Raw genomic sequence first — 288358 nt, 5'->3', positions numbered from 1 at the left:
TCCATCTTCCTATTCAAGTAGGCAAAAGTGAGGATTGCAGATGCTGGAAACCAGAGTTTAGATCAGAGTGGTGCTGGAAAAGCACAGCAGTTCAGGCAGAATCTGAGGAGCAGGAAATTCAATGTTTCAGGCAAAAGCCCTTCATCAGGAATAGGGCTGATTGAGCTATTCCTGATGAAGGGCTTTTGCTCGAAACATCGATTTTCCTGCTCCTCGGATGCTGCCTGAACTGCTGTGTGCGTGTGCGTGTGTGTGTGTGTGTAGGAGTGTCTGTGTGTGTGTATAGTGCAATGGTGGTCACCTGTAATGTGACATGAATTCCAGTTGAGACCCTCCCTATGGGTACCGAACTTAGCTATCAGCCTCTGGAGAGTTGACGTTTCAGGCAAAAGCCCTTCTTTAGGAATGAGGGCTTTTGCCCAAAACGTCAATTCCCCTGCTCCTTGGATGCTCCCTGACCTGCTGTGCTTTTCCAGCACCACACTCTCAATAATCAAGTCGTACCCTCTACCTGTCTTCACTTATCCCCACTTCACCACCCTTTTCCTCCCAACCTCTTTATCTGCAGCTCCCCTCACACCCATCCCCCCCAGTCCTGAAGAAGGATTACGCCTAATCATCATCTTCTCCACCTCCTGATGCTGCCTGGCTTGCTGTGTACTTCCAGCCTCCTGTCTGTCTACTCAGAATAATTGAGGCAGTTTTATCCTCATAGTTGTGCAATATTTAGGTGCAAGAAGTACCTGGATTCTCCCTATTTCCTAGAACATCTTTAGAATTTGGAAATTTGCAATCCATACCAATCAATCTTGAAGAATGTTCCTGAATAGTCTGCTTTCCATGCTGTAGAATTATTATATTCCTGTCTATAAAAATAACCTTCCCAATTCTCTCTCATGTAATAAATCACATCTCCCAGATTGAATCTGGTTTCTGAAGACCTTATAATGTATCTTAAGGTTTGGCAATTCTTTCTAAGATTCGGGCTTTAATGAAAGCCTTTCTGCCAGTATACAGTGAACTCAAATGATCTAAAAAGTAGAATTAATCATAGTCCCTTTTCAAGCAGCGTTTCAACACTTATTACAGATGAAACTTTAGGATTCCTGCAGAAAATTAATTGAGATAGTCTACACCCTCCAACTTCTTGGAGTTTGCAACAACTTCTTAGTATGGACATCCTTTTGAAAGTTTGGGAGAAGATTTGTAGCTTGGGTGCTCGTTGTTGTGGTTCTGTTCGCCGAGCTGTGAATTTGTGTTGCAGACGTTTCATCCCCTGTCTAGGTGACATCCTCAGTGCTTGGGAGCCCCCTGTGAAGTGCTTCTGCGGTCTTTCCTCCGGCATCTTCACATTCTGAAGACTTCACTAACTTTAATGATCTAAACATCTTCCTGTTCACCTATCCCCTCCACCCTACCCACTTACTAATCACAATAACCCAGTATGTGCATCTACCTATCACCATCTTACCTACCCTTCCTCAGCCCCACCACTCTCCCTCTATTTACTTAGAGTCATAGAGTCATAGAGATATACAGCACGGAAACAGACTCTTCGGTCCAACTTGTCCATGCCGACCAGATATCCCAATCCAATCTAGTCCCATCTGCCAGCACCTGGCCCATATCCCTCCAAACCCTTCCAGTTCATATACCCATCCAGATGCCCTTTAAATGTTGCAATTGTACTAGCCTCCATCACTTCCTCTGGCAGCTCATTCCATACACGTACCACCCTCTGCATGAAAAAGTTGCTCCATACGTCTCTTTCCCTTCTCACCCTAACCTCATGCCCTCTAGTTCTGTTCTCACCCATTACTCAATACTCTGACCAATAAAGGAAAGCATAACAAACACTCCTTCACTATCCTATCTACCTGCGATTCTACTTTCAAGGAGCAATGAACCTGCACTCCAAGGTCTCTTTGTTCAGAAATACTCCATAGGACCTTACCATTAAGTGTATAAGTCCTACGAAGACTTGCTTTCCCAACATGCAGCACCTCACATTTATCTAAACTAAACTCCATCTGCCACTCCTCAGCCCATTCACTCATCTGATCAAGATCCCATTGTAATCTGAGGTAACCTTCTTTGCTGTCCACTACACCTCCAATTTTGGTGTCATTTGCAAACTTACTAACTATACCTCTTATGCGCACATCCACATCATTTATATAAATGGTGAAAAGTAGTGGACCCAACACCGATCCTTGTGGCACTCCACTGGTCACAGTCCTCCAGTCTGAGAAACAACCCTCCACCACCACTCTCTGTCTTCTACCTTTGAGCCAGTTCTATATCCAAATGGCTAACTCGTCCTGTATTCCATCAGATCTGGACTCACCACACTCTCCACAACCTCCCCCCACCCCCCCAACTCCGCCCCACCCAACCCCACCCCAATACTGAAGAAGGGTTTTGGCCTGAAACATTGATTTTCTTGCTCTTCGGATGCTGTCTGACCTGCTGTGCTTTTCCAGCTTCACATCTATTGACATTAATATATACAAGCCAGTCAATATTTTATTCTTCATAATATATTGTTCCTTACACCATGAATATTTTTTTAAAATTACAATAACCTTTAATATGGCATCTTATTAAATGTCTTCTGGAAATCAAAATATAACAAACTTCTCTTTATAGACAGAATATATTACTCCTTCAAAGAACTCTAATAACTTGTTTAAACATGACCCCCTTGTGACAAAACCACGCTGATCTCCTGAATTAGTCAGATCAACACAATAAAAACATTTCACAATTTAGAATTGATATTCCATGTCAAACTGAAATCTCATACTTAAATCCAAATATTTAGTGGTCGTTTCATTGAAAGCCAAGCACAGGTAAAATGAACTGAAGGTATGTATTTGCGCACAGGAAAGTTGAATAACAATTCTCTACCATGAAACATTGTTCATAATGGAAACAGTATTTTTTCATCACAAAATCCTTTTTTTTAACAAGTTTCATATTGTTTGGAATTACTGATGTCATTTATTTGTAAATTACTCTCACGACCATCTTCATTGAAATGTAATTATCCCTCCCACTGTAATTTTAGAGTCATGGAAGTCTACAGAACAGAAAAAAGTCCCATTGCCTATTGAGTCTGTCCCAGTCATAAACAGCCAGTTAAATATTCTAACCCTATTTCCAGCACTTAGCCCATAGCCTGCTATGCCATAGAATCACAGTGCACAAGTAAATATTTCTCAAATGTTATAAGAGTTTCCTCCTGTACTACCCCTACAGGCGGTGAGTTTTTGACTTCCAGCACTCTCTGGATGACATTTTCTTTCCTGTTATTCCTCTAAGCTTCCTGTCCCTTATGATAAATCTATAATTTAATCATCGATCTCTCCACTAAGATGAAAAGTTCCTTCCCATCTAGCCTATCTATATCCCTTATAAAACTGCACACCTCAGTCATGACCCCCTCCCCCAGTCTTTTTAATAATTTTAACATTGATTTGTTGCATAAATGGTGGCTCAGTGGTTAACACTGCTGCCTCACAGCACCAGAGTCCCAGGTTCAATTCCAGCCTCAAGCAACTGTGTGGAGTTTACACATTCTCCCCGTGTCTGCATGGGTTTCCTCCCACAGTCCAAAGGTGTGCGAGTCAGGTGAATTGGCCATGCTAAACTGCCCATAGTGTTAGGTGCACTAGTCAGAGGGGAAATTGGTCTGGGTGGGTTACTCTTTGGAGGGTCAGTGTGGACTAGTTGGGCTGTAGGGCCTGTTTCTACACTGTAGGGAATCTAATCTAATAAATATGTCTTTAATATGATATTTAAAACCATGAAGTTCATTTGTTATTTCAGGATTATTGCAAAATTTGGGTTATTTTTGCAACCCTGGGATATGTTTGATGCTGATATGATTTAATTTTTTCTTGTAATTTAAATATTGAATGAAGAGAAAACAGTACAATCATTTATTATTGGTCATGCTCTACTCTTATGCATGCTTCAGTGGCATTGATTTTGTTATTGGCATTAGTCCAGATTTAATGGTGGCAGTAAAATATTGATGGTGAGTATGTTCATTACTACTCGGTCAGAGTTTCTGCTCACTGCTAATCATCAGCAGTAATGCTTACCGACAGAGATATTACGAGTCAATTTAACTTATAATTAAGGAGGGAATGGTAGGGAAAGTGCCTGCATGCAATTTTAAATGATAAACTGTAGCATGAGATCCTGATGCTGTTAGTACAATTTGGAGCTTTACCTTCTATTTGCTGTGCAGTAAAGCTGAGGAGATGCCTCATTAAAATCTCTTATTCAGCAGGAGGAAGAGGAAGTCCTGTATCTGTAGCTCCTGGGAATTATCCTTCTATGACTGACTATAAATGCTTCACATTATTTAAATTTACAAGAAAAATCTTGGAAGAACTTGATAATAATTCAGTCAGTTTTTTTTGTGTCACTGTCATTTTTGTTAAGTTGAAAAATACTATTTTTTTCTGCTTGCTCATAGTAATATATAAATTATTTTAAAAAGTTAAAATAACAGTACTGACTATTTGCTTATTACTCCACCTCTTTCATTTTCCACTCTAAAATGAGTCCACAGAAATGAATAAATTGCTTGTTAAGGTCATGTTCATTAAAAGAATCATTGGATAATTATCTGTCAGTGGGAGCAAAGATATGAGAGTGAATTTTCTCTATCACCCCTGTAATTGCAGAAAACCCACTTACTAGGAATTTTTCAGGGTATTGGCAATTCTATAAATAAAAATGGATGTTAAGTGCAAAGGTGCAACATTTTGAAATGCGGCAGTACTGACAGAAGGAAAGAGCAGAGAAGCATTCTCAGCCCACAGCAGTTGCCAATATTTTATGCCATTTCTCGCAACAAGTGTAGGAAGTGGAAATTGGACTGGAAGTTCAACAACCACAACAACAATTTGGAGGTATATATAGCTTCGCACCAATTTTCTGTGCCATGATTGACTGCCAAATCCACATGATTACTAAATAGGACCAACCTCTGGATTTGAATGTTGTAGTCCCAAATCCAAAATGAAAGTCCAGTCCTAGAACTAGGAATGTAGTCAAAAAAACTAAAGATGAATGTTTCAGGAGTCAAATTAATAAACAATTCGATGCAAAAAGGGGCATGGAAATAGCTGAGAGAATGAAGGGGCAGAAGCAATTTAAAGTGATGACAGCAACCGTTAATATGGCTGCATTGAAATGTTATTGTAGCTGAAAGGAGGGACAGGGAAAGCAGAGATCAGGAAGCTTGAAAGGGCAACCCAAATGGCCAGTGATTATAGCCTGTGAGGTGATGGTGGAGATTTTATTTAATGAGATGTGAGACTTGCTGGCTAAGCTAGTATTTATTTTTTACTGAGACTGGCAACATCTCTTCTACCCAGATAGTAGCAGGAGAAGGCCAGTCAGCAAGCCAGCCAAACCCTGCAGGTTTGTTTGGAGACATTAGAGCAAGTAAGCAGCTGCAGAAATGTGAGGAGGACCTATGAGCACTGCCGTAAGTGGTTCAATGACCTTCTTCAATCTGGCAAGGTGAGTGCAGTTTGACACCCAGATAAGAAGTCTCCAGCTGGATATCCATCAGCAGACACACCAGCTGTGTAGCTAGAAGGTTCATGGTGCTCCTAAGCATAGGAATGTGCACACAAGTAATGGCATACCCATCAATAAGGTTTAAATCACCAGCACTACTGAGAATCTTCCAGCACTATGAAACATAGCATTTAAATGAGCCACTGGAATTGGTGAGAGAGGTCAGCATTGCCTTCTTTCTCTCTTTTCTCTCTGTAAGATAAACAGGTAGATAATGCCAGGAAGCTGAAAATGTGTTGCTGGAAAAGCGCAGCAGGTCAGGCAGCATCCAAGGAACAGGAGATTCGACGTTTCGGGCATAAGCCCTTCTTCAGGAATCTTCAGATAATGCCAGGAAGGCATAAATGGAGGAGAGCTCACCATTCCTTACTAGAATGGAGGAAACACCACTTGATATCATGAGGGCAGTGTTGCACATGCAAAAGGGTAAAAGGGAAATAGGAATACCTTTAGGATTGGATGAAAAGCTATTGAATTCTATAACTGATAGCTGAAGAGTATGTCAATGCAATAGTGACATCAATGGGATCCTTAGGGGAGATGAAAGCCATTGAATCAGTTCTGTCCCATTATACATGTACACCCTTCCATAGAACATAGGCATAAATTGGTTAATTTCTGAGGATGATTAGAAAGGGAGACAGTAACACTGAGTGAAGAGTACAGAATGATTAATATCAGGAAGGAGGTGAGAGGGAAGTGAGAGTTGAGCTCCTGCACTGATAGCAAGATTAACTTTATGGAGAATTATATGGTATAGCATTCAGAATGGTTGCAGAAATGGTATGCTCACACCCACACACATCTGCAGTCATTGTTTTTACCTCGTTGATTTTAACCCTACTGTGAATCCTCAGGCAAGAATGCCTGCCTTGAAGAAGTTTTCCTCCTCTCTCTACAAGAATCTCAGTGAGTCGCTCTCCCACTGCAATTCCCAGGTCATTTCAGCACTGTCCCCATGACTTGTCCTGACTTGTCCTACCTGCCTATCTTCTTTTCCACCTATCCACTCCACCCCCCCCCGACCTATCACCTTCATCTCCAACCCCACTCACCTATTGTACTCCATGCTACTTTCTCCCCACCCCCACCCTCCTCTCACTTATCTCTCCACCCTTCAGGCTCTCTGCCAGTATTCCTGATGAAGGGCTTTTGCCCAAAACGTCGATTTTACTGCTCCTCAGATGCTGCCTGAACTGCTGTGCTTTTCCAGCACCACTAATCCAGAATCTGGTTTCCAGCATCTGCAGTCATTGTTTTTACCCAATCTATTATGTTGACCAGTTAGAGGTGCTAATGGTGTGACAATGCCTGGAGTGGAGACCAGTTGTGTCACAGCTAATGATCACCTCCAGCGAAGCTGTGCACCATCAAACAGCTGAGACAGTCATCAAAGACAATGAGGACACCAGCCCTCATGGAGCTCTATCATCAATCTCGTTGGGTCCAATGACTAAGGAACCATTTAAGCACATAATACACAATATAATACAGCAACTTCTGCCAGTCTCAATCCTCTCATTGGCAACTTCTGTGACAAGTTCAATTATCACAAGCATCTCAGCTACAAGCCAGTTCAAACAGGTTTACTCCGTCAAATCCTAGGCTACGAGAAGAGCACTGTGTAAGAGATGTGAAGAGTGAAGACCAGGTCTTCACTAATTGCACTGAGTGAACAATTTGGATGACTTTCAGTTGTGCTTGTGTAAATTGTCAGATTTCAATTACATTAGAGATGTTGACACATTATCCCAAATGTGGAAGCTTCCATTCCATTCTAACTGGAAAAGAAGGCAGGTGTAGTGCAAGGAGGCAATGATGACTGCACAAACATCAAGATGTTTGATGCAAAGAAATTACACACTCACCGTTTCAGTTCCATTCCCACTTGGTCTGTGAAAACATGCCCCAATATTTTCTGAACCAGTAGAGAAAGCTTTTATTTATTGATCCTATGTGTCTCACTTCATAGTTTGAAGACCAAATCATGTTTAACTTTTTATGTCCCATGGAGTACAACTCCTGTTTGGGTAATTTACTTTAATAATTTAATCAATGGAGTTCAGCTGTCATTCTGGTAATCCTGCACGTCCGCCCTCAGACCTCACCCCTCCAACCATAACAAGGACAGAATGCTCCTGGTGCTCGCCTTCCACCCTACAAACCTTCACATAAACCAAATCATCCGCCGACATTTCTGCCACCTCCAAAAAGACCCCACCACCAGGGATATATTTCCCTCCCCACCCCTTTCTGCCTTCCGCAAAGACTGTTCCCGCCGTGACTACCTGGTCAGGTCTACACCCCCCTACAACCCACCCTCCCATCTTGGCAGTTTCCCCTGTCACCGCAGGAACTGTAAAACCTGTGCCCACACCTCCTCCCTCACCTCTATCCAAGGCCCTAAAGGAGCCTTCCACATCCATCAAAGTTTTACCTGCACATCCACTAATATCATTTATTGTATCCGTTGCTCCCGATGCAGTCTCCTCTACATTGGGGAGACTAGGTGCCTCCTAGCAGAGCGCTTTAGGGAACATCTCTGGGACATCCACACCAATCAACCACACTGCTCCGTGGCCCAACATTTCAACTCCCCCTCCCACTCTGCCGAGGACATGGAGGTCCTGGGCCTCCTTCACTGCCGCTCCCTCACCACCTGACGCCTGGAGGAAGAACGCCTCATCTTCCACCTTGGAACACTTCAACCCCAGGGCATCAATGTGGACTTCAACAGTTTCCTCATTTCCCCTTCCCCCACCTCACCCTAGTTCCAAACTTCCAGCTCAGCACTGTCCCCATGACTTGTCCGGACTTGTCCGACCTGCCTAGCTCCTTTTCCACCTATCCACTCCACCCTCTCCTCCCTGACCTATCACCTTCATCCCCTCTCCCACTCACCCATTTTGCTACTTTCTCCCCACCCCCACCCTCCTCTAGCTTATCTCTCCACGCTTCAGGCTCACTGCCTTTATTCCTGATGAAGGGCTTTTGCCCGAAACGTTGATTTCGCTGCACTTGGATGCTGCCTGAACTGCTGTGCTCTTCCAGCACCACTGATCCAGAATCTGGTTTCCAGCATTTGCAGTCATTGTTTCTACCTGGTAAACGTATGCTGAACTCTCCCCAAAAACAAAATAATCTCCTTCAGTTTATGTTTGACCAAGTAGGGAAATAATCAAAATTTTGTATATTGTGGACATGGCTTCTAATTCTTTGAATTCTAGCTGTCTAGATAATAAGTCCACATTTTCTGAACAATTTGTGACAGTTGAACAAACTATGTACATTGACTTCCAAATATTTTTGGACCTTAATATTACCACAGAGACAGGGCAGACATGATGGGCAAAATGGCCTCCTCTGCACCATAATAATAATGTGATTCTATGGTCTTGGCGCTTTCAAAGATGTATTGAATAATGTGGTATATTGCAAGAAATCATATGATCCATCAAGCTTGTCATGGTTCTTGGTGGAGTAATCAACTCCCATGTACTTCCCTCACAGCCGTGTACTTTATTTTTCAACTGCATATCCAGTTTTAAAATGTTCAACTGAATCTCTTCTGTTGCCACTTCGGGATTCCAGATCATGGTATATGTTGAAAAAAGGTTCCTCATGACACATCTTCATCTCTTGCCATGATATTCCATTTATGTCCTCTGTTCATAGAACCTCTTGCTACTGGAAACTGTTTTCTTTATTTACTCTGTCAAATCCTCAAACAAAGATAGAAGAACAAAGAACAATGCAGTGCAGGAACATGCCATTCAGCCCTCCAAGCCTGCACTGTCACATTTTGCCCTTCCATATTAAAACTGCCTTCACTTACAGAACCCATATCCCTCTATTCCCTTCCCATTCATGTATTTGTCCAGGTGCTTCTTGAATGCTGCTATTGTGTCTGGATCCACCATCTCCTCTGGCAGCATGTTCCAGGCACTCACCACCCTTTGTGTGAAAAACGTGCCTCGCACATCTCTTTTACATTTCCCCTCTTGCACCTTGAAACTGTATCCCCGAGTAATTGACCCCTCCACTTTGGAAACAGCCTCATATTTTCCACTCTATCCATGCTATTCACAATCTTATTAACTTCTATCCAGTCGTCCCTTAACCTCCTGTATTCCAGTGAAAATAAACTTAGTCTATCCAATCTTTCTTCATAGCTAAAGTCCCCCATACCAGGCAACATCCTGGTAAACCTTTTCTGTACTCTCTCCAAAGCATCCACATCCTTCTGGGTGTGTTGTGACCAGAACTGTATGCAATATTCCAAGTATAGCCTAACTAAAGTTTGATAAAGCTGCAGCATAATTATATACTCAATGCCCTTTTCAATGAAGGCAAGCATGCAACAGGCCTTTGTTTCTACCTGATCTACCTGTGCTGCCACCTTCAGTGATTTGTGGGCCTGCATACCCAGATCTCTCGGCATATCAGTACTCCTAAAGCTTCTGCCATTCACTGTATAACTTCCACCTTTACTTGACCTACCAAAATTCATCACCTTACATTTGTCTGGATTAAACTCCATCTTTTTGCCCATGTCTCCAACTGCTCTATATCCTTCTGGATCCTGTAACAACTGGATTGAGTTTTTTGAGGAAGTAACAAAGAGAATTGATAAGGGCAGAGCAGTAGATGTGATCAATATGGACATCAGTAAGGCGTTCGACAAGGTTCCCCATGGGAGACTGATTAACAAGGTTAGAACTCATGGAATACAGGGAGAACTAGCCATTTGGATACAGAACTGTTTCAAAGGTAGAAGACCTCAAAGGTGGTGGTGAAGGGTTGTTTTTCAGACTGGAGGCCTGTGACCAGTGAAGTGCCACAAGGATCGGTGCTGGGTCTTCTACTTTTTGTCATTTACATAAATCATTTGGATATGAGCATAAGATGTACAGTTTGTAAGTTTGCAGATGACACCAAAATTGGAGGTTTAATGGACAGCGAAGATGGTTACCTCAGATTACAACAGGATCTAGACCAGATGGGCCAATGGGCTGAGAACTGGCAGATGGAGTTTAATTTAGATAAATGCGAGGTGCTGCATTTTGGGAAATCAAGTCTTAACAGAACTTATACAATTAATGATAAGGTCCTATGGAGTGTTGCTGAACAAAGAGACCTTGGAGTGCACATTCATTGCTCCTTGAAAGTAGAGTCGCAGGTAGTTAGGATAGTGAAGTAGATGTTTGGTATGCTTTCCTTTATTGGTCAGAATATTGAGTAAAGGACTTGGGAGGTCATGTTGCGGCTGTACAGGACATTGGTTAGGTCACTGTGGAAATAGTTAGGGGTGGCACAGTGGCTAGCACTGCTGCCTCACAGCACCAGAGACCCGGGTTCAATTCTCACCTCGGGCAATTGTCTGTGTGGATTTGCACATCTCCCCGTATCAGCCTGGGTTTCCTCTGGGTGCTCCGGTTTCCTCCCACAATCCAAAGATGTGCAGATTAGGTGAGTTGGCCATGGTAATTTGCCCATAGTGTTAGGTGAAAGGGTAAATGTAGGTGAATGGATATGGGTGGTTTGCTCTTCGGAGGGTCGGAGTGAACTTGTTGGGCTGAAGGGCCTGTTTCCACACTAATAATCTAATCTAATCTAATATTGCATGCAATCCTGGTCTCCTTCCTATTGAAAAGATGTTGTGAAACTTGAAAGGGTTCAGAAAAGATTTACAAGGATGTTGCCAGGTTTGGAGGATTTTGAGCTATAGTGAGAGGCTGAACAGATTGGGGCTGTTTTCCCTGGAGCATCAGAGGCTGAGGGGTGACCTTATAGAGTTTTACAAAATTATGAGGGGTATGGATAGGGTAAATAGGCAAAGTCTTTTCCCTGGGGTCAGGGAGTCCAGAACTAGAGGACATAGGTTTAGGGTGAGATGGGAAAGATATAAAAGAGACCAAAGGGGCAGTTTTTTCACACAGAGGGTGGTACGTGTATGGAATGAGCTGCCAGAGGAAATGGTGGAGGCTGGTACAATTGCAACATTTAAGAGGCATTTAGATGGGTATATGAATAGAAAGGGTTTGGAGGGATATGGGCCAGGCGCTGGCAGGTGGGACTAGGTTGGGATATCTGGTCGGCATGGACAGGTTGGACCGAAGGGTCTTTTTCCATGCTGTACATCTTTATGACTCTATGACTCTACGTCTCCTCGCTATCTGCAACTCCACCTATCTTTGTATCATCTGCAAACTTACCAATTAGACCAGCTACATTTTTGTAGATTACCGACAGCAGAGGCCCAAGCATTGATCCCTGTGGAACACCACAAGTCATAGCCTCCATCCTGAAAAGCATCCTTCTACTGCTATATTCTGTCTCCTATTACTAACCCATTCTGCATCCATCTTAACAACTCAACCCTGATACCATGTGACTTCACCTTTTGTACTAGTCTGCCATTAAACCTCGCTTCAGCTTTCTCTGCTGTTCCTGTTTCTTCATTACAATTGAGTGCTTCAGCCCTGACACTATTCTGCCAAATTTCTTCTGCACCAACTCCAAGTCTTTGATGGTCTTCCTTTGATGGCCTGCTGAATTGAACATGATGTGAGCTTGAATTAAAATTCAAGCCAATATACCAGTTGAGTTCTCGATCTGTATTTCATAACGTGTTTTATAAAACTTGTTTTGTAATTCATTCCTCTACTGCTATGCCAAGGCTCCCTTTTTCCATACACCATTCCAACTTCTCTGCTCTTCCAGAGTCCTAAAGGTTCAGGCACATTGTTCCTTGAAAGTGGCATCAGGGGTAGACAGGGCGGCAAAGAAAGCATTTGGCAAACTTGCCTTCATTGGTCAGAGCATTGAGTATAAGAGTTAGAATGTCATGTTGTGGATGTACAGGACATTTGTGAGGTCACTCTGGAGTACTGCGTACATTTCTGATAGCCCTGCTCTTGGAAAGATATTATCAAATTAGAAAGGGTGCAGAAAAGATTTACAATGATGTAACTGGGACTAGAGAGTTTGATTACATTGCCCAACATTTGTAATTTTGAAATTGTGCCCTGTTTGCCTCAGTCATAAAATCTCTACACTGCAGAAAGTGACCATTCAGCCTACTGAGTCTGCACCTACCCTCCAAAGAGCATCCCACTCAGACCCAGCTGTCCATTCTCTCCCCAAAATCCTACATTTATCATGGCTAGCCCCACCTAGCCTGCATACTCCTGGAGCAATTTATCATGGCCAACCCACCTAACCTGCACATCTTTGGACTGTGGGAGAAAAGCAGACACCCAGCAGAACTTCATGTAGACATAGGGAGAACATGCAAACTCCGCACAGTCACTAAAGGCCTGAACTGAAGCCAGGTGCTGTGAGACAGCTGGGCTAACCACTGAGCCATTGTGCTGCCCAGAGCATAAATGCATTTCAAAGAACACTGACACCAAGGGAACATCATAGTATTTCCCTTCAGTATGATAATGTTTACCATTATTCCCTGCTTTGGTCAAGTTTTCATGCTCAAAGACACTGACGCACCTTTAACAAGCTAAATTTTACTAATAACCTATTAATTGATAGTTTGTCAAATGACAATATGATAGTTACACAAAGGAATATATTCTCCCTCATCAATCATCTCTGTTACATCATTGAAACACTTAATCAAGTTTGTCAAATATTACTGACATTTAACAAATCGCTGCTAACTATTTTCTATTCACCAAACTCTCTCTGCAGTCCTCACTTTCTCCTATACTTTCTGAAATACCAGGTTTAGATTTTACAATTGAATGTTTCTCCACTACCAGCATTATGTTTGTAACTCTCTGACCTAAACACTGCATTCAATGACAGCCTTTTTGCAGTGACTGCAGGTGGTAGAACAGGGACAGTAACACTTCCATGAGTGGGGAATGGAGAGGTTGATGCTTAAGATGGCAATTCTCCATGAGTAAGCCATTGGCTAGGTTATTGCACCACTGCTGCTTGCTTGTCTTTTCTTTTCACTTTAATTTTTCACGGTTGGAACCTGCTCCATTTTGCTATGTTGCTCTTGTTTCTGCTGCCCAACTCAGCAATCTTCATGATCATTCATATATTCTGTAGGTCATTGTTTTAAGTTTATTATACCTCCTTTTATCTCACTCTTTCTTATTTATTAGTCTACCACCTCCTGTTCTTTACTCATTACTTTTCAGACCTCCCACTCTGTCTTTCTCCACACTTCCTTGAAGTCCCTGTTTTCTCCTCCCTCCCACTTGCTTGATCTTCCTGAAAAGGGGCTTATGCCCGAAACATCGATTCTCCTGTTCCTTGGATGCTGCCTGACCTGCTGCGCATTTCCAGCAACACATTTTCAGCTCTGATCTCCAGCATCTGCAGTCCTCACTTTCTCCTTCCTCTTTCCATAACTAAGACACCACCCCCATCCGACCCGAATCCACCCCACGCAGTGGCTGTTCAGTTGAGAGAAATTGCTCCATGAATTGCACTCCATACATAACATTCTTCCTGTCTTCTCCTCTCAAGTTTTGTGTTCAAAGCCACAACCTGCAGAAAAATTCTTCACCAATTAATTACTATAGGTCATTCTGCTATAATGTGCATTTGGTCAGTGCAGTTTGGTTATAACGTGATTGACAAGTTGTGGATGTTGTTTGGATAATGCAAACTTTCTATTGAATGGGTATAGCGATTTTCTATTGGCGATCTTCGGTAGCGCAATTTTCTACAGTGGGTTTCCATAGCGCATGAGGTTGTAGAGGAACACAACTGTTGCGTTATACCAGAACGACCTGTACTGTATAGGGCTGCTGCTAAGCAAATAATATATAATAGTCAGGGAACAGCAAGAATGATCAATTTTGATTATCCAACTATCTTCTAAATCCAAGTTTCTTAAAGCAAGACATCCCCCAGGATTTTGACACAGCTTATTTCGCTGTGTCAGCACTTACCTGACTCCTTCTCAGCTGAACTTTTGCATTATCTTTACTATTGACCATTGCTATCCTTCGATGTTGCAGGAGAAAGTGAAGATTGCAGATGCTGGAGATCAGAGCTGAAAATGTGTTGCTGGAAAAGCGCAGCAGGTCAGGCAGCATCCAAGGAGCAGGATAATCGACGTTTCAGGCATGAGCCCTTCTTCAGGAATGAAGAAGGGCTCATACCTGAAACGTCGATTATCCTGCTCCTTGGATGCTGCCTGACCTGCTGCGCTTTTCGATGTTGCAGGGTTTAAAATAAATTAAACTGTAGGAGACCCATTTCCCCAAGGACAAACACAACATCCTCCCTCTCAGCTTGGACCTTCTCATTCCTCTTCTCAGATTTGGTGTCCTAGCCCTTGGCTCCAGGTGCTCTCTCCTCGGCTCCAGCTATGGCTAATGTCTTACCCCTCCCCCTAACCTTAGTAATTGGTCTCATGGACACCACACATCTTGGCACTCTTGTTCTAGTCACAGTTACTTTCCTGCATATTTGTTATTGATAAGCATCAACAGCAATCATAGGGGAGAAGCATCTCTGATTTGATTTAAGTACAAAATAATTTAGTTAAGATACACATGTCAGGCTGATTTTTACCAAAACTTGAATATTTATAATTTTGAGGAGTTACCTGGAGGGTTTCACTCTATGTGCACCCTTGAGGAAGGATGTTCTGGCTATGGAGGAGTGCAATGAAGATTAACCAGAATGATTCCTGGAATTATAGGACTGACGCAGTTGCGAGAACCTGTAAGTTCTGAATTAAGTAGCAAAACACTAAAAGTCAAGGCATGGCAATGCTGCGGGCATCCAAAGCAGATGCAGAGTAAATGAGTCGTGAGTGTGGTGCTGGAAAAGCACAGCAGGTCAAGCAACATCCGAGAAGCAGGAGAATTGACGTTTTGGGCATAAGCCCTTCATGAGGAAATCTATTCCTGATGAAGGGCTTATGCCTGAAACGTCAATTCTCCTGCTCCTTGGATGCTGCCTGAGCTGCTGCGCTTTTCCAGTACCACACTCTCGATTGTGACCTCCAGCACCTGCAGTCCTCACTTTCTCCTGGCAAAGTAAGTGAGCACTAAGAAAGCAAGTACTCTGCTGTCATGCATGAGTTGGTGCCTATCCACACACGCAAAGCAGTCTGGCAACAACATTGTAATGTAAGGCGACAGTAGCTCTAAAGACACTATTGAAGTAATGAACTGTGTCACAAGTTGGTCAAAGCTATGCCATGATGATGTGGTGAAGCTGCAGCATATCCATTGATTACTGCCATGTATGGAGATCACAGATGGTCACTGCCTATTGGGCAGGCCTGGAGGTTTGGGGATTCTTGGCCAAGCTGGAAACCTAAAGGTGCTAGTGGCAAGCTTGAGCCACCAGGTACCTGTTCTGGTTTTCATATCAGGAATGTCACCATCTAGTTTCTCACCACCATGTAAGAGAATAGCAAATTGCATCCGAAAGAGGTGAGAATAGGGATTGAGATGTGAATGCAATCATTTTTTTGACATTCTGCTCCTTCTATCAAATTTTAAAAAAGATTACTATGGCGACTGGACAGGAAAACTGATTTGTGAGCAATGGCAAGCAACATCAAAACATGAAATGTTATTTATCACTAAGTTCTTCTTAATAAATTATATCTAGGATGTTTGATTGGAATGAAGTTCTTGGTCTATTCTGGGAGACAGTCTTTACACCTAGGCCAGATGTTATATTTATAACCTTTACTTTGATGCTGATTTCAGAATATGGCTGGAGTTAAGTCAATCAGTAATGAAGAAGAACCTGCTGAGAAGCTGCTTGCTGAAGATTGGTAGAGACAAAAATCTGTCCTGACCGCAACTTAGTGGGCGGCACGGTGGCACAGTGGTTAGCACTGCTGCCTCACAGCGCCTGAGACCTGGGTTCAATTCCCGACTCAGGCGCCAGACTGTGTGGAGTTTGCACGTTCTCCCCGTGTCTGCGTGGGTTTCCTCTGGGTGCTCCGGTTTCCTCCCACAGTCCAAAGATGTGCAGGTCAGATGAATTGGCTATGCTAAATTGCCCGTAGTGTTAGGTAAGGGGTAAATGTAGGGGTATGGGTGGGTTGCGCTTCGGCGGGTCGGTGTGGACTAGTTGGGCTGAAGGGCCTGTTTCCACACTGTAAATCTAATCTAATCTACAGCAACAACAGATTCAATGAGAACCAGTCTGAAGCTAAGGTTTGAAAAAAAATAGAAACTGAAAGAAAGGAGTGGAGGAAATAATTCTTTAAATATACTTGAAGCTAAGCAAAAATTCACCATGCAAAACATTTTAAAAATGCAAATAATCAGGAATAAGAGATTTTGCAATATCAATAATTTGCATATTAAGTCAGTAGTGGAAGAACTATGTAGTTTATAGTTACAAATCGTATCTAAATTGTGTTGTATTTTTATCAGTTATCCATCATGGAAGATGGAGCTTCAATCAATCGTCCAGCTATTGGTATAGCAGGAAGAGCAACTGCTTGTAGAAATATATAGTTATTCAGTTTATGAAGCCCAATTTATTCATGCTTTTTCATAAATCTTACTCATTAATATTTCATGCTTATCCTTCAGTTCTAGCTAATGCCTGGAGGGAATATACATTAATTTATACTATGGTTGTGACTCTGTTACATAACATTTTGATAATGTTTGCTGACTATGATACTATGTCATCTGATGGTAAGTACTATAAGTTTTATAACCTAACCCTGGATTTTCCCAAAAGTCATAAGTGATATAGCCACAATAGGCAGAGCTAAAGCATTGTCAGCAAATAGATTACATTGTCTGCATTAGACATTATTGCAAATAGGAAAACCATTCTTGTCTGATATTTGATTGATCAATATTTAAGGTGGCATGATGGCTCAGTGGTTAACAGTGCTGTATCTCTGGGTGACTGTTTGTGTGGAGTTTGTACATTCTCTTTGCGTCTACATGGGTTTCCTCCGGGTGCTCCGGTTTCCTCCCACAGTCCGTAGATTTTCAGACTAGGTGGATTGGTCATTCTAAGTTGCCCATAGTGTCCGCAGATGTGCAGGTTAGATGGATTAGCCATGGGAGATGAAGGGTTACATGGATAATGTAGGGGTGTGCCTGAATGGAATGCTCTTTGGCAGATTGGTGTGTACTCGATGGGCTAAATGGCCTGCTTCCACACTGTAGGTATTCTATCCTATGATTTGAGACTCATAAGTAAAACAGTTTATCTGCCCATGAATAAATCTGACCTGTGCTGCAATGTGCCCATTGCAGGCTCTTGACACACTTTAGTTTAGAGGGCTCCTTGCGAAAGTATAGGTCATTTGATTGGTTCAGTATTGAAATCGGTGAGAAATAAAATGGACAAATGATGCAAATGTTGAGATTTAATTTAGAAAAAAGGGGAAGAACAGCAATAATGTTTCAGAAGGTTAAAGACCGAAAAGTAATCTTTCCAAGAAAAGTATTTATAAAGTGAGAATTAAAAAGAGTGACCATGAAGTAGAATTTTGTCAATGATGCGCTGTACCCAATGATATACCCAGAGATGTGTACCATTTCTGTTCTCTTGTTTTTCCCTGTTTCTTGTTAATGCGTACCGGGTGATGGGGTGAGTGAATGGTATTGAAATGTTCAATCAGCCATGATTATCATGAATGGAAGAGCAGGCCTGATCGTTTGCATGGCTTACTCCTTTTCCTTTGTTCCTAGTTGATTAAAATTAGAATTTAAAGTGCCAGCAACGTGTATGGGAAACATGTGCAACTCTATGGCAGGGAAGCTGTTCTGAACTGAAACCCAACATCAACAGACAATGCTGACAAGTATAAGTGATCTGTAACAGAACTTCTTGGACAAAGAGGGAGGCTCTGTATCAGTCCACAACTTTCCTGCTGAACCTCATTTGTATTTTTTTTACATTACATTGGAAACAAGCCCTTCGGCCCAACTAGTCCACACCGACCCGCCAAAGCTCAACCCACCCATACCCCTACATTTACCCCTTACCTAACACTACAAGCAATTTAGCATGGCCAATTTACCTGACCCGCACATCTTTGAACTGTGGGAGGAAACCAGAGCACCCGGAAGAAACCCACGCAGACATGGGGAGAACGTGCAAACTCCACACAGTCAGTCGCCTGAGGCGGGAATTGAACCCGGGTCTCTGGCGCTGTGAGGCAGCAGTGCTAACCACTGTGCCACCGTGCCACCCAAATCTATTATTCTAAGACTTGAGAGCACAAGGGTGGCATGAAGTTTTCAAAATTAGATTTCACTTGTAAACATAGATCGGCTTAACTCCAGGCAGGCTGCCATTCTTCTGAAGGCTTTGCTTGTAACTCCAAGTTAAATAAGGAAAACCATGGAAATCAGACACTATGGTACAAAGCCAATTGGAGCTTGCCACCTTCAAACAAATGTCAACTGAGTACCATGAGATTTTACAATAATGGGTACAATAATTGCGTATAATGTAATGATATTTACAGTAATAGGTATTCATGGTATGTAAGTGTATTACATGTACAGTGACTCCATGAGATTCAACATGCCACAAACATGTTGTTGACCTTTAGATTTTGCATCCCGCCTGATTCATCCCACATGCAATGTTTCCTGCTCCAGTGGGTTCCATTAAATCGTGCCTCCTCTCCCTCCTTCATCTTTTAATCCTTACATTTCTGTCACAATCTAAAATATGAAAGTGCATGTGTGGTTATAAATTTAAGGATGAACGTATTTGGTGGAAGGACTGAAAGTAGGGGAAAATAATGGAGATCACCAAACTAATCCTGGAGAGAAAAGAATGATTAAAATTAGTATTTCATAGAAGGCTAATGTGAGGAACACAGTTTCTTCCTTTTACCACAGTGTCTCTGCCAATACCTCTTTTTCTTTTAAGAACATAACTTATTGTTACACTAATGTTCTGAGGGACAGGGATGTCAGTGATGTTTGACTTTGATGCAACTTGGTGAGTCTATGGCACCAAAGTGGATCACACCTCACAGCTATCAAAAAAAGCAAGTTTCAGACCTGAAACATTAATTTTGCTTCTCTCTACACAGCTGCTACTTTCCTCATTCCTGATGAAGGGCTTTTGCCCGAAACGTCGAATTTCCTGTTCCTTGGATGCTGCCTGACCTGCTGCGCTTTAACCAGCAACACATTTTCAGCTGCTACTAGAACAACAGAGCATTTCCAGAATGTTGTGTTTTTAAAATAATTTTGGTGGTTGGAAGGATTCTTCAGGATGTTGTATCACTTCTGTCAGTGCTTGGGCACCCTGACTTGTCAAAATTATGAGCAGCTATAAATTAAGCAATATCGTTTGTCAGGGATGCAGGACCAGAGAGGCCTACAGATTCAAATACAAATATCTCTAAAGGTGGCAAACTGAGGTAACCTGCAGGACAAAGAGAAACTGATGAAAAACATGGAATTCAAATACACAACTGTAACTAGTTGAATCTAATTTTGGTTTATATACACAGAGGCCTTCCTGAAAATATGTAACCATGTTCAAAACAAAATACAACTTACGTGCATTACTTGTTTTTGCTTTTTAGCAGTCTGTTTGAACAACTAGTCTCCTTTACTTATGAAGATATCTCCTCTCCTCATCCAAACCTGCAGAATTTAGGGAGGGACATTTAAAAAGTTTAATCCCACAAAGACAGATTGATGGAAAGATGAGGGTTACTCAGCTCTTGAATTCATTTGTGCTTGGTAAAATCATTGATGAAAGAGTTGAACTCAGGCTGGGGGGGAAGAGAGGGTGTTTGCTGTTATCATGAAAGCAATATTTGTTCAAATATGGTGGTAAAGAGCCCCAGTGAAACTGAAGCCAATGGGAATCAAAGAATAAAGTCTTCTCTAGTTGGAGTCATCCCTAACATAAAGGAGGACAATCATCTCAGCCGTAGGATGTGTCCTAAATATAATGTCCTCAAAATAATCCTCCTGAGCCTTTTCATTTATCCATTCATCCTTTTTCTCCATTATAAGCCAAAGGATGCTCCCTGGTGATTGTACTATGTTCAGCACAATTTGCGACTCTTAGGTATTGAAGTAGTCTATGTTCTAATGAACTAAGAGAAAGTGAGGACTGCAGACGCTGGAGATCAGAGTCGAGAGTGTGGTGCTGGAAAAGCACAGCAGGTCAGGCAGCATCCGAGGAGCAGGAGAATCAACGTTTCGGATATAAGTCCTTCACTAGGAATGAGACTTGTGGGCTGGGGGAAGTTGAGAGATAAATGGGAGGACGGTATGGCTGGGGGAAGGTAGCTGAGAATGCAAAAGTTAGATGAAGGTGGGGAGAAGGTGATAGGTTGGAGAGGAGGGTGGAATGAATAGATGGGAAAGACGATAGACTGGGCAACATCCACGCTTGAACAGCTAGGTTGCAAGCAGCATTTGTGCCATATAACTGCCAGGCATGATCTCTAAAAAGTAAAAATTCAACTAATGATATTACCATCGCCAAATTTCCTGTTCTCAGTATCCTGGGGTTGCCATTAGCCAGAAACTGAACTGACAGCCATATAATTACAATGGCTTCAAGAAATCAGATGTTAATTATGATGTGAGAAACTTACCTCATTTTTTCTCAAAGCATGTGCACTAGCTACAAAATACAGGCCAGGAGTATGATGGAATATTCTCTTGTCTGAATCAACACAGCTCCAACAATGCTCAAGAATTTGCTTTAGAACTTAAGGAGGGACATTGGAAAAGTTTTGCCCTACAAAGACAGATTGATGGAAAGATTATATCCGTCAGTTTGAGTTTGATGAGACTCACTCAGCTCCTGAATTCATTTGAGCTTTGTAAAATAATTGATGAAAGAGTTGAACTCAGGTGAGAAAGTGAGAGTGACTGCCCTCATCATGAAAGCAATACAAAATAATGTACACCATTTAACGCCTTCAAAATTCATCCCTTCCAATCCATTTTGCAGGAGTTTTGAGGTCATTTCAACTTTAATTATAAGATTTGAGTCAATTACAATGATGGTTAACTGAGTTTGAGAAAGCCACTTCAAAAACTTATGAGTCCTGAATAGTTACAAGACTCATTCCAGGTATGTGCATATTTTCATAACATTCGCAAAAATTATTAAACTTAGCATAACAAGTACAAAAGAAATGATAATCAATAAAAGCAGTGCTTTTTCAGTCATTACACGTTGGGACACCAGCTGGTGATTTGTTCTCAGTTGCTGACACAGGTTGTCCTTCTATTTTTGGCCTTTTCTACAGTGTCCTGAACCATTACAAATCCATGCTTATTGAATTGATTTGAATTGAATTGAATTGAATTGAATTGAATTGAAATGAATTGAATTTAATTTAATCACGGGTACTGAGGCACAGTGAAAAGTTTTGCCTTGCAAGCAATACAGGCAGATCACAGAGTTAAGTAGCATAATAAGTAAATAATAGGTAAACAGTAGCAAAAACAAAAACACAGGTACAGGCGAATGTTAAGAGTTTGTGAGTCCATTCAGTATTGTAGGTTAGAAACTGCTACTAAACCGGCTGGTGCACGTGTTCAGGCTTCTGTACCTTCTCCCCGATGGTAGAGGTTAGAGAAAAACATTGCCAGGGTGGGATGGATCTTTGAGAATGCTGGCAGCCGGTTTTCTTGACAGCCGGCCTGGTAGCTGGATTTTATAGATGGGAGGTTGGCCTTTGTGATTGCCCGGGCTGAGTTCACCACTCTCTGTAACCATCTCCAATCTTGAATGGCACAGTTGCCATACCAGGTAGAGATACATCCAGACAAAATGCTCTCGATGGCACACCTATAAAGGTTGGCAAGGGTATTCGCAGTCATGCCAAATTTCCTCAGCTGCCTGAGGAAGAAGAGACGTTGTTGGGTCTTTTGTAACCAGTGCGTCCACATGAAGAGCCCAAGAAAGCTTGTTGTGGATGACCACTCCCAGGAGCTTGACACTCTCCACTCATTCCACCTCTGTGCTGTTAATGTGTAGGGGGCATGAGTAACATTCCGCCCAAAGTCAATAATGAGTTCTTTGGTTTAGACGGCATTGAGAGCTAGGCTGTTCTCAGTGCACCATTTTTCCAGGTCTTCCACCTCCCGTCTGTAGTCTGTTTCATCGCCATCTGAAATTCAACTGACTATGGTGGTGTCATCAGTGAACTTGTAAATGGCATTAGTCTGGTATTTGGTCACGCAGTCATGGGTATATAGTGAGTACAGTAGGGAGTTGAGTATGCATCCCTGGGGGGCTCCAGTGTTGAGTGTTAGTGAAGATGAAATATTGTCCTCAATCTTCATTGATTGTGGCCTGTGGGTCAGGAAACTGAGGATCCAATTGCAGAGAGTGGGGCTTAGTCCGAGATCACTAAGTTTAGTAATCAGTGTCGAGGGGATAATAGTGTTTAAGGCTGAACTGTAGTCAATGAGTAGGATTCTTACATAACTTTTCTTGGTGAAGAGATGTTCTAGGGAGGAGTGAAGGGCAAGAGATATAGCATCTGATGTGGATCTGTTGGTCCGATAGACAAATTGGAGTGAATCAAGAGTAATGAGGAGACAGAGTTGATTAATGCCATGACCAGCTTTTCAAAGCATTTCATGACTACTGAAGTTAGGGCCACTAGGCAGTAGTCATTGAGACATGTTACATGAGCCTTCTTAGTCACAGGGATGATGTTGGCCCTCTTGAAACAGGCAGAAACAGTGGCCTGCTGCAGGGAGAGGTTGAAGATGTCCAAGAAGACCTCTGTCAGTTGATCTGTGCATGCTCTGGGTGCAAGGCCTGTACTCTGTCTGCTCCCATCATTTTCCTTGGTTTCACAGAAAATAAAACTGATCTGACCTCTGATGCAATGACTGTTGGGATAGGTTTGTCAGGACTCGTTGAAATAGGTGTTACCTCTCCGCCGAAATTCTGCTCAAAGTGAGCGTAGAAGGCGTGGAGGTGATCTGGGACGGATGTGACAAAGTCTGCTATCTTGCACTGTCTCTTTTTTGAACCAGTGAATTATCTGTTGCCGGCCACTACTACCTTACTACGACTAGAGACATCGTGAAAACTAATTGCCTTGCCAACACATGGACAACAAATGTCAGCTTTAGTTTGGCTAAATTACAGATACCCAACTCTTGACTGATTCCTTTAAAATTGATGGTCATCTTACTGATATCACTTGCTATTATATCCTGATTTGTTCCTTAAAAGATCAAATCATATTCCTTTCTGTAGTGATAGTATTGAGGTCAGCCAGTTGGAACTTGTAGAATATGAGTTCTCTGATTGGGGCTGTTAATCTTGTCCAATCAGGGAGCCCTGATTGACATAGAAGTTCAGCAATGTCAGACATCCCAATCCCTCTGTGAGTTGGCTCTGACGGATCTAGATCAGTGTCAAGACTCTCCACATGTAAATAAAGGGTGACTTGGTGATGGGATATCTCTGGAGTTATTTCACTTTCAGAACAGGTTGTCACTTTTTAGCTTACTCCCTCTGAACCAAGAGTTTCGGGTCCAAGTGCCACCATCTGCAGAGGTGTATAAGAACATCTCCAGACAGGTGCATTAGAAAACATCTGTAACCTTGGCAGGCAGCGGGCTGTGGGGGGCATCAGAGCTGCTGACTGTTTGCCTTCTTCTGCAGTTATGTTTGTGCTGGGGTGTCCTTGGAGAGGGAGCACACTGTGTCCACCATTTCTCTTGATGCCTTTAGAGACAGGTATGCACTGCAAAGGGTAGAACACTTTATCTCCCTTCCAAGTCCATTTTGATGTAGCCCTCGCCCTCTTGCCTGACCTCTTCCTCACCTTTGCATTGCCCTTAACAGGCTTTGCATGTAAATCAAACAATTTTAAAACACGGTGATTTGCTGGTTGTGATTAACAGATGAAAAAAGATACCATGAATAATTTGGTGTTGGAAAGAAAGCATTCAGTTGTGGGTAAGAGCACTTCTGACTAACAAAACAAAATCTTCCAGACCAGGAGGCTTAGCTTTAAATTACATCTGCATCGGAGAAATATAATAAAATCTCTGAATAAATTAATGAGCAAAATAAAAAAAACTTGGTAAAGATAATATGGCAGAGGTTGAGTTATTGATACATGTGCTTACAGTATAGTGTGTTAACATTTAATAATTTAATAAATATTTCCTAATTTTTCTGTATTTTTGATTTTAATCTTAAAGAGAAAAATGACATATATAAAATAAAAACGATGACTGCACTTTTTAAATTCAAGAAACTGGATGCTCATTGTCAGTGTAATTTACACTCCAGTGAAGCTCCGTGCAAGCTGAAAGAACAACACCTCATTTCCCACTTGGGGACCCTGCAACCCTCTGGACTCAATATCGAGTTCAATAATTTTCAGGCCTGAACTCCCCGCTGTCCTAGCACACTATCACACACACCTTGTTATCACATAGTCTGTCATTACACACTACCTATTGTTTGCCACCAACAGTCTCCATAAACAACTATTCACCCTCCCAGCCAGATCATTATCAACTCCTTTGTCTGTCCAACTGTTCTTCTTTCTCATTGGGCTCTATCCATACCTATCGTTACCCCTTCCCCCCACCTACCTTCTGCTTATAAGCCTACATTTTCCGAGCTACCATCAGTTCTGAGGAAGGGTCACCGGACCTGAAACATTAACTTTGATTTGTCTGCCCAAATGCTGCCAGACCTGCAGAGCTTTTCCAGCAACCTCTGTTTATTTATGATTTATAGCATCCGCACTTATTTCAGTATTAATTTACACAGCTGCTTGTTCAAGCAGTATGAAACTGAGGTTCAAAATGGGCTGCAGTCAAGGTGTGTGCAAGAATGGAGATTTGGCCAGCAACAAGTAGCTGGTTGGTCTATGGACTGGTGACCAGTTATTGATGACAAAGGCCATCTGCCGACCAACAACCATGTGATTGGCTTCCAGTAGCTGAATAGCTTGTCTGTGTGAAGGTCTTTGGTGAAGCCATCTGATCTCTGGAGAAGAATGAGCTGTTCATGCTCCATAGTAAAAAGCTGCTCAAATATGCTAGGTTACTGCATGCAGTTCTGGTCACCACATTACCAAAAGTATATGGATGCTTTGGAGAGGGTGCAGAGGAGGTTCACCAGGATTTTGGCCAGTATGGAGGGCACTAGCTATGAAGAGAAGTTGAGTAGATTAGGATTATTTTCATTAGAAAGATGGAGGTTGAGGGGGGGACCTGATTGAGGTCTACAAAATCAAGAGAGGTATAGACAGAGTTGATAGCAAGAGGCTTTTTCCCAGAGTGGGGGACTAAATTAATAGGGGTCACGAGTTCAAAGTGAGAGATAAAAAGTTTAGGGGAGATATGCGTGGAACGTTCTTTATGCAGAGGGGGGTGGACACCTGGAATAGGTGGAGTTAATAGAGGTGGGCATGATAGCGTCATTTAAGCTGTATCTAGACAGATACAAGAATGGGCAGGAGGCAGACAGATACAGACCCTTAGAAAATAGGTGACAGGTTTAGATAGAGGATTTGGATCAGCGCAGACTTGGGGCGCTAAAGGGTCTATACCTGTGCTGTAATTTTCTTTGTTTTTTTGTTTTTTCCCTGGGGTGCAGGAATCCAGAACTAGATGGCATAGGTTTAGGGTGAAAGGGGAAAGATATGAAAGGGACCTCAGGGGCAACTTCTTAATGCAGAGGGTGATGTGGGTATGGAATAAGCTGCCAGAGAAAGTGGTGGACGCTAGTACAATGACAACATTTAAAAGGCATCTGTTTGGGTATATGAATGGGAAGGGTTTAGAGGAATATGGGCTAAATGCTAGCAAATGGGACTATATTAGGTTACGATATCTGGTCAGCATGGATGAGTTGGACTGAAGAGTCTGTGTCCGTGCTGTACGTTGCTATGGCTATGACTCGTACTTCAGGTGCAGTAAACTTTGATTTTTAATTGAGAAGTCGAATAACCTTATATGAGTGAAGAAGTGAGCTTCCTGTAAAAAGGTGAGAGTATATGTGAAGGGAAGACCAAGAAACAGCATTCCAAACAGCAAACTCTGCAAAGAAGAACCACTGAATTCTTGCCCAGTCCTTCCCTTCACCCATAACATTTTTTTTTAACTGACAATATGTCTCTATATGTATGTGTAAGAGAGAGTTTATAAGCAGGTAAGAGTTCTTGATCATTTATCTATTGTGAGACTATTATTTGTTATAAATAGTAATTCCTGTTATGTACAGAAGCCTGATCTGTGTTTTACCATCAATCTGGGTCTGTGCACTTCATAAAATTGTTACATTTTGCGATGACTACAGAAATAGTGGGGCTTGATTTACTTTGCGACATCCCAGTCAAGCATATAATTATTATCTCAAAAGTCTGAACTGATATAACGAAGTATTCCCCAAAACCTATTAATCTCTCTGAACTAACAAAACTGTGACTCCACAATTATTTTTGATGCCTAAAACAAATTAAAACTCAAATATATCATACAAAACTAATATAGATAAGCTGATTACATGCTTTAAGTTACAAATCTTAACCATTTTAAATCATAACAGTGATTTTGAGTAAAATCTAAATCTAGATTTGTTTGGGCCATAAAAGCAACCAGAGCTGAAAATGTGTTGCTGGTTAAAGCACAGCAGGTCAGGCAGCATCCAAGGAATAGGAAATTTGACGTTTCGGGCCAGAGCCCTTCATCAGGAATGGCCCAAAACGTCGAATTTCCTGTTCCTTGGATGCTGCCTGACCTGCTGTGCTTTAACCAGCAACACATTTTCAGCTCTGATCTCCAGCATCTGCACACCTCACTTTTTACATAAAAGCAACCATAAAAACCAAAGAATTTCTACAATAAGTCATCAAACTCCATCAATCGTCCTAAACTCCATTGATAGCCCTTTCCAAACAAACAATTTCTGCCACCTAGAATGATATGTAAGTTCCCTTCCAAGCCATACAGCAAATGGATTTTGAATTATATTATCGTTCCTTCACTGACACTGGATTGGATCAAAATCTTGGAAAGCTCTATCTAACATGATTGGTCTACCTACGCCAAGTGGACTGCAGCAATTCAGGAAGGCAACACAATACCACATTCTCAAGAGAAAATAGTTATTGGTAATAAAAACTGTTCTAGCCAGCACTACCAACATTCCATAAATTATTTTTTAATAAAAAATTGACCCTTGACTTTTCATTGAATTTTTCATTTCATCAGACATACCTGTTTTACTATGATTTAGATGTGAATTGGTTTCAGGCACAACTTGCACTAGAATAATTGTTCAGAATATATTTATGTCCACTTCATTGAACCCATTTGATTCCTCTCAACTTCTTTCTTCTTCATGAACTTTTGAAGGTAAAAATTGATCAAGATTGGGAAACCTGATTTCTCCATTCTCAGACATAGCAACCATATGTTTTCATGAATATTTCTGGCAGCCATTTCAACCACGTATAATAATGTTCTTCCACTCTAACCTTCTGGTTCAACTTCAGACATCTTTCTCTCACTCTACCCCTATCATGAATCTTTCTGCCTGAATTGTTTCCCTTCTACTGACTGTGCTAAATGTGATGCAATGAAAACTTCATCCTCAGCTGTCTTCTGAGAAACAATTTCGCTGGTCTTCTGTCAGTACTTGTATTTTTTCCAATAAAAGGAAAATGAGATTCAATGACAACTGATCCTTCCTCCAATTTAGATCTCATGTTTCATTAACAAGGGCATGCTTAACAATTTCTACTACCCACTATCAGGTTTGTTTGAAACTGGAGGTTATGATGGAAATCTAATGAGTTTTACTTGATGTATTTACGAGAGGTTTGTTGTCTGAGAACACATAATTAGCACTCAAATATTATAAAACCAATATTTATACTCGGTATTCTTCAAACATTAGAAATCCATTGACCCACTTTGAATGGCTACCTATCATGATGAATAGTTGTTTCTCTTCAAATTCTGTAAAATCTATATGCAGCCTCTTAATTAGTTATTTCCATGGCTGAAAAGGTATTGATTGTAATTTGTTGACAGACTTTGAACTATTTCATTATATTATTGTTGAACTCAGGTCAGCAGAAGCAACTTCTCAGTCACTCTGAGGCAAATGTTAATCATAAAGTACATACAGCAATTGTAATCTGTCCCTTTCAGAAATTACAAACCTGGTTTCTCACATAATGCAGCCTTTATCAATTGAAAACTTATCAATTGCTTACAAAATGGCCTGATTTCAAGATCCAATATGTATGTTGACCACCCATTTGTGATATCGCTGTATATATTTGCCAACATGGGGTCACAAAGAATTATTCTATCAGTACCATCTGCTATAACTGGCAACTTATCTATGTGTGAGAAGAAAAAATATATCTTCCCTGCAGGTTCTGTCTCTGCTGAGGTTGGTAATAGACAATAGACAATAGGTGCAGGAGTAGGCCATTCTGCCCTTCAAGCCAGCACCACCATTCATTATGATCATGACTGATCATCCTCAATCAGTATCCTGTTCCTGCTTTATCCCCATAACCCTTGATTCCACTATCCTTAAGAGCTCTATCCAACTCTTTCTTGAAAGTATCCAGAGACTTGGCCTTCACTGCCTTCTGGGGCAGAGCATTCCATACATCCACCACTCTCTGGGTGAAGAGGTTTCTCCTCAACTCTGGTCAAAGTGGCCTACACCTTATTTTTAAACTGTGTCCTCTGGTTCTGGATTCACCCATCAGCGGAAACATGCTTCCTGCCTCCAGAGTGTCCAATCCTTTAATAATCTTATACGTCTCAATCAAATCCCCTCTCAGCCTTCTAACCTCAAGGGTATACAAGCCCAGTCGCTCCAATCTTTCAGTGTAAGATAGTCCTGCCATTCCGGGAATTGACCTTGTGAACCTACACTGCACTCCCTCAATAACCAGAATAAACTGTCAAATACTAGATGATAAAACTGAAATATTAATCGTCAATCTTTTCTCATTCAAACATTTTTTAAAATCAAGTTATTCTGAAAGCCTTATAATTGATCTAGTACTCAATGGGGTACCGCTGATAAATCAACTTTTACTATGTCTTCTAATACTTTTGTGAATAAAAATGCCATACCTACCACCTCAATAACATTAAGAGATTCTGCTGTTAAGATACTTCATTTGACTTTTCTGATATTTTTATCTATCCAAGCTAAAGGGTAACATATACCTCTCCATTACAAAAAGAAATGATAAACCCTCCTTTTTTTGAGATTCCACCACTGAAAGCAATAGATTCATGTCCAGGCATTACCCATTTATGGAACTTTCAAAACACAATGCTACTTCATCAATTTTTCAAATTTTCTCCAGCTTTATAATTCTTGCTGTTTGGCATCTTTTATTAATTTATATTCTAATATGTTTGCTGTCCCCAAAATTTCCCAATCATATGGGAATGTGATCCTGTTGGCATTTCTCGTCTACATTTCCTGACTTTGTTATACTGTATACCTTGCCTTTGATCTCTTGCAGATTAATAACTCTCTCTCTTATTAATACAATTTCTTTCAATGGGTCAATATCATTTTCCAGGAGCATGTACACTCCAAGAGTCAATGTCCAAATTTACACAGCGGTTCCTTTTGCCTTCTATTTTCCTATTAGTCCATGGCCTTAGCATTCTGTTCTTCATCCTGTACATTCAACCAGTTGTTATACTTTCTATTGAATTTCCCTGCTGTGTTTCTAATGATTGAATTTCTACATTGTTCGACCCGTCTGTCAAATATTTGGCTTAAATACCCACTTTGGGTAGTTGTCTTTTGGACCAATGCCCTAATTTGGACCAGCAGAGTTATTTACAATTGCAACATTTAAGAGGCATTTGGATGAGTATATGAATGGGAAGGATTTGAAGGGATATGGGCCGTGTGCTGGCAGGTGGACTAGATTGGGTTGGGATATCTGATCGGCATGGACGGGTTGGACCAAAGGGTCTGTTTCCATGCTGTATATCTCTATGACTCTATGTGTCTTTCATCTGACAAACTATCAGTATGCATCAATTTAATCCTCCAATTTTATCCAAATCCACCAAACTTGAGGAGATTTACTTAAACAGTCTGGTTTCAGTGTGATACAATTATTATATTTCTGTCTTTATCAATAATAGTTTTCTGGCCTCTCCAATCTTTAAGCACCTTCACCTTTATGGCGGGTGTTTCTGTATATAATGCAGAAGTTGCAGGATCAGTTCATTCCTAAAAGGAAGAAAGATTCCAGGAGGAGGCATGGGCGGCCGTGGCTGACAAGGGAAGTTAAGAAACATATAAAGTTAAAGAGAAAAAGTATAACATAGCAAAGATAAGTGGGAAAACTGAGGACTGGGAAGCTTTTCAAGAGCAACAGAGGATTACTAAGAAGGAAATATGCAGAGGAAAAATGAGGAACAAAGGTAAACTAGCCAATAATATAAAGGAAGATAGTAAAAGCTTTTTCAAGTATGTGAAAGGCAAAAAAATGGTTAGGACTAAAATTGGGTCCTTGAAGACAGAAACAGGGGAATATATTACAGGGAACAAAGAAATGGCAGAAGAATTAAATGGGTACTTCAGATCTGTGTTCACTGGGGAAGACACAAGCAATCTCCCTGAGGTAACAGTGACTGAAGGACCTGAACTTAAGGGAATCTGTATTTGCCAGGATTTGGTGTTGGAGAGACTGTTAGGTCTAAAGGTTGATAAGTCCCCGGGGCCTGATGGTCTACATCCCAGGGTACTGAAGGAGGTGGCTCAGGAAATCGTGGATGCGTTGGTGATGATTTTCTAGAAATCGATAGATTCGGGATCGGTACCTGAGGATTGGAGAGTGGCTAATGTTATACCACTTTTTAAGAAAGGTGGGAGAGAGAAAGCAGGAAATTATAGACCAGTTAGTCTGACCTCAGTGGTGGGAAAGATGCTGGAGTCTATTATAAAGGATGAGATTACGGCACATCTGGATAGTAGTAACAGGATAGGACAGAGTCAGCATGGATTTATGAAGGGGAAATCATGCTTGTCTAATCTTCTGGAGTTTTTTGAGGATGTAACTCTGAAGATGGACGAGGGAGATCCAGTAGATGTAGTGTACCTGGACTTTCAGAAAGCTTTTGATAAAGTTCCACATAGGAGGTTAGTGAGTAAACTTAGGGCGCCTGGTATTGGGGGCAAAGTACTAGATTGGATTGAAAATTGGTTGGCTGATAGGAAACAAAGGGTAGTGATAAACGGCTCCATTTCGGAATGGCAGGCAGTGACCAGTGGGGTACCGCAAGGATCCGTGCTGGGACCGCAGCTTTTTACAATATATGTTAATGATATAGAAGATGGTATCAGCAATAACATTAGCAAATTTGCTGATGATACAAAGCTGGGTGGCAGGGTGAAATGTGATGAGGATGTTAGGAGATTACAGGGTGACCTGGACAAGTTAGGTGAGTGGGCAGATGCATGGCAGATGCAGGTTAATGTGGATAAATGTATAGTTATCCACTTTGGTGGCAAGAACAGGAAGGCAGATTACTACCTCAATGGAATTAATTTAGGTAAAGGAGCAGTACAGAGAGATCTAGGTGTTCTTGTACACCAGTCAATGAAGGCAAGCATACAGGTACAGCAGGTAGTGAAGAAGGCTAATAGCATGCTGGCCTTCATAACAAGAGGGATTGAGTATAGAAGCAAAGAGGTGCTTCTGCAGCTGTACAGGGCCCTGGTGAGACCACACCTGGAGTACTGTGTGCAGTTCTGGTCTTCAAATTTGAGGAAAGACATTCTGGCTGTTGAGGGAGTGCAGCGTAGGTTCACGAGGTCAATTCCTGGAATGGAAGGATTACCTTACACTGAAAGACTGAAGCGACTGGGCTTGTATACCCTTGAGTTTAGAAGACTGAGAGGAGATCTGATTGAGACGTATAAGATTATGAAAGGATTGGACACTCTGGCAGGAGGAAACATGTTTCCGCTGATGGGTGAGTGCCGAACTAGAGGACACAGTTTAAAAATACGGGGTAGACCATTTAGGACAGAGATGAGGAGAAACTTCTTCACCCAGAGAGTGGTGGCTGTGTGGAATGCTCTGCCCCAGAGGACAGTGGAGGCTAGTCTCTTTTTTATTTAAGAAAGAGTTGGATAGAGCTCTCAAAGATAGTGGAATCAAGGGTTATGGAGATAAGGCAGGGAGCGGATACTGATTAGGAATGATCAGCCATGATCACATTGAATGGCGGTGCAGGCTCGAAGGGCTGAATGGCCTACTCCTGCACCTATTGTCTATTGTCTATTGTCTATAATGAGCCATATGTCTCTGATTGAAACTGATTTCCAAAGGTCTTACATTAGTCTTAAACGTTACCGAATTCTTTCTGAGACTTCAGCAATAATGTAAGCCTTTCTGCCTGCAGGTAGTGCATTCAAATCCTCCAAAATATAGAGCTAATTGTAATCCCATTCCAAGATGGGAGCTGATCACTTATTGCTAACAGAATCTTAGAATTTCTACCAACGCTAATTGAAATGGATCGTTTCCTCCAAACATTTGCATCAGCAACCCATGCTAGAGTAAATGATGATTTACAGTTTGACTCTTGGGCCAAAGTTTTATCAGCCATTTTGTATGTGACTCCTTTCACGTATCCTATTGCTGAAAAGGCTTTTTGTTGCCATATTCATAATATCATGGTCAAAATTTGCTCACTTATTTAGAATTCATTATCAACAAAATCCTCCACCCATTATCAGTGAGATATTCTGTTAGTGGTCGAAGTCTGGTTTGTATGCAATACCTTAATTCACAATTATTTTCTTACCTTTACATTGTATTATTGTTGACTGTCTAAATATGGTTGTCAAATCTGCAAAATGTAAAATGAAAAATTTTCTTCCTTTATTCTATACTTTTATGTGCGTAACAACTAACTTTTTGAATACCTTGCTAATGGTAGATGTACTATAGACTGTATCTTCAGTATTTCTTACAAATATTACATCTATCACATTACTTCTATTAGATGATTGCATTCCTCATCTGTATTCGTATATCCTTTGTTAATTTTTTTTATCATTTGAAGATTGGACGGGCAAATTGCATTTGAAATTATAATACAGTTAGCTTTTTGACTTCTAAATTTCTAAATCCCTGATTTCAACACAGCATTAAATTTCTTTACTAGAGAGATTATGGTCCATGAGAGGAATACAATAGTTGTTCCACTATTTAAATTAAAATTTCATAAATTTTCCAAATGTAATAATTTCTACTAATTGTTCATATTCAGATTCATCTATGAGTCTTCAGCAATAATTTGCTTAATAACAACAATATTTAAACACATCCACAAGAATAAAATGATAAATTCTGGCCATTTTACAAGAAATGATGAACCTTTTAAAGATTTTAGTGTGAATTCATCTGCAAATCTGAAACTTGTCGAACTTTTAAATTCATTAACTTTATTCTAATCCTAATACTAAGCAAGTCAGAGGATCATTTTAGTTGTTTCTTCCACACACTTTAAGTCTGCATCCACTGTCAAACACTGTACAACTGAAGATTCTGCCACCAACACATTATTCATCATTGGCCAAAGACTTTTGCAACCCTCTCTTTAATCGTAGCACAGAAAATGGAGTTGCAGGTAGATAGGATAGTGAAGAAGGTGTTCAGTATGCTTTCCTTTAATGGACAAAGCATTGAGTATCGGAGTTGGGAGATCATGTTGTGGCTGTACAGGACATTGGTTAGGCCACTTTAAGGATATTGTGTGCAATTCTGGTCTCCCTCCTATTGTGAAACTTGAAAGGGTTGAGAAAACATTTACAAGGATATTGCCAGAATTGGAGAATTTGAGCTACAGGGAGAAGCTGAACAAACTAAGATTGTTTTCCCTGGAGCATTGGAGGCCGAGGGGTGACCTTATGGAGATTTATAAAGTCGTGAGAGGCATGGATAGGGTAAAGAGGCAAGGTCTTTTCCCTGGGATGGGGGAGTCCAGAAGTAGAGAGCATAGGTTTAGGGTGAGAGGGGAAAGATATAAAAGGCCCTCAGGGACAGTTTTTTCAAGCAGGGGGTGGTGTGTGTATGGCATGAGCTGCCAGAGGAAGTGGTGGAGGCTGGTACAATTACAACATTTAAAAGGCATCTGGATGGGTATATGAATAGAAAGGGTTTAGATGGTTATGGGCCAACTGTTGGCAAATGGGACTAGATTAGATTCAGATATCTGGTCAGAATGGACGAGTTGGACCGTAGGGTCTGTTACCATGCTGGTCATTTCTATGATTCTATGACTCGAAGACAAGGCATCCTCGAATTATAGTTATGGATCTGTCTGGAGCTGTCAGAATCAGGATCCTCTCCTTATAAGGCCAGATGATGCACCAATTAGGCCGAATGATGTGCACACATTCCACTGTGACTCTTTCTGCTCTCTTGTGATCTGTTTTCCTCCTGGAAAGAGAGACAGGCAGGAATTATGGAAAATAAAAGTGTCAGGTCAACAAGTACCATTGGTGCAAGTGTGGAAGTATCCTGGACGAATGTTTAAGCAGCACAGAGAGTACTAAGGTTAGTAGTATTATGGGTTGAAGTGGGTGAGGGAAAATGGGAAGAATGCTGGAATTCTTCCGGACAGCTCAGAAAGCTTTAACTCAGGGGCAACCTTGTATCAGGCTAGCATGATCTGGTGTTATAGCCTCCTCTGCTAGTCCTTTGAGAAGAGGTCCATCTATACAGCGACACCTCCCCTCCCCCCCCTCCCCCCCACCACCACCTATCAGGAATTCCAGGAAACTGCCCACAAAAATAGGTTCCAATTTCTCCCATCTGTCATGTTCCGAGAGTATGGCAGCAACTATTAGAGCAGCTCTGGATTGATAGTGCTTGTCTAGGTTCACAACAGCCTGTTAAAGATGGCACTTCTGCCACGGATGCCACATAAGTCCAGGATATCTGGTAAGTGGCCAGTTGTTCTAGGAATGACACATGGTAAGATAGCATAGAAATCTGACATGATACATGCCAAAAGACAGAAATGACAGTTTCATGTAGCAAGTTTCGTAAGATTAACCAAAAAAGCTCACTTGGTCTTATGGCCAGAAACCTTCCAGCAAACTCAATGCACTTTGAACTTTGCCAAAAACTCACAGGATTCAGTGTTAATTTTAACTGTTCAATGATACTGTTTGGGGGAGTTCATGGCATAGTTGTATTTTGAGTCACACCTAAAACAATGAGCAGACCCTGGTCATTTCTGGTTTTCAATCTTTCATTCTATATCAAAATCATTCTTTTGCAAAATCTCTTCACTTTTCAAAATTGTTGGAAAGTTTCTGTGTTTATTTTTCTTAATGAAAATTTCAACTTTCATTGGAAGTGGATCGACCAGTCAGCCCATTGAACCTCACCACCATTCAATATAATCATGACTGATCAAGCACTTCAATGGCTTTCACCAACCCCATTCATACATCTCTGTACTCCACTGCAAATTAGATATCTATCAATCTTTGCATTAAACAACTTCTCATTTTTAGATGAATTGTTTTTCTCCTGGTTCCAAACACCCAACTAGGGGAAACATCTTTCCTGCATCTGCCCTGTCTATCCCTTTAAATTTGTTAGATGTTTCAATGAGATCATCTCTTATTCTTTGAAACTCTAGAGAAAACAGGTCCAGTTTGCCTGATCTCTCTTTGTTGGACAGTCCTGCCATCCCAGGAACCAGTGTGGTGAGCCGTTGTTGCTTTCCCAAATAAGGAAACTAAAACTGCATAAATTGTTGCCAGTGATCATACATTTGTTTCTAATCTGTACTTACCTAGTCTTGCCAATCTGTTAACATTGTGTCCTTATTTTGTGTCAGATAGCCAATAGCCCTGTTTGTGTCATGAATGACAATGAAGACGAATGCTTTCCAAGGATTCTTTTCAGTGGTCCTGACATTTGAACTAGCCATGTGTGTCTATTTGCAAATTCAAAATGAGCAATTTGGTTTGAACTTTATACTTTGGCATAGTCTAATAATTGAAAAACCCGAACAGATTGAGGAATTTCCCACCAGAATTTCTTCAGTCTTGCATAGAATCTATTGAATTCCATTCTGCATTCTTTCAAACCATTTTGATTTCATCTAAATTTGACCTTGTCTTATAAGCAGTTTTTAAATCATGTTTTTTTTTTGGGAAACTTTGTCCATGAAGTTTAATCATTTGTAGAAACAAATGTCCTTTTCCAAAACAACAAATTCCAATTCGGAAAAAAAATACTTTGTTATTTGCTGTGCATTTATCTGATAGTGAAAATGTCAAGGTTGATCCTTGGTTCTTCTTTGACAAAGAGGTGACTGGGTTCATGTGGCTGCCTTACTTTCCACAGCTCATAAGGATCAAACATGGATGAGTAATCTTACCTCAATGCTTTATTTTAGATTGTGATTTTCTGAAGTTTTCTCCAAATTACTCCTGTTAAAATGATGCTTAGTTTTCAATCTTTCACTTACAAACAGCTAACTATCCTCTTCTACGAATGGTAAATACCAGAGGTTAAATACTAGTTACAGCCCAGGCATATACTTTTCTTGTGGTTCTGTTCGCCGAGCTGGAAGTTTTTGCTGCAAACGTTTCGTTCCCTGGCTAGGGAACATCACCAGTGCTATTGGAGCCTCCTGTGCAGCTTCAAGTCCTAAACTATGAAAGTAACCACCCCAACACACACAAACGAAGCTGCATCAGGACACTATTCAAAAGAGCCACGACACACTGCAGTACACCAGAACTGCGAAAAGAGGAAGAGGAACACCTATACAAGGTATTCGCCAAAAACGGATACCCACGCAACTTTATCACCAGATGCCTAAGAGATAGACCACGGAACGAGGACATGCCACAACCAAAAGGACTAGCCACACTACCATACGTCAGGAGCGTCTCAGAACTGACAGCCAGACTACTGCGACCCTTAGGACTCATAACAGCACACAAGCCAACTTCCACACTCAGACAACAACTCACTAGAACAAAGGAGCCAATAGCCAGCACGAGCCAAACTAACGTAGTTTACAAAATACCGTGCAAGGACTGCACAAAACACTATATAGGACAAACAGGAAGACAGCTAACAATTCGCATCCATGAACATCAGCTAGCCACAAAACGACACGACCAGCTATCCCTAGTAGCCATACACTCAGACAACCAGGAACATGAATTTGACTGGGAAAACACTACCATCATAGGACAAGCCAGACAGAGAACAGCCAGGGAATTCTTAGAGGCATGGCATTCATCCACAAACTCCATTAACAGACACATAGACCTGGACCCCATATACAAACCACTACAGCTGAAACTGACACCCGGAAACGGCAAGAACATCCATCAACAGACACATCGACCTGGACCCCACATACAAACTACTACAGCTGAAACTGACACCCAGAAGCGGCAAGAACAAACCACTATAAATACTGGAAGAAACATCAAAGCAGCGCTTCACAGGAGGCTCCAATAGCACTGATGATGTTCCCTAGCCAGGGAACGAAACGTTTGCAGCAAAAACTTCCAGCTCGGCGAACAGAACCACAACAACGGACACCCGAGCTACAAATCTTCAACCAGACTTTAAATATACTTTTCTCGTCAGAATTTAATTTCTCCTCACATCCATAAACTCCAACCATACTGATTACTTGTGCCCCAGTTACATGCGCTCAGTAACTTAGCCATCACTAACATACTATTATCCCCATTGACTTTTTCCATTTGGTCTTGTGCATTCCTGCCAGACCCTACTAAGTCACAATGCAGACCACTTGTGAAGTCAAGAAAAGAGCTGATGACTGTACCATCACCAGAAAACATCTTTGCATCTGAGCTTTTGATCTTTCTGATGAAGAGAAACATTGATTAAGCAATTGAAAGTGATTTGGCTGAGGATATTAACCTAAAGGACAGGGTTCTTATGGAACAGTGGTAGTATTCCTTTCTCTGATGAGGAGGCCTGGATTCAAGTTTCATCTGCTCTAGAAGTGTGCAATAACATCTTTGAACGGATTGACTTGAAAGTATCTACCTTGAGGAATACCTGCAGTAATTTTCTGAGGCTGAGATGATTGCTCCTTGTGTGAAGGTATGCCTTTAACCAGTGGGGAATAACAATTTTGATAAGATCAGACTTATTATGCCACTCATGGATTTTTACTGGGATCACAGTTTTTCATGATGCCTACATATATGATTTGGATGAAGGAATAGTGTCATAAATTTGCCGAAGACACTGAGATAGATAATAGAGTATGCAGTGAAAGCAGATTTAGAAAATTATAAAGGTCATTCATCAAAGGCAAATCTGTGCTAATTGAATTCACTGTGTGTGGTCAACCATTGAAAAAGACAAGTCAAAATATTGTCTCAATGGTGGTCAGGTAGGAACTGTGGAGAAACAAAGAGATTCAGGGATCTAAGTATGAAAACCACAAAAAAGTGTATTTGTGCAAAAACAATTTTTTAAAAAACTAATGGAATGTCAAACATTAACATCAAAAGGACTGGAGAATAAAAGGATGAAAGTTCTCTCATGGTTGTATTTCTGTAGCTCTCATTTTAGAGCATCTGGAATATTTGAGGTTTAAGTGCAAAACTTCAGAAAGGACATTACACCAGTATTTTACTGCAACTATTTGGTGCAGTGGACAGTCAACTGAAAAGCCTTTTTTAGTTAGAATGACTTTCTGCAGTAATTTAATCAGAGTGCTGGTGTCGTAATAATCCACACCTATCTATGGAAAATTTTATATTTAAAATATTCTGCAGGGGCCAAAATGGTTTCATGCTGCATTGGAGTTATAGCCTTCAGCAAGTAGACAAATGGAGGTGAGATGTGAGAAGGCTGCATTATGGTTATCTGCTTTGTCCCTGGAGGGAATACTGGAGGCTGTTGGCGTCTGCAGCAATGTTCTCTTCCCCAAAGACAGGAGGAAGAAATCAGCTTTATGGATTAAACAGATATTGTATCCTAGATAATGGATACAATGCCTCAAGATTTCAAAGATTTTGTACTGTAAGACAGGCAAATAGGGCCATAGAATTCCTTCATGTGGAAGCAGGCAATTTGGCCCATCGAGTTCACGCTGACCCTCTGAAGGGCATCTCACCCCGACCCACCCTATCCCTGTAACTCTGCATTTCCCATGGCGAATCCACCAAGCTTGCACACTATGGGCAATTTGGCATGGCCAATCCACCTAACCTGCACATCTTTGGACTGTTGGAGAAAATCAGTGGACCTAGAGAAAACCCATGCAGAGATGAGGACAATGTGCAAACTCCACACAGACAACCCGAGGTTGAAATTTAACCCAGGTCTCTGAGGCAGCAGTGCTAACCACTGAGCCATCATGCTGAATATTTTCTCCATGTCCATTCTATTCAGGCCTTTTTCATGGTGGGATTTTAACCCAGGTCTCTGGAACATCAGCTGAGTTTCTGGATTAATAATCTGGCAATAATACTATTAGGTAATTGCCTCCAATTTGCCTGGTCAAAATTATTACTTGCCATTCATCCAGCCCAAGGCTATACACTGTAGAACACATCCAGTGATATCCTTGGACTGAGATGATTGACTTTCAACAACCAATACCATTTTCCTTTCTGGAAAATTTTGTCCCTGATTCCCAATGACTCCAGTTTTAATGGGTCTCTTTGAGGTCACACATATTCCATTGCTGAAACAAAAATAGAAGTTTCTGGACAAACTCAGCAGGTCTGGCAGTATCTGTGGAGAGATACTTTCAGGTCCAGTAACCCTTCTTCTTCTGCTGCTGAGTTTCTCCAGCAATTTCTATTTTTATTTCAGATTTGAAGTATCTGCAGTTCTTTTTTTTCTTACAGGTTCAAATGTTGCCTGATTTCAAGGGCAGTCACTCTCACTTCACCTTTTGAGTTCCACTGTTCTGTCTATGTTTGGAGCAAGATTTTAATGAGGTTAAGAGCTGAATAGCTCTAGTTGAACCCAATCTGAACATCAGTGAGCAGGTTATTTCTTAGGAAGTGCTGATAATAGCAGTTGATGGCAACTTTGATGACTGATGATAATAGTTAGTAGATAAAGTAGACTGATGGGGTAGTAAATTGTTTGGGTTGTGTTGCTTTTCTTTTTGTGGTTGGCATAGCCAGTTCAAGTTTTCGTATTTCTGATAGATGTTAGAGTTGTAGCTGCACTGAACCAGCTTGGTTAATGGTATGGCACCAGTAGTAAAGCATAAGTTTTCAGTACTGTTGCTTTAATATTATCAGGGCACATAGCCATTGCAATATCAATGTTTTCAGTCATTTACTGAAAGTACATGGGGTGATTCAAATTGGTTAAAAAGTGGCATCTGTGACTCTGGGAACCTCAGAATAGGGCTCAGATAGATCAACCACTTATCACTTCTAGTTGAAGGTGATCACAAATGCTTGTCATGTCTTTTGTGCTGATTTGATGAGCTTATCTCCATCTTTGAAGACAGGGGTATTTGTGAAGCCTTCTCTTCCAAAGATTTGTTTTATTACCCATCGGCATTCACGATGGATTTTATGGGAGAGTACGGGATTGTACCTGATTATGGGATTGTACAACTCTGTCTATCACATGCTGCTTGTACTGTAATTCTATGTCATAGTTTCACCTATTTTTTAGATTGTCTGCTGCTGCTCCTGGCTTCCCTCCTGCACTCTTCAGGGGTCATGTAAATAAAAGGGATGAGTAAACCTTTAGACTCCTCTCTCAATTGACTCTGTAATGTGATTCATTTAGGTCTTACAAGTAATTTGAAGTGAATTCTAAAATCTTACACAAAAATCATGTTAAACGGAATAGATTTTAAACAGATTTATCAACTCATATCTGGATATCCATGAGGCATTATGGGTCATCACAACCAATAGCATCGTATTAAACTTCAACCTGTAACCTCAGGGACTGACATATCCCCAACTCTACAATTACCACCAAGTCAGGAGGTCAACAATGGCTCATTCATTGACATGCCAATTACTTTTTAAAGTCATCTATCTTGTAACAGCTTGTCTGTATCAATCTGTGAATGTTTAGCAGCTTTACTGATATTGCAGTGCCAGTGAAGCCATTTATGTATCTATATAGACAACTCCCATGATTTAATATCGTCCTAAATATGCCAACTGAGACATCTGCATATTTTGAAAATCACCAAATATATTTTAATTAAAATCAATTTTAATTTGTCAATACATGACTTCAACTTGACTTTGGATGTCCAGGACAAGTTAAGTAAAAGAGTATAAACTGCTCCAACATAAAAACCTATGCAGGGTCTATTTTAAGATCAGTACATATAAATAATCAATTTATTAGAACTGAGATAACAGCATACATATACCAAATGCAACACAATACAGTCATGCAACTAAGAAAAGTAAACATTTTTACAAGACTAAATAATTCATGACAGAACCTACTTGCAGGATAATACATATAATGTATATCAAATATTTTATTATAACCCTTCTATTGGCAAGAGTCCCCTATTGGTCAAATGTTCAGATGGGACATGCTGAAGAAGCATCCTTTTCCTTATGGATCTCGTTCTCCGGTCGATTTAAAAAATATTTATATTTTAAAAGGAGCCAATTTAATCAGGCTTACTTGATTTTAAGGAAGTGTGTTCATTAGTGATTAAAACACAAGAAATTATAATAAAATGCAGCTCACTCAATTCAGAAATGAGAGCTAAATCCAAAAGAAAAAAAATGTCTTTGGATTATCCATACAGAAACATTGCAGGCATTAAGGTAGATGATTCTAATAGTGCTGATTTTAGCAGGTGAAAGGTTACTTGGAGATTCTTGGTTCTGCATAATCTGAAAGCAGCTTGTCCACTTTTTCCTGATGAAGGGCTTGTGCCCGAAACGTCGAATTTCCTGTTCCTTGGATGCTGCCTGACCTGCTGCGTTTTAACCAGCAACACATTTTCAGCTCTGTCCACTTTTTCCTTCAATAATGACTTTCCTGATGACTTGTCTTCAGCAATTTTAAGATAGACTTTATTTCTTTTTACCTGTGCACATAGGGGTAACCAGTGGAGATCCCCAGCTGTGCTCTTTTCTTGCACAATTTAGTACAGTCTGCAAGCTAGCATCACCATTCTAGCACAATAGAGACCATGTCTAACCTCCTTTCTTGTGTATTCCTGGAAGGGTAAAACACAAATGTGTCTTTTGCCTAGCTCTGCCTTTTTTCCAACTCATATCTTATTCGCAATCCACAAAACTCATGGGAAATCACAGTTCAGTTTTTTTTGAGTAGCAGCTTTCCTTTTCTATTGTTATTGTTTGAAGATCCCTTGACACTGTTCAGATGTAATGTTCCATGGTTGCCTCTCAGGACTCAGTGAAACTTATGCAAAGATAGCCACAGAGTTTACATCCTCAGCCATCTTTTGAATTGTATGTTTCTTTTTAAATATTTGCACTTTGAAATTCAATATCTCCATAAATTATTTGGAGTTATGATCCATTAGTATGACAATATATATGCACACATATACACACACAGCATTTTTCATACTGACTCAACAGGGTTGTAGTCATTATCATTGTCAAGGTCAATGCTAGATGATCATTCTGGTTTCATTCCTTATTGAATATTCCTTTGAGGTTGATACAATTGAATGGCTTGCTAGACTATTTCAAGGAGTACTTAGGAGTTAACTACACTGCTGTGGGTCTGGAGTCACATGTAGGCCAGATTGGGTATGGATGCATATTTCCTTCAAGGGCATTAGTGAACCAAATGGTTTTTGTGCAACAATTAACATTTCACCAAGATTTTAATTTCAGATTTATTAACTGAATTCAAACCCCACCGGCTGTAATGGGGTGATTTGAACCCATGTCCCAGAATATCAGCTCGGGCCTCTTGATTGCTATTTTAGAGACAACGTTTGGCTACCAGGGAAGTGTAGATTGACAATGGGAGAAAATTGAGAAAAGAGATATGCAGGTGGGACTCTTCTCAAGGCGCTCATTTTCTTCATACCCTGGTCCATGCCCTACCAAGCCAGAACCCCAAACACTGCCTCCTATCTTGCTGATCATTATACCCTGCATAATTTCAACTACTGCAGTGTTTAGTATAGATCCCCCAACCCCATGAGCTCCAAAACCCTATAATGCCTAATGAATGCATTTCAGCTGTCAGAGCCATGAAATAAGCAGCCTTCCTCCAGTTCTGCCAAAACCACAGGGGCTGGCAGCATATAAGTATTTTACAAAGAAAAAGACTTAGTTGCATAAGGAGATTGACTTAAAGGGGCAGGGATGGTATAGTGGTATTATTGCTGGATTGTTAATCCAGAAATCCAAGAAATATTCTGAGTACCTTGGTTTGAATCCCACCATGGCAGATGATGAAACTTGAATTAAATAGAAATCTGGAATTTAGAGACTAATGATGACCATGAATCCATTGTTGATTGTTTGAAAACTCATCTGGCTCAGTAGTGTCTTTTTGGGAAGGAAACTGACATCCTTACCGGGTCTAGACTACATGTGACTCCAGACCCACAGCAATATGGATGATTCTTAACTTCCTATTGGGATGAGCAATAAATGCTCCTTAGCCATTGATGCCCTCATCCCATGAATGAATGAATACAAAAATTACTTTGATGTTTTATAACAACGTCAATTCTGTTATATATGATTTCTGTAATATTTTAGTGTATGCTGTTGAGTTAGTGGTCCTGATAATGGCAGTGGTTGGTGGTGATGAAGCAACAGTGTTATTTATTTTAAATTGATTACATTGATTCACTAGGGTCCTTCTGACACTTACATTTTCATGAGTGTGGAATTTGGGAATTTCTGGGAAATTGGGTCCAAGTTATTTCAGAAAATCTGTCTTTAAGAAAACAATTCTAGATCCAGGATCTATTACTTCTGTCACTGTAGGTGGATGGAGGTAATATTTTTGCATCCTTTACTCTGTTTGCCTGAAAATAAAATACCCCAAAACTAATGGGCTGATTTCAGTGAAACTTGTACACAAAAAAGGTACAGCCCAAAAAAGACATAATTAGTCTTTGAGAAACTGAACTGAAGGAGGGTCCCTGGACATAAAATGGTAACTTATTTTCTCCTCTCTACAGATGCTGCCAGACCTGCTAAATTTCTTCAGCAGCTTCTGATTTTGTTTCTATTTCCAGCATCTGCAGTTCTTTATTTTAGTTTAAGTACTTCTTATACTCTTCGCATGGGGTGAGCATGATGGTTCGAGAGGGCTTAGATGCAAGTATGGGACAATAGGTGGCTTTCAGAGTCCTTCCCCTTGCCTCCCATTCACACCTCTCATGGCTCCAAGACTGGGGGTAATTGAAGACTCCACTCCTAACCCAGCAATAGCTCATACTGATTTCCCAGTCAGGAAGGTTTTGCATCTATCAGGGAGTTTGGTGATGGGAAGGTGGTGAGTTGATCTGAAGTAGCCATTAATTGATCACTTAAGGACTTTAATTAAAAGCATGTCAAGAATGTTGTCAATGGACTTAATAGTGAAGTGGCAAGATTGAAGTGGATTTCTCTTTAGGAAACACTTCACAGAACGTAGAAGATTACAGTGCAGTACAGGCCCTATGGCCCTCGATGTTGCACTGACCTGAGAAACCAATCTAAAGCCCATCTAACCTACACTATTCCATCATCATCCATATGTTTATCAATGAACATTTAAATGCCCTTAAATTCCACGACTGTTGCAGGCAGGGCATTCCACGCCCCTACTACTCTCTGAGTAAAGAAACTACTTCTGACATCCGTCCTTTATCTATCACCTCTCAATTTAAAGCTACGTCCCCTCGTACTAGCCATCACCATTTGAGGAAAAAAGGCTCTCACTGTCTACTCTAGCCAATCCTCTGATCAACTTATATGCCTCTATCAAGTGACCTCTTAAATTTCTTCGAATGAAAACAGCCTCAATTCCCTCAGCCTTTCCTCATAAGACTTTCCTCCCATACCAGGCAACATCCTGGTAAATCTCCTCTGGACCCTTTCCAGTGCTTCCATATCCTTCCTACAATGCGATGACCAAATCTGTATGCAATACTCCAAGTGCAGCCGCGCCAGTGTTTTGTACAGCAGCAACCTGACCCCATGGCTTCAAAACCCAATCCCTCTACCAATAAATGCTAACATACCATATACTATCTTAATAACCCTATCAACCTGGGTAGCAACTTTCAGGTATCTATGCACGCAGACACTGAGATCTCTCTGATCATCCACACTACCAAGAATCTTACCATTAGGCCAGTACTCTGTATTCCTGTTACTCCTTCAAAAGTGAATCACCTCACACTTTTCTGCTCTAAACTCCATTTGCCATCTCTCTGCAGTTTATCTATGTCCCTCTGTAACCTGCAACATTCTTTTGCACTGTCTACAACCCCACCAAATTAGTGTCATCTGCAAATTTACTATCCCATCTTTCTGCGCCCTCATTCAGGTCATTTATAAAAATGACAAACAGCGGTAGCCCCAAAACAAATCCTTGCAGTACACCACTAGTAACGGAACTCCAGAATGAACATTTCCCATCAACCACCACCCTCTGTCTTCTTACAGCTAGTCAATTTCTGATCAAAACTGCTAAATCACCCTCAATCCCATGCCTCCATATTTTCTGCAATAGTCTACTGTGGAACTTTATCAAATGCTTTACTGAAAATCCATATACACCACATCAACTGTTTTACTTTCATCCACCTGTTGGTCACCTTCTCAAAGATTCCAATAAGGTTTGTGAGGCACGAGCTACCCTTCACAAAATTGTATTGACTATCACTAAACAAAGTATTCCTTTCTAGATGATTGTAAGTCCTTTTTCTTATAATCCTTTCCAAAACTTTGCCCACAATAGAAATAAGGCTCACTGGTCTATAATTACCAGGGTTGTCTCGACTCTCCTTCTTGAACAAGAGGACATTTGCTATCCTCCAGTTTTCTGGCATTATTCCTGTAGACAATAATGACATGAAGATCAAAATCAAAGGCTCTGCAATGTCCTCCCTAGATTCCCAAAGAATTCTAGAATAAATCCCATCTGACTCAGGGGACTTATCTATTTCCATCCTTTCTGGAATTGCTAACACCTCCTCCTTATGAACCTCAATCCATCTAGTCAAGTAGCCTGGAGCATCTCAGTATTCTCCATGTCAGCATCTTTTTTTTCTGTTTGAATACTGAAGAAAATTATTCATTTAGCACCTCTCCTATCTCTTTGGACTCCACACATAACTTCCCCCTACTGTCCTTGATTGGCCCTAACCTTACCCTTGAAAATGTGTTGCTGGTTAAAGCACAGCAGGTTAGGCAGCATTCAAGGAATAGGAAATTCAACGTTTCGGGCATAAGCCCTTCATCAGGAATGAGAAGGGCTTATGCCCGAAACGTTGAATTTCCTATTCCTTGGATGCTGCCTAACCTGCTGTGCTTTAACCAGCAACACATTTTCAGCTGTGATCTCCAGCATCTGCAGACCTCATTTTTTACCCTAATTTTACCCTTGTCATTCATTTATTCCTGACAGACCTATAGAAAGCTTTAGGGTTTTCCTTGCTCCTACCTGCCAAAGACTTCTCATGACCCCTCCTGGCTCTTCTTAGCCCTCTGATTAGGTCTTTTCTGGCTGACTTGTAACTCTCAAGTGCCCTAACTGAGCCTTCACATCTCATCTTCACATAAGCCCCCTTCTTCCTCTTGACAAGAGATTCAACTTCTTTAGAAAACCACGGTTCCCTCGCCTGACCACTTCTTCCCTGCCTGACAGGTACATACTTATCAAGAATACACAGTAGCTGTACCTTGAACAAGTTCTACATTTTAATTGTGCCCATCCCTAGCAGTTTCCTTCCTCATCCTATGCATCCTAAATCTCACCTAATTGCATCACTCTTCTCATTGCTCAAGGGTGGGAAAATCGTGCCATTTGAAAAAAGTTATTGCCAGCATCAAATGGTGGGAATTGCCAGAAGTGTTTTGGTTCCATTTATTTTCTGTTACTCATTGTCTGGCTCACAGTCAGGTAGCTTTTATTTTTCCACAATTTCCCTTGGGCTTACCTATCTTTAGAACTAATGCCTCAAGGAGGAGACAACACCAGTTTTCTTTTTTGATTTTAGGACAGCAAAAAGTGGGAGGGGTTATACTTCTTGAAACAAATTTCGGGACCCGAGCCTGTAATGTTTCTTCAAAGACTGATGACGTCGGGACAGAGTGCCATCGCCGTATTCGTGTAATTCCTTTGGAATATATCCCGATTTTACTTCACCATCACCAAGAGGCGCCAGCATCAAGACCCAACATCGCCGCCACCATAATAATCCACAGCACAGTCAAACCTGTTCCGAATGTCTCGGATGTATGTATGGCTTTTATGTCACTGGGACGTAACTCAACAGTCCTCCTCCAGTCTTTTGGACCAATAAGGGATTTTATGAAGCAGGTTCCAGTCGAGTTGACATGGAGATCACACGCAGATTTCCTTCACGACTGTTGGACGAGATGCGTGTAAAGCTGAGAGGATCCCGCGTCATTGTTACCCGGGAATGAATGACCGGAAGCGATCGGGGTGTTAAAGAAGAGACCGGCATGAAATGCAATCGCCGGCTACATGAATTTGACAGTGCATCTTCGCTAAAGTCGGCAGATCTACAAATTAAATAGGCACATACAACAATTTAAACAGATGCAGACCAGAAGCTCACCGGCGACAGTAAATTTCATGAAGAAACACATTGGGAAGTATGGTGAGTCCATTGCAGGTGATAATTGGCCAAGGAAATCAGGCATTTATTCAGGAAATTTTTTAAATATGTAAATTAGGTCTGGGCGTGTTTGTTTCTGACGATCAGTATTAGAAATCTGCGAATCGGGAAGATAATAATATAACACATTGCCACCAGTACATGTAAATAAGGAGACAGTTAAAGCGGAAATGCCTCTAATTCGACAATAAAACAAATCAGTACAGTATTCAGTGCTATCTGAAACTGGGTGTTGTTACGAACGAGACTATTCGAGAATGTTTTGGATATGAGTTCAGAATACCGTTGCTTCCCTTGTGGACAATCTAAGCAACAGCACCGGTGGAAATTTCAACTTGTAGCTATTTGCAGACAGTAGTAGAAATGTATACCCACATTCATTAAATAATTGCCGAAGGAAAACAGCACGATTATTGTCCAGATCCGCACGAGTTTTTATATCAGAGTTAACGAAAATAAATTCATGAGATTTCTGTTACACTTTTATTGCACCTTTCTGGGCTTGTTCAATAATGAAGCAATATAAAGTGGTTTGCATTTTAAAAGGACTCAAGTGACCGATGGAAGAATTGAGCTTATTGTTATTTTACACTAAATTAGAAACAAACAGATAACTTCTATATTCTCTTTATATAATTTACTTTGAGAAGAGCGAAAATAAGTGATTTAAAGTCAGATGAAATCGTAATGAAAATAACCAGTTGCACTGTGCCGTATCATTAAGAAAGTGAAAACACTGAGACAAAAATGTGTATATGTTTATTAAGTAGCTACTGTCAACTATTTACTGCAAAACATGGATTTCACACAGTTTATTTAAAACCACACTATATTCTCAAAGAAGTATTGTTCTTCTGGATTTGTAAACTTGAACAACTTTTTAGCAGAGCTGTGGGAAACAACAATGCACCTAACTCCCAAAAAGACAAATAAACAATAACTACTTTTAACACAACAATAGACAGCATAATAAACACTTTTCAGTATTAACTTGTACAAAATGTTAAACAGAATTTGAGGTGGGCATAACAGACTAAATTTACGTAGTCTAGCAGACATGCTGCATAAATAGAGAATGGAATATTAACTAATATGGGTACTGCACTTGGTCATGAAAAATTACATAAAAAGTTAAAACAAAACAAGTAGTTCAGATTTTCACCAAATGGCGTCTTGCACATGAATGCAGATGAATTATTTTATTATCAAAATGATGTACCTGAAATGTCTTGTGTAATGTCAGGCGGACGTAAATCAGTTTTTATGTTTGTGGGGACGAAGGTTGGCTTGTGAGAGTTCTGGAGGGGGGTAGTTATTGTTAGTGTTTTGGGGAGTGGGCTGCATGTGTCTGAATGGGGATGATGATGGGGGGAGGAGGTTCGGAAGGGGTGGTAGGTGATTCTAGGCGGGTGCTACGATGGGGAAGCTGCTGAGTCGATGCTGGGTGAAAACTGGGCGGAGACCTTGCAGCGAGACGGTGCGATTGAAATGGGGAAGCCATCAAACATGGCGACAGCTGCAGTGTACTGCCCCCCTTTCCTGAACAGCCAGCGCTGACCGACGCCCTGTTCGACATGCGTTGCTTCACAAACTGTAAGGAAAGCAAAAAAAAAGGGAAATAACTCTTTTTTTGATATAATGCAAACGGACGGAATATTCATGAATGATATTGACGCTGTCCAGTCGCGCAGTGGTGCTTGTTGTGCCGCAGATTGATCAATATTGTGCTGTGAATCCCGGTGACCATCCCGTGTCTCTGTAGCTCGGCGGGCCAGGCGCTTTAGTACCAGGGCAGGGGAAACATGTTTTGCACCAGTGGGGTGAGCCAGGCTGGCAACTTCCAGTCATTTCTGTGGCTCTGAGCGGTGATGCAGCGTTTATGTTCGATGGCCGCTGGGTTAGCTTGCATGAGCTGCCACTGCTATATATTTTGCCTCACCATTTAGATGACAGTGTTGGCAAGGAAAAAAAATAAAGAAAAAGAAGGTCGGAGTCAGTACGCCTTTGATCTTAGGTTGCCAAGGTAGTGAAATAGCGCCCTGTTTTCTTTTCAGCGCCACTGTCAAATTTAGTTCTCTCAAATATGGAAGATGCTTCCTTCAGTTTGTAGGTGGATGATTGAATTTTGTTGATGCTAATCGCCATCTCAGTTGTGGTTGTCTGATTGTGTTGTGCATTTTCAGAAAAAAATGACAACATTGCCTTCGCTTTTGCACTATTTTAAGACCATCAGACCATAAGATATGGGAGAGGAATTAGGCCATTCGGCCCATCGATTTGAGACAATATTAAGATTCTTCTGTTTCACTATTAAAATGAATAAACATGAACATTCAGGAAGCTTAGAAGTAATAACGTTGGTTGTTTATTTAAGTCGCTGTCGTCAGGGATCAGGACAAATATAGGACGAGGAAACATTCGCATTGGAGTTATTTGATATCTTTCTGTGCTAAACCTTTGCCAATTTATAGTAGGTATGTCGAATGTTATTATATCCTTCCGGAGCAATTCTGTCAATTTCACACGTCTCCCTATGAAACCAGTAATGGATGTGTTTTGTTTGAGCGAGGCAATGTGTTTCCCGAAAGGTATACAGATATGTAAATGTATAAAGTTGGGATCTAGTGTGACCATGCCTTTTTCATTTTAAGAAATTATCGGCATAGGTAACGTTCCTTTTCACACTGGGGATGTTAGATGATGTCTGATCTCACCGTCTTTTTGTGTTAAGCGAGCATGTATATTATTTAATGTTGAAACCATCACATTTTATATGCTATCGTCATCCACGATGAGAGATGCAGCAAGAAAATTCTAGCAAAACTAGCTCACATAACACGCATGGGCAAGCTTCATACAAACCAGCGTTATATTTGAGTCTTTTTCGTTTTGGTATGGGGGTGACCGTGCTTTTGAACAGGCCGTCATTCTGAATATTCATTAGTTAAAGTTACCAATAAACCTGGGTGAAAAATAACAAGATATTTGAATGCCATCAGACATTTATACAGAGACAATTCTGATGACGCTCTGTTGAATATTCTTTTATTCCTTTTGAAGAGGTCATGGTTATTTTTACAACTGGAAATATATAGGCAAACAAAACAAAATGAGTGCGTTTCTTTCCTGCAAATATGTTCTGCTGGCTTCATCAGTGCAATCCTGTGTAGTTGGATGAAACAGCTCAAAAGATGGAGAAGTGTTAGGTGTGAGTTAGATCAGAAGCACATTAGTTTTCCAGGATCTATGTTGGTTTAAAAATGATTTTTCCTGAAGTTGACCTCGCCCACAGACAGGGCCACACTCCCATATCTAAATTATGAGGATTGACAGTTTCCAATTGCGGTTTTTGGAAAAAGATTCTTAAAATTGTTTTTGTTAAAGCTTGAAGGCATTGATAGACACATTTGCTATATGCTTAAAAACTCTAATTTGATAAGGACTGAGTAAAGTATATCAAAGAACATCAAAGAAAGTATATCAAAGATTAAATAGTTTTAAAGTTATTTTAAATTATGTAAAATTAGGCAAGTTGCTGATGGAGAGCTTCAAACTTCGTAAAAATGTTTTGTTTATCATCAGTTGCAACAATAAAAATATATTGGTTTACCACTCAAATCAGTTTTGTTTTCAATGCAACAGAACAATTATGCTCTATTGCACTAACTGATTATACTGGTTGAACAGATACATTTGTGATTACAATAATGAATTTTTAGCAGAGATCAGAAAGGTAGCTGATCGAAGGCAAATTTAACTGCAATTTGCACCCAGTTTTCTGAATTTACATAAAGCAGAAGTTCACAGTCTATTTTATTAGTAAAAGCCAGGTAATAAATTAGTGATATTAATCTTCAAAGTAAACAAGTCCAAGAAGCACTTATCACTTATCAATTTGCTAAGTAAGGTGACCTTCAGTGCAAATTAGCACACCACTTACTTTATTTAATAAAAGTTTTTCTATTCCTGAATTTCTAAGCATTTTTTTTTCATTTTAGAAGTAAAATACATGAGCTATTTCCAGCTTGAGTGTTTTGTTCAGAAGGGGGTTGGTTATGTAGTGAGAGAGGCCTGATGTTGATGAAGCTGTCATGCTACGCTGAACCTGCCATAGTGTTCAAGGACGATGAGACTGATGGAGGAAGTCCGATCAATAATGTAAAAAGTCTCACAGATAATATGGTAGTACCAAGAGGATAGAAAATGTCTTGAAGAGAGGAGGATTGATTGGTAGTCTCATGAAATATCTTCTACAGAATAACAGGAACCATTTATAGCAATATAATTAATACAAACTGAAATTAAGATTACATAATTCTGACTTAACAGACATAATTTTAGTGTAAACAAAATTAACAAACTATACTGAATTTATTAAGTACAGGTAAAATGTTTTCATATTTCATCAGCACTTGATGTAATCTACAAAATGATCTTATTTTCATGATCCCCACTCAGTTATATTGGCAATCCATTTAAGTTCAAGATAATACACTTAGATATTTTCTAATCAATCTGTTATTTCACATTTCTGGAGCAGATAGGACTTGATGTTGATGCAGAGTATTGACAGTGCCAGTGCATCACAGGAACCATCCTCAGTGTATATACATTTGAATTCCTGTGACAATAACTTTGACTTGTAGTTTGAGATTCATTTTGTTTCTTTCTTAAAATCATATGCTACAATTATTGACGTCCTTTGATTTTATGAAAATTCTTCACAATAAGCCATAACATATTTTCTGCTTCAGTTGACTTATGCTACTTATATTTTGTGTCTGCATATAATCTAAAAATGCAAAAAAAGAAATCTGATAAAATAGAAATTTAAGTCAATGATCAAGTTCTACCAGTGCTAACTAAACTTATCTTAAGCTCAGTGTCATGACTGGCTGGAGTTAAAAACCACCCAATACCAGGTTATAGTCCAACAAGTTTATTTGGAAGTACTAGCTTTCAGAGCGTTATTTCTTCATCAGGTCTCATGAATTCATTTATGTCTGCCGCAAGACCAATTTTGGTGGTGGGACAGAAATTGAGGCCTCGGCTAAGAACTTCAATGTCTTCTGGTTGAAGGGTATGGTCCGATAAATTGTACTTACAAATAAACCTATTGGACTATAACCTGGTGTTGCATGGTTTTTAACTTTGTCCATTCCAATCCCACACCAGCACCTCCACATCATGACTGATTGGGATAGAAATCAATACCTACTATTCTCAAATTCATCACAAGTGTGAAAATTTGATTAAGCCACTGAATTGCCAAATTCCACCTATCTGTTCAATTCAGGTTAAAAGAGTATGCACACATAAATTAAACGGTTTAAACCAATTGCAAAAAGAAGCATGATTTTCTAATTTATGATTCTAGAATTCAAGTTCTACTCCTTTCTTAAAATGCTCACACATACAAACAGTCACACAAAGAGACAAGACAGAAACATTGTAAGTGAGGAAGGAAATATGTAAGAAAAAACACTGTTCAGCTACTAGTCCATATCACAGACTTCAGTGAGTCATTTTCTTTCGAATCCTCTCAATTTGTTCTGGCTTTTTGCTGAGGATAAAGTGTTGTGGATGCATGGATTTTGAGGGCTTTTTTTCACCAGTTGATTAATCTGTTCAGTACCCTTTCAACATAGGACTTGGAAAGAGTACAACTTACAGAGAAACATTTACCTGCCAACTAGGGATTGTCTTTTACTTCTCCACATGGGAGGGAGAGACTAAGTGGGATGCTTTCTTTTCACAGGCTGGTGTTTCTCCTATATTGTTCATATATAAGACTATAGTCACCTGCTCAGAAATCAGGAGATCTCCCACCCACAGTTTCCAACCTCATAGTCCGGGAACCCCGCACTACCCGATTCTACCTCCTTCCGAAGTTCCACAAGCCTGACCACCCTGGCCAACCCATTGTCTCAGCATGCTCCTGCCCCACCGAACTCATCTCTACCTACTTGGACACTGTCCTATCGCCCCTAGTCCAGGAACTCCCCACATACGTTCGAGACACCACCCACACCCTGCACCTCCTCCAAGACTTCCATTTCCCCGGCCCCCAATGCCTCATCTTCACCATGGATATCCAATCCCCCTACAACTCTATCCACCATGACCAGGGCCTCTAAGCCCTCCGTTTCTTTCTCTCCCAACATCCACAACAATACCCTTCCACCGACACTCTCATTCGTTTGGCCGAACTGGTTCTCACCCTTAACAATTTCTTCTTCGAATCCTCCCACTTCCTTCAGACCAAAGGGGTAGCCACGGGCACCCGTATGGGCCCCAGCTACGCCTGTCTCTTTGTTGGCTATGTAGAACAGTTTATCTTCCGTAGTTACACCGGCACCACTCTCCACCTCTTCCTCCGCTACATTGATGACTGCATTGGCGCCACCTCGTGCTCCCGCGAGGAGGTTGAGTAATTCATCAATTTCACCAACACATTCCACCCTGACCTTAAATTCACATGGACCATCTCTGACACCTCGCTCCCCTTCCTGGTCCTCTCCATCTCCATCAATGACGACCGACTTGACACTGACATTTTTTACAAACCCACCGACTCCCACAGCTACCTGGATTACACCTCTTCCCACCCTACCTTTTGCAAAAATGCCATCCCGAATTTCCAATTCCTCTGCCTCTGCCGTATCTGCTCCCAGGAGGACCAGTTCCACCACAGAACACACCAGATGGCCTCCTTCTTTCGAGACTGCAATTGCCCTTCCCACGTGGTTGAAGCTGCCCTCTAATGCATCTGATCCGCATCCCGCCCTCAGCCCTCAAACCCACCCCTCCAACCGTAACAAGGACAGAACCTCCCGGTGCTCCCTACCAACCTTCGCATAAACCACATCATCCGATGACATTTCCGCCACCTCCAAACGGACCCCTCCACCAGGGATATGTTTCCCTCTCCACTCATTTCTGCTTTCCGCAAAGACCATTCCCTCTGTGACTACCTGGTCAAGTCCACACCCCCCAACAACCCACCCTCTCGTCCTGGCACCCTCCCCTGCCACTGCAGGAATTGCAAAACCTGTGCTCTCACCTCCTCCCTCATCTCCATCCAAGGCCCCAAAGCAGCCTTCCACATCCATCAAAGTTTTACCTGCACATTCACCAATGTCATTTATTATATCTGTTGCTCTTGACATGGTCTCCTCTACATTGGGGAGATTGGATGCCTTCTAGCAGAGCGCTTTAGGGAACATCTCTGGGACACTTGCACCAATCAACCTCACCGCCCTCTGGTCCAACATTTCAACTCCCCCTCCCACTCTGTTGAGGACATGCAGGTCCTGGGCCTCCTCCACCGCTGCTCCCTCACCACCCAGTGCCTGGAGGAAGAATGCCTCATCTTCCGCCTTGGAATACTTCAACCCGATGGCATCAATGTGGATTTCACCAATTTCTTCATTTCCCCTTCCCTCAACTCACCCCAGCTCCAAACTTCCAGCTCAGCACCGTTCCCAAGACCTGTCCTATCTGCCTATGTTCCTTTCCACCTATCCACTCCACCCTCCTCCCTGACCTGTCACCTTCATCCCCACCCCCACTCATCAATTGTACTCTTTGCTATCTTCCCCCACCCTCCTCTCTGACCTACCACCTCCATCCCCACCTCCACTCTATGCTACTTTCTCCCCACCCCCAACACCCTCTCATTTATCTCTCCACTCTGCAGGCACCCTGCCTCTATTCCTGATGAAGAGCTTTTGCCTGAAACGTCAATTTTCCTGCTCCTTGGATGCTGCCTGACCTGCTGTGCTTTTCCAGCTCCACTCTAATCTAGACTCTGGTTTCCAGCATCTGCAGTCCTTGTTTTTACATCAGCCAAATAGTTGTTATTCTGATGATATCCTTCAAACCTTCAATAATTGGTCTGGATGGGAAAGCCAAACATAAGATGATTTCTGGGCACTATTGCCCTGAACACACACAAGCTTTGCTGAATTGTCTAGAAGTCTTCCTTAGTCCTCTAATAATCATTTGTTTCTTTTAAAACTTCAGACATCATCTTAGATAGTCCATTTGGTTAAAAGCAGACTCTTCTTCCATTTTAGTCCACTGCCCCAAAAAAGAGTGGTGTTTGTTTGTTTGTTTCCCACAGATACAGTTTCTGTGTTGGGTGGTCTGAATATTGGAAAGTGTAGATTATCAGCAGTTGATAAAACATTTGAAAATTACGAAATGTATGCAGTTGAGAATACAAAATACATTTATACAGAACGTAGAAGTAAAGTCATTGTCAAGTACCTTGGAAGTTGTGGAAAATGCTCATAGATTTCATACTTTTGTTGTAGTTAAATTGTAAGTTAGTTCATATATTATTACCACTGTATTGTTGTGACACCAGCTAGTGTTAGCACTGGAAAGGTCTTATCGCTAAATGATATCTGACTTTTACAATCTGAATTTATTTTTCTCAACCATGAAAATCACTTATTGAGCACATTCACAAGAGGCTGCCAATGTACTTTTAGCACAAACAATAAAATACACATTAATCAGAAAAAAAACACACGAACTATGTTGCATGAAACAACAAAACCCCAGCATCTCACTTCAAAGGTGTAAAACAGCGTTGAATAGGAAACAAAACAAATCTGCAGACTTTATTCACAGAGGAACAAGTCTGGAAATAATTAGTCTCTTTTTCACTTTGTTAACTCACAAATTGCAACATATGAATTCAACTTAATGTCATACATTGTTCCAATTAATATAATATGGTTGACAGTACATTGCTTCATTGTTTTACTCTCTCACATAAAGGTTATGTTTGATATTTCAATCAAGATAGCAGAAATTGTGTACAATAGTTAGGTTGCCAAATTGGACAAAAATAGTTATGAATGTAGAATCAAAGTCAAAAACTATAAGGCATTGATGTAATTGTACTTGCAAAAGACATTTGATATAGTGTGGCACAGTCGGCACGTAAGAAAAGATGCAACTCATTTGAAAAATAGGGCCAGTGGCAAGATTGTTACAGACCTGACTGATTGACAGAAACAGAGTCTAGTGGATGTTCCTTGGGCTGAAAGAAGTTTTGAAGTGACATTCACAGAGGTCTATATTCAGTCTGTTGCTTTTTGTGATATATACTATAGGCTTAGAACTTGGTTTACACGTTAGTTACAAACTTTACAGATGATGCAAATCTTGGCACTTTTGTGATGTGTCAGGAGGATTGTAAAGAATTTCTTGTGGACATAGGCAGCTTGGTGGAATGGGCAGGCAGCTGACAGATGACGTTTAATGCAGAGAACTGTTAGATGATTATTCTTGGTAGGAAGAGTATTGAGACATAATATAAATAAAGGACTCAGTTCTCAAGGGGTTGCAGAGCCAGAGCAATCTGGGTGAATGTGTGCCTAAGTCACGAGAGTCGGGAGGAAATATTTTTTAGATTTTCTATAGTGTGAAAACATGCGCTTCAGCCCAACCAGTCCACATGGACCCTCCGAAGAGTAACACACCGAGACCCATTTCCCTCTGATTAACACTATGGGCAATTTAATATGGCCAGTTCACCTGACCTGCACATCTTTGGACTGGAAGGAAACCGGAGGAAACCCATGCAGACATGAGGAGAACATGCAAACTCCACACAGACAGTCACCTGAGGCTGGGATAGAACTTGGGACCATGGCGCTGTGAGGCAGCAGTGCTCACCACTGTGCCACCCGAAAGAGTAACCCACCCAAACCCATTCTCTTACCCTGTATTTACCCCGACTAATGCACCTGACACTATGGACAATTTAGCATGGCCAATTCACCCAACCTGCACATCTTTGGATTGTGGGAGGAAACCGGAGCATCCAGAGGAAACCCACGCAGACACCGGGAGAATGTGCAAACTCCACACAGAGAGTCATCCAAGATGGGAATCAAACTTGGGTCCCTGCCACTGTGAGGCAGCAGTGCTAAACACTGAGCCACCGTGCCACACTCTAATTAACAGGACAGTTAATGAAGCTTAAAGTATGTTCGGCTGTATTAATTGGGACAAAGCCTACAAGAGCAAGTATATAAGACATTAGTTCAGCCTAAGCTGGCATATTGCATCCCATTCTAGATTCTTTTAGGAGGGATGCAAAGTCTGCAGAAGTGATTTCTGAGAATAGTTTGAAAAGGGATTTGTGAGAAGGGTTGAGGAACGTCAGATTTGAAGTTCATTGGAGAAGTAGAGAATGTTTTTATTCATGAGAAGACTGAATGAGAGATTCATTGGAGACTCATATCCAAATGAGGTATTACATGTACGGTCTGGACAGTAGATATTGAGAAAGTGTTCCCACGTGTGAATGAAAAACACAAGATCACAGATTTAAGGTGATCGGCAAATGCGATGAGGAAAAACTTTATCGTGCAGTAAGTGATTAGACTATAGAATGTACTGCCTGAAAACATGGTGAAAGCACCTTCAATTGAGGCATTCAAAACTGAGTTAAACTGCTATTTGAAAAGGAATAATAGGCATCATCATGGAGAAAATGGTGTAAAGTGAAATGCTCATTTGGAGAGCTGCTGCAGATATGATGGGTTAAATGATCTTCTACACTGTAATACTTTTGTGATAAATTTTCTGTTGTGGAGTAGGATGTGAAAACAAATTTTCAAACATTTGATGTGTTCCATTGGGACTAAATGCATTATGAAAAGTCAAATTGAATGTGAATAAAAACAAACTAAATAATTCACCAATATTAACGAGTACTTTAATAACTGTAATACAACCTTGGTAGGATATAAGAAATTCTTTTCCATTGGGTTTTCATCCTGATCCATCAGTAACAGGGCATTTGCAAGGTCAAAGTACAATCCATCAGAGTTAGCATAGGTTAATGAAGGATAAGTTATATTTGACTAATTTGTTAAGTTCTTCAAAAATGTAATGAGAAAGTGGATAATGGGGGTCCTGTAGATGTAGAATATCTGGATTTTCAGAAAGCATTTGATAAGGTGGTGCATAAAAGGTTAATATTCAAGATAAGACCATTTGGGGTTGTGGATAATATATTAACTTGGATGAAAGATCGGCCAATCAATGGAAAGCAGAATGGCATAAATGAGTATTTTTTTCTGATTGGCAGCTGTAACTAGTGAGCTGCCAAAGAATTTGGTCCTCAGACTCCAATTAATTACAATCACCATTAATGAGGTGGAATGTACTATAGCTGAATTTGCAGCTGACACTACAATAAGTAGGAAAATTATTTGAAATGAAGAAATGAGGAATTTACAAATGGATTTGGGTAGATTCAGTGAATGGGCCAAACGTTAGTAGATAGAGTTCAACGTGGATAAGTGTAAGGTTATCCACGTTAGCTGGAAGAATAAAAAGGCAGCTTATTATCTAACTGGAGAGAAATTATAACATCCTCCTGTGCAAATGGATGTGGATGTCCTCATGCATGAACTGAAGAAAGCTAGTATGCAGCTAATAAGGAAAGCAGTGATTGTCAGTCAATATCAGTGAGAGCTGATTCTGCTCTTTCTTATTAGAAATGATCATTTCAAATAATTGTCTAATAAAAATACAATTTATCAGCCTTTGGGAAAGTTTTTTTCATACCGTTCTGTGTTTGGGCATGTGGACAGTTTAATTATCAGAATAGTTGTAAATGGCACTGAACACTGTGCAATCATCAACCAATAGCCCCATTTCTGACCTCATGAAGGAGGAACGTCACTGATTAGACTGCTGAAAGTATTTGGGATCTCAGATAGTGACCTGAGGATCTCATGTTTTGATGCTCTAGGTTGAGGTGATCGGCCTCCAATGATCACAGTCATATTTCTTTGAACCAATATGACTCCATAAAACTATAAGACCATATGACATAGGAGCAGAAATTAGGCCATTTGGCCCATCGAGTCTGCTCCACCATTCAATCATGGCTGATCAGTTTTTCAACCCCATTTTCCCGCTTTCTTTCCATCGCCTTTGATTCTGTTGGCAATTGAGAACTTATCTATCTCTGTTTTAAGTATACTCAATGACCTGGCCTCCACAACCATCAGTGGCAATGAATTACACAGATTCAGCACACTCTGGCTAAAAATATTTCTCCTTATCTCCATTCTAAAAGGTCTTCCCTTTACTCTAAAGCTGTGCCCTCAGGTCCTCATTTGTCATGCTAGTGGAAACATCTTCCCAATGTCCACTCTATCCAGGCCATTCAGTATTCTGAAAATTTCAATCAGATCTCCCTCATCCTTCAAAACTCCATCGAGTATAGACCCAGAGTCCTCAGATACCTCATATGTCAAGCCTTTTATTCCTGGGATCATTCTTGTGAACCTCCTCTGGACCCGCTGCAGGGCTGATGCATCTTTCCTGAGGGATGGGGAGCAAGATTGCTCACAATACTCTAAAGCTGGTCTGATCCGAGATTTGTAAAGCCTCAGAAGTACATCCCTGCTTTTATATTCTAGATGAATGACAGCGTTGTATTTGCCTTACTTATTACCAACTCAACCTGCAATTTCACCTTAAGAGAAACTTTGACTAGGACTTCCAAGTTCTTTTGCATTTCAGATTTCTGAATTTTGTCCCCTTTTAGAAAATAGTCCATACCTCTTCTTCCTACCAAAGTGTGTGATCTCATACTTGCTCACATTGTATTTCATCTTCCACTTTGCCCACTCTCCTAACATGTCTAAATCTTTCTACAGCCTCCCCACCTCCTTAATACTACCTGCCCCATCATCTATGTTTGTATCATCTGCAAACTTTGCCAGAATCCCCTCAGTTCCTTCATCCAGATTGTTAATGGAAATGTTGTGGTCCCAACAACAGCCCTTGTAGACCACCACCAGCCACCAACTTTGATCTTGAGAAGGATCCTTTTATTCCCACTCTCTGCCTTCTGCCAGACAGCCAATCTTCTATCCATGCTAGTACCTGGCCTCTAACACCATGGACGCTTATCTTACTCAGCAGCCTCCGGTGTGGCACTTTATGAAAAGCCTTCTGGAAATCCAGATGGATGGCATCCATTGGTTCTCCTTGGTCTAACCTGATCATTACCTCCTCAAATAATTCTAGTAGATTTGCCAGGTGTGACCTCCCCTTGATGAAACCATGCTGACTTTGCTTATTTTACTTCTAAGTATTCAGAAATCTCATCCTTCACAATACAGGGAGAACTAGCCATTTGGATACAGAAGTGGCTCAAAGATAGAAGACTGAGAGTGGTGGTGGAGGGTTGTTTTTCAGACTGGAGGCCTGTGATCAGTGGAGTGCCACAAGGATCGGTGATGGGCCCTCTACTTTTTGTCATTTACATAAATGATTTGGATGCGGGCATAAGAGGTACAGTTAGCAAGTTTGCAGACAACACCAAAATTGGAGGTGTAGTGGACAGCAAAGAGGGTTACCTCAGATTACAACAGGATCTGGACCAGATGGGCCAATGGCTGAGAAGTGACAGATGGAGTTTAATTCAGATAAATGCAAGATACTGCATTTTGGGAAAGCAAATCTTAGCAGCACTTATACACTTAATGGTAAGGTCCTAGGGAGTGTTGCTGAACAAAGAGACCTTGGAGTGCAGGTTCATAGCTCCTTGAAAGTGGAGTCGCAGGCAGATAGGATAGTGAAGAAGACATTTGGCATGCTTTCCTTTATTGGTCAGAGTATTGAGTTCAGGAGTTGGGAGGTCATGTTGCGGCTGGTTAGGCCACTGTTGGAATATTGTGTGCAGTTCTGGTCTCCTTCCTATTGGAAAGATGTTGTGAAACTTGAAAGGGTTCAGAAAAGATTTACAAGGATGTTGCCAGGGTTGGAGGATCTGAGCTACAGGGAGAGGCTGAACAGATTGGGGCTGTTTTCCCTAGAGCATCGGAGACTGAGGGGTGATCTTATAGAGGTTTACAGAATTATGAGGGGCATGGATAGGATAAATAGGCAAAGTCTTTTTCCTGGGATCAGGGAGTCCAGAACTAGAGGGCATAGATTTAGGGTGAGAGAGGAAAGATATAAAAGAGACCTAAGAGGCAACTTTTTCACGCAAAGGGTCGTACGTGTATGGAATGAGCTGCCAGAGGATGTGATGGAGGCTGGTACAATTGCAACATTTAAGAGGCATTTGGATGGGTATATGAATAGAAATGGTTTGGAGGGATATGGGCCGGGTGCAGGTAGGTGGGATTAGATTGGGTTGGGATATCTAGTTGGCATGGACGGGTTGGGCGGAAGGGTCTGTTTCCATGCTGTACATCTCTATGACTCTATGAGTGAGTTCATGCTAATCAGCCTATAATTTCCCATCTATGGTCTCACTCCCTTCTTAAACAGGATGGATACTAGGGATTTTCTAGTCCTCTGGGACCCTCCCCAACTTCAGGGATACCTGAAAGATCGCTACTAAAGCCTCCACTATCTATTCAGCTATTTCCTTCAGAACTCTAGAAGTGTAGCTCATCTAGTCCAGGTGTTTTATCCACTTTCAGACCTAACAGATTCCAGCCTGTTAAGCATTTTTCCTTTGATTCGCATTGTTTAAAGTCTTTTAAGTGCTCTTTAATGGACCCATTAGCTAAATTATACCAGTATTGAGTAGACAACACCATCTCACCTTGTAAATTGATATGTTTAGTCATAGTTGAAAATGTGTTGCTGGAAAAGCGCAGCAGGTCAGGCAGCATCCAAGGAACAGGAGAATTGACGTTTCGGGCATAAGCCCTTCTTCAGGAAGGGCTTCTTCCTCTCATTCCTGAAGAAGGGCTTATGCCCGAAACATCAATTCTCCTGTTCCTTGGATGCTGCCTGACCTGCTGTGCTTTTCAAGCAACACATTTTCGGCTCTGATCTCCAGCATCTGCATTCCTCACTTTCTCCTCCCATGTTTAGTCATACATAGACAAAGATTGCAGTGAATTCTGGAGCTGAATGATTGTAGCAAATTCCAACATAGCATCAGTGAGTAGGTTACGGAAAGTAAGTGCCACTTGTTAGAACAGTAAACTGATGACCCCTTCCATCACTTAGCTGATGAGTTGCTAAATTTACCTTACTGGACATGAGCTGCTTTTATTGATAGGATACACATGGGCACTTTTCTGTATTGTCAGGTAGATGGCAGCATTGCAGCTGAACTGGAGGTGCAGCTACTTCAGGAGCACAGGTTCTTGGTAATACAGCTGGAATAGAATCATGGGACTTAGTTTTTCTGTGCTTGGTGCAGTCATTACTTTATGTCGTACTTAGTTCATTTTGTTAGTCAGAATCTGCATTGACTGCTTTCCTTTCTCTTTTAGTTAGCACCTGATCTACATCTTTCTTCCTGCTAGTGAGTAATATAATACTCCTTCATGTTTCTTTAATGGAACAGAGTCAGCTATTTGACGATACAACAGCAAAGCATGTGAGAAGTTTTATGTTCAGTTGGCAATGTATGACTGAGTAGTGCCTACTAGATACTTAGAAAGGTCTGCAAGCAGGGATTAGTGTTTACAGGGTCCTGGTTCACAAATTTTGTTCGGCAAATGAATGCATTTCAGACCCTTGCCTGTACTTCCAAACTTTAATGCTTTCTCCTGACTTCAACAATAATGGAGAATGTTTGTCCAGTGATGACATACCTGTCATGTAGAAACAAGGTAGGAGAGAGAGAGCTCAGCCTGTCTGGACTGATAAATGTTGTGAGCAGCTGCTGATTACAGGAATTGGTTCCACTCTTGAGTTCCTGACTGCCTCAAGGGACCATATAATTGCATGGTTGTGCAGTCCTAATACACACCATTCTCTGCAAGGAACATGTACCATCTGCAATATATCACTAGTAGTAGTGAAAGTCACCACTGCCTTCCAACTGAATATTACTGTTCATTTATGCAGTCCTGGTGAAATAAGTGTCTATTGTATTATATAAATTGTTCTGAAATTAAAAGTGTGGTCCTACTGATTGGCTGGAAGCATTTCCTCCTGTGCTGTACTAGTTTTAGCTAACATACTGAGCACTTGCGGTTTCTTGGAATCTCGCCTCATTTTTCCCTGTGACTGCACCCTAATGTGTTACGTTAGTTGTGACTATCCTGGATTTAAATTCTAAAACTTCTACTTCTGCAATATTGTAGCACCATTGTATCTTTTTAAAATTATTCATGCATAGAATGAGGAAGTTGCTGACTAGGCCAGCATTTATTGTCCATCTCTAATTTCCAGTTAATTGGCAGTTAAGAGTCAGCCATATTGCTATGTGTCTATTGATTTCACTTATTTTTAAATTCCAAAATTTTATTGAATTCAAATTTCACTGCTATGGTGGGATTCAAACATCAGAACTTTAACCTGGTTTTCTGATTGCTGGTCCAGTGGCATTACCATTGCGTCACTACCTTCCCACATTGCCCACATACTTGAAACTGATATTGTCACTGACGTTTCCACATTCCAAAAGTTAAATTGATGATTAGTGCTCTGTTACATCACTTCATCCTGTCTTAGAGTAATACAGCATAGAAACAGAGCCCTTAATCCAACCAGTCTATGCCGAACATAATCCCAAAATAAATTAATATCACCTGCCTGCTCCTGGCCAATGTCCCTCCAGCCTTTCCTATTCATATACCGATGGAAATGTTTTTTAAATGTTGTAATTGTACCCACATCCTCAGGAAGTTCATTCCACATGCAAACTACCCTTTCAGTTAAAAAAGATGCTGCTGATTTTTTTTTAAACCTCCTCTCACATTAATAATGTTCCCCTCCCCAGTCTTGAAATGCCTCACTTGGGAACAGACAACTACCATTAAGTCTATCTATACCTCCCATCATTTTATAACCTTCTATGAGGTTGCCTCTCAACCTCCTATGCTCCTGTGAAAGAAATCCTAGCCTATCCATCAATTCTTTATAACTTAAACTTGCCAAGCCCTGCATTGTCGTGACAAACGTCTTCTGAAGCCTCTCCAGCTTAATAATATCCTTCCCATAACAGGGCAGCTGTAGGAAATTATATTGGATATCGAGGTATTGTAAGTGACTTGGTTCTTTCAATCATTTTCTAATATTGTGTGTAAGGGATGTGAGTGAATTTCATAATATGATTTCAGTACTGTATCAGTTTCTGTTGGAAAACAGGCCTAGTTATGTCAGCATTCCTAAATTACTCTGGAAGGATACTCTGCCTGTTCTGCATCAACCAACATCATTACTTATCTTTGCTCACCAGAGCTTGGTGATTCACCCAAATATCTCTCTTCCACATAACTATCTATCTCTTCAGTACATATATCTGAGTTGGTGCCTTTCAAGTGTGGATTGAGTTTCAGTGAGTAGTGCAAATTGTGGTATTAGCTGCTGTAACAGATCTGTGCCATCTCTCACTCTTTCAATCTGTGCTGTCTCACCTCTTCCAAATTCTCCATTACTTGCTCACAGCGTAAGTGGCTTGTGGTCTGTTCATTCTGATATTCATCCTGTACTCCAGTCATCGTGTTACTCAATGTAACTTTTCAGCGAAAGGGAGGGGTGCCTATTGAGGTAGTTATTTGTCTCAGAAAAAGTACTTAAAACAGAACTTTTCTTCCTAGCTGAAAATGTGTTGCTGGAAAAGCGCAACAGGTCAGGCAGCATCCAAGGAGCAGGAGAATCGATGTTTCCAGCAACACATTTTCAGCTCTGATCCCCAGCATCTGCAGTCCTCACTTTCTCTTACAAGATTTTCTCTCTTAGGCAAGTAAAATAATATTTACATAGTACTGCTATTTTTGCTCTTCCAGTTTACTCATTACATTCAGGTTGATATTTGTGTGTATTTTGATTTTTGTAAATCTTTTATCACGGGTATCAGTTAATGCTCAACCAATGAGCAAGATTTTAACTCAGTCAAAAATAATTTACTTCCACATTTGAGTTGGAACCATTGAGTATTTTCAGACTAAGATTGATGAAATTGTAGACACTAAGTGAAATAAAGGATGGGAGGTTTGTGGGAAAGTGAAGTTAAAGAAAGTGAAAAGAAATCAGCTGTGTTAACGGTTGCAGTGCTGAATGGGTTCAGGCTCCCTGGCTTGCAACACTTGTTGTTTTCATTTATAGTAAGTTTTATTTGTGATATGCACATACGTGCTGAGCTGCTAACTTACAATATATTCATAACTTAATTTTGAGTAATTTAAATCTTACAATTTCATTATAACCTTAAGTGAGGGGCATTGCAATGACATATTTTATGCCAATTTGCCATATCTGCTGTTTTACAAGGTTAGGGCTCATCCTTGCACCATTAAAATCTCTTCCAAGCCACTTTTAAAAGCTATTTTTTGCATATTCAGATCTGGTGTGAAAACCGGGTAATTGTCAAAGCTCATCGAACTATTACCAACAACCTTATCTGAAACTGGATGAACAGGCTACTTAGCATTTATCTCAGTTAAGCAGCTTGCTTGTTACTTGAGAAGTATCATAAGGTCATTACTATAGGCTTATCATTATTAGCTATTACATCCTCATTCTCCTTAAAATTCATTCACAAGATTCACACATTTGAGAGTTACATTTTCTTACAATTTCTAAAATAAGACTTCAGGGAAACCATTTTTTTCTACTTCTTTTTTGATAGGCTAAATGTTTATTTTTAACATTGTAAATGTTATTCATTCCTGGATTCTCAGGATGCTTTTTTTATTTTTCTGGGAGCCCCATCTCCTTGCAAGCCATCATTGCCACTGAAATAATCTCCAGCAAAACCCCCAAATTGTCACTCATTACATATTTAAAGCTTGACATCAGTATTGTCTTTGCCTTTCAGTCAGTCAGAAATTTGACATATTTCTCTAATTATACTTTGCGAAGTTAAACCTTGTGATGATGTGATGACTAGTTTTGAAAGTGATGTCAAATCTAAACTTTTCACTGTCTCCTACTCAGTGAGGCATGCAGTAAGTTAACAGACCAGATGGTACCCTTCCTAGCATACTGCCTCAACTAATTTACTGAAATCAATATCCTTACATTTCTCACCCAACATTGGATTATTCTAATACTTCTTTGACTTAACTTTTAGATTATGTTAGTCACCATTTTGTGATTGTCATTCGCATGCATGACGACTTTGCCATTTAAAGAAAACAAAATATTCAGCATCAGGGGCTGGAGAACCATACAGACCAGGTGTGGAAAAAAGGGAACTATTTCATCAGCTGATGGCAGGCCGCAAGAATATCATTCGGCTGAATGATGAAGAACTTTCTTTCAGTAATGGATATATGTTGCTAATAATTTTACTCCCCTCAAAGATATGCAGCACATTATCTCTGCTAAAGCTGATCTGGCAACTTTTACTCTCCTCTCAATACAAATTATCTTTCAAAAAGAGCTTCTCTAAAGGAGCCTGTTTATGAGAAGTAGCGTAAAAAGCATACTTACAATGCTAACTTTGTTACTTAAATGTCAGTTGTGTCTCTAATTGCTTTCACATTGTGGGCATTAACTGGAGGCTCACATACAGCCATGTAGGCGAACAAGCTGTAGTTGTTGAATTGGAGGGGTGCGATATGTAATATATGCTTCTCATACTTGTAAGAGTAAAATCACTTAACCACAACACTACTATTCATTGTCTGACTATCTGAATTCTAACAAATTTAAACCAAACCCTGTGCTGTTATATGCCTTTGGCAGTGCTATCAGCTGTATTTATTCTACTTCATCTAAAGACTCTGATTAGGAAAGTAAACTGTGATGGCAAATAATGAAGTGGTTCCGTTGGGTCATGATCAATGTTTTTTCCTTGTACAAAGTACACAATTGCATGGTCACCTGTGATCAGCAATCTGAAATAAACCATACAGGGAACAAACAAACAACTAGTGTGGCACTGGAAAAGCACAGCAGGTCAGGCAGCATCTGAGGAGCAGGAGAGTTAACATTTCGAGCATAAGCACTTCATCAGGAATATGGAGGGGGAAGGAGGCTGAGAGATAAATAGGAGGGGGTGGGGCTGGAGGGAAGGTAGGTGGGAAGGCAATCAATGGGTGCAGGTAGAACATCCTTTAAACATTCCACCTGCATCCATCTATCACCTCCCCCCACCCATTAGCCCTACCCAGCTCCTCCCCCCCCCCACCCCCCCCCCCCCCCCTTATCTCTCAGTCCCCTTCCCTCCCTGATTAAGGGTTTATGCTTGAAATGTCAATTTGCCAGCTCCTTGGATGTTGCCTGACCTGCTGTGCTTTTCTAGCGCCACATCTTTTGACTTTGACTCTCCGCTGTCTGCTGCCAAGTCACAAAGTGTGAATTGGCTCCTCTCTCTTTAATTTCATAAACTGATCATAACAAATATCACCAGCGGTGTTCCACAAGGATCGGTGCTGGGTCCACTGCTTTTCATCATTTATACAAATAATTTGGATGTGAACATAAGAGGTAAGGTTACTATGTATGCAGATGGTATCAAAATTGGAGGTGTAGTGGACAGTGAAGAAGGTCACCTCAGAGGATAACAGGTTCTTGATCAGAAGGGTGAAAGTGAGGACTGCATTTGCTGGAGATTAGAGTCAAGAGTGTGGTGCTGGAGTAGCACAGCAGGTCAGGCAGCATCTGAGGAGCAGGAGAGATGAATTCCTGTTGAAGGGCTTTTGTCTGAAACGTCAACTCTCCTGCTCCTCAGATACTGCCTGACCTGCTGTGCTTTTCCAGTACCACACCCTCGACTCTTGATCAGTTGGGCCAATGCACCGAGGGATGGCAGATGGAGATTAATTTAGATAAATGTGAGGTGCTGCATTTTGGAAAGGCAGGACTCACCTAATGGTAAGGTCCAGGGAGGTGTTGCTGAACAAAGAGACCTTGGAGTGCAGGTTAATTGTTCTTAGAAAGTAGAATCCCTGGTAGACAGGATAGTGAAGAAGGTGTTTGGTATGTTTGTCTTTATTGGTCAGTACATTGAGTATAGGAGGTCATGTTGCAGCTGTACAGGATGTTGGTTCAGCCACTTTTGGAATATTGCATGCAATTCTGGTCTCCATCCAATAGGAAGGATGTTGTGAAACTTGAAAGGGTTCAGAAAACATTTACAAGAATGTTGCCAGGGTTGGAGTGTTTGAGCTACAGGGAGAGGCTGAATGTGGGCGGCACGGTGGCACAGTGGTTAGCACTGCTGCCTCACAGCGCCTGAGACCCGGGTTCATTTCCCGACTCAGGCGACTGACTGTGTGGAGTTTGCACGTTCTCCCCGTGTCTGCATGGGTTTCCTCCGGGTGCTCCGGTTTCCTCCCACAGTCACAAAGATGTGCGGGTCAGGTGAATTGGCCATGCTAAATTGCCCGTAGTGTTAGGTAATGGGGTAAATGTAGGGGTATGGGTGGGTTGCGCTTCGGCGGGTCGGTGTGGACTTGTTGGGCCAAAGGGCCTGTTTCCACACTGTAAGTAATCTAATCTAATCTAATCTAATCAAGGCTGAGCTTATATTTCCTGGACCATCGAAGGCTGTGGGATGACCTTATAGAGGTTTATAAGATCATGAGGGGCACGGATATGGTGAATAGCCAAAGTCTCTTCCCCGGGGTGGGGAGTTCAGAACTAGAGGGCATAGGTTTAGGGTGAGAGGGGAAAGATTTAAAGGGGATATAAGCAGCAATGTATTGACGCAGAGGGTGGTGTGTGTATGGAATGAGCTGCCAGAGGAAGTGGTAGCTGCTGTACAATTACAACATTTAAAAGGCATCTAGATGGGTATATGAATAGGAAGGGTTTAAAAGGATATTGACAAATGAGACTCGATTAGTTTAGGAAATGTGGTCGACATGGACGAGTTGGACCGAAGGGTCTGTTTCCATGCTATACATCTCTCTGACGCTATGACTATAGATGTTTAAGTTATTTTTAGTGTGAGACTGTTAATCTCTCCAATTAAAATGTAGTTAACTATTTTACTATAAAGAATAAGGAACTAATCACAAATGTTTCCTGAGTTAAAGGAAGAGCAAGTTTATTATCTGCTGACCCTGCAAAAAATAATCAGGGTCATAAGTCAAGTGTAAAGCCTTTGTACAGTCACTTTGGCACACAAACACACAAGAATCAAGTTAAAAGGAAAAGAGTTCAAAGAGAAAGAACATCCAGTTCAGAGTCTTTGGGTGTCCTTGAGTGTAAGATTTTACTCTGCAACATGGTAATTCGTGATTAGTACTGGTACCTTACATTGCCAAGGGCCTGTGTTCAATTCCACTTATGGGTGACTGAGTGGAGTTTGCACATTCACCCCATTTTCAGTCCTACGCCGCTGGTATATTGATATCATGCAACATTCCCAGGAATGGCACAGTGGCTCAATGGTTAGCACTGCTGCCTCACAGCACCAGGGATTTGAGTTTGATTCCAGCCTCGGGTGACTGTCTGTGTGGAGTTTGCACGTTCTCCCTGTGTCTGCTTGGGTTTCCTCCAGATGCTCCTGTTTCCTCCCACAGTCTAAAGATGTGTAGGTCATTCTAAATTGCCCATAGTGTTAGGTGTATTAGTCAGAGGAGAATTGGTCGGAGTTACTCTTTGGAGGGTCATTTGGGCTGAAGGGCCTGTTTCCACACTGTAGGAATCTAATCTAAATAATTGGTTTCTTCTATGGTGGTGGATATTATGCAAAGATTTGTAACAGATCAGTGGATTGAGTTGCTTTTAAGAACTGTTAAAAAGGCTAAAATAAGTATCAGGATAAAATAGAGTTTGACAAAAATCTTGATTGTGAGAGTTTCTTTGGATATTTAAATTGAAAGAGTAACTCCAACTCATGGTGGCTTTTTCGGTACTAATTGAGAATTGATAGTGGAAAGCCAGGAAATGGAGGAAACATTGAACATTTTGTGTCTGTCTTCATTGTGAAGTTTTGGAAACTCCTTGAAAATTAAGAGTTTAAAGAAAGGGAAGACCTTAAAACAACTACCATCATCTGGAGAAAGGTGCTGGGCAAATAATTAGACCTAAAGTCTGACAAGAGATAGAATACTATCACTGCACCACAAGAGCACCTAATGTTTTGTCGAAGCGACATCTGATGATCTCTTCAAAGGATAAAAGTGAACTGCATTTTTAACTGAATTGAACAAATAGTATCACTAATCAATTCACATCACAGAATCACAGAATTGCTATGGTGCAGTTGGATGCCATTTGGTCCATTGTGCCCAAACTATTTCTGTTGCCTGATGCCAATTTCTGCCAATTTCACTGTTTGGCTGCGAGCCATTTCTATACAGATAATAATTGAATACCATCCTTAATTCATCATTTAAACTTATTGAGGTAGGTAACAGGATCCAGAGAAGTATTTTCCTGGCAATGACCAATTAACTGGGTCACAATTCTTAATAAGAATGATAGCCCATGGAGTAGAGCTGCCAGCACAACTAGAGCAGTATCACAGCTACCAATGGTCATTGCTGAGAACAGAAATTATAGCATTGCCTGTTGTTCAGTGTCCAAAAAGAACATCCATTCCAAATCTGTCAAGTTTCACCAGACATCCTACCCATGTTATGGCAGGCCCACTCTTCTTAGGGAAATTGCATATGGATGCAGGAAGTAGCCCTTCACTGGTTTCATAAGTAGCTCAGTTGGTATCTGGATAGATGGTTGTTTTTACCTGGCTCATCAACCAGCTTTGCCAGCGGCAGCAAAATGGTATCACAACAGAAGGACATTGAGCACACCAATCAATACCTCCCATGTCATTTTGCCAGACTTCTCATCTCACAGCCCTCCACCACAGGGATATTAAAATTGGAGAAAATATTATTCATATGCATTTTTTTTATCATTCATACTCAGGCAAAATAAAATGCATGCTCCAAAAATAAAATCAATTCTTCTCTCCCTTGTCCTTTTTCATCATTAAGAAAATCTTCTTTTTAAAAGAGTTCGCTCCCCAATCCACTCTTTCTAAAATAGATTCTAAAAAATGTCTAAAAAACATTTTAAAAATATTTTTTAAAAATGCAAAAACTGATTGGCAGATTATTATCTGAATGGTGGCAGTTTAGGAAGAGGTGAGGTGCAATGAGACCTGGGTGGTTGGCATTGGTGCAACAGGCAGTGAGGAAAGCTAATGACATGCTGGCCCTCATACTGAGAGAGGATTTGAGTGTTGGAGTAAGGATGTCTGCAGTTATACAGGGCCTTGGTGAGGTCACATCTTGAGTGCACTTTGGTCAGAAGAACATTGACAAACAATATAAAATAGGTGGCTACGATTCTAAAAGGGGTGCAAACGCAGAAGATCCTGGGTGTATATGAACGTCGTTTATTGCAAGTGTAGAGAGTAGTAAATAAAGCATATAGTGTTCTTGGCTTTATTAATAAAGCCACAGAGTACAAGAACAAGTAGTGTTGTATACACATTTGTTAGAACTCAGCTGGAGTACTGTGTATAGTTGTGAGCACAACATTATGGGAAAGACGTGAATTCATTGGAGAGAATTCAGAAGTGATTTATAAGAATAGCTTCAGGAATTGGTAACTTCAGTTATGAGGATATATTGAAGAAGTTGGGACTGCTCTCCTTACAGGAACAAAAACTGAGAGGACATTTGATGGGAATTTTCAAAATTATGAGCCGACAGGACAGATTCTGGATCAGTGGTGCTGGAAGAGCACAGCAGTTCAGGCAGCATTAGAGGAGGAAAACTTCTTCAAGGCAGGCATAGGGGAGGAAAACTTCTTCAAGGCAGGCATAGAGGAGGAGGGCTTTTGCCCGAAACGTCGATTTCGCTGCACTTTGGATGCTGCCTGAACTGCTGTGCTCTTCCAGCACCACTGATCCAGGACCCATGGGCTATCATTCTTATTAAGAATTGTGACTCAGGCAATGCCCAGTTAATTGGTCATTGCCAGGAAAATACTTCTCTGGATCCTGTTACCTACCTCAATACGTTTTCTTTCTTGCATTTGGTTGAGACCCTGCAGTCAGAGCCACCTTTGGAAAGATTTCACCTGTTGTCTCCAGATAAAGATTGGGGCCAGAGAGAATTCTTTACAATGTAAATGGCGATGCAAGTAACATAAACACATGTTTAATTTATTCTAAGCAGCAAAAAGTAATATAACATTAAATTCTAAAATTGAAAATCGAGGTACAAGTGTGCTGCAAGTCAGAAATAAAACAATAAAAATGTGTGTTGTTTGAGAGAATCCTGAAATAAAACAGTTGTAAGTTGATTCCAAATACTTTATTCTGTGCAGTGGTAGGCATTCTGTAAATAGGTTTGAATTGAAATATGTTTTGAAGTAATTATTTTATTTTAATCCAGAACATCCTTACGTAAGAGGCTAGAGGGTAATTTCCAAGGTGCACAATGAAAAGATGGCGCAGCCACTGCTTGCACCACCAGGACCAGATAGCCTCCGCCTTTTTACCCGAGAATCTCTTGCAAATATTGAGAGATGCATTGCAGAGGAAAAAGCCAAGAAACCCAAGGACCAACATGGGGATGACGATGAAAATGGCCCAAAACCAAATCGTGATTTGGAAGCCGGTAAAACGTTACCATATATTTATGGTGACATACCTCCAGGGATGGTGTCTGAGCCAATGGAAGACCTGGACCCATTTTACAGCACACAAAAAGTGAGTGTTTGATCAGATTTTTGAATGAATGTGCATCTGCAGTAGCATGAACAGTTTTATCGTTTTGAGATTTTTTTTCTTGATTTGTCTTTTTTTTAAAAAATCTGCCTGCATATAATATGATTGCTGTTATATTATCAATAATTACATCTATAATAATTAGCAATAATTAGGCACGAATCTTCCAAGTCATTGTATGTGTGGAAAAATGGGATATGAAGTTTCAAAAGTGTTACTTGTGCAGAATTGATCTTGTTTAATTTCTCAATTAATTCTTACAGTTGTCTATTAAGACTTTGTTTTTTTATCAGGAAACTAAAATGAAGGTTAAGTTTGTTCTGTTATTGCTGCTGGGAATACATTTCACTTTCTAGGTGGTGAATAATTAGTTTTGGAAAGCTTCTACCTCTTACGTGTAGTTGGAATATGACCCTGAACGCAATGAATGAGCTTCTTGTGAATCCTAGGCATCCACAAATCTCTATAATCATCCTCTTTCTGTGATTTGAAAATTTTTTTCCTGTTGTTGAGCCAGTTCTCCCATACTTCCATATTGCCGTGCTTTGGTTCTCTATTACACTCTTGCACTTTCCTCTCTTTTTTTAAACTGCCTTGTTACTCTCTGTTTTTCAGTGCAAGTTGAAATTGGGAATTCTTAGAATGGACTGTTGGTTCACTTTTGCGGCTTTAAATGTGATAGTGAAATCAACAATGATTTGCTCTTTAAAATTTTCCCTTAACTTCTCTTTCTCAATTTATTTTGACAGTCTGTTGAAAATGTGCAGAGAAGCAGAGTTCATGTTTTGAGCCCAGTGACATTGGTCAGAACACTGGACTCGAAATACAGTAGCACCTCGACTTACAAACTTAATCCGTTCCGGGATCCTGTTCGCTAATCGAAAAGCTTGCGAACTGAATAATTTTTTCCCATTGTTCGGATAGCATAAGAATGCTTGGACGTAGCAACGAACGCTGTTCACAGCGCACATGCCAAAGACGAACTGAAAGAGATCATGCGGGGCCCGAGAGCTTTTGCATTCAACCAACGCATAGCAAAGCAGGACAATGAAACCACATGGTCGCACATGGGTTTTTTGCGTTCATACCTTCGTATGTACATTGAAGCAAAATTTTACGTACAATCCTGTTCGTAAACTGATTTGTTCGTGAACAGGGTTGTTCGTATGTCGAGGCGCTACTGTATTAATTCCGTTTTTCTCTACATAGATGCTGCCAGACCTCCTTGGTTTCTCCAGCAATTTCAATTTTTCTTCCAGATTTTTCTAACATCTGCAGTTCTTCATTTTACTTTACTCTCAAAAATGTTATTGACTGTGCTTTCAGCTTCCTCCTTTAATCTTTTCCACTTCCCACTTGACATCATCGTCAATAAAGATATTCTTCTGACTGAGGAACTTTAACGTGCAAGTCATATTTACAATTTTGCTGATATTCATCCAGTCACAGTAGGTTCATTTATATGTTTGTCTGCATTGAAGATTTTAAGTTTTTGTCTCTGAACGGTGTGGCGTCAGTAACTTAGATTGGCAGCATGGTGGCTCAGTGGTTTGTACTGCTGTCTCACAGTGTGAGGGACCTGGGTTCAATTCCACCCTTGGTCTTTGTGGAGTTTGCATATTCTCCCTCTGTCTGCATGGACTTTCTCCCACAGCCCAAAGTGCAAGTTAGGTTGATTGACCATGCTAACTTAACAATAGTGTTCAGGGATGTGTAGGTTATGTGCGCTAGCCATGGGAAATGCGGGGTTACAGGGATAGAGTAGGGAGGTGGGCCTGGGTGGGATGTTCTTCGGAGAGTTGGAGAGGACGTTTTGGACTAAATGACCTACTTCCACACTGTAGGAATTCTATGGGTACAATTTGTCATATAACCAGATTTGGCTATGATACAAAGCTAATGGGAAACTTAGTTGTGAGATGGATGCAAAAGAATGCGGGCTTCTTAAATGGTGGCAATAACTGAAGGTATGCAGACATATGGTGAATTGAAACTGCTCGTTTTGGCAGGAAAATGGAAAAACAGAATTTTTTTAAAAACTGAAAGATGAGTAGTTGCTACATTTTGGCTGTCCTTTATGGATACATCACAGAAAGTTGGCATGCTGACACGTGAAAGCAATGAATAAAGTAAGTGGTATGCCAGCTTTTATTCTCAGTGTTGAAATATAGGAGTAAAAACGTCTTAGCGCAGTCATAGAATGCCTACAGCCAGCCATTCAGCCCATCGAGTCCACACAAACCCTTCAAAGCACATCCCACTCAGACAAGCCCTGTTGTCCCTGTAACCCAGCATTTCCCATGGCTAACCCACCTAGCCTGCACACTATGGGCAATTTAACATGGCCAATCCACCTGCACATGTTTGGACTGTGGGAAGAAACTGGAACATCCAGAAGAAACCCTTATAGACACGAGGATAATATGCAAACTCCACACAGTCTCCCAAGGGTGGAATTAAACCCAGGTATCTGGCACAATGAGGCAGCAGTGCTAACCACTGAGCCCCCATGCCACCCTTGAATTTGGTGAAACCTCTCTATAGTACTGCATACAATTTTGATATCCTTACACAAGGAAATATATACTTAACTTAGATAAATGTAAGAAAGACTTACTGGGGCTTGCCAATGAGAAGGGACTGAATAGAATGGGCTTAGATTCTCTGGAATAATGAGAATAAAATGTGATTCAGTTGAAATGTGTACATTTTTACAATTTTTAATATAAAGACTGCAAGGCTGGTTCTTTGAGTGAGGAGCTCAAAATTGAAGGTCATAATCTCAAGATTGGAAATTTTGGACTGAGATTAAGAGAAATACCTTCAGTTAAGATTGGAAATCTCTGAAATCCTGTATTCCAAAGGGTTTGATGAATGTATCTAATACTATGATTTACAGATGCATGGCTACTCAGTGAAGATAGGAACAAGTTTGGAAAGTGTAACTGATGTGCACATTCTGTAATGATCACACTGAATGATAGAGCAGATCAATAGGCTGAAACAAACACAGAAAATGTTGGAGAAACTTAGGTCTGGCAGTATCTGTGGAGAGAGAAACAAAGTTAATATTTCAAGTCTGACATAACTTCTCCAGAACTCAAATTGGACTTTAAATGTTAACTCTGCTTCTCGCTCCACAGATGCTTCCAGAGCTGTTGAGTTTCTCCAACACGTTAAGGGATGTTTGTTTCAGATATCCAGCATTCACATTTTGATTTTATTTATGATAAAATGTCTCTCTGGCCCATAGTGTCTCCATCTACTCTGAATACTTATATTTTTAACCAGTCCAAAATTTTTGAAATATATCTGCAAAGTATTGAACATAACAAAATGATTTGAAAATGTGGGATGAGTTAGAAGTCATTTTTTGCAAATAAGCATTTCTTCTGAAGGGATGATAAATAATAATTTTGCTTAGCGACCATGTGGATACATGCTTCCAGAATTTGATTTCGATATAGCTTTTGCACACTGCATGTTCCATCTAAATGGTACTTTCTAGAATAATTGTTAGCCTCATTCAACCTAAATTGAAAATGAATTATTGAAATGAATTTTTTAGTTTTTGAAATGTTTTTACATATTAGATTAGATTAGACTTACAGTGTGGAAACAGGCCCTTCGGCCCAACAAGTCCACACCGACCCGCCGAAGCGAAACCCACCCATACCCCTACATTTACCCCTTACCTAACACTACGGGCAATTTAGCATGGCCAATTCACCTGACCCGCACATCTTTGGACTGTGGGAGGAAACCGGAGCACCCGGAGGAAACCCACGCTGACACGGGGAGAACATGCAAACTCCACACAGTCAGTCGCCTGAGTCGGGAACTGAACCCGGGTCTCAGGCGCTGTGAGGCAGCAGTGCTAACCACTGTGCCACCGTGCCGCCCTTTATATTTTCTTGAATTAATAATTTATTTTTGAATACTGGGGCGGGATAGTGACTCAGTGGTTATTACTGCAACCTCAGAGCAGAGGGAAGAAGTGAGATCTGCAGATGCTAGAGATCAGAGTCAAGGCTGTGGTGCGGAAAAGCACAGGAGGCAGGCAGCATCCAATGAAGGGCTTATGCCCGAAACATTAATTCTCCTGCTCCTCTGATGCTAACTGGCCTGCTGCGCTTTTCCTGTGCCACATTCTCAACTGCAACCTCAGTGCACCGGAAACTCAGGTTTGATTCTGCCTTCGGATGACTGTCTTAGAGGAGCTTGTATATTCTCCCTGTGTTTGTTTCGGTTTCCTCCTATGGTCCAAAGATGTGCAAGTTAGTTTGATTAGCCATGCTAAATTGTCCCTCAGTGTCCAGTAATGTGCAGGCTAGGTGGATTAGCCATGAGAAATGCAGGATAGGAGGGTAGGGGGCTGTGTCTTGGTGAGCTGCTCTTCAGAGGGCCGCTGTAGGCTTAGTAGGCCAAATAGCCTGCCCCCACACAGTAGGAATCCTATGATTCCGTATAGATAATGAATATAAATAGAGTTTCTAATTACTTTCTTGATGCCGTAATAAGAGGCAAAATCAAAGCTTGTTGCCCACCTCTAATTGCCTTTGAACTGAGTGACACACTGTTTCAGAGGGCAGTTAACATTGTTGTGGAACAAAAGTCACATGTAGGCCAAACCAGGTAAAGATGGCTAATTTCCTTTCCTTAAGAACATTCATGAATCTGATGCATTTTTACAATAATCAGTAACAGTTTAAAAGTCACCACTACTGAGACTTACTTTATATTCATTGCATTTAAATTTCAAATCTGCCATGGAGGGATTTCAACCCATATCCCCAGCACATTAGCATAGGCCTCTGAATGTTTTACCCAGCGGTATCACCACTACATTATCTTCCCCAACATTTCCGTATTCAGAGGGTTTATGTGAGAAAATTTGTAAAATGTATGATATACATTATTGGTAACATTTATTGTTCTAATGATCACTTTCTTTTTCCTTTACAGACCTTTATAGTATTGAACAAAGGGAAGGCAATCTTCCGATTTAGTGCCACACCTGCCTTGTACATTTTAAGTCCTTTCAATCCATTAAGGAAATTAGCTATTAAGATTTTGGTACATTCATATCCTTTATGCATTCTATTATTAATATTTAAGTACCTTTGTATGTGTTAACAAACTGCTGCCTCCTATTTCGCCATGATATGTACAGTGAGTCAAAACTGTTGAGATCTTCACACGGTCAACTAGTGATGTGTGTACTGTTTTTAATAATTCAATGATGCCAGTTATTCAGACTTAGGATAGCAGCGTTTGTAGGTTTGTACGCAAAAATAATCTCAAATATATCAGAAAGAGGCGGGATCCAAGAAAGGACTATTTTGTCTGAATGTTCTTATTGTTTACATCGCACAGCTGTACATTTTTCTTGAGTGGCATTTGAAGTGCACCAAACGATAAAAATATACAGAGGTCTTCTCCCAAAAACAATAATTCTGAGACCTTGTCAGCAGTTGTCCATTATGGACAGTGAAATTATTACAGTCAAGCCAGAGCCTGCCATTGCCTAGTTGCAGGGTCTCAATGGTACCACTGTAGGACTGCCACTGTAGCTCCAGAAGAGTAGCTCAACGATCTGACCATCAGTTGTTAATGTAAGCCAAAAAAGACGTGAAGAAGTATAACATAAAGTAATTGAGGTCTTGATTGTAGCACAAGAAAGCTAACAAAATACCTTATGTATTTGTTGAAATAAGGGTGCTCATATCATTGATTTCCCAGGTCTGGCACCACGTTTCCCATGACACGCTGCATAGGATAGTCATATTGTTTTTTATTGAATCATTACATTTTGTGTATATAACCATAAATAGTCCTCCAGAGTGGAGTGTATGGTATGACAGAAGTTTATGTAACTCAGTTTACAAATTGCAAGTGACAGTTCTCTTGATACCCATATTGTCCATGACTGGGATCTGATCTCTGCCTTTGCTGCCATTTCAATATAGTGGATAAAGAAGTAAAGACATATTGTGCAGGAAGTAATAGTAGAACATCAAATGCTGTCAATGCAGAAAATCTAAACTATAAACAGAAAAGGACAGAAACACTCAGCAGGCTGGGCAGTATCTGTAGGGGAGAAGTGAACTTAATTTTTCAGGTTGAAGACCTTTCATCAAAGTTGGGATAAATTAGAGATGCAAGATGTTTTAAGCAACTGAAAGAAGGGTTGATGGGTAAAGAGCAAAAGAGAAAGTCTGTGAAAGGGTGGAAGGCAGGAAAGATTAAATGTCAAAAAAAGATTGATGATGCAAGACTAAAGGAAGGAATGGTAGAGTTCAACCAATACCTAACTTTTCCATCATTTTCTAATCTCCCCATTCGAAATCATTGGAAATACATCCAAACGCTGACAACTATCGGTATAATGATGTTATGTGCATCAGGGTCAGTCTGCTTTTTGTATTCAAACAAACTCTCTGGACTGAAGTGACCTCCTTACCCATGAGAGGTTATGTGTTAGATCCTTTTGTTGATGGTTGGTATTCTTGCTCACATTCATCTTATCTCGAATTAGCATGTCATCATTGACACTCACTCGCTAATGATTATGATTGTCCCTCTGGTAGTCTACGTCACTAGACATATGATCTTTGGGTCATTGTCTGGCTGATGCGCTTGACCTAGAGCCAAATCTCTGACCACACATTTGGCAGATGTTTGCAGTAGGCAAAACTGGACCTTGACCTTGAGGTCACTGGCATTCCTTTCTCCACTTCCTCTTGCCAATGAGTGTTTCCAAAGAATTGTGTCCTTTCATACAGGAGTTTTCTCTGAGCCAGTTTCTTCTGAATGATGGTATCCCATGTGTTGACATCTATGTCGCATTTCTTGAGGGAAGTCTTCAGGGAGTCTTTGGAATGCTTCCTTTGACCCCCTCTCATTCAAGTGACTTCCTTCAACTGAGCAAAGAAAATTTGCTTTGGCAGTCAGGACTCAGGTATCTTAAGCATGTGGCCAGCACAGTGGAGTTGGTTTTAGATGATTATGCCTTCACGCTGGCTACTTCAAGGATGCTAGTGTTAATGTGCCAATCCTCGCAGCTGATGGGAAGAATCTGTCTCAAACAACACGATCTTAGTACTTTTCAAGGGTCTTGAGGTGGCGTTTATATGTAGTCAGAGTGATCTAGAAGAGTCTGAAGGATGGTTGGCTTTTCTGCAGAAGCTTGATATCAGCACGGATATCACAATCATTGAAGACTCTTCGCCCATGGCATACGAAGGTCACGCTTGTGAGTTGAATACAATGTTTAATCTCCACACCGATGTCAGCCTGAGATGAGAAACAGTTTCCCAGGTATGGGAGGATTGAGAGATTTCTCCATTTATTGTAATGGAGGGATAGACTGGAACTTGACCTCGAATGGGTTGGTAATGGATTTGAGTTTTCTTAAGGTTGAGACTGAGACCAATTGCCTCGAAGAATCTTGACCTCTAAGTATTCTGACATAATACCATCGGTTTGGACTGTTATAGCATCAGAGAGACATACAACACTGAAACAGATACAATGCTGATATCCTGAATTAATCTAGTCCCATTTGCTAGCATTTGGATCATATCCCTCTAAACCCTTCCTTTTCATATACCCATTCAGGTCTCTTTTAGATTAGTAATTGTACCAGCCTCCAAAACCACCTCTGGGAGCACATTCCATACACGCACCACCCACTGCATGAAAAAGTTGCCACTTCAGTCCCTTTTAAAACTTCCTCCTCTCACCTTAAACCTCTGCTGTCCAGGGAAAATACCTTGTCTATTTATCCTGTCCATGCCCTCATGACTTTATAAACTTAGAGTCATAGAGTCATTGAGATGTACAGCATGGAAACAGACCCTTTGGTCCAACCCGTTCATGCTGACCTGATATCCCAACCCATTCTAGTCCCACCTGCCAGCACCCGGCCCATGTCCCTCCAAACTCTTCCTATTCATATACCCATCCAAGTGCCTCTTAAATGTTGCAATTGTACCAGCCTCCACCACTTCCTCTGGCAGCTCATTCCATACATCCTCTGTGTGAAAAAGTTGCCCCTTAGGTCTCTTTTATATCTTTCCTCTCTCACCCCTAAACCTATGCCCTCTAGTTCTGGACTCTCCGACCCCAGGGAAAAGACTTTGCCTATTTACCCTATCCATGCCCCTCATAATTTTGTAAACCTTGTTAAGGTCACCACTCAGCCTCTGTTGCTCCAGGGAAAACAGCCCCAGCCTATTCACCTCTCCCTGTAGCTCAAATTCTCCGACCATGGCAACATCCTTGTAAATCTTTTCTGAACCCTTTCAAGTTTCACAACATCCTTCCTATAGGAGGGAGACCAGGATTGCACACAATATTCCAAAAGCGGTCTAACCAATGACCTCTACAGCTGCAACATGACCTCCCAATGCCTATACTTAATGCACTGACCAATAAAGGCAAGCATGCCAAATGCCTTCTTCATTATCCCATCTACCTGCGACTCCACTTTCAAGGAATTATGAACCTGCACACCAAGGTCTCTTTGTTCTGCAGCACTTCCCAGGACCTTACCATTAAATACCTAAGTCCTGCTCTGATTTGCCTTTTCAAAATACAGTACCCCACATTAATCTAAATTAAACTCCATCTGCCACTCCTCAGCCTTTTGGCCCATCTGATCAAGATCCCATTGTACTCTGGGGTAATTTTCTGCATTGTCCATTACGCCTCCAATTTTGGTGTCATCTGCAAACTTACTGACTGTACCTCCTATGTTCACATCCAAATCATTTGTATAAATGACACAAGGTGGTGTACCCAGCACCAATCCTTGTGGAACTCTACAGGTCATAGGCCTCCAGTCAGAAAAGCAACTCTCCTCCACCACCCTCTATCTTCTAAATTTGAGCCAGTTGTATAGCCAGTTGTGTAGCGACTAGTTCTCCCACTATTCCATGAGATCTTGCTAACCAGTCTACCATGAGGAACCTTGTCAAACGCTTTACTCAAGTCCATCTAGATCACTTCCACGGCTTTGCCATCATCAATTCTCTTTGTTACTTCTTCAAAAAAAACTCAATCAAGTATGTGAGACATGATTTCCCATGCATAAAGCAAGCTTAACTATCCCTCATCAGTACTTGCCTTTCCAAACACATGTAAATCCAGTCCCACAGGATTCCCTCCAACAACTTGCCCATCGTAGATGTCCTGCTCACTGGTCTATAGCTTTTCCCTGCCACCTTTATAAAATAGTGGCACAACGTTAGGCAGCCTCCAATCTTCTGGTGCCTCACCTGTGACTATCAATGATACAAATATCTCAGCAAGGGGCCCAGAAATCATTTCCTTAGCTTTTGTTGTGGACATCTTTCAAGGAGGGGATAGTAGATATTGATGAATTTCACTTGGCAGGCAGCCCTTGACAGGGTCTTCCATAGCACTTCCCGATTAAATAGTCTTGACCAGGTTGCTGAAGGCCTCGTGGAATGTTTTGTGTTGATTCTGGCATTTCTCTTGGATTTGCTGAGCACTGAAAAATCATGCCCTTAGTTCCATGATTTGGTTGGAAGCTCCACTGGATTTCCTTGGAGACTGGTAGAAAGTGTATAATGAGGATTCCAGGAATGACCTTCCCAGTGATGGAGATCAGGGAGATTCCTTTGTAGTCCCCACAGTCCACTTTGTCTCCTTCCTTGAAGATGGCCAGCATTCCTGACAATGGCAGAATTTCCTTTTGTTCCAGATTCTTGGGAAAAATTAATGCAGATGACAGGTAGGCTCTGCTCCTCCAAGTTGGAAAATCTCCACTGGAATCCTATCTCCTCCCGCAGTTTTTTTCTGTTATTCAAGTGTCTACTGGCAGCTTCAATTTTTGCCACACTAGAAAGGAGTCCAAGATCATTTCTGATGAGGCGGAAGATTTTTTCAAACACATCCTCATTGAAACTTATATCACAGTTTAGGAGTTCCTTACAGTATTCTGTTCATCAGAGGCTGATGTTTTCTTAATCTGTAATAAGGGTTCCATTCTACACTGATTTGACGCCAAGTGTGTTGGGTCCATATATTACGTGTCTTGGTGGCACTGAAGAAACTCTGGGTGTTATGCTTGTCAACAAGTGGTTGCAATGCTGTAGCTTTCTCAGTCCACCATTTGTCTTGATTTTCCTTGTTCTTCTTCATAATTCTACCTTTGCTGTTTGAGTTCTCCTCTTTACCTTGCTGGTGATATTGTTTTGCTAGAGAAGGGGAGCTTTCCTCTTGTCAATGCTTGGTAGGCAAACTGAGCTCTTTCATTCTTCAGGAGAGGGTTCTGATCTCACTGTCTTTTATCAGAAAATGCCCATTTGCTAAGTGCTAAAGTAAAAATAAAGCTAGAGATGATACAAATAACATCCCAAAAATAACTTTAAATCAGGAACTGTAAGGGCCAAAAGAATTTAGTAAAATTACAGCAGGGAAGTAATGCTGAGCAAATTGTTGCAGCGGAATCTGAAAATTCCCTGGATCCTGGTGGATTTCATCCTTAGACCTTAGAAGGTGTGGTTAGTGAGGGAATTGATGTGGTGCTGGTCTTAGTTTTCCAAAGTCAGTAGACTTGGGGTGGGGGCAGGATGTTCAATTTGATTGGAAGAAAGTGACTTGTTTAACTTCTTTAAAATCTTCATTGTTCAAAAAGGAAGGGAGACAGAAAGCAGAAAACTATCAGTTAGCTTAACATGTGTAATAAAAAATAAGAAGCTGTTATTAAAGATCATACTCTTTACAGTTTTGGACTCCTTATTTAAGGAAGGGTGGAAACCCATTGGAAGTGTTTCAATAGAGATTTATTGGATTGATATGTAAAATTGTTTTGCTTTGTTATGATGGAAGGTGAGATAGTCTGAGATTATTTTCAGAGAAGTTTAGAAGAATGAAGAGTGAATTCAAAATATAAAAAATAAGAACAGCAGTGTGCTATTTCATCCTTGGAGCCTACCCAGCCATTCAATATAGTCATGGCTGGTCATCCAAAGTAGAACCATGTTCCTGTTTTCACCCCATATCCTTTGTTGTCTTTAGCCCTAAGAATGATATTTAATTCCTTCTTGTAGACATTCAATGTTTTTGCCTCAACTGTTTTCTGTGGTAGAGAATCCCACAGTCTCACCACTTTTTGGGTGAAGAAATTGCTCTTCCTCTCAATCCTAAATGGCTTACCCTGTATTCTTAGACTGTAACCCTGGCTCAGGATTCTCCAATCATCGGAATATCCTTCCTATGTTTATCTTATCAAGTCTTGTTAGAATTTCGTAGGCTTCTCTGAGACCTCACCTCAGTCATTCTTCTAAACTCCAGTGAATGTAGTTCCACCTGATCCAGCCTTTCCTCACTTCATATGTCAGTTCTGCATACCAGGAATCCGTCTGCTAAAATTTCATTTTACTGCTTCCATAAGCAAAACATTCTTCCCCAGATAAGAAGACTAAAACTGCACACAGTACTCCAGTTATGGTCTCCCTAAAGCCCTACTCAATTACAGTAAGGCAGTCTTACTCCTGTACTCAAATCCTTTCACTATGAAAGCCTATACAACATTTGCCTTCTCCAATGCTTCCTGCACCTACATGCTTGCTTTCAGTAGCTGTATAGAGAAACCTTGCCTTTTCCCAATCTACAGCCATTCAAATAATAATCTGTCTTCCTGATTTTGCTACCAAATTGAATGACCTCACACTTAGCCACATAATATTTCACTCACTCAATCAACTAGTCCAAGTCACACTGAAGCCTCTCTGCATCCTCCTGACAGTTAATCTTTCCACCCAGCTTTGTGTCATGTACAATTTTGGAGGTATTGCATTTAGGTCCCGCATCTAAATCATTAATGTAAATTTTAAATAGCTGATGCCAAGCACCAATCTCTTTGGTACCCCGCAGGTAACCGATTGATCTGTAGACGATGTGCTGTTTATTCCTACTTTTTGTTTTCTGTCTGCCAACCAATGCTCTGTCAATGTCAGTGCACTATCCCCAATTCCATGTGTTTTAATTTTACCTGCCAAGCTCTTGCATGGCTTTAATATATCAAATACCTTATGAAAGTCCAAGTAAAGCACAACCACTGCTTCCCTCTGGTCAGGTCTACTGGTGACATCCTCAAAATATTCCAATAGATTTGTCAAACATGATTTCCTTTTGGATACCCATGTTCTATCCAATCCTGTCATTGTTTTTCAACTTAGATAAGTCTGAAGTGTATAAAAGTCTGCATGCCTTGACAAGGTCAAAGTGGAAATAATTTTTTTTCCTTTTGTGGCTGAAACTAGAACTAGGCAACATAGTTTAAAATTAGGGACCACCTTAGATAAATGCATTTTTATCCTCTAAGAATTCTATGACTTTGAAAATATTTGTTTCAGAAGATGATGCAGGCAAAATCATTGACTGCTTTTTAGGAAGCAGAAAGCTTATTGTTTAGCAAGAGAATGAAAGGTTATTGGGAATAGGTTGAACTGGGGAATTCAGAAAACACAATAGATCAGCCATAATCTTACTAAATGACAGAGCATACCCAATGGGCTGAATGGCCTACTGCTGCTAATTTGTCTGATGTATGATGTATTTAGAGATGTGGGGTATTTAGAGATGTTCAGGGTAATAAGATTGAGTCAACATTATGAAAGGTAAATCATTAGTGCCGAACTTGGTGGAGTTCTTCAAGAAGGTGTAATATGCTGTAGATACATGGAAAATAGTAGATATACTGTAATTTTGATTTCCACAAGGCATTTGTCTCGATGCCAAATTGAAATTTATTGTGGAATTTAAAGCACTCATGGTATCTGGGTAACATAGTGGCATATATAGATTAGCTAACTGTCAGAAAACCAGGAGAATGCATAAATAGATCATTTCTGATTGGCATGATGTAATCCGTGTTGTGCCACAGAAATCAGAGGTGGATCTACAAATGTTACAATTCATATAAATGGCTCAGATGAAGTGACAGGACATATGGATGCTTATAACATGATAGGTAAGAAACTAATTTGTTAAGCGGTTAAAGGAGGCTAAAAATCTAGAATTGTCATGTAATTTCACAAAGATCAAGCATATGAAATATGCTGGGGGAGAAAATGTGAAATTGTCCATTTTGACAAGCTGGAAGAAGGAAAAAGGAAGCATAATGGTGAGAGATTGAAGAGCACTAATTTGCAGAGGTACAGAGTGTCCTTTTGTACGAATTGCGAAGAGTTAGACTGTACTTCTAGCAAGTATTTCACAAAGATAATAGTGTGTTCTTATTTATTACAAGAAGAATTGAAGAAAAGTCTGGAGGTTATGCTTCGGTTTTATAGTACATTGGTGAAACCACATAGAGTTATAGAGTCATAGAGATGTGCAGCACAGAAACAGACCTTTCAGTCCAACTCGACCATGCCAACCAGATTTCCCAACCTAATCTAGTCCCACTTGCCAGCACCCAGCCCTTTGAACCCTTCCTATTCATATACACATCCAGATGTCTTTGAAATGTTGCAACTGTACCAGCTTCCACCACTTCCTCTGACAGCTCATTCCATACACATACCATCCTTTGCGTGAAAAAGTTGCCCCTTAGGTCTCTTTTATATCTTGCCCCTCTCACCCTAAACTTATGCCTTTTAGCTTTGGACTCTGCCACCCAAGGGAAAAGACTTTGTCTATTTATCCTGTCCATGCCCCACATCTGGAATACTGTTTACAGTAACTTTATTTAAGGGATGCAAATGCATTGGAAGTGTTTCAGAGAAGGTTTACTAACATAATACTGGGAATGGTTCAAGTTCTCCAATGGGGAAACGTTGAACAGGCTTGGCTTTTACCTGCTGGAATTTAGAAGAGAAAGAGCCAACTTGATTGACGCATTTAAAATCCTGAGGGGAATTGAAAAGGCAGAATATTTTGTGGAAAGAATGATTCCTTTCCTGGGTGCCTCTAATTCTCAGGACCGCAGTTTCCCAAAATACAATGTTGCTCATTTAAAATAGAAATGAGGAGAATTCTTTTCTCAAAGAGCAGAGTAAGTGTTTGAAACCTTGTTCCACAAAAGGCAGTAGAAGCTGAGTCCTTGAATGTCTTTTTTAAGGCAGAGGTAACCAGATCTTGATCTTGATGCAAAAGATTATTGATGTTAGGCAGGCATGTAAAGTAATCAAATCAGCGATGATATTGTTCAGTGACGAAGCAGGCAAGAGGGGCTCTCTTGCCTACTATTGCCCCACCTTTGGTCCCTGTTAGCAGGGGTTGTCAATTGTCCATGGGCTAGGGAAGGGAAAAAAAAGCCTTTTATTTGATAATTGCATGTTGGATGATATCACTGTCAGCACTGTGATGCATCCTTGTTTTGAATAGTCTAGCAATTTACTATATCTGTGTTAACTGAGAAGAATAGCGTTTAAACTTGATTAATTAAAGGTGGTCAGCACTCATAGAATTGCATCATAGTTTATATTGCCTTCAGGGCAACCAAGCAAAGGAAGAAAATAAAAATACAATTACAATGACCAAAGTGAAAGACCAAACATTATTGTTGTATGTTTATATAAGTTATTGTTCCCAACCTAATTAAAATGTGACAAAGTCAAAAATGCATTGTTATGTCTGGTTTCCTTGACTAAATCTTACATTGTTCAGCATGCTTATCATGTGCACTATTATGACCAATTGTGTGTTTATGACCCTGTATAATCCTCCAGACTGGACGAAGAATGTAGAGTAAGTGTATAGTTCTCTGCATACTATTTTTCAAATGTGTATTAACAAGCAAAATAATACAGTATCTATTGTGTTGAACATGAATCCAATGTAAAATGAATTCCTTGATCTATAAGGACATTTAATTTTAAATAAGTTGCCTTAAACTCTATTCATTTCCATGTTTGGTCATCTCTTTTGTGGAACCTTAACATGTGCCTATCAGACATTCATATAGATAACATCTGTTGTCCTACTTTTATCCATCCATCCTGTTCTTGACACCTGCAAAATCTCAACCAAATTTACAATTATCAACTTATCTCTCATTCCTTTGATGTCTACCTGACTTTATATTTAAAGCCTTGATTTTAATTCTACATCCTCTCTCCTCTTTTTCTCTGTCTCCTCCTCTCCCCCTCTCTCTTAAGTCAAATATCAAATTAACCAATTTGCAAAATATTTCCTAATCATTAGATCAATAATTCTGTTTGTTATTCTTCACTAAATCAAGCATAATCTTATTTATTGTCAGTGTGAAAAAAAATTTCAATGTACTGTCTTGAATACTTGATAGAATTCTTTCCTTTACTAATATTTAGTGGATATATTTAGTAATATTCATTAAACAGGTTTACTTTACAAGGAGAGTAACTTGTTAGAATATATTGGAAGTCCTTCACGGTCTCTTCAATTTAATTGAGACTCAAGACTCTGCAATTAACCTGGAAATGACTAAGAAAAGAAAAAGAATTTTGCTCAAGAATGTCATTATATTTAATGTAATAGAACTGAAGGGTATTCTTACATCAGAAATGAATAATTAGTATCACAGTTTTTATACCTTGAGATTTGTGGAAGCTTCCCTTTTCATAATATTTGCCAGTTAAATGACTGAACAGCTTTTTTATTGTTATAATTCCATTAGGTACACCTTCACTGGTATTTACACATTTGAATCGCTTATAAAAATTCTTGCAAGGGGCTTCTGTATAGATCATTTCACTTTTCTCCGTGATCCATGGAACTGGCTGGATTTCAGTGTCATCCTTATGGCGTAAGTATTGACTAAAAGAGTCAAGATTGCTAATTTCAATTGGGGCCACCATTGTAGGCATATCTGTAGAATAACATTTCAAAATATAGCATTGTATAATGTGTTGATTTGTTTATGATAATCAGCAAAAGCACTTCCACCATGGTTTCTTCTTAGTCAAGAAACTTTCAGCCCAATTATTTAAGAAGTATATTGCTCATTTATTTATAATACTGTCATCACTCCATTGATCACTTAGCGACTGAGTGTACATCACGTGCAAAAATGAACTGTCATGCCCAGAAAGCACCCACCTTTGATCCTTAGGTACTGGGGGTTGTCAGATGTCCTTGTTTTAGGAATGGAAAATAAATTTACAAATTGCATGTTGGATGATCAACAGTCCATATCAACACTGATGTATCCATATTTTGAATAGTCTGGTAATTTATAATGTCTGGGTTTAACATGAAGAATAGCATTTAAACTTGATTAATTGAGGGCGATCAACACTCATGGAATTGCACAATAACTTACATTATCTTCACCACAATCAAACAAAGGAAGAAAATAAAAATACAATTATTATGACCAAATGAAAGACCAAACATTGTAGTATATTAAAATTTGTTGAAAGCTGAAATAACTGTGATTTAATTCTACAGGTATGTAACAGAATTTGTAAACCTAGGCAATGTTTCAGCTCTTCGAACTTTCAGAGTATTGAGAGCTTTGAAAACTATTTCTGTAATACCAGGTAAGGAGTAATTGGTGTAAGGTGCTAGCAGGCCCCATGTATCTCCAGCTGTATCGATGTGTCCTGTCATTGTATTTGTGTGTGCCCTCCCCTATTACAGATATGTGACAGAGTTTGTGAACCTGGGCAATGTCTCAGCATTGAGAACATTCAGAGTTCTCCGAGCATTGAAAACAATTTCAGTCATTCCAGGTGAGAGCTAGGCTAAGCGTTATGGCTGGTCTTTCTTCTTTGCAATTTTAAAAAAAAACACAAAGCCAGAATCAAATTTTTAAAAAGTTTATAGGATTCCTTGCTTTTGTTTTTTTTTGTTGTGTATTGAGTATATTTCTTGCATGAGAAATTGTAATATCCAGCATGAGTGGTTTTCAACATGTGATGTTTAGTTTTCCCTTCCCTATTCTGCGGATTACTCACTGTATTCTGAAAATGTTCTTTGTTGAAAATATGGTCTTTTTCTATAATCAAATTGAAAACTGAGACTGAAAAGGTTACTGAATCATACGCAAATCAGGAGATGAGGAAACAAAGTACTATACATCAGCATGATGAATGCATGAAAGCTTCCGCAATTTAAGGCATCCCTTTGTTCTCCAAAGCCTTAAAACTTTTATAACACCTCCTTGATGTGTGGGGATTTGGAGATGGCCATTGTGTGTGCCCATTAATAGGTTATGGCAATAGCATGAGACAGATCCAATTTAGATTGGTCACTGTTCAAAGTTAGAAAATCTTTATCATATATTTTACCTGCAGTAATATACATACTTAGGGCTGGGTGTTCAAAGTGTGGTTGTGAATTCAAAGTCTGGCTAACTTATTAGTCCTGATCTCATACCACACTGATATTGTTTATTTATCTGCATTTTGAAATATAAATATCTTAATTGAGCCAGGGGAAAGTTTAGTGCCCATGTATTGATGCCAAATGTTACTAGAAGGTATGAGTGGATAGCAGAGCATCAGCACTAAAGGTATTTGATAGTCATGATGGGCTCTACGAATGGCATTACTGAAGTGAGTAGGTTGTACCTTTGAAGGACAGTAGTCTCATGACATAGAAATGTGGACACATGGCTAAAAATGAGATAAAGAGCAAAGTTCAGCACAAGAGGCTCCGGTCCCAAAATAATTCATCAAAAAAGAAATTCCAACTTCTTCTCACATTAAACCTAACAATTGAAAACTATTTCAGCTCGAAATTGGCAATTCTCACCCACTCTCCTTGCCTCATTAACAAGTTTCTTTCAGAAGGCAATTTCTCATCAATCTGCTCAGAGATGTTATGACACTCTTCTGGAGGAGGTGAGATTTGAACACAGGCCTCCTATCTAGAAGTAAAGACACTAGTACTACACCATAACAGCCATAGTTTCTTTAGGAATTTAAAAGGCCATTAATTGGAGGCAAGTGGGTTCCCAGTTCCCCACCCACCAAACAAGTGCCTTACCTTTGAAATTCGAAGCACATCTTGAAAGTTCGTTGATCCACAACATCTTTTGGGATTGTGATTTTCAAAAGTCACCTGCATCAAGTCCCACTGGCAATTGAACATCTGACGTTTTGTCTCTGATTGTTGTGTATATTTGACCTAGAGATCTTTAGTGCTTGGACATTCTAAATCTCCTTGATTAACAACCTTCGATGCTGGAATGATTTGAGTCTCAGACGATTGCTCATATTTGGCCAGTTTGAATGATTTTTAATGATATATAATTTGTCAAACCAAATCCAATAATTAAAAGCAATTTTAAAGTTCAGCACTCAAAACTTAAGGTGTGTTATTAAAAGTTGTTTCACAAGTTTTAGGTTTGGAGAAATCATTACAAAGCACCTTTCATTTGATTGCATTTATCATTATAGTTATAATTTCAGAGTTGGTGAGATGAATGAATTCACAAAAGGCAAAACATGAAACGAAATTGAATTGATTGAAACAAGCAGCTTACAGTTACATTCTTACCCATTCACAATGTACATGAAGTTCCATTCAACTACAGTAAAGCTAGAAATTTCCTATTGTTACTCTAATATATCAGATCATTAATTTGCTATCAGCCTAGTTTCAGCAAACTCTCATTAAGTGTATGTTTACTCTGGCGATTTATCTTTTGCATGAGATTGAATGATGAGAGTATGAGAAGAACTGAAGGTTTATTGATAATTTATTTATTTAATGTACTTGCTATCAAAAATAATTACAGAAATCTTTTATGTTTCTTTCAGGCCTCAAAACCATCGTGGGTGCTCTGATCCAGTCAGTGAAGAAGTTGTCCGATGTAATGATTCTGACTGTTTTTTGTTTGAGCGTGTTTGCACTAATAGGGCTGCAACTATTCATGGGAAACCTAAAACATAAATGTGTGCGATGGCCACCACCTGACAGCTATTTCATTCCAGCTAACAGATCTTTAAGCCTGAATGATACGATGACAAATGAGACAGAATTCATATTCAACTATGAAGAATACATTGAAGATGATCGTAAGAACTTAATGTTCATATTAGTATCTTTCTCTAGACGTAATTCAGTCATGCATCCATTCTATGTTAGTTCTTTGTTTTGAAGTCAAAGATGAATAAAGAGTTTTAGAAAAGATTTCTAATGTATAATGTGAGAGTAAAATTGATTGGTGAATGCAGATGAAAAGAACTGTGTTGCTTTATTCATCTTGACAATGTTTAAAGAGCAGAACAAATATTACTTTTAAAGGAAGTTTTCATTCAGTGTCTCAGTGTTTTTATCCACTGTTAAATGTGAGCTTTAATGGTTGAAGGCTATAGTTTGTTCAGTTGTGTTTGGAGATACTCTGGCTTGAATTGGTAGCTTCCATTGATGCATGTATGTGCATTTTGGGTAAAGTTCAAGTCATGCCTAAATATGCTGAAAATGTGTTGCTGGTCAAAGCACAGCAGGCCAGGCAGCATCTCAGGAATAGAGAATTCGACGTTTCGAGCATAAGCCCTTCATCAGGAATGGTGCCACCTGTGGTTGGATGTAGCCTGGCCTTTACTTCCAGAAACCAGATCAGCTGTTGTTCCACACATTGATAAAATCTGGTTAGATGACATCAGGCCACAAATTCACTGATTTTTCCATAATATGGAAGTTGGGCAGGCATCAAAATCAGAGGTCTGCCCACTATTTTACAAAAAATGAACAAGTTATTAAGCATGTTACCAAACCAATAAGTATTTTACTCACACCACAAAGTGGCAGTTGTGTGGAAAACCTGGTCAGTGATATTAATTTTCTTTTAATCATGGCATGCTTTAAAGATGTAAATGTTGCAAGGGAGACTAGCAGATCAGGACTTTGCTGGTGCTGCTAAGGTTCTTTTTCATTGCACTCAGACTGTATTAGAACATCTCTTTGGGAAGAGAGACAAACAGGAAGTGCTGCAAACAAAGTTGTGCAGAATAACATTTCCTAAAGCAATCACCCGTTCCAATGGAAGGTCCCCTCCAGTATAAGGAAACAGAGGAGAGAATCTGCTCATGGCCAAGTGTCCCGGAAATTGTGTAATCTGCTAATGATCAAGAGCCCGCAATAGGAAACAAAAGCAGGCAGACTGACACTGTTCTGCAGAGTATACTTTCAAAGGTTGTCTTACCCCCAGAGTTAGTGGCAGAGAACATTGCAGCTCTCCATGGAGATAGCTGCATTAACCAGTGGGATGCTGGCTATAGAGAAATCATCAAAGTCTGATGGAAAACATTTAAATCTATCCAAAAGCTTTGCAGATCATAGTGGTTCTGAACTTTTTTTGCCACAGGGTCCTTCCATGTGTAATCTGGAGACCAGGGTAGGATCACAGCTAATGGTCCTTCTGTGCATAACATAAAGAACTTTGTAGGTGCAATGTTCAGGTATACCCATGCGTTTATCTCATTTAACAAGGGCACTGTTAGTCAAGCAGACAAGCCAAAGGCTTTGCCACCATTGCTGGATTTCTAAAGGGCCAAGGCATACAGATTGAACACATGCAATCATTGAAGCACATTGTGGACAGCCAGAAGCATTGGTTAACAGTGAATGATGTGTTTCCATTAATGTTTAGCTTGCATGTGACCACAGAAAACAGCTATTACAAGTGCTATCCTGGCAACAGTTACAATGCTTACACATTTGGCCACTCTCAAGAGCCAAGGATGACCATGGGCCCAAAGTGTTTGGATGCCTAGCTGCTAAGCAATAAGGGCTTCTATCTAAGGAGATGACTAATAGCAGTAACTCTCTTAAGCATATTAACTATTTCATAGAATTCCTACAGTGTGGAAACAGGCCCTTTGGCCCAACAAGTCTACATCGACCCTCCGAAGAGTAACCCACCCAGACCCATTCCCTATTTTCCTGTATTTACTCCTCAACAATGCACCTAACCTACACATCACTAAACACTATGAGCAATTTAGCGTGGCTAGTTCAGCTAACCTGCACAACTTTGGATTTGGGAGGAAACGGGAACACCCGGAGGAAACCCATGCAGACACTGGGAGAATGTGCAAACTCCACACAGCCCAAGGCTGGAATCGAGCCCAGGTCTCTGGTGCTATGAAGCAGCAGTGCTAACCACTGAGCCACCATGCTGAACTTGGGAGAAGGTTTAACAATTGTCATGCATCCACCAGGACCAAGAGTGTAGAAGCTATTGGTTAGCACCTGCTGCATAGATAACTTTGGTCATTGTACTCAAAACTTGGCCCAGGACATAGCTATTTCTGTGATACAAATATTGATCAGTATTGCTGGAATAAGGGTTTAGTGAGAGAGAGGAACTAATACAAATCTATATTGGTAGAGGAGTGATGATGAAGAAATTTATAGAATTGAAGGCTGCGCATCCAGAATCTGTCACCTGATGAGTGGACTTCAGAGGGTCATAATAAGTCTGGGGCTCAGCGTCCAGTTGACTCTAGCAACATTCTGACTGCAGATGTCTGCACTAACTCAGTCTCTGATAGCTGGTCTTATGATTCTAATATGCTTTCATCAAGGTGTTGATCCCTTACAACTAGTTGTGTGTGCCTACTGAGGATTGTGTACCTGTACAAGGTGCGGAGCAAGGACATGATGGTCAATGATACTTCTTCTTCCACCCTAGAGGCTCAAAGTGGCTGCAGCTAGCTATGTTTCATCTGTACTGTTAAAAAAAACAAAGACATGAGAGGCATCATCGTCATACGTGCCAGTATTTGAATCTAGAACATAGAACCTTGCAGCGCAGTACAAGCCTTTGGCCCTTGATGTTGTGCTGACCTGTGAAACCATACCGAAGCCCATCTAACTTACACTATTCCATTTTTGTTCATATGCCTATCCAATGACCATTTAAATGCCCTTAAAGTTAGCAAGTCGACAATTGTTGCAGGCAGTGTACTCCATGCCCCTACTACTCTCTGAATAAAGAAACTACTGCTAACGTCTGTCCCATATCTACCACCCCTCAATTTAAAGCTATGTCCCCTCATACTAGTCATCACCATCCGAGGAAAAAGGCTCTGACTGTCCACCCTATCTAACCCTCTGATTATCTTATATGTCTCAGTTAAGTCACCTCTCAACCTTCTTCTCTCCAACCAAAATAGCCTTAAGTCACTCAGCCTTTCCTCGTAAGACCATCTCTCCATACCAGGCAACATTCAGTAAACCTCCTCTGAATCCTTTCCAAAGCTTCCACATCTTTCCTATAATGTGGTGACCAGAACTGTACACTATACTCAAAGTGCACCCATACCAGAGTTTTGTACAGCTGCAACATGGTTCCAAAACACAATCCCTTGAGTAATAAAAGCTAACACACCATATAACTTCTTAACATACCTAACAACTTGGGTGACAACTTTCAAGGATTAAGTCTTAAGTCTTTCAGTTCAGAGACACTCCTTTGTCCCTGAATTCTACAAATCTTCAAAGTCAAAACACATCAAACCAACTTCCCTGACAGCTTCCAATTTCCCCAAACAGTACAGCATTGTTTGCAAGAATTTCAAACAAGCAGCTTTGTTGTTTCACCAACCTGTGACCTGTCTCCAACATCAATTTGACCAGCGATTCTGCTACAATCATTATGCTACTGGAGAGGACTGTCAATGAATTGAGAATGGCCAAGTTGCACGTCCTTTTCAGGTCTCAGCAGATCAAAGAGCATTATGCTCCCTGTTCTCTTGTCAAGAAAGCAGTTAATTGTTATGATGATGTTGTACTACAATTGTGTTTTCAAATATGAGGTCAACTTTACTTAGATGGCACTCAAACTTTCTCACTGCCTCTTGCCAATTATCAGGTATTGCAGTTCACTATCAAGACCCCAGTTGCTGTACAGAGTATCATGTCTGTGCCATGTTGCCTACCACACTTGGGCAATACATTAGGTCACTCTGCATTTGAGGCACTTCGCAACTGCATACATTTGCATACCACTCTATCTCAAAGGTAATTGAGCCATTTCCAACACTACAGTCAGATTCTTCAGATGACGTCTTATTTGCTTACCTCTGCTGCAGTCAGTATTGAAAATAGACAGGCAGGAGGCTGGTTTGGTTTAGCTGAGAAGTCTGTCCCAAACCTCCCCTCCCCACCCCAGCTGACAAAACAATCTTCTGCATATTGCTTGTGGCCTGGAGGTGGAGTTGCAGGGGTCACTGCCAAACTGTGAGTGCATCCTGCTTCTGGCCCCCTAAACAGGTGGTGGATCCATTCTTTTCTCCATCTGTGGAGAGACAAAGAGTGTTAAAGGATTGAATTTGTGCCTTTTCTGAGATATTTGGTACTCATAAGAGTTACAATTTCCATTCTTCCCTAGCCTGGGTTCTGAATGATCCACAACAAGCAAAATAGCTATCACAAATTGCATACATACCCTGACCTTCTGCAATAGCTCGATGGATTTAAAACTGTTCTTGTGAAAAGGCTTGAGCCTCTAAATATTGAGCTCCCCGGTGCAGGTGCCAAGGGTGCCTCTGAATGAGCAACTGCAACACAGTTCCAGCACCTTGCCTGTCTCCCTGTCCCCAGATGGCCCACTTTGCCTGATTGATTGGGTGCTCTTCACAGCTTTCCTTGAGGTACTTTGCCATCTTCCTGTAGGGCAGCTGTTAATTGGACCAAAAACACATTATTAGGTGCCTTGAGAAGGTTGGGTGGGAATTGGTTACTTAGTCTGTTTTTAAACGTGAAATGCATGTTTGGGGCAGATGAAACTTGAGCCCAGGCCTCCTGGTTCACTGGTAGAGACACTACCTGCTATACCACTAGATGCCATAAAGCCTACTGCACCTGGTGTTCCCAAGTAGTCTCCCATCCGAGTACTAGCCAGGTTTGAGAAAGTTAGACACAACCACATATTTCCACATAGCGTAGCCATAGGAGATCTATGTATGTCCAGGGTAGACTCAAGCACACCAACAATTAGTATGGAAATTCATCCCCAAGAGTAATTACCTCATGGGAAAGCTATCAGTGAACCAATGGACACATATTCAATGTAAGAAGTCAATCATTTATTGGGAGATGAAAAGAAGAGGAAGTATGTCAGGAAAAGTATTTTTGAAATGGTCTCTTACTTCTCTACTTGTCAGTTTTCAGGAAATATATCAAACTACTTTGAGAAATGACATCACAAGTGCACAATTCAAGTTCTACAACATGAACACAATATAAAATATGTTATAGGCAATTTTCATTTAAGACCCTTATAGACATCTGCGAAATGAGACAGGGGATAACTTGTGATAAATTAAACCCATTATTTCCAGATGTGACGCCATAAGTCTGCTAAATGATTCACTCACTGAGATCTACAAAATTAGCTTGTGTCTAATTCTGTTTTATAAGGAGTCTTAATTTATTCTGTTGGTCCCCAGGCAGCATAACGTGACTAATACAAGCTCTGACTTATTGAAGTACATTTTACTATTCACAGACTGTAAACAAAGACAAACATATGGCTAACATCTGAAGAGAGAAACGGAGTTCTGTCGAAAGGTCACAAACATGACATTTTAACTCTGTTACACTCTTCACAGATGCTGCCCAGCTTGCTAAGTATTGATGCATTTTCAGTTTTTTTGTAGATCATATTTACAGAATCTTCAATATTCTTCTTCAGAAAAATATATCTCTCATCCATTTTTTGCTGCTGTTTGAACCCACAGATTTGTGTGGTTATTTTTAGTGTCAATTTTCTGCACTTTACTTTCTTCATAAAGGCACCAAATTCTGAAAGGGTTTCAATTCCACAGTTGCCCTCCACTTTCTCATCATTTATCTAACTGACCTTGGTTCATGTGAACCCTGAGCACTCCAAGATTATTGCTGAGCCGAATTTTGTCTGCATTCAATATTAACATGTAATTCCAGGAAAGTTTACTGAATAGCAAGAATGGGAGCTCTGGCCAATAGGCACCTTATTGAGGGATCCTGCCTGAAACATTGATTTGCTGTGCTTTTCCAGCACCACTCTAATCTTGACCTTACTGAGACTAGTTAACTCATTACAAGCTGGAGGTTAAAACTGGAATATTTCAGGTGATATTGTACAACTAATTACTTGATAACTTACTGAGTTATCACATGATCTGTATGTGATCACTCGGTGTACTGTGCCATTTCCTTGAAAACACAGCCTTTCATTTTCACAATTTACAGTACATGTTATTTCATTTTCATCATTATCACTGCTTTGAATTGAATGAAATTGCAGGTTTATAATGTTGGCATTCACTCAGTCAAAGTCCATATTTATCATGGCAACATCAGATGTCTCGTGTTGCTTTCTCCTGCTTTATTTAACATCACACTTTGTTGTTATAGCTTTTAAATTAAACTAATAAACAACTAAGGTGCCTAAAGATGTTCAATTTTAATTCACAATTACATAAATAAAGTACAATGGATTATATTTAAATGATTAAATTAGAAGTGAAATTTATGTTTTTCTAGTTACATAGTTGATAACTTGAAATAAAACCAGAAATTAATTCATTTATAACTTAATCAACAGGAAATCAATATTTTCTGAAAGATGCCAAAGATGCCCTTTTATGTGGTAATGGCTCAGATGCTGGGTGAGTTTGGTTTTTAATTGTTGGGCTTGTGGCTGAACTTGTGTCAGAATAGAATGCAGAAACTAATTGGTGTAATCTGCAAATGCTTGTAATTTGTGAAGAATTCGATTGATATTTGTAATCAGACTGATTTTAATGGAATCAGTCAATCCCTTAAATGAGAATTTGCAAACATCATCTGAATCCATTAAACGTACTTGGCTAGCAGAAATGAGATTGATTGAATTATTGTCCACATCAGTTCTGTTGCTTTGGTATTTATAGATAGTGTGTTATAGAAACATCAACAATAGAGATGTGGTCTTCTGATAGCTGCCATGACGAGCTTGAAGGATGTAAGAGTGATTAAGGTATATTACGATGAACTAGTTTTTGTGATTTAAGAATGCAGGCACAGCACTTCAAATGCCAGCCAGTTCAATGGTAGTAACCATTTCTGTTGTTTGGCTCTATAAATCATGAAAGATTTTAAAAGTAGTTTTTAGTCATTTTAATCATGCTTTGCATTCTTTCATTTTTTTTTATTTTCTCAGTCAATGCCCTACAGGTTATGTATGTCTGAAAGCTGGAAGAAACCCTAATTATGGTTATACTAGCTTTGATACATTTAGCTGGGCATTCTTGTCATTGTTTCGCCTGATGACCCAGGACTTCTGGGAAAACCTTTATCAGTTGGTAAGCAGGATTGATCATGCTTAACATAGAATAGTATTATTATGTAACTATATGTTTATTGAAATGTTACAATACTTTTTAATGGCATAACATTTACTACATTTACTTTTTATTAGACAGTCTGTTGACTATGATTAGAACAATCACAATATAATAAGAGTCTATTATCCTGTACTTACGAATGAAATTTCTATGAATTATCCTTTCATCTAAACTCTGGCCATTTGTGGCCAAAATATAAAACAACTGATACACTACTTCAGTAAACCTAATATTTTCCACTGATAAACAATAAATGCCTCTTTAGGGTGTAGGTTTGCTCGCTGAGCTGTAGGTTTGATATCCTGACGTTTCATTACCTGACTAGGTAACATCATCAGTGGCAACCGCCAAGTGAAGTGAAGCTGTTGTCTCCTGCTTTCTATTTATAGCTTTCTCCTGGATGGGGTTCCTGGGGTTTGTGGTGATGTCATTTCCTGTTCGTTTTCTGAGGAGTTTATAGATGGCATCTAGATCTATGTGTTTGTGTATGGCGTTGTGGTTGGAGTGCCAGGCCTCTAGGAATTCTCTAGCATGTCTTTCCTTAGCCTGTCCCAGGATAGATGTGCTGTCCAGGTCGAAATAGTGTTTTTTTTCATCTGTGTGTAGGGCTACGAGGGAGAGAGGGTCGTGTCATTTTGTGGCTAGCTGATGTTCATGTATCCTGGTGGCTAACTTTCTTCCTGTTTGTCCTATGTAGTGTTTGTGGCAGACCTTGCATGGAATTTTGTAGATGACGTTGGTTTTGTCCATGGGTTGTACTGACTAGCAAACTTAAAAGACCCAGTCCATTCCATGAAAAAAACCCAGCATTCCGACTGGGACAACGCATCTATCCTGGGACAGGCTAAGCAAAGACATGCCAGAGAATTCCTAGAGGACTGGCACTCCAACCACAATGCCATACACAAACACATAGATCTAGATGCCATCTATCAACCCCTCAGAAAATGAACAGGAAATGACATCACCAAAAGCCCCAGGAACTCCATCTAGGAGAAAGATATAAATAGAAAGCAGGAGACAACAGCTTCACTTGGAGGTCGCCGCTGATGATGTTACCTAGTCAGGTAATGAAACGTCTGAATATCAAACCTATAGCTCAGTGTGCAAACCTACACTCTAAACCTCAACCTGAGTTACAAACCTTGCGATAAATGCCTCACAAGATGTGAAAAAGTCCCCCCGATAGGAACATATTTAATCACCCATTGTCTTTTCAATAGCCCTTCTGAAAGAAAGGAATCATGATAAATTGAAAGGCCAATGGATAGTTATTGTATAATGGTCAGAATATTGGTCCAGATCATGAATGTCCAAATGGGTTCAAAACACACATTACCAGGGAATAAAGAATGTTCTCCTAAATATCCCAAATTTAGCAGCCTGTAGAAATATGATAACAACTTCACCATCCACTTGAAGTAGCTGATATCTTGAATATATTAATAAGCCTGTAAATCAGAACTAAGTTGGAATACTGTATAACATTCAGATTTTCCTTGTCTTCATTAGTGTAACTAATAGCCTGGGCTGGCAAGTGGCAAGTGATATTCACATCACAACAGCTAGACAATGACCTTCTCTAGCAAGATAAAATCTAATTATTGTTCTTTAACTTTCAATAACATACCATCACTGAATCTCCCATGATCAATATTTTGAGCTTTACTATTGACATGTACAAGGTGCTTTTCAGGAATGTGATGGAATACTGTTCATTGCGAGATTGCTACTCCAAAAACATTTGAGACTTGGTGCCCTCCAAAACAAGGCAGCATACTTGATCCCTATCCCATCCACTATGATGAACATTCACTCCCTTCACCAGTGACACAAAACGTGGCAGCAATGTCCACCATTGTGAAAATGCACTGTTATAATTCAAAAAGATTCCTTCGTCAGCACCTTCCAAACCAATGGCCTCTACCACCTAGAAGAACAAGTAAATGTGTGAGAACTCCACCACCACCTCTTCAATGCACACATAGTCCTGATTCGGAACTATATCACCATCCCTTCACTGTTGCTAGGTAAAGATCTTCCTCGCAGCACCCCAACTGTAATGGTTCAAGAATGCAACTCTTTATCATATTCTCCAGGATAAATGGGGGTGGGCAATAACAGTGACACTCCTATCCCATCAACAAATAAGAAAAAATATTCTTGAAGAGACAACTGAAGAAGCTGATAAAAAGAGATGTTTCACTTGCCTTAAAATGGAGCCTGAAGTGCTGTTCTTGTCTCTATTATATTTTATAGCAAATATCCATATGCATCCACTTGCCCTCTTCACCCCCTCAGCTAAGATTGATTTGCAAGCCCCATGATGTCTAAACTTCATGTACCACATTATCTGCATTATTCTTTCATCTCATACAGTCAGTGCTGTATTACAATGTTAACAATTAATTAGACTTCAGTGACTGTAATTTACAAAAATCTCCAAAAGCCAGTAAAAGAATTAAAGAAATAAAAAATGTTAAATACCTTCATTGATATATTTATCCTGAAATTCCAGCCTTCCAGATAAGCTTGGCATTAAAGTTAATATTCTTACCAAATCTATCAGTGTGTCAGAAGTATCCTTAAATAATATGAAACATTTGAGAATTATCTTATTTTTGATTGTTAAACTGAACCAATTTATTAATTATTGTTTATTTCATTAATAATAACTTTAAGAAAAGCTAATGCTGTTTATTTACCTGAATAGATTTTTACCTTGTTCAGTGCAGTTTGTGATTAATAGGTTTTTTTTAAACATATATCTATGCAAATACAGAATATATATTTATGGAAGCTATGATTTATCAAAATAAAGCAAAATGTTAAATTATTACTTTTTTTCTATCAGACCCTGCGAGCTGCTGGCAAAACATACATGATATTCTTTGTGCTGGTTATATTCCTGGGATCTTTCTACTTGGTTAACTTGATTCTGGCTGTTGTTGCCATGGCCTATGATGAACAAAACCAAGCTACTTTAGAGGAAGCTGAACAGAAAGAGGCAGAATTTCAGCAAATGCTTGAACAACTTAAAAGACATCAAGAAGAAGCACAGGTAGAAATGTTACAATTGCAATTCCACTACAGATATGCTAAAGTTGCTAAATTGCATTATAATAGTACTAGTTATAGTAATCAGTATTTATTTCCCCATGGCTTTATGGTTGAACAGCAAAAAAAAACTTTCTAAAATGCACGCATGTGTGACAGAGTTCATGCTTTATCAATTATCTCTCTTTCATCATAATGCCAAAAATGTGCATGTTCACTGCGATTACACAGTGTTTAGTACCATTCACGACAGTGCAGTTACTGATGCAGTCCTTGTTTGTAAGCAGCAAGGCCTGAACAGCATTCAGGCTTGGGCTGATAAATGGCAAGTAGCATTTGTTTCCTGAAGAAGGGTTTATGCCCAAAACATCGATTCTCCTGCTCTTCGGATGCTGCTTGGCCTGCTGTGTTTTTGCAGCACCACATTTTTCAACTCTGGTTTCCAGCATCTGCAGTCCTCACTTTCTTCAAGTAACATTTGTGCCATACAAGTGCCAGGCAATGACCATCTCCAGCAAGAGAGAAATTGACCATTATCCCTTGACATCCAATGGCATTATCATACCTAAAACCCGCATCATGAATATCTTGAAGGTTACCATTGGCCAGAAACCGAACTAGGCAAGTAACATAAATGCAGAGTCTATCAAACAAAGACTGGGAATTTTGAAGCAAGTAACATACAATCTAAATCTTGAATGTCTGTCTACTGCTTACAAAGCAGAGATTAGGAGTGTCATGGGATACTGTTACATTGATGAGCGCATCTCCAGCAACTGTCAAGAAGCTCATCACCATCCAGGTCTGTGCAGTTCACTTGACTAGTAACTCAGGCACCACCTTCAACATTCACTTCCTCTATCATTAACACATAGTGGCAAAAATGTGTAGAAAGGCTCTTTTGAGAGTACCTTCCAAACTGATGATCTCTACCACAGAAAAAGCCACTGAAACACCCTCCAAGTTCTCCTCCAAGCCACACATCATCATTCAACTTCCAACATCTGATTGTTATACCTGAGGTCTATCATGGATTAAAAAATAATTGTGTAAAAGTTCAAAAGCTGACCTAAAATGGCTGCCATGATCACCTGACCACAAATTGAAGCAAGTTCAAGGAACCCAAACTGAAGAGTTGAAACTCACTGTATTGCAATTGTCATCTTATTAAAAAATTGATACAGCCAATTGAGTCAGTGTCAAGATTTGCATCTCTTGTTTAATTTTTTAAATTTAATTTGTGCGTGACAAATTCGGATTTGGGAGAAAGGTTAACTGCAGAGTATTTTGTTTGGAAGAACAAAAGAGTAAGCTCAAGAATGTACAAATGGGCTTATCTGCTTTGAGCAGCAAAACACAGAGAGAAAAATAAATATGAATTGATAACAGCAAGAAGCTGGAAGCTTCTTTCTCTTTGTCACTCAACCTTGAAATCAGTGCTGGTGATAAAGCAACTTCAGCCAACAGTCTTTCAACAAGAATTCATGATCTGTAAATGTTGTCACTGTTGCAGAATACCCAACAATTAAATAACTAGCCTAAGGTATAAAATCTAACACCTCAGAGACTCTAAATTTTTTTGAAAGAAACTGCTAACCCTATTTTTTCTGTCCCTATTAGACTCTTTCTCCTTTTTAAACGTATTACCTTTGTTTGCATTTGTGTCTTGTGTCAGATTTTTATTACTTTTCTGAGGGTTAATAGGTAATCAAGTTTCCCTTTTCTTCAATCAAGAAAGCATCATAATTTGGTTCTTTCATTTTGATCTAGTTAATTACATGGCAGTTGATGTATGAGAACTGTATGCTAACAAAAGGACGTCGATTTGTTGCTATCAATAATGAATGGGTTAAAAAAAAAGTAAGCTGATTTTCCCTCCTCACTTGCTAATGATAAAATTGAGGTCTCATTCCATACTGAATTGGAGTAGGGAAAACATACTCTTGTTTCAAAAGCTGATTTAATAACAAGTGAATAAAGGTTTACTTGAGTTTCTTAAGGTTGAAGTGCTCATGCACTGATGTGCATACTTGTGATTCATATATTAATGTAACTTAAAAAAATCTAAAATCCTTCAGAAACTTCAGAAGAATAACTCAACAATTAGATATGGATTTTGCCCAAAGACAGAAAAACAGATATGGCACAATGGTTGGCAGAATATTTACAGCTAGAAGCTGAGGGTCATAAAACAAATATATCTAAAGTGGAATAACAGGGATTAGAAATAGCATTCCAATAGAGATAAGGAAAAAAAGAGAATGCAGGAAAAGAAAGAAAAGGGAAAAATATGGCGACAAAAGAGAAAGAGTAAAATGGAGAGAGTTCCAACTGTAAAAGCTTTACCTAAAAGGGGAACATGCCAATGAAGGTCACTTTGGTAAGGGAACCATACATAAATCAAACTTAAGGGGTAAAGTATTCAAGTTCACATTTCAAAAAGCAGTGTACATCACAATACAGTTTCTAATAGTGACATTGAAAGATGCAAAAATATTTTACACTTATCTTAGAGAAGGTTGCTGACTTCTCAGTAGACTTCTTTTATTCGTCTCAAACTCTCCAAAGCGGGTCACTTTTTTATGGCTTTCAAAATTCACAGCACACCAAAATGTTGTGCTAATCTTCAGAGTATGGATCACAGTTTCAGAAGAGATGGTTTGTATGTTTTGCATTCAATGTCTTCAAGCCCCACAAAAATGCAGCATGGATAGAAAGGCAGAGACATCACTTCTCTGGCAGAAAGAACCTGGTGCTTCACAATTCAGTTGGCTTCTCAAGTGGAGGAGGAAGATCTTGTACAAAAGAAGTAAATTCCAGACCTTTTTTTGAACGGCCACCAGGGATTCGTAAAAATGGCTCAAGTCAGTTTTCATTTGGACTTTGCAGGAAGTCCTTTTGGCACCAAATGTTAGTCACTGAAATCACATCATATTTCATCTATTTTGCATATGTAATTTCTAGCTCAATGTGTTACATTCTTTTATTGACAAACCTATAATGTTAGTGCTTAAAGTTTTCCAGCCTTTTTCTGGTGTAATTTTGAACATCTCCATGTCTATCTTGATTGGAATAAAAGTTTAATGTTCCCAGATGTAGGCTTGAAAATACAGGCTGGATAATAGCACACAAATGCTGAAATGCATTCTACTTACAGTTCTTTTGTGCACATCTTAGTAAAGTTTTAACCTATATATTCCCCCAAACTGTTTTTGTTATGGTATTCTATTTGGTTAGAAACAATTCCCTTTTTGGTAAATCTAGTTGACACTTGTGAAGATCCAGTTGTAAATAATGATCTTTCCTACTTCCTGCCTTCATAATTCTGAAAAAGTGGTCTCTCAAAATGTTGTGATTTCTCTTCCATTGAACAGGCTGCAGCCGCTGCAGCTGAGGCAGGAGATGAAAATGGAAGAATTGGACTCTGTGAAATGTCCCACAGTTCCTCAGATGCGTCAAAGCTTAGTTCAAAGAGTGCCAAGGAGAGACGAAACAGAAGGAAGAAACGGAGACAAATCGAACTGGATGCTGAGGAAAAGGATAAAGATGAAAGGATTCACAAGTCAGAATCAGAGGACAATGGAAGAAAGGGAAATGGTTTCCGGTTTTCTATTGATCGCAATTGTCTTTCTTATGAAAAGAAAAATTCCTCCCCACATCAGGTAAGAGGAATAATTTATTTATAATGTATTAGTTAATTGTACATTAATGATATTTCTACCATATTTCATTGGGAGATGATAACAAATAGTTGTTTTGAATTATTTACTTGTGTTGCTGAGAGATAAGACACATTTTGTCAGAGCTTTTTGTCTTATACTGATCAGGATAATTCACAAGAATACCACGGTAAATGATAAATAACATTTATACTTTAATAATGCAGATTGTTTTACAAGTGGACAATAATGGTAGGCATGTTGCCATAGAGAATGCACCAGTTACAATGACAGATAGTCAGAGTCATAGAGATGTATAGCATGAAAGCAGACTCTTCGGTCCAATTCACCTGTGCCGAACAAATAAATTAATCTAGTCCCGTTTGCCAGCATTTGTCCCATGATGCTCTAAACCCTTCCTATTCATATACCCATCCAGATATTTCTAAATGTTGTCATAATTGTACCAGCCTCCTTCACTTTGTCTGGCAGCTCATTGCATTCACGCGCATCATCGTCTCTGTGAAAGCATTGTCCATTAGTTCACTTTCCTATCTTAAACCCTTTCAAGTTTCACAACATCCTTTCTATAGGAGGGAGATCAGAATTGCACACAATATTCCAAAAGTGACCGAATCAATGTCCTCGGCAGCCGCAGCATGACCTCTCTTCTCCTCGACTCAATGCACTAATACAAGCAAGCATATCAAATGCCTTCTTCACTATTCTGTCTACCTGTGACTCCACTTTGAAGGAACAATGAACCTACACTCTGAGGTCTCTTTGTTAAGCAACACTCCCCAGGACTTTACCAGTAAGTGTATAAGTTCTGGCCTGATTTGCCTTTCCAAAATGCAGCACCTTACATTTATCTAAATTAAACTCCACCTGGCACTCCTCAGCACATTGGTCCATCTGATCAAGATCACATTGTAACCTCCTTCACTCTCCACTACACCTCCAATTTTATATCATCTGCAAACTTACTAACCATACTTTCTATGTTCACACCCAAATGACTTATATAATGACAAAAAGTAGTGGACCCAGTACTGATCCTATGGCACACTACTGTCACTGGCCTACAGCTTGAAAAGCAGCCCTCCACTACCACCCTGTGTCTTCCACATTTGAGCCAAATGGCTCATTCTTTCTGTATTCTATGTTAACTGCCAAGCTTTGTTTGAATTTTAAATCAAGCTTGGCTTTCCCTGAGAAATGAGCCAGTAATGGTGTATGAAGCTCAGCCAAACATTTATTATGATATAAAATTGCACATCTATTTCAGGAAAGCATCCAACACTGAGCACATTCGAGCTTTTGAATTCACAAAATATATCATCATCAGTTCAGAGAAAGTGAGGACTGCAGATACTGCAGGTCAAAGTTGAGAGTGTGGTGATGGAAAAGCACAGCAGGTCAGGTTGCATCCAAGGAGCAGGAGAATTGATGTTTTGGGCGTAAGTCCTTCATTAGGAACCCTGATGAAGGGCTTATGCCTGAAACGTCGATACTCTTGCTCATCTGATGCTGCCTGACCTGCTGGGCTTTTGCAGCACCATTCTCTTGACATATAATCATCAGTTACATTGTTTTAAAGTTTCAGCAGATGGCTAACCTAACAATCAGTTTAAAGGTTAAAGGACAGGTGCAATTGACTCACCAAAAACTGGATCTCAACATTGTTCAGTATAGAGTGTACTTTGTCCAGTGGATATGTAGTCCAGTTCCAATAAAAACTTACCTGTTTTCACAATGCTGGTCAGTTTAATCAGCATTCCTACAGTGCAAAAAGAGGCCACTTGGCCCATCAAGTTGGCACTGACCTTCTGAAGAGTATCCCATCCAGACCCAGTCCCCCACCACATCCCTGTCACCCCACTTTTACCATGGTTAATCCACTTAGCCTGCACAACCCTGGAACTAAGAGCAATGTAGCATTGCTAATCCACTGCACATTTTTGGGAAGTGGGAGGAAATTGGTGCACCTGGAAAAGCATCCACATGGACACTGGGAGAATGTGCAAACTCCACACAGATAATGACCCAAGGCTGGAATTGAATGCAGGTTCCTGTTGCTGTGAAGCAGCAGTGCTAGCCACTGTGCCACTTTTGGGTTTAATGGTCATTTACCTTTTCTGAACAAAGCCCTATCAAAAGTATCAGGGGTGGGAATATATTTAATTTATTCTGCATTACTACATATAACATATAAGAAATAGAAGCAGGAATAAACCATTTTGATTATGAGTCGGCTGTGCTATTCATTGAGATCATGGTTGCAGTTCCATTTCAGCATCATTTTCCTGCATGTTGATGTTTTTGAAAATGTGTAGAAATCTATCAATCTCAGTCCTGCATATCCTCAAAGACTGAGTCTTGACAGCTCTCCAAGGCATTAAATTTCAAAGATTTATGACATCTGACTGAAGAAATTTCTCCTCATCTCAGTCTCAAATGGCCTGCTCTTTAATCTGAGACTAAGTCCCTGAATCTAGATCTGTTAGCTAAGGCTGAACTTTCCTATATGTTTTACAACTTATTATATGTTTGAATGAAAGAAGAATGTGAGATGCTAAGCCCCAGAGAATTTAGGCCTAGTCCATTTGATCTTTTCTCATAGGACAATCCCTCAACCAATTGATATGCCTTCATTGCACTCCCCAGTGACAAGTATATCCTTGCTTTAGTAATGAGACCAAAACTACACACATACTCAAGTGTGAAATTAGCAAACATTTAGAACCTGTTATAAAGTTCCTAACTACAGATCAGAATCCTTCCATGGTTCACAATGCCTTTGAGATGTTATGAAACATATCACCTCCAAAAAAAAAGCGGTCTGACTCTTATGAAAAGAAGGTGGGATAGAGACAGGTAGTGGGTGATGTATCTCAAATGCCAATCTCAAAACTGAACTGGCAAAGGTGAGAGTGCTGAATTTGGGCTTACTACCCACACTGTTATCCTATGGCAACAAAAATAACCAACAATGGTAATGGAGGCAAGAATCCCAGAACGTGATTCCAATTGTCATTATTGAAACTCCTCCATCTCTGTTCTGACACAACTAACCTATGAGTGTTAAAATAACATGGAAAATAAAGGTTTGTGATAAATGCCAGGTTCATAATGCAGTGAAGAATCACGCTGAACACACAGTTTACAGGTGATAATGGGAAAAGGAGCCACAAAAATGAAAGAATTGTCTGGGAATAGATGAGCTGGTAACATTAAAGAGAGCACAAAAGTCTTTCATAAACATGTCGAGTTAAAGGATTGTCAAATGATGTGGTGCTAATTAGGCACCAAAATGGGATGACCTTGTAGAATAGGAGGAGATGGCTACTAAATGGGTACTTTGAGTCTTTCTAAACCAAAAAGATGATCCTGCTGATGCCATTACAAAGACAGAAATTTGTAAGGGAAATGGATGAAGATTCCAAGGATGTATTTGAAAGGTTTTCAATCCTCAAGGAATAAAGACTTTTTAAACTATATTGATGCATGCAACAAATTCTCATCAAGCTGGGTAGATCACTTTTGGTTGTATGATCTCGGACAAAGTATGATTGTGAATCAGCTCTGGTGGTCTAAATTCGCAAGCTAGAACATCACTACTTGCATTGTTGCCATATTGCACTTCAGCTGAGGTAAAGGTTTGATTTCAGGATAAAGAAATAGTACAGAAGCGAATGTACTTTTTATTCTGCCTAATACTGGCTCCAAGCCTTTATATCGGTAATGCACCTTGAAATATTTTATTCTATCCTATATAAGAGGTTGTAGCAATGCAGTGCTGACAGTATTCAAATGCTCTTATTTCTAAGTTTGCCACTGATAAGATAAATTCTAAAACAAACCTGCGTTTACTCTATACACTTATAGCTATCCTTGACCTACTAGACTAAAAAATGATATGGTGCATGATGCGAACCAGACTTCTTACAGTGTCTATCCAGATTGCACTATATTTGCATATAATTGTGAATTAAACATGATGCAACAATGTCCATTTTTCTTAACTGCTGAAGGAAAAAGTTAGAATGGGATTCTCAACTGGCGGAAGTATTCACTGACATTTTCACCCTCTCCTTGCTATAATCTGAAGTCCTCACCTGCTTTGAAGACCACCATCATCCCAGTACCAAAAAAACACATAAGATGTTCCCCGATGACTATCGCCCAGTGGCTCTCACCTGCACAATCATGAAATGCTTCAAGAGGCTGGTCACGGCCCACGTCAATTCTAGCCTCCCAGCCCGCTCGATCCCCTGCCATTTGCTGATCCGTGAAATTGGTCCAAGGTGCATGCCTTTTCCCTAGCCCTACACTTATCCACAGAACACTTGGCTAACAAGGACACTTATGTCAGGCACCTGCTCATCGATTATGACTCTGCCTTCAACACCATAATCCCTACCAAACTAATCTCAAAACGCCGAGACTTAGGTTTCAGCTCTGACCGCTGCAACTGGATCTTCAGTGTCCTGACCCACAGACTGCAATCAGTGAAGAAAGACAACAGCACCTCCTCTTCTGCGATAATCCTCAACACTGGCGCTCTGCCAGAATGCATACACAACCCCCTACTATATTCCCTGTACACCCTTGACTATGTAGCGACATTTCATACAAGCGCCATCTACAAGTTTGCTGATGACACTGCTGTGGTAGGCTGGATTTCAAACAATAAATAATCAGAATACAGATCATTGACTTCAGGAAGAAAGAAGGGGGGCACACCCCATCTACTCACAGCTGAGATGAAGTAGGTAGAGACCATCAAGTTCCCAAGAGTGACGATAACCAACAATCTCTCCTGGACCTCCTGTGTTGAGACAATGATCAAGAAGGCAGAAAAACGCCTCTTCTTCCTCAGGAGGCTTAGAAAATTTGGCATGTCCATAACGACCCTCACCAACCTTTACTGATGCACTGTAGAAAGCATACTATCTGGGTGCATAATGGCTTGATATGGGCAACTGCTCTATTCAGCACGGGAAGCTGTGCGCACAGTGCAGGCCATCACGTAAGCCATACTGACCCTCTGAAAACCATCGCCCCAGACCCACCTCACTGCCCTATCCCTGTAACCCTGCATTTTGCGTGGCCAACCCACCTAACCTGCACATCTTTGGACTAGCTTTGTTGGTGGTCACTAACTTTGAATACCGAACTGTACTTCCACTTTATCCTTCTAAATAGAAAATTTCCCTGCACATCTGATGCTATAACACGTAAAATATAGCTGTAAACCTGATGTCTTTTTTTGCTGCCTTTTGGCTATTGTGCTCTGAGCTTGACAGTACGTGTTTTATTGAAAACGTAACAATGGCTGCACAGTTGATGTTTGACTATCTTTGTAATCCATAGCAGCATGTAGTAATGTTTTAGCAGGAAAGGAGCCAGGTGGAAACCCTTAAAGGATAAGGAAAAGTGAGTCGGGGGTATTCTTCAGAATTCAGTATAACAGTTAGATGCTGCACTTAAATTCAGAACAGGATGATGCATCACTGGGTAACGATTGCTGTGATTGGGCCATATTCAAGCTGAGGAATGAGGATTTGGAAATGAAACAGTCACTAGTGAGCAATAGGTTTATGATCAGGAGTGAGGCAGATTGCAGCTGTATTTAATACATGGAACAGTATTTAATCATTAGTGATATCCATAGAAAGTCATGGTTCACTCTTCATTTATGAGATCATAAGTCTCCTCAGTGTCATTTCTTTTCAAACTTTATTCCCCTTTCTCAATGTTGAGGTTGCTTTTGATGTCCATCTGCACTGCTCCTATATATAATTTTTCTTTGGTGGGATGAGCAGGGTATTACTGTGCTGTTAGGATCTCACATACAAGCATGTGAAATATTATAGGTGCTGGAGATGTGAAATCTGGAAGAAAAAATGTTGGATAACACTCACCAGTTGGAAAGAGAGTAAGAGTTAAAATTGTAAGTTTTTGATCAGTTATGAAGGCGGTCATTGAATTAAATGCAAGCATTCCTTCTGTTTCCTCACCAATGCTGCTTGACCAGCTGAGTGTTTCCAACATTTGGGTTGAGAATTGTTGCTCAACACCAGCAACAAATTATACATTCATTAAATACATGTTTGCTTGCATCAGGATATTTTATGCAAAAAAATTTGAAAGTTTTGTAATAGCAGCAGAAAATTGTCTAGCAATTAGTGAAGAATTGTCCAGTTAGTTGCACTCTGATTTAACAGTCTGTCTCTTGTTATTTAGTTATGTAAAAAGGCATATGTAATACACTAACTCATGTTTCAGTCTTCTTACTTGGTCTGCCAGTTATGTGACAAATTGGTGGATATCGTGATATATGTAAATCATCCATATATTAAAAAAGATCGAGGAGAAACTGAGGTCTGCAGATGCTGGAGATCAGAGCTGAAAATATGTTGCTGAAAAAGCGCAGCAGGTCAGGCAGCATCCAGGGAACAGGAGATTCGATGTTTCGGGCATAAGCCCTTCTTCAGGCATTCCTGAAGAAGGGCTTATGCCCAAAACGTCGAATCTCCTGTTCTCTGGATGCTGCCTGACCTGCTGCGCTTTTTCAGCAACACATTTTCAGCCCATATATTAAAAATGACCAGCTATAGGTATTTCAGGCATAGTTTCTGTGTTTCTGAAAGCAGGGTTTCAGTTATTTTGTAGAAAGCCTTATTCAGATTAAAATGGCAGCAAACTGCTTCTTTGGGATTGAAAATCTACAGAAATCCATTAGCAATTCCATAAAACATAAATGACATATCATGGTTCAAAATTGAAGTGTTACTGCTTCTTTTGTATTATCATTCTTTTTCAGTCACTACTAAGTATCCGTGGATCCATCTTTTCTCCAAGACGCAACAGCAGAAGCAGCATCTTCAGTTTTAAAGGACGGACTAAAGATGTAGGGTCAGAAAATGATTTTGCTGATGATGAACACAGCACTTTTGAAGACAATGAAAGCAGAAGGGGCTCCCTCTTTATTCCACGGAGGCAGGGTGAGCGACGCAGCAGTAACATTAGTCAGACCAGTAGGTCATCCAGGATGCTACCAGTGTTTCCAGTGAATGGGAAGATGCACAGCACAGTGGACTGCAATGGAGTGGTTTCACTTGCCGGTGGTCCTTCAACTCCAACATCACCCATTGGACGACTTCTGCCAGAGGTGATAATAGATAAGCCAGCTACTGATGACAATGTAAGAAAGTTTTAAATAGTTAGATTAGGCGTGATGGCCATGTGGTACTGCAGTGATTACAGCATAGGCTGCCATTGAGAAATACGTAGCTGATCTAGCAAATGATATCCCATATTTATTTTCAAAAGACCTGAAAATAATGGATAGGATAGGTCTCTAACTACAATAAACTAGATTAAAAATTTAATGCGTTACTTGTCAGAAATACAGCAAAAAGATTTTGGTTGGTTTTAAATATCCCAGAAACCAATCACAAGTACTTGAACACCATCCACATTGATTTATTTCATTTTTTGTTACTGCAGCTCTCACACCTTTTGCATTCCTGTCTAATTCACTATGTGTAATGCCAGTGGGAATCTATTTTCTTTGTACTAGTAAATACTGAAATATGTTGTCAATCATGCCATCAATTAAATAAAACATATGGCTTTCGCTCACTACTGACCATTCATTCTGAAGCTGGAACAAGTAGGAAATTCAATGAAATCTTTGATTCAGTGCTATATTTCTATGTAGAATTCAATGTCAGAAATTATTTACTCCTCTCTAACTAAAATCTAGTGTTCCAGACATGTCCTTTTGTATATCATATGAACAAAATGAACTAATTAACAAATGAATCACCCTTTAAAGGGAAACTGTAAACAAAATCATAACATTGGAGGAAGCTTAAATAATTAAATTTAATAGAGGCCTTGTGGTGTAACAGTAGTGGTCCTTATCTCTGAGCCAGAAATTCCAGATTGCTCTAGATGTCTGTCACAGCATGATTGAGTTGATTTAAAATAACTAAATAATTAATTTAAATTGGCACTGTTGGGCTAAGTCTTTTTTTTAAATGTGCCCAAGGTACTCCAATAATCAATGTCCTTCACCTGTGTATCCTTAACCTTTAATAGTACTCGTTCCATTATATTATCATCAATCATTTTTCTTACGATTACACAATCATTGTTGCCTTGTGTGAACTGTGACCAATAATCTGATGACCTACAAATCACAATTTAATCAATAAAATGATCTTTTTGAAAACAGGCATTTTTCACTATTGTTTGCATGTAAATGGTATAACATGACCACAATGCTAGTCCTTGTTTAGTAAACACTGGACTCATCATTCAATTTAAATAGTTCCATGCAAAATTCACAGATCTCTTAATTAAAGGCAAAAGGAATGCTCTGTCAGCCATGAACAACCTTAAAAAAATATAATCATGAAACTATGTCTCTAAGGATTGACACTCCTTCCACTAGAGTCCCAATGTAACTTTGGAGGGAGTCTGTCCAAAAAATTGCCTGGGAATTAGTTTAGACTCATTAAATCCTATAGTTCCCCTTTCCTGATCACTCAGGCATCTGCCGTATTTTTCAATGGATGGTTGTTGCATATAACTAACACTTATATCCCAGTCATGGAAAAGGGACTAATATTTCCATTTACATTGGGCCACTGAAGGAAAATGGACATTAATTTTTAAAATTATTTTTGACATTGTTATGCTCTAACTAAACTACATTAAAATTACTGAACCTATTTAAATCAGAAATCATGTACTTGAAAAGTAATAATAATTTCTGTCTTAGAGTTCTCATGTGATTCTAGAACTAGAACGATGCACAAACATATCCAAAGTCAGTGAGCAACTATGCTTGATTTTAATTTATTTATTCATCTTCTATTGTATATTCTCTTTTTATATGTTTTCTTGTATTTTGAGATAATTTTCAAGGTATTTTATTTTAAATTCCTTGCATCCTCTGTAGTGGCACAAGGCATTTGGTTTAGGAAGGTTAGATTATCTAATATCTGGTAAAAATCATTCTCAGACAAACAACTTGGAAAGCAATACAGGAGAATCACAAAATGTGATTCCAGCATTAATTAGCACTGCAAGCTTGCATCTTCAGTACAGTAGCCTTGTAACGATTTTGGATTCATACATCTCTGAGGTAGCGTTGTGTTGTATCATACATTGTTCACGAAAACACTGCATCACCACTCTGCCTGTACCCAGGTGTTAGTTTCTCAAATACATAGTTAGGTATGCCCAGATCATGTAACTGAAAAATGGCCAACAAAATGTCAGATTGCGCAAAAAAATTATACAACATAGACAGCAGTGGCTATATGCTGCATAATTTGTACAGGAAGATACTTTGACTCTCAGTTTCTGTATTTACATTTTGTTGATGTGATTGCTTCAAAGCACCAGGATAAAATACATGAGGATGCAATCTCAAAACTTGTTTAGTTTTTGCAAAAGAAATAGTAAACAAAATTAAATACATAGCAAGTGGATATTGATTAGTTGCATATTATTCTTATAAAGAAATAGGACAGCAGCTTTCCATTATTCATACATTATTTAGGCTTTATTTCTGTGGTGTCAAACATCAGTGATCCTGAGAAACTGGGTAAAGATTTTGGTTCGAACTTGGCATCCCTATAAGAACTTAGAATCCCTACAGTTTGGAAACAGGCCCTTCGGCCCAGCAAGTCCACACCGGACCACTGAAGAGTATCCCACCCAGACCCATTCCTTATTTCTCTACATTTCCCCTGACTAATGCACTTAACACAATGGGCAATTTAGCATGGCCAAATCACCTAACTTGCACATCTTTGGATTGTGGAAGGAAACCTATGCAGACACGGGAAGAATGTGCAAACTCCACACGTTTTTGTCTGAGGTTCGAATCGTGCCTGGGTCCCTGGTGCTGTGAGGCAGAAGTGGTAACCACTGAGTTACCGTGCTGCCCATATTGGGGCATTGTAATATTTTTGGGGTTTTTTCTGTGAATGATTACCGAATACCTCAATTTAAATAAAATTTGAAAAGAAAATATGGTAAATGCTGCAGGTCTTATAGTTTCTGTAGAGAGAAAATCAGGTAAATAACTTTTTAATAAAAGTAGTTCTAATGAAAGGTCATCAATCTGAAAAGTTAACTCCATTTTCTCTCTCCACAAATGCTGCCTCACCTGCTGAATGGGTAGTTTCACTGCCTTTTCCTATTGCCACCATCTGCATTACTTTGTTTGCATTACTTTGTTTTTGACTATATTTAATTGTCTACTTAAACTGTGCTTGACATTGTATTTGCCATAATTCTCACCATACCAGCAGAATGGAGATGAAAGGCTCACTGAAGTAATTAGTGTCCCATATGTACTCTTTTTAACAGGGCTCATTAATGACTATAGAACAGATATCCACATACATACTTTGCATTTCACAAGACTCCAGTTGTCTGCTGGAATTGTGCAAACTCATGCATAAAATAGCAAGAAAAATAATCATCTGTAACTGATCTTATTCTCATTGCTGTTGTCAGCAGCATAGAAGTAGAAGTCAGCTGAGAGCTCAGCATTTTCATTGACTTCACTCTTTCAAACTGAACAACTCCTTTCCCTCTATAAATCTCCGACATTGCGTGAGAGATGGAAGGTTAAATCTGGTGCTATATGTCTTTGTTCTCCACTTAACAATGATGCAAGTATTAACGTTGTCACTTTAGCATAAATGTCAAGTTCAGAATCTTTCCAATACATAAATGCTAAAGAGTCCAATTGATAGTGTAGGGCAAGGGAAATGTACAATGAATTTTCAATTTTTAAAAATAGTTTTTGTTCTCACAGTTTTTAGAAAAGGTTTCTTAGGAAAAGTTTGGAAGTGAATGGGTTGAGATAAGACTAAATAATTGAGGTTTATATTGTTTACAGGGCACTAATACGGAAACAGATCTTAAGAAGAGGCGATCAGGATCTCATCAATTTTCTATGGATTTTCTGGAAGATCCTATGCAGAGACAGAGAGCATTAAGTGTGGCCAGTATTCTCACGAATACTATGGAAGGTCTGTATCTTTGTAAAACAGCAGCCCAGTTGAGACAAAATCAAAAACTAATGTATACTTTCTAGTTTCTACATTTGGACATACCAAATTGCGAGGATGTTTCATTGAAAAAAACATGTGTTGATGAAGAAGCTTTGGGTGTGCTTGTGTTGGACTGGGGTGTACAAAGTTAAAAATCACACAACACCAGTTTACAGTGCAACAGGTTTATTTGGAAGCACTGGCTTTTGGAGCATTGCTCCTTCATCAGGTGGTTGCCTTCTGATGAAGGAGGAGCAGGCTGAAAACTAGTGCTTCCAAATAAACCTGTTGGACTATGACCAGTTATTGTGTGATTTTATTAGTGAAGAAGCTTTGCTGATTTAGTTTCATTAATTTAAATGGATGAAAAGTCAGGTGGTAACTTGGCAAGTTTTCTGATTTTCCTGTAGGCATTGTCATGTAAGTAGGAGGAGATGTAAGGGGCAGTAATGAAAAAGTGGGGGTGATGGCTGACTAGTATTATTACTGGAGGTTAATCTAGAGACCCAAGTAATGCTAGATGATAGAATTTGAAGTCAGTAAAAAATCTGGCATAAGAGTCTAATGATGACCATGAAACCATTGTTGATTGTTGTAAAAATCCATCTAATTCATTAGCATTCTTTAGGGAAGGAAACTGCCATCCCTAGCCTACATGTAACTGTAGACCCACAACAATATGGTTGACTTTTAGCTACCCTCTGGGCAATTAGGGGTGGGTAATAAATGAGATCCCTAGCCAATGATGTCCAAATCTGTGAATGAATAGAAGAAAAATTCAAATATACCAAGACTTAGCCACAGAAATATTTGTCCCAATTTAGTGTAGCTACTTTCAATTCGATTCTCAAGGAATTTTGATGATTTTGTTGCCTTCACACTGTTTTGCCTGTACTTAAGAAGGAATTTTGCAATTGGAAAATGACATGGGATGAAATACTGCTGATGTGGTCCTGGTTTCTATTTTCTGAGGCGAATAGATAAAATTCCTGGTGGACCTTCCTCTCACTTTTAAGCAGATTAGGCTGTATTATGCATAAAAAATAATATCTGTAACATCACTGGCATGCCAAAATAGTACACTGCACTATCCCTATTACTTTTGTCTTGCCCACAAATCGTAACTGCTTAAAAAAAATCTGAGATGGCTTTTCAAATGCAATTTGAAAAGTTCCACACCTCCTATCTATGCTTGTACTACTTTATGGGTATTGATTCCTGCTATTCTGCACAAGTTCATAATGTACTGAGAGGTCTTGTTGCTTTGTAAGTAGCGCCTGCCTCTGAGTCAGAAACAGCTCCAAGATAAAGTCTAACTTCTGACAAAGAAAGGTGCCATCAGAATACAGTAATATAAATTGAGTATCAATAGGTAAAATCTTTCCAATTTGGGCTAACAACAGAGCAGTAAAAGTGAGAGAGATTGTTGCTCAGCCATGTGATGGAGAGAAATTGGAGCTTCATCACAATGTCTAGGTCCATGTTACAAAGTGTATGTAAAAACATGTGTTGCCGTAACAGCTCAACTCCATATGGGCTGTTTGGCTAAATTGGCTGGATGGCTGGTATGGATCAAATTAGGGCCAACTGGGTTTGATCCCTGTCCTGGCTGGGATAGCTTGAGGACCTGCCTCTTTCTGTTACTTGTGATCACACTTTTGGTGTTTGCTGTGGTTCAAACCTGCTTTCGGGCAGAAAATTCAAGAGGAAGAAGAGAATTTGTTACGGCAGGCTCTGGGTTAGAACATAGAACATTAGTGCAGTACGTGCCCTTCAGCCCTTGACATTGTGCCAACCTGTGGAACCAATCTGAAGCCCATTTCTGCTACACTATTCCATTTTCATCCACATGTTTGTCCGATGATCATTTAAATGTCCTTAAAGTGGCCAATTTACTACTGTTAAAGGCAGGGCATTCAACGCTCCATACTACTCAATGAGTAAAGAAACCACTATGGACACCTTTCCTATATCTATAACCCCTCATGCTAGCCATCACCATCCAAGGAAAAAGACTCTCACTGTCCAGCCCCTTGAATTTCTGCCTTAAATCCCATTCCTTTTCCTATGTTGTTGGTGCCTGTGTGGAGCCTGATTTTGGGCTGCTCCCTCTCCCCCTTAAGGACCCCAAAAACACAATCAGAGACATTATGCACCCTGACACTTAGGAGGCAACACACCAACTGCAAGTCTTTCTCATTCTCACAGAACCTCCTATCTATCCCCCTAATTATGGAGTCCCCAATGACCAATGTTCTGCTCATCTTCCCATCTTCCCTTCTGAGTAACAAGGGCAGACTTTGTGGCAGACATCTGTACCCCATGGCTTACCCCTGGTAAGTCATCCTCTCCAACAGTACCCAAAACGGTATACTTGTTATTGTGGAGAATGGCCACAGGAGTTCCCTGCACTGTCTATCAGTTCCCTTTCTGTCCCCTGACTGTAACTCATTTGCCTTTTTCTTGTACCTGAGTTGTGACTACCTCTCTGTAACTCCTCTCAATAACCCCCTCTGCCTCCCGAATGATCCGAAGTTCATCCAGCTCCAGCTCTGGTTCCCTATCTTGGTTTTCGAGGAACTGGAGTTGGGTGCAATTCCCGCAGATGAAGTCAGTAGGGGCACTACTGGTGACCCCTGTCTTTCCACATTCTGCAGGATGAACATTCAACTGCCCTAACCACCATTCCCACTATTCTAAATTCCCAAAGAGATTATTGAAAAATAAAGAATAAAAAAAAGTTGTCTGACCAATCGGGCACACAGAACGCTTTTTGTTTGGTTAGAGGAGGAGGATGGATGGGAGAAACTACCTAAGTATGTTTTGGGTAACGCAACCGCCCAAATATATTATTTCACTTACTCAGCAGTCCCATGTCTGCTCCTGCTCAGCGTGTGCTCTGCCTATTCACGAGATAAGTTTTTAAAGCAGTCATTTCCCTTCCCAGCAGTCCCCTTTTGTTGCTCCCGTTTTTCCTGCTGCTAAACAATAATGGAGGGCCCTGACGCTCAAGGTAGGTTTTCAGAGCCACTCAAGGTGAGTTTTTAAAGCTAATGTTAATTAAGTATTCATATGTTTATTTTCACGGAATCTCACTCTGGAAGAGAAGGAAGGTAAAGATGGCTGTAGTTGGAATGAAAGCAAAATGAAGGAAGGAATCTATCATAGCTGTGCAAAGTACTACGTTCCAAAGCAAAGCAATGACAAAGCTGTTCCAACCTGTATTTACTCCAGCAAGACCATGGCTCACTTCCTTTTTCATTCTTGGTCATTGCGGCCCTAAATGTTTTTGTTGACAGCTCCTTTCAGTCTGCCACATTTCACTTCTAGCACCCTCAGCTAATCTGCATTCTCTACATTTGTTAAATACACGGCAACCCCCGTATCCGCGGGTCCGGTTACCATGGTTTCGCTTACCCGCGGTTTACCATGGTCCGAATGGAGCATGGTAAGATGGGTTCAGAAACGTCCAAAAGGTTTATCACAGCGGCTGGGTGAGTAATTAATGAGGAGAGTTAGGTAAGCTATGGCAAGAAAACGTGCTAGGTCTTGCAGTAAAAAGGCTGGGAAAAAAAAACTTGATGCGACCACTACTTAGCCAAAACAACCTTTCAAAAAATGGTATCGGTCCATTGATGTACAAGCTATTTCCCACCCCAGTACGAAATTCTTGGAGCAGATCAACATGATTCCTTTAATAACTGCACTTAGTGATAAGGTCCTGGGGAGTGTTGCTGAACAAAGAGACCTCAGAGTGTGGGTACATAGTTCGCAGGTAGGTAGGATAGTGAAGAAGGCATTTGGTATGCTTGTCTTTATTGATCAGTGCGTTAGGTGTAAGAGTTAGGAAGTCATGCTGCAGCTGTACAGGACATTGGTTAGGCCATTATTGGAATAATGTGTGCAATTCTGCTTTTTCCTGCTACAGGAAGGATAGTGTGAAACTTGAAAAGGTTCAGCAAATATTGACAAAGATGTTGTTAGGGTTGAAGGGTTTGTGCAATAGGGAGATGCTGAATAGACTTGGGCTATTTTCCCTGGAGCGTTAAAGGATGAGGGGTGACCTTATAGAGCTGTATAAAATGGTGAAGGGCATACAATAGGGTAAATGCACAAGGTCTTTTCCCTGAGGTGTGGAAGTCCAAAACTAGAGGACATAGGTTTGACGGTGAGAGGAGAAAGATTTGAAAGGGATCTAAGGGGCAACTTTTTCACATACAGGGTAATGCATGAGTGGAATGAGCTGTCATAGGAAGTGGTGGAGGCTAGTACAGTTATAACATTAAAAGGCGTCTGAATGGGTATGTGAATAAGAAGTGTTTAGAGAGATATGGGCCATATGCTGGCAAATGGGAATAGATTAATTTAGGATATCTAGTCAGCATGGATGAGTTGGACTGAAGGGTCTGTTTCTGTGCAGCATATCCCTATGACTCTATGAACTGCTTCCCTAACAGATGCTCCTTGAAAGATGGAACATTGTGGTGGTTCAATCGAAGGATTTTGAAGTACTGTTTTTCATACAGAAAGGAATTAGCTGTTGACTGCTTTCTGACAAGAGGAAAAAAAAATTAGTTGAGTGGTTGAAGACTTGCAGAAGTGTTTTCATCGTTGCTAGCACCAATTTTCATTTCTGTTGTCTGACTTCCCTGCTGCTGAACTGCACTTCTGCTGATGCCTGAAACAGTAGGTTCTGGAAGAAGATCCCTCAGCTTTCCAAAGGAGTGATTGTGATGTAGTGATAAAGTACGAGTAATCGAGAACCCCATCTAATGTTATGAGGATATGTGTTTGCACTCCTGCCACGTCAGATAATGAAATTTCAATTCAGTAAAATTTCTGGAATTAAAAGCTAACTCAGTGGCAGCCATGTAACCATTGTTGATTATTGTTAAAAACCGATCTGATTCATACTTTGGGGAAAGAAATCTGCCATTCATAGTTGGTATGGGCTTTGTGTGTTTCCAGACCCACAACAACGTGGTTGACTTTCGATAGTCCTCTGAAATGGTCGAACAAGCCACTCAGGTCAAGGGCATTTGCTGGCCTAGCCAGCTATGCCATGTTTTGTGAGTGAATTCTAAAAAGGGCAAAGTAGATATTTGAGTCCAGAGCCTGAAGAGTTCCAACATGATCATCCTTCAGATTCATCATTAATATTTTCTCAACTTTGGAAAGAAGGGTTTAACTGCAAAGAGTTTAAGTTGATTACATACACCATGAATGTCTGTGACATGACGAAAATGCCACAAAAGATCTTCACTTTCTACCATAGTCTTGAGGCCCTAAAGTCCAAGATCCACCAATTCCTGCTCACTTGTGTTGTGTAAATCCTCACAATTTTTGTGTAATTCCCACAATTTTTTTTTAATCATGAGGGAGAATTATTTTGTAGATGGTGCTCAACATGCTAAGAGTAACCATGCCTAGTTAACTATAGTTTCTTCTTACAGCTCACACACAAAAAAACAAAAATTGCTGGAGAATCTCAGCAAGTATCTGTGAGAGAAAACAGTCAAAATTTCAGATCCAGCAACCCTTTCTCAGAGCTGCTAACCTTCCCAGCTATTTGTTTTTGTCTCAGATTTCCAGCATTTGCTGTTGTTTGTATTTTCACTAAACAAAATCAGAAATTGCTAGAAAAAGTTCTCTGAAGTTCTGAAGAACTTCTGAAAAAGTATCACTGGACCCACAACATTCACTCTGCTTTCCCTCCACAGATGCTGCAGGACCTGCTGAATTTTTCCAGCTATTTCTGTTTTTCTGTGAGTACGAGAATTAAGCAGCAATTGGAGAAGTAGGAGCGATAAATGATAGCATAAATATAATTGATTTTAATTATCCAGAAATAGATAGAGGAAGTGTTATGAAGTCACGAAAACAAGAATAAAGTTAAATCCTGTGTTTGGCATTTTCTCTTTGGCATTTTCACTTAGCTTCAAGTACTAAGTTTTTTTGAATGAAAGATTCATCAGTTAAAATAATGAGCTAAATAGCTGTCCATTCTGAAGCTATAAAGCATTTCTCCCAGACTTTTTTTATGAAATATGTCTGTGGTCTATTTGTTATCCAAAATATAGACTGCAGATACTCTTTAAGAACTGCCAAGGCATGAACCCAAAATATCAACATTATTAAGTCAAAACACAGAGTTAAAAATATTCATGACCTTTACAACACAAATGTACTAACAGTGCACAGTTTAACTTACTCTTGGTGTGTTACAAACCTTGCTATACTTGCATTCAATTTTTATTATTTTCAAATATCCATAATTAGCAAAAGCTAAATGTGGACATTTACTTAAACTACAATGTGCAAGTAATGTTGGATTGGGTCAGGGTGGTGTGGAAATGTCTGCTCAGGAGGGACTCTGTTGGATCAGGTCAGAATGTCTGGTCATTGGGTGTGGAATGGAGTCCTGAAAGGAGAGTGTCATGATGGGTTGGGACAGGATAGGATGGTGCCTCTCTAGCAGTGTTCAGGTCAGAGAGGGAATGATGTTGGGTCTTGGGCTGGGGGTGGGAGACCGGATCGGTTTTGGGTGGATTTTGTGCAGGTTCCTGAGATGTCGGATTTGAGGTGTTTGGTTCGGACAAGGTTTAATTACTTTGTGTTGTTAGCAGAGAAAGGGAGGGGTGCATCGAGGCTTTAATTTAATCATTACTCAGGAGTTAAAGTTGAGTTTTAATCCCCTATAACCTTTCCTGGGTAACTATTCAGCTTAAGTGAGTTTGGAGTCCTCCACAATCTATAAAATTTGTGTTTTCTTTAGGAGGGTGACAGATGCAGGGAGTTGCCCATCAAAATTTAATTCCTTCAGAGTCCCATGTCAGGATTTCCACAGCACAATTTCAGTCCATGCTGCAGAAACTACTCTCTAACCATAACAATGTTTGAGCAAGTGACTTTAATAATTAGAATGGACTGAAATCTTAACTACAAAGAAATGATTTAGAATCAATATTGAGCTTGATTCTGTTGTCTCTAGTCAGACAGTTTGCTATCAAGTGGATATTTGACTATGGAGAATACCTGTAATCCATGGAAATGTATACCAGTATGAACCAATTTCTGTAGTATAAGGGGGTTGAGTAAGGTATTGTAAATCTAAATAAATAAAATGGATTTGTGTGGAAGTTATCATAAAGCTAGTTTAAATGGTTTAAACAATAAGTAGCTTGAAAAGGATTATAATAAATCCTACCCTCAGCAATTGTAATCTCACTCATCCACGAAATGCAAACACAGTTGAATGAGCCACAGATTTTTGAAAAATCAATGTGTTTCTATGGAGATTTGACAATATTCTTGAAGCTTTTTCTGTATCAAAGCGCAAGTCATATTTACTTTCTGCATTTGATAAAATTGTTGAGAATTAAATTGAGTAACTCCCCCTAAACAGGCAGGGTTCTCACATTATGTTCCTTCCTGTGCAAAGTTCCTTCCCAGGCAAAGTTTCTGCTGCTTGCTCGATTCTATAATTGCTCCAGTTGAGGGTGGCTGTATGTTCATCAGGGTCAGAACCTCATAACAGATTCAAACTATTTAAGGTGAGCCCAACACCAACCTGATCTCCTTAAAACAGAGGAGCACTTCTGCTGCAGCAAGTGCTGAGAGCAGCTAGAGGAGAAGGCCTGAGCAGAAAGTACTTGGAATAATGGTGTGACAGTGCAGGGATAATGCTCCAAGGTTCTTTGTGCAGCACTGGATGTCTTTGTTCAATAGTCAGACAGAAGAGATCTCGTCTTTCCAAAGGGAATGAGCAGACTCTGCAAACAAACACTGCAAAGGCATTTGGAACAGATAACAATTGCAACCAATTCCTAAGGACACAGATGCAGTGCAGGAAAATGTTACACTTCATGTGATCAACATAATCTTTGAATACCTGATCCTTAGAACCGAATCACATGCCAAATATTTCTATCAATTCTGACTCATACTTCACTCTTTTTGTTCTTTGACATCCTCACTCACTTTCTGCCCCTGCAACTCTTACAACTGCGAGCCATTCAGGGCACATTAACTGAACAAATTGAACCATACTCCTCCAAGCTCTTTATCTTTCTCCTACAGGATAAGGCTGCACACTACTATAGCCAGCAACACAGGACCAGGTGTGGATACACATGGTTGCATATCTTCAACCTGACTTAAGATGTATTGTCATATATCAAGGCACAGCCATTTCAGCACCTAGATTGAAACTATCAAAGAAGTTGATATGCTATTATTGAATTCATCTCTGACTTCCTATTTCACCCACATTGCTCAATCTTTCCTGATTAACAAGCTGCAGATTGAATAATTATGCCCCTCTTACTTTCCTTCCCTTCCCATCTCTCATTGCAAACCTGTCCTTCAGCCTATTGCATTTCTTAGCCAGGCAGTGTTGCAGAAAGAGACATGGAACAGTGAGAGAAGACTGTTGAATAATACCTGACACATTCAGTCACCAGCTCTGATGCTAATGTCATGCCAACTTTAGAAGGCTGGTTAGTGGTGGAATCTGTACATGTGGAGATGCCACACATGATTGGTATATAGACATGGCAAGGGCAAAGGGCAGTGCACATGCCAGCCTGCCTGAGTGGCAGCTGCCAGCAGAGCAGAAATTCACCTATGTGATACATTGAAAATGGTAAAACACGAACTGTATTTTTAGGATATGGAACTCTTTGTTGTTGCAGTACATATTTTCATTTAGATGTATATGCAGGTATTTGGCACCGTGGATAAGCCAACTATCCTGACTGTAGACCAGAATGCCATGCTACAACTGGTTAACCTGACCTATGGGCACACCTATGGGCTCCAGCTAGGCCTGTCTCTTTGTTGGCCACGGAGAACAGTCCATCTTCCATATTTACACTAGGACCACTCCCCACCTCTTCCTCCGCTACATTGATGACTGCATTGGCGCCATCTCATGCTTCCACGAGAAAGTTGAGCAATTCATCAACTTCACCAACACATTCCACCCTGACCTTAAATTCACCTGGACCATCTCTGACACCTCCCTCACCTTCCTGGACCTCTCCATCTCCATTATTGACAACTGACTTGACACTGACATTTTTTACAAACCCACCAACTCCCACAGCTACCTGGATTACACCTCTTCCCACCCCACCTCTTGCAAAAATGCCCAATTCTTCCGCCTCTGCCGTATCTGCTCCCAGGAGGACCAGTTCCACCACAGAACACACCAAATGGCCTCCATCTATAGAGACCACAATTTCCCTTCCCACTTGGTTAAAGATGGCCTCCAACGCATCTGGTCCACATTCCCCCCCCCCTCAAACCCCACCCCTCCAACCGTAACAAGGATAGAACCCCCTCCCACCCCCCCAGTGCTCTCCTTCCACCATACCAACCTTTGCAGAAACCAAATCATCCGACGACATTTCCGCCACCTCCAAACAGACCCCACCACCAGGGATATATTTCCCTCTCCACCCCTTTCCACCTTCCACAAAGACCGTTCCCTCCGCGACTACCTGGTCAGGTCCACGCCCCCCAACAACCCACACTCCCGTCCTGGCACCCTCCCCTTCCAGCGCAGGAATTGCAAAACCTGTGCCCACACCTCCTACCTCATCTCTATCCAAGGCCCCAAAGGAGCCTTCCACATCAATCAAAGTTTTACCTGCACATCCACCAATATCATTTATTGTATCCATTTCTCCCGATGCAGTCTTCTCAACATTGGGGAGACTGGACGCCTCTGAGCACAGCGCTTTAGGGAACATCTCTGGGACACTCCCTCTAATCAACCCCACCGCCCTGTGGCCCAACATTTCAACTCCCCCTCCCACTCTGCCGCGGACATGCAGGTCCTGGGCCTCCTCCAACGCTGCTCCCTCACCACCCAACCCTAGACAAAGAATGCCTCATCTTCCGCCTCGGAACACTTCAACCCCAGGGCATCAATGTGGACTTCAACAGTTTCCTCATTTCTCCTCCCCACACCTTACCCAAGTTCCAACCTTCCAGCTCAGCACTGTCCCCATGACCTGTCCTACTTGCCTATCTCCCTTTCCACCTATCCACTCCACCCTCCTCTCTGACCTATCACCTCCATCCCCACCCCCATTTACCTATTGTACTCTGTGCTACTTTCTCCCCACCCCCACCCCCCTCTCATTTATCTCTCCACTCTGCAGACACCCTGCCTGTATTCCTGATGAAGGGCTTTTGCCCAAAACGTCAATTTTCCTGCTCCTCGGATGCTACATGATCTGCTGTGCTTTTCCAGCACCACTCTAACCTAGACTCTGGTTAACCTGACCTGTCAATGGGGCAGGGCATATTCAGGGATGGCACATTCCATGAGCACTTTTAAAAAGAGAAGTTGATGAGCTCTCATCTCTTGGCAGAAGAGAAACGTCAGTCCCTAGCTTATCAATCAGTGGATGGTGAACAGGAAAGTCTTGCTGATGTCACCTGCTTAAGTATGGCGATGCAAAGAAATTCATAACTACAGACACCGTCATCAGCCATTGGCAGTGCTATCCTTGGCTTGCTTTGAGATTGTAGGTTTTCCTGCAGGATGTGGTGGATTTTGATGAGAAGCTCCTTCATTAAAACAAGTCAATACATGCACTGCATCTTGCTTGTTTGGAGGAAAGAGAAATGCTCCCAGAACACTTCATTTTGACAGAGAAGGCCTCCTGCTGTGAATCCTTTTTCCCTTTACTCCTTCCCTCCAGACGTAACTTGTCTTTTTCTGTGCCGCCCCATCTCTACCTGACTCATGCTACAGGCTAAGAAAGTATTAACTACAGCCCCCATGACAGGAAGAAGTGAATGTTGGAATGTTTAGTTCAAATGTTCTGTTGTTAAGTCAGTGTTGCAGATCTGTCAACTTTGCATACAGCTGATATACTTTCTCTGAACCAGCATGGACCATCTGTCTATAATAACATGAAGCATGGCCGAAACCAGAACTGTACATAGGCAGCATTATCCGAGGTTATACTGGACTTTAAAATGCACCTGCAGTATTGCAAATGTGAGCACCACACAATCTGATTTTGTGATTATTTACTGTTACAGCTTTCAGATTTATTATAACATTATTTGTTTATTTTAGCAGTTTTTTATAACATTATTTTGTTTGCATTTTGCAGAACTTGAAGAATCTCGACAGAAGTGTCCTCCATGCTGGTATAAATTTGCAAACACCTTCTTGATCTGGGATTGCCATCCAAACTGGCTAAAAATAAAGGAAATTGTTCATTTAATTGTAATGGACCCATTTGTGGATCTCGCTATTACTATCTGCATTGTGCTGAACACTGCTTTTATGGCAATGGAGCATTATCCAATGACAAAGAGCTTTGAGGATGTACTCACATATGGGAATTTGGTATGTATTTGCCTGCAAGAAAGTCTTCCACACTTCTTAGGTGGGCGTTAGTTTGTTAAGGCCAGTATTTATTTATTTTTAACCAATTAATTCAATGTGGCTTGCCATACAAGGGGAACATTTTTAACACAATAATTAAATAATTGATGTTGAAATGATTATTTGCAATGTGGTTTTTGAATATTTCCTGTTAAGCTATTGTAGAACACTACAGTAACAATTTGATAGATTTATTTATTCCATTTGAATGTCAGCAATTAAAGATATTACAGTTTAACAACATCTACATTGCAGTTCATTAAAGTGAGCGTTTAATGCAGACTAAAAATGAAACTTTCACCAATATACAATCATTATACCGGAGAATACAATGCTGTGAAAATGTTACAATAAAAGGATTCAAAATTAAAGCTAAGCAAATCACTTTTTTTGGTGATGAGTGTACAAATAATGACTGTTACTCATATTGTATTGGAATTTTCAGCTCAAACTGAAAAAAAAAACAATTCTTTTAGCAGATGCATTAATCCATTTATTTTAACTGATACTTTCCATTAAAAACACATTATAGTAAAACTCAAGTTTACAAATAGAACATAAGTAAATGTGAAAAAGTAGAAGATTAATCATCTGATTGATTGCCATTGTGCTATTTTTCCATTAAAATTAGTAGAAACTGACTGCAAAGTTCAAGCGATAAATATGAGTACTGCTGTTTGTAAGAACATTCTGATCCTCAAAAGATTTCAGTTTCTCCATCATTTTATTATATTTGGCTGATCATGTGAAAGGTTGAGTCATAAATTTCACTGTATACAATTTTCAGTGAAATGTGACAAAAACAACAATAACCCCCTTCTGTTCACCCAGGTATTTACTGGTATTTTTACTGGTGAAATGATTTTCAAAATCATAGCACTGCATCCTTATTATTACTTCCAAGAAGGGTGGAATATTTTTGATGGCATCATTGTGAGTCTCAGTCTAATGGAACTTGGTCTCGCTAATGTGGAAGGACTATCTGTGCTGCGATCTTTCCGATTGGTAATTGTACATTTTTCGTATTAAACTATTTTTTACAGACTGTATTCTAATACTACAACATGACAGTTCATTGTAAATCCCTTTACAATCACTTTTGAAAAATTAAATGTTCTATTTTAATTGATTTTAAGCAACAAAAGTTACATGAGAGCACTTCAAAAGGTAACTGGTAAAGCTATTGAAGAAAGAAATATTATGCGAATGAATAATCTTTGTAATGAACTATTGTTTTTCAGCTCAGAGTTTTTAAATTGGCAAAGTCATGGCCAACCCTGAACATGCTGATTAAAATTATTGGCAACTCAGTAGGTGCTTTGGGCAACTTGACTTTGGTGTTGGCCATCATTGTCTTCATCTTTGCTGTGGTGGGCATGCAACTCTTCGGTAAAAACTACAAGGAATGTGTGTGTAAAATTGACAAGGACTGTGTACTGCCTCGCTGGCACATGAGCGACTTCTTTCATTCCTTTCTAATTGTGTTCCGAGTGTTGTGTGGAGAATGGATTGAGACAATGTGGGACTGCATGGAAGTATCTGGACAATCTCTGTGCCTCATTGTCTTCATGATGGTCATGGTAATTGGTAATCTCGTGGTAGGTAACAAAACATTTTTGAACCTCGTACAGTTAGAATAGTTAAAACAAAAATAAAAATGACTAATATTAAAAATTAAATATTGATAATACTACTTGTATAAATTTAATTTTAGCATGTTATTTGAAATTTTTTTGGAAATAGTTTAAAAATTATTGCTTAAGTTTGGGCATTTAATATTGTTTTGGGAGAAGTCAGTTCCTGGTATTTCTGTTTTTATGTTCATAGGTAAACATTGCATGTTCAGTGAAATACCTGAATAATGTAAAATACAAAAAAATTGCATAATCTTGAAGTAAAAACATAGGTTTTATGTTTCCTATTTTATGTATAATTTATAGCATCAATTAGAATATTGATATGTTTATACTTTTTGAACTCCAGGTATTGAATTTATTTTTGGCTTTGCTACTGAGCTCATTCAGTGCTGACAACCTTGCTGCTACAGATGATGACAGTGAAATGAATAACCTACAGATTGCTGTGGGGAGGATACAGAAAGGCATTGATTATGTTAAAAGAAATATGCGAGAATTAATTCATAGAGTTTTTATCAGGAGGAAAGTCACAGAAGACATCAAACCTCTTGATGATTTGCATAGCAAGAAAGACATTTATATCTCAGATCATGCAGCTGTTGAAATCACTAAAGACATTGACTATCATAAGGATGGAAATTGCACCACCAGTGGAATTGGCAGTAGTGTGGGGAAATACAATAATGATGAAAATGACTATATGTCCTTTATTCACAATCCAAACCTCACTGTTACTGTTCCAATAGCTGTGGGGGAGTCAGACTTTGAAAACCTAAACACAGAAGACTTCACTAGTGAATCAGACCTAGAAGGTAGCAAAGAGGTAAGAAGATATTTTCTTTTTCTTGTGTATATAATAAATCAAGGTGCATTATAGTTATATGTGTCATAATCTTTCATGTTAAGGTAAGACTGTTATGGTTCAGTATTTTCATCAGTTTTAATGAATGCCTGTAGATAATGGAAGCAGTACAACATTTGGACCTTTTGAGCCAGCTCCATTAATTAGTGAAATCAACTCCTACTTTGACACCATTTTTCTGCACCATCCCTGTATCATGTGATTTTTAAAAAATGTGTTAGGCAATCAAGCTTAATCTTGAATATACTTGACAGCTGAGCCTCAGCGGGAGAAAATTCTGAAGATTCATCTCTCTCTCTGAATGAAAAGACTTCTTCCTCATCTCAATCCTGAATGATTATCTCTTATTCTAAGATAGTGTCCCTGGGTCAAACCCACCAACCAGTGGGCACATTGTACATCTGTTCTGTTACCCCCCTGTAAAAATGTGTATGTTTGAATGAGGTTATCTGTCATTGGTTTAAACCCTCGAGATTTAATTTGTCCTCAAAGGACAAATCCTATCTCTCGGAAGTTGTTTGGTATGTGTTTGTAGCACTCTCTCTATGGCAAGTATATTTTTCTTTAAAGAGACTAACAGTGTTTAACCAGCCAAAAATTTATAAATTACAAGATAGTGTATTTAAACATCACAATTTATCTTAAAACTGATGACAAGTTATGTAGAGGCTGTATGATTTTTTAGAAATATGGTTGCATGTTTCCAACTATGTTTTACTCTATTTATCTTAAAGAATTACCAACAATGTACTAGAAAATATTTTTAATTCTTTATATTTCAAATTCTGTTGCACAACAATATATAATTACAATAAATCGAAAATGACATGACTGTGTATCATCATCTTTCTGTTTTTATTAGTTCTTTACGATACTTCAAATCAAAAAAGACTAGCATTATTGCAGAGATGAATACTTTAATAAAACTGTTCAATGCTATTTTTAGCTTGACATTGATTTACCTAATACTAATAAAAAAGATTCCATTAAAAAACAGTTTTTACATGAATATGTTTGTTCCTGTAAAATTCTATAGTTTCTCCCAATTCTGCCCTCACCACCAATTATCAGGTTGATGTCTATGTGGGATGGATTTATGGCTTCCTCAAATCATCCTAATCCAAGTTCTAACCATTCAGCAACTTCACTTTGATGCAATGGCTGCTGACTATAAGAGCTGATCTTCCATAGGCACTGCTATCTCAACTTTAAAAATTACTTCCCTTCTCAAAAAGTACATTTTTCACTCTAGTACTACCTGTTACAACTCCAAAGTTTTCTTTTTCATCCTGAGATCCTCAGATGCATTGTTGTCTTCAGTCCTTTAAGTTTAGTGTGAATCATAACAATGAGGCTGCTTGGGCAAAAATTGCAATTACAATCTTGACGATAATCAATACATCCTATTATAGTCATAGAGCTATTTGGCATGGAAACAGACCCTTTGATCCAAACAGTTCATGCTGACCTTAATCCCAAACTAAACTAGCCCCACTTGGCTGCACATACCCTTATCCCTCTAACCATTTCTTATTCATGTGTTTATCTAAATATCTTTTAAACATTGTAATTGTACTTACATACATCACTTCCACACATGAACTACTCTGTGTAAAATAAAAACTCCCCCCCCCACCCCATGCCTTTTTAAATCTTTTTCCTCTCACCTTAAAAATATGCACCTGACTCTTGAAATTCATATTCTGGGGGAAAGAAAAACTTTACCTGCTAATCAGTTTGTCTGTACTCTGTTATTTTATAAACCAATTTAGGGTCATCCCTCAACCTCCGACGCTCCAGTGAAAAAAGCCCTAGCTTCTCCTTATAACTCAAGCCCTCCATCCTGGCAAATGTCTTCTCAACTTTCTCCAGTTAAATATTATCCTTCCTATACAGGAAGATCAGAGCTGTTATCTCTCCTTGCTGTTCTTTGCACCCTTATACACTTCAGTATGGCTCAACTACTCCATTGCACTACCCCAACTGCCTTTCATTATACTCCTCTTATTGTATCACATCTACATATCCAGCATGAATGCTGTAACGTCTATCCTTCCTGCATCCCGATGCCCTGTCAAGTCTCCTTTTCACGTGCTCCAGTCAACAATTTGTAAATGTTAAGTCAGTTTCCATAAGTAACTAGGTTGAGTTTCTAACCCATGCTATGCTAATCACTGAGGCCACCTGCTTCCATTTGTTTATGATCTCACACTGGTTTTCTGACTCAGCTCCACTGTCGTTGAATCTTACCCATTTCATCTTCATCCTCTGGCTGAGATTCTACAGCCTACCATATAGCATCTACCTTTCCCAGACTAAATCTAGCTTTTTTTTATTGTCATTCTGATCTCAGCAAGCAATGTGTTCTCAAGTATATTAATTTAAAAAATTTGACCCTCTCTTCCAAATTCCTTTTTGGTGTAACACCTCACAACTGTTGATATTATTTTGCACTTTCCATTCTTCCACTAAGGCTTGTGTGTTTAATTTGTCCTCTTCTGTGCTTTAAGGTAATAGATGTCAGCTATATGAGCCCTGAGATTCTCTTTTCAATACCCCTCTTGCCTCTCTTAAATCCCTTTCCACTTTCAAATATCTCAGCAACCTGTACTTTCAACCAAACGTTACAATAAGTAATAAGAATCAGTTCAGTAGTGAATTTTTTTAGTGTACCAAATGTTTAACCTGCATATACTGACCAATTTATTTGCTTTATGAGGGTATTTTGAATGTATTTTTAAATATTTAAAAGCTTTGTGTCATGTTTTAAACTACCAGCATTTGTAAAATGCACAACATTTTACTCTGTCCTACGTGAAGCACAATTGTGGATCTGTCTTATCTTTCAATAGATGCATGGTGTGGTGAACCATTAGAGTAGAATACTACTATGAATGCATAGTAGTAAATAGCCTATTTACAAAGTTTCAAGATAATGTGAGCTGTTAGTTATATTTTGTCAGAGCTGTTGGATTAGTCATTTAATACCGTTCAAAACCGGAGAAATGAAAAAATGAATCAATATAACAATGTTGCAATGCTAACAAAATACTGTTTCAAATGGTTTAAGAGAATTACCAAATTGATTTTCTACAAAATGTCATTGGTGATTCTGCTGAATAATTCAGTGAAACTGGTTATCCATAAGCATCTCCAGAGCATATTATTGAATAAGCCAGACATCAGGTAAAATTTCAACTTGGAAAACTAAGAAGGATGTGTAAAATGATATTATAAGCTGCTGCAAACAGCTTCTCATCTGACAAAATAAATTACTATTACCACCATCATTTTCCATACGTATTTTGTTAAGCGATAACTCTTCTCCTGTGCACACCCTACATGCCTAAACCACTGGTCACGTGTTGGCAAGAACAAAAATCTTTGAATCGTTGGTGCAAAATACCTTTTCTGATGTGTAACTCTACATAGATTCTTGTGAGATTTCAAGAGGTGTGTACTAAATAGAAATGTTGATTTTGTGCATAAAAGAATTTTGTCAAAATATATGTGCTTGAGAACTTGTGGATACTTGAATATATTGAACAAGAATGACCAGTCTGGAAGCAATAATAATCTGATATTATTATTAATAAAATATTGAATATTTCATTAGATCTTATAATTATTTATTGTAATTATTCAATTTAATCCTGGTTGTAACACTTACAAATTATGCTATATCCAACCCCTCATGACAATTGAGATTTTTTAAACTTTTCGGTGGATGTGTTCAAAACTGATAGAGCTGATTCTGAGGAGTGAAGTCATCCACAGTAACATAGAGATGGCAGGGATCATACCCACACAAACATTAGTGAATCAGTTTGTTATAATGGCAATCCAAAGGTTTTTATACGACTAATTCTCTCGTGTCAGCTCACAGATTACCAGACTTATTGAATTCAATTAATAAAACACCATGGGGAAAATTGTACTTGCAATCACTGTGTTACTAATTAAGTAACCCTAAGCCTACTCTCCCCAAATTAGAATATCTGAACAATATATCACAGCAATACTACCTTTGATTTGAGCAGACTGCTGCATCTTCTGGCCTTGTGAAAAAACACCTTTTTCCTCAAGCAATTTCTCAACAATCTTTATACCTTTTGCTTTCACATTTAACATGTTTATGTAATTTTCTAAAGCCGGTTTTTATTTCAACTGGGAGACATTTAGAAGATAAGCACTGCATCCGATAACGGTAGAGCAAGGGTAGAGATTTCAGCATCAAGTACAGAAACAGAATCTGATAACAAAATCAGAATAGAAATAAAAGCAGTAATTGAGACTGCAGTCTTTTTGGGGAAGGCCAAAATGATGCAAGAATAAAGGAACATGAAAACAGTCAAGTCAAATAATATGGTGTTCATCATCAAAGAGAGTGTATTCTATGACAGGTGGTTGTTTAAATTAGAAATGTGTACCTATTTATAAAACAATATCAGTAATTACTCAATCATAAACTCTTGGTAGAAAGATCTAATGAATTTTCATCATATTGTTTGATTTAAGAAAACACACAAAGCATGATAAAAAGGCTTCCAAACTTATGCTTTCAAAACCAAATTGAAGTTTCAATATGAGATTGCTTTTAGAAATTATGCAGAAATTATAGGCTTTTCACAATAAACGTCAGTTCAATGTGCTGGACTTATGCTTTGTTTTGAATTTAATTTGAATCAACTTGTCTGAATACATTTTACAAACATTTTGGAAGTTTAATATCACATTAACTCGTGGTTCTCTTTTTGATATTTGCTTTTCTAATAATTGCGGGATTCATCCAGACTTCAAAGTAGATTTAAGTCATTACTTGAGCAGTAACTTAAATGTGACAAAGTGAAATGTTCTTGAAAAGTGCTAGCTTAAATTGTCAAAAATACTCAGACAGGTGTGCATATAGCTTACATTGTTATGAGAAGTATTTGCTTAACACTACATTAGTTTAAAAAACAATTGTCAAGATTAGAGTGGTGCTGGAAAAGCACAGCAGGTCAGGCAGCATCCGAGGAGCAGGAAAATCAATGTTTCAGGCAGGAGCCCTTCATCAGGAATGAGACTGGGACTCTCATTTGTGATGAAGGGCTTTTGCCCGAAATGTCAATTTTCCTGCTCCGCGGATGCTGCCTGACCTGCTGTACTTTTCCAGCACCACTCTAATCTTGACTCTGATCTCCAGCGTCTGCAGTCCTCACTTTCACCTAGTAAAAAGATAATGCATCTAGATGAAATGAATGGATTGCAATCTGTGAAAATATAATCAGATTTGATTTTATGTACACAAACATTGACACAAAGTACCAAACAAAAACAGGCACTGAAAAGACATCAGGCACTTAGACAAATTATGCTCTATTTATGGGATTGTCAATTCTTGAACATTCACTTATCATAAACCGAAATATGGATAATAGACAATAGGTGCAGGAATAGGTCATTCTGCCCTTCGAGCCTGCACTACCATTCAATAAGATCATGGCTGATCATCCTTAATCAGTATCCTGTTCCTGCCTTATCTCCATATTCCTTGATTCCACTATCCTTGAGAGCTCGATCCAACTCTTTCTTAAATGAACCTAGAGACTGGGCTTCCACTGCCCTCTGGGGCACAGCATTCCACACAGCCACCACTCTCTGGGTGAAGAGGTTTCTCCTCATCTCTGTCCTAAATGGTATTTTTAAGCTGTGTCCTCTGGTTCGGCACTCATCCATTGACGGAAACATGTTTCCTGCTGCCAGAGTGTCCAATCCTTTAATAATCTTGTATGCCTCAATCAGATCCCCTCTCAGTCTTCGAAACGCGAGGGTATACAAGCCCAGTCGCTCCAATCTTTCAGCGTAAGGTAGTCCCACCATTCCAGGAATTGACCTCATGAACCTATGCTGCACTCCCTCAATAGCCAGGATATCTTCCCTCAAATTTGAAGACCAGAACTGCACACAGTACTCCAGGTGTGGTCTCACCAGGGCCCTGTACAGCTGCAGAAGAACCTGTTCGCTTCTATACTCGATCCCTCTTGTTATGAAGGCCAGCATGCTTTTAGCCTTCTTCACTACCTGCTGTACCTGCATGCTTATCTTCATTGACTGGTGCACAAGAACACCCAGATCTCTTAGTACTGCCCCTTTACCTAAATTGATTCCATTTAGGTAGTAATCTTCCTTCCTGTTCTTGCCACCAAAGTGAATAACCATACAGTTATCCACATTAAACTGCATCTGCCATGCATCTGACCATTCAGCTAACCTGTCCAGATCACCCTGTGATTTCCTAACATCCTCCTCACTTTTCACCCTGCCACCCAGCTTAGTATCATCAGCAAATTTGCTAATGTTATTACTAATACCATCTTCTATATCATTAACATATATTGTAAAAATATGCGTTCCCAGCACTGATCCCTGCAGTACCCCACTGGTCACTGCCTGCCATTCCGAAATGGAGCCGTTTATCACTACTCTTTGTTTCTTATCAGCCAACCAACTTTCGATCCAAGTTAGTACTTTGCCCCCAATACCATGCACCCTAATTTCGCTCACTAACCTACTATGTGGGACTTTATCAAAAGCTTTCTGAAAGCTACATCTACTGGATCTCCCTCGTCTATCTTCAGAGTTACATCCTCAAAAAATTCCAGAAGATTAGTTAAGCATAATTTCCCCTTCACAAATCCATGCTGACTCTGACCTATCCTGTTATTATTATCCAGATGTGTCATAATTTCATCCTTTATAATAGACTCCAGCATCTTTCCCACCACTGAGTTCAGATTAACTGGTCTATAATTTCCTGCTTTCTCTCTCCCACTTTTCTTAAAAAGTGGTACAACATTAGCCACCCTCCAATCCGCAGGAACTGATCTCAAATCTATCGAACTCTGGAAAATAATCACCAATGCCTCCACGATTTCTCGAGCCAACTCCTTCAGTATCCTGGGATGTAGACCATCAGGCCCCGGGGACTTATCAACCTTCAGACCTAACAGTCTCTCCAACACCAATTCCTGGCAAATATAAATTCCCTTCAGTGTAGGTCCTTCAGCCACTGTTACCTCAGGGAGATTGCTAGTGTCTTCCCCAGTGAACACAGATCTGAAGTACCCATTTAATTCTTCTGCCATTTCTTTGTTCCCTGTAATATATTCCCCTGTTTCTGTCTTCAAGGGCCCAATTTTAGCCTTAACCATTTTTTTGCCTTTCACATACCTAAAAAAGCTTTTACTATCCTCCTTTATATTTTTGGCCAGTTTACCTTTGTACCTCATTTTTTCTCTGCGTAATAAAATGTAGCTCATGTTTGAAAGTAGAATTAGTCCTCTTTAGTTGACTGTCACATGGACAAAACACCCATTATCGATGTCCACAGTATCTGAAAGCTATTAAACTAAAAACTGAACAGAATGGAACATAATAGCAGGGTCATCCCTGCTGAGGATTAATACACGACATGTTTGCTTCATTTCCTGTGCCTGGCTTTGTCATTGTGGCATGGAACTTGGTTCCAGAGTGCCTTCCACCTACTTAACTCATTAATAGCCAGAAAATCCCCCGAAGCTATTTTTTTTTCTAATCAACTTGTTCAGAGATGCCATTACACACCACTGGAGCAGGTGAGACTTGAACTTAGGTCTCCCAGTCCAGGAATAGGAACACTACCTCTGCACCACAAGACAATCCTTAATCATATTGTGGCTGCATGGCTCAATATTGTAGGCAGCCAAACTGATCTAATTCTCTATTCATCTCTGGGAAACTTTCCAAGAACAGAAGTAGAGATCGCTTCTCTGCTGTAGGCAATTGGAGGTGGGGTGAGGGTGGTACTGCCTGTGGTTTAGAGCTGTAACTCCATGATCCAATGGTGGAGCCAGGAACAGGAAATTCTCCTCCAGATTTTAATTTCATAAAAATGTGGCTCCCTTCTACTGAACTGGCCCACTGCAACAAGGCTGGGAAAATCCAGCCCTCGATTTCGTTAAGAAAGGAAGGGATGTATTTCCCACATAAGTTACAAAATGATGTCAAGTCTTGCATGGTATTCTATGTAAGAAGATGGAAACTACTTATGTTTTTCGAATATTATCATGGAAATTTTTTTTTAAATGAATCAACTTCTGTCAGTCTTCTCTAATTGTGCATACCACAAATAGCATTGATTCATGTCCAAAGAAGTGTAGTGCAATATATCATACATTGTACATCTAACAATGATATACTCTTACATTTTCAGAAAAGTAGATCATACTTCAATATAATTCAATATGCATAACTTGGTAAGAATTTCATTTGAGCTCTTTTCCGTTAAAACATAGCACTTTTAAATTATTCCTGCGCTCATTGGAAAATAAATCCAAATAATTTAGAATGAGGGGAGCACAGATTTGAGGCACTTTTTAAGCCCCTGATTTAAACTGTGCGTTATATCCATAGGGATCTGATCTAATGGTTTAGTTAAGTACATTATGAACGTAGCAACTTTAAAGGTGTGTTTTGTGTTATTCATTATCTTTGCTAATAACTAGCAATAAAGTTCACAAAAGGTGCATTACCTTCTGCCGCCTACTTAGCCTAACTTATCTGGTTATTATTGCAGCTCTATGCCAGAAGCAGACCAGTTTTCATTGAGAAGAGAATTGTAAGACCAATTTGTTGTACATGAAAACTAATACTGTTCATTGCTGTAAAAGTTAAACTATTGCTAAAGGTTATTAATTATCTTTTATCCACCTAAAAAACATTTTTTTTTGTTTTTTTTCCTCTGATGGTCCAGCGCTTTAAACATCAGATGACTTTAAGTTCAGCATTAGCTTCTTGGCATTTTTCAATAAACTGTTATTTCAGCTCACCCACTGTATACAACCCATTGCACATTTGATGCTTTATATTTGTATTTAGAAATTTAAAAATAATTATGAATGAAAATAGTGTTGGCCATCTCTGCAAGACATAAGCTATGCAACAAAATACTTACTATTTTAGCCATTCTGCAGGAAAACAGTTGGGTAGCTGAACAAAACTAACTGCAAAGCTGGCAGAGGATTTCTAAATTGACTAATTTGACCAATACTCAAGTCCAAATTCCATTAAAAGTAACTTGTAGAATACCAATGTGCTATTTGGCTAGTGCCAACTTAAATTGCATATTTTGCACTTTTAACAGGCATTATAAGTAAACAAAAGACTCATAAACATTTGATTTGATGGGGCAGAAAGATAAAACTACAATGTTTTTGGCACATGGAGCTTCAGATTACCTATAATTAGTAGTACTTGATGGAATGATGCATGCAATGCTGGTAATCTAAAGACATTGTGGTTCAATGAATTTTTGTGGTCTGTCTATATGACTGAATGTGGTAATATGCAACTCTCGTCACATGAAAAATAGTTAGTCCTTCTGAATCAGTGTTACGGTAGAATTATTGTGAATGGGCCAGAATTATGACAAGTTTTGAATTGTTGATCTACTGTTTAATCTGAACATACATCATGTTAACTCGTCCTAACAGAAAGTTAAGCTTCTAAAAAAAATTATTTTTACAAAAATGTTCTTAACACTAATTTGGATGTTTCTCTGCTAATTGATTTAAAGTTTGGTGGAAGAAGTCCGCTCATCTAATCTACCTCAGTCACTCAAAGTGATTGATAATTTAAAAAGTGGGCTGAAGCTTATTGGTACCAATTATTGTGAATAATCTCCCTTGCATCACAATATATTTTCATAGGCAACTGAGCTTGAGTATATTCATATATTTACATTTTGAGTTCAGTGTAATACCTGAGACACTCAAATAGGGTCATAGAGGTATAGAGACAAGGAAACATGCCCTTCAGCCAAATTGATTCATGTCGACCATTCTTAAACTGAACTCGTTCTATTTGCCTGCATTTCATCCATATCCCTCTTAACCTTTCCTATCAATGTACCTGTCCAAATGTCTTTTAAATGTTGTACTTATACCCACCTCTACCACTTCCTTTAGCAGCTCTGGCAGATCGTTCCATGTACACACCACTCTCTGTGTGGGAAAAGTTGCCCCTCAGGTCCCCTTTAAATCCTTTGCCTTTCACCTTAAACTTATGCCCCATGTAGTTTTGGGCTCCCCTATCCTGGGGAAAAGACTTCTATGCCCCTCATGATTTTGTAAACAACTATATGATTACCCCTCAGCTTCCTATGCTCTGGGAAAAAAGTCCCAGCCTCTCCTCATCACTCAAGCCAACATCCTTGTAAATGCTTTTTCCACCCTTTCCAGTTTAATAATATTCTTCTATTTAGGAGGACAACTCAAATTGTTAGGAATATTCCAAATGTGGTCTCACAAATATCTTGTACAGCTGCAACATGACAACCTTAACTCAATGCTCTGACCTGTCTAATGCCTCCTTCACCACCTTGTCTACCTGTGATGCCACTTTCAAGGAACTATATACTTGTTCTTTTCGGTTTCTCTATTTGATAACACTCCTCAGGATCCTAGCAATAACAGTGTAAGTGCTGCCCTGGTTTCTTACCTCGTGCAACATCTCATACTTATCTGCATTAAACTCCAACTGCACTTCCTCAGCCCACCTGGCACAGTTGATCAAGGTCCCGTTGTACTCTTAGATAACCTTCTCCACTATACCACCAATTTGGTGTCACCCACAAATGTAATAACTGTGTCTCCTCTATTCTCATCCAAATTATTCATGTAAATGATGAACAACAGTGGTCACAGCACCAATTCCTGTGGTACTCCACTGGTCACAGGCCTCCAGCAACCCTCCAACTGCAATGTCACCTACTGTCAATATAATTTTGTATCCAACTGGCTAGCTCTCCCTGGATTCTATTTGATCTAACATTATTAACCAGTGTGCCATGTGATACCTTGTCAAAGGCCTAGCTAAAGTGCAAGTGGACAACATCTACTGCTCTGCCCTCATTTATCTTCTTAATCATGTCCTCAAAAAACTCAATCAAATTTGTGATACACTATGTCCCATGTACAAAGCTCTCAAGTGTAATTTAGTTCAATAGAATATCATCAAACATTGTCAATCATGCTGATATCTAAGAATATGTTTCTGTAATTGTTAGGCACCTGGTGCATTGACCTTTTCTCCCACATCATTGTGATTGGCAATTAATGCATGTAAAGTAATTCGTCCAAAGACTTGTAAACTAAGTGGACATTATTGAAAATAAATTCTTCCTTATTTGATCTCAAATTAAAATGCTGCTTTCTGATAGAATGTACTGCTTTGAGCCCATTTCTGCTATTGTAATGTGGAACATTACAGCTAAAATGCTGAATGAGGCTTTGGTTATGAAACTAAAGTATCGACAGGTGCTACTAATTGAAAAATAGTGATTGTAATTGAGTTACATGGCCAAGTTGGAAAGGTTGTATTTGCAATGAGAATACTGTTATTGCAAATCGAAGTTTCTGATCACTGAAATAGATGGAGGGAGGAATCTACACGTGAATCAAATTTATCTGACATGCTTTGAAATGGAGTGACTTCTAATTTTTATTACAACGCCTTAAAAGCCTTACTTCAGCTCAGTTGAGAAATCAAATAGCGGCACTATCCTTCATTATGGCTTAATTTTAAGGAACATTTTTCTGGTAAAACAAGAAAACAATGGGGTTTTGTATTTGTAATTAAAAATCAAATAGAACTTTTATGAAAACATGATTTTAATTTTCTATTATGAAGTGATAACCTTATATGTATTTGCCTGCTTATATCATCTTTTTACTTGGTTTGTCAGGGCAGCCGTGAATGCTGAATAGGTGAATTTGTGCAAAATATCTTGTATCCCAGACTACACAAATGGAATGCCCAGCTATGAATTCTCATATTTCAGAGTAGTACCCAGACTTGTTCACAGATACAGATACTTTGTACCATTTGCAAAAAAATTGTAAAATAATCAAATTGGCAGATTATTTAAACTTGTGTGAAAACATCAGAATCTTCAAACAAAATCACAGGAATATGCTCTTTCTAAATTCCAGAGCTAGTGTGTGTACTATTTTGATTCATGAGTGCTACTGCCCTAGTTCATCCATTTTAGTAGAAAATAAAAGTTTAAAGATTTGCAATAATTGCCCTAAAGCTAATTCACTGATCTTCCTTTCTGATGCTCAGAAATTGCAGAAGCTCGGAATCCTTACAGACTGAATGGTAAAGTGTATTTTCATGTCAATGAAGATTCCACATGGATTGTTGGATTAAATGTATATTTTCATATAAATATTTCATGCCTTCTTTAGAAGATGCATAAATATTCTTTTGAATGTAATGGATATTTATATCCGTTTATTTGGTGCATGTATTCACATGCAATTTCATGGCAGTATGAACTTCATACCAGTCTTTCAACTTATAATCAGTGTAATGGTTGTAAAAGCAATCTTAACAACATGAAATGCGCTGCTCAGAGGGTACTATTACCTGCTTGGTATAAGGAGCTTAAGTGGATCATCCTTGTAAATAACTTATGTTTGGGCTTCTTTGACAGAAACTGGCTGAAAGCAGTTCATCAGAAGGGAGCACAGTTGACAGGACTCCACCTGGAGAGGGAGAGCAACCAGAAGAAATACCAGAAGAATCTATGGAACCTGAAGCATGCTTTACTGAAGGTATATTTTTGTGTTGCTGATAGCAACTAAATCTGTTCAAGTGCCTCAAAAAAATGTATAATTTAATGCATAGTTGGGCTTGTGTTTGTTTGCACTTTTGATTTTATGACTGTTACAACTGCTTCCATTGACAAAATGACCAAAAGTATGCACTGCGATATTCTGGACACCTCTTCTGCTTTTATCTAATATCTGAAGGGATTTTGTAAAAATCTGTAGTGTAATATTGTTAGTCCTTGTGATGGCAATAGTCAAAATTAAATCATATTGATTTCTATGAACTATAAATATTTACATCATCATCATATCGATATAGACAAGTGAAATAGACTATCCCATGTCAGACTTGAAATATATTTTCTCTTTGTTTCTTGAGAAACAGCAAGGAAGTACTTTTTTGGCAGGATTAGACTGGTGTGAGTGGTGCACTGTAGTTTTTACTGTCATTTCTTTCTGGTTACGATGAGTCCTGAGTAAATGTGGCCGATGTTGATTTTTTAAAATCACTTTCCATATCTATATTCAGACTGAAAATTGAATTACTTTTTTGACTGTGTCTTGTTGAACATTTTGTTATCAGTTTATTGTGAAGAAAAATCAACATTGATTGTTGTTTCTGCTAATCAGCAATTTAAAATGCTGATAGGGAGCCAATCTTTTTGGATTAGGATGAGAAGAATTATTTTCTTCATGTAAAGACCTGCGAATTTTTGGAATCCTTTATCCCAAGGTGTTTTGGAATTTCCATCATTAGAGATTTCAGACTTGGATAAACAACTTTTTTGGTTCCTCGTGGAAAACAAGGTTTATGGGTAGTGTTGTATCATGGTACAGATTCTAGGTATCCACCTTTAAGGCAGATCCCTAATATCAAGGCGTGAAGTCCCAGTGTAAAACTATTCATCTTAGCTTCAGTTTCTCTCTCTCTCTCTCTCTCTCTCTCTCTCTCTGTACAGTGGAGTCAATGTAGTATCTTCATTCAGTCAGCTATGTGTATACAATGAAGAGTAATATCAGTATGTATAGAACACAAATTATCTGTGTAAGCCTAATATTGTAGCTCTGTAAATAATTAGTATGTTAATAAACTTCAATACATCTGTCTCCACAAGAACCTGACGTTCTATGGTATATGTTACGCAGACTGTCATAAAGAAAATCACAAACCACATCAAGGAGTAGGCAAGAAAGTTGAGTTGAACCCAATATCAGTTCTGATCATCAGCTCTGCTCTGATAGACAGACTGGACAAACTCTATGATTTATCCCACTCCAATGTCTTGTTTTCTTGAGTTTACACAATTACGAGTCAATGCCATTTACAACTTCATCCACAATGGTCAGGTGAATTGGCCATGCTAAATTTCCCAGAGCGTTAGGTGCATTAGGCAAAGGGAAATGGGACTGGGTGGCTTACTCTTCAGAGGGTCGGTGTGGACTTGTTGGGCCAAAGGGGTCCGTCTCCACACTGTAGGGAATCTAATCTGAAAAAAAGTCATCATAGAGTTCTAAGATATAAGATTGCTTCTGAAAATTTTAGCCCTAAATTTTGTAAAGCAGAGAGACCAAAAGGCCTTTAATGCAAAGGTCAATTGCCAGATGAACAAGAAGAGTGCCATAGAAAATTAGCCCTCCTGCATCATCAGAAAGTGACTACTATGCCAGTTGCATTCCAAAAGCCAGAGCACCAATCATAAGGAAGACAAAGAGTAGCCAGCAGGGATATTTGCACCACATCCATTCCAAGTCTGAGTGGGTATCAGCATGACCCCTCTGATCAGAGAGAAATTCAGCAAATCAGTAGGGTTTGGACCATGGGTGTAACCTTTTTCTGTTGCAACACCATTTTGGGATATTGGAGCTGTGAGCTGTAATAGCATCCTGGGCTGCTACAGGGAAGCCTAGCTTGCTAGTTCTTTTGAAGGAACTGTTCCCACTATACATTCAGCTCAACCTTGGCCTAAAAATGACTGCTTAGGAGCAAGTTCACTGGCTGTCAGTCATCATATTGAAGGTGTATGACATGTGTGAAGAATTAAAATTACTTGTTGAGCTGATCAGCTGGGTTACCTGTTACCCTTTGTGAATGTGACTGGATTTCATTTCGAATGGATTTTACTTTCTGCCTGCGTGCAAACTCAGTTTCCCTTGATTTCACAAATTCCATACCGTCTGACCCAAACCCTCTGCAAAAATCTGAAGTTAATGACATTTTGTTTTTTGCTGAATATTGGCAGGCCCTCAATGATATGTGCAATGGTGGGAAAGTTGGGCAAACAATAGCAAGAATTAAATAAGTGAGATTCTTGATTTGGAGAAAAGAAATGTCTGATTTTGTATGTGAATCTCAGTAGCAAGGAGTCAATTTGCATTCATTAATATCTCATTAATATCTATCTCATCTCATTTCTATGACGTTGCAGTTCTCCCTGAAACAGAGAGAAATTAGACAGCGACAATTCTCGTCTCGCAAGTTGTTCTCTTGGTTTCCAACTTGGTCAGCATACTCCAACATCGTAGACACACTCCATGGGCAGTACCCATCTGCTCTCCCTGTTGGCAGAGTCAGGCAACTGGAAAACACAAACCTAAATAAACCATCATGGTACATTTCAGACTAATTTATAGTATAGTTCAACATGTAAGAACTGTACTTTGCAACCACACCAAGACCATATATTGCAGTGCTGCTGCTAGCACACTTTGCACACTGGAACAGGCATCCATCTCACGCACCTTCACAAAGGTCACGTGAGGGCAGTTAACTTGCTATTTAGCACTCACTCACTTTGTGCCTACTCGAATGCTCACAGCATTTCTGCCTTGCCTTACCTTCTTTGGCAGATAGAAAGCCAGACAGCTCATTCTATCTGCCAGAAATTAACAGTCAAAGGATAAACATATCACTGTATGGCATGCTGCTAAACCAGTGTCACACCTACAGCATATGGCATCAGCAAAAAAACACAGCATGTGCTTCAGTCAGAAGGGCGATAGAGGTGTTGGTTACATGGTGCAGTGAGAACATCCTCTCTCTCGATGTTGGAAAAATGAAAGAACTGATCATTGGACCTTACTAAGAAGGGAGGAGAACATGTCTACATCTACAGAACTGAGGTCGAAACGGTGGAGAGTGTCTAGTTCCTAGGAGTGATGATAACTCAAAACCTGTCCTGGTCTTCCCACATAGATGCAACAGTCAAAGAGGCACAGCAACGCCACTTATTCCTCATGTGATTCAGGAAATTTGGCATGTTCATAAGGACCTTCACCAACCTCTACAGATGCACAATTGAAAGCGTACTATCTGGGCGCATAACAGCCTGGTGTGGCAACTACTTTGCCCAGGACTGTAAGAAACTACAGAGGGTGGTATGCATAGTTCAGACCATCATGGGATCCAACCTTCCATCTATGGACTCCTTTTACTCAGCTCGCTGCTGCAGAAAGACTGCCAACATCATTAAAGACTCTTCTTAGCCCAGTAATGATCTCCTACAACTTCTTCTGTCAGGCAGAGGATACAGAAAAGCCTGAATGCATGCACCAGTAGGTTCAAAGACAGCTTCTTCCTGGAAGCTATTAGACTACTGAATTGACTCTTTAGCCTCAAATAATGCAGATCTTGCTAACATTGATCTCTGTTATATGCCCTCTGCAATTTACCTGTCTAACTCTTTTGTTATGCATAACCTTGCTTACTATGACCTGCCTGTACTGCTTGCAAACAAAGCTTTTCACTGTACTTCAGTACACATGACAATAAATTAATCAATCTATCAATATCCGAAGTTGAAGTAGAGTAGTCCTCAGTCCAGTCAGGGTGCACTGTGGTCAGTCAGGAGCTGCTTTGTCCTCAGTTAGGTGAGGTGTACTGAGTGAAGGAGTAGAAAGCAAAAAGGGCAGAAAAGTTTAGTGATTTGTGGATTGAGGTGGGTGAAAACCAATGAGGGAAATAGCTGCACTGATCTTCTTTCTCCACAAAACTAAGTACCATGATCTTTTCTCTATTAAAGACAAACACTAAGTTAGGAACCTCGAAGTGGATTTTTTTACAAGTTTGCATTTAGCCTATTAAGTTCCTTTTTATATTATTCTATGGCATATTCATCCTAGAAGATGAGGAACTTCTTCCTGTGTACGACCCCCAGGTGTACAGGACCTCCAAGGCCATACCGCAAAACAAAGGTTTCAGGCTGTCGCCCAGTCCATGGCAAATGATAGGAGCCATGCAGGACAGCTCCTAGACAGAATGATTGTGCCTATCAAGATGCACAAAGACCTTCTAAGTATGGCTTTTGGACCACATGTGCTGCTCAGTTCTAGGATCTTCAATAAATGACAAGTTGCTCTCAGAGCATTGTGGTAAGATTGCGTAGAAATACAGCATGATTCTTACTGTGAGGACTCAAATAATAATTAAAACAGTGTGTTTGGTCAGACATAGTGAGAAAACCCGCTCAGCCTCACAGCAAGACTCATTCCACCCAATGCAATTGTCACTTAGCCCAAAACTATAAGATTCTGCCCTGTCTCCATTGCCTCTTTAGGAAGAGAATTCCAAAGACATTTGCAAGAAAATGTGTCTCCTCATCTCTGCCTTAATTGGGTGGTCCCTTATTTTTATACAGCGGCCCCGATGTCTCTTTGTTAAACTTTTGAGAGACATGCTCATGATATCATCATTGTAGCATAGCATGTGACTTGAGGGTAAAAAGGTTACAAACTCCATTTTAATCATGGTGACTTTTAGAATGACATACTAATGAAAATATGTTATCCTTTGGCAACAAATAGCTTAATGTTAGCTCTGACATCCATCATTATGAAGTGCTTCAAGAGATTAGTAATGGCACACATCAACTCCAGCTTCCCAGATTGCACTGATCCACTGCAATTTGACAACCAATTGCTGCATCTCCCTGGACCTACTCTCATTTTTGGAACATCTGGATAACAAAGCCACCTACTTCAGACTCCTATTTATTGACTTTAGTTTCATCTTCAACACCTTAATTGCAATTAAACTCATCTCCAAACTCTTGACACCTAGGACTCTGCTTCCCATTATGCAACTGGATGCTCGACTTCCTGACAACAAACCAATATTTGTGAGGAAAGGTGACAAAACTTCCTTCATGGCAATCCTTAACACTGGTGCCCTGCAAAGCTGTGTACTCAGCCTCTTACTATAGTCCTTATACAGTCATGACTTTGTGGCCATATTCAATCTAACTCCATTTGTAAGTTTTCTGGCAACACCACTGTCATGGGTTGGATCTTAAACAATGCCTAGACAGTGTACAGGAAAGTGACAGAGAGCTTTGTGGTGTGGTGTAACAACAACAATCGCTGTATCAATGTCAACAAAATGAAGCAGCTGGTCATGGACTTCAGGAGGCAGAGTAAAGTGGAAATGTCGAGAGCTTCAAGTGCCTCAGAATAAATATCATCAACAATCTGTCCTGGTTCATCCACGTCGATGCACACCAAAGTCTTTACTTCCTCAGATCGCCAAAGAAATGTGGTATGTCCACAATGACTGTTACAAATTTTTATCGATGCACCATAGAAAGCATTCTATCTGGATGTATCACAGCTTGGTCTGGCATCTGCTGTGCCCAAGAATGCAAGAAATTGCAGAGTTGTGAACGTAGCCCAATACATCACAGAAATCAGCCTTTAATCCACTGCCTTGGGAAAGCAGCCATCATAATCAAAGAAGTTATACTCTCTTCCACCCTCTTCCATTGGACAGAAAAAATTGAAAATAGCTACCCAACAGATTCCCCGCTGTTATCAGATTTTTGTTTTGAATAAATCTCTCATATGCTAGAGTTGTTCTTTGCCTGCACCTTCTGTGAAGCTGTAACATTGTATTCTAGATTCTGTTCTGTTACCCTGTTGTACTTCTGCAAGGGATAATTTGCTGAATAGCACACAAGACAATACTTTTCACTGTATGGTGGAACATGTGACAATAATAAATCAAATCAAATAAAAAGCACAGAAGTGCCTGTAAATGTAAATATATATTCCTAGTTTCTTACATGACAAGGTTAACATAAGCACTACCACATCAGTTAAAGTTTTCTTGTTGGAGAAAAAAACCTACAACAGACGACCCTTTTGTTTTTAAATCATGATACCAAGCTCGAGATTCTTCTACCAGAGGAAGTATTCCTTCCACACCAACCCTGTTCCCTCCATGGGAACTTTTATAGTCGAACAAGTTGCCTGTTTCTCTTTTAAACACTAGTGGAGATAAGCTTAGTCTATACAATCTTCCCTCATATCTGGAATCAGTAGGATGTTTTATATGTGAATTGAAACCTCTCTGAACTACTTCCAAAGCATTTGCATTCTTACTTAAAGAAGGTGACAATTCTTCCACATAATATTTGAAACATAACTTTCCTACTTTGTTCATTCAGTTCCCCTCAGTAGAAACAATAAAATTCTATTAGGTTTTCTAATTGCCTGGTGAACATGCAAAAACTAATTTTTTGCCATTCACGCATCAGGACACCCAGATGCCTCTGTAACTCAGAACTCTACAATTTCTAACCAATTAGTTTTTCTTCATTCTTTCTCCCAACTTGGACAATTTCATAATTTTCTTCATTGTACTCCATTTTCCAGATCTTTCCCCATGCATTTAACTTATCCGTAATGCTTGCAGTCTTGTTATGTCATATTACTTTCATGTTTGATCTATGTTTGATCACCAAATTTAACAGCTATACATTTGGCCCCTTTTTCCAAGACATTTATATAAATTGTAAAAAGATTAGGACCTTACACTGATCCCTGTGACATGCCAATCAGAAAATGGTCAATTTATTTATAACTTTAAAAAAGAAAGAAGTTAACAAGTTGAGCACTGGCCCTATAGAAAGTGTTTCTGGGAAATAGTAATAGAAAATTGTAAGAATGGAAGATGAATTGTACAGGGAATTTGCAATAGCCTTTACTATACACGATACAAGAAACATCCCAGAAATAGTTGTAAATCAGGAAGAATTCCAGGACATCTCTACTCTCTGTTAGGTAGACAAACTGCAATGCATGACAATATGTTATCTCCAACACCATGAACTTTTATTTTATGCAATAACTTTTCATGGGACAACTTACCAAATGCTGACTAGAAATACAAGCATAGTACATCCACTGGTTCCCCTTTATCCACAGCAATAATTACTTCTTCAAATAACCCCAGTGGATCAGCTAAACATTATTTCCCCTTATGATTCTACTTGATTACTTTGAATATCTATAACATCTTAATAATGGCTTCTAACATTTCTCTATAACAGATGCTAAGCTGACTGACATGTAGTTTCCTGATTTCTGTAACTTTTTTGAATAAGTTACTTTTTTTATTTTCATCAAATTTAAGGAATTTTGGAGAATTAAAATGCATCAATTTGCTCAGTAATCATTTCTTTTAAGATCATAAGATGAAATTCTTCAACAAACAGGGACTTGACAGACCACAACTCCAACAATTTTCTTCAGTGCTACTTCCTCAGTAATTATAATTTCCCGGAATTCCTCCCTCCCATTTCCTAATTTACACCTATTTCTGGGATGTTTCTTTTATCCTGTAAAATTCACCTTCCATCTTTATTATTTCCCATTATTATTTACTATATCCACCTTCTATCGGGCCAGTGCTCAATTTGTTAACTAGTTTATTTATAGAATTAATAATAGTAACTCTGACTATCTATTTATTTATCTATACATAGCTTTTTCTTATACTCTAATTTTTCACTCCTTTAATGTTTTAGTTATTCTTGGCTTTTTTAATATTTTGTCCAGTCTTCTGACCTGCCAACCACCTTTGTGCATTTTATCTTTACATTTAATGCTATCTTTATTTTCTTTCAATTAACCATAGATTGTGAATCCTCTCATCAGATTTTGTCTTTTTCATTGGAATATTTCTAAGTGTGTATTCTGAAGTTCCTTCAAATGTTTGTCACTGTATCTCTGTTGACATATTTCTTAAGCTAATTTACCAATTCACCTTATATGGCTCTGCACTCATGCCTTCATAATTGCCCTTATTTAATTTTAAAATACTAGTTTTGGATCTACTCTTTTCTCCCTCAAATTGAATGTAAAATTAATTCATGTTAAGCTCACTGTTGCCTATGGGCGATTAAATTCTAAAGCACCAAGAGCTGATAATATTTGTTAATTTTTAAATCTTAAGAAGTTGTTGCCTGTGTATTACACTCAGGAAAGGCTGAAGTATTTCATACTGAATATTAGTGAAAATTTTTGACTGTATTCTACAGGTTGTCACAACTAGATTTTTAATCAATTATTTTCACCATTTTATGTTTAAGCTCTTATTTGCATATTTTTGCCATGATCTGCACAATACTGTAAAATTTTCATTTTCAATAAAATATTGTATAAGAGATATAGTTAAATTTTGTGTATTATCATGCGGCAAATCATCACTGCCAAATTCAGCCAAATGATAATAATTCAAACTGACTGTAACTCTATTTTGTAAGATGAACACATTTAAATTTAAATAAGTGTTTAAATCTTAAAATTATCCAGTATTAAACCTAATATTTTGTAGATTGTTACAAAAAGTACAAATTTAGAGACATTGATCTTCAATTTGTCATTTGTTATTAACTTCAGAAAATATTTTGTTTAGCTCCAAATGATAGTTATTGTTGAACTTGCATTTAGTATATATTTGATATTTAAAAATGTTATTGTTCATAAACCTCATTGACAAGAGACATTTGATCATTTTGGCTGTAATTGTAAAGATTATGATAGAAGAGAAAGATGACATTATATACTATCAGTAGTTTTCTCAGCTAAGATGCTATGCCTGTTCATGTCATTACTTATATGTTTCAGTTGACCTACTTTTGCAGTGATGCAGAAAGTGTCATATTTCATAGTGTCTAGCGATAACTTGAGGTGAACAACATTACTGATTGTAAAATACAATGGATAATTGTAATGATGGAACTTGAACAATTGAAAACATAAATATGAGGAAATGCTTAGTTAACTTGTAAAATAAACCACGGTGAAAATAATAAAGCAAACAGTAGTTGAAATACCTCAAGGAAAAAGCAACCAATTCCAGAAAACTCACTTCTATGTTTCAATCTTTCCATCGATAATAATTGTAATTGTATATGCATATTGGATTTATCTGACAGGTTTTGATTCATCTCAGATGGTGAGTCAGTCATTCATGGGAAACTGTTACGGGAACCATTTTCTGTCTAAGTTGGGGTAAAGTTGTTATAGAATTTGGTTTGACAATTACTGGACAAAACTGGAACATTGGAAAGATGATGACAGCTTCAGAATGAACCAGTAGTTTTAATCCTCTAATAACTGTGAATTAGCACCTTAGAAGCTATGCAGAGGACTGCATAAAGGAGGTTGGGAAAGAATGAGAAGCAAGCTGAAAGATGACTTTTTTTTGTATGGCTATTAGTTCTACATTCTATTTGACTATATGGTCTTACATACAGTAATTAAAGTTTTTTTTGTTTTTTTTGTGGTGCTTGGGCATAATTTATTACCCAGTCCTAACTGCCATGAGTGCAGTTAGGGGCAAGTATATTTCTGTGGGAATCACATGTAGGCCAGACCAGTGATTGTCTTGACTCAAGGGCATTTGCAAACTAGATGGGTTTTTATAACAGTCACTGCATGTTATCATTAGACATATTTTTTATTACAGATTTTTATTAAATTTCACCATCTGTCATGGTAGGATTCAAGCCCATTACAGCAGAATATTACCCTGTTTTTCTAAATTACTAGCTACCGTTACCATTATGTCACCACCATGTGACTTTTATTATATTGCTTTGTCTTTTGGTCATTATTTTGACAGAAAGGATTTTGGGAAAATAGCTTTTTTTAAATGCTGTGTTTGAAAATATAGTGCATTGGTGCAGGATTTCTAAAAGAAAAACACTTTGAGGAAAGCTGTTGATATTTGAATGAGCATTCTGTTTCCTTTTAAGGAATGTAAATCCACTGTTGATAATTTTAAAAAAACACCCCACACCTATTGTGAACATCTTAATCAGCCTGTTCAGACATGTTATGACACATATCTGGGGCACATGGAACTCGAACCATGGCATATCTGCTCAAGTGAGCACCTCTGGTGTTTTGTTCTCTTATCTGATCTTCAGAAATTTCGAAAGGCACTCAAATGAAAAAGTGTTTGAGCTTCTTGGTGTGATACAGGTACCCAATCCAAGTCTCATTTGCTAAAAATAAAGTGGGTAGAACTATTGCAATATAGAGTTTCTGTTTGGTAGGCAGACACATTCCTAGATTCTTCATTCCCAGATTGATTTTTAAAATCTGCGATTGTCTACACTTACATTCAGTATAGACAGCTCAAGAGTGTACTACTCAAACATTGAAGCATAGAAAACAGGAGCAGAAGTAGACCATTCAGCCACTTGAGCCTGCTTCACCATTCATTATGATCATGACTGATCATCCAGCTCAACAGCTTATTTCTGCTTTTTCCCAACATCCTTTGATCTTCTTAGTCCCAAGTGCTATATCTAGCTCATTCTTGAAATCATACAATGTTTTAGCTTTGACTACTCTCTGAGGTAGCAAATTCCACAGATTCACCATTGTTTGGTGAAGAGTTTTGCTTCATTTCAGTATTAAATAGTTTTCTCTGTACCCTTAGACTGTGACCCCGGTTCTGGACTCCCACACCATCTGGAATATCCTTGCTGCACCTACCCTGTTTACTCCTGTTAGAATTTTATAGGTTGCTATGAGACCCCGCTTATTCTTCTAAACTCCAGTGGATATAATCATAACTGAACCTGTCCTCATATGCCAGTCACACCAGCCCAGGGGTCCATCTGGTAAACCTTTACTGCACTCCCTCTTTAGAAAGGGCGTCCTTCTTCAGATAAAGAGATCAAACCTGCACACAATATTCCAGATGTGATCTCACCAAGACATTGTACAATTACAGCAAGACATTTCTGCTCCTATACTCAAATACTCTCACTACAAAGGCCAACATACCATTTGCCTCCTCTACCACCCGCGTGCTTATCTTCAGCAACTGATGTACGAAGACACCCAAGTCTCCTTGCATATTTCCCTCTCTCAGTTTATAGCTGTTCAGATAATAATCTACTTTCCCGTGTTTACTGTCAAAATGGATAATATCACATTTATCCTCATTATACTGCATCTGCCATTCACTTATCCACTCACCCAGCTTATCCAAGTTACATTGGAGTATCTCTGCTTCCTCCTCAATGTTCACCCTCACACCATTAAGATAAGTAAATCTATCCACTGCTGACAGGCCCTGAAATGACAGGCTCAAGTTAGGGCTTTCTTGGTACAGACTGGAGCAATGCTTCAAATTTCCTCTTGCTGAACAAAGGCCTCAATGTCTTTTATGTGGAAGATAAGTCCTTGCTAGATTGTGTGTTTGTCTTAGAATCAGCATTCAGTGCACAGTCATGGGCAACCATGAAATGAAGAAGTATACCATTGGAGACCTTGCCTGGAAGGGTGTCAGATTGAACAGCTTTCCATTAATACAATATCAACTTCTGATGTCAGGATGAACAATTGAGAGCATTGGATAACTTAGGCAGAGCAAAACAGAACACGTCAAAGAGAGCTGACATAAGCATGGAAATGGATCAGAATTGGAAGCTGGACAATGTCACAATTCAATAAGGGTGCTTGAGAGACAACAGAATACTCTGAAAGTGTTAGCCTTACATCAGTAGAAGAGAAAATGCTAGTAAAGGATGCGAATAATGGATATTTTTGATAACAGGGATCTAATTGGGCACAGTCGGCATGGATTTGCAAATAGGAAATCATAGTCGATAAGTCTGGCACTGGAAAAGCACAGCAGGTCAGGCAACATCTGAGGAGCAGGAGAGTTGACATTTTGGGTACGAACCCTACATCAGGAATGTGGTGGGTGGGAACGGCATTGAAAGATAAATAGAAGGATAGGGATGGGGCTGGGGGAAGGTAGCTGGGAAGGAGATAGGTAAATGGAGATGGGGGATGATCGTAATATGTTAGAATGGAGTTGGAGCAAATAGGTGGGAAGGAATTTGGACAGGGAAGACAGTTCAAGAGGGCGGTGCTGAGTTGGAGGGTTGGATCTGGGATGAGGTGGAGAGAAGGGACATGAGAAAAATGGTGAAATTGATGTTGATGCTGTGTGGTTGGAAGGCCCAAAGGCAGAAGATGAGACATTCTTCCTGCAGGTGTTGGGTGGCTTCACATTGGTGGTGGAGGAGGGCTAGGACTTGTATGTCCTTAGCACTGTGGGAGGGAGAGTTGAAGTGGTCAGTCACAGGGCAATGGGGTTGTTTGGTGCATATGTCCCAGAGATGTTCCCTGAAATGTTCCAGGAGTTGGCATCCTATCTCCTCAGTATAAAGGAGACCACATCGAGGGCAATGGACACGGTAGATGAGGTGTTTGGATGTGCATGAAAATCTCTGCCAGATGTGGAAGGATCTTTTGGAGCCTTGGACGGAGGTAGGAAATCATGTTTGACAAATCTATTGGAGTTGGTTGAAAATGCTACAAAATTGTTGGGAGTTGGTGCATGTACATTTTGATTTTTAGCCTTTTGATGAGGTATCACACAGAAGATTGGTTATCAAAATTAAAGTACATGAGATAGAAGATGATGTGCTGGCATTGATTAATGATTGGCTAACAGGCAGAAAACAGAGCGTAGGAATCAGTAGCTCATTCCCACTTCGGCAGGTTGTGACTAAAGTAGTGCAAAGATCAGAATTTAGGTCCCAGGTGTTCAAAATATATAGTAATGAGTTGGATGTGAGATTAGGGCTGTATAGCACAGTGGTAATGTCCCTACCTCTGAGACAAAAGGCCCAGGTTCAATTCCAGACTCCTCCAGTGGTGTGTCATAACATCTCTGAGCAGATTGTTTAGAAAAATGGGCCTCTTTTAACATGTGGTAGTGTCCCTACCTCTGAGCCAATAGGCCTGTGTTCAAGTCCAGCTGCTCTAGTTGTGTATCATAACATGTCTGAACAGGTTTACATCAAAAGAAAAGCTTTGACGTTGAATAAGGGCTCCTGTGTTACAGTGGTAGTGCCCTATCTCTGAGCTAGGAGGCCCAGTTTCAAATTCTAGCTTCTCCAGTGGTGTGTAATAACATCTCTTAACAGGTTGATTCAAAAAATATCTCTAGACATGGGAACCAAATGAAGTGTTTCAAAATTTGCTGTTGATACATAGCTGAGCAGGAATATGTTGTGACAAAGATATAAAGCAAATTCATATAGATTTGGACAGCCTTATTGAATGGGTCAGAACATCGAAAATAGAATATTATGTGGAAAAATATGAGGCTACCACTTTGGTAGGAAGGACAGGTGTGCAGAGTATTCCGAAGATGGCAAATATTTGGAAAATACAAATGGACTGAGGTGTCCTTGTCAGTAAGTCACTGAAGTAAACAGGCAGGAGGTGAAGACAAATTTAACCTATCCCCACTTCACCACCCTGTCCCACCACCCCCTTTATCTGCAGCTCCCCCTACACCCACTCCAGTCCTGAAGAAGGGTAAAACCCGAAACATTGACTTCTCCACCTCTTGATGCTGCCTGGCTTGCTGTGTTCTTTCAACCTCCTGCCTGTCTACTTTGGAGTCCAGCATCTGCAATCTTTTTGTCACCAAGTCAGTCACTGAAAGAACCATGCAGGTGCTGTAAGCTATTGGGAAGACTAATTGAATGTTTGTCTTAATTCTAAAAGGATTTGAGTGCAGGAGTGGTGAAGTCTTGTTTCCATTATATAGAAGCTTAGAAAGATTGTACCTGGAGTAGTGTGTGCATTTTTGGTCTCCTCACTCCAGGATGGATATTATTACCTTTGAGGGAGTATAACTGATGTTCACCAAATTTGATCCTGGGATGTGGAAATGTTCTATGAAATGAGACTGGGAAAATTGGCGCTGTATTTCATATACAGGTTTGAAGAATGAGATGTGATCTCATTGAAGCCTACCAAATACTTAAATACAAAACAAAATAAAACAGAGGAGGCTCTGTCTACAGCATAAAAGATACAATTTTCCAACCCCTTTCAATTCTGGAGAAAACACATCTCGGACTTGAAACCTCAAATTCTGTTTCTCTCTCCACAGATGCTAACAGACCTGCTCAGTTTCTCCAGCAGTTTCTGTGTTGTCCCTGCCTCAGCTCATCTATTTTTTTGTTACCTTTATATTTGACCATGCCAACTCACTTCTGGCTGGTCCTTCACATTCTTTTATAAAGTCATGCAAAACCTGAAATTGTGTTTTCAGATATCAGTTTACGCACAATTCATATAGAGTCATAGTCATAGAGTCATAGAGATGTACAGCCCAGAAACAGACCCTTCGGTCCAACCCGTCCATGCCGACTAGATATCCCAACCCAATCTAGTCCCATCTGCCAGCACTTGGCACCTCCCTTCAAACCCCAACTATTCATATACCCATCCAGATGCCTTTAAATGTTGCAATTGTACCAGCCTCCACCACTTCCTCTGGCAGCTCGCTCCATATATGTACCACCCTCTGTGTGAAAATGTTGCCCTTTAGGTCTCTTTTATATCTTTTGCCTCTCACCATAAACATATGCCCTCTAGTTCTGGACTCCCCATCCAAGGGAAAAAGCTTTGTCTATTTATCCTATCCATGCCCCTCATGATTTTATAAGCCTCTATAAAGTCACCCCTCAGCCTCCAACGCTCCAGGGAAAACAGCCCTAGCCTATTAACCTCTCCCAATAGCTCAAATCCTCCAACCCTGGCAACATCCTTGTAAGTCTTTTCTGAACCCTTTCAAGTTTCACAACATCTTTCCGATAGGAAGGAGACCAGAATTGCACACACTATTCAACATTCGCCTAACCAATGTCCTGGACAGCTGCAACATGACCTCCCAACTCCTGTACTCAATACTCTGACCAATATAGGAAAGCATACCAAACGCCTTCTTCACTATCCTACCTGCCTGAGACTCCACTTTCAAGGAGCTATGAACCTGCACTCCAAGGTCTCTTTGTTCAGCAACACTCCTGAGGATCTTAGCATTAAAATGTATGTCCTTCTAAGATTTGCTTTCCCAAAATGCAGCACCTCAGATTTATCTAAATTAAACTCCATCTGCCACTTCTTCTGCCCATTGGCCCATCTGATTAAGATCTCGTTGTTACCTGAGGTAACCCTCTTCGCTGTTCAGTACACCTCCAATTTTGGTGTCATTAGTAAACTTACTAACTATACCTCTTATGCTCAGACCCAAATCATTTATGTAAATGATGAAAAGTAGTGGATCCAGTACTGATCCTTATGGCACTTCACTGGTCACAGACCTCCAATCTGAAAAACAACCCTCCACCACCACCCTCTGTCTTCTACCTTTGAGCCAGTTCTGTATTCAAATGGCGAGTTTTCTCTGTATTCCATGAGATTTAACCTTGCCCACCAGTCTCTCATAAGGAACCTTGTCGAACGCCTTACTGAAGTCCATATAGATCACACCTACCACTCTGCTCTCATCAATTCTCTTTATTACTCTTCAAAAAACTCAATCAAGTTTATGAGACATGATTTCCCACGCATAAAGCCATGTTGACTATCCCTAATCAGTCCTTGCCTTTCCAAATACATGTACATCCTGTCCCTCAGGATTCCCTCCAACAACTTGCCCACCACCAACATCAGGTTCACTGGTCCATAGTTCCCTGGCTTGTCCTTACCACCCTTCTTAAACAGTAGCACCACATTAGCCAGCCTCCAGTCTTCCGGCACCTCACCTGTAATTATCGATGATACAGATATCTCAGTAAGAGGCCCAGCAATCACTTCTCTAGCTTCCCACAGAGTTCTAGGGTACACCTGATCAGGTCCTGGGGATTTATCCTCTTTTATGCATATCAAGACATCCAGCACTTCCTCCTCTGTAATATGGATATTTTTCAAGATGTCACCATCTTTTTCCCTACATTCTATATTTTCCATGTCCTTTTCCACAGTAAATGTGTTGCATGAGATCTAACCTTGCTCACCAGTCTCCTATGGGGAACGTGGTCGTATAACCAACTAAAATTTGTGTCCTCGTTATTTTAACAAAAATATTTATTTGAAATGGGTCAGTACAACCTCAGAAATACCAGAGAGGAATTTCAGATTTCTGTTCTGAAATCCTTGAAGGACATTTCACGCGCTGTTTGATTTACTTACATGAATCTAAATAGTCATCAATTGCCCTCGAATAATTGGTAAGCTCTGAATGTCTTATTTGCGCATTCCAAAAATGGGTGAAATATGGAAGACATCTGTCTCAGTTATGCTACGCATACTTGTAAAATATTTACAACAATGATCTGGTTACCACTTATCAAGTGAAATATGGGTGCAGTTGTATATCTAGCAAGGAAAAAGTTGATTAATTATAGTAATGCATAAACAGACATGCAAGCAACATGGAAAATCAAGCAAAGATCAGTCAAAAATAATATGTATTTATTGCATTAAGTTTGAAGTTGAATATATATTGTTCATTTTTATTTAAAATTGGTTGCACCTTTGAATTCAATATGATTCATTTAATATTAGCTCTTTGGAGCAGCTGCCACTTCAAGATTGGTTGTTGAAGGCATTTTGATGTATTTTGAAGACATGGAAATACATTTAAAGTAAAAAGTAAAGATCTGTGCAGATATGTAGGTTTTTTAAACCTGTAATTTTGCATTCCTTATTCATGTAATAGTGAAGGAAGACAGATCTGATCTGTATCCTTCACATGTTTTTCAAAGAACAGTATGCATTGTATGTATTAAAAGTTAAAGCAATATTCTGTTTCTTTTTTTTAACAAGAAAAACTGCCACTGAAGTTAAGAATTGTAAAATGAGGGGAATATGCAAACTGCAGCTGTGCACAATGTACAGACAACAAATATTCCTTCAACTGTAATGTATTGCAGTTGAATAAGAACATAAAATGATGAAAATACTTAAGAGATCAGGCAGCATCCATGGAGAGTAAAAAGTAAAAAATGAGGTCTGCAGATGCTGGAGATCACAGCTGCAAATGTGTTGCTGGTCAAAGCACAGCAGGTTAGGCAGCATCTCAGGAATAGAGAATTCGACGTTTCGAGCATAAGCCCTTCATCAGGAATAAGAGAGAGAGAGCCAAGCAGGCTGAGATAAAAGGTAGGGAGGAGGGACTAGGGGGAGGGCGATGGAGGTGGGATAGGTGGAAGGAGGTCAAGGTGAGGGTGATAGGCCGGAGTGGAGTGGGGGCGGAGAGGTCAGGAAGAGGATTGCAGGTTAGGAGGGCGGTGCTGAGTTGAGGGAACCGACTGAGACAAGGTGGGGGGAGGGGACATCAACCGACTCAACCTGTCCACCCCTCTCACCCACTCCAACCTCTCACCCTCAGAACGTGCAGCCCTCCACTCCCTCCGCTCCAATCCCAACCTCACCATCAAACCCGCAGACAAGGGAGGCGCGGTGGTAGTTTGGCGCACTGACCTGTACACCGCTGAAGCCAAACGCCAGCTCGCGGACGCCTCCTCTTATCGCCCCCTTGACCACGACCCCACCTCCCACCACCAAACCATCATCTCCCAGACCATCCAGGACCTCATCACCTCAGGGGATCTCCCATCCACCGCCTCCAACCTCATAGTCCCACAACCCCGCACCGCCCGTTTCTACCTCCTGCCCAAAATCCACAAACCTGCCTGCCCCGGCCGACCCATTGTCTCAGCCTGCTCCTGCCCCACCGAACTCATCTCCCAATACCTCGACACGGTCCTGTCCCCTTTAGTCCAAGAACTCCCCACCTACGTTCGGGACACCACCCACGCCCTCCACCTCCTCCAGGATTTTCGCTTCCCCGGTCCCCAACGCCTTATTTTCACTATGGACATCCAGTCCCTGTACACCTCCATCCCCCATCACGAAGGACTCAAAGCCCTCCGCTTCTTCCTTTCCCGCCGCACTAACCAGTACCCTTCCACTGACACCCTCCTTCGACTGACTGAACTGGTCCTCACCCTGAATAACTTCTCTTTTCAATCCTCCCACTTCCTCCAAACTAAAGGAGTTGCCATGGGCACCCGCATGGGCCCCAGCTATGCCTGCCTCTTCGTAGGATATGTGGAACAGTCCATCTTCCGCAACTACACTGGCACCACCCCCCACCTTTCCTCCGCTACATCGATGACTGTATCGGCGCTGCCTCGTGCTCCCACGAGGAGGTTGAACAGTTCATCAACTTTACTAACACCTTCCATCCCGACCTGAAATTCACCTGGACTGTCTCAGACTCCTCCCTCCCCTTCCTAGACCTTTCCATTTCTATCTCGGGCGACCGACTCAACACAGACATCTATTATAAACCGACTGACTCCCACAGCTACCTGGACTACACCTCCTCCCACCCTGCCCCCTGTAAAAACGCCATCCCATATTCCCAATTCCTTCGTCTCCGCCGCATCTGCTCCAGGAGGACCAATTCCAACACCGCACAACCCAGATGGCCTCCTTCTTCAAGGACCGCAGATTCCCCCCAGACGTGATCGACGATGCCCTCCACCGCATCTCCTCCACTTCCCGCTCCTCCGCCCTTGAGCCCCGCTCCTCCAACCGCCACCAAGACAGAACCCCACTGGTTCTCACCTACCACCCCACCAACCTGCGCATACAACGTATTATCCGCCACCATTTCCGCCACCTCCAAACGGACCCCACCACCAAGGATATATTTCCCTCCCCTCCCCTATCAGCGTTCCGCAAGGACCACTCCCTTCGTGACTCCCTTGTCAGATCCACACCCCCCACCAACCCAACCTCCACCCCCGGCACCTTCCCCTGCAACCGCAGGAAATGTAAAACTTGCGCCCACACCTCCACACTCACTTCCCTCCAAGGCCCCAAGGGATCCTTCCATATCCGCCACAAGTTCACCTGTACCTCCACACACATCATCTATTGCATCCGCTGCACCCGATGTGGCCTCCTCTATATTGGTGAGACAGGCCGCTTACTTGCGGAACGCTTCAGAGAACACCTCTGGGCCGCCCGAACCAACCAACCCAATCACCCCGTGGCTCAACACTTTAACTCCCCCTCCCACTCCACCGAGGACATGCAGGTCCTTGGACTCCTCCACCGGCAGAACACAACTACACGACGGCTGGAGGAGGAGCGCCTCATCTTCCGCCTGGGAACCCTCCAACCACAAGGTATGAATTCAGATTTCTCCAGCTTCCTCATTTCCCCTCCCCCCACCTTGTCTCAGTCGGTTCCCTCAACTCAGCACCGCCCTCCTAACCTGCAATCCTCTTCCTGACCTCTCCGCCCCCACTCCACTCCGGCCTATCACCCTCACCTTGACCTCCTTCCACCTATCCCACCTCCATCGCCCCTCCCCCTAGTCCCTCCTCCCTACCTTTTATCTCAGCCTGCTTGGCTCTCTCTCTCTTATTCCTGATGAAGGGCTTATGCTCGAAACGTCGAATTCTCTATTCCTGAGATGCTGCCTAACCTGCTGTGCTTTGACCAGCAACACATTTGCAGCATCCATGGAGAGGTCAACTAAGTTCATGTTTCAGGTCAATTACCTTCTGTTAGAACTTGAAGGAATTATAGATTTAACAGTTTAAAAGAAAGCACAGACCCAGGGAAAAAGCAAGAGGAAAAAGCGAAAAGGTGGGTCCGTAATGAGGCTGAGGGTAGGAGTGCTTAAATAATGAAGAGTTGATGATGCAAGAAAAAATGTGTACAAATTTAAAAATCACACAACACCAGGTTAAAGTCCAATAGGTTTATTTGGAAGCACCAGCTTTTGGAGCGCTGCTCCATCATCAGTTGATTGTGGAGTATAAGATCACAAGACACAGAATTTCTGGTAAAAGTTTACAGTGTGATGCCACTGAAATTATACATTGAAAAAGAGCTGGATTGTTTGTTAAGTCTCTCATCTGTTGGAATGGCCATGTTGGTTTCAGTTCTTTCATATGTAAATCCCAGAACTTTTTTTAAAGTTACATTCTCAACTGCCATGTCGTCTCAGATAATGCATTGAAGGTGTGAGGTGCCCTGTGCCCCAGTGTTCAGACTGATTCTATTTCTACAAAAGGGATTTACATAATCTTACATGCATTCATGCAATTTTTGAGCAAAATAAAATGTAATTCTGCAAGTACAAATTCACCTCACAAACTTCTATGTTTGTGTGTGTTGGGGAGGGGTGGATGAGGCAGGAGGCAATGAGTGTCTGTGAGAGACAGTGTGTATGTGTATGTGTGTGAGTGCAAAGGGGTATAAGTCTTTGAGAGGGTGTGTGTGTGTGTGTGTGTGTGTGAGAGAGAGAGAGAAGGAGGGAGGGTGCAGTGGGGTCACATGTGGTGTAACATGAACCCAAGATCTTGGTTGAGGCCATCCCCATGATTACAAACTTGGCTATATGCCCCATAGACCACTTTGCGTTATTGCCTGTCCCAAAGTCCACCTTGGAGGATGGTCACCCGAAGGTCCAAGGTCGAATGTCCTGGACCACTGAAGATTTCTCTGACTGGGAGGGAACACTCGTGTCTGTTGCATGTTGTGTGGTGTTCATTCATCTGTTGCCGTAACCTCTCCTCAGTCTTGGCAATGTACCGTGCCTCAGGGCATCCTTGCCTGCAGCATATGAGATAGACAATGTTGGCCAAGTCACAACTGCTAATCTCTGAGCACCATCCCACAAGTCATTGCTTTATCCTCAAACATAACATTTTCACCTTTGACAACCAGTTCTTCATCCAGACACATGGAACAGCCATGGGGACCAAATTTGCACCCCAATATGCCAACATTTTCATGCACAGGTTCGAACAAGACTTCATCTCTACACAGGACCTCCAACCATCACTATACATCAGATATGTTGACAACATTTTCTTCCTCTGGACCCACAGCGAGGAGTCACTGAAACAACGACATAGTGATGTCAATGAGTTTCACCCCCTCATCAAACTCACCATGGACTACTCTTTAGTATCTGTCTCATTCTTGGACACATCTCCATCAAGGGTGGGCACCTCAGTACCTCACTCTACAGCAAACCCACAGAGAACCTCACGATGCTGCACTTCTCCAGGTTCCACCCAAAGCATGTTAAAATAGCCGTCTCCTATGGACAAGCCCTACGTATGCACAGGGTCTGTTCAGATGAGGAGGAATGGGACTGGAACATGGAAGTACTGAAGGACGCCCTCATAAGTACGAGGTACAATGCTCAACTCTTGAACTGCCAGTTCTGACATGCCACAGCGAGAAACTGTAATGACCACCTCAGGAGACAGACACGAGCTGCAACCAACAGGGTACCCTTCATTGTCCAGTACTTCCCAGAAGCTGAAAAACTGCACCATGTTCTTCGCAGCCTGCAACACATTATCAATGAGGATGAGCACTTCACCAAGACCTTCTCCACACCTCCACAGCTCGCCTTTAAACAACCACCAAACCTCAAACAGATCATCATTTGTAGCAAACTGCCCGGCTTTCAGGACAACACCATGCAACTGTGTCATGGCAGATGCTGCAAAACATGTCAGCATGTTGACACGGATGCCACCATTCCACGTGGGGACACCACCCACCATGCACGTGGCAGGTACTCGTGTGACTCGGCCAACATTGTCTCCATCATACTGCTGCAGGTAAGGATGCCCTGAGGCATGATACATTGGCGAGACCGAGCAGAGGTCATGGCAACACATGAATGGACACTATACAACAATCACCAGACAGGAGTGTTCCCTCCCAGTCGGAGAACACTTCAGCGGTCTAGGGCTTTCAACCTCGGACCTTCAGGTGACCATTCTCCAAGCGCGCATGCACACACACATAAGTTTGTGGGGTGAATTTGTACTTGCAGAATTATATTTTATTTTGCTCAAAAACTTCATGAATCTATGTAAGATACTGTAAATCTCTTTTTTAGAAATAGAATCTGTCTGAACATTGGGGCACAGACAGCCTCACACAGGGCACCTCACACCTTCAATGCATTATCTGGGTCGACATAGCACCTGTTGTTAAAGTTCACTTGAGAATGTAACTTTCAAAGAAAAAGTTCTGGGATTTACATATGAAAGAACTGAAACCATCATGGCCATTCTAAAAGATGTGAGACTTAACAATCCAGGACTTTTTCAATCTATAATTTCAGTTGCATCACACTGTAAACCTTTGCTAGAAATACTGTGTCTTACGATCTTATACTCCACAACCACCTGATAAAGGAGCAACGGACTGAAAGCTAGTGCTTCCAAATAAACCTGTTGGACTATAACCTGGTGTTGTGTGATTTTAACCTCGTACACTCCAGTCCAACACCAGCACCTCCAATTCAGAAAAAATGTGAGTTGCAATCAAACAATAAATAAAAGTTGGGTTAGAAAAAAGGCACTAATGATAATTGCAGAGCTATACCTGTTCCTTCTCCAAACAAAATTAAGAAGAATGAGTATGTTTGAAGATGTTCAATCAGTATACAGATTGAAAGGTTATAAAGATCCTAACTGAACATTAAGCTTCACTGGGCATGCATAGAATGCTGCGGAGGGGCTGGAGAATTAAAGTGATAAGTGGCCAGAGCTCAAAACCACGCTTATGGTCTGAATGAAGGTGTTCGTCAAATATCTTCTTTCCTTGCAGGAAATATAGTTGCTAAGTTTAATAGGCCTGTCATGGACATTATTTTTTATCCTATTTTCAGGATGTGTACAAAAATTCCCATACTGCTATGTCAACATACAAGAAGGCAGAGGTAAATCATGGTGGAACCTCCGGAAGACTTGCTACAGAATAGTAGAACACAATTGGTTTGAAACATTCATTATTTTCATGATTCTTCTCAGCAGCGGTGCCCTGGTGAGTATGATGTTATACCAGACAATTTAAATTCTTTTTTCACAGTTAGGATTGTAGCAGCTTATATTTACGGTTGTGAGGAAAGTTATGTGCGTTTAAAAAAAACTGTTATATTGCTCCTTTCTGACAGAAATAGCCATTGAAATTGAGAATTGCAAAACTGAAATAGTCTATAATTACATCTGTGCGCAATATTCATAACTATGCATATTTCCTCGGCCAAAACATAACATGACCGATGGGGAAAATTGGGAATAAAAGCAGAAAATGCTGGATACATTCAGTATGCTGGCAATATCTATAGGGAGAGAAACTCTTAGTGGATTGAATTTTCCTCGTCCTCTGGTATCAACCCTGGTATAGGATAATGAGAAGCAAGAAAAATAGGAGGGAAGATGAGGGGAGACCGTTGATCCACTTCCAGCACTGGGAATGTTTTGCAAGGGTGAATGGTGAAGACAATCAACTGCCTGATCCATGGAGGCGTAGGCTACTTACAGTGAAGGCCTGAATTTTGGGAAATTCTGTCACAAAGCCAGATGTTTACAATTGGCCAATGAGAAAGTTCCCTCTGGTCTCACAGCTGGCAAGCCTATTTGGTCCAGATTTTGCATTCTAAATTGGAAGAAATTATAGAATCATCGAGATATACAGCACGGAAACAGACCCTTCAGTCCAACTCATCCATGCCAACCTGATGTCCTCGATAAATCTAATCCCATTTGCTAGCATTTGGCCCATATCCCTCAAAATTCTTCCTATTCAGATACCTATCCAGATGCCTTTTAAAAATTTGAGTTGTACCAACCTTCAACTCTTTCTTTTGGAGTTCATTCCATACATGCTCCACTCTCTGCATGAAAAAAATTGCCGTTTAGGTCCCTTTTAAATCATTCCCCTCTCACCCTAAACCTATGCCCTGTAGTTTTGGACTCCTCCACCCCAGGGAAAAGACGTAGTCTTATTTATTCTATCCATGCCTCTCATGATTTTATAAATTTCTCTTAGGTCACTCATCAGCCTCCAAAACTTCAGGGAAAATAGCCCCAGCCTATTTAGCCTCTCCCTATAGCTCAAACCCTCCATCCCTGGCAACCTCCTGGTAAATCTTTTCTGAACTCTTTTAAGTTGTACAGCAACCTTCCTATAACAGGGAGACCAGAGTTGTATACTGTATTCCAGTGGTGGCCTAACCAATGTACTGTACAGCCACATGAGATCCCAACTCCTATACTCAGTGCACTGACCAATAATGACAAGCATACCAAATGCCTTCTTCATTATCCTATTTACCTACGGCTCCACTTCCGAGGAAATATAAACTTGCACTCCAAAGTCTGTTTGTTCCTCAATACTCCCCAGAACCTTACCATTAAGGTATAGTCCTGCCCTAATTTGCCTTTCCAAAATGCAGCACCTCACATTTATCTAAATTCAACTCCATCTGCCACTCCTTGGCCCATTGGCCCATCTGATCAAGGTCCTGTTGTACTCTGGAGTAACCTTCTTTTCTGTCCACTACATCTTCAATTTTGGTGTCGTCTACAAACGTACGAACCATACCTCCTATGTTCACATCCAAATCATTTGTATAAATGACAAGAAGTAGTAGATCCAGCACCGATCCTTGTAGCACACCACTGGTCACAGGCCTCCAGTCTGAAAAGCAAACCTCTGCCATCATCCTCTGTCTTCTACCTTTGAGCAAGTTCTCTATTCAAATAGCCAGTTCTCCCTGCATGCCATGTGAGAGAACTTTGCTAACCAGTCTACTATGAGGAACCGTGTCGAATGCCTTACTGAAGTTCATATGGATCACATCCACCACTGCCTTCATCAATTCTTTTTGTTATTTCTTCTAAAAACTCAATCAAGCTCATTAAACAAGATTTTAAAGAATAATTAAAGTTTTTAAACAATTGTCCTCTGGGGAAGGTAGGAAAAGGGAGAAATATCAAAAATGTCATAAATATGATTAAGTGCAGAGTGATTAATTGACCAAAAGGATGATGGTACAATGGGAAACAAAAGGACCATTAATAAATACTAGATTAAAAAATATTGGAAGCGGGGACATCTCAAGAGGAAAGCAGATCTCTTCCCAGTATGTCTTCACTAAGAAATTGCAATTAAAGTATTCTCACCTTGACAGTTAGATAAATCAAATCATTCAACACATCAAATCTGATTTAAATTAAAACTGATAACTTGCTGCACAGTAGAACTAATGTCTTATTTTTAGAGTTCCAATGTCAAAAAGAGAAGACAAAAAATAAATAATGATGAGCTACTTAGCTTAACATCTGTCATTGGGAAAATGTTAGATTCTGTTATAAAGGATATAACAGCGAGTATCTTGGAATAAAAGTAATGTTGCCATTGTCCTACTAACTAGACCGTAGGGCTTCTCCTTCATGAGAGAGAGAGAGAGAGAGAGAGAGAGAAAGAAAGAGAAAAAACTGGTGGTGGCTTAACTGAAGTTGCAAAGGAGAGGCCATTGTGGTAACCTCAGTCAGTGCAGAAATTGAACCCAAACTGTTAGCATTTTTTTGTATTGCAACAAGCCATCCAGCTTGTATGGAATGGCTTCATCGAGGAGAAATTGTGCCTGAAAGACTTATGAGAATTCTTTGAAGAGGTAGCAAGCAGAGTAGATAAAGCTGCAACACAGAGTATAATATATTTGCATTTTCAATAGGCATATGATAAAATACCATACATTAGGCTACTTAATAAGATAAGAACCCACAATGTTGAAGGGAGTACATTAGGATGGATAGATTATTGACTGAAAAATACAAGGCTCAGAGTTAGAATAAGGGGGAGCATTTTCAGCATGCTGAGGTGCTGGCTCATTAGCATATAGTCAGGAAAGAGTTGACCTGGGAGTCCTCAGTATTGACTCTGGACCCCTGAAGTTTCACTGCTACCAGGTTAAAAATTGGCAAGGCAACTTACTGCTGATTACCATGTAACATTCTCCCCTAATGAATGAATCAGTACTTTTCTATGTTGAACCATACTTGGAGGAAGCACTGAGGGTGGCGAGGATGCAAAATGTGATCTGGACAGAGGATTTCAATATCCACCACAATGAGTGGCTTGTCAGCAGTACTACTGATCAAACTGATTGAGTTCTAAAAGACATAGCTGCTAGAATGGTTCTGCAGCAGATAGTGAGGGAAACAACAAGGGAGAAAATCATTCTTGACCTCATCCTTCCCAATTTGCTGGCTGCAGATACGTTTGTCCGTAACAATATTGGTAAGAGTGACCACCACGCAATCCTATGAAGATGAAATCCAGTCTTGACGTTCAGAATATGCTCCATCATGTTGTGTGATAGTATCACTGTGCTAAATGGACAAACTTCGAACAGATCTAACAATTCAAGACTGGGCATCAATGAGGCACTGTGTACAATCATCAGCAGCAGAATTCTGTTCCAGCCCAAAGTGCAACCTCATGGCCTGGCATATCGTCTATTCAACTGTTAACATCAAGCCAGGGGATTAACTCTGGTTCAGTGGAGAGTGCAGGAGGGCATGTCAAGTGCAACATCAGGCATACATCAAAATGAGCTGTCTACCTGGTGAAGCCACCAAACAACACTACTTGTATGCTTAACAGTATAGGATAGACAGAGTTAAGCATTCCCACAACCAATTGGTCAGATCTAACCTCTGCAGTCCTGCCACATCGTCGTGAAAGGTGGTAGACAGTTAACGCACTGGAGGAGGAGGCTCTACAAATATTCCCATTCTCAATGATGGAAGAGATCAACACATAAGTGCAAAAAGTAATACTGAAGTATTCACAGCAGTCTTCAGCCAGATGTGCTGATCAGATGATCCATCTCGGCTTCTTCCAGTGGTCTCCAGCATCCTAGATACCAATCTTCTGTCAATTTGATATACTTCTATGATAACAAGAAACAGTTGAAGGCATTGGATACTCCAAAGCCTAATGGTCCTGACAGCATTCTGGTATTAGTATTGAAGGTTTGTGCTTCAGAACTTGTCACTCCCTAGCCAAGCTATTCCTGTACAGTTACACAAAAAGCAGGTCAAATCCAACCCGGCCAATTATCGCCCTATCAGTCTAGTAACATGAGTAAGGTGATGAAAATTGTCATCAACAGTGCTGTCAAATCACATTTGCTCAGTAATAACCAGCTGTTTGACACCCAGTTTGAGTTCTGCCAGGGCCACTCAGCTCCTGACCTCTTTAAGCATTGATTCAAGCATGGAAAAATGTTGGTGAATTCCAGAGGTGAGGTGAGAGTAATAGCCCTAGATGTCATGGTCACATTCGACTTAGTGTGGCATCAAGGAGCCCTGGCAAGACTGGAATCAATGGGTATCAGGGACAAACACTCTGCTGGTTGGAATCATGCCTAGCAAATAGGAACATGGTTGTTGTTGTTGAAGGTCAGTCATCTCGGCTGCAGGACATCTCTGCAGGAGTTCCTCAGGACAGTATTTTAGGCCAAACAATTTTCAGCTGCTTCTTCAATCATCTTACCACCAGTGTAAGGCTGAAGTGGGATGTTTGCCAATGATTGCATAATGTTCCACAGCATTCACAGAAACAGTACATATTGTAACAAGATCTGCATAATATCCAAACTTGGGCCAACAGGTAGCAAGTAACATGTGCACCACAGAAATGCCAGGCTATGACTATCTCCAGTAGAAGTAAAATTAACTTTATTGTCACATGTACTCACAAGAGTACAGTGAAAAGTTACAAGTCACCACTTATGCCATCTTCAAGACCAAGGTACCTAGGTACAGGATCTTAAGTACAAATTCCTAGGGGGAAAGAAATATAAAAATAAAGAAATAGGAAGTCCAGCAACAAATTTAAAAAAATGAAGAAGTAAGAGTTTGGCGTAACGGTCCTTTTGACCCAGACCTCTCTGGGCTTCAACTTGAGGCCAGGAGTGCTGAGAGTCTGAGTCCATACTGAGGCCAGGAGTCTGCACTGGATTTCACCCCAGACATTGTGATGCTGCCTGAGGATGGGAAGTAAAAAGAACAATGAAATCAGGAAAAGAGATAAGAAATAAAAGAAAAAAAGAACAAACTTCGACTCAGGAGTGCAACTCCACTGCCATCTTGAAAGTAATAAGAAACGATCTAACTACCACCCCTTGACATTCAGTGGTGTTACTAACACTCAGTTCCCCACTGTCATCCTGGTGGTTACCGTTGACCAGAATCTCAACTGGACTCGCTGTATACATATAGCGGCTACATGTGCAGGTCAGAAGCTGGGAATACTGTGATGAGTAACTCACCTTCTGTCTCCACAAAGCTTGTCTGCCATCCACAAGGCACAAGTCAGGAGTATGATGGAATACTCCCCACTTGCCTGATTGGATGCAGCTCCAATGACACTCCAAAAACTTGACACCATACAGGACAAAGCAACCCATTTGATTGACACTTCATCCACAAGCATCTAGTCTCTCCACACCATTGCTCAGTCGCAGCAGTGTGTATTATTTACAAGATACACTGCAGAAATTCACCAAAGATCCTTAGACAGAACCTCCAAACCCACAACCACTTCCGTCTAGAAGGACAAGGGCAGCAGATATATGGGAACACTACCAGCACCTGCAAACTCCCCTCCAACCCTGACAGTGGCAGCTCCTTCACTGTCACTGGATCAGAATCCTGGAATTCCCTCCCTATAAGCGCATTGTGGGTCCATCTACAGCATATAGCTTGCAGTAGTTCAATAAGATAGCTCACTGCCACTTTCTCAAGGGCAACTAGGGTTAGGCATTAGAAGTTGGCCAGCCAACAACATACACATTGTACACGTGAATAAGAATAAAAATTAAATCAGAAAGATCACAGAAAGCTGTGGAACAGTTATTTGGATGTCCTCATCCAAATATTACAAATAGCTAGCATCCGTTAATGAGGTAATAGGGAAGGCAAATGGAAAGGTTGGCTTATATTGCAAAGGGAATAGAGTATAAAAGTAGGGAGGTTTTGCTAAATCTGTACAAGGCACCTATCAGGCCGTAGCTGGAATACTGTGAGCAGTTTTCAGCCATTTATCTCAGAAAAGATATACTGGCAGTGGAGGCAATCCAGTGAAGGTTTACTTGGCTGCTACCAGGTATGGAGAGACTGTCATATGACGAGTAGGTGAATAAGTTGGGCTTGTACTCTTTCAAATTTAGAAGAATGTGAGGCAACCTTATTGAAACATGCAGGAAGACTTTGCAAAGTAGATGCAGCAAGATTGTTTCCCTTTCTGTGAGAATCTGAGACCAGAGGGCTTAATGTCAGAATAAGAGATTGTACACTTAACAGAGAGATGAGGAGGAATTTCTTCCTTTCGGAGGTGGTGAATCTATGGAAATCCTTACTGCAGAGAACTGTTGAAGCTGGGTCAGGGCTATATATATTCAAAGCTGAGTTAGACAAACTTCTGATCAGAAAGGAAATTTGGGTTATGGGGGAATTGGGAAAATGGAGTTAAGGATTATCAGATCAGCTATCATCTCATTGAACAGCAAAGCAAACTTGATGAGTGGAATGGTAGCCTTCTGCTCCTACATCTTATGGTCAACCCTACTAGTCAACAGCAAAGTAAAACAGCAGCAACTGTGTCAAGCACTCTGGTCTGAACTAACTCGGCCTGTTAGACTGAGAAAGCTTGTGGTGTTAGTTGGAAACAGAAATAAAGAGGTCAAAAATCTCATGAGCGAATTCAAATTATCTTTTTTTAAAATACTAGTATTTTTACCTCATATCTCACTTTTAGGCATTTGAAGATATTTACATTGAACAAAAACACAACGTCAAGTCAATGCTGGAATATGCTGATAAAATCTTCACCTACATCTTTATTCTGGAAATGCTGCTGAAGTGGGTGGCCTATGGTTTTGTGAAGTATTTCACAAATGCTTGGTGTTGGCTGGATTTCCTCATTGTTGATGTACGTATTCTGAGTTTTTTTTCTGTTGATATCCTATTTCGAGATAACAAACCCAGAGATTTGGTGCATTATATCTGCTACCATATAACTCAGGATTGCTGCATTTAGTGAAAGTTTCTCAGGGATATGGTCATAACTACTGTTCTTAGATTCAATAGATTTTTTGAAATAAAATAGTATTGTTATGTGATAGTGTAGTAGGAAGTTTCTTTCCATGTTCCAGTATCGCTCAGAATGTTCAATGTTGGCACTGGTCCTAAAGCAGATAAGGGTTCACTATTCAACAATGTCACTGACTTTAATAAGTGAAACATCACCTACGAAATAACTTTTGTAATAATCCAGAATAGTACTCAAGTTACTCATTTAAGATAATCTTTTGGACTTCATACATTACCTGTAAACCGTTTATACAAATTCAAAGTCTCTAACTTGTTTTAACTTTATTTTGAATTTTAAGTGTGTGTGTGTGTGTGTGTGTGTGATATAACCAGTGTTTTTTTTTGCTTTCTTTTGGCTCCAAGTCATATTTTGCATTCTTGGCTGAGAATCCAAACATCCATAAATGCGTCAAAACACCCAAGCCCCTTAAAACATTATTACATTGTCAATGCTGGCTCTCTCATCCCTTTTGCCAATTGTAAGCTGTATTTTTACACAAGGTTGAAAGATTTCAAGTGCTTGCAGTTTGTGGTATGAATAGGTTTTGGTGACTGATACTTCTATTTCCCTGTAATAAAATGGCTTTTTTAACACAGGTGAAAAATTATGAATAGATGACTAGTTCTTTTTTCTAAATAAAAGCTTGTTTTGCACACTCCACTGTTACTGGGGAGTTTATTGGTTCTATATAGGTCAGTACGAGTTGGCATGAATCTATGGAATTGAGCAGTGAGGACTCGAAGATATTTTACTATCCGCTACATGATACTTAGATGCAGTTCCACAGGACAAAGTCAGGTATTTTAAACAGCACTCGGCAGCCGCTGTGGCTGCCTCTGGCTTCTTCCTGGGGTTGGCTGGCCTTGATCCACCCCCTTTGTGGGTTTTTTCATAACAATATGTTTACGCAAAAATCAGCATTTTTTTCTGACTCCTGCTAATTGGTCCCCACTACAAATTCTGCTCCCTAGCCACTGACATCGTCCTTCTCCGTGGCAACTTCTTGAGGTTAAACTGAATTTGCTTGTTGCTTAACCTTGAAATAAAATTCTGACTACCTCCTTCCACCTAACCCTGCCTCTGCCTCTGCTGCTAAAACCTCATTCGTGCCCTTTGGCACCACCTCGCTTGACAATTCTAAAGATGCCTGGCTAGCCACCCACTTTCTTCCTTTCATAAACTTAAAGTCATCCAAAGCTTTGCTGCCTGTGTGCTTACTTGAACGAAGTTAATGTATTGTCCCTGTACTAACTGACTAGCAGTGTATCTCAGTACTGACTAGCAGTGTATCTCGGTTAAGCACAATTTTAATTTTAAAATTCTTATCCTTGTTTTTCAGTCTCTTCACTGCATTTTGCCTCTATAATTTTCTTCCCTCCAAGGTACCTGCACCCATCTGATTGTGGTCTTTTGAGCATTTCTGATTTTAATTGCTGTACTATTGTGCCCATTCTTTCATTTGTCTAGGTAACTGAGTACAGGTTATTCTTCCAAGAACAAGGATTGTCCATGCAGCTGATTGAGATTATTCAGTTTATATTCTTCTGAAGTAATTTATGATAAATGCTACATCAGATGTTTTACAAATTGCAGTAACCATTTCAATTGTGTTTTTTGTATAGGTGTCTCTGGTGAGCCTTGTAGCTAATACCCTGGGCTACTCAGAACTAGGTGCTATTAAGTCCCTTAGGACACTGAGAGCTTTGAGACCTCTTAGGGCCTTGTCACGTTTTGAAGGCATGAGGGTAAGATGAACAGTGCCACAAGTTTGCATGTGTCTGATATGCATTTAGATCCTAATGAAATAGGGACCCTTACAGAAGTGGTTATCTTGCATTTTCTATACTATCCTTCATTACAATATCTCAACACATGGCCACATACCATTAAGTATTATGATATGTAAAATTCACTTACACTTTTCTATACAGCTTTTCACTTGTGAGATTTTTTTCCATTGGAGTATTTCCACATGCAAATGTTATTACAATGATGCCTCTAGAAAAACTAAAGAAAGATTTTGAACCTTTATTTAGAAGAAAACAATAATGTATATTTTTAAATGAAAGCAATGAAGTACATATTATCCAGCTGACATATAGTTATCACATGATTGCTTATTGTATTTGAACAGTTAAGTTGGTATTTTTCACACAAAATGAATGTATGCTTTAGTTGAAAATTATCAATAAAATGACATAGGTTCAATTTCTAGCTCTTTGACTTAGCTTTTGAAAAATTTTGAGAAACAAATTTAAATGAATTCCATGAGTTTATGCCCCAGCTGTAAGTTTATGCCTGCTGGGAGTGCACATCAGATATAATCATAGAGAATAAATTAGAAAATTGGGTGTAGAGATAAATGAGACCCACTGAATTTCAATGAATGCAGATAAATCAAGTGAATTTTACATTCAAATGCTTAATATGTATTTCTAGATAGCATAGCTTCATGCAGACAGTTGCTTCACACTTCATGTTATTGACCTGTGAGGGTACCAAAAGGTAATCATTAGTATTACATTTGGCCAATGTAAACTCACATCCGCTAAACTCTCATTGTTTGATTTTATTTTCTAATTTCACTATTTTTCCAATGGTTTTTGATTTTGATGTCTGCACTTTACTCATAATTTTGCATTCTTTTTGCAGTAATCAATTCTGTGACATCATCGATCCACCACAAGGTTTTTTGCTTTATTTTACTTTTTTCAATACATGCAATGTCATCTGGTCAAATACTTCCCTGAAGTTGCTGTATATTGTTTCTATTTTCTTATTTATGCACAATGTTTCTGTTGTTTGTTTACTAGTATATTGAATCTTTAATATACATAATCTACAGTTTACAGAAAGTTCTTTTAATAGAACTAATGTTTTCTGTTTATATTAGCAAGGAACTTTTCCAATTCAAACATGTATAACATGTTTAATGTATCTTTCCGTAATTCTCTTGATTAGGTCGTCGTCAATGCACTTCTTGGAGCAATTCCATCCATTATGAATGTGCTACTTGTCTGCCTGATATTCTGGCTCATTTTCAGTATAATGGGTGTAAATCTTTTTGCTGGAAGATACTACCACTGTATCAATGTAACTGATGGAAAACAGTTCTCCATCAAGATTGTTGACAATGAAAGTGATTGTGAGCAGCTTAATGAAACCGCACGATGGAAAAATGTAAAAATCAACTTTGATAATGTTGGGGCTGGCTACCTTGCTTTACTACAAGTGGTGAGTTCAATGTTATTTCACATGATTTTTGAAAACACATAATGAGCAAATCATGGGAAAAACCTAGTTTTGAAATTTTAGTTTGATAGGTAAAGAGTGAGATCACCCAGAATACACTGTTAAATTAAAGTAATTGTTCTATAGCCTCTAGACCAAACTTAGACCTGTTGTGCTCCTTGGCAGGATAGAGTTCTGGTTGTGCTTAGTACCATGAAATCCTGAAGCTTGTTATTCCATTTAGAAAGATACTTAAATGCATTGGGCCTGACATGATGCAATGAGGATCTTGTATGGTCTTTACAGCAATGAACGTCAACTCCTCATGAATTTGGGTTTTGATTTTCTAGGGAGCTGGTTAGCTCATTTGCCTGGGCAGCTAGTTTGTAAGGCAGAGTGCAGCCTAAGTTAAATTGCCACATTTCCTAAGGTTGCCATGAATGTTTTTGCCTTCTTGATCTTACTCCTCACTTGAATCATGGTGATGCTCAGGTTATATTCACCATTAGTTGTCCCCCTCTAATCAAAGAGTGGGACAATGGTGATTCTACTTAGTATGTAAAATTTAATTTCTATTAACAATTTTAATGGTATAATCAGCTTTTTATTTTCTCAAGAATATAAATACTCAAACTCGTTTTGCATTGTTAGAATTGATCGGTTTTATGCTGAAGAATCTTAGGGATCACGTAGCTCCTCAGGTTACATGACATAATGCAACAAAGAGACAAGAAATTTGTTCAGAACCTTAATCAATGTTCATTTGGAAATCTGAATTTCTAAAGTCAACAGTCTGATTTCATAACTATTTATGGAACCCTTGAGCGTTTGTAACTGCTGTTCTATCAATATTAGACCAGTGACTTCACTCCAAATGTACTTTATTGGCTGTAAGGTGATTCCAAATGTTTGAACTTATGCAATTTAGCATATGAATGCACATTTTGTTCTTTCTATTGAAACAATTAAGCATGAGGAGAATTATTGAATGTTCAACTGGTAATGGCAATTATTTGGAGTACTGACCAAATGACACTATACAATCAGATTCTATTCGAAGTGAGCAGAAACTTGTTAGCTCAGTAGCTATAAATGTCTGTAATCATTTGTACTTTTAAAAATATTATTGCTTGCATTTTCAATATTCATTATGAGACTTATTGTGACTTTTTTCATGCTTTGTGGCAATGTCTTCTAATGTACATTATATTTAGAATATTTTGTTTTGCTGAAGTAGGTTTTTCACTCTGATAGTGAAGTTTTAACCCAAGTTGTCATAATCTTTTAAAAATTATTTTTGAATATATTTATAAGTTGCATCTTATTTCCTCTAAGTAGTTGGTACAAAGTCAATAACAAAGATTTTGCAAAATATATAATACAAATAATGAGTGCATTTATACATTTAATTAATTTGTCTTTTATTATCTTAATTCAAGTTCAACTGAAAGCCTAGCATTAAATTACAATATTTTGCTCAGAACTAGTGACTGACCTGAATTTGATTGTGCAGTCACGGCATGTACATGTGTAATTCCAGATGCTTTGGCATGCTCTAGGAATGCATTATGCTGCTAGAAAAAAAAAGGCTGAAATCAGGCCACAGAAAAATACCCCTTGTCCTTGCCCCTGTCACCTATGCCCCATTCCTTCCTTAAATCCATCTTGATCACCCCATCTCAGACGCCAAATGTGTTTCCACTGATTTTTCAAATGGTGGGCATGATGCGTGATAGGAACATTCAATCCAACATCATATCCATGAAGGGATGGCAGCATAAAGATGACCAGCAAGTATTTGCAATTGTGATACTGCATGAATTCAATAGGTTTCCAAATAGTGAGTGAGAGGTAGAGAAGCAAACCTGCAAAGAAAATTAAAGTGTGAGGATCTTTAATCACCCAAATATTGATTGGGATCATTTTACAGTGAAGTGAAAGAAGAGCATGGAATTTCTGCACTGTGTTGACTAGTATGTTCTCAGTCCAGCTAGGGAGGGTAAATAATGAAGTGGATCAATGGGCCAATTGTCTGTGAGACAGCACTTAGATAATTAGTGTGAGGGGAGTGTATAGTGCGGAGGATTAACACAGTTCTTTGCAGCAAAAACTTTGAGCCAAATGACAATGCTGTCTGCCTGATGCCAGGGTTCGGGGTATCTGTTCTAGGCTTCAGAAGAACTTGAGGTAGAAAGATGAGAATTCAGGGACATAAGTTCAACAATAAAGGTAGGACAAGGAAGGAAGTTCTGCAGACAGAGTATGAGACGTTAGAAGCTAAATTGAAAAGCAGAACCTCAAATGTAATAAACTCTGGATTTCTGCCTATAACATACAAACTGGCACAGAGTAAATAAGATTTTAGAAGTAAATACCTGTACACTTTGTGGAGTACTGTCACTAGTATTGGGGAACAGGGGACTATACTGTTATGATAGTCTATAAGCGAACCATACCGGGACTGGAATTTATGTGAGCCAATAAAATCTATGTAAGTAGAGAAGGTTTCAAACTAAATATGGGGGGGGGGAGTGAGAAATCAACTTTGGGTAAATGTAACAAATCAAAGGTTACGGTTGAGATAAGACCGCAAAACATTAATTTGAGAAATCAATGTAAGAAAATGGCAGGAAGGGACAGAGAGGAAAAAAAGCATAAGATTGACCAGCAGTCAAGACTAGTTAAGACCATAAGACATAGGAGTGGACTTAAGGCCATTCAGCCCACTGCGTTCCGTGGTAATGAATTTCACAGGCCCACCAATCTCTGGCTGAAGAAATGTCTCCTCATTTCCTTTTTAAATTGACCCCCTCTAATTTTAAGGCTGGCCCCTCGGGTCCTAGTCTCCACGCCTAATGGAAACAAATTCTCAGTGTCCACCCTTTCTAAGCCATGCATTATCTTGTAAGTTTCTATTAGATCTCCCCTCAACCTTTGAAACTCTAATGAATACAATCCCAGGATCCTCAGCCATTCATCGTATATTAGGCCTACCATTCCAGGGATCAACCGTGTGAATCCCCGCTGTCCACACTCCAGGGGCAGTATATCCTTCCTGAGGTGTGAGGTCCAAAACTGGACACAGTATTCTAAATGGGGCCTGACTAGAGCTTTATAAATTCTCAGATGCCCATCTCTGCTTTTATATTCCAACCCTCTTGAGATAAATGATAACATTACATTTGCTTTCTCAATCATGGACTCAACCTTCAAGACAACCTTTAGTGAATCCTGGACTAGCACTCCCAGATCCCTTTGTTACTTTGGTTTTATGAATTTTCTCACCGTTTAGAAAATAGTCCAGGCCTGTAATCTTTTTTTCCAAAATGCAAGACCTTGCATTTGCCCATGTTGAATTTAATCAGTAGGTATAGGGAATGCTGGATGATGAAAGAAATTGAGGGTTTGGTTAAGAAAAAGAAAGAAGCATATGCAAGGTATAGTCAGGATAGATCGAGTGAATCCTTAGAAGAGTATACTTAAGAGGGAAATCAGGACGGCAAAAAGGGGATATGAGATAGCTTTGGCAAAGAGAGTTAAGGAGAATCCAAAGAGTTTTTACAAACTCACTAAGGACGAAAGGGTAACTAGGGAGAGAACAGGGCCCCTCAAAAAGCTGCAAGGTAGCCTTTGTGTGGAGCCACTGAAAATGGAGGGAAACAAAAAGAGTAGTTTGCATCAGTATTTACTGTGGAAAAGGACATGGAAGATATAGAATGTAGGGAAATAGATGGTGACATCTTGAAAAAATGTCCACATTAAAGAGGAGGAAGTGCTGAATGTCTTGAAACACATTCAAGTGGATAAATCCCTAGGAACTGTTCAGGTGTACCCTAGAACTCTGTGGGAAGCTAAGGAAGTGACTGCTGGGCCTCTTACCGAAATATTTGTATCATCAATAGTCACAAGTGAGGCACCGAAAGACTGGAGTTTGGCTAACATGGCACCATTGTCTAGGAAAGGTGGGAAGGACAAGCCGGGGAACTATAGACTAGTGAGTCTGACGTCAGTGGTGGCAAGTTGTCGGAGGGAATCCTGAGGGACAGGATGTACATGTATTTGGAAAGGTAAGGACTGATTAGGGATAGTCAACATGGCTTTGTGCATGGGGAATCATGTTTCACAAACTTGATTGAATTGTTTGAAGAAGCAACAAAGAGGATTGATAAGAGCAGAGCAGTAGATGTGATCCATATGGACTTCAGTAAGGCGTTCAACAAAGTTCCCCATGGGAGACTGGGTAGCAAGGTTAGATCTCACGGAATGCAGGGAGAACCAGCCATCTGGGTATAGAACTGACTCAAAAGTAGAAGACAGAGGATGGTGGTGGATTTCAGACTGTAGGCCTGTGATCAGTGAAGTGCCACAAGGATCAGTGCTGGGTCCACTGCTTTTCGACATTTACATAAATGAATTGGATGTGAGCATAGGAGATACAGTTAGTAAGTTTGCAGATGACACCAAAATTGGAGGTGTAGTGGACAGCAAAGAACATTATCTCAGATTACAACAGGATCTTGATCAGATGGGCCAATGGGCTGAGAAGTGGCAGAAGGAGTTTAATTCAGATAAATGTAAGATGCTGCATTTTGCGAAAGCAAATCTTACCAGGACTTATACACTTAAGGGTAAGGTCCTAGGGAGTGTTGCTGAACAAAGAGACCTTGGAATGTAGGTTCATAGCTCCTTGAAAGTGGAGTCGCAGGTAGATGGGAGAGTGAAAAAGCCATTTGGTATGCTTTCCTTTATTGGTCAGAATATTGAGTACAGGATTGGGAAGTGATGTTGCGGCTGTACAGGACATTAGTTGGGCCACTGTTGTGCAGTTCTGGTCTCCTTCCTATCAGAAAGACGTTGTGAAACTTGAAAGGGTTCAGAAAAGATTTACAAGGATGTTGCCAGGATTGGAGGATTTGAACTATAGGGAGAGGTTGAATAGACTGGGGCTATTTTCTCTGGAGCGTCAGAGGCTGAGGGGTATCCTTATAGAGGGTTACATATCAGGAGAGGCATGGATAGGATAAATAGATAAAGTCTTTTCCCTCGGGTGGGGGAGCCTAGAACTGGAGGGCATAGGTTTAGGGTGAGAGGGGAAAGATATAAAAGAGACCTAAGGGACAACTTTTTCGCTCAGTGGGTTTTACGGGTATGGAATGAGCTGCCAGAGGAAGTGGTGGAGGCTGGTACAATTGCAACATTTGAGAGGCATTTGGATGCCAGTCCTGAACTCACTGTGATGCCTACCACATCATAATCATTCACGATGATTTGTGCCATTAACTCATCTACTTTGTTACGAGTACTATGAGCATTCAGGTAAAGAGCCTTAATACTAATTTTCTCATCATCATAATTTCCAACATCTCTAGTATAATGTCCTAAGTTATCCTTCCGTTTTGCTTCATTCCTAGTCTGCCTTGAATGTAAACCCTGCACACATGCTAACCTGTTGCATATCTTTCTACTTGACTCCATACTCCCTGTTGCTTTCCCTTTCCCTTCCCCTCGATTCACAAGTTTAAAGTCCTGGTGACCACCCTATTTATCCTATTCGCTAGAATACCGGTTCCAGATCAGTTCAGGTGGAGACCGCCCCATCGGTATAGATCGCTCCCGTTCCAAAACTGATGCCAGTGTCCCATGAAATGGAACCCCTCTTTCCCACACAAATCTCTTAGCCACGTGTTTACTTCCCTAATTTTCTTATCCCTATGCGAATCAAGGTGCTATGAAGGTAACAAAAGCCAACATTAGTTGCTCTTTACCAGAATGTACATAGCATTTATAACAAAGTAAATGAATTGTTAGTGCACATCTTGGGTTTTTTTTAAAGGAGGTGGCTAATGAGGTTGTAGATGTGTTAGTATTAATTTTCCAGAATTTTGAGATTCTGGAAAGGTTCCATCAAATTCAAAAGAAGCAACTATAACCTTTCTATTCAACAAGGGAGAGAGGGAGTCAGAAACTATTGGCCTGTTAGCTTAATAGTCACGGGGAAGCTATTTGAATTGAACATTGTTGGGGTTATAACTGAGCACTTGGAAAATCTGAAGGCAATGAAGAAAAGTCTGCATGTTGTTTTAAAGGAAAATTATCTTTAACCCATTGATTGGAATTCTTTGAAAGAGTGGCATGCATGTGTTTCAGGTTGGCAACGTATGACGAGTAGTGTCCCATAGAGATCTATGCTGGGCTTTCTTTTCATACTTTTTATCAATGACTTAGATGAGGGGATTAAAGACATGCTGGCCAAATTTATAGATGAAGAAAGGTAAGCAAGTACATAACAAATTGTGAAGATTCTGGAGAAACTCAGCAGGTCTGACAGCATCTGTGGAGAGAGTTGAAGGTTCGAGTCTGGTCTGACTTCTTTAGATATTGCGAGATCAGCTGACTTTCTCAAGCATTCTTGGTATTTGTTTCAGATTTGCAGCATTAGCAGTCTTTTTGCTTTAATTATAGGTAGGAATGTATGTTGTGAAAGTGACATGACAAGGATGCAAAGCAATATGGATAGGTCAGTTGAGTGGGCAAAAATCTCGTAGATGAAACATAATGTATGAAAATGTGAAGTTGATCACTTTGGCTGGAAGGAAAACAAAAGCAAATAGTATGTAAACAGAGAATGACTTCAGAATTCCTAGTTCTGGATCAGTGGTGCTGGAAGGGCACAGCAGTTCAGGCAGCATCCAAAGTGCAGTGATTTCGCTGCACTTTGGATGCTGCCTGAACTGCTGTGCTCTTCCAGCACCACGGATCCAGAATCTGGTTTCCAGCATCTGCAGTCATTGTTTTTACCTTCAGAATTCCTAGGTCCAGAGAGATCTAGATGTGCATGTGTACGAATTACGAAAAGTTAGGACACAGTAACAAATGATTAAAAATTATTGCAGAATACTATCCTCTGTTGCAAGAGGAATTGAACATAAAACTAAAGCTGTTATGCTTCACTTATGCAGGGCATTGGTGAGGCCACATCTCAAATATTGTATGCAATTTCAGTCTGAATATTTAAGGAAGAATGTAAATGTAAAAGAATGTTAACTCACCAGGACAAAAGACTCGATACTCATCATGTACAAGACTAAGGTAATTTACAAGATTCCATGCAAAGACTGCACAAAACACAATATAAGGCATATAGGCAAACAACTAACTATCCACATCGATGAACACCACAACCACGAAACACCACAACCAGTTGCCCCACACACAGATGACAGGGACCACAAATTCAACTGGGAGAACACAACAATCATAGGACAAGCTAACTAGAGGATAGCCAGAGAATTCCTAGAAGTATGACACTCATCCACGGACTCAGTCAACAAGCATATACTCCGAGAAGCAATATACCAGCCAGTACAACAACAACCGAAAACCGGAAGCAGCAGGAACAGAACCAAATAAATTCCAGAAGACACAGTACAGCAGCATTTCACAAGAGGCTCCAAAGCTCGGAAGTTCTCATCTAGACAGGGGACAAAATGCCTGCAAATCGACTTCCCAGCTCGGTGAGCGTAACCACAACTACGAGAATGTAAATGTGTTGGAGGTGGTTCAGAGGAAGTACATTAACTTGATAACTGCAAACAACAGTTTGTCCTGTTAAGAAAGATTGAACAGGCTAGACTTGTTTTCACAAGAGTTTAGAAAAACTATGGATGATTTGATTGAAGTTTATAAAATCAAACTGGTCTTCTTAAAGTGGTTGTGGAAAGAATGTGTACTTAATGGGTGAGTCTTAAACAAAGGAACAAAGGTTACGTTAGGGTTAACCCTTTTAGGATCGCGATGTGGGGTAAGCAGACTGTGCTTGACTAGCCAATTGTTTTATTTTGTGTTGAAGTTAAAGAATGGGGAATTGAACATAAAAGTTCAATGTAGGTTAAGTTTAATGGATTTTAGCATTGTGCTTGAATGTTTCACATATAGGATGATTACCAAAATTGAAACTCAAGAAATAGGAAGTTCTACACCAGTTTGGACATTTTTTAAATGTGTATATGAGCAGAAACAGTGAGTCACCTTAAATGGTTATTACTCAAACTAAAAGATAAAGCCACCATAGGTACACTGATGGACAGTTGAATGATCTAGACATTGAAACACAAATGCATTTAACTGTAACAGGTCATTGATCTGCTTCTAGATAAGATAGACAAGTCTCTAGATTCCTATAGACCTCTAGGCAATGTTCTGGGGATCCAAGTTCAAATCTCACTCAATAGATCATAGAATGTGCATTCAATAAAAAAAAATCTGGGCTTAAAAGTCTAATGATGGATTGTAAACTGCTTTAACAACCCATCCAATGTTTTTGAAGAAAGGAAAACTGCGGTCCTTACCTGATGTGGCCTAGATGTGACCCCAGAGCCAGAGTAATTATGTTGCCTCTAAAGCCATTCAGTTGTATCAATCACTAAAATGTCTGAACAAAAATTAGGTGGACAACATAGCATCAAATAAGGCACTAGAAAAATCAATGGAATACAAGGGCTGGTTGACCTTGCAAAATCATCCGGCCTAACAACTGGGGCAAATGCCACAGTTGGGACAACTGACTCACAGACTAGTCAAGCAGCAGCTTGACATAGTCACATACATGGAATCATACCTTATAATATCCCAGACACCATCATCACCATCCCTGGATATATCTTGTCCTTTTGGCAGGACAGACATAGAAGAGCTGATGGCACAGTAGTATACAGACAGGTGCGAGCTGCCCAGCATTGACTGCAGAGCCCTGACATGGGCAAGGAAACTATTGCTGGTTACCATGTACCTGCTCCAATCCATACCACCGCACTGGATAGTTCAGTACCTTTCCCTGTTGAACATCACTTAGAAGAAACACTGGGCACGGAATGTAATCTAAGGGCAACCTCAGTGTCCACCATTAAGTGTGGTTCGTTAGCACCACTACTGATCAAATTGGTTGAGTCTTCAGGGACATCGCTGATTGACTGGATGTATGGCAGGGCAGGTTGTAATGGAAAAACAGTCTTGACCTCATCCTCACCTATCTGCCTGCCTGTGACAGATGCAACTGTCTGTGATATTGTTAGCAAGAGTGAAAATGACGCAGTCCTTTTGGGAATGAAATGCCATCTTCGCATCGTGTTGTGTGGCTCTACCACTGTGATAAATGAAAAGACTTTGAATTGATTTTCCAATTCAAGAACAGCATCCAGCAGCAGTAAATTGTACTTCAATACAATCTGCAATGTCATAGCCTGGGATAACCCCCACTGTACAAACATCAAACAAACTAATCAGCCCTGCTTTAATTCAGTGTGCAGAATGATATGCTGGGACCACCACTAGGCATACCTAAAAATGTTAACCTCGTGAAACAACAAAACAGAATAACTTTTGTACCAGTGTAAACAGCAAATGTTAGACCTAAAGGATTCCACAACCAGCGAATCAGATCTAGAATAGAATAGAAATTTATAGAATGAAAATTTCTTGTCATGTGTACTTTTACATGAAAAATACAGTGCAAAGTTTTATAACTTGCTCCACCGCAGCACTTACATCAATGACAGAAGTTATACATAATAACTTTAAAAAATAAAATTATGACAAAGTTCATTACAGTTCGGTTAACAGCTCCTGGAGCCAGGGAAAAGTGCTTAAGGAACGATAGAATATATTGAAGACGCAGCCAAGATGAGACCACCACACTGGTCTGCCAGAATACTGGGCTGGAAGCCTCCACTGAAGACGAAGACGAAGAAGCTTTCCACATGGAGATGAGATTTCCACAGTGGGAGACCATCACACCAGGCCAAGACCGCTACATCTCCTCCATCTTGTGCCTGGACCTACATCTCGACCTTGTGCCTCCGCCTGAGAGTGCTTCCAGAGGGAGTCAGTTCAGAAGACCACTCAAAGGGAAAGCCTGGACCGGGGTGAAGCTGATCCCATTCATCCTGGTGTTGTTGCTGCTGCAGCCAGACACTCCTCCTTCACCCACCACTCTCCAGGTCCTGGTCAGTCCACGTGACAAGAGAGATCTAAGCTCTGCAGTCCAGCCATATCCATTGTGAATAGTGGCTGACAATTAAACAACACACTTGAGGAGGAGTCTCCACAAATATCCCAATTGTCAATTATGGGAACGTCAGTTTAAAAAAGTAAGGCTAAAGCATTTGCAACAATCTTAAGCCAGGAATGTTGATTGGATGATCCATCTCAGTCTTCCTCAGTGGTTTCCAATATCATAGATGCCAGTCTTCAACTGATTTAATTCACTCCAAATGATATAAAAAATGTCTGAAAGCACAGGATACTGCTGTGGGCCTTGACAGCAGTACCGAAGAGGTGCTTCAGAACATGCTGCATCCTGAGCCAAACTGTTTCAATACAACACCCACAGTGGAATCTGCCTGACAATATGTAAAATTACCCAGGCATTCCCAAGACACAAAAAGCAGGAGAAATCAAACCAGCTAGTTACCACCCAGTCTACTATCGGTCATTATAAAAGTGATGGGAGGTATCAGTATTAATGCAAACAAAAATAATTTGCTTGGCAATAATCTGCTTATTAAAACTCAGTTTGAAATCTGCCAGAACAACTCCGCTCCAGACCTCAGTACAGCCTTGGATCAGACATGGACAATCAAGCGGAATTCCAGACGTGAGGTAAGAATAAAAATGCCCTTCACATCAAGGATATAGTTGACCAAGACTGGCATTACAAAGCCCTATCGAAACATAAGGAAATGGGAACTGGGGGAAAACTTACCAGTGGTTGGTGCCATACCTGACATGTAGGAAGGTGGTGTGGTTGTTAGAGGTCAGTAATGTCAGCTGCAGGACATCTGTGCAGGAGTTCTCAGGGCAATGTCCTATTCCCAATCATTTGCACTGCTTCAGAGAACTTTCCTTCATTTCCAAGAAGGAAATCTAGAAGGACAAGGGCAGCCGACACAGCACCATTAGCAAATTCCCCTCCAAGCCATTCATTATCCTGACCATTTCTTCATTGCTGTGGAGTTAAAATCCAGGGACTCCCTTCCCAATGGAAATGTGAATCTACTTAAAGAAAATGGACTACTGTGGTTCAAGAAGGCAGTTCACCACCACTTTCTCCAGCACAACAAGAGATGGACAAAATGACCCATAATTGAATTTAAAAATACAATAGAAAGTAGTTATTGGAGATGTATGAAGTGATGCATTTCTGAAGATGTATTAGAGAAAGGCATTACAGACTTAATGGCTTCATTCCAAAATACGTCCATTGAGAGAGCTGATAGCAAAGCATAGATAATCATAGACTTCATAAATAGATCTACGGATTGCAAAAGCATAAAAGTATTGCTGAACCTTCCTAAAACTCTGATTGAATTACAACTAGATTATTGTGTCCAGTGCACTTAAGGAAAGATGTGAGATTGTTCAAGCAAATACAAAGGAAATTGAGCAAAATGATTGCAGGGATGAGGTGTTTAGCTACAAGGTTAGTATGGAGAGACTGGGACTATCATTCCTGAAGAAGGGCTCATGCCGGAAAGGTCGACTCTCCTGCTCCTTGGATGCTGCCTGACCTGCTGCGCTTTTCCAACAACACAATTTCAGCTCTGATTTCCAGCATCTGCAGTCCTCACTTTCTACTATCTTCCTCAAAGCAAAGGAAATTGAGGGAGATTTGATAGAGGAGTACACAATTGTGGCATGTTTAGATTAGGTAGACAAAGAATAGCTGTTTGCAGTAGCTGATCACACAAGGACTATTCAATATAGATTTCAAGTTTATGCAAGAATTAAAGGTTGAGTAGGAAAGTGAAGGCAATTTCTTTTATTCAGTAATGGTGATGAACAGGAACTTACTGCTTTTGTAGTTGGTTAAAGTGGAAACAATCGATGATTTTAAAAACAAATTAAATGAGCACTTGCAAGTAATAAACCTGCAAGGCCAGAAAGACAGAGCAGAGGAATGGGACTGACTTGATTGCTCGATGGAGAGATGGCATAGACTTCATGTATTGCGTTGACTTCTTCTGTGCCATAATGACTCCATGACTCCTACAGGAGGAAATGACTTTCCTTATCACAGAACCTGTTGTGACAGAGCCTAGGTCTTCCAACATCACTGAGAACGATGCTATTTTCTTGTCTTATGTCCTACCTCAACTCCCAGCACACCCTCATCCTGCTATCTGACATAATACAGCTGGTGTGACGATTGAATGCCTGCTTACTACACAACACTGTTTTCCTCATCACAGACTTCTCCTTCTGATATTCTACTTTCAGGCACCGAAGTATAGCTCCCTGCCCAGTTACAGCAAATCCTAGAGTGGGAGAAGAAGCAACAATTCAGCACTGGTGAAGAGTCCCTGTCACTCGGTCTGGTATTCACGGACACCAATTCAGATACTAACACTGCATATAAGAACTAGGAGTGGCAATAGGCAATTCAGCTTTGAGCTTGCTATACCATTTAAAGCAATTACGGCTGATCTCTTCTCAACTTCAACTCCACTTTCCTGCCCATTGCCAATACCCTGCCACATAGCACAGAAACAGACCTTTCGATTCAATTTGTCCATGTCGACCAAGTTTCTCAAACTAAACACGTTCCACTTGCCTGCATTTGGCCAATATCCCTCCAAACTTTTCCTATTCATATACCTATCTAAATCTGTTCTAAATATTGTAGTTGTACCTGCACCTGCCAGTTCCTCTGGCAGTTCATTACACATTCAAATCATCCTCGTATGAAAATGTTGCTCCTCAGGTCTCTTTTAAAGCTTTCTCCTCACCTCACAAATATACCCATCCTCAAGAAAAGACCTTTGCTATTAGCAATCTGTTCATCTTCTTAAATTTATTTAGGATCCTGGACTCAACTGCACTCTGAGATTGTGAATTCCACAAATTCACAACCTTTTGAGAGAGATAATTCCACCTGCTGTCTGTTTTAAAAATCTGGCATAAACTGCTCAGTCTCTTGTGATAAAGCAAGCCTTTCATCTCTGCAATTAATCGAGTGAACCTTCTCTGAAATATCCTCAGAAGTTAATATAAAGTTGAAATCAACAGGTGGTGAATCCCCAGGTGCAAGTGTGCTGCAGTCAAGCAATCAGGAAGGATGATTAATGTGTGAGCTCTACAGAAAGTGAGATTGCAGATTAATTGCACTTCAGACAACTCAGATAATCATTTTGCATAAAGAATGATGTTGAAAGGCATGTGCACAGAAATGCTGGGTGTATTGGTTAGCCCACGAAACAGCCTCTTAAACATTGTCATGAATCATGGAGAAAACCATCTCCAAATTAGCAGAGGGATTTGCACAGCACTAACGTCATAGAGATGTACAGCACAGGAACAGACCCTTTGGTCCAACTTGTGAATGCCAACCAGATATCCAGAATAAATCTAGCCCCATTTGCCAGCATTTGGCCTGTTTCCATCTAAACCATTCCTATTCATATACCCATCTATATGGCTTTTAAATGCTATAATCATACTAGCTTTCACCATTTCCTCTAGCAGCTAATTCCCCGCTCGACGTAAAAAAGTGGCCCCTTAGATCCTTTTATGTCTTTCCCCTCTCACCTTAAACCTATGCCCTCTAGATTTGGACTCCGCCACCCCGGACAAAAGAACTTGTCAATTTACCCTATCTATGCCTGACATGATTTTATAAACCTCTGCAAGGTCACCCCGCAGACTCTGACACTCCAGAGAAGAAAGCCCCAGCATTTTCAGTCTGTCCCTATAGTACAAACCCTCCAACCCTGGCAATCTCCTAGTAAATCTTTTCTGAACCCTTTCAAGTTTCACAACATCCTTCCTATTGGAAGGAGACCAGAATTGCATGCAAAACTCCAATAGTGGCCAAACCAATGTCCTGTACAGCCGTAATATGACCTCCCAACTCCTATACTGCAGGCACTAACCAATAAAGGGAAGCATACCAAGCGCCACCTTCAATAGTCTATCTCCCTCCCATTCCATGTTCAAAGAACTATGAACCTGAGTGCACTAAGCAGCTCAAAAAGGAACACGGCTGCCCTACAAGGTAAGTCTCGGAGTTTTAAGGCAAGGAGTACCCTCAAACCCACAGAGGAAGGAATCATGGTGGGAGCTGGATTTATTTGGATAGGTGAAAGGGAGATGACATCTTTAGAGCATGCCCACAACACATGCAAAGCTCCCCCAAGTGAGGTACCTACTTTTGTTTGTATCAGCCATAATAGTCATCATGCTCACTTTCACCTGCCATTTTTTTTTCAATTGAGTTTTAAATACTTTTAATCAACCTGGTCAGAGATGTTATGCCTTCTGGTATAGGTAAGACCTGAATCCAGATTTTCTGGCTCCTGGATAGGGTCATTATAACTGTGTCACAAGAGCCCTAAGCAAGAGAGTGTAAGGTTATTGGGCTAGGCAGGAATTCACATAAATAAAATCAAACATGATCTGATTGGATAACTGAGCAAGCTTCAGGGGCCTGCTCCACATTCATGTATTTGCATGTATCTGGAATGTTACTCTCGTGACTTGATTGTCATTGTTAACATGTGCAGTGTATTAATCAGACTTTTGAATGGACCTCTTTAATGTTAATGTTGATCTCTCTCTGCACCTTCTCAACAGCTATAACACTGTATCCTGCACTTAATTCTGTTACTCTGATGCATTTGTCCAGTACAATCTGCCTGTAAAGCACATAACACAACAATTTTATCTATATCTCGGTGCATGTGACAATAATAAATCAAATCAAATCAGTTCAATGGACTCATATATAATAGTCAGCATAAGTATGTAGGCCAGGCAGCATCTGAGGAGCAGGAGAATCGACATTTTGGGCAAAAGAAGGGCTTATGCCCGAAACATCGATTCTCTGGCTCCTCAGATACTGCCTGGCCTGCTGTGTTTATCCAGCACCACATTTTTCAACTCTGGTACTCCAGCTTCTGCAGTCCTCACTTTCTCCTAGCATAAGTATGTATCCAGGTAATGTGTTATGGGAGTGAGTTTGGGGTTGGCAAAAAGATGATAGGTTAGACACCTGACCTATTTTACATATTCCCCAAAAACCTATCTGATGGCTGGGGGTGGAGGCGTGAGTGACATATAGACCAGCCCATTAAGTATTGCAGATTCTATCTTATTTATGACACTATGGTACTTATTTTGTTGTTCTAGTTCCACAAATGGACCAAATGCAGATGTTGATTGAGGATTAGTGCTGAAAAAAAATCAGATTTAATTCAGAAATATGACTGAGATTCAGAACTCTGCTTTATATATCTCATATAGGCTTGAGACAATGAGAGTTTGCTGGGGCAAATGCTAACAATTTATTGGAATATTTTAGTTTATGTAAACACATTATTTATGTAAATAATTTATGTAAAGATAGCTGTTACATTTAGCAATGTGACTGTGCAAATTTATGGCACAAAAATCTGACGAAAGCTCTGAGGTCAACCATCTAGCTTACTGTCTGGAAGAGAGAGCCAAGAGTACATGGATCAGTAGCTAATTCAGCAACTGACGTTTCCATTTTTATTGCCAGATAGCTCCAGAGAATTAATTGTCAGTGAAATGTCTGCAGCACAGTAATGGGGATAATGTAGTGTCCTTTATTTAATGTTTTATGGAAAGGATGATAAAACAATTTAAACATGCTGGAAACATTACTCTCTTCATTTACTCACTGCATAAATTAACATGTTGGGTCACAACTGACCTCAGTTAACTATTCTGACTAATGAAAATTTAAAACAGGATTTTAGTGACCAATCTAGGTAAAGATGATCTATCCATAATTATATTGTCTCTGTCAATGTTAGGCACGATAAGCAACCTGACTTTTCTGTATTTATAGCAATCCTAAGTGGCTCTGAGCCTAATACAATCTCATGAAGACAACCCTCCAAAAATTTGTATCATTGATTCATCAAAGTGACTCTTAGATTTGGTACATTTTAATAATGAGTAGTAGTTAAATTCCAAGTAATAGACTTATTTCATAATTTTAACACTTGATTGCTGGAACGTGCTTCTGCCAGGCAAGATCCCCTGGTCACATCATAATGGTCATTATCAGTGTTCATGCACTATTGGTGCTGAGATAAAAGGCGTTGTATTTGCAGTTCCCAAAGTGCATTGCATTCAGAAACATAGAACTGCAGTGGTGTTACTGAGCAAGTAATTTTATTTTGTATTCACCAGCTATCCATTTGAATTAATCAAAGATTCCCTATATCATTTTGACCTTTCAATGTAAATTGTGGCAAACTGAACAATTTATCTGCATGACCTACTCCACATCCAGCCAAACCTGCACCCAAGGAAAGTACCAGATTTTAAGTTTGGTTATCTGTATTGCTGTTATCTCGCTCCAGTATTTCTACTGTTACTTGATGGCAGTGCTTGCTGATTAGATCAAATTAATGATGCTAGATTGCTGTAAGTTCTCAGGGTCTTAACCTTAGGGTGAATGACTTGGAGAACTGCTCAGAATTCAGTAGTGCAGCTAATCATAAAGTGACTTGATAAGCTGCACTGTTTACTTCTCTGAGGAATGATATGTGGACAATTTCTGAACACTTGTAAAAAGATAAGAGAGCAGAATTTAAATAAGAGATCAGAAATAATTTATAAAATAAGATAATAGACACATCAAATAAAATTACAGATAGATTATAATTTAAGATGTGTTTTTTTGTGTAAGCTGCCATGAGCCAAGGGCATAAGAGTGGAAGGTCTTGTGCATTCAAAGATTTTCAATTGATTATAGTCTGGGGAGATCTCAGCATGTGACCTCTGGAGAAATGGGGAATTAGTGACAGCAAGTTTTGATTCTCCATGTAATTATGCATGTGCAGCGTTTCTGTCAGTTTGCAGAAGTACTGATGGTATTGCTGATATTTTTACCACCACAAAAATTGAACGTGTGAATCAGCTCTGAAAAAGGATTTGGTACGCGTTCATATTTTAATTAGGAGTGATGAATTGTAAATAGTTAAAGAGTTAAAATGTTACTACTTGATCTTTGTTAAATGGCATCACATAATGGAAGCAAAGTAAATTAAGAATCAATACAACCTGGTAACACCAGCATGGATAGTGCTGGACATGTTGCAAAGTGTTACATAGTGGTTGATGTGCATTAAATTGCTCTTTCGTGAATGCAACTTCTTTCAGCATGAACAAGGCAAAATGTATTGATGCATTCCAATTGTTTGATAGTTTCAAATCAACCTGTTCAGAGATGGTATTCCACACTTCTGAAGCAATGGGACTTGAACCCAGGTCTCCCACCTCAGACATATGGATGCTATCACTGCACCACAGGATCCTGTTTAAAACTGGTGATTGAAAGATAATCTAAGATACGAGCATCATTAAAGAAAATTTATTTTCGAAGTGAACCTGGTAAAACATATACTATGTAAGGGATCACATTTTTTAAATTTTAGACGATAAACTGGAATAGATACTAGACTACTATATAGTTGAAATATCAAGAGATTTTTGAAACTGGGAAGAAATCAAGTAGTACATACGTTGAGCTGTGCTGAATGTTATCAGAATACATTCAATGTGGGCTGTGGGTTGAGTGTCAGAATTGTATGAAGAGTCTAGCGAGGTCAATCCTGACATGAGGAGCATCTCACTGCATCCGTTATGCATTTGCCAAGCAGTGAGATGTAATTCTCGCTAGGGAATGGCAAAGTGGCAGGTGGGGATTGTAGCTGGTAAATGCCTTATTAACATTGCAGGTCACCTCATTAATATTCAGCTTCCTGTCCTGCTAAATGCACCAAACAAGATATCTTGCATTGCCTTGCCTATTGGTGCAGTCATACAACCAGGCAGATTGTTTTGCTGGTCAGCAGTCCTCAGACAAGAGGGTGTACATCTTCCTATATGGCAGTGTGCTGTCAGTCTCACATCTTGTCCGGATTTTGTACAAAACAAGTGGATGTACAGTAATGTCTCAAAATCTTCAGGGAGTTGTACTTAGGAAGTTCTTGGAGGCACGCATTAGTCAGGGGTCCCAGCAACATAAATCAAGGGTGGCCTCCAGTACTGGCCTAGGGGATTAGCAAGGGTTAGTTAGCCACTCAGAAGTCAGATTCAGGAACATAGAACATTACAGCTCAGTACAGGCCCTTCAGTCCTCGATGTTTCGCCGCCCTGTCATACTAATCTGAAGCCCATCCCAGCTACACTATTCCATGTACGTCCATGTGCCTGTCCAATGATGACTTAAATGCACTTAAACTTGGCGAATCTACTACCATTGCAGGCAAAGCATTCCATACCCTTACTACTCTCTGAGTAAAGAAACTACCTCTGACATCTGTCTTATACCTATCTCCCCTCACTTTAAAGTGTCCCCTCGTGTTTGCCGTCCCCATATTTGGAAAAAGACTCTTCCTGTCCACCCTATCTAACCCTCTCATTATCTTGTATGTCTCTATTAAGTCACCTCTCAATCTTCGTCTCTCTAACGAGAACAGCCTCAAGTCCCTCAGTCTTTCCTCGTAAGACATTCCTTCCATACCAGGCAACATCCTAGTAAACCTCCTCTGCGCCCTTTCCAAAGCTCCCAAATCCTTCTTATAATGTGGTGATCAGAACTGTACGCAATATTCCAAGTGTGACCGTACCAGAGCTTTGTACAGCTGCAGCATAACCTTCTGGTTCCAGAACTCAATCCCTCTATTAATAAAGGCCAAAACACTGTATGTCTTCTTAACAATCCTGTCAATCTGGGTGGCAACTTTCAGGGATCTGTATACATGGACACCGAGATCTCTCTGCTCATCTGTACTCCCAAGAATCTTACCATTAGCCCAGTACTTTGCATTCCGATTACTCTGTCCAAAGTGTATCACCTCACACTTGTCCACATTAAACTCCATTGCCACCTCTCAGCCCAGCTCTGCATTCTATCTATGTCTCTCTGCAACCTACTACGTCCTTCGTCACTATCCACAACTCCACCGACCTTAGTGTCGTCCACAAATTTACTAACCCACCCTTCTAAGCCCTCATCCAGGTCTTTTATAAAAATGACGAACAGCAGTGGACCCAACACCGACCCTTGCAGTACGCCGCGAGTAACTGGACACCAAGATGAACATGTTCCATCAACTACAACCCTCTGTTTTCTTTCAGCAAGCCAATTACTGATCCAAACTGCTGTGTCTCCCACAATCCCATTCCTCCGCATTTTGTATAATAGCCTACTGTGGGGAACCTTAACAAACGCCTTGCTGAAATCCATATACACCACATCAATCGGTTTACTCTCATCTACCTGTTTGGTCACTTTGTCAAAAAACTCAATAAGTTTCGTTAGGCACGACCTACCCTTCACAAAACTGTGCTGACTATCCCTGATCAGATTATTCTTTTCTAGATGGTTATAAATCCTACCTCTTATAACCTTTTCCAACACTTTACCAACAACTCTCCTTATTATAGCTGAGAAGCAGAGTGTCAGGAATTCATCACTTATCTTCACTCTTCCAGCCCTATCATGTGTTGTTTTCATCGTGAAATTGATTAGATTATTTGCAGTGTGGAAACAGACCCTTCGGCCCAACAAGTCCACACCGACCCTCAGAGAGAGAGAGAGAGAGAGAGAGAGAAAAAAGTGGGTGACATGTAACTTTTGATGCAGTTGGTGAGGAACCCCATGCAAGTGATTAGGCAGCACAGCTGACATGTAGGATTAGTGGTGTCAGGGATTGGGGAGAGTAATGGTGAGTGAGAGAAAATTTTGCAGGCAACAGTGAGAGTAGGGGAGTGTGATTGGAAATTGGTGTAGCAGCAGACATAGAGTGAGTGTGAAGTGCCAGAGAAAAGGTGATGACACTTACACAGATGGAGTGGGGAAGATCACTGATCTTCTTTTCAATGCTGTGAATTCCTCCAGACCACCGAGACTGTACTGACACATGGAAACCTAGGAAAGACCGGCATGGTCTGATGTTGCAGCCCCTACTGCTAGTCCTGAGCAAAGAGGAAGTCCCAGCACCCTGAATTCCAGGCCCCTGCCCACAAAGTAGAGTTCAATAAATGCTTTGAGGGATAAAAGAGCAGATGGTTTTTTAATTTTCATGAAGATTTTAAAATGCTAACTTGCACTAAGGACATAATTTTTCTTGCTCTATTTTATAGTTTTAAATTAGGTAATGATGCCTTTTTATGTTATTTATTTAGGCAACATTTAAAGGATGGACGGACATCATGTATGCAGCTGTTGATTCAAGAGGTGTAAGTATGCATTAGATGGTTTAATTTATAGACATTCGCTTTACAAGCTCAAATGAGCAACAGCAAAAATTACCTCTCTAATTTAATGCAATTTGTGAATATTGCTGCAAGTATTATTAAACCATATTATTTACACGAAAGAAAAAGTCACCAGATTATAACTGATCCCATTTATTGGGAAATAGTTTCCAGCGTACTAATCTTTAATTTAAAAGGTTAGTGATTGTAGCATATATTTCACGATTCAACAAGAAAATGCCACTGAGTTATTATGTTTTTTTAACAAATAATTATTTTGTTTTAGTGAACATTTTGACAATCTTTTTAAACAAGTAAACTTTTGGCGTTGTTTTAAAGTTGAATAAAACCAAGCAATGATGTAAGGAAGATTGCTTGAAATTTCCAGTGCAACTCAGTGAGGTAAACTTCTTCTTGTAGAAAATTACAAGGAACAAACACTCAAATAAATCAAGTAACTAGGACACAGAGGACATAGTTCCATGCAATAACAGACTTTATTATCCAAAGTAATTAATAATGTGATCACCAAAACTTAACTGTATACATGGTCTATATGGAATATTCTGCCTAACAATTTGCTATGGAACGTGCAGCAGCCAAGGTCAATACCCTCAGGATGGGAGAACAGGAAAGAAGTTACCATTTGAATAGCCATTGTGAACAAGTTTCACTTGGGGTTCTGCCAATTTCAAACTTCTGGGAGTGTTTTTGCTTGGCTACTTTTTCTGCAATTAAAAGCACCCTGTTTTCAGACATAGGGTTTGCAAATCATGGTCTCACTGCACCTATTCCCATTCAGGAATGAATCAGATAATGTTAGTGATCTGAATGATTTTAACAAGGCTCAAGTTGCGCATTGAATGCATTCCCAACAGAGAGCCTATAGCATGTGAGGCTTGCCATGTTCCAGTCAGCATCCAGTTTTTCAAGGGATTCTATCCCTCTTACAGGAAATCTGAACTGAATGAAACAAGGATGCTTTGATTGAGGAATGCATCACTTCACAGTAGGCCAAATTCACAGTAATGCATTTAAGTGGGATGCTCCTCATTGTGTTAACTCACACAGTTTTGATAGCTAAAATAGTCACATTATTCTTGATCACCAAACCATTTCACTTCTCTGTTTCCATTCAGAAAATGAATCACAGATAATGCATAAATGAAAGTCATAGTACATAGAAACTAAGCAAAATACTGAAAAGGTGCAATTGTAACTTGAACAAGATCAAGACTTGGGAAAATATCTAGTTTTAGGCTAATAGTGGCAAGTAATATTCACATTACTCAAGTGACAGGTAATGGCATTCTTTAACAAGAGAGAATCTAACCATAACCTCCTGACATCAATAACATTGCCACTATTGAATCCTGTACTATCAGTATCTGGGGGTTACCAGTGACCAGAAACTGAACAGAGCCAGCGTATAAACACGTGGCTATGAAAGGAGGTCACATGATAGGAATCTGAGGTAAGTAACTGTCCTCCTGATTGCCCAAATTATATGCAACATCTACAAGATACAAGTCAGAGCGTGATGGAATACTTTCCACTTGCCTTAATGAGTGCAGTTTCAACAACACTCAAGAAACTCACACCATTACTTCAGCATTGCTGTGGCAAATTTCTAGAGCTCCCTTCCTAACAACACTGTTTGCCTGTACCCATGGACTGCAGCCATTCATAAAGGTAGGTCGTCACCACTTTCTCAAGGTCTTAGGGTTGATCAGTAAATGCTGGTAAGGCAATGCCCACATCACATGAATGAATGCGAAAAAAAAATTTGGTGTAAGTTAGTATGGATGAGTTATATGTGGTTTCTAAATAATAAATGAAGATCATTACCAAACCACTATCAGAAATATGTGATAGAATTGCTTTTTATGTCTGAAATTCACTTCACTCTGGTCAGTTGTTGTACAAACCATAGGTCTCCAATCAGTTACTCAAAAACCCTTCTGAAGTGTTGACTTTTGAAGAAAAAAACTAACCACCTCCTCATGTGAAATGAACAAAATACAATAAAAGTTGATGCAATATATATATTTAAAATGTGTCTGTGATGTACGCAACGGATTTGGCTTTCAATAGTCTTAATAGTCTTAATAATTGATATATAGATATATATCAATGAGACTATTAAGAATATTGAAAGCCAAATCTTTTGCATGCATCACACACAGCCTGTATACAATGTACATTGTGAAGGATAGTCATGGAAGTCAATACCATTTTTTTCAGGGTGAACATATTATCCACCTTATTGCATTTTTGTGCATTTTCATTTCTTCTGTGCACGGAAGTGTACAATAAATTTATTTTAAAAATTCAAGTATGATCAACTTTTCAATTTTGGGTAGAAAAGAAACAAGTCTAGGGACTCTGCAGCATAGTATTAATGTCAAGTGAACAAAAGATAGATGTTGCCATCTTCCATGGTGCCATTTCCCCACCATGAGAACATTTGTGGATGGACTCTGTACTGGTGAATTCCATAAACGTACTGCTGTTATACATTAACTTCCAAGTTTTCAGTTGAATGATTACAGCATCCCTGCCTTGTATTGCCTTTCCTTGTCTTTTTGCACTTTATCCACTCAGCCAGAGATACAAAGCTCATGTTACTTCTGTCTTGCCTTACCTTTTAGTGCAGACACAAAAGGAAGGATGCTTGTCATGGTTGACAGCAGCTCACACTCAAAGGGAATAGCCCCTTTTCAAAGCACAGTAAGTCAAGGGGAGCCTCCATTACTAGTCAAGGGGCTTGGACATGGTCAGTCTGCTGCTCAGAGAGGTCGCATTCAGGATGGTCTCCATATATAGGTCAGGATTTGAATGTCAGGAAACCCATCACCCATTTTGAGTCTTTTCTCCTGAACAGAACGAGAGGCCAGTATTAAGGGAAGATGGAAGTGGCACAGTTTGCTGTTGGTGCATGTGTCCCAAATGAGTGAGTTAGTAGATACCACAGAGAGGGCATCCACGGTTAGTGCTGCCAGAGATTGGAGTGGGTGACCGTGAATGAAAGAAAGTGCTGCATGCAATAGTGATCATGGAAGGCTTTGGTAGAAGGTGGGTGCAATTGCAGAAATTGATTGAGTGTGAGCTATCAGAGAGAATTTGGAGAAGTTCATTATCCTTCTTCCTACTGCACAATATGTTCCTCCAGACAGCTGAGACCGCTTTAACCTGGTGGCAACATCGGATCAGACTGGCACAGCATTGTGTACTCTCCCTACTACTGATCCTGGGTGGAAGAGGATGTCCCATCTCTGCACTGCCTGATCAGCAGGTATTTCAAGTCCCTGTTGTCTGAGGTAAATGTCAGGAATCTGACAATACACCTCTGGCTGTACCACAGGCTTCTAAAGATGGTGCAGGCATATGGGAAGCTGCTGAATTCTGCGATATCGACGAGTTGTTACAGGAATTGTGGGTAGTAAGATAGGGCCAGAATCAGATGTCAAGGATGCCGTTAGGGGCAGGATAGGTACATAATGAGGCATGTTTAAGCAGAAATCTCTCCAAAAGACCTGACACAACATGGCCAAAAAAAAAAGGAAAATACAGCCTTTGTTTTCCCAAAACATTCTGTCTTTCAGCTTTCTCCTTTTTTGTGATGCTCTTTGAAGTTTAACACTTTTACTATGTTTTTGGCCTAAATTGTTCTAATGCCACCTCCTTTGTCTTGTTGTTAATTTGTTATTGTGTAATTATATTATATAAATACCTTAGCTGATATTTTCCCAGCCCTTCAGCAGCATGGACATTGAAGAGAGCTTTGAGAATATATAGCAAGAATGGAAATATTTGATTATCAACATTGAGAAAAGAATTTCCAATTTTTTGCTGAAGGTTTCAAAAGAGAGTTCTTAATATCACTAATGAGTGATGACTACCTTACTTCTGTGCATTTGCACCTCTCATTAGCTTATCTTGCCTCACTTGTATGTTGTTCACAATTCTCCCATGCACTGCAGAGAAACTCCAATCTCTGACATTACTAATCATGAATGCCCTCTGTGTCATTTACTCACTCACTCACTTGGGACACATGCACAACCTGTGCCACACTTCTATCTTCTGTTAATATTAGTCTCTCTTCCAGCATGAGCAGTTAGTGGGTGAGTCCAGCTCCCCACTTGTTTCTCTGCACCTCCATCATACCATCCACACATCAACATGTCACTACAAGAAAGCTTCATGGACAACAGCTGCTCCACTGTCTCTGAGAGAAATCAGCATTAACAACATATCAGACTCACCACATCATCATGGCTGGTCACAGATTAACTCAGAATACATCTCACCACTGCACTTTGGAACTCATGGATGCCTTACATTGCAATGTTCCAGCCAGGCCACTCTGCACAGGGACACGCATTTATTTTGTGCATCTGCACAGGATGCATTTTATAGCTCTTCTGCTTGCTTTTGCAGAACACATTGCCTTGTTCTTAGTTAGAAGCTCACATCATCTCTGGTTTGCTGTGGCTTTTTCAATGAGAATTTATCGGATCAAAGCACCTCTGCCTTCCCTGGCTTTTTAGCACAGAGAAACAGATTCCTTTCCATAGCCAGCACTGAACAATCAGGGGGTGGACATGTTATTGTACAGCACCATGCTTATGTCAGTATCATTCAGCTGCAAACACACAGGGTGTGCTTTGGTCAAATGACCATGTTCAAAAGTCAAAGAGGAGCATTTCTTGGTGCAGTGAACCATGGTCAGTCAAAAGGTTGACTCACTCAGTTAAGGTCAAAAAACCCTCAGCCCTTTTCCCCCTCCTCATGCCTGATGAAGACTTTACGCCCAAAACCTCGACACTCCTGCTCCTCGGATGCTGCCTGGCCTGCTGTCCTTTTTCAGTGCCACACGTTTTGACTCTGAGTGTCCAGCATCTGCAGTCCTCACTTTCACTCACTTAATCTGATTGAGGGCAGTTCATACAGTGTAGTGGAAATCAAGAAACCCAAGTTTAGGGAATTATACTGTTACCCTGCAGGAATAAGGACAGTGAAGGTGGGAAAACTCCAAATTTAATGGTGGAACCTAACATAGCACAGACATTACAAAATACTTTGCAGGAAGGTAGGTGTTCACAAGCTAGCATTATGTCTGACTTCAATGGGAGTGCAGTGGATTGTTATCATGAGCATGACAGGCAAGTATGCCTAGGACTGAGGGGGAAACTTGGGCAAATTAGCCATCAAATTGGAAGAGTTGAATGGGAATGCGGAGAACCTGAAAGTTAATTGAGTTGATTGAAGTGGTAGTTGGAACTTAATTTGGATAAATGTGAGGTATTACATTTTTGTAAAGTGAGTAAGGGCAAGACTTGTACAGTTAATGGTATGACCCTGGGCAGTGTTGTCAAACAGAGAGATGTAGGGGCTCAGGAATGTAGTTCTTTGAACATTGCAAAACACATAGACAGGGTGGTTAAGAAGCAAATTAGCATGTTTGCCTTCATTGCTCAGACCATTGACTGTAGGAGTTGGAACATCATGTTGTGTTGCACAAGACATTCGTGAGGCCACTTTTGGAGTACTGTGTACAGTTCTGGTCATCCTGTTATACGAAGGATATTATTAAATTGGAGAGAGTTTAGAAAAGATTTACTGAGATGTTACTGGGATGGAGGATTTGAGTTATAGGGAGAGATTAGATGGAGTCTGACTATTTTCACTGGACCGTAAGAGGCTGAAGGATGACTTTGCAGAGGTTTGTAACATCATGAGGGGTATAGATAAGGTGAATAGCAAAGGTATTTTCCCTAGGGTGGAAGATTTCAAAACTAGGAGTATATTTTTATGGTGAGAAGAGAAATATTTAAAAGGGAGCTGAGGGGCAACCTTTTCCTGGATGAAGTGAATTGCCAGAGGACATGAGAGAAGCAGGTATAGTTATAAAATTTAAAAGACATTTGGGCAGGTACATGAAGAGAAAGGTTTAGGGGGATATGGGCAAAGTGCAGGCAAATGGGACCAGTTTAATTCGGAAAACTTGTTTGGCATGGATGAGTTGGACCAAAGGGTCTGTTTCCATGCTGTACGACTCTTACAGGGCAGATATTCAAGAGAAAATCTTGACTACCCAGCTGAGTTGTAATTTACTTACAAGAGCAAAACCTGGATAATGTGCCATCTTCAACCATACCTCATTGCAGAATAAGCAAAAACATTGGCTACCAACACCTTCACAATAGATGGAATTTTTTTATGGGACATGGCAGATATGTTTGCAGTATGAGGTAGAATTTCATTAGTAATTGAGAAATAATCATCACCCATCATTAAATGAATGTACATTTCTTTGTGAAACATATAGATAGAATGAACTATTGTCTCCAGAGAGGTGTGTGTTCATGAATGATCAGGTAATTTCACAATTTTATTGTAAGTGTAGGCAAAACCAGATGATAAAGCACTCTCATTATCTTTGGCCTCACACTTGTCATTAAAGTGCTAAGTCTCGGTTGAGCTCATGAACATAAGAGTGAAAGGCTTTCTAAAATCTAGGATACTTCTCATGGATGTGCAATGCCTCACCAAGATAACATCACTTGGGCTGTATAAAGTGACTGCTTAACTCTGACATAGGTAGCTAACTAAACAAGTCCTACAGCTAAAAGTATAATCGATCAGACGTGATTAAAAATGCAAATATATTTACAGATGTGAAACTATATTTAGAATAACTTGTCACCTATACTATCTGTGTGCCTCCATGGAGGTTTTTTACATGCCCTTCCTACATACCCAGGTGCATTACTGGGATTTGCAACTCATCTGGAGGGAGCTTGCTCTACAGTAGGCCTGGAATATTAGTGTGGATAACCCAAGGGCCATTTGTGACAAGAGGGCAGAGGCACATAGAGAGTTTCAGAGAATAGGTTGGAGGTAGAGGGGCTCGGTATCCATGGACTGTCCTGAGAGAAATATTCTGAGGGCCTGTGAGTAGTTGCTCCTCCTTCTGAGTATCCGCTGGCAGCACCCTGTCTCTTTGAGGGGAAGGGACACCTGGAGTGAATTTGAGGTCTTGCATTTCTGGCAGCTATTGAAAGTTCTGGTGAAACTGGCTTCCCATGGCTGCTGCCAATCTATCTATGGAGACAGGCAAGTGCATGTATGCCAGAACCAGCACTGCACTGATAATCTTGATGGACAATGTGATCGTTCACTTCGGATTAACAAGTATCTTTGACAAACCAGTTCTTTTGTCTGTCAAAGACAAAGCAATTAATGGCTGATTCCATGTGATCATCTTCTACCAGGGACTGAGCAGGTGACTCTCTCAAACAGCTGTGGAGTAATCCCAGTGATTTGCTTACCAGATAGTGCTGCTAAATTTAATCTAGAAAACCAAACAGCTAAAGTGAAAGTCTCTACTGGTGCGGGGTGTCAGCTAAAGCCTTTCCCATGCATCCTCTGAGGAATCTGTGACTTCTACAGAATGGAGGATGAGCAGCTGATTGGCTACAGAGATTATCTTCTTTGGGTGGCACTTTTGTAGGTTTTGCTGGTGGTCAGAGAAGAGAGGCCATTAGTTATACAACAGTGCTAGAAGGTTGAACATCATAGGAAGACGCTAACACCAATGGAAATAGAAGTACAATGAAACTTACCTTGGTTGCTTGAACGTGGAAGTCTTAACATCCACATGGTCCAGATCGTTTCCCAGCATCTTGAGCATCTTCTCCATGATGGTATGGAAATAAAAGTTGACAAACCATCACTCATCTTTGCACTCAATCGCTGGTTAGAAGACATATTTTGTTTCATTGGAGGGAGGGATCAAGAAAAATGAAAGTGGATGGAAGAGCTGTCAGTGGTGATGAGGTGTCCCATTGAGGAGAGAAGGCAAAGGGACAGGACATAGTTTAGGAGAATGAGGTGGATGAGCAGCATTGAATGAAGATGCTGCATTTAATAGTGAGAGTCATAGGCCACTCTTCTTGGAGATATTCCTGTGCAGAGTTCAAGTGTGTGTGAGGGAACAAAAAGAAAATGGTGACACTTACTCGTGGAGATCACAAAAGATCGTTGACCTTCTTTCTGGTCCTGATGGCAGTTTCTTTTGGAATGTGTAACAGCACTGTCTGAGGATGCCATCTGTATCTAGACAGGTTGGGTCTGGCAAAATGCCTCCATAGGAAAGAATGTAGGCCTTTCTCCACCATCCTACCTGCAGATCATTTTGTCTAAAGTGGAGTACCATCTTCCCTTTCTGAGCCATGACCTTTCTCACAAAAGGTCAGTAAGAAAAAGCTGGTATTCAAATATCATGTCAGTAGTATGAATGTGGACAGATAATGGCAATGACAAGCACATCCACCTCTGCTGCCACATGCTTGCATGAGAAGGATGCCATTAGAGCCCAGATCAACAATTAATGGAAAATTTTGTCAGGAACGTTGCTGTGAGCAACAACAGGACACTGGCATGAAACACCACGAAAATAACCCTGAGCCTAAAAATGGGATATTTCAAATCATTGTTTTTATAAAGTGAAGGCACAAATCTGAGAGTTGTCTCAAAAGTTTAAAATGTTATAAATTCCATAATTTATCTGTCTTTTTAGACCCAGATTAACAGAAAGCATAGAACAGGTTTCTATACTTAATAAAAATTAATAGTTATTGCAAATGAATAGATTCTAGATACAAGTAAACTATTGTGAACTGTTGCAATAGAAACTCTATTAGTTAAAACTCTGGGCCCCCTTCTAAGATTCTTCTACAGACATGAACCGACCAGTTAAAGTTATTATGGGTGAAGGGAAAAACTGAGAAGGCAGTTCAATGGTCCCTGTCCACAGCAACTGCTGGAATGATCCTTTGGGCTTGTCAGGACTTGCTACTCCATGATTTCTCTACTCCAGGTATTTTTCACTAGCTTGCAGGAGGCATAGAACAACTGATTCATTGATTATAAGGTCTCTGACTTGTTTGCCAAAATTAATAGCTGACAGCAACTGTTGATGGAAAATAAGTTGGTTTTACTTCAGGCTATAGGCATTTTGAATTGAAGGGACAAAGACAGCACCACTGTTGTCAGAGGTCCAAAGGATTCTGCCCCCTATTGTTAACACAGGCAGGCTGTTTAGCTGCTTATGAGCCAGTTATATGTTGTTGGCAGGCAAAAGGCCTTTGTCCTTAATGACTGGTGACTATTGCACAGATCAATCAGCAGCTGTTGCCGGCTGAGTCTCCCATTGTACTCAATCCTGAGCTCCAGCCTGTCTGCAGTAATTTCCCTTCATTACATCAGATATAGGATGACCAATGAGGTCTTCTCCACCATTCAATGAAATCATGGCTAACTGGATACTCCTTAACTCCACTTTCCTGCCTTTTCTCATGATTCCCTTAACTGATTAAAAATCTGCCTGTCTTGGCCTTCAATATACTTCATGATCCAGGCTTAACAGGTGTCTACATTAAATAATTCCACAGATTCGCTACCTTGTGAGAGAAGAAATTCCTCTTCATCGCTACCTTAAATGGATAACCTCTTTTTTTTGAAATCATGCACTTTGGTCCTAGTCTAACCCACAAGGGGCATTGCCTCTATATTGAGCTTGCCAAGTCCCCTAAGAATCTTGTATGTTTCAATAAGTTCATCTCTCATACTTCAAATTCCAATAGATAAATGCCCAAACTACTCGACCTCTCCTCATTAGACAGTCTATCAATACCCCAGTATCAGCCTAAGCCTTTTCTAGATTGTCTCAAATTCTATTGTCTTTCCTACATCCAAAGATGCTTAGTACCTGATCAGGTGTACCCTAGAACTCTATGGGAATCTAGGGAACTGATTGCTGGACCCTTGCTGATGTATTTGTATCATCGATAGTCACAGGTAAGGTGCCAGAAGACTGGATGTTGGCTAGCGTAGTACCATTTTTTAAGAAAGTTGTTAAGGACAAGTCGGGGAACTGTAGATCAGTGAGCTTGGCGTTGGTGGTGGGCAAGTTGCTGGAGGGAATCCTGAGGGACAGGATATACATGTATTTGGAAAGGTAAGTACTGATTAGGGATAGTCAACATGGCTTTGTGCGTGGGAATTCAGATCTCACAAACTTGATTGAGCTTTTTGAAAAAGTAACAAAGAGGATTGATGAGGGCAGAGTGGTAGACATGATCTATATGGACTTCAGTAAGGTTTTCAATAAGGTTCCCCATGGGAGACTGATTAGCACGGTTAGATCGCATGGAATACAAGGTGAACTAACCATTTGGATACAGAACTGGCTTGAAGGTAGAAGACAGGGTGGTGGTGGAGGGTTGTTTTTCAGACTGGAGGCCTGTAACCAGTGGAGTGCCACAAGAATCGGTACTGGGCCCACTACTTTATGTCATGTATTTAAATGATTTGGATATGAACATAGGAAATATAGTTAGTAAGTTTGCAGATGACACCAAAATTGGAGGTGTAGTAGACAGTGAAGAAGGTTACCTCAGATTACAAAGCGATCTTGATCAGATGAGCCAATGGGCTAAGAAGTGACAGATGGAGTTTAATTTAGATAAATGCGAGGTGCTGCGTTTTGGGAAAACAAATCTTAGCAGAACATATATATGTAATGGTAAGGTCCTAGGGAGTGTTGCTGAACAAAGAGACCTTGGATTGCAGGTTCATAGCTCCTTGAAAGTACAGTCGCAGTTAGATAGGATAGTGAAGACAGCGTTTGATATGCTTTTCTTTATTGGTCAGAGCATTGACTATAGGAGTTGGGAGGTCATGTTGCGGCTATGCAGGACATTGGTTAGGCCAATTTTGGAATATTTCATGCAATTCTGGTCTCCTTCCTATTGGAAGGATATTGTGGAACTTGAAAGGGTTCAGAAAAGACTCACGAGAATGTTGCCAATGTTGGAGGATTTGAACTGTAGAGAGAGGTTGAATAAACTTGGACTGTTTTCTCTGGAGCGTTGAAAACTTATAGAGGTGATCTTATGGAGGTTTATAAAATCATGAGGGGCATGGATAGGATAAATAGACAAGGTCGTTTCCCCGGTGTGGGGGAGTCCAGAACTAGAGGGCACAGGTTTAGGGTGAGAGGGGACGGCGGCACGGTGGCACAGTGGTTAGCACTGCTGCCTCACAGCACCAGAGACCTGGGTTCAATTCGCGACTCAGGCGACTGACTGTGTGGAGTTTGCACGTTCTCCCTGTGTCTGCGTGGGTTTCCTCCGGGTGCTCCGGTTTCCTCCCACAGTCCAAAGATGTGCGGGCCAGGTGAATTGGCCATGCTAAATTGCCCGTAGTGTTAGGTAAGGGGTAAATGTAGGGGTATGGGTGGGTTGCGCTTCGGCAGGTCGGTGTGGACTTGTTGGGCCACACTGTAAGTCTAATCTATATAAAAGAAACTTAAGAGGCAACTTTTTCACATAGAGGGTGGTACATGTATGGAATGAGCTGCCAGAGGAAAGGTGGAGGCTGGTACAATTACAATATTTAAAAGGCTACTGGATGCTATATGAATAGGAAGGCTTTTGAGGGATATGGGCCAAGTGCTGGCAAATGGGACTAGATTAGTTTGGAATATCTGGTCAGCATGGGCAAATTGACCGCAGGGTCCGCTTCTATGCCGTATGTCTCTATGACTCTACTCCTGCTCTGGTCTGACTGGAGCCTTGCACAGTTTTAACAAAACCTTCATACTTTTATGCTCCCATTCCCAACATTCTATTGTCTATTACACATTCAACGTGGATGCTACCTTTTGTGATTTTGTAACTTTCTGCAGTCTTAATCCATGTAAAGGATATTAAGCTCCTCTATTCTGCATGCCAAACTGCTTACATTCTCCACATTATGTTCCATTTGCCAAATTATTGCCCACTTGCTTAACCTGTCTATATGTTTTTTTAGACTTTGATGTCATCTTCACACACTTTCCTACCTACTTTTGTATCGTTTGTAAACTTGGCTATAATACATTTTTCCTCATGCAACTTATTACTGTATATCATAAGCAATTATGGCCCAGCACTGATCCCTGTGGCACACCACTAGTTACAGGTTGCCATTGTGAAATGTCTTCCTTATCTCAATTCTAATTCTTCTATCAGTTAGCCAGTTCTCTATCCATGCTAAAATACTTCCTCCAATCCCATGACCTCTTATCTTATTAAGTGGCCTGAAAATCCAAATATATTATGTCTATTGCTTTCCCTTTATTTGTTCTGCTTGTTATCTCCTCAAAGATTTCAGAAATGAATCCATAACTTTCTAAAGTACCATTAAAAGAAAAATTCTGAGAGCTGTGTCAGGTCACAAATCTGCTTCTCTTCTTCAATGAGGTTGTGGTTAAACTATGATTACTCGACTTGAACTCAGTAATCAGAGCTACTATAACTGGTACATATTTTTAAAGATAGTTTGACCATCCTAAATGAATTCTTTGAAAAATAACAGAAAGGATAGATTATGAAATTAATTACCTTAGTTTACAGGTTTTCAAAAAGTAACATGAAGTCGCACAAACTGGACTCCTGTAGAAAAGCTAATGGCACATGAGTGCTTTTGGATAGAGTAATAGTCCTGATAACGTAAACTTAAAAATCTATATTGCCCGGACTCTCTGCCACCGATCTCTTCCTATTATTTCAAATGAAATTTGTATTATAACTCTATGCTTTGAAAGATTCGGAATTTAATTGGGTTGTTTTCTTGTGGGCTATGGACACTACTGTGGATTATTTTGCCACTGTAATGTTATATACTTTGGTTATAAACTTGAATATCAAATCAGTACAGAACAAAATGTATACAGCATTTATTTTCAGTATTTAAAGCTCTTTTCCCTTAATTATATTTTTCTTCAGGTGAAGCAGCAGCCTGACTATGAACACAGTCTGTACATGTACTTTTATTTTGTCATCTTCATCATCTTTGGATCTTTCTTCACTCTAAATCTGTTTATTGGTGTTATCATTGACAACTTCAATCAACAGAAGAAAAAGATAAGTATTTTGCCCTATGGGAAAATTAATATAATCAATATGCCATGGAGTGGTACTTATGACTTTGATACTGTGTTTATAAAATGTCAGTAGGATTATAGTTTTGTGCAAAATATCCTACAGGTCAAATCTGTCAGTTTTTTACATGTACAAAGTTACTCTGGGGAATATTTCCATTTTTTAAAAAAAGAATTGTTGTATGATACCATAGGCAGGAATTTTCTCTCAGTTTCAGGGCCCCATGTCAGCCTCAAAAGGGAGTTAGAAGCCCTCAGTTGGTAGGGAACAATCACCACACATTTCAACTTTCATCAGATTGGCCAATTAATGGTCAGAGAGCAGGCTTGTTATCTAACTAAGGTAGGCAGAAGGGGTTTCAATACTGTAGGAACGGTGGCAAGACATTCAACTCGAAAGCAACAAGTGAGTGAGAGTGTGCCCCAAATTGAGAACATCTCTCCAAGATGTTTAGATTTAAAATTTAAAGAAAGAGAGACCACTCCACAGGATGACCTGTGGTAACTGCTGAAACCGGCCTCCTCCAAACAACGGCACTGTTCCCTGCGACCTGTGGGGACCTACAGGCTGACTTGAAACTTTTAGACAGCTTCTGACAATGGGTCATTGCAGAGTTCAGTTGACTACCCACTGCTTGTGGGGAAGAGTTCCAATGGGCAAAGTTTTGGGAAATGGGAATAGAATAGAAGGTGCTTGATGACTGGTCCAGACATGATGGGTCAAAGGGACTCTCTCCATGCTGTAATACACTATGGATCTATGCTGGGGATAGGATGAAGCCAGGCAGCCAATATGCCAGCTAGTGCCATGTAATTCTGCATCTGTCCACCTCTACTCCCACAACTGAAAGTATTGAAATTCAACTCCTATTTCTGGTCATGTTTGACACATTTAATCATGTAATGATTCCTGAAACAAAAGCAGAAATTGCTGGGGAAACTTAGCACTTTTCTGTTTTTGTTTCAGATCTCCGGTATCCACAGTTCTTTGTTTTGTATTGATGGAATGAGTCCTGTATTTCCTCCATGTAGTTATATTTTAATCCAATTTGTTAAACATCAGGTGGCACAGTGGTTAGCACTGCTGCCTCACAGCGCCAGGACCTGGGTTCAATTCCCGCCTCAGGTGATTGACTGTGTGGAGTTTGCACATTCTCCCTGTGTCTGTGTGAATTTCCTCCGGGTGCTCCGGTTTCCTCCCACAGTCCAAAGATGTGCAGGCTAGGTGAATTGGCCATGCTAAATTGCCCGTAGTTTTAGGTGCAGGGGTATATGTAGGGGAATGGGTCTGGGTGGGTGCGCTTCGGCGGGTCGGTGTGGACTTGTTGGGCCGAAGGGCCTGTTTCCACACTGTAAGTAATCTAATCAGTGGCAGAAATCCAGCAATTAATTTGAAGCTGCAGTCATACTAGCATTTAGACTTAACAGGCAACTTTATTTTCTGCATTTCTCAATTTATTATAACTTTTTGAATATCCTTTTTGCACCTCTACGATAACCTTTGTTATAGCTTAAGCTACCTTTATGAGTAACAATTGTAGAACATAATTTTTGTATTCTTATTACATGCTCAACTCTTCTGCTTTTTCAGAATAATCTTTATCATTGTTTTTCTGTTCTTTGATTCTGTGCTCTTTATGATTCTGACCTCTGTGTATTGGTGTACTTCTTTGTACATTGGATTCTCACTTGTGTTCCTCATTATCTGCTCTTTTTTCCCCTATTTATTTCATCTCCTATGTATCTTCCATACTACTTGAATCTGATTCCACATTTATCCATTGGTTTTCCCTTTGTGCAATTGACTTTTGTAATCTTTCAAATTGTGTCTCTTAAGCTGGTGATTTGCATTCAAAACAGGCACAAAGGCATCTGAATAACTGCTGCACATTCATGCCAGCACGACACCTGAGCTTTATTTTGAGGCCCTCACCATATTAGAATGTCACAGGTGAACAGTGCATGTAAAATGTATACTCCATTGCAACTTACTTGGTCTGCGAGGGCCATTTACATTGCGTCAGTTAACAGGGCAGTAGAGGGGTAATTATCCCAAGGGAGGACAGCGAGCCAGCAGTGGGCCCGAATTTTCTATCAGGTCTGGTAAGGCCAGAGAACGAAAGACGGACTTTTATTTCTATTGGTGTTTTATTCGCAGCTATTATGTCTGCACCCTCAAAATGGGAAGATCACTCATTTGAAACTGAAAATTGTAATCAGTGTCCTACAGTTGTCACAGGTATCTGAATTACATATTTAAGTAGCCTTGTGTCTGTTCATGGATAGGTTACTTGGTCTTTGCAGAACTGCTGTAAAGTGCTTCGGGCAATCTTGGTCATAAATAAGATGACCAAGGTGCCTTCAACCCCTGCCCCTACATTTTATTCATTGAATGAGCCAAATTTTCAGGTCAGAAATTTCCCTTGTAAGTCTTTATTTCTGTTTTTAGACCTGATCCTGTTTTATGCTTTGTCACTTTATCTTTTGTGTTTTTGATTATTGTTCTATACTGCTAACCTTTGTTTTATTTTCCTGTTTCTTGATCTCTGAATCTTATTCCTTCATCTGTGCATCGACTTTTGAAATACATTTTCTTTATCATATGAATCTGATCCTTAACTTTTGAACCTAGTTCTCTTCTGACAGTCTGGTTCTTTGTTGTTTTCTAGTTTTCTGTGAACTAAATCCTCATTCAGTTTTGAACCAATGTTCTTTTCCATTCTGTTTAACTGATTCACAGTTCTTTTAATGGAATTCCTTATTCTGTGTGGCTTGCTCTGTTCACTTTTCTCTGTCCTGTTTACCTGATATACTATTCTCTCTTCTGTTTCGTGTTTTGTTTAGTTTTTTCTCCTGTCTTTCCAATTCTGTGTTCTTTGTGGCCGAACAACAGTGACTGATTGCAGAATTAAGGGCAGTAACAGCAGGGAGAAGAGCTATTGATGAGGTTAGCAACCACAAATAACTCAAACACTATGAAGCTGACAGATCCATTATATTGAATAGTATGGTATACTGAATGAGGCCCACTTCACTCATACAAGGTTATTTTTTGATTGGCTCTCAAGTACTGTATTACAACAAGGGTCTTCTGTATCATTTCTTCTTTATTGTATTTCAGCTCAAGTAATTACCTATTTTTGTAATTTTATAGAGAAATGTTACAAAATTTAAATAAAACACATATATATTCAAACAAAATCATTTCTAATTCACAAGATTCAAAATTCTGTTATATCATTTGAGGAGGCCTCTTGCAGACAGTGCAGCTGGTGAGATGGAACAAGTGCAGATACAAGTCAAAACCATTCTTTCACATGTCTTTTTAACTTAATCCCACTCCATCTGAGCCAATCAGAATTGAGTAAAACATGAGGTCTGCAGATGCTGGAGATCAGAGCTGAAAAGGTTAAAGCGCAGCAGGTCAGGCAGCATCCAAGGAATAGGAAATTCGACGTTTCGGCCCGAAACGTCGAATTTCCTGTTCCTCAATCAGAATTGAAACAAAGAACAAAAATCTGAGATAATTTGAATTCTATCCAAATTTATCTCATTGTAGTTTACTGTCAGTCCCAGAATTTTGCTCCTATAGTCTTTTGTATTAAATTGATTTTTTTTTCTCTGTATACATTTGACTTTGATGCAAATTTCCTGCTAGATTCCTTGATGAATTAAAAATATGTTAAGAGAGTAAACATAATTTTTCCTCAGTTCAACACTTATTTTTCAGTGTTAAGCAAATAGATGGAGGTAGAAAGTTAGAGGGAACCCATATTGCTGTTTACCAACTAAATTCTGCAGCTGCACTGACGTTCTAGAATCTCTGACACTAGGTTCAAAAACATGACCCAATTACAGGTGGATGTATTCAAATCAAATAATAATGACAATGTGATTCTCATGATGCATTTTTAATCATTACCACCAAGGCAAAACACGCCAGTAGAAAATTAAACAGATAAATATTGACAAAACCATTGTGGTGAATGATTTGGAGATGCCGGTGTTGGACTGGGGTGTACAAAGTTATAAATCACACAACACCAGGTTATAGTCCAACAGGTTTAATTGGAAGCACTAGCTTTCGGAGCACTGCTCCTTCATCAAGTGGTTGATGAAGGAGCGGTGTTCTGAAAGCTAGTGCTTCCAACTAAACCTGTTGGACTATAACCTGGTGTTATGTGATTTGTAACATTGTAGTGAACGTAAGTTTTGTAGGGGGACAAAAACAAAACCTGGGATTTTTTTTAAATGACTAGTGTACCAAGAAATGTAGAAAGAATGTTGTAGTAAGGAGGAAAATTGACTGAGGGGAATATCCTGAGATCAGGTTTTAGAGGCCTTTCTGTTTCAAACATATTTTAATATTTAGGATAAAGAAGTTTGATGTTAACTGGTTAAATGTTCACAAAAATGGAATCTAAGGAAATAACCAAAGACTCAGAAGTTTTATTATGTAAAATGTGCAGATGGACAGAACTCTGGCTCATGAAATGTGTGGATAAACTATTGCATATATTAAGAAACAGTGGTTGTAGCTTTGTGTGAAATGAAAGCAAATCAGGTTTGACACAAAGTCAATTAATGCAATTAGCAGAAAATAACTAGATCCAGAGTGCACAATGGAATCCTCATCAAAGATATAACGAAGGGGATGAAAATTGCTCCTTGAACAGTAATGGGTTTCTGAGAAGCATATTCATCAATCTTTAAAAGTTTTTAAGTGCTTGCACATTTCCCGTCCTTTGTACTTAAAAAAATTCAGTCACACTTCAGCGATGGCATATTGCTTAAGGAAAATGTTTACACTTTAAAAAAACAGAAAATGAAACAATATCTTCCTACAGTCCTGATCAAAGACAGCTGCCTCTCATGCCAGAAAATAATTATTTTATTCTTGGATTTTGAATATCTAACCTCTCAAATTCTAAAAATAAGTGCAATCAGCTACAAACTTCAACAATAAGTAAATATTTATGTATCCAAAAATGCTGTGCTAGGTTGCTCATGGGTATCAACAGCGAAGATGCAAAAAACACTGTCATCTTAAGTTATTATAGCACAGAAGAAAGCCATTTGGCTCATTGGCTCTATGCTGGTTATGGTCGAGGCAATCCTGTTTTGAAACTGTGGCCAGAACTGGTGTCAAACAATCTGCATAGCAACAAAGTGTTGAGGGAGCATGTATCAAGCAACAGGACATCCAGGGTGAATTTTTCTAGTTTTGTTTTAATTAATGCTGAAGATAGAGCTGTTTTGATACTTTTAAAAACAATCTCTTGCCACACAATTACATTTTTAAGCAGAGTTCAAAATTGGGGGTGGGGGGGGTGGTGGTGCAGTCAGTGTTCAAACTCAAATCAAGCTTATTTAATTTGAAGTGCTATATGAGTTGTAGGTCCATAACACAATTTTTAAGTGGTAACGGACAATACAATATGCATTCTGCTTAATTGTATTAGATGTGGAGTGATCTATGGCTGCTCGCGAACATCCATAACCCACACAAAATATCCTACTTATTGCAGTGGTCACTCACTACAAATTCCACTCTTCCTTCAAGTTTAACTTTTGTTTCAGCTTTACTGTGTGGACAGCTATCAATTCCCTACTCAAAGCCATTGACAGGGGGTGCAGTCTTTCTGCCCACTGTCTAACTACTGTGTTCTCTAATTTAAAATCAGTTTTGTTCCTGGTCCCTAAGGTTGGGACCAAATGAGAGAAGGCAGCCCACACTTGCTGGGTTGAATACCTGTCTATCATTCTTTGAAAAGACAACCCCTAAATGACCATCTCTGTGGTTACCATCTGGTTAAAGATAGCAGACAGGATTCAATAATTCAGGCACAATTGGAGTGCCAAAAACTTTATAGCTTCAGTAGCCAGACTAGGAGAAGTGAGCATTGCTGAGGCAGGACAGAGAGCATGATGAATCTTGGAGCGCATAATTCTAAATGTAAATATCTTGGAAGCCAAGCCAAGACATCTAGTGGAGTGGAGGGAAATCTCAGCCTACTGCAGGATGACTGCCTACATGGAGCTGGTGACCTTCAAACATCACAGAGGGCTGCTCCACCAGCAGCAAAATAATGGCTGTGAGGAACATTTGCTCCTAAATGGTGCCTTAATTATGTACATTGACTGCCTGCCTCCATATAATTTACATAAAGCTCACAGATCATGGTGAAAAACAATGCCAGTGGCAGGAAAGCATCGGAAGATCATCCCAACATGGCTGCCTCATCTCAATTTCCCCCACCAACCTCTCCTCTGCTATCTCCATCATCATGGAGCTGGAGAAATCCAGTTCAGTGTTTCTTGTTAAACAGCATGTCATCTAAATTACTGAATCCTTTTGTTAGGATAAATTGAAATTTATTAAATGTAGGCACAATATGGAACGAGAAAAATAAAATCAATGTGTTCATCTAAAACTCAGATGTAGGTCTCAACTTCAATGGAAGATTCACTTAGAATTAAATTGCTGAAATTAGTTATACAGTTCCTAGTCTTAAAAGTCTGTTGATAATATTAATTCCTTATCCCTTGAAAAATTTTCTTTAGTTGCTTATGTAATTAGTTTAATTAAGACAAAGTGAAACTTGGAAAGCACAAAATTAATACAATAAGAACGATGATACATAAATTAATTAGTTCAAAAAGGATTATACAGTTATAGCATTTAATTGTATTTAGTTGTATTTTTTGTATTAATAAATTTATGAAAGGAAAAATAAACATTGTATCTTTGTGAATGTAATTGGGAAAAAAGCATGAAAGCAGATGTAGTATAGTTTGTGAATATATCATAAAGGTAATTGTAAATACACACTTAGAAATTGATATGTGAATAAGTAAATTAATGTAATTGTATAAATTTATTCATTTATTTTTACAATTCATATGATGTCACATTTATTGATTTAGAAGTGTTAAGTGTATTTCATAAAAATCTCTTTGAATGTCATGAAATTGGTAAACAATTTTCTATGTATATGATTATAACCAGTCTGTCTTTGTCACTTTACTTTGGAGGTCAAGATATTTTCATGACTGAAGAACAGAAGAAATATTACAATGCCATGAAAAAACTTGGCTCCAAGAAACCACAGAAACCAATACCAAGGCCCTTGGTAAGAGCTGTTAGTTTGATACAGCAGAAATAGCAAACCAAGCAAATAAGTTGCAATGTTATGCTTGGTATAATGTTCACAGTAAAAAAAACACATTGAAGAGTACAAAAGCATTAATGATTTTTTTTACTGTAATGGTTAGCCATGGCGTGAAGTTTAATGAAAATACCCAATAAAGTAGTTGCGAAAATTCATGGGTTTTGTCCTTTAATACGGATAGTCAGTTAGCAGCATTCTTTTTGAATGAAATCTTTTGAATGAAAACCAAAGAATTGATGACAGATTTAGACCATTAATAAACATGTGGAAAGGTTAAAAAGCCAGGAGCAATCTCTTTTTCTCATGATTACTAGATAGGTGAGAAATTAACACAAAAAAATGAAAATTATTCTGTTTCTTATTACCTCTTTTGTGACTTTCCTTTTCTGACATGAACAAAGCAAGTGGTATTGGATTGCAATATTCATCTTGTAAAATCTTCTGTGTTATGACAGTGATGGGAAGAGCGAACTGGTAATCAAATCCTGTATTCCATGTGTTAAATCAAAAGTGTAAATGTTTTATTTAATCACCGAAGTGGTGAAAAGAAATGAAATGTCCACTAGGTTGCTTTAATGAGCTAAAAACTCATTTTAGTAAGACTAATTCTTTAAACAAGTGGCAAAGATGATTGACAACTCAGCTACTATACAGAATTAAACTATATCCTCTTCATCCCAAACACACAGACACTTATACACAGACAATACAACTCTGCAGAGATGTCATGGGTTTGGAAAGAAATAGGTCAAAAAGGATCAACATCACTATAGTCGTAGATTCAAAAGATATAATTAGTTGACTTCTCACAAGTCCTTTGATTCCCTGTCAACAAGGTCAATTGCTGGTAGTCAATCTTCAGCACAGATTTCAGATTCAGATGAAAACAGAAGTCCTGATATTTGAAATTTGCAGATCCAGTTCAACGAGAGTGAGAGAGCATTTAATTGTTTATGATTGAAGACTTGTCTCTTACTGACAGAGAGAGAGCTGTTTTCTGCTGCAAGTTTCCACACCAACTTACATCTTGGGTCTGAAAAAACACACACCAACTTGACCCCAAAAGCTGTTGCTAGGTAATGAATAATATGTATCCAATACTGAAACCTATAAGCTTTGCTTATCTGTTTCACCGAGGTCACTTATCATTTTGTAAAGTGTCAGTAAACGACAGTGCTCCTTGACCATAAATATATTTGCATGCAATCCTAACTGTTTAATATGTTGTTACTGAGATTTCATGAATAGATATGCAGTTTTTCACTGGCAAAAAGTAAATATCCAGGCAGTAATTAAAATTCTGCTTACTAGAGTTACTTCAACAATGGTGCAAGCAAACTCATTTATTTTAGTTGTGTGTTGTATGTAATATTATATTAACAAGTTCAGTGTTAGCATTGAATGGGAGAAGCCTATCTAGCCAAGTAATCTCTGCCATAGAATACTAAACACAACAATTACCAATGAATATAAAATCTATGATGAAGACCTATAAACTACGACAATCCCTCATTTAATGCTCCTATAGTGTTTTTTTTATAAATGGAATGCTGAATGAAAAGCAGTATTGGATGACAAGGATTCATGATAGCAGTGGAGGAGTTTTAGATGTTGCACACTCCACATTAAGGAAAATCTTAGCATAGAGGCTATCAGTTATTTTCTTCTATTGTTCTCATTTTTCATTTAGAACTGTGAATTAAAATTGGGAATTAAACATTGAATAGCAGCTTGCTTTTAAAAAAGAAAAGAGAACAAAAGATAGATGTTAGCTGTTGGGAACTGGCCTGGAAAGATAATGTAGGTTAATTACTGCTTTAAAGACCCTGTAGATGATTTGGCACTGGGGTGTTGCTATAAGAGCATAAGACCATAAGACATAGGAGTGGAAGTAAGGCCATTCGGCCCATCAAGTCCACTCCACCATTCAATCATGGCTGATGGGCATTTCAACTCCTCTTACCCGCATTCTCCCCGTAGCCCTTAATTCCTCAAGACAACAAGAATCTATCGAAATCTGCCTTGAAGACATTTAGCATCCCGGCCTCCACTGCACTCTGCGGCAGTGAATTCCACAGGTCCACCGCTCTCTGGCTGAAGAAATGTCTTCGCATTTCTGTTCTGAATTTACCCCCTCTAATTTTAAGGCTGTGTCCACGGGTCCTAGTCTCCTCACCTAACAGAAACAATTTCCTAGTGTCCACCCTTTCCAAGCCATGTATTATCTTGTACGTCTCTATTAAGTCTCCCCTTAATCTTCTAAACTCCAATGAATACAATCCCAGGATCCTCAGCCGTTCCTCATATGTTAGACCAACAATTCCAGGGATCATCCGTGTGAATCTCTGCTGGACACGTTCCAGTGCCAGTATGTCCTTCCTGAGGTGTGGGCACCAAAACTGGACACAGTACTCCAAATGGGGCCTAACCAGAGCTTTATAAAGTCTCAGTAGCACTGACTATGCTCAGGGACTGCCAGATCATTGGATATTGAATTGGTTAATCAAGGGAGGACCGGCGCTGGCTGGCTAACCATAAAGAATATTGAAGAAAGAAAGAGAAAACAAAGAGTGATCAGGCTCTGACTGGGATTTTGGTGTGGGGCAGCTTGGTGATACATTTCCTTCCCATGGTTAAATGATCACTATTGTCTAGCTTTTTATTCCAGACTTTCAGTGAATTCAAATTTCACCATCTTCAATGATGGGATTTTGAATCCCTGTTCCCAGAAAATTGCCCCAGAGATCTGATTATTAGTTCATGATTTTACTATTATGCTGCTGCCTCTCCTGAGGGGGAATAGCTTATCATTATCATAGTCAGTTAGGATATTACTTATGAATTTGACAAGAACCATTTCGGTACAGTGGCAGGATTAGAAATCTGATTGGAGGGATTCAAGCATGCTGTTCAGGAAAATTATGTATCGATTTTGGCTGCCCCAACTAGTTCAGTAACTGTCAAGGAAAGGGTATTAGGCATGGGATGGTAGCTGCAAGGATGGTGAAACCAAAGTTTGTTTTTTTTGAGATGAGGAAAGATGATGAAGGTATGAAGGAGAAAGACGCAATGCTTGAAGACAGAGAATTGTTAAAAATTAATAGCTGGGAGACAAGCTGGTGGCGAACCAGTAGGTCTGCCCTGCTGAGCTCTGCACCAGAACCCAGACAAAGTGGAGCACTTACCCTCCCTTTATTACCCAATGTGGTAGAAACAGTTATTTTTCGACCCCTAGAATTGTCCAGTGTTAGTTTAAAATTATTCAGAAAATGATCAAAGGGAAGGGACCGCGAGAATCACAACAAGCAGGCGTCACCTCCCCCACCACCCCACAACAGTGGAGGCGCCCAAAGCCACAGCATCGGCCTCCACGGGACTTACCAATGGAGCAGAGCCTGATCTCGGAGTTTGTGAAACTCTGAGAGAAGAATTGATTCGTCTGTTGAGGAGACCCAGGCCAGGCTTGAATTGATCTCGGTCATGCTGCAGAAGCATAACCAGGAGATCCAGTGTCTTGGGCAGCAGATCAACTTTCTTGTTATAAGATGTTTGTATTTTTTTTTCGTACTTTATGTTGTTTGAGATGGGGCATAGCTTCAGCTAGAAGGAGTCATGAAGGGGCTAATGGGTGGTATGAGCACCCCCAGTGGGCAAGGGGGAAAGTCTCTTTTCATTTGTGTTAAATGTTGGTATGTTGTAGAAGTAGCTGTTAGAAATTTTGATTTGGTAGTTTTGGAAGTTTATTTTTAAATTTATATGAACTGTTTATGTTTTTCACTTCATGCGCCATGGCTGGGGTGCTTCCACCTGGAGTGGTCACAGACTCTTTCAACGATCATGGCTAGCCATTCATTTAAGTGGTGCACTTGGAATGTTAAAGGGAGTCATTCATCAATTAAGAGAGAAATAAAAATACTGTCAAGCCTTAGAAAAGAGAGGGTTGATGTAGCCTTGCTGCAAGAAAAACATTTAACCAATAAGGAGCATTTAAAGTTGCAACAAGGAGGGTTTGGCCAAGTGTTTTTTTTCATCCTTTAATTCAAAAAGTGGAGGAGTTGCTATTCTCATCCCAAAGAAACTCCCATTTCAAATGTTAGGCTAAATTAAGGATAGGTGTGGGTGATTTAAAATTCTTAAATCTTTAGTACATGGAGAATATAGAACATTACAGCACAGTACAAGCCCTTCGGCCCTCAATGTTGCGCTGACCTGTCATACCAATCTGAAGCCCATCTAACCTACACTATTCCATGTACGTCCATATGCTTGTCAAATGACAACTTAAATGTACTTAAAGTTGGCGAATCTACTACTGTTGCAGGCAAAGCATTCCATACACTTACTACTCTCTGAGTAAAGAAACTACCTCTGACATCTGTCCGATTTAAAGCTATGCCCCCTCATGCTTGCCGTCACCATTCTTGGAAAAAGGCTTTCCCTGTCCACCCTATCTAACCCTCTGATTATCTTATATGTCTCTATTAAGTCACCTCTCAACCTTCTTCTCTCTAACAAAAACAGCCTCAAGTCCCTCAGCCTTTCCTCTTAAGACCTTCCCTCCATACCAGGCAACATCCCAGTAAATCTCCTCTCATCCTTTCCAAAGCTTCCATATCCTTCTTATAATGCGGTGACCAGAACTGTACACAATACTCCAAGTGCGGCCACACTAGAATTTTGTACAGCTGTAGCATAACCTCATAGTTCCGGAACTCGATCCCTCTATTAATAAAAGCTAAAACACTGAATGCCTTCTTAACAACCCTGTCAACCTGGGTGGAAACTTTCAAGGATCTGTGTACCTGGACACTGAGATCTCTCTGCTCAAGTACACTACCAAGAATCTTATCATTAGCCCAATACTTTGCATTCCAGTTACTCCGACCAAAGTGAATCACCTTACACTTGTTCACATTAAACTCCATTTGCCATCTCTTAGCCCAGCTCTGCAGCTGATTTATGTCTCTCTGTAACCTACAACATCCTTTGTCACTATCCACAACTCCACCGACCTTAGTGTCAAATGCAAATTTATTAACCCACCCTTCTACGTCCTCATCCAGGTCGTTTATAAAAATGACGAACAGCAGTGGACCCAACACCGACCCTTGCGGTACACCACTGGTAACTGGATTCCAAGATGAACATTTCCCATCAACTACCACCCTCTGTCTTCTTTCAGCAAACCAATTACTGATCCAAACTTCCCACAATCCCATTCCTCCGCATTTTGTACAATCGCCTACTTTGCGTATCCATATACACCACATCAACCAGTTTACTCTCATCTACCCATTTGCTCACCTTCTCAAAGAACTCAGTAAGGTTTGTGAGGCACGACCTACCCTTCACAAAACCATGCTGACTATCCCTAATCAAATTATTCTTTTCTAGATGATTATAAATCCTATCTCTTATAACCTTTTCCAACACTTTACCAACAACTGAAGTAAGGTTCACTGGTCTATAATTACCAGGATTGTCTCTACTCCCCTTCTTGAACAGGGGAACCACATTTGCTATCCTCCAGTCTTCTGGCACTATTCCTATAGACAATGACAATTTAAAGATCAATGTCAAAGGCTCGGCAATCTCCTCCCTGGCTTCCCAGAGGATCCTAGGATAAATCCCATCCGGCCCAGGGGACTTATCTATTTTCACACTCTGCAGGATTTCTAATACCTCTTCCTTGTGAACCTCAATCACACCTAGTCTAGTAGCCTGTATCTCAGTATTCTGCTCAACAACATTATCGTTTTTTCGAGTGAATATTGTCGAAAAATATTCATCAAGTGCTTCCCCTATCTCCTCTGACTTCACACATAACTTCTCACTACTATCTTTGATTGGCCCTAATCTTACTCTTGTCATTCTTTTATTCTTTAAATACCTGTAGAAAGCCTTTGGGTTTACCCTGATCCTATCTGCCAACAATTTCTCATGTCTCTTCCTGGCTCTTCTGAGCTCTCTCTGTAGGTCTTTCCTGACTACCTTGTAACTCTCAAGCGCCCTAACTGAGCCTTCACATCTCATCCTAATATAAGCCGCCTTCTTCCTCTTGACCAGCGATTCCACTTCCTTTGTAAACCACGGCTCCCGCGCCCTACAGCTTCCTCCCAGCCTGACAGGTACATACGTATCTAGGACACACAGGAGCTTTTCCTTGAATAAGCTCCACATTTCCAATGTGCCCATCCCCTGCAGTTTTCTTCCCCATCCGATGCTTCCTAAATCTTGCTAATCGCATCATGATTGCCTTTTCCCCATCTGTAACTCTTGCCCAGTGGTATACACCTAACCCTTTCTATCACTAAAGTAAACATAACAGAATTGTGATCATTATCACCAAAGTACTCACCTACTTCCAAGTCTAACATCTAGCTGGGCTCATTACCCAGTACCAAATCCAATGCAGCTTCGCCCCTTGTTAGCCTGTCTACATACTGTGTCAGGAAGCCCTCCTGCACACACTGGACAAAAACTGACCCATCTATAGTACTCATACTATAGTGTTCCCAGTCAATATTTGGAAAGTTGAAGTCCGCCATGACAACTACCCTGTTTCTCTCACTTCTATGGGATTTTGAGTGTATACTATCCCCTGGCGCACCCCCTTAAATTTGTATCCAGGTTGTTGGCCCTTGCAATGCATCACACAATTATAGGGGGAGATTTTAATCTTAGTGACTTGTAAGTGGACAGGATGCCTAGGAGTTTGCTGGTATGTCCCAGCAACCCAGGCAGTTGGTGGACCTGAACAGGGAACTGGGGTTGGAGAACGTTTTTCACCCCAAAGGTAGGGATTCCGTTTTTTTCTCTAACCCCCATAAGTGCTACACTTGGATTGACATGTTTTTAGTCCCATTGATCTTTTTGAACTTGGCGCTGTCTTGCAGAATAGGGAACATAGCTATTTCTGATCATGCAGGAGTGTACATGGAAGTCAAGGCCAGCGGTAATGGGACAGGCTCCTGGGACCAGCGCATGGACCCTTTCCTCCTGAAAGATAGCAAGTTTATAGAGTATTTTTTGCAAATATTTAAAATCTTTTGGGACATTAATTTGGGTATGGCCAGTAATACATCGGTGCTTTGGGAGACTACCAAGGCCTATGCACGGGGTTTGATTATTTCTTACTCTGCGACCTGGAAGTGGCAAAGGGTCGCCTGAAGGCAGCTGAGTTATCATACTTTGATAGACCATCTGTAACCAAATTGTAGTGGATTACAGCCCTTAGAGCTGCTTTGAATGCTGCACTCACAACAAGGGAAATCTCTTTTGCGAAACAGAGGTTATTTGAGTATGGTGATAAACCAGGTAGATAACTTGCGTACCTGGCCAGAAAGAAGAATGCCCCCCAATCTATCACAACCATCAGAAAGTGTATTGGTACTTTTACTTGCAATGCCAAAAAGATTAATGCAGCATTTAGGAAGTTTTATTCTGAGCTGTACTGGTTGGAGGGCTGCGAGGAAAGACTCATGAAGATAGAATTCTTTTTTAAGACCCTGGACCTTTCGGGTGTAACTTCAGAGCAGGCGTCCTTTCTGAATGCCCCCTTGACATTTCAGGAAATACAGGAGATGGTGAGGCTGCTCCAGAGTGGTAAAGTGCCCGATCCAGATGGATTTCAAAGTGAGTTTTATAAGGAGTTTATAGACAAGCTGTCTGGGCCACTCTTGGATATGTGCAATAACTCATACAGTCAGAACCGCCTCCCATCTTCTTTGAGAGAAGCAAATATTTCTCTTATCCTTCAGAAAGCAAAAGCCCCAGAGGATTGCACTTCATACAGGCCCATGTTGTTAATGAGTGTGGATTTTAAAATTCTATTAAAAATGCTAGCATTAAGGCTGGAGAGGTATTGCCTTTCATTGTAAAGGAGGATCAGACAGGTTTTATCAAGAGTCGTAAGTCTACGAACTATATTAGAAGAGTATTAAACATGGTCCAGGTATGCCAGCAAAGATCAATTCCGGGTTTGGTAGTCTCCCTGGATACAGAGAAAGTATTTGACTGGGTGGAGTGGCCGAACCTCTTTCATGTCCTGGAACAGTTTGGTCTTGGAGGGGTTTTTTGCCAAGTGGGTGGAAGTATTATATAGTGATCCAAAAGCAGCAGTTTTCACTAATGGAATAAGGTCAGATAGTTTTAGTGTTGGCAGAGGCTGCTGACAAAGGTGCCCTCTCTCACCATTATTATTTACACTGGTGATCGAGCTGCTGGCCGAGGCCATCCAGAGGGATCCCAATATAACTGCCCCGGAGGTAGGATCAGGCAGGCATAAGATCACCCTTTACGCGGATTATGTCCTTCCCTTCTTAACTGATCCAATGATATCTGTGCCCCACTTAATACAAGTGATTAATCTATTTGATTTGTTTTCAGGGCATAAAATTAATTTCATGAAGTCGGGGGGGCCTTACTCGAATATCCGATCTTGGGGATGGGACTTGTTTCCCTTTCTGGTGGTCACAGGGAGGTTTCCTATATTTAGGCATTTTTATCAGCCGGGTCTTTAATCAATTATATAAAGCTAATTTTGCGCAATTGTTACAGAATATAAGGCAGGACCTTCGGCGCAGGGAGGATCTTCTGATATCTTAGTTAGATAGAATAGCTTTGTTTAAAATGAATGTTCTTCCTTGCTTATTATATCCCATGCAAATGCTCCTTTTAATGCTGCCAAGGCAAACATTACGGAGGCTTTACAGTCGGCTTGGATCTTTTATCTGGCATCATAGGCAGCCTCTTATTAAGCTGGATAAATTGCAGCTTCCGCAGGGGAAGGGAGGTTTAGATTTCCCGGATTTTAAGAACTAGCAATTGAGTTCCTTACTGTCCTCTGTGGGTGACTCGGCCTGCCAGGAGCCACGATAATCTGGTTGGATATTGAAGCCTCCCAGGCAAAATGTCCCCTTATCAATTTGTTGTTTATGGACAAGATGAGGACTGTTAGGGACCACTGAGGAAACCTGATTGCTCTTAACACCGTTAAAGCACGGAGAATGATGTGGCAAAGTGAGGGCAACTTAGAAAAAATTTCCTCTTTCACACCAATAGTGGGAATGTTGGGATTCCAGCCAGGGTCGATGGACTATGGCTTTAAGTTGTGGGAGTCTCCTTTATTCTAGAGGAATCTCCTGTTTGGGAGATTTATCTGATGGGAGGTCATAATGTCTTTCAAGCAGCTGAGTCAGAAATTTGAGCTACCTAGGAGAGACCTCTTTCTTTACTTCCAGGTTAGGGACTTCATACTAAAAAAGACTACATTGATGGTTAGTCCTTACAAGTCTGATATGGAGAGGAGAGTGCTCCGGTTTACGGGCGCCCTCTCAGTTAGCACTCTCTGTCACTTGTTAGGAAGTAATGTTTCAAAGGACATTGAGCAGCTCTGCAGAATCTGGACTCATGAATTGGGGGTGGAAATCTCGTCAGAGATGTGGGAAGATATTTAGGTGAACATTAGGAAGATTTTGATCTGTAATGGGACCCAGGCTAAAAACTGAAGATACTCCACAGGGCTCATTTGGCACCGGAATGGCTTGTGACATTCAAGATGGGAATGTCCCCAGTGTGCCCCAAATGTAAAATGGATGTTGGCACGCTTACTCATTGCTTGTGGTCATACCAGAACCTCAGCAGGTAGTGGGATGACATCACGAGTGTTTTGGCAAAGGTTTTAGGAACTGGGGTTAAGTTCCTCCTCTTGGGTCATCCAAATCTCCCCCCTTTGGATGTGCATAAGAAGAAAGTGTTTAATATTCTTTCATTCTGTGCGAGAAAGAACATTCTAATGAGCCGGATGTCGGAGAGTCCCCCGGGATTATCGGGCTGGTGTAGATTAGTTATGGAGCACCTCCCCCTGGACTTCCTTATAGGTATGGTGCACCAGAAAACAGAACATGGCAGCCCTTTATGAATTATATTGAGGCAGATTGTCGGCTATATTGGTCAGGGCCTTTGGGTAGCCATGAGGGCTTTGTCTGGTGGTCTGGGAGCCCCTGGGGAAAGAATCCTAAATAAATACAAGTTTGCTTACTAATGCTCCCAGTGGTAGGAAGCTTCAGTGGGATTGCGCTGAGTGTAGTAATTTAATTGAATATAATTTAAGTTACCTAGGTATAACTTGGTTTAATTTTATTTTGTTTGTTTACTTATTTATCCTTAGTTATTTATTCAATTGTAGTTTTGCAGGGTTTTTCTTTTTTTCTCTCTCGTTTCAGCAGTTTGGGGAGTCTCGTAGTAGTTTGTTTCCTATAATTGTCATTATGTTATAAAGTTTGTATTTTGTGGTGGTTTTGTAATTTCGTAAAAAACGTAAAATCTTTTTTCTCAATATTTACAAAAAAAATCAGCTGACATGAAAACTAGGGTATGATATTGAGGGAGAAATATTTATGTTTCATAGGCAAGATGAGTTTAAATGTTATGAGGAGAGAAACTGAAGAAAATTGTATGTTAAGAGTTAGCCCAGGGCATGCTTTTGAAAAAGTTCAGAAGTTGAGCTATGCAAAGGAGGAATGTGGTGGAGAAGGTGATTCGATTGTTTCAATCTTTATGACAAAGATTTCCACAAGTTGTCTGTGCGTCTTGTTGGAGATGAGGTGAAGTGAACAGGGAAAAGGAGTTAAAAACACAGAGTGCTGTCATGAGTAGAGTTCAGGATTTATCTTTGAATTCCGAGGTAATCCTGGAGCAAATTAATAATTGCTGATAAAGTGTTTTTGTAAAAGAAGTACCAAAGGCTAGACAGTTGGAATTTTGAAATTGCAGTTGTAAATAAATTGGGAGAAAGTTTGCTTCCAAAGACAACAGGCACAAGTAAGAGAGACCATGTTGTCTAATTTGCCGCTGGATTTTGACCAGTATTAATAAGAGATACTTTCTTTAACAATTATTTGTTATCTTCTGCAAAGATAACATTGTCTTTCACAAGGTATGATACAGGAAAGTGTTTATGAAGGGCTCCGTGAAAAGAAAATTTTAAAAACATGGAAATCATCATTGAAAAGTTCTGTGAAAAAATGAATAGCAATACATCCAATGTTCTATTTGTCTACATTTCTGGAGCAGTTGCATGTGAAACAAACACAAGAGAAACCAATAGCATGTGGTCATTTAGTCATTCATAAGCTTCTGAGCAACTCAAGATGTTGTCTTAGTTCTTCTAGGCTGTCATTTCTAACTTTGCAAAGACACTTTCCACCAAGCATAATTTGTACCCAAAAGAATTCAGCAACATTTTTAGTCTTAAGATTTTTATAATTGTATTCACATATAAATATACTCGTGCAGTAATTCCTCTTTACTATATAGTGCCAGAGTTTAATGGTAAATCTCATTGTTTATATTCATACAGTAAAAGTACATAAATTCTGATTTTATATTTTGAAAGACATGATGTCCTCTCATGTTGATTTCTGAATAACTGATTTATTTGTTCCTGTTTATTTGATAGAACAAGATTCAAGGAATGGTGTTTGATTTTGTAACCCAGCAAGCCTTTGATATCACCATCATGATTCTCATCTGCCTTAACATGGTTACCATGATGGTGGAGACAGATAATCAAAGTACAAAGATGGATGATGTCTTATATTGGATCAACATGGTTTTCATTGTCCTTTTCACAAGCGAGTGTGTGCTGAAACTGATTGCACTCCGCTATTATTACTTTACAATTGGCTGGAATACTTTTGACTTTGTGGTGGTCATTCTTTCTATTGTAGGTAAGGTTGTTATTGGTTTTAATGATATATTAAAAATAATTGTTTCTTCAAGTTTTTCTGTCATTGCAATTGAATGTATTAGCCAGAATTTTGCCAGTGAAGTCACGTATAGTGCAGTGTCAGGAAATTTCCCGACTCAGTGAACCTGAATTGGGAAACTTCTGCCAAATAGTAGATTATCACTCCGTGGAAAATAAATCTCATTTACAATAAAACGGTGGAGCCCTGATACTCTTTTATCCTCCACACTCTCCTTATGGCCCACTATGTCAATTCATGCCATATTCTTCATGCTAGCCCATACCACTTCACACATTCATGACCTTCATACCTCCTATACCAACTTAGTTTGAACTCATACTTATCCACGATATACCATTCATCTCCATGGGTCTTAATAAACCCTTACATCAACTGAGTATTGATATTTGCCGATCCATAATATACCTCTATTTCTATGGCCCTCTGTAGAACCTATTACAACTTCAAGCCTATTTAAGACAATCCATGACATCTGACTGATCATCCTTTGTCTTAAGCAACCATACCAACTCATTGTGTAGGCTTTTGAACAGGTTTCTGTAGCCCTGCTAATGTGAATCAGAATAAGACTTTAAAGATATATTACAGAATGCACAATATTTAAAAAATCTCTATTAAAAGTACTTTCGATACCTTTAAATTCCTTCACTTTCTTATTCTCATATGAAAGCAGTAGTTGTTATTCACAGCTCTACTTCAAAGGCAGCTAATTCTTTTATAATACTTACAACTGTCAATAAAACTAAATCTACAGAACCTCACTCCTCCAGTCTGCCACCATTGTAAGGATTGCTTGTGGAAGCAGTCCTGAAGAGTGGGCTAAGTGGAGGAGTCTGGGGCCCCATTATGGCTAAATGCTCAAGAAAGTCTATTGAACTTTTAACTTATTTCTTTATTTTTCTAGTTTATATTAAGAACATTAACTATTACCTTATTTCCTTATTTTTCTACTGATACCATGATGGTCTGTGATACTTATAATTTTAACATTGTTTCTTTCTTTTACTGCTTTGTCCCTAAGTATTTTCTACCTAGGTACCTTTGTACCTAAGAGATGGTACTGTGTGCAGTGACATTGTAAACTTTTCACTGTACTTCTGTACTTGAGTTCACATGAAAGTAAAATCTAAATCTAATCTAATCTATCCATTTTAAGCTAACAAACAATTTTTTTTTCAACTTGAGACTCACAATGTGACTTTTTTAAATTTAAAGGGCTGGCCTTTTAGATGACAACTTGACAGTTCCACAGATCTTAGATAGCTTTTTTACACTTTCATATCTACCGTTAACAATCCCAAAGGGCGTTTGACCTCTCCACAGAACTCTAGTAGATTTATATCTTTTATTCAAATTTGTAAAGCCCATGAGTCATGTTTCAGAAATCTGAATAACAAAAATTGCTTCCGATTGGAAGCATTTCCAAATCTACCATTACCCCTGCAACATGGATGAATAACATATGTGTTGCCCCATTCCTTATTCCTAGTAAAAATCATGGGTGCCGGATATGGAACTGGGATCTCTGGATTTGAGCTACTGGCACTATTTTGACTAAAGTACAGAGCTATTCCATCTTTGAAAAATCTTAAGCAATTGTTTTCATGTTTGATTATTGCCTCCAATCGAAGTTGTTATATGAAACGTTATATGGCATAATTATTATTTAACAAAACTTCGTGAATGTTAAATGAAGCATTACATTTTACAGAAATAAAATAAAAACTGAAGTCATTCTCACTGATGTCAGTCTTGAAAGGAATTAAAATTTTGTAGTACTTTTAAAAGATTATGCCAACATTTGGAAATGTTACTCGAAAGGTTTTCCTTAAATATAGAGTTGAGATCATTAGAAATTATTTAGAGTAGCATACAACCAGTAATATTTTGATATTGACCTAGTTCATTTAATTAAATGACCAGTATCCCCATTTGCCAATTCATATGCTGCACTTTCACAGCTTGAAAAAAGCTAACAATTCTGCCTAAAGATCTTACAATCAAAAATTGAAAATAATATTTCGTGAAAAACAGTAATATAAAATGTAGTTGTTGTACATTTGCTTTAAATATAAGAACATGCATTGCAACTTGCCCTCATGCTGTAACATGTTCTGATATTAAGTTAATTAAAATCAGTCTATGCTTTGCTCCTGAGGTTTGTGACATTTTCACAGTCCTTAATGTATTACAATTTTGAAACATACTTTAGATTAGATCCTTTATGTATTATCATACTAAAATATGCAAAGCTGTGGCTAATATATTTTTTTTTCATTTTTAGGCATGTTCTTAGCTGAAATCATTGAAAAATACTTTGTGTCACCAACGTTATTTAGAGTTATCCGACTTGCCAGAATTGGTCGCATCCTCCGTTTAATCAAGGGTGCTAAGGGGATCCGTACACTGCTGTTTGCATTGATGATGTCTCTTCCTGCTTTGTTCAACATTGGTCTGTTGTTATTCTTAGTCATGTTCATTTATGCCATTTTTGGGATGTCTAATTTTGCTTATGTGAAGAAGGAGTCTGGCATTGATGACATGTTCAACTTTGAAACTTTTGGGAACAGCATGATCTGCCTGTTTCAGATCACCACATCTGCTGGCTGGGATGGGTTACTGGCTCCGATTTTAAATAGTGGGCCACCAGACTGTGACCCAACAAAGGATAATCCAGGCAGCCCCATAAAGGGAGATTGTGGTAATCCATCAGTAGCAATTTTATTCTTTGTAAGTTACATCATAATATCTTTCTTGATTGTCATAAATATGTATATTGCTATTATTCTGGAGAATTTCAGTGTTGCTACAGAGGAAAGTGCTGAACCACTGAGTGAGGATGACTTTGAAATGTTTTATGAAGTATGGGAAAAATTTGATTCAGATGCAACTCAATTTATGGAGTATAGTAGATTGCATGATTTTGCAGATGCCTTGGAACCACCTCTTCGTGTTGCAAAACCCAACAGAATACAACTTATAGCTATGGACTTGCCCATGGTTAGTGGAGATAGAATTCACTGTCTTGATATTTTGTTTGCATTTACAAAGCGTGTGCTTGGTGAGGGTGGAGAAATGGATGCTCTTCGACAACAGATGGAAGAACGCTTTATGGCATCCAATCCCTCCAAGATATCCTATGAGCCAATTACAACCACTTTGCGACGTAAACAGGAACATGTTTCTGCAACTATAATTCAGAGAGCTTTCAGACGATATCTAATTAGGCGAACATTGAAACAAGCCTCTTTCATGTTCAAAGAAAAAGGTAAAACAAGTGAGCTACTACCTGGCAAAGAAGAAATGGTAATAGATAAGTTTAATGAAATTTCCACTACAGACAAAACTGATATGACTCCTTCTACCACATCTCCACCATCCTATGACAGTGTAACAAAACCAGAGAAAGCAAGAGAGGAGAAAGAGAAAGAAGATAGAGGCAAAGATGTAAGGGACTATAAAAAGTAAAATGCAAACAAATAAAAAAAATCTACTTGTATGACATTGTTTACAGCCTTTTAAGTGTGACCCAACTGTCTGAACAAGATTCCATTTGGAGATCTATGCCAAACTGACAATTAATATATAAGGTCAGTGCCTAAAAAGGCAGTGATCCTCATCAGGAGACTGTGACTCTGTACAGCAGGGGGAGTCAGCAACCTAGAAAGGAGGTTACTGTTTCCACTACCAGTTGACACTGCTGAAGAGGATAGTCAAAATGGCTACTAAGACTGTAGGGACGAGACAAAGGGACCAGAAAATTTTACGTGTGTGTGTCGTTAAATGTGCAACAATAGTATCTTTTATCCCTGTATTTTGCATTCCAGTTGCCACAGTTCCACAGTTTATACCAGGCCCATAACAATTCACATTATTTTATAATTCATAAGTATATTATATGTGACTATTTTTCTAAATGGGAATGGGGCTTTATGTTTTTGGGAAAGGGTTTCAAGCACTACTTTTAAGGTAAGAGATTCACCCCACAAGTTTAGGAAAATGTGTTAAACGTGCAAAAATGTTTTGCATGGAAGCATGCAGCACTCATTCATTGTGCATGAGTATCCATTAACTCACAAGTCAAACAAGATTTTTTTTCTATCTATTTAGTGTTTCAGGGTAGCCCTGATGTCTAAGGTGCTTTACTAAATGTGTTGTGCTCTATTTGAACAGTTCTAATATGTGCCTGTTATTTCATTATAACCCCTAAACTGAGAGTTAATGGGTATTTTTATGTGGAACATTTACAGACAACTCTCAGCTGCAATTTTAGTGCAAGTTCTGGATACAGTCACTGTTTGTTCTTTTATACTGCCATGGGTGAATATAAGCAAAGAAACCCAGAGGGATCTGCCCAACAAAGCTGAATTGACCAGAATTGAACTTTATTGAAAATTGCTCTGCTTTATCCTGCAGTATTGTTTAACCATCTTCAGCTCTCAACAGGATTGATATTTAACATGACAAATAAATCCCTCTGTTGTGTAAATAGTTGTTTCACACTGTGATGCATGTTTGAGCAAAATGTAACCAAGGCTGGGCATTCATTGCATCAAATATGCACCACATTAAGTCTAGTTTGCAAGTTTTGCCAGATAATATGATGTATTCTGTATCATTATACATAGTTCAGATGCTGTCACTGGTGCATGTTTATATTGCCTTTGCTGCTGTACACTGTTCCTTCCACTGTCCAGAAGTGTTTGAAAAATGGGAAGTAATAAGCCAGTGGTAAACTGAGAAATTGCTCACTAAGACCTCACTCCTCCTAGTTTGCAGCTAAGAAGCTTTTTTTTCCGTTTGAATTTCCTGATTAATATGGATAATGTATGTTGTAAGATCAGACTTTACAGGATGTCTTGGAAACTGCTTGAAATGCTCAAAATATGTGGTTGGAGTTTCTAAGGAAAAATATAAATATTGTAAAAATTCATTTTATTTTACTTTTCAGCATTTGTACATATAAAAAGCTGAGAATTAATTCAGGTCGGTACTACAGTCACTTTTTTTTACGTTGATCCATTGCACTTTTTCTTCGATAAACTTCCCAGAACGAGAAACAAGAGAACAGCCAATTTTAGTTTACTTTTTAATAAATGCACATTTTTAGTACAACAAAACGTAATTTGTTAAAATTTGGGACCATAAGTCACTTCCTTCTGCAAAGTGATATCTAGAAAATTATGAAACATTATTCAAATCTCAAGCACTGCCTGCATTGAGGGTATCAAGGAAATCCTTATTGCTACAAAATTCCTCAGTCCTTTTCTGTCCATTTGTATGGGCATTCTTGTCTTGTGAAATGATTCATGCTGCACTAGAACTTTTTGAAGTGGAAAATGGATCCACAGTTTTTTTTTCACAAGAACAAAGTTGATCTTCTTTAATCACCCCCAGGTTATTTTGTGTTTTCTTACACAAAGAGAAGTTAAATGTAAATTCCTTTATTAAGCCTATTGACTTGTAGTGTATTAGTGAACTGCATGCAGGATAATGCTAATATTACCGTAAATGGTAAAACTACATTACAGAAACAAGCTAAGAGAATAAATAATTTTTTTTATTGTACGTATTAACTCTGACTCTGTGTGATTTTTATTTGTCTCAGTATTGCACAGTTGTCTACTATTTACATATAAATTCCAAATTTTGCCACATATTCTTCATATCAAATTATGGAAATTTTTTTTGGTTTATTAGAGTAAGCAATCTGCTCAGTTGTAAATGCTTGAATGTGCAAAGCTTTACTCGTTTGTTAGATGATCATGCCTTTCCCTATTATAGCCTTCATTGGTCCCACACACCATAATTACTCATACCTTTAATGCTATTTATTTGTTTTGATGCTATACTAAGAGTGTATGCTACTAATATATTTCAGGTAGGTAAAAACAATGACTGCAGATGCTGGAAAGCAGATTCTGGATTAGTGGTGCTGGAAGAGCACATCAGTTCAGGCAGCATCCAAGGAGCAGCAAAATCGACATTTCGGGCAAAAGCCCTTCATCAGGAATGCATTCCTGATGAAGGGCTTTTGCCCAAAACATCGATTTCGCTGCTGCTTGGATCCTGCCTGAACTGCTGTGCTCTTCCAGCACCACTAATCCAGAAACTAATATATTTCAGTTAACAGTTCCTATTTGAAACAGTTCTCCTGTGAAATGTCTTGAATATACCAGAAAGATTTTACTTTATGATTATTTTATATGTAATGTCATCTGTCTGTCTTGTTTCAAGTACTTGGTTCTCAAGATTGGACCATGTACATCTACTGGATTGGTTTGCCACTGTCTATTGCAGGATGGCTGCCCGAGAAATTCTCCTGATCATATCACCAGGCGTGTTGGAAAGATCTACAGGCTGGCAATCAAACATTTTGGCCACATCATGGATGCAACTTCATGGCATAAGACCCAAACCAGGAGATTCTGGCTCAGAGGTAGGGATGTTACCACTGTGCCGCAAGAACTCCCTATGTATAATATGGAAACTGATCTTCCTATTATGTTCACAGTCAGATGGAGAACTTATAAATACGTGGGTGTTATTCAAAATAATATTGACAGGGATCCTGATTTATCAATATTATCAGCCATTGTGAGTTAGGGAGCTTTGGAGGCAGAGACCAGATGAGTCAACACTGAGAAGGGGTCTCAATACATAGAGTGAAGTGCTCAGATCTCAAAGGACATAGCCAACAACACATCTCAGGTAGTTGTTAAGCACTTGTATGACTGCAGAGAAATTAATTTCCCTGAACGTTTGGGATATGGGAACTCCAAAAGAGCCCATGGAAACTGCACTATTAGTGACATAGTTGGAGTCTGGAAGGACAATCTTCAGAATGTGTGCATACCAGGGCAATAAATATTTTAATGGCTACTTGGTGTTGACTAAGTGAGGACACAAATCATCATGCAGATTCTGAAATAATGCTGGAAGCATTATACATCTTCACACAATCTGTGTCACACAATGTAAATGCAAGAAACAATCAAATGCATAATAATTTCAAATAATAGATTTTTTAATATGTATCTGTCCTCACCAAAATCTTTTCAGCCTCTTTCACTATTCCATTGTGTCTTATTCCACTTCTAGAGATCAAGTGCAATGGTAAATCATGCTTAATCCAGCAAAACAAGATATGTAGCTTATTTAATGGCCTGATTTTGAAGACATATAAACCTGGAAGATCTGGAAGTATGTGAGTGCGACTCAATTAATGACCTTAATGATCAGTGGGAAAGAAGTGCTTAGCCAACCGTCAGACCCTTCAATACATGTGAAGGCAACATTCCTGAAATCCTTGGCTGGCATATTGGGAGACAGGTGGAGAAATTTTAGCAGATGTGTCAGAATCAAGTTGCTAACAGAATTAATCATTCACAGTAATTTGAATAACTGCAGACTTACGCTGATATGTTGTAAGATACATCATGCTCTTCTTCTGAATCGGAACATCCAAAAATAATGAACTTATAAGCTCTTCACAGACACTATCTGAACACAGAAGGAGGATCTGTTAACTTTGAGGCTCCAAAATACTCACTCTGGCATCGGCTTAAATTGTTCTCTTATGGCATCCTGCTTTATTGAAGCATCTGCCTAGTTATATCCACCAAAATAATACAAGTGATGAAACAGAGGGAATATTAGGGTGGTTGCAGCCTTCTGTCTTGCAAGGTTATGGTTTTTGCTTGGTGGTCAACTCTATTCAGTCTCACGTGGTGTTTCTCAGGATCCTTCTCAGGCACGTCAGTCTCTGTCACACTTGTTCCAGAAGAAGACAGCAGCCTTGAAAAGTGTACAATTCATTGTGTTGTAATTCCAGTTTATGCTATTACTGGACAAGTCAGATCCCAGTCTAAAATCTGGCTTGATAGATTTACTTTTTTACTTTTAACAAGATGGTCTTTCACTGAAATATAAGCGTGCAATATTGCAGATTTGGATTTAACAATAAACCAGAAGCTTATTCATAGAAAATGAACATAAAATAGAATAAACTATTTACAAAGACTGTGTTTAAAATTTCAAAACAAATGGTAAAAATATCACATTAATCCCAGAGACACTAGGTTGTAGTGCTAACATCGTAGAGAATTCTCTTCTTTGTCAGCCTTACTTTAACAATAGCTTCAACTCCCAGTCTTGAGAATCTGATAGCCTGAGATATCCTACTTTAACACTGCTCAACTATTCTTTCCCTTTCACAGTTGTAACTGCAGAATTCTTGAAGAATTACCCAACTGTAACTAAATAAAACATGTTTCTTGCAAGCTGTAGGGGTTTCCCCTCCTCAAAAACACTCAATCGCTGACCTTCTAATCTGGAGCCTAATGCACAACTTTTGACTTTTTTCATTTGTAAAATTCTTCCAATGTGAAAAATAGCCCATTTTCTCCAGGAATTCATTCTCTCATACTGTGTTTTAAAAAAAAACACCTTGGGCTATGAAAATATAACTTATTAATTAAACTCCTTCAGACACACAGAACACACTTGTCAGGAGTTAAATATTAAAAATTCAAACGTTATACTTTTTTATATATATATATATACACACACATATATATGCACCTTACATCACAGTTAGCCTATATTTACTCTGGTACCTCTCTTGACCAGACCTTTCCAGTCAGCCTCCAGCAGTCACAATTATCAGTAACTATCTCTTATTTGTTAGTGTCATTGTCTGCCATCTTCATATCTTGCTTGCAGTTGTTCTTGGAGTTGAGGTATGAATTTCCAGTAGATCATGATCATGATACATAATTTCCTGGATTATCCCTATTGTGATTGTAACAAGGTCAGCCAAGTGGACCTCATAGAATGTGAGTTCCCTGATTGTGACTGTTAATCTGGTCCAGTCAGGGGAGTCCTGGCTGACAGATAAAAACAAAATGTGTGAAGACACTCTGGGAGTTGACTTTGACGAGGCTATACTAGAGTCAAGGACTTACCCTTTAATTATGCATGGAGACTTGGTGATGGGATACCAGCCTCTCTGGATTTATTTCAATCCCTGTTGCCCTTCTTAAACAAAGAAACAATGATACCTATTTTCTAGTCCTCTGGGACCTCCTCTTGTGACTAAAGAGGTTACAAAAAGGAAACAAAATTTTTGTACAAGGCCCAAGCAATTTCACCATCTGCCACTGCAGAATTCTGTGATCGATCCCATCAGTTCCTGGGTACTTGTATACTTAATGGTTTTCAAAATACCCATACCTTTTGTATTGACATACCCCAGATTATCATTGTACTCCTCTCTAAATTCACCATCCACTATGCCCTTTTCCAATGCTAAGTATTCATTAAGGAACCCACCAACTTCCTCTGGCTCCAGACATACATTTCTTCCATTGTCTTTGAGTGGACCTACACTTTCTCTAGCTACTTCCTTGCTCACTATATATGTATAAATGACTTGGGATATTCCTTAACCCTGTTTTCTAAAGACATTTTATGGCCCCTCTTAGCCCTCGTAATACCTTATTTGAGTTCTTTCTTGCTGTCTTTGTATTCTTCATGGGCTCTGACTGTCTTCCATTTCCTCAATCCTATGTATGCCTTTTTATTTTTGACTAAGTTATCAGTTTCTTCTTGTGTATGTATATGTCCTCAAACAAAGATATTTGACCTAACAAGATATTGTATCAGGATTACCAGATTAATTTGAAATCATTTAGCCTTGACTTCTTTGGAATATCACCTAATTAATGTCTAGGAGTGAATTATGCCTAAATTTGGTATCACTGCAATGTTTTAGATCAAACAGTTGGAATAATTTTACTTCTCCTGTTTGGTCCAAGTTACTGATAGTACCAAACGTTGAATTTCCTGTTCCTTGGATGCTGCCTGACCTGCTGTGCTTTAACCAGCAACACATTTTCAGCTCTGATCTCCAGCATCTGCAGACCTCACTTTTTACTCAAAGATCCTAGAAGGAAACTATGCTTGATAGGTCATATGAAAACAAAAAGTGCTGAAGATCACAACGGGTCAGGCAGCATCCATGGAGAGAAAGCAAGCTATTATTTTGAGTTTAGCACATTCTTCATTAGAGGGTGAAGTGAAGTTTTGAGGGGGCAGCATTTATGCAATAGTGGGAGGTGGGGCCGGAGGGTAGTGTTGGAGGGCTTGGGAGAAAATATGTTGGTAATTTAGATTAAGTGATCAAAATGTGGGAATGGCAGAACAATGGTGTGTCTTCTGCCAGCTTGGCAAGAATAGACAGTCCTGCTGGTGTTGAGGGAGGAGAGAGAGAGAGAGTGACAGAGAATGCAACAAGCAAAGCTAAAAGAAAGGAAAGGAGTGAGCTCACAATTTGAGGATGTTGAACTCATTATTGAACCCAAAAGGTTAAAAAACTGCCTAAAATTTACAAATGAGATGTTGCTCCTCCAGTTTGCACTGTGATTTGCTGGAGCATTGCACAACACCGAGGACAGACAAATGGGCATGCAAGCAGTGTGCTGTGTTAAAATGACTGGGTGCGCATGGACCGGAGGTATTCTGCAACGTGGTCACCCAGTCTGCGTTTGGTTTCCCCAATGTAGAGTAGGTCACATTGGGTGCAGCGAATACAATGCACAATATTGGAGGAGGTACCATTGAAATGCTGCTTCACCTGGAAAGACTGTTTAGGCCTTTGGACAGTGAGCAGGGAGGTGGTAAAGGGGCAGGTGTAACACCTTCTGCGGCTACATCGGAACGTGCCTTCCGATCGGAAAGGGGGTGGTGTTGGCAGTTGAGGAATGGACAGTTGTGTCCCTTGCGAAAAGCAGACAGGTGGAGTGCGGAGAAAATATTTTTGTGGTGGCTTTCTGCTGGGGTTGTCTGAAATGATGGAGAATGACCTTTGAATACAGAGGCTGGTGTGTGAAAAGTGAGAACAGGAGAGACCCAATGAAACTGCTGTGAGTGACAGGAAAACGCTAGGGTGGAAGTATGGGTGATCGATTGGATGCAGTTGAGTACCCTGTCAACCACAGTGGGAGGGAAACCATGGTTATGGAAGAAGGAAACCATGTCAGCAGCACTGTTTTGGAAGGCGCCATCATCCGAACAGGTACAATGTAGGCAAACGAACTGCAAGAATGGGATTGAATCCCTGCAGGACATGGCATGGGAAAAGCTGTACTGCAAGTACCTATGGGAGTCAGTGGCTTTGTAGTGGATGGCACTGGACAGTTTATTCCCTGAAATGGAGACTGAGACGTCAAGGAAAGGAAGGGAATTGTCAAAAATGGATGATGTGAAAGTTATAGAGGCATAGAAATTGGAGGCAAAATGAACACATTTTTTAAGGCCCTGACGGGAGCATGAAGCAGCACCAAAACAGTTTTCGATGTATTAAAAGAAGAGTTGTGGGAGGGGGCCATATGTCAAAGATCATTTGTTTGGTTTTTATCATTGGTAACTATGGTCGTTAATCACTGAAACATAATCACTGACATGAGGCTGCAGGTATCCCTACCAAAAGAACATAATTTTATTATACAAAAGAAAGGAAAAGCTATATATATATATAAAATATAAGAAAGATTCAAACACGAATAGTACAACAAAGTTTCAATGTTTCATCAAACCTATTCTTCTACACATATTCAATTCAAAGAAATGTCATTCCAACCTTTAAGTTTTTACTGAGCTGACAGTTCCCAGTTTCTTTTCCATTGATCACAGAGAAAGTTGTATGAGTTTTCTCCAAATCTGATGGCATGAATATTTTGCAATTCTGATGAATGACTTTAACTTTTTCATTTTTAACAACGCAAGGAATTCTATCCAAAATCTCCTTGCTTGAAAATTACACAAAAACTGATAGATCTTTGCAAAAGTGACTCTGAATTAAAACTTGATTCTGCGGCTAACACAAGCATTTCTCCCTTCTGAACTGAATGCTTGCTTCTTCTGAACTTAAACTGTGAATCTTCTATTTTGAAGTAAAAATGAAATAGCTTCCCGGTCTGTTGTAAACTAAGCAAAATAATCATTCCATCCATTCACTGTACATAGATTTCTCTCTCAGTAATCATATGCATTTTTCAAATTGTTACTGCAGTGACCTGCAGATAGATAGAGTCATAGAGATGTACAGCATAGAAACAGACTCTTCGGTCCAACCCGTCCATGCCGACCAGATACCCCAACCCAATCTAGACCCACCTACCAGCACCCGGCCCATATCCCTCCAAACCCTTCCTATTCATATACCCATCCAAATGCCTCTTAAATGTTGCAATTGTACCAGCCTTCACCACATCCACTGGCAGCTCATTCCAAACACGTACCACCGTCTGCATGAAAACATTGCCCCTTAGGCCTCTTTTATATCTTACCCCTCTCACCCTAAACCTATGCCCTCTAGTTCTGGACTCCCCGACCCCAGGGAAAAGACTTTGTCTATTTATCCTATCCGTGCTCCTCATAATTTTGTAAACCTCTATCAGGTATCAGGTCACCCCTCAGTCTCCGATGCTCCAGGAAAAACAGCCCCAGTTTGTTCAGCCTCTCCCTGTAGCTCAGATCCTCCAACCCTGGCAACATCCTTGTAAATCTTTTCTGAACCCTTTCAAGTTTCACAACATCTTTCTGATAGGAAGGAGACCAGAATTGCACACAATATTCCAACGGTGGCCTAACCAATGTCCTGTACAGCCGCAACATGACCTCCCAATTCCTGTACTCAGTACTCTGACCAATAAAGGAAACATACCAAACGCCTTCTTCACTTCCTATCTACCTGCGACTCCACTTTCAAGGAGCTATGAACCTGCACTCCAAAGTCTCTTTGTTTAGCAACACTCCCTAGGACCTTACCATTAAGTGTATAAGTCCTGCTAAGATTTGCTTTTCCAAAATGCAGCACCTAGGATTTATCTGAATTAAACTCCATCTGTCACTTCTCAGCCCATTGGCCCATCTGGTCCAGATCCTGTTGTAATATGAGGTAACCCTCCTCGCTGTCCACTACACCTCCAATTTTGGTGTCATCTGCAAACTTACTAACTGTACCTCTTATGTTCACATCCAAATCATTTAAGTAAATGACAAGAAGTAGAGGGCCAACACCGATCCTTGTGGCACTCCACTGGTCACAGGCCTCCAGTCTGAAAAACAACCCACCACCACCACCCTCTGTCTTCTATCTTTAAGCCAGTTCTATATCCAAATGGCTAATTCTCCCTGTATTCCATGAGATCTAACCTTACTAATCAGTCTCCCATGGGGAACCTTATCAAACGCCTTACTGAAGTCCATATAGATCACTGTTTCAAATAATTTCTGACTTGTTTAAGACAATTGCCTTCAGATAAGTGATCCAAATCCACCTCTATTTTAAATCCAAATCTCAAAACAAAACATATATATTACATGTCTTTCATCACAATACTACCAATGTCCATTTAGGGTGTGCATAAGCTACTGCATGAAGCAATTGAAATTTGCCATTTATCAAAAAACACTCAGCAAGCAAACTTACAGATTTATCAACCTGAGCTACAAATCTTCTCAAAGATAGCGAAAAATGCTACTGTTTACAAAGTCATGAACTATCAATATTTTCTTATTATTACTTCTTTGAGTGTTGTGCCAACATTTATTTAACATTCATATTTGCCCTGCCCCCTACATAATAGCTTTAACATTAGAAAATATCCTAAGATATTTCACAGAGGCATAATCAGCTAAAAGTGTATGTTAAATCAATGAAAGAGATTTTATGAGGAGTAATCAAATCCTTAGAATATAGGCAATAATTTTGAATAGGAGAAAGTGAGGTCTGCAGATGCTGGAGATCTGAGCTGAAAATGTGTTGCTGGAAAAGCGCAGCAGGTCAGGCAGCGTCCAAGGAACAGGAAATTCGATGTTTCGGGCATAAGCCTGATGAAGGGCTTATGCCCGAAACGTTGAATTTCCTGATCCTTGGATGCTGCCTGACCTGCTGCGCTTTTCCAGCAACACATTTTCAGCAATAATTTTGAATAAGTTTCCAAACAATGGAAGAGAGGTTGCCAGCCAGTCAGCAGGAAAGTAGTGTGATAGCTGAATTTGTAGATGCTTAAAAGCATTATGGCTCCAGCAACAGATGGACAGAGACAGAGGTAGGCTATGATGGAGAAGTGGAAACAGGCAATCATTGAACAACAATAATTTTCTTAAATAAAAACCAAGTATTGTAGATGCTGGAAATCTTAACTAAAAACAGAAAGTGCTGGGGAAACTCAGTGGGGTTGGCAGCACCTGTGGAGAAATAGAGTCTTAGTTCAGTCACCATAGCTGAAGTGTTTTAGTTTTATAGCATTTCCAGGTGGGGAGAATTTGAATAGAAATTTTAAATCGTTAGCTTAAAAATGTTTAACATCTCTCTCCAGACACTGCCAGACCTGCTGAGTTCTCTCGGATTTTCTGCTTTTAAACCCATTACATCTTATTTTGTCTTTTTTGACCCCTTCTGACAGTGCAGCATCTGTAATGTCAAATATTGTTCCTGATTTTCTCCATGTTCCTCACATATGCAATAATAAAATAGTTACGTCACTAAAACTGCAAAAAAGGTCAGTTCAACTTGTGATAATGACCAGGAAAAATAATTAACTCAAAGGAGAAGTTATATCATTATGGTAGGGTTCAAAGATGATTGAGCTGATAATTAATCTCCTCTTTGCTATTTGCCTGAAGCTGAATAGTAGCAGGAATTAAATACAGTCCAGAAAAGTGTCATTCTGCACATGGATTGCATCAGTGACTGTTAATTATTTGCCTTATTAGTAGCATTACTGGCAACAATTACAGACATACAGGAATCAGTCCCTGAACCTTCCAATTAGATTACTGCCTTGAAAGCATTTCCAAGTAGTTATTATTCCCCATTTAAGTTTACCAACATTTTACTGCATATTATCTTGCTTTGTCAATTTTTCCTATTTCAGCACTTCCCCCTGCTGTCTGAATATAGTCCTTACAATTACATTGTCCTCAACTGATTGAATAAACATGCAACATTTATATGGGGATGGGGGAGTGCTACAAATTATTGCCACTCATATCCTGGCTGAACTTATAAATAAAATTTTGCATGCCTGTCACACAACAAAATTAAGTCCAGTTTTCTTTGATATATATGTTCGAGTTAACTATGAGGCATTAATTTTACTGAACAAAAATGTACAGTTTGTGGCCATTGTTAAACCAAAAAGTGAGAGTACATCCTGAGATCAGTTGCAGGGTAATTGCATCTTGTTTTGTGTCTTTTTCCTTCTGACAGTGTAATATTCATGTGTCAAATGTGGCTTACTCATTTTCCCCATGTTTTTCATGGGTTAAACCATAGCAATTCTAACATGACTTCTGCAAATGTATTCAGCAAAAATTAATTATTTGACAGTGCAATAGATAGCATCCCTGTCTCTGATTCAGAATGCCCAAGGTGAAGTTCCACTCTAGGGATTGATAGCGAGTGAAGGTGCACTGATAATAGCCAAACTTTCCAACATACCCTGATGGCAGGCAGTAAGAGCAGGAGAGATTCCTGGTGAACCATGTGTAGAAGTGAGATCTTTTTCAATAATTAATCAATTTGAATTGATTAAGCAAAGGATGAATTAAATTGTATTATATTTCTTTATGGTTAGTAGCAAAACACTTTTCCAAGAAAGAATAGCCATAAGGCCCAGGTCAAAAGTAAGGTTTATGGTTTTATGGCCGTATTTAGGGATCAGCAGGTGTAAACTTAGGCTAACAAATGTGAAAGTGGTTTGTGAACATAGCTGTGTTTTTAGAATGTTTTGATTTTGTAACAAAGTATCTAGCAGGTCCCTACATATGTTAATTAGTAAGATTATTTTGAGCTTCAATTTTTTTAGCAGTAGTTATTGCAGAGTCATAGCTATGGGCTACAGCGTGCATGTAAATGGGAATGTTGCCACAGGCTTTGGTTGGCTAAATTGGCTGGACTGCCATTGTGGATGAGATTCGTGCAAACAACGCAGGATTCAATTCCAGCAGGACATGCCTCTTTGCTCTCTGTATGGTGGCAATTACAGTGTTGTAGATCACACCTGCCTTCAGGTATATAAATAAAGATATTATCTTCAAGACAGTAACCAAAATCTTTCAATCAATTCGATCTGTTCCCCATATTAAATGTACAAGGGGCGGTAAATTTTTAATGACTGATTTTGTGATTACCTATCATTGTTTGAGAAACAAATATGATACCAAAGCATTAAACAGAGTTTTAGCATTATTTTAAAATTGAGTAATCCAAAAGCCAACTTATCAGCAGAATATCTAACCTTGTGCCATGGAAATATTTATTTTTCCAAAAGCTACAGGAACTTGCCAAGCCTTCTACTGTGGAACTGAGGATGATTTACATCTCATTATTCTATATTTTGTTATATCATGAAATATTAAATGTTTTGTAAACATGAGTATATGACAAATGACCCATAATTCAGCCTTTGCAGATTAATTTATTTTATTAATTATTGCCATTTCAATAATTATTTTTAATTCCCATATAATATTAGCAGGTGAATTTGTTTTATTCCTGTTTATGAATATGATATTAAACATAGCTAAGTCCAACAGGAATACCTTCTGGCTGTTGTAGTCTCAGCCCCAGTTCTAACTGAAAAACATGCAGCTGTATTTAGTAACAATATTCTCATACTTTTAATGTGGAAAAAAAAACAATCCCAGTGTATTTTCCCAAGGTACAAAAAATTCTGAGTTAGTTGGGTGTAAAATTAGCAGCATATTCTAAAGCATATTTTAACAATAAGCATGGAGGTCACACATTAAAAGGATATAGGAACTGGGTTCCAGAAAGTAGGGCCTATAAGCCAAATATTCTGCTTCCAATGGCAATGCTTAGGTGGCCAGAGTGGGATGGCAATAGGGCCTGAGGTGAAGTTTGAGGTTGGATGACATTCTAAAGGTATAAGTAATTTGGGGCAGGGTGGGGCAGGATTGATTGGCGTGGTGTGGAGTTTGTGGGTGTGGCTGTTAGAAGAAAGATTTATAAAACAAGATAAAGGCCAGAATCTTGTAGGGGTCTGTGCAATGCAGAATATGTCGAGCCTTGTCACAGAATCAGGAAGAGACATTCAGCAAGGCCAAAGTTAACATTGGAACATCTCACTCCATCTTTTACACTTTTCATAAACTTAAGTTTCTCAATAGGCAGCATGAGTTGCCAATTAAGTGAAATAACTGCTTGTTAAATTCCTTGTTGACACCCAACTCACCTGATTAATAATTCAGTTTTCTACCTTATTAAACTCACCAAACAAGCTAGATAACACTAGATAGAAAAACAGAAAATCAGCAGGTCTGGTAGTGTCTGTGAAAATAAGGCAGAATTCACATTTCGAGTCCAATGATCCTTCTTCACAAAGTATGAGTTGATTTCTCTCTGCAGGTGTTACCAGATCCACTGAGTTTCTCCAGCAATTTCTGTTTCAGGTTTCTAGCGTCCATTTTTCTTTGTTTTACTATGGAAGAAGAGCAGTTACCTGGGAGATTCAACTCACTGCTTGCTCTGAAGGACATCTATATTGGACACTGAGCAACAGCATCCTGAGGCATGCTCCATCGGTAATAGGCATGGACATTAGCATCCAGTATCTGTGCCTTAATCTAAGAACCTTCATGGCACATCTCTAATCCATGTACAGGATGCTTCTGCACTCTAATGCTGCTCCTTGGGCTGCCCTAGCAACTATCATTGTAATGCTGCAGCAAGGACATTTTGCATCAAGGTAACATAGCCAGCCCATGGACAGGATCAGGCGGCATCTCTGGGCTTTTTGCTCACTGTCATAGTACACGCTCAATCTGAGCTTACCTGTATGTGTATAACATCCCTTCTCTGTATTGCCTTGCCTTCGTTTTTTTTGTGTAAAAAATGAGGTCTGCAGATGCTGGAGATCACAGCTGAAAATGTGTTGCTGGTTAAAGCACAGCAGGTTAGGCAGCATCTCAGGAATAGGGAATTCGACGTTTCGAGCATAAGCCCTTCATCAGGAATGAGAGAGAGTAGCCAAGCAGGCTAAGATAAAAGGTAGGGAGGAGGGACTGGGGGGAGGGGCGATGGAGGTGGGATAGGTGGAAGGAGGTCAAGGTGAGGGTGATAGGCCGGAGTGGGGTGGGGGCGGAGAGGTCAGTAAGGAGATTGCAGGTTAGGAGGGCGGTGCTGAGTTGAGGGAACTGACTGAGACAAAGTGGGGGGAGGGGAAATGAGGAAACTGGAGAAATCTGAATTCATACCTTGTGGTTGGAGGGTTCCCAGGCGGAAGATGAGGCGCTCCTCCTCCAGCCATCGTGTTGTTATGTTCTGCCGGTGGAGGAGTCCAAGGACCTGCATGTCCTCGGTGGAGTGGGAGGGAGAGTTAAAGTGTTGAGCCACGGGGTGGTTGGGTTGGTTGGTCCGGGCGGCCCAGAGGTGTTCTCTGAAGCGTTCCGCAAGTAAGCGGCCCGTCTCCCCAATATAGAGGAGGCCACATCGGGTGCAGCGGATGCAATAGATGATGTGTGTGGAGGTACAGGTGAACTTGTGGCGGATATGGAAGGATCCCTTGGGGCCTTGGAGGGAAGTGAGTGTGGAGGTGTGGGCGCATGTTTTACATTTCCTGCAGTTGCAGGGGAAGGTGCCGGGGGTGGAGGTTGGGTTGGTGGGGGGTGTGGATCTGACGAGGGAGTCACGAAGGGAGTGGTCCTTGCGGAACGCTGATAGGGGAGGGGAGGGAAATATATCCTTGGTGGTGGGGTCCGTTTGGAGGTGGCGGAAATGACAGCGGATGATGCATTGTATGCGGAGGTTGGTGGGGTGGTAGGTGAGAACCAGTGGGGTTCTGACTTGGTGGCGGTTGGAGGAGCGGGGCTCAAGGGCGGAGGAGCGGGAAGTGGAGGAGATGCGGTGGAGGGCATCGTCGATCACGTCTGGGGGGAATCTGCGGTCCTTGAAGAAGGAGGCCATCTGGGCTGTGCGGTGTTGGAACTGGTCCTCCTGGGAGCAGATGCGGCGGAGACGAAGGAATTGGGAATATGGGATGGAGTTTTTGCAGGGGGCAGAGTGGGAGGAGGTGTAGTCCAGGTAGCTGTGGGAGTCAGTCGGTTTATAGTAGATGTCTGTGTTGAGTCGATCGCCCGAGATAGAGATGGAAAGGTCTAGGAAGGGGAGGGAGGAGTCTGAGACAGTCCAGGTGAATTTCAGGTCGGGATGGAAGGTGTTAGTAAAGTTGATGAATTGTTCAACCTCCTCGTGGGAGCACGAGGCAGCGCCGTTACAGTGATGGAAAGGTCTAGGAAGGGGAGGGAGGAGTCTGAGACAGTCCAGGTGAATTTCAGGTTGAGATGGAAGGTGTTAGTAAAGTTGATGAACTGTTCAACCTCCTCGTGATGGAAAGGTCTAGGAAGGGGAGGTTCCTTCGTCTCCGCCGCATCTGCTCCCAGGAGGACCAGTTCCAACACCGCACAGCCCAGATGGCCTCCTTCTTCAAGGACCGCAGACTCCCCCAGACGTGATCAATGATGCCCTCCACTGCATCTCCTCCACTTCCCGCTCCTCCGCCCTTGAGCCCCGCCCCTCCAACCGCCACCAAGACAGAACCCCACTGGTTCTCACCTACCACCCCACCAACCTCCGTATACAATGCATCATCCGCCGTCATTTCTGCCACCTCCAAACGGACCCCACCACCAAGGATATATTTCCCTCCCCTATCAGCGTTCCGCAAGGACCACTCCCTTCGTGACTCCCTCGTCAGATCCACACCCCCCACCAACCCAACCTCCACCCCCGGCACCTTCCCCTGCAACTGCAGGAAATGTAAAACTTGCGCCCACACCTCCACACTCACTTCCCTCCAAGGCCCCAAGGGATCCTTCCATATCCGCCACAAGTTCACCTGTACCTCCACACACATCATCTATTGCATCCGCTGCACCCGATGTGGCCTCCTCTATATTGGGGAGACGGGCCGCTTACTTGCGGAACGCTTCAGAGAACACCTCTGGGCCGCCCGGACCAACCAACCCAACCACCCCGTGGCTCAACACTTTAACTCTCCTTCCCACTCCACCGAGGACATGCAGGTTCTTGGACTCCTCCACCGGCAGAACATAACAACACGACGGCTGGAGGAGGAGCGCCTCATCTTCTGCCTGGGAACCCTCCAACCACAAGGTATGAATTCAGATTTCTCCAGTTTCCTCATTTCCCCTCCCCCCACCTTGTCTCAGTCGGTTCCCTCAACTCAGCACCGCCCTCCTAACCTGCAATCTCCTTACTGACCTCTCCGCCCCCACCCCACTCCGGCCTATCACCCTCACCTTGACCTCCTTCCACCTATCCCACCTCCATCGCCCCTCCCCCAAGTCCCTCCTCCCTACCTTTTATCTTAGCCTGCTTGGCTACTCTCTCTCATTCCTGATGAAGGGCTTATGCTCGAAATGTCGAATTCCCCATTCCTGAGATGCTGCCTAACCTGCTGTGCTTTAACCAGCAACACATTTTCAGCTTCGTTTTTTTTTGTACCTTAAGGCCTCAGACAGAGGTATGACACTGATGTTACTTTAAACATGCTGCAGGCACAAAACATGCCAGTGAATTTCAGGGTATCTACTGAGTGGCGAGTTATTCTAAAAAGGGCACATGGTATAAGACAAACAACTTCAGATGTGAGGAATGCCATGATAGTGTTGGGGTTTAGGTAGCTAATGCAGTAAGTTTAACAAGAGAAGGTAAGAAAACCCATTCAGTCTCTTGGCAGAAACCCCTCCAGAAAAACTCACTTTTTTTTTGGCTAAATCCAAATTACGTTAAGATTCAGCTCAAGGATTTTAAACTGGAATATTGGAGCTGGAGGATTCTGGATCAGCAACATTGAGGCAACATCATGAATTAATTTTACATAAATGTAATCATCATTTCATTATAAAGAGTTCTCAATCAACATCACATTCCCATTTGACTCGATGCTTTGTTAATTAATAATTCATTTTAATTTTTATCCATTCTGCAAATGGTTTTAACCAAACAGAAACAAAAGTGCCTTCGAAAATTAATGTCATGGGTTGCCCATATATTGCATCGACAAAAATCAAATGAGATATTTTCTCTAAACACATCAGCAATTCATGTTTTAAAAAGGCCAGCAGGGTTTTGACATTTAATTAAAGCCCTTAAAATCAGTGTAGTGTTTTCTATTCAAAGAATCAGCTTTCAGATTTTGGGCCAACTTATGCACCCAGGAGAAAGCCTGAAGCAGTTTCTTACAGTTGAGAAGATGCGTAATCCTGTGGCGAAATGTTTAATCTTCACACTTGTGTCTTGGAAAATATTGGTCAGCTGGCACGGATTCCTTCAGAGATTGAAATGCATATTGCATGTGTTTTTAACTTTATATTTTATAAGCTGAAATACTTCCTAGATATTTCAGCATATTGTTCACATCAAAAAATAGATACTCTGGATTCCTGTCCTGTAGAATTTGGTCTGTGTTATTGATTGGTTCCAAAATATTTATAGAATATTAAGGGACTATGGACACCATTCAATTTCTTCATTCAAACTGGAAACAATATTGACAAAAAAAAGTGTTGTTACATTGCATGCATTTATGATCAGGCAAGCATGTACATTTAACAAAGTGGCAACGTCATGCCATGTTACATTCATGTAAAAAAGTATCAACTTCATCTTAATATCTACAGCGATACTGTGTAATCATCAAAATAGTCAATCACTTGAGACCAGACTATACAAATGTCAGTGATAGAGTTGTCATGTACTTAGTTGCATTATAAATAAATATTCTGTTCGTTGTTTTCTGTAAGTACCCAGGCTCCATGAGAGTTAACATACCAGTAAAACTCAAAAACATATTATGGTGTTACTTTGGTGGCAACTTAAATGCAGTATTGGAACTTCTTTTTAGAAGACTGCTCAGTAGTTCATGCTTCAAAAACCCTCTTTAGTTAACTCTGGAAGACAGTTACCATTGTAGCAGTTGTATCGCTGAGTCATGGACAGAAGTTTACAAACAAGCAACAATCATTTCAAAGTCCTCCACCTCACCCTACAGCACAGCAACCTCAGAGAAGGAAGGTTTTGAGAATATTCCATTTAACAGGAGTGCAATCAGTTAATTTCTTAGTTAATGTATTTTAATGGAATAGACCCATTTGATAAAATTCAGGAAAAGCAACATCTGAATCAGTCAATACTAAGCTGTAGAAATATGTCAGCTTATTATTAACAGTGCAATGCAACTTTACTACAATTGCAGTTCTCAGCCAGTGTGTGAATGGGAAAACCAGGGTAGTTCTTTTTCAGAGATTCTCCTCCATCAAGTTGGCCATCGATTTTAAATTTCATTAAGAGTCTCACAATGTGAGGAACACATGCAAAGCACAATTTCTTTCCTCTGTTTTTGATAGTAACTGACCACCTTAATGTTCATTGAAGTCAAGGAGATTTGAATCATTGGTCAGAAACAATCACTGATTTGCTATACTCTATTGGTTGCAATATCTTTCTCTCAGCAGAGAGACAATAACAGAAACAGTAACTGCAGCTCTAAGTTAAAGCAGTACAGAAACAGAAACAGTTCTGAAGTTTCGGCAAATATGGTAGAGACACCAGAAAACAAAGAAACTAGGCCCATATACTGTTCTCTTGCCATGCCATTTGGTACAAACCTACAAAGCAAGGGAGAGTGTCATATTTGTGAGCAGGCCTCAGTTAAATCAATGGGGATAGCCTTTGTTTAGTTCCAAGCTCATTAAGTCAAGGGCAATGTTCAGGGCAGTCATAATCTGGATTTTACCCTCATATGAGGTGAGGAGTCAAATGACAGACAGCATACCAGCCATCTTGGCTGTTTCTAGGTCCTCTTGTGGCCTGTTTCCCTCCTCGAATGAGAGAGAGGCAGGTATCAAAGGCGATGAAAGTGCATGGTATAATTACTATTGGTGAAGGAAGGTGGGGAGGTGTTCTGAGTGAATAAGTAGGCAGTGCAGAGGGCCTTGTAGTGGGTGAGGATGAGTGGGGAAATGAGTGGTAAAGCATGAGCTTTGGAGGGAGTGGATACCATAGCAGCGATAAAATGAATGGGAGTAATCAGAGAGAAGATAGCGGCACTTATGGCAGAGTTGTGAAGGATATTGACCATTTTTCTGTATCCACCATATAGGTAAGACTGCTTTAACCTGGGTGGCAACATCGGAGCAGACTGGCAGGCTCTGGTGTTGTGACCTCCATGTCCTGTCTTAGGGAAAGAGGAAGTTCTGTGTCAGCACCATGCTATCTAGCAAGAGCTCCTAGAACATGACTGTAAAGTGGAGAAATAATTCTCCCTCTTCTGTTATGTTTGGACCAAATGGTTGGAACTGTGCTGGGCAACTCTGAACTGACAGTGCTTATCCAGGTGCACAATGTCCTTTTAAAGATGGCACAAAGAATTCTGGGATATCTGCTGAGTGGCAAAATGATCCAAAAATGGTGCATGGCAAAATGGGACTGGAGCTGAAATCAGACAACATCACAGGGCCAGGTTAGGTAATGAATGATGTGAGTTTGATAAAATACAGCAAAAGAACTTGGTAGGCCTCACGATGACAAATGCAATAAAATGCCTTGCAACTTGGGCTCAGTAAAAAAAAGCATAAGATTCAGCTCTATGTTGTTTAATTTGTATCTGTATTTTTTTTTCTCTTTGTTACGTAGCCTGGCAGCTGTCATAAGTTGTTGAGCTGGAAGCAAGAACAAATTTGCAGTGACCAATGTACCTTACAGCAAGATGCCATGAGGCACAAGAGGTTACTTAGATGTAACAAAAGCAAAGAACTGTGGATGGTGGAAATCTAAATTAAAAGCAGAAATTTTTGGAGAAACTCAACAGGTGTGGACAGCAAATGGAGTCAATATTTTGGGCCCACTAATGCATTTGTCAGAACTGATTGTAGCTAGGAAAAGTGAAGACAGAAGGTGTGGGTGGGGAAGTGAGAATGGAGGGAACGATAAGTAGAGATGGAGCCCAGAGAGAGAAAATAGCAGTTGGGTAGTCAAAGGAATGGATAATGGCGAGCCAGGAGGAAAGAAAAGCATTAAGAACCATTAGTGGGTGAAAATGGATTTTCTGTGATGAAAGCAGCTCTTGTGAAGACTGAGCCAGGAGTATTAGGGGGTAAAAGATATCGAAGGCGGTGTTCAACTATTAAACTCGACATGGAGTCCTGAAAGCTGAAGAGTCCTCAAGTGGAGAATGAGATGATGTTCTTCCAGCTTGTGCAGAGATGCACTGGAGCACTGCAGAAGGCCCAAGCCAGAAATATTGGCTGGGTTGTGTATTAAAGTGGTAGGCATATGGAAGCTCTGAGTCATTTTTGCAGCTAAACAGCATCTCATTTTCCAAACAAATTAAATACATTATAATCTTAAAATATAAATCTTATTAAGTTATTGAATATCTCATTTTTAAATGTTCCATGGCATTCCTTGTCAGTCAACAGATGGAATAAGCTTGAGTTCATAATCCTAATGGATTTAAAACAGTTTTTGCAGCTATACAGAATTAATGCTTTTGAGAGCAATAGAGCAAGTGGAAAATAAGTCAGCTTTCGGCATTCACTGTAGTGTATATATTCCTAAATACATTAATAAAATGGTACTGCAGTCCTCAAATGAGTATCATTCTCAGTCACTTAAAAATTACCTTGGAAAATTTCTGTTCTGTAACTGGAACTGAAGGCATTTATTCATTAGGCAATCAAATAACATGATGCTAAGTCATTTGCACATCTTGAACTTTGTAGCTGCAAAGATGGCAGAACTGTCTTGTATTCTGTCATTACAACATTGGAACTGACAGCAACCTTTGATATTTGTATATGCACAATTAAAAGTGGAAATTCAGAACGTGCTGTCAGTGATACATCCACTCCTTCACTTGATGGATTCAACACCGAAAGATGGACATTTTCTGAAATGAAGACCTCTGATGACAGCTATCTAGAGACAGATTAAATGCGCAAGTTGCATGTTATAACTGATGCGGTTTGCTTTCATTGTGCATTGGTGACAAAGGGAATGAATGTTGAAGTTGGTAGATGGGGTGTCAATCAAGCAGGCTGCTTTGTCCTGATGGTGTTGAGCTTCTTGAGTGATGTTAAAGTTGTGCCCATCTATTAAAGTATTCTATCAAATCACGTACCTTGTAGATGGTGGGCAAGGACTGTGGAGACTCGCCATAGAATTCCTAGACTCTGATTTGGTTGTATAGCTGTCGTATTTATATGGTTAGTCCAGGTCATCTTTTGATCAGTGACAATTCCTAGAATTTGATAACTGGGGATTCAGTGATGGTACTGCCACTGAATGTTAATGGGTAATGGTTAGGTACTCTCTTTTCAAAGATGGTCATTGCCTGGTACTTATGTGGCATGAATATCATTTTCCATTTATCATCCCAAGCTTGGATACCATGACCACACCCGCTCCAGAGATAGTCTATGGCCCCACTCCCAACTCCAGCTCAATGCTAGGTCCTAGCCCCCAGCCCTGCTAGGGTTTTAACCATCCCCTAGATCTCCTGCTCACTGAGGATGAACAGTCAGTCTTCAGTAAAGGTCCCATCTTCATCCCACGACGCTCCTGCCTCAATTAATTCCAAACGCATTGTGGCATCAAACTTTTCTTCTGCTGCCTCTGCCTCAGCCTGCACCCCTCCATCGGGACCCCACCCACCCTTTGTGAACCTGTTCTCCCACTTCTGACATACTCCACCCACTTGGACACTCCATGCTCGGGGTGGCGCGGTGGTGTGCAGTGGTGGTTTGGCATGCCAACCTCTACACTGTTGAAGCCAGGCGCCAACTCACAGACACCTCCTCCTGTTGCCCCCTCAACCACAATCTCACCTCCCATCACCAAACCATCATGTCCCAGACCATCCACAATCTCATCATCTCAAGGGAGCTCCCATCAACAGCCTCCAATCTCATAATCCCAGAATTCCCAGTTTTACCTCTTACCCAAAATTCACAGACCTGACTGCCCTGGTCGACCTTTCATCTCCACCTGCACCTGCCCCACCAGAATCTATCTCCTCATAGGTGGTTTAAATATAGAATATAGAATAACAGATATCTGGGAGAGAGTATCAGACTCGAATTGTATTGAGGGTTTTGGGCAGTTTATACACAGAATAATGGACACCCGGACAGAGTTACAGACTGGATCAAATTTGAGGGGTTTAGCTAGTTTATACATAGAATAACAGAGTGAGTAGTGACAAACTGGAATGTAATCAAGGGTTTTGGGGTGGTTTATATATATAGAATAACAGATATGATGTCTTGGCACTGTCCTGTCTGCCTTGGTGCAGGAACTCCCCACATACATTTGGAATATTACCCACATCCTCCGCAGCGCAGCATGGTGGCTCAGTGGTTAGCACTGATGCCTCATAGTACCAGAGACCCAGGTTAGATTCCCACCTTGGGTGACCATGTCATATTTGCACATTCTCCCTGTCTCTGCATGGGTTTCCTCCCACAATCCAAAGATGTGAAGGCCAGATGAATTGGTCATGCTAAATAGCCAATAGTGTCAAGGGTAAGTGTAGGGAAATGGGTCTGGATGGGTTAATCTTTGGAGAGTTGGTGTGGGCTTATTGGACCAAATGGCCTGTTTTGACACTGGAGGGAATCTAATCTAAAAAAACCTTCTTCATGACTTTTGTTTCCCTGGCCCCCAATTCCTCATCTTCACCATGGATGTCCACTCCTTGTACATGTCCATCTGCCATGGTGAAGACCACTGTTTCTTCCTCTCCAGTGGTCCCAACCAGTCTCGCTCCACTGACACACTTATTCAGATGGTGAAATTGGTCGTCACCATGAACAACTTCTCTTTCAAATCCTTTCATTTACTTCAGACCAAAGAGGTAACTATGAACATCCGTTTGGGCCTCAGCTATGCCTACCTGTTTGTCAGATAAGTGGACCAGTCCATTTTCCACAGTTACACTGGCACCATTCCTCATCTTTTCCTCTGCTATGTCGATGAATGCATCAGCGCCACCTCATGATCCCACAAGGAGGATGAACAGTTCATCAACTTCACAAATATCTTCCATCCTGACCTCAAGTTCACCTGGACCATCTTGGACATCTCCTCTTCCTGGACCTCTCTATCTCCATTCCAGTGACCATTTCAACAGGGACATCTACTTCAAAACTACCAACTCCCACAACTACCTGGACTACACCTCATCCCATTCCCTCCTCCTGTAAAAGCACTATCCCTTACTCCCAATTCCTCTGCCTCTGCTGTAGCTGCTTCCAGGAGGAGCAATTTCACTCCAGGACATCCCAGGTGGCCTTCTATTTCAATGACCACAATTACCTCTCGCACATGTCAACAATGCCCTCCAGTGCATCTCGTCCACTTCCAACACCTCTGCCCTTGAACCCCACCCCTCCAAATGCAACAAGGATAGAGCCCCCCCCCCCCCCCGTCCTCACCTTCCACCCCATTGATCTCCAGATACAGTGCATCATCCTCTACCATTTCAGCCACCTACAATCGAAGATATATTTCCCTCCCCACCACTATATGCATTCCACAGAGACTATTCCCTCCATGACTCCATTCGTTAGGTCCATGCCCCCCACCAATCCACTCTCCACTCCCGGCACCTTCCCTCACAACTGCAAGAAATGCAAAACCTATGCCCACAACATCCCCTCACCTCCATCCAAGGCCCCAAAAGATTCTTCCACACCCGGCAGAGATTTTCCTGCACATTCTAACATCTCACCTACTCTGTCTGTTGCTCTCGATGTGGTCTCCTCTATATTGACTTGCGGAGCATTTCAGGGAGCATCTCTGAGACACATACCAAACAACACTGCCCTGTGGCCGACCACTTCAACTCCCTCTCCCACTCCATCAAGGTCTTGCAAATCCTGGGCCTAGTCCACCACCAAATCCAAGCCACCCACCACCTGGAGAAAGAATGCCTCATTTTCTGCCTTAGGACCCTCCAACTACACGGCATCAGCGTCGATTTCATCAGTTTCTACATCTCCCACCTCATCCGCAATCCAACCCTCTAGCTCAGCACCGCCCTCTTGAACTGTCCTATTTATCCATCTTCCTTCCCTCCTAACAGCTCCACCCTCCCCTCTGAGCTATCACCATCACCATTATCCCTCACCTACTTCCACCTATTGCCTTCCCAGCTGCCTTCCCCTCAGACCCATCCTCACCCTCCTATTTATCTCTCAGCCCCCTTCCCACCCCTCCACATTCCTGATAAAGGGCTTATGCCCAAAACATTAATTCTCCTGCTCCTTGGGTGCTGCCTGACCTGCTGTGCTTTTCTAGCGCCACACTTTTCAACTACTGCAACAGGTTGGCTAGGAGCTTGACTAGTTCTGGAGCACAGGTCTACAGGACTATTACTGGAGTGTTTTCAAGACCCACAAAATGGACAAGCAAGCAAATGAAGTGGCTCTAAAAACTGATCAGTTTGCAAGCAAGGCTTGTACTGTACAGGACTGTATGTCACTAATTTGTGCGAATCATTGTGATCCTGGACTCAAATGTGGCACATTATAGACATGATCTGTAAAAACTTTCCATCTACTGATGGCATGAAACATTAAACAGATTCACTCCTCTCTGGCTCTACAACTGGCTAATCCAACAATTCACTTTGAACCCCTTCAATTGTGTGACACCACTTCCAGGCTATACAAGGTTACAAATATGTATTGTACCATTTTTCTGAGACTGAATTGACAAATCCATAGCAGCGAATATTTTACATAATTTGAGCAGCAATAGGTGAGGGCAATGTGCTTGCTAGTGATAGCTGTCACTAAGTTGTAGCTTTTTCACATTTACTGATGGTAATCTCATCAGATAGCCTTGTGAATGTTTTAGAAAGATGTGATTCTGGGTAGGCTAGACACCATAAATACCCATGCGATTGATAAGGCATTGTGTGTGGACCAAGCATTGTTGTCACCTAACTTCCACGTTTCAATATCGCCACTTGCTGTGTGTGCACTAGGCCTTCCAAAAAAATTCATCTGCTTACTAGTTAAAACGGTTACTAGTTTTGTACAGTTGCTGCAACAACATGTAGGGTGGCTCAGTGGTTAGCACAGCTGCCTCACAGCACCGGAGTCCCAGGTTCGATTCAAGCCTTGGGTGACTGTCTGTGTGGCCATGCTAAATTGCCTATAGTGTTAGGTGCATTCACCAGAGGGAAATGGGTCTGGCTGGGTTACTCTTCGCAGGGTCGATGTGGACTTGTTGGGCTGAAGGGCTTGTTTCCACACTATAGGGAATGTAATCTAATGTTGATAAAAGAGTTGATGTGTTCCTGACTGAATAATCATGAAATCAAGTGTATCTCTGAGTGAATTGGGTTCATATATTGCCAGTAGTCTACTTAAATTGACTAGTATGCTCCCATAGATATCTCTTGTATGGTTGGGCAGGGTCTTAGGGAGGTATGTTTATTATAACCACTGACTATTTGGAGAGAATTCTGTGACAGCTGATATTCTTATCATTCAGTTGCACAATGTGAATTCATTTTCTAAGTGACACATTCACAAAGTGCTCTTTACACTCTTATAGTTGAATACTCTCCCCTTGAGAAGTTATGCCTTCACAGATAATATTAAAAATCACGCAACATCAGTTATAGTCCAACAGGTTTATTTGGAAGCACTAGCTTTTGGAGTGCTGCTCCTTCAGCAAGTAGCTGTGGGACAGGATCATATGACACAGAATTTATCGCAAAATATTACAGTGTCATGCAACTGAAATGATATATTGAACAAACCTAGATTGAGGTTAAGACTTAACAACAAGACTAAACACCAGGACTATAATCCGGTGTTGTGTGATTTTTAACTGTGTCCACCCCAGTCCAACATCAGCTCCTCCTCTTCACAAATAATGTTATGGAGGCAAAGTGGACCGGTAAACTTTACAATGCATGTAAAGGGCATGGTTAAACAACTGTTACTTAGCACAAGAAATGTAAGAATATTATCTTTATTTTTAAGCATTTAGATATAAACTTTAAAAAGTGAACCATGCAATGACAAATATTTCCTTCACATTAATACAAGTGTAAGATCAATTTTTCACTTTTTCAGAAACATACACAATTTACTGTATGTTTCAATTCTTTTGTTGAATAAAAACGTCTCGCTGAGGAAGATTTAAAATAAAACGAGGCCCACATTGTTCTAAGAGCAAGCAGATGGAACTTGGTTTGAATCTCAGCGTTGCTTAGTTGTTGTCACAACTTTGCGGAAAGTCGAATACAGATGTTAATTATGTGTTACCAAAATCCATTTTAAAATATACAAGGTACCTTGAAATATGATTCCTCACATATATTACAAACATCTATCATTGAAGTCAAAACATGTAACCAGCAGCAAGAAACACATACATTTTCTTGTGAACAGATGCATCAATTTTATTCAATATTCCTGAGGGCTTAATTTTGTAGTTTCTCTCCCATTTCTGAATTCCTGAAAGAAAGAAAGTTTTAATTAAAAATTTTATTTAGTGTTGACACAGGCATATGTGAAACAGGGGCATGCTCCTTTTGAGAAGTAATGGGATGTCCTTGGTTTGCACTGCAAGTTTACAAAAACATAAGCAAATTGGAAACTACTTGAATATGAAAAGCAGAACTACCATATATTTTCAAATAATTTCTAAAAAATGTCATATTAAAATGTGTAATTAATAGAGATTAATTTGAATTCACTTGAAATTCTGCTGTAGCAACTGGATTCTCAACTTTTTGACCCACACACTGCAATCAGTAAAGGCAGACAACTGCACTTCCTCCACAATGACACTTAGTACTGGAGGCCCCCCATGGTTGCATTCCCAGTCCTCTACTGTACTCGTGTACACCCAGGACTATGTTGCCAAATTCCAAACAAACACCATCTACACGTTTGCTGACGACACTATGTGGTGGGACAGATATCTAACAAAGATGCGTCAGAATGCAGAAAGGAGATACAAGGTGATGTGGTGCAATGAGAACAACCTCTCTCTCAATTTCAGCAAAACAAAAGCATTGATCATTGACTTCAGAAATAAAAACAGAGCGGAGGATGAAAGGAGACTGTCAGGTTCCTAGGAGTGATGATAACTGACAACCTGTTCCAGACTTCCCACATAGATGCAACAGTTAAGCACAACAACACCTCTTCTTCCTCAGGTAGCTCAGGAAATTTGGCATGTTCATAAGCACCCTCGTGAACTTTTACACCATAGAAAGTATACTGTCCAGGTGTATAATGGCAACTGTTGTGTTCAGGACCATAAGAAACTACAGAAGGTTGTGTGCATAGCCCAGATCATCACGGAAGTCAACCTTCCATCCATGGACTCCATTTACACGGCTCATTGTTGCAAAAAGGCTACTAAAGACCTATCACACCCCAGTAATGCTCTCCTACAACCCCTTCCATCAGGCAGCAGATGCAAAAGCTTGAATGTGCTCACAGTAGGTTCAGGAACAGCTTCTTCCCTGTAACTTCAAATAATGCCGATCTTGCTAATGTTGATCTTGCTTAGCACACGGCCTGTATGACATAACCTGTATGCCACTATACAATTTATTTTTCCACTCTATGATCTTTCTGTCCTTACTATGATCTGCCTGTACTACTTATCAACAAAGCTTTTCACTGTATTTTGGTACATGTGATAATAAATAAATCAAATCAAATCAAACACTGAGAAAGAAAATGTTGAAGAAATGTGAATTTTCAGCAACGAATAACAAATTGTAAAGTTACTTTAAAGACTGGTTATTAGATTCCATACATTGGTAGCAAGAGTTTAAATCCAGTTCAGCTATTCCCTGTGGTGATTTTTATTGATTCACATTTAGATAACAAGATAAAGGGCTTCATGTCATCTCATTGCTTCTTTTTGCACCTTCTGTTCCATCCTCAGCTGATAATTATTTTACTTCCATGATGAAACAAATCAATTCGGCTATCACTGTTGGTCAGAACAGGGAATCAGAATTTGAATCTTGCCAACTATGCTGTAAGACCAGGTTATTTAGCTCACTTATTTCATTTACATTTTCTATTTCTGTGATATTATGTAAAGGTTTCAGCCATGTGTTTATTTACTATATTGAAGAGTTTAAATGATGGCATTTTGAGATATATATTTAATTTGGGCAATCTGGGAAAGGGACACTTTGAGGTAAGCAATTATTCCATGCATTTGTTAAGTCTAATTTGTGAGTTATCTTCATTGTAAAAGGAATTTCTACTCTTTCTTGGTAGACTAAAATGTTATATGTCCAAATTAATCTCTATTAAAAACATTGAAGAAAAATGTCTTTGATTCTTTGCTTCCACCTTGATATTACTCATCCGTTCACTAAATATATGCAAGTCTGGTTTTAAGAAATAAAATTGATGAAAATTTTATGATTTTTGCAGGATGTTTGTGCCAGATATGGGATGAATCATCTGCCCACACTCTGTAGGCTGAGAATATGAATGCATTGCAGTATTCAGAAAAGGCAGACTGCAGCATGCTAGCAGTTCTCCAGAGAATAACCATTACTTTAATAGAGCTTTAGTGGTGCTTCACTACAAAATTGCTCTTCCTGTTTTACCAATGCATGCATTCGAAGATGTTATTTTAAAAAAACAATAACTTAGATCAAGAATTGATCAACCTAATTCAGAAAGAACTCATTTTCAAAATATGTCTGATATTGCAAATTGTTTGTATATCACTGTAACATGCCATTGTATAAATCCACCTTTTCATAATTAGCACAGGCAGGCACTATCTTGAGCAGATGCACCATCTGTTTTTTTTAGCTGTATGTAGCTCAGCAGTCACACGATGAATTTATATCTATGTGGGAGTGGGTGGTAATTGATACAGCAAAAACGATGATATCAACAACTTGTTCAGATCATGAATCCACTTAAAAGATAGCAAATACAAATGTAATGCCTCAAATAGGTTCAGCCGAGTATACAACATGGAGATAAACTGGCAATGAGGTTTATTGTCTGAAACGCCTAGATGACAGTGTTGCCATTTTTATAAAGAGTGTTCACTTCAAATAATCCTAATCAAGAGTTGTTTGTCAAGTTTTCAAGGTAAGCCCACCTTTAGAAGAACTTTATTTTAGTGGCTTCATAGTAGGAATAAATATGGAAATAAAGGGAAGAAATTGATGCCCAAAATTATTTCAGTTTATATGAGCAGTGTTTGTTATTCTATAATACCTTATACCTTGAAATTAAGCCAGATGACACTATTTGCACATATAAGTAGGTGGACCTGCACTGAGAAGCAAGGATTTCAGACAAATATGATAAGTATTTGCAGACCAGTATGCTGCTAATTAATTTCAAGACAGAAAATATTAATGTGAATGGATGGCAAGAAAGAAAATCAATTAGAAAGCATTATTGCACTGAATATGTTTGCAAACTGAGACAGCCATAAATTTTGTGCATACATAAGTAAATATAAACATAAATTAGATAGGTGGGAATGTGAATTTGTTTTCCTTCCTTGTTTCAGGCACAATCTCCCCAAGAGATAATTGACTTATCAGGTAAGAAATAAAATAGCATTTTTCACCCTATGCTTGAGTAGACTGAGTAATAAACAGGGTGAGCAGAGTTTGCTCATATTAACAAGAGTAGCTGCCTCTTTTGGGTGAGCTTTTGGCCTAATCAGGCTTCACACTCAACAGTACTCAACAAAAGGTTCACAGGATGTTATAACGTGTCTTGCAGTTGAATTTTAAGGGTTAAGCTCTCAGATGAATGTGAAGCTTGAACAGGCTTTGTACTTTGGCTGTCTGTCAGTTTGCAGCTCATTTTGGACCAGTTTCACAGACTGGCTGAACTGTTGGTTCTGATGGCTGTGTTGAGTCTCACCAGCAAAAATTTCTTTCAACAGAGCAGATGTGATTGTCTTACTGTGTGAATTTTCAGAACTTCGAAGCTGTTCGGTGACTGAGCTGCATAGTTAAAAAGAAGTTAGGATCTAGCAAGTCAGGTTTTAATCTGGGATCTGATTTATCCAGTGTTAACATCAGCTGGCATCATAATGATAACATTGGAAAGAGATATTGAGGTTGATAACCAGCTTTAAAATAACTAAATGGCGGATCTGGCTTGACGATCTGATTGGTTTTCTTCTGTTCCAATGTTCATACCCCTACTTTACATTTAATCCTCATCACTCAATCAATCTAGATAAAATTTTACCAATCCATTCCACACAATATTAAGGTATAACCATATCTAACAAAGTTTTTCCACGCATTCCCTACACAGGGAGAAAGTGAGGACTGCACGTGCTGGAGATCAGAGTCAAGAGTGTGATACTGGAAAAACACAGCAGGTCAGGCAGCACCTGAGGAGCAGGAGAATCAACGTTTCGGGCATAACCCTCTATCATTCCTGATAAAGGCTTATGCCCAAAATGTCGGATCTCCTGCTCCTCAGATGCTGCCTGACCTGCTGTGTTTTTCTAGCACCACACTCTCGAAAATGAGTACACAACTGATATACTCTTCATCATACTAAACCCTCTTTGGCCTAGTAATAATTCCTTAATTCCTTCACAATTCCTTTGTTATCAATAGCAACTTCCAAATTCACTGCACTGTGTATCACTCCAAAAACTACACTGTTCCAGTTGGGTAGGTCTTTGTTTAATGATGTTTTGAGTTTAAAATTGAAGCAGCTGTGAGCTGTTACCCAGCCATCTCCAACAATTCACCTATTATTGCTTTTCAAATCTTGTTCTGTCCAATAATATTTAGATCTGCTTCAAGAATTTTCACCCTCATTCATTCTGTCTGTAACTCTTCCCGTATATTGGCTTCTGTTTCCAATGCCTGGATGATCTCAAAATGCCCTAGTTGCTGACTGCTCCATTCTTTGTGATACTGTGGAATGTCCCATTTGTAACATCAAAGCTGCTGGAAACATATGCTTCCCCAGGAATTTTTCAAATTCACAGACACCTGCTTAAAAGAGAGTCTTTCTTGGAACTGAGCCTTTGTTAAGACCAGGAATCCATATGTAACACCTTAGCACAATTTAAGAACAAACTACAAAGAGTAGATAAGAACAAGCCCTTCAGCCCAACAAACCCTCTGTACCAAAACATGATGCCTTTCTAACCTAAAAGCTTAAGACTGAAACTCTGAGTGAATTGGTGAGTTCTCATACCTCATAATTTAACTTGTTTCCACCCATTCTTCATAAAATATACTTCAATTGTAATCTACTCTTTTAAAAAAAATCTGATCATCCCTTGAGACAATTTCATTCTGATCGTGTTAGATTTCTCTCAGCCTGTTGTTAAAGGAGCAAATTCAGTTATAGATGTCTAACCGTAGGCATGCGTTACAAACATATTATCTCCCAACTCTATAAACTACTACCAGTGTAAGTGTCTCTTTATAATGTTGTGGGATACATATTGTCACACCTTCCCGGTTGTCACATCCTGACGTGGAACTTGAATTTAGACCTTCTGACTGAGAATTAGGTACACTACCACATTGCCACAAGATCCTGTACTGAGGATCTTGTGACACCTTAATATGCCTCTACCATTAGACCGGAAGTTCTCACCTCAAGATGTGATGGCCACAGAGATGTGTCATAATACATCCAAACATGTTGATTAAAAATAATCAACATCCTTTAGTTTGTCTTTATACGTAGACAAGTAGTTATCCAGTGAGGGATCTCCATACATAGACACATAATATTAATTTATGCAATGAATGGAAGGGGTGCCGCAGTGACAATTACTTGAAGGCCATTGATGGCCAGTCAGCCTTTGATAATATCTGCCACCTGCTTCACTGAGATGTTTTCAGTTGTCAGCAGAAAACAGCCATGAAAGTCTGAGCCTCTTGTGGAACTCAGACATGTATATTGGCTATCTTAGCTCCTTCTAACTGGATCTCCATATCCATCCTATCTACCATTTGACGAGGCATGTGGCTGAGGAGTAGATGCTGCTGCTATTGTTGCTCCTGCTGCTGCCAAAGTGGAGATGAATGGTGTGGCTTCTGCTTATGATTCTCAGCTGTGATGGAAAGTGGATCTGCAAAAGCTACTTTCATGTCATTGGGACGGACTGCCAACAGGGAAGGAGGGTTGAAGTGGACAGAAATGCTAGACAGCTGAAATGCCATTGAAGCATTTATCTATCAGCTGTCAAGCAACGGTAGTAATTTCAACACCAGTCTCTCAAGGGCCATGGCTGAAGCTCTTCAGTGTAATTAACCAAAGTCTTCCCATCTTACTGGTTTCGCTGAAGAAGCTCCACCCAATGTGCATTCATCTTGTGACCTGAGTGAGTTGCTGACCAATTGGGGAACATTTCACGGTTTGGAAAGTTAAGCTTCAGGATTCTTTTCCAGACTTCCAAATTAGCTGATTGCTTTGCTATTAAGTCTAAGATGGTTCCTGGCTCTCTTTCAATCTTGCCACTGGAAAACCCAGCAGAAGATGGTTTTGTGCTCACGATTTCAGTGGGGCTTTCAATCAACTTTAACCACAGCAAATGGAAGATAATGGATAAGAATAAACACTGTAACACAAATATGTTATAAAATGTAGGAAAACTGTGGAGTCGTTTATGAATATCAGAATCCAAATCTAATTTTTGTTAAAGTAAATGTTTGTCTTTTTATGAAAAAAAAAGCTTTTTTGCTATTGAATTGTGGGTTCAGTAAATAAAGTTGATTTACCAGAAATTATGTTGACATCGGGCTTGAAGTCTGCAATATCAGAGTTAATGGTTTCTGCAGCTGAATGTTTGTTTTAAAATTAGATTCATATTTACCAGTATTTTGTTTGGGGGAAATGTGTGCTAACTGTAATTATTGGAAATTCCAGACACTTAATTTGAAAATTGTATGGCAGTGAGATTCAGACATGCCAATTGAGTTTTACAACTTCACTACATAATTAAATCAACATATGAATCATTTCAATTGCATAAATTGAAATGGGGACCATAAAATAGATCTATTTCTGTGATCTGAAGTTGCTCATGGATTAATAGCAATGAGAGTTGCTCAATTTTTCTCTGCAATTTTCTTGAATTAAACACACCAGAAACAGTTCAGTCTGTTAACATAAGATGTGAAATATAAAGTAGTCTTGACATTTGAAAAGATCAAATAGATTATTTTGTTATTTGAGTCTATTTTGTGAAATCTAGATACAGAAAAATGTTAGCTTTGTTCTTAGTAATAATTCTACCCATTGCATGTGGACTTTTTGAGTAATTTAATTAAAAAAAAACACATTTTGTACCACCTCCGTTGCAAAATTTGTTGAAAACCTAGTTCATTTATCTTAACATTTTGAAAAAATTATTTTACCGCTCCATGGTTGACATAATAATACAAAACAAATTGTAAAATTTACAGTGTTAACCTGATCATACCTAATGTACTCAAAATGGAACAAAGGCTGTGATGACATCCAGAATGGTATAAAAGAAAACAAAGTGCAATTGAGAACAAATGAAACTTGATGAAATAATATTATTATGCTCCAGTAATCATTGAGTGAGTACTTTAGAATATTTTTAATTAAAATGTATTTAGTGTTTTGCAACAATTACAGTAAGACATATTTTGGTATTATCTCGGCTTCTTCAGTCTCTGGGTGAAAACAATTCAGTTTGACACGAGTACCCGAAGGAAGCAAATACGTAGTGCATAACTTCCAAGAGACATTCATAACTATGCCAGATCAGTCATGTATGTTATCCTTATTGCTACATGCAAAATACTTTGTAATATAAGGTGAATGGCTCTTCTGTTTAGACTTATCAGAAGTCTATCCTTCACCACTAATAATTAGACATTATGTTGTCATTATTTGTCCTGTAAGCTTTCTTTAAACTACTTCCAAAGAATTTTCATTCATTCTTTAAAAGGGGATCAATGCTGATCAATCAGAAGCAAATACATAAATTGTCTCAGCTGGAGCAGCATCTGTGGAGAGAAAGCAAAGTTAACATTTCAGGTCCAGTGACCCTTCTTCAGAACAGAACAGAAGATATATCTCCTCTTCAATGTCCAAGACCTAACAGTAGCTCAGCAGCATCACCTTTGACCAATCTGATCAAGGGCATAGCTCATAAACCAGGTCTGTGGCACATGGTGAGGGAACCAAGAAAAGTTAAAAAAATGCATGGCATCACCCTCACCAAGCTGCCGCCTCAAATGCATCTGTTCATGACAGCTTTGGTACGAGTGACCACATCAGTAAGACCACACAATCCTAGTTGGAATGAAATTCCGTGGTCACATTAAGGATATCCTCTGGTATGTTGTGCTAATACGATAGATATTGAACAAAAGTCTGGTTGAAGATTTGTAGCTCGGGTGTCCGTTGTTGTGGTTCTGTTCGCCGAGCTGGAAGTTTTTGCTGCAAACGTTTTGTTCCCTGGCTAGGGAACATCATCAGTGCTATTGGAGCCTCCTGTGAAGCGCTGCTTTGATGTTTCTTCCGGTATTTATGGTGGTTTGCTCTTGCCGCTTCCGGGTGTCAGTTTCAGCTGTAATAGTTTGTATGTGGGGTCCAGGTTGATGTGTCTGTTGATGGATCTTCTTGCCGTTTCCGGGTGTCAGTTTCAGCTGTAGTGGTTTGTATATGGGGTCTAGGTCTATGTGTCTGTTAATGGAGTTTGTGGATGAATGCCATGCCTCTAGGAATTCCCTGGCTGTTCTCTGTCTGGCTTGTCCTATGATGGTAGTGTTTTCCCAGTCAAATTCATGTTCCTGGTTGTCTGAGTGTATGGCTACTAGGGATAGCTGGTCGTGTCGTTTTGTGGCTAGCTGATGTTCATGGATGCGGATTGTTAGCTGTCTTCCTGTTTGTCCTATATAGTGTTTTGTGCAGTCCTTGCATGGTACCATGCAAGGACTGCACAAAACACTATATAGGACAAACAGGAAGACAGCTAACAATCCGCATCCATGAACATCAGCTAGCCACAAAACGACACGACCAGCTATCCCTAGTAACCATACACTCAGACAACCAGGAACATGAATTTGACTGGGAAAACACTACCATCATAGGACAAGCCAGACAGAGAACAGCCAGGGAATTCCTAGAGGCATGGCATTCATCCACAAACTCCATTAACAGACACATAGACCTAGACCCCATATACAAACCACTACTGCTGAAACTGACACCCGGAAACGGCAAGAAGATCCATTAACAGACACATCAACCTGGACCCCACATACAAACTATTACAGCTGAAACTGACACCCGGAAGCGGCAAGAGCAAACCACCATAAATACCGGAAGAAACATCAAAGCAGCGCTTCACAGGAGGCTCCAATAGCACTGATGATGTTCCCTAGCCAGGGAACGAAACGTTTGCAGCAAAAACTTCCAGCTCGGCGAACAGAACCACAACAGATATTGACCAGATCTAGAAATCCAAGACTATGCAATGATGAGGCACTGTGGACCATCAAAAGCAACAGAATTTAACTCAAACACAAACCAAAGCCTCTCAACCAGGCATATATCCCAATCTGCCATTACCATTAAACTAGGAGATCAAGTCTAGTTCAAAGAAGACTGAAGGACAGCAGGCCAGGATCCACACTAGGTGTGCCTAACAATAAGGAGGCAACCTGATAAAGCTACAAGATAGGCCAGACAATATAAGCAGCAAGTGATAAATCTAAGCAAATCCACAACCAATGGATTAGATCTGATATCTGTAGTCCTGCTGCATCCAGTCGTGAATAGTGGCAACAAATCAACCTTTTTATTTAGACCTTCCTTCTTTTAATTTAATTTTTAGAAATAGTATTAAAGTAACTAGATGTTCCTGATTTATCCTATATTTTGTGCACAATACATATCCATACAAATTTTCACAATGTCAAGTAGATCCCAGTGATACTGAGTACTGGAATAACTTGATGAAGAGAATGGCTGTTCTGAAGCATGAGTCTTCAATGCTATTGTCGGATTATTGTCAGAACCCATAATTTTGTCCAATGCAACATCTTCAATCATTCTTTGATATCACGTGGACCATAAAACTATAAGTTACCAGAGCAGAATTAAGCCATTCTGACCACTGAGTCTGCTTCGCCATATAAAGTATTGAAAGAGATTTTTGCAATTCAGGGAAATCCAGATAAAGATAAGTACCTTCAAATACTTTGCGGAAGGTAGTGGATTGGAACATTTTCACAGTTCATCAAGATATCATCAGTCAAGTGTGTGATGTGGCTGATTAAAAAAAAAGTGGAAATGTGGGATGATTTATACAGAGCTGGTCAAGTTCCTTCTGATTCGATATTTGGTCACTTATACGTAACACTACATCACTTTAATTTCTTGCTGCCTTCTGTGTGCAAGACAATTGCAAAGTTTATCATAGTGGCTGTTTGTCATTAAGTATTATACTTTGGAGGTTGTTCTCACATTCATGCAGGATCTGGTGCCATTAATTGTGCACTGAGCGGGCATTTCAAAATGGTGCTGCATCAGTATTGCCAGACATAGTGTCGAGAAAATCGAGAAATGATTCAAGCTATGGGTTGTTGACTACAGATTGAAAGTCAAACATTATTTTCTTTAATTTCCAGAAAAATTATGCCAATAAATTGGGTTTAATCAATTAAAAAAGAGTGGGTCCTGTTCGTGAAATAATTGGTTAATTTTTGACAAACTAAAGATAGGACTGCAATCTTATTTCTTGGATTCCACCCAAATTCTAATGTGTGACAAATAGTGAGTGCTACACTATTACATCATTGTGATGTTTGGTTGCCAGGGAGCCTCAGTTTCTATCTTTCCTTATTACATTTCTTATTTAATCAAGCACAATGCAGCTTGCTGCAAATTAACACAGTAAGTATAATTCTATCTTTTTGTGGATGCTGTGATCTAGCTCACAACATTGCTAATAAAGTACCGAATGATTCATTTCTAGTGATTGATTTTGTAAATATTTAATGAATCTAAATGGTTTGATAGAGTCTACATGGTACTGAGATGCATCTATATCAATGACAATAAACATATCTGAAGATGCCTGTATTTTTCTATTCCAGAATAATTGTCCACACCAAGATCATAGTATGCAAAGTAATGGAGGCTTTATTATTTGTTAATATTTGTTTTTCTGTTAACAAATATAAATAATAATGTTACATATAATTATTGATTCTTCAATGCTGGAAAAAAAATCATGCTATATTCAGAAATTGAATCCCAAACATTCATTCACCTAGACTGATAACAGGGTGAATGGTTAAGAAGTAGTAAGCTATTGCTAGCTATTCATCTTGAGACACAAGGCCTGCCAGAATGCCATGAAGAATTGAAGCAGTTATGTCCTGTTCATGAATTATTTATAACCATGCGCATAAATCCTTTCATGCTACTAGCCTTTGCTTGACTTAATGTTTTTGAAATGGGAAAATATGGATATGGATTTTTCTTCACAATAGTTCTACAGTTGCACTTAATGTAATTTACAATTCAATGAATTTATGATTTCTATGACATAATTATGTTAAAAATATATCAGTATAAACTGATTGTTGATCAGTTAAAATATATGAATTAAGGCAGAAAGTTTAGCCAAAGTAAAGATTTCACATCTATTACAATAAAAAAGGGAAAATATTCAAAGTACTCGGCAAGGCAGGCAGTATCTGTAGAGAGAAAAAGCAGCAATAATGGTGTGAACTTGACCAGGGAGTGTATTGCTGCATCCCAACCCTATCCACAAGTGATTGACTTTAAGAAAGGCAGCCCTACAGTAATAATATCCTGGGAGCAGCCTTAGCAAATCATGAATGAATTTTGTTCACCTTAGTGAAAGAAAGTTCCAAGCTCAAGTGCTATTGATCAACGTGCTAACAACAGAGAACTCCCAGAGTGCTTAGATATACCAATGGCTGCTGCGGGGGCAAGAAAAAGTTCCATATGATTAGACCGAGATGCAAGTCCAAGTTCCTTAGCCATGGAGACTTCAGGGATTCTGGGGATAGTGAGAAGTTTGGGAGGTGGAGAGTTGTGGTCAGAGTCTAGATGGGAGATGTCACAAGGGCATAGGCAGATCTAGGAGAATTTCCCGATGGGATCAGAGCACATCCCAAAATGAGAAACCTCTTTTCTTGATGCTTTCTCACCTGAAATGGTGAATTAAAAAGTGGCCTCATTCTTTTGCCATCCCCATCCACAAGTATTAGTGTGCAAGTGGAGAAACAGGCTCTTAACTGGTCATTAATTGATCAGTAAAACATCTCTGTTGTTTGAAGGGCAGGGGGTGGACTGACCGACACTTAAGCACTCACAATATTATGGAGAAGCTCCAATGTGGTGGGTTAGCCACCCGTTCCATTTTTTGTGCTAGCCCCCATCGTCTGACAGTTGAGACACCATAAAATTCTCCCCAATATTTCAGGTTGCTGATGCTTCATCATGTGACGATGCTGCTCCTTTAACAAGGTTATGTTGACCTTGATCTTTCTTTTAGAGGGGTCATAAAGTCTTGGGTTCCAAAATGTCTGGGTTTATCTACTTGAAGAGATTTTCAGTTAAAACACTTGTACAATGAACAGGGAGTGGGCTAGTTCTCCCAGCTAAGTTTTTGTCTGGTTTGTTTTGGCTTTAGCAGTCTGGCTGTTCAGAGCTCCCGGTCAGTTTAAGCTGGGAAATCCAAAGAAACAGTTACAGGGGAAGGAGGTTCCATGCTAAACCTCTGCCATCTCTCCCTCTCTCCTGTAAGAACCTGTATCTGATTTTACCTTTTTGTCAAGGGGATATTTATGGGGACTGTTGCAGGCATTTGGAACAGCACCATCAAGGTGGAATTGTCTGTTGGGATTTCAGATAGGTTAAGTTATTCTGTGTTCTGTTCTCTTTTGCTTGTGTTTTATTTGGTGGTCTGTAAATAAATTCTGTTTTGTTTAAAACAGAGGGATTTTGACCAGCTGCATCATTCCTGGAGTATCCACTTTACACCTGCTTAAAACAACTAGAAAAGTGAGGGTCTGGGCTACCTTCTTGAAATGTTTTGAGGAGGCCTGGCCTGGTTCATAACAATCAGAACTAATTTCTACTGTGCTGTCCAAGCACAAATCTTTCAGTCCTGAAGAACAGTCATACTAGACTTAAAATGTTAACTCTGTTTCTCTTCTGCCTGATCTGCTGAGTTTCTTCAGCATTTTGTGCATTTATATGAGAATATGATGAAATCCTGCCTTTATAGATAGAAACTTCTCCCATTGATTCCAGAATGTTAATATGATTGAAAGTCTAATTCTATTGAGCCCTGTAAAGTGAATAGCTTCTGAAAGAATGCAGAGAAAGTGAAGACCCTGATGTGGCAACAGTATTCCTCAAGTCCTTTGATGAAGGAAAATGGAAGGAATGCATGGAAAGAAATATGGTCATACAAGCCCTTCTAATGAAAATTAAAAGGCACAAGGTTGGATACTTATACAGAGGGAGTGAATGCTCTATTTCTCTGTCTGTCTGTTTGTCACTCTCTTTTTAAACAAAATATGTCAACCTGCAAATTCAATTAAAAAAAATATAAATACACAGTTGAGTGGACCTCACAGCATAGCTATAAAACTCTCTTGAAAGAAAATGTAGCTTAAAATGACATTAAAAGATTTTCTAAACTAAGAAGCTTACTCAAGTCCAAAGGTTAGTTTATTTCACCATTTGATTTCTTGAAATTGGCACAACAATAGAGGTCTAGCTCTAAGTTATCGTTCCTTATTTGGTGTGAATGCCGTTTAGAGGCACAACCTTGCTACTATTAGCTTACATTTCTTAACAAAGATTGAGGAGGACTAGAAAAAGAAAATCAGGCATGGGAAATCAAGGGAATAGAAGTAAAAGAAGGAAGATTCAAGGGAGAGAAAGGAAAAACGAGTTAAAAAAAATAGTACACTGTACCTCTAAGGGAAAAGAAAAACAAAGGTAAAATCTAGAAATAGAACAAAAACACATAATTATAGACTGGCAGCCAATGACATTTTAATTAAATTATTGCTATTCATGCAAGGAATGCAGTTTCATTTTACAAATTGTATGATAGATGATCACACCAAGAGAGCTCCAAACACCATGCTTGCCATCAGTAAGGGGGGGCTTTGCAGATTAACATATCTGGTCTTTCGGAAGATGATCAGAATGATCCAAGAAATGTCTGGAAAGTTCTTGAAGACTATTTCAAGGTAAGACTTAATTTCAGGATTACCAGACTCCAAGATATATCATACAAAGAGCAACCCCAAGAGTCCATTGATCCATTCGTCAGCAGATGCTGCAACAACGGCCATGAATGTAACCTTCCTAAAGATTGCACTTTATCTCTGCAAACTGGGAATCATCTCCAAATCAATGGAAGATTTTACAAAAGATATATGGGGCAAGAAAAAGTGCCATACAATAACGCATACAAATATTACGTTACAGAGGCCATTAAAGCCAACAATAATTATATGCTTTAGGTAGAGCCAACAGCATTGTTATGGTCAACAAATCACACCAAACCAGCAAAATTTGTAACAGATCTCGTTTGTCACAGCTACTGAGAAATTGTTCCACTTTACGCAATATCTGTAAAGCATGAGGTTCCAAAGGTCAAATCAGACTCCAGGATAACACACAACTGACCAACAAGACAGTACAACATCACAATGCCAGCAGCAAAATAATTAAAAACAAGTAGAAATGCAAACATATCTCTGAGATTCAGAGACAAACCAAGTGAACAGCAAACATCAGAAGATCAATGAATTTTCTATATTATTAATTTCATGCACCAATGTCCATGATATAAGGTGATCAGAAGCTTTTATAATCACTAAAATCATATATCCTGAAAAGGCAGCATTACATATCCTAAAAACTAAAATTCATTCAGAAGCTATTGCCAACATATTATCATGTGCATCCTGAAATTCATGTACCTCAGCAAATGGCACTCCATGATATAAAATATCGCCTTGACTTCCCAAACTCTTTACCTAATAGAAACCAAAGTTCCTACGATGGCAGTTCTACAATTGTGAACAAACCTTGATAGTCATAATTCATTGAGATTTAAATCATATCCTCTGTGGAAGAACAGACATCTGGTCAATGATCTCAAACATCTGTATTCAGACAGATTTGCCAAGATTGACAATTTCAAGGTTATTACAATATTGCAAATTATGGATGATGCAACTCCATGTATTGACTTCCACGGAAGTGCAGACTGCATATTCAGGAGAAGCTTCAAGCAGAACCAAATGTGATGGAGCAACATAGTATTACAGTACAAACTGGGGTAGCTCCATCTTCAAAACGATGACATCATAATAAATATCAATCAAAGTCATTTCAACATTTATAATGTATCTACATAAAATACTGATGCTGAAAGAATAAAGTACTAAATTTTCTGAAGCAGCTTTCCTTTCTAAAGATATGCTAAACATAGCCATTTACTGGAAGAATTCAAGGAGCTCATGTCATTTAGGATGCTATTTGGACAGTTCTGTTTTTGAGAGCTACTATTTGAACTATGGGGTGAGCCAAGACCTATTCTATCTGCACGTGGATAGGATATTTGAAATATCCCTAGTTGTGTTTGCATATTATGGTCATGGTTAACTCAAAGGAAGAGCATGGCCATAATCGTCACCTACTACCAGCAACAGCAGTGACGTCATGATTCAATAGCTAAGCGGACAACATGCCAGGTCAATGTCAGTCAGACAACATATATCTGTGTCTATTTAATTCATCAAAGAGTCTTTCTTGATTGAAGTACAACTAAGAACGTTATGTAAATAGCAACCCCACAGGATAAAGACAAGGAACTCAACATTCAAGGGGAATTGACCTTCCAGAAGGACAGACAACAAGGAAAAGGAGGTGGGATAGATTCCTAATAAAGGAAGTTATTACCATGGTGCTAAATATTGATAAAGGTCAAATAGATCTTTTTGTGCAATCATGTTAAGCAGATATTTCAATGGTTCAAAAGACTGGTTACAACACAGAAGATAAAGTCAGGATTAATAGGTCTTTTTCAAGTTGGAAAGATGTAACTAATGGGAGTGCCACAAAGATTAGTCTTGAGTCTTCAATTATTAATACTTATATAAGTGACTTTGAGGAGGAATCAGAATGTAATATGTCCAAATCTTCTGATGATATGAGATGGAAGTTGTAGTTAGGAGATAAGGATTCTGCGAGGGGATGTAGGTAGGTTGAGTGAGTGGGCAAAAGCTTAACAGATGGAGTTTTACATAGGAAAGTGTGAGGTCATGCACTTTGATAAAAATCAAAAGTCAGACTATTATTTAAATAGAGAGAAATTCCAAACAAGTGAAGCATAAAGGGGTCTAGGTGTTCTTGTGCATGAAACACCATAAATTAGCATAAATAATTAAGAAACAAATGAAATTTTGTCCTTTATTGCTTGAAGGTTGGAGTTTGAAAAGAAGGATGTCTTGTTGCAACTGGACAGGGTGTTCCTGAAGAACTGTATATAGGTTAGCTTCCCCTATTTAAGAAAAGATGTTATTGGTATTGGAGGTTATTCAAAAAAAATTCACAAGGTTGGGAATTCCTGGGAAGAAGGGATTGGCTTATCGAGAATGGCTAAACAGGTTAGGCCTTTATTCATTAGAGTTTAGAAGAATGACAGATGGTCTTATTGAAACTTATTGATCTTGAAAGGACTTGGCAGTGTACATGTTAAGAAGCTGTTTCCATTTGTGGCAGAAATCTCAAACTAGAGGGCATAGCTACAGGATAAGGTGACACTCATTCAAATGAGATGTAAGGGAAATTCTTCTCTTCAGGACTAATGAATGTCTAGAAATCTGTACTCAGATAGTTGTGAAGACTAGTATTTAAAGAGCAGGTAGATAACTTTTCAAAATATTGGGGAGTTGATGACTATGATGAGCTGGTATAAAAGAAAGATGGAGACCTGTATCAGATCTGCCATGATCCTGTTGAATGGCAATGCAAACTTGAACGGCTCAATGGCCCACTTCTGCTCCTACTTCGTTTCTTATTTGTGCCTTGCAATTTTTTCATTTCGTCTTGTTATTTATTCCCAACTTCACAGAAAAGGTTATCGCTGAATGATTTTTCCAAAAAGGTCTCAACAGTTTGGGGTAAGATGACCACCAATGTTCCTTTGATATCCTGAAACAGGTTCTGTTAGCAAAATATTGCTTACTGTACAACTACGATCCCAGAAAATGCTCAAAGTGGATGCATAACAAAAGTGCAAAGGTATATGTCTTTTGCAGGATGACAAATCCAATACTTTTTGTTTGAAAACCTAGTCATCTGTACAACTCAATTACTCCAACATTGAATGCAAGACATTAGCTTTGGTATATGGCATCATTCGGTTTCACACATATTTATTTTGTATGTATTCACTATTGAAATAGGTCACAAGCCACGAGAAATCATCTGCTACAAGCTACTAAAGAGTGCATTGGCACATTTGCAGCATCTACTTACCAAATTACAAGAGAATGACTTTAAATATAAGGCAAGCATCGCGGTGATTACATATGGCATACTGAGCAGATTTCCAACTGACACAAAGACTTAAATATTCCTCTTGAACCAACAAAACTGCACACTGGGCAGAAAGTGCAAGTCAGAAATGCAAATTTAACATTTTTTTTCAATCTTACCTTAGAGATGAGCATCATAGTCATAGTCATAGAGATGGAAAGCACGGAAACAGACCCTTCATGTTGTCTTTTTTTTCTAAAACTGTCAATGATCTCCTCTGGAGATCCCACAAACCACATCATCCACTTCTTCTTTCTTCCCAACATCCACAAATGGGACTGTCTAGTTACACCCATCATTTCAGCCTGTTGCTTTCTCACTGATGATTTTTCTTCCTGTCTTGCCTTTTATTCCTTCCCTTCTCAAGTCTCTTCTCATTCTGCAGTGATATTAAGCAATAGCAACCAGCAGTAAAATAACCACTTTGTCAAACACTTGTATCAAAGAACAACACATATATCTGTTGACTGGTATACAATGAAAATACAGGACAGGTTGTCAAACTTCTAATGAATTATTTCAAAAAGTTTCAAATTTTAATTGTTATTACCTGTTTGTTTAATTATCAAATAGATAGATGTTTTGATTGTGTAATTATGTAAATCTGTAAGTATACTTGCTCACACAATTCTCACTGGATTATTGCATGTGACCTGAACTTATAAAGGTTTAAGATATATTAACTCCGACAACTTGAAGTAAAACACACTGAAGAAATTATAGTTAAAAATCACACAACACCAGGTTATAGTCCAACAGGTTTAATTGGAAGCACACTAACTTTCGGAGCGACGCTCCTTCATCAGGTGATAGTGGCGGGCTCAATCCTAACACACAGAATTTATAGCAAAAATTTACAGTGTGATGTAACTGAAATTATGCATTGGAAAATTGATTGTCTGTTAAGCCTTTCATCTGTTAGAATACAGTGATAGTTTCACTTCTTTCATGTGTAAATCACAAAACCTTTTTTTAAAAAAGTTGCGTTCTCGGGTTAGCTGTTAACAATGGTGATAGCTAGTCAATATGTTGAAAGGTGTTGGCCCCCTGTGTTCTCTGTCTATGCCATGATGTTTAGATTGATTCTAATCTAAAAAGTGAGATAATGGAGTTTTAAATAAATTCATGCAGTTTTTGAGCTCAGAGTTCTACATGAATGCATGCAGTTTTTGAGCAAAGTACAATGTAACCCTGAAAGTACAAATTCACCCCACAAAATATATGTGTGCATGTGGGTCTTTGTGTGTGTGTGTCTGTCTGGGTTGGGGGTTGTGAGTGTGAGAAAATGTATGTGCGTGTGTAGTGAGTGCAGAGTGTCTTAAGTCTGTGAAGAGGTGCTTGTGTGAGTGTGGGAGTGTGTGTGTCTGTAAGGGTATGTGTGAGTGTCTGTGTGCGTGTCTGTGTATATGTGTGTATAGGAGTGCCTGTGAGTGTGTGTGAGAGTGTGTGTGTGTGTAGGAGTATCTGTGTGTGTGTATAGTGCAATGGTGGTCACCTGCATTGCGACATGAACCCAAGGTCCCGGTTGAGGCCCTTCCTATGGGTTGAAAAGTGTGGTGCTGGGTACCGAACTTAGCTATCAGCCTCTGCTCGGCCACTTTCCTCTGCTGCCTGTCCCGAAGTCCACCTTGGAGGATGGTCACCCACAGGTCTGAGGCTGAATGTCCTGGACCACTGAAGTGTTCCCCTACTGGGAGGGAACCCTCCTGTCTGTTGATTGTTGTGCAGTGCCCATTCAGCCGTTGTCATAGTCTTTGCTCAGTTTCCCCAATGTACCATGCTTCTGGGCATCCTTGCCTGCAATGTATAAGATAGACAATGTTGGCTGAGTCACATGAGTACCTGCCATGTACAAGGTGGGAGGTGTCCCCACGCGTAATGGTGGTATCTATACCAAATAATTTAATTTTCACCCAGACATATATGTCACTGTTAATGTAATTTTTATTTATATTATTGTGCTGTAATGAAAGTCTGTTGGATCTTGGTGGGCAGCACGGTGGAACAGTGGTTAGCACTGCTGCCTCACAGCGCCTGAGACCCGGGTTCAATTCCCGACTCAGGCGACAGACTGTGTGGAGTTTGCATGTTCTCTCCATGTCTGCGTGGGTTTCCTTCGGGTGCTCCGGTTTCCTCCCACAGTCCAAAGATGTGCGGGTCAGATGAATTGGCCATGCTAAATTGCCCGTAGTGTTAGGTAAGGGGTAAATGTAGGGGTATGGGTGGGTTGCGCTTCGGCGGGTCGGTGTAGACTTGTTGGGCCAAAGGGCCTGTTTCCACACTGTAAGTAATCTAATCTAATCTAATCTAATCTAATATAACATGTTATCTATATCCTTGTTTCTTATGAGATGAGAAATAAAATAGCATTGTGGTGGCAGGTAAAGACACCCTGCTGGAGGCAAAATGAAGTACCACCTGGGGCAACACAGCCAACAAACTCTACAGTGCTATACTTGCACTAGTATTTAACAGCAGAGTGTAACTGTTCAATCTAGCTGAGAAAAAGCCACACAAATGTCAGAGATATGCACCGCAATGAAATTTGGAGGATTATTTCTGGGACATTAAGACTTATTCAAATGGCTTTCTTTGCTAGCATAAATTGAACCTCCTGATATCCACAGAGAAAGCATTCTACTCAAAGAACACAACTGTTTGACAGTTAAGAAAGCACTCCCTTTGATATAAGATCTCCAAAGAGTCTATACACTCATCTGAGAATCCAGGTGTCCATCAAGAGTCAGAGTCACTGGTTTTATTATTGGAAAGTGAAATAACTCCACAGAGATTGGTATCCAGTCACCTAGTCTCTCTTTATTTAGACATGATAAGTCCTTGACTCTAGTGCTGTCTGTTCAGAGTCAGCTCTCAGAGTGCCAAGATCTCTGACACTTTTTTTATATCTGTCAGCCAGGTCTCCCTGATTGGATCAGATTAACAACGCCAATCAGGAAACTCATATTCCATGAGGTCCAGTTGGCTAACCTCATCACAATCACAACATTCCTCCCCCTTTGAGTCCGAGGACATAGGCTGGTCCTTTTTCTTGGTGTACCTCCTGGGGCATCTTAGCACTGGGTCAGGTTCCTCTGACGTGGTATCCAATAAGGGTGGCATGCATGCAATGCATGGGAGCTCACCTCTTGCATCAGGAGCACCTCAATTGAATTTCACTTTCTTCTTCCAGTGGCAAAGGCATCGAGGCAGCTCCATCCATCATGTCCATCTCTGATTCAGTGCTTGACAGAGAGGGTGAACTCATGAGTTCTGGCAGCCATTCTGAATGTTCTGAGGGGCAAGACATGTGTTGTTTCTGCATTGTATATGAATTTGTAGCATTCATATGGTTCATGTGCTTATTCAGGACCATCATGCCTACCTGAACTTTATATGTCACCAGTCCTTACGTATGTCGAACATGTCTCTTATCCATGTAGGGCCATTTCTGTGATTCTTACATGAAAATTCGTCCCCTGTATCAAATTGCTTCTCTCCCTTGGCAAAATCTTGTGTCTGACATTGGTATTCCTGATGCTGTTTCACCCTCCCTGTCAGGTCCAGGAAGATCAGACTTAATTTTGTGCGGAGTCTTCTCTCATTAGCAACTTTGCCGGTGCTATTCCTGTGGTGACACATGGGGTGTGGTCATATAATCAAATAAGACCCATAACAGCTTGATTTCTAGCAAGGCTGTAGGCTGTTGCTTCAATCCAGCCTTCAAAGTTTGGAGTGCTCTTTCAGCCAGGCCATTGGATGATGGGTAGTATGGAGATGTCCTTATATGTCAAATCCCATTCAACTTATCAGAAATGCTCAAATTCCCTGCTGGTAAATGATAGTCTGTGGTCAGTGACCAACCCTTATTTGACACTGTGTATTGAAAAAGATGCATGCAGTTTTTCAAGTGGTTTCTATGCACATCCAACCACCTTAAGTGGGCAACCCCAATGATTAAGAACTTCGAGCCCATAGAAGGATCAGTATAGTTAATGTGCAACCCAGTCCTAGGCTTACCCAGCCGTGTGTGTGTGTGTGTGTGTGTGTGTGTGTGTGTGTGTGTGTGTGTGTGTGTGTGTGTGTGTGTGTGTGTGTGTGTGTGTGTGTCAGGGTTGCTGAAAGTTATTTTTCTGCTTGTTGGCATGCTGAGCACTGCACAACTATGTCTGCATCCAAGTCTGGGCACCAGACATAGCTTCTCGCCAACATTCTCATTATGGAGTCCCGTGGATGCCCTTGATAGATTTCTGCCATTTTCTGGCGATGACCTTTGCTCAGGACAATCACGCTTGCTCCAAAAAAAGCGACATGTCACCCTCTACTGTCCAGGTCCATAAAAGATTCAATTCTTGTTATGACGGCCCTTTGGTTTCCCCCGTTACCACCTGTTTCAGTTTTCATAAGACTGGATCTTTCCGCATCCGAAGTTCTATATTGTCAGGTATGACTGGGAGTGTGTCCAGAAAATTTAATGCCATTACACACTCTTACATTGGGAGTACCACTGGTGGTGTAACTGTTAATGCATCCACATTTGCTACTCGGTCTCCTGGATGGTGTTCTAACTTGTCCTCTTTAAGCATTTGAAATTAAAGCCCACTACTGAATGTGGCCCAAAGCTATGGGTTGCTCTTTAAGCAACTAGAACAAAGTGAGGTTTGCAGATGTTGGAGAATCAGAGTCAAACATGTGTTGCTGGAAAAGCACAGCAGGTCAGGCAGCATCTGAGCAGCAGGAGGCACGGGCGGCATTTTGGGCGGCACAGTGGCACAGTGGTTAGCACTGCTGCCTCACAGCGCCAGAGACCCGGGTTCAATTCCCGACTCAGGTGACTGACTGTGTGGAGTTTGCACATTCTCCCCGTGTCTGCGTGGGTTTCCTCCGGGTGCTCCGGTTTCCTCCCACAGTCCAAAGATGTGCGGGTCAGGTGAATTGGCCATGCTAAATTGCCCGTAGTGTTAGGTAAGGGGTAAATGTAGGGGTATGGGTGGGTTGCGCTTCGGCGGGTCGGTGTGGACTTGTTGGGCCGAAGGGCCTGTTTCCACACTGTAAGTCTATTCTATTCTAATCATGAGAATTGACGTTTCAGGCATAAGCCCTTCATCAGGAATGTGGAGAGGAAAGGAGGTTGAGAGATAAATAGGGGGTGGGGCTGGGGTTGCGGGGAAAGTAGGTAGGATGGTGATAGGTGGATGCAGGTGGGGGGTGATTGTCATAGGTCGGTGGGGAGCAAATAGAAGAGAAGGAAGGTGGACAGATAGGACAGGTCAACAGGTGCCGATTTGGTGAGTTGGATCTGGGATGAGGTGGGGGAGGGGAGTTTTAGAAACGAGTAAAGTCAATGTTGATGCCATGTGGTTGTAGGGTTCAGCCAAATCGGGGATTAGAACATAGACCATAGAACATAGAACAGTACAGCACCGTATAGTCCCTTCAGTCCTTGATGTTGTACAGACCTCTTATCCTACTTTTAGATCAAACTAACCTCCATACCTTTCATTTTAATATCATCCATGTGCCTATCCTTAAATGTCCCCAGTGTATCTGACTCTACTACCACTGCTGGCAATGCATTCTATGCATCCACCACTGTCTGTGTAAGGAACTGACCCATGACATCTTCCCTAAACCTTCTTCTAAGCACCTTAAAATTACGCCCCTTGTGATAGCCATTTCTGCCCTGGGAAAAAATCTCTGGCTATCCATTCTATCTGTTCCTCTCAGCATTTTGTACACCTCTATCAAGTCACCTCTCACCTTCTTCGCTCCAACTGTGGTCCATCATAATCACAAATTTTCATCCATAAAGGTATTGGTGGAACTTCCTAACTCGAAATATGAAAACCAGTTCATCTTTCTCTATCTGATCTATTTTTTCTCTGCATTAGCAAAAGTCCTGGATGTACACATTATTGGGTGTACCTTTCCACTGGACCATCGATGAGCTAATACCACCTCTTTACCATATGGGGAGGCATTGCATGTCAATAACTTGCTTAGGATCATAGTGTACCAATCTCTTAGAGGATGATAGCTGCTTCTTTACTTCACTGAAAGCTAGGGTTTGTCCATGATTTCTGCCCCTACTTTTGCATGTATGGCAGATGGCAATGAACTGGCCTTGTAGAATCGTAGAAATGCTTCCTGATTAACATGCAAGTTGACCTTAGCTCCTTTGATAGTGCCCAGACCTTCCTGAAGAGCTTCTGGGTATTTAGTTAGAACTTCACTCAGGCAGCTATTTTCTAAATGAATAATATTGAGCCAATCTAGGCGAATCTTTCTCAATCAATTTCACCAGTAACTGAACCAGCTGATTCTCATAAGAGACTGGAACTGAAGTTGTATCCTTAATCTGTAAAGATCCCTGGTAAACGTTCTCAGTCTAAGTGAGGTCTTGCGCAAACTTATGGTTGGCGCCCAGAGTGAATTTTGTTAAAAGTCTGGTTCTCCGATCACTGAAATGGCTCCACCAATATCGGCCTCCATCAGAACCTAGTAACCATTTAACCAGATATTGATTTTGACTGGTTCTAATTTGGAAGTTGATTAACTGTTCCAAACCAGATGTAGGTGTTCTTTCCAGAGTGTGCACTCTCCTGGATCCTGGCCAATGAGCTCTCTTACTCAACTTAGGTTTGGTGGGACTCTTTTACTACCTCAATTCCCCCAGCCAGCAACAGCTATGTTGGCTTACTGGCACAGATCCTGAAGAAAATTTTAATCCTTTGGCTTTGTTTTGGGGTTTTGCTGTGGGCTGACCTAGAGTCTCTCTGTTCAAGTTATAGCTTGCATGAGGTTATGCAATTACCTTCACTGAAATGGTGTTCCCCAAGCTCAGTTGGACTGACAAGGGTGTCCACTTTCTTCGGAATACCCTGCGACTTATGTACTCCACTTGCCGCATTTTCCCATGATTAAGCTAGTTGTAGCAATTGTTTGAAGTCCAGTTGGGTTTCAGGTAGTAGGCATTTTTGCATAGTTACATCATTAATCCCAGACACCAAATTGTCTCTAAGTGCCTTAGATTAGACTTACAGTGTGGAAACAGGCCCTTCGGCCCAACAAGTCCACACCGACTCGCCGAAGCGCAACCCACCCATACCCCTACATTTACCCCTTACCTAACACTACGGGCAATTTAGCATGGCCAATTCACCTGACCCGCACATCTTTGGACTGTGGGAGGAAACCGGAGCACCCGGAGGAAACCCACGCAGACACGGGGAGAACGTGCAAACTCCACACAGTCAGTCGCCTGAGTCGGGAATTGAACCCGGGTCTACAGGCGCTGTGAGGCAGCAGTGCTAACCACTGTGCCACCGTGCCGCCCACTTAGTAAGGGCCAAACCCAGGTCACATATTTCTGCTAGTCATCTTAAAGTAGTCAGAAGTCCCAATATGGATTCCTCGGTTTTCAAATTACTGAGTGAGAACAATAGCATCTCAGAATTAGAGAAGCCTGAGGATGGTAATATTTCTTAACTATGTCCATCAATTCTTGAAAGGTATCTGGTGCCTCAAGGAAAGTTAGTCTCCTCATAACTGAAAAAAGCTGCTGAACCACATGCTGTCAGGACAATTTCTCATTGTTTTTCATCTTAATGGATATCATTTGCCTGGAAAATATAATGCATTTTTTCCACACACTGGGCCTAGTCCTGGACAGCAGAGTCAAATGGTCAAGCTTTCCAAAGGTGTGATCTAAGGAATGTTCAGCCCAACCCAAAAATGACTGTTGCAAGTGAGTTTTTCAGGAACATGCTTTACACTCATCGCCACTGAAATAACTCCACAGAGGCCAGTATCCTGTCAACTAATTACCGTTTATTTAGACGTGAGAAATTCTTTGACTCTAGTATTGCATCTTCAGAGTCAGCAGTCAGCGTGCCAGAATCTCTGAAACACCATTTTTAATCTGGTAGGTAAAAACAATGGCTGCAGATGCTGGAAACCAGATTCTGGATCAGTGGTGCTGGAAAAGCACAGCAGTTCAGGCAGCATCCAAGGAGCAGCGAAATCGACGTTTCAGGCAAAAGCCCTTCATCAGGAATAAAGGCAGAGAGCCTGAAGCGTGAAGAGATAAGCTAGAAGAGGGTGGGGGTGGGGAGAAAGTAGCATAGAGTACAATAGGTGAGTGGGGGAGGGGATGACGGTGATAGGTCAGGGAGGAGAGGGTGGAGTGGATAGGTGGAAAAGGAGATAGGCAGGTAGGACACGTCCAGACAAGTCATGGGGATAGTGTGCAGCTGGAAGTTTGGAACTAGGGTGAGGTGGGGGAAGGGGAAATGAGGAAACTGTTGAATTCCACATTGATGTCCTGGGGTTGAAGTGTTCCGAGGCGGAGATGAGGGGTTCTTCCTCCAGGCGTCTGGTGGTGAGGGAGTGGCGGTGAAGGAGGCCCAGGACCTCCATGTCCTCGGCAGAGTGGGCGGGGGAGTTGAAATATTGGACCACAGGGCGGTGTGGTTGATCAGTGCGGGAGTCCCTGAGATGTTCCCTAAAGTGCTCTGCTCGGAGGCGCCCAGTCTCCTAATGTAGAGGAGACCGCATTGGGAGGAACGGATACAATAAATGATATTAGTGGATGTGCAGGTAAAACTTTGATGGATGTGGAAGGCTCCTTTAGGGCCTTGGATAGAGGTGAGGGAGGAGGTGTGGGCACAGGTTTTACAGTTCCTGCGGCAGCAGAGGAAGGTGGCAGGATGGCAGGGTAGGTTGTAGGGGGGCGTGGACCTGACCAGGTAGTCACGGAGGGAATGGTCTTTGCGGAAGGCGGAAAGAGGCGGGGAGGGAGATATATCCCTAGTGGTGGGGTCTTTTCGGAGGTGGCGGAAATGTCGGTGAATGATTTGGTTTATGCGAAGGTTTGTAGGGTGGAAGGTGAGCACCAGGGGCGTTCTGTCCTTGTTATGGTTGGAGGGGTGGGGTCTGAGGGCAGAGGTGCGGGATGTGGACGGTTTCCAGCATCTGCAGTCATTGTTTTTACCTCGTTGATTTTAACTCACCTGCGAATCCTCTTGCAAGGATGCCTGCCTTGATGAAGTGTTCCTCCTCTCTCTACAAGAATCTCAGGGAGTCCCTCTCCCACTGCAATTCCCAGGTCATTTCCTCTGCCCTGAAGTTCTTCAACCATGTCCTGAAACAAACTCGGTACCACAGCCACATTTGCTTCCTCAGGACCTGCCTCCATAACCAACTAATCCCACACGGACTCCGGACCACCTTTAAACCAGCAGTGTTCAGACCCGAACAGGACAAACTGTACAGACTACAGATTCAAAAACATCAGCAACGGTTCTCCTTCAAGATCCTCCGCTCCACGCTCGCAGCATTTGCTGGCACCTAACCTCTCTACAGTCAGCCCTGCCTCAGCTGAGGGCCACACTCTCTCAGAATTGCAAAGGACCCACTCTGTACTACATCCTCAGGAGAATTCATACTCTCAACAAACAGTATTTCAATTCCATCTCAAACATCAAAAACTGTAAGTACAACAAACTTTTATCCACCCACCTCCATAACCAGCACTTCTCAAACATTCCAGTAGATTCCCCTGGCCTCGGAAACTACTCAGACGCCATTAGCCATGCAGCTGATGCAGCTGCCACTCCCACGCTGATTGATGATGCCACTTCCACCCCCATCATGGACACTCCCACAACCACTTCCGCCCCTCACAATTCCTCATGCATCACACGTGACATCACTTCCGCCCCTCACACCATCGCTAATGCCACACACTCAGTGACTTCCGCCACCCCTAATGCCGTGGTCACCACCACTTCCGCCCCCACCAGCACCACTCACCTGCATTCTGCTGACATGCCCCCCCACAGACCCCACTGTTACTTTCCCCACCCCCCAAAACCCCGAGGGAACACTACCCCTGTTTATGACTCCAGCCCCATCCCCCCCACCACCACACCCACTCCAGTTACAGGTTCCGCCCCCACACCCAGCTCCACACCCACACCAGATCCCAGCTCCCAGTCCTGCCGAGTTTTCACCATCCCTCCAGACTTCCCCCTCACTGAGGACGAACGATCAGTCGTGACGTCGAGCAATTCTTCCGTTGCCTCCGCCTCCAAGCTTACTTTCACAATCAGGATTCCCGCCCACCTTCCGAGGACCCCTTCACCCACCTCCAACACACTGCATCCACCTGGACACCCCGCGCTGGTCAATTACCTGCCCTCGACCTCTTCATTTCCAACTGCCGCTGGGACATTAACCGCCTCAACCTGTCTAGCCCCCTCCCCCACTCCAAACTCTCACCCTCACAACGCGCAGCCCTCCAATCCCTCTGCTCCAATCCCAACCTCACCATCAAGCCAGCGGATAAAGGGGGCGCAGTGGTAGTCTGGCGCACT

The 288358-nt window shown here is 40.1% G+C and overlaps 1 protein-coding gene across 4 annotated transcripts; it reads left to right on the top strand.

Moving 5' to 3' along the window:
- The first annotated feature begins 73755 nt into the window (after positions 1-73755).
- Positions 73756-233723, top strand: scn1laa (sodium channel, voltage-gated, type I-like, alpha). Of its 4 annotated transcripts, XM_060827175.1 has the most exons (27): positions 73756-74019; positions 79003-79121; positions 88675-88764; positions 89672-89800; positions 90445-90536; positions 92763-92907; positions 92953-93020; positions 99542-99605; positions 100139-100280; positions 103177-103383; positions 106754-107041; positions 113868-114248; positions 117975-118107; positions 129264-129502; positions 130373-130546; positions 130783-131139; positions 131525-132001; positions 144558-144678; positions 167513-167667; positions 174457-174630; positions 176415-176537; positions 177754-178026; positions 198244-198297; positions 211155-211292; positions 218338-218442; positions 229943-230213; positions 232540-233723. In XM_060827175.1, the coding sequence occupies exons 1-27, from the start codon at positions 73756-73758 to the stop codon at positions 233721-233723; spliced, it is 5967 nt and encodes a 1988-aa protein (XP_060683158.1). The 4 variants fall into 4 exon arrangements, with proteins under 4 accessions (XP_060683158.1, XP_060683159.1, XP_060683157.1 ...); XM_060827176.1 differs by having other exon boundaries at positions 92763-93020; positions 113868-114072; positions 117958-118107; XM_060827174.1 differs by having other exon boundaries at positions 92763-93020; positions 113868-114215.
- The last annotated feature ends 54635 nt before the right edge of the window (positions 233724-288358 follow it).

This window comes from Hemiscyllium ocellatum, chromosome 7, assembly GCF_020745735.1.
Source record: "Hemiscyllium ocellatum isolate sHemOce1 chromosome 7, sHemOce1.pat.X.cur, whole genome shotgun sequence".
NCBI classification, from domain to species: domain Eukaryota; kingdom Metazoa; phylum Chordata; class Chondrichthyes; order Orectolobiformes; family Hemiscylliidae; genus Hemiscyllium; species Hemiscyllium ocellatum.
The sequence above is the reverse complement of the archived record's forward strand: the minus strand, read 5'-3'. Positions and strand labels throughout refer to the sequence as shown.

What these genes read in the sequence shown, in the direction of transcription:
- scn1laa (XM_060827172.1), top strand. Translation starts at nt 73,756, where the DNA reads ATGGCGCAGCCACTGCTTGCACCACCAGGACCAGATAGCCTCCGCCTT. An exon ending in GACTGGACGAAGAATGTAGA is followed by an intron (nt 88,765 to 89,671) that starts GTAAGTGTATAG and finishes TAATTCCATTAG; the next exon opens with GTACACCTTCACTGGTATTT. An exon ending in TGGATTTCCTCATTGTTGAT is followed by an intron (nt 174,631 to 176,414) that starts GTACGTATTCTG and finishes TTTTTTGTATAG; the next exon opens with GTGTCTCTGGTGAGCCTTGT.